Here is a 288,358-nt window from a genome sequence, read left to right on the forward strand (position 1 = left end):
CAGCTCACAGGAATTAGTGCACTCCATGTTCCAGATTTCCTCTTGAAATGGTAGCAGCTATGACTTCACATCTGATCATGGAAAACATTTCCATCCAGCATTAGTTTTACTGTGTCTTACTTCCATGCACAACTCTCTTAGATCTCTGCTGTTTTCCTAAATTCCTTTAACTCTTTTGTTAACAGTGCTTCCTTATCAGAGAGCAGTCAATCCTCCAACTGCCTAGGAAAGGGGACAGAAAGCGCTAAAGAAAGAAAGACATGCTGATGAAGATCTTAGATCAATGAGGATCTTATATTGATGAAGGCAGTAAGGAGAGAATTCTTTTTTTTTTTTCCATTAAGTTTATTGGTACATTTTAGGTATAAAATACGGTTGCATACATCATGGGGATCTTGTACCATTACATGACGTATCTTGGTTCTTATTTTTTCCCTTTTTCCTGCCCTCCCTTCACCCCCTCCACCCTTCCCTATTTGCAAAGACTTTGTTTCCATTTTTTTCCTTTTCTCATATTTTTTCTTTTCCCTTCTTTCCTTTCCCCTACCCCTCCCAATACCCCTACTCCTTTGGACCTTTTCTTCCTATTACACAATATCAATTATACATTTTTAAAATTACAGTATCATGATCTAGGAGACACTATCACAGATTTTACAGAATTTAAAAGGATATAGAAAGCATATTACAAAAATCTTTTTTGAAATAAATTTGACAACTTCTAAGAAGTACCTTGGAAGACAAATTAATGAAACTAACTCTGGAGGAAATATCAAATTTGAATAGCACCTATTAAAGAAAGTATATTCCTAGCTTGAAAACCTGCCTATATGACAACAGCAGGCTCATATACATTTTAACTGATAAATTTTATCAAACATGTAAAGCAGAAAATAGAAGGAACACTCCTCCCCTCATTTTAGGAAATCAGCATTGTGCTAATACTAAAACTGGATAAAGATAATAGAAGAAAAAAGTATGAGCATAGATAAAAATTTGTTTAACAAAACAATTAGAAGTCAGATCTGGCAGTATGGAGAAAGTGGTTTCATTATAGGGATGGCAGTGTTGGTTCAGCATTGGAAGATCCACCCCCAAATGTCATCGTTTTAACAGAGGAAAGGAAAAAGCCATATGATCCTGTTAGTAGTTGGAGAAAAAATATTGGACTAAATTCTACAGCTGTTCATGGTAAAAGCTATCAGGAGACTAGAAGTAGAACAGAACCTTCTCAACAGATTAAAGACATGTACTCCATATTTCCAGTGAGAACGCCTTATATGAATGGAAAAGATACAATGCTTTCTCCCTGAGGTGGGGAACAAGGGCAGAAGGAGAGAATTCTTAGAATAATGTATTTCAATAATGTGTGATGAATTAAGTTGATAAGGAATTTGTCCCTCCCTGGGTGAAATCTTTCTCTTACTCCTTGGTTCTCAAGGAACCAAGATGTATTTAGCTGATGTAATCTTATTTTTTTTCAGTGCAGGGAATCAAACTCAGTACTTTGTGCTTGCCAGGCAGGCACAATGAGCTACAGCCTGGGCCCTTAGCTGATGTAATCCTGCCCTTGAGCATCACAGCATCACCTGACCATTGAGGTCTCAGCTGTGACCAGAGGCAAAAATGGAGTTATGTTTCGGCATGTCATAACTGGCCTGTAGGCAAGAAAACTAAGCCTAATCATAATCTAATTGTGAAATGATTTTCACCCAAAATTATGTAGAATGGCTCCTGATACTTCCTACACGCCCTTGTGCTAGTCAAATTGCAATTTTCCCCTGTGCAGTGGTGGATACCCGTAACCCCAGATACTCAGGAGACTGAGGCAGGAGAAGCAAGACATCAAGCCCAGCCTGGGCAATTTAGCAAGATCCTGTCTCAAAAAATAAAAAGGGCTGGGGATGCAGCTCAGTGGCAGGGCGTCCCTAAGTCCCATCCCCAGTGTTAAAACAAAAACAAAGACAGAAAAGAAAAACAATTTCTCACTCAGTAGTTCTGACTTCGACCATAGCTATACTTTTCTTCTGTTCTTTTCTTTTTACTGTCCTCTTGTTTGTTGATTTTGCTTGGTTCTGTTTTTTTGAGACAGGGTCTTGCTATGCAGTTCAGGCTGGCCTTGAACTTGCAACGATCCTCCTGCCTCAGCCTCAAGTGTGCACCATCACACCTGGCAGACTCTGGCTTCTGTGTGTGTGTGTGTGTGTGTGTGTGTGTGTGTAGTACTGGGAATTGAACCTAGGGCCTTCACACTGAATTGCATTCTCAGCCCTTTTTTTTCATTTTTTATTTCAAGTCAGGGACTTGCTAAGTCTCTCTGCTGGCCTTCAACTTTGATTCTCCTGCCTCAGCCTCAAGCATGTGCCACCACACCCAGTTTAGGCTGTGCCTTCTTAACCAGGTCTCAGAAGATGACCACTCTGCTGGTCCCTGGGTTAAGCTATGTGGCTAGACTTTAGTTTATAGTTGTTTTCCTGGTTATTCAGGAGGCTGAACCAGGATTGCTCTGGAAGTTCGAGACCTGCCAGTGCTCAAAATAGAATTTTTTTTTAGATTACAAATTTGGCCATATTGGTCTACTGTCTGTATTTTTTGCTAAACCCAGCCGCAGAGTCTGGATTAGCAGACACAGTGCTGATCGCTGTAAAAGTTGTCAGATAACAGCAGTAGCACCCAGGCTGTTGGCTCCCTCTCTTGGGACAATTTATGGACAGGACACAGAGTCTCTGCTTAAGATGTGAGATCTGTGTGATCTCAAAGCTAAAGGCTCCCAGGCTATCCCAGTTTGGCAAAACACAAGAAAAATACAGAAGCTCCTGGATTCCACCAGGAACTTGCAACATTCTGATTGTAGGCTCCAGTTTCTTTGTGAAATGCAGCATCTCTCATAAGGTGTAAGGTCATCATGAGGAAAAACCAGATTAGAATCTAACCCGGGCTCTGCTGGCTCTTATCTCCTGCAGATGCTGCAAGCCGGGTTCGTGGTACAGTCACAGCCTGGTTACCTTGCATTAGAAGCTACTTGAACTACTTTCCTACTTTAATGCTTCGGGAATGTTTGTGGTCAAGGAAACTTTATCAAGCATGTACTGTGTGCCAGGGTCATTCTAGACACTTGTGTGTGGGAGGTACTGGGCACTGAACCCAGGGCCTTCACCCTGACCTACATCCCTACCCCATCCTCACCCCCGCCTTTTTTTGAGACAAGGTCTTGCTTAAGTGCTAAATTAAGCTCAAACTTGTGATGCTCCTGCCACAGCCTCCCAGAGTGCTCGGCTGACAGGTGGGTATCACCACACCTGGCTTCTAAAGACTTTTATTTTCACACTAGCCACAGATGCTGCCATCTGGCTCCATTTTACAGATGAAGAAACCAAGGCTTCGACATGCAGTAATTATTATCCAAAGCCATAGAGCTAAGTAGCAGAGGGCTGGACTGGGGCCTGGCCAGCCTGGCTCTGGGAAGCTACCACATCCCCTGGGGAGGTCTTCGAGCCAGCGCTCAGCACCTCCGCCTGGGGCACAGACGGCTATAGGACACGTCCAGCTGGTAGCTTCCTGCATGAAATCCACCAGGAGTGCAGTGACTCTTCGAGACTCGGACTCCCTTCCAGTGGCTCAGGGCCTGGGCAGTGGAAGCTCCCACCTGCGCTGTCTGCACACTGTCCACTTCCACCTCCCATCTGCACTGCCTGATCCAGACTGAGTCTGGTCAGTGCTGTTTTCCAGCCCAAGGCAGCCTTTATCCCGCGGCCATCTGCCTTCATGGACCTCATCCTGGATTCTCTTGTGTCTCTCCACTCCTCGGTCTACTTCCTACTCTGTGGCCTCCTCATCCCCCACCCATCTCTAAATATTGGAGTTCTTGTGCTCGCTTTGGCAGCACGTATAATAATATTGGAGTTCGTGGCCAGGGATTTAGCTCAGTGGTTCCGCCACCTGCCTCAAAAGCACAAGGTCCTGAGTTTGACCCCTAGTATCAAAAAAAAAAGAAAAAAGAATAAATATTGGAGTTCTCGTGGGGCCTAGTGGCGCACACCTGTAATCCCAACACTTGGGAGGCTGAGAGAGGAGGACCACTGTGAGTTCAAGGCCAGCCTGGGCTACATAGCGAGACCCTTTCTTAAAAAAAAAAAAAAGTATTTGAAGAGCAGAGATTTATTAAATCTATTAGAAAAGATCGGCTAAACCAGGCACAGCAGTGCATACCTATAATCCCAGAACTCTGGAGGCTGAGGCAGGAGTCAGATGCCAGCCTGGACTACATATCGAGGACTCTCCTCAAAAAACAAAAGGAGGGGCTGAAGATTTAACTCAGTGGTTCTACTGCCTGCCCCTGAAAGTGCAAAGACCTGAGTTCAAGCCCCGGTACCAAAAAAAAAAAAAAGAAAAAGAAAAAAAAAGAAAAAACTGGGTGTGATGATGCATACCGGTAATCTCAACACTTAAGAGGCTGAGGCAGGAGGACCACTGTGAATTCAAGGCCAGCCTGGGCTACATAGTGAAACCTTGTGTAAACGAAAAAAACCCCAAACAAACAAAAAATCTTTAAGCAAAATAAATAAATAAAAGGCTGAAATAAATTTGCTAGATTAGGGACAAAACTGGTTCATGTCCTATAGAGCAGTAAGATTGTGGTGTTTGGGGCTTATTTTCTAGAAGCCTCATAGATCTCCACCAGACAGAAATCCAGGTTAACATGCAACCTCGAAAGGCTGAGCCCCTCCACAGGGACGGTGAGGCAGAGCTGGGATCCCCCCAGAGCACTAAGACACCCCCTGCGAGCCTGCCCCATGGAATGCAGGTACGACACTGAAAGACTCGCAGCTGCTTCTGCCCCTTATTTTCCTGTTTTGGATAACTTATAACAAGTATCCGTATCGCCGCACACACTTGTGCTGAGCACACAGTTCGTGGTTCTGACTCTGCTCCCCCACACCTCTGGAGGCTGTTCCTTATATGGGAGCCTCGTGGGGAGACTGTCATGCCCCAGGCTCATAGCTGACAGATGATCTTAGAATTTAGACCCTGGTGGCATGGTGGTGCATGCCTAGATTCCACACTCTGGGAGGCTGAAGCAGGAGGATTGCAAGTTCAAACCTGAGCTGGACGATTTAAGGACTTAGTGAGATCCTGTCTCAAAAAAAAAAACAAACTAGAAATTTGAGTCTTATTTCTAGATTTCCTCAAAGCCTAGCAATTTTGTCCTGAGTTTGCTACTGTCAGTGAGCTTCCTGTTTGCAAACTCACCAAACTCTTTGCCTTTACATCATTCAGTTATCAGTTTACCCAACATTTTTCCTTTTTTCTTTTTTGCAGTGCCAGGGATTGGACCCAGGTTTTTGTGCATTCTAGGCAGCACTGCACCACTGAGCTACATCCTCAGCCCTAGCCAGTGTTTCCTTTAGTGTCGCTCATCTTTGCGCACCTGTCGGTCCTGAAATAGGTGGGAGTCTCTCTGAGGGTTCCTTGCTCACTACACTGCTAGAGTTATAGCTCTTGGGTATGGTCTACAATGCTCAGTATTAGGAAGCGATGCCATGTTTGAGTGTGCACGTGAATGCTAAAGAAGAAGGCCACGCCAGGTGTGAGGTGCATGCCTGTAGTTTCAGCACTTGGGAGGCTGAGGCAAAAGGATCACGGCGAGTGTGAGGCCAGCCTGGGCTACATAGTGAGTTCAAGGCCAGCCTGGGCTACATAGCAAGACCCTACCTCAAAAGACTAAAACCAACCGAACAAAAGATGCTTTCACTGTGAATCAAAATGAAAATTATGTGTGATACCCAAGCACAGTTGCATGCCTCTGTAGGGCCAACCACTAGAGAGGCTTGAGGCAGGAGTTTGGGCAACATGGTGAGGCCCTTGAAGAGGAAGAAGGAGAAGGGAAAGAGGAAGAGGAAAAGGAGGAGGGGGAGGGAGGGGAAAGTGGGTACAGGGAGCAGAAGGGCAGGGGGAGGTAGGGAGAGGGGAGGAGGAGGGGACAAGAATGGAGGGCTTTCCTGAAGAAGTCACATAACCAGGCCCAGACTGGGCTACACAGTGAGACTCTGACTCACAAAACAGACAGTAAAGAAGCCGGGCATGGTGGCTCATGCCCATAATCCTAGCTGTCTGGGAGCCTGAGGCAGGAGCATTGGAAGTTTGAGCTCAGCCTTGTAGTGATTTATCAAGACCCTGTCTTGAAGCTTGAAGAACAAAGAGGGCTTAGCTGAGTGCAGAGGCTCTGGGTTCCCTCCCAGTGCTGAGAGGACTTGAGCTCATGCAAGTGTTGGGGTGCTACCCTGCTTGTGTCCCCAGCACCCCTCCTTCCCACATAGTCAGAGAGAAATGCAAAGGCACCGAGGGCCTCTGGGGCAGGGACGCTGTGTAGTCCAGGCTGGCTGCAAACTGTCGGCCCTCCTGCCTCGGCCTCCCAGGGCAGGACTTGGTGCACTCTTTGCCCAGATGCAGTCTGCATGTTAAGAGGGGGCTTGCTTTAGGCTGCCAGATGAGGACAGGAATGCTGAGGAGCAGGACTGGATCAAAGGGAGATAGGAGAGGTCAGAGGTAATGGCTGGATGAGTGAGCTGAGTGAATGACTAAACTGGAGAAGCAGAGGAGAGGACGTGGGCCTGGAAGATCTCAGAAACCCCAGCGAAGGTCTTCTACCTGGGAGGTCCACTTGGGAAGCCGAGTTCTTGAGTGATCACGTAACTGACTTGCTTTGTAGCCTGTTCATAGCAATCTGAAAACATGAACCACTTGTGCATTTGCCACTTTCTGTCTTTTTAAACAGACTTTCTCATATGACTCAGCTGTATTTTTTTGTTTGTTTGCTTATTTTTTTGAGATAGGGTCTTCTGTGGACCAGGCTGGTGTTGAACTCCTGGGCTCAAATGATCTTCCTCTTCAGCCTCCTAAGTACCGTGGAGGATAGGGTGGTGTCACCACTTGGCCTAGATTTTGATTTTGATTTTTTTGGTATTGGGGATCGAACTCAGGACCTTGCACTTGTGAGGCAGGTGGCAGAACCACTGAACTAAATCTCTGTGACCTAGATTTTTAATTTCTTTTTTTGTAAATTTTTGTCTGTGCATGTTTGCAGTCCCTAATGATCACTCATCTTGGGGAGTTGGTACACATACGCGACACATCTCAATTCTTTTTGTTTCTCCTGTATTCCTTCTCTCCCTGCCTTCCATTTGCAAAAAATAATTTGTTTTGTTTTTTTTTACTTTAAAAAAGCAGTGCTGGGGGTGGTGATATGGGCCTGTAATCCCTTCACTTGGGAGGCTGAGACAGGAGGAGCAAAGTTTTGGGACAGCCTGGGCTACACATGGGGTTCATGGCCAGCCTGAACTACACAGTGAGACCTTATTTCAAATAAATAAAAAATAATTACCATTTTACTAAACAATAGATATATGGACTTCATTACACTGTTCTACCATGATCCTTGTAAATGTTGACAGTAAGTAGTTTTAGTTTTTTTGGTACTGGGGATCGAACTCAGGACCTTGTGCTTTTGAGGCAGGTGGCGGAACTACTGAGCTACATCCTGGCCTTTTCTTTCTTTCTTTCTGACAGTAAGCAGTTTGTGTGTGTGTGTGTGTGTGTGTGTGTGTGTTTGTTTGTTGGTACCAGGGATCAAACTCGGGTTCTTGACCTTGTGGAGTCAGTAAGTAGTTTTAACAGAAGCAATGGTTACACACGCATGTGCGTGTGCACATATACACACAAGCCGGTTGTAGCACAAGCACAGACTGAAAGCCTTTGAGAGGTGTGGAGGCTTCTTTGGCTTCCCACGCTTACCTGGCACACTTTCTTCCTAACCTGCCAGCCTCCACCAGTTAGGAATTAGAACATGCTGGCCATGGGTGTGGACAGTGCCACCTTGCTGGCTGCTGTGGTGCTGGCCCAAAGCAGGTCACACAGCCTCTGAGACTCCTCTGTTCGTGGGAGGCCACACCGAGACCCGAGCGAGCTGACTGCGGATGTCCCTGCTGGCCCCTCACTCCCCAATCAATGAACGCTACTTGTTCGGTTTTTTTTATTTCACCTTTTCCTTGAAACTGAGTAATCAATGTCACCACAGCTACCTGCATAAATCACCAGGAGAGACCCAATGCTTGTCTATTTGTGATTTATATTACTTGCCAAATTCGAAGACGGTGTGAGATGTTTAAATTTTTTTGTCTGGTTATTGTCACTCACCACAGCCTCACAAGACAGAAATTCAACTCTGATACTGATATGGGGGAAATGTAACCCCCAACCTGATAGATGATAGATACACCTAGTTTGTGTTCCTTGAAGTCGTAGAATGAATTCTAAGGAACAGTTTAAGAGCAGGAACATTTGTTGGGGACTAGGAATGACTCCTGAGAGAGAAGAGGGGTCATGAATGGGTTGCCAACGAGTCTACTTCTCAGAAAATTTTATAGAGCAAAGTCGCAAGGTGGGTACAACGTGGGTCAAAACTATAACCAACCAGGGGCCAGGGATTTAGCTCAGTGGTTTCGCTGCCTGCTGCCTGCTGCGAAAGCGCAAGGACCCGAGTTCCACCCAGGGTACCAAAAACAAAACAAAACAAACAAAAAACAAACAAAAGAACTATAACCAACCAATAGGATTACAAGTATAGCCACTTGGCTAAAATTGACCCTGTCATAGCAAGGGCATATGGATGACATCGTTAACCTTGGCCAATAATCTATACTCTTAGTCTTAGTGGGTGGGAGAGGATGGCCCACCCCTAGTGAGATAATTAATGGTTTATTTATACAGGAAATCTTTTTTTTTTTTTTGGTACCGGGGATCCAACTCTTTGTGCTTGCGTAGCAGGCAGCAAAACCACTGAGCTAAATCCCTGGCCCTATAGAGGAAATCTTAAAACCTGGTACCAATAATCTCAAGCTTCCCTTTATCCTCCAGGAAGTATGTAAATCTGGCCATTGTGACTTTAATCTTTAGATCTGCGCCACCAGTTTTGATGTGTTCTCATCTTCTGCACTGACTCCCTCGAGGGCCTAACCCTGTCTGACTGCCTATAACATTTGTACCTATTTAGCTGTCTAGGATAATAGTTTACTATTTACTGAAACAATTACATGAAAGGTGACTGAGGGTGGGATAATCCTGTTTGCTTTCAGTCTGCAATTGGTGAGCTTTAGAGGTTGATGGTTGCCAGTGAAAAGGACTAATTTTAGGTCTGGTTTCTTTTTCTTTTTTTGCTTAAATTCTTTTATTGGTACATTTTAGGTATGCAATACGTTTACATTTATCACTGGGTGCTTGTTTTTGTACATGATGTATCTTTGTTCTTATTTTTTCCCCATTACCTATGTGCTCTTCACCCCCTCCACCCTTCCCTATTTACTTAGACTTTGTTTCCATTTTTTTCCTTTTCTCATAGTTTTTCCTTTCCCTTCATTCCACTTCCCCTTTGGACCTTCTCTTCCTATATCAAATTATCAATTACTCATTTTAATCATTTTAATTCTTATTTACACTTTCAGTTTCTCACACTAGAGAAACTATTTGGTATTTCCATGTGTCCTATTTATTTCACTTAAGAGGATGGCCTCAATATGCATTCATTTAGCTATAAATGTCTATAGTTTTTCATTCTTTATGGCTGAGTAGTACTCCATCTTATACAAAAACCACATCTTCTTTATCCAGTTTCCAGTTGATGGGCACATGTGCTGTTTCCAAGCTTTGGCTATTACAAACTGTGCCGCTATAAACACGGGTGCACATATATCACTGTGGTATGAGTCTTTTAATTCTTTTGGGAAGATAGCCAGCAGGGGACTAGCTGGGTCAAATAGGACCTCTAGCCATAGTTCTTTAAGGTATCTCCATACTGATTTCCACAGTGGTTGCACCAGTCTGCACTCCCACCAACAATGCAGAAGGAATCCTTTCTCCCCACACCCTCCCCAGCATTTGTTATTGGATGATTTCTCGATAACAGCCATTCTTTGTGGGATGAGGTGGAATCTCAGTGTTGTTTTCATTTGCATCTCTTGAATGATCAGTGATGTTGAACATTTTTTCCTATGTGTATTTGCTGCTTTTACTTCTTTGAGAAATGTCTGTTCATTGCATATGCCCATTTTTGAATTGGATCTTTGAATTTGGGGGGTCTGATTTTTTAAATTCTTTATATATTCTAGATTGTAGTCCTTTGTCTAAGGTTAAGCTGTTAAAATTTTTAACCCACATTGCTGGTTGTCTTTTAGCTCTGTTGGTTTCTCTTGCAGTGAAGAAGCTTTTTAATTAAATGAGATCCTAGTGGTTGATTCTTTGTGCTAGTTCCCGTGCTACTGAGGTTTTGTTCATAAAGTCTTTTCCTATTCCAATGTCTTCAAGAGTTCTACCTAACTTATCTACCAGCAAATTTAGTGTTTCTGTCTTAATATTTAGATCTTTAATCCACTGCAATCTGAGTTTAGTGCATGGTGATAAGTATGGGTCTAGTTTTAATCTTTGGCAGGTTGAAATTCAGTTTTTCCAACACCATTCATTAAATAAGCTATCTTTCCTCCAATGAGGGTGGTTGGCTCCTTTCTCAAAGATGAGGTGGCTGAGTATGTCTGAAGTTCTTTCTGCATCTTCTAATTGATTCCACTGATCCTCAGGTCTGTTTCTTTGCCAGTACCATGATGTTTTTATCACAGTACATTTGAAGTATAGTTTCAAAATGGGGATTGTGATACCCCCAGCCATGTCTGTTGCCTAGAATTGCTTTTGCTATTCTAGGTCTCTTCTGGTTCCAAATGAATTTTTGGATTGTTTTATCTAGTTCTGTAAAATATATTGTTGGAATTTCAATCAGCATTGCATTAAACCTATATAGTAGTTTTGGAAGTATGGCCATTTTCACTATATTGGTTCTTCCTACCCAGGAACAAGGGATGTCTTTCCATTTTCTTATATCCTCCTCAATCTCCTTTTTCAGAGTGCTGTAGTTTTCAGTGTAGAGGTCTTCTGCTTCCTTTGTTAGACTGATTCCTAGATATTTCATTTTTTTGGATGCTATTGTAAAAGGAATTGTTTCCCTAATTTCTCTCTCAGTGAGTCTGTTATTAGTGCATAAGAAGGCTATTGTTTTTTGAGTGTTAACCTTATATCCAGCTACTCTACTGAATCTTTCTATTAAGTCTAGAAGTCTTTTGGCAGAGTATTTTGGATCTTCTATGTAAAGTATCATATCAGCAAATAATGACACTTTAACTTCTTCCTTTCCTATCTTTATTCCTTTTATTTCTTTCTCTTGTGTGATTGCTGTGGCTAACATTTCCAGAACTATATTGAACAGGAGTGGTGATAGTGGGCATCCTTGTCCTGTTCCTGATTTTAGCCTGAAAGTTTTCAGTTTTTGACCATTTAGTATGATGTTGGCTGTTGGTTTTTGATAGATAGCCTTAATCAGGTTGAGATAAAGAACTTCTATTCCAATTTTCTGTAGGGTTTTTACCATGAAGGGGTGTTGGATTTTGTCCAATGCCTTTTCTGCATCTATTGAGATGATCATATGGTTTCTGTTCTTGACTCTGTTAATATAGTGTATTACATTTCTTGATTTACTAATGTTGAAACATCCTTGCATCCCTGGGATAAATCAAACTTGGTCAGGGTGTATGATCTTAATGACCCTATGTATTCTGTTTGCCAGTATCTTGTTCAGGATTTTTGCATCAATATTCATTAGGGAGATTGGCCTGTCCTTCTCTTTTTGGGTTGGGTCTTTCCCTGGTTTTGGAATCAAAGTTAACACTTGCTTCCAGGAATGAATTCGTAAGCCTTGCTTCCCTTTCAATTTCCTTGGTGAGTTTAAAGAGTAATGGTAATAGTTCTTGTTTAAATGTCTTGTACAATTCAGCAGTGAAGCCATCAGGACCTGGGCTTTTCTTTGTTGGTAAATATTTTATTACATTTTCAACTTCACTCATTGTAATTGGGGTGTTTAGAATTTCTATATCTTCTTCATTTAACTTCGGCAATTTGTATGTATGTAGGAATCTGTCCATTTGTGTTTTCCATTTTATTAGAGTACAGGTTCTCAAAGTAGGTATTGATGATGCTCTGGATTTCTTCTGGGTCTGTTGTGACTTCACCTTTTTCATTCTTAATAGTATGGATTTGAGCCTTCTCTTTCCTTTTTTTGATAAGGTTGGCTAAAGGTTTATCAATTTTATTTATTCTTTTGAAAAAACAACACTTTGATTCATTGATTTTTTTGGTATCATTCTTAGTCTTCATTACATTGATTTCTACTCTGATCTTTATAATTTCCTCTTGTATGTGCTTTAGGTTTGTTATGCTCTTCTTTTTCTAAGAGCTTGAGGTTCTGCATTAGGTTATTTATTTGAGTTCTCTCTGTTTTCCTAATATGGGCATGGACTGCTATGAATTTCCCATGTAGAATTGCTTTCATTGTGTAACAAAGATTCCTGTGTTGTACTAGCATTGTCATTTACTTGTAGAAATTGTCTAATTTCTTCTTTAATTCCTTCTGTGATCCATTGGTTGTTAAGGAGGGTGTTATTTAATTTCCATGCATTTGTGGGAGTTTTGGGGTTTTTTATGTCATTGATCTCCAATTTTATTTCACTGTGGCCTGATAGTATACAGGGGGTAACTTCAGTTCTTCTACATTTACTGAGACATGTCCTATGAGCTAACATGTGATCTATTTTGGAGAATGACCTGTGTGCAGCTGAAAAGAATGTGTATTCTGATTTTGTGGGAGTGGGACACTCTGTAAACATCTATAAAGTTGATTTGTTCAATAGCTTGATTCAGTTCTAGAATTTCGTTGTTAATTTTTTGTCTAGATGATCTATCTATTTGTGATAATGGGGTATTGATGTCCCCCACTACAATTGTATTAGTGCTTATTTGGTTTTTCATGTCCATTAATATTTGCTTTGTATAGTTCAGGGCATTTGTATTTGGTGCATATATATTTAGGATTGTCATCTCTTCCTCTTGGACTGTTCCTTTGGATGCAGTGACCATCATTGTCTCTCTTAATTAGTGTTGGTTTGAAATCTACTTTGTCCGCAAATAAATTTGCTACCTCTGCTTTTTTCTGGGTTCCTGTGGCATGGAGAAATGTTTTCCATCCTTAAATGATAAATGCTTAAAAAAAAAAAAAAAGCTTCTGCACTGCAAGACAAACCACCAACAGAGCTAAGAGACAACTTACCATGTGGGAATAAATTTTAACAGCTGTACCTCAGACAAAGGACTACTATCTAGAATATATAAAGAACTGAAAAAAATTAGACCCCCCAAATTCAAAGACCCAATTCAAAAAAATGGGCATCTGAAAAAAAGGGGGGGTCATCTGAAATGAACATGTTTCTCAGAGAAACAAGTAAAAGCAGCAAATGAATATATGCAAAAATGTTCAACATCACTGGTTATTCGAGAGATACAGATGAAAACAACACTGAGATTCCACCTCACCCCAGAAAGAATGGCTGTTATAAAGAATTCATCCAATAGGGCAAGGGATTTAGCTCAGTGGTTTTGCCGCCTGCTGCACAAGTGCAAGGACCCAAGTTCGATCCCCCGTCCCAAAAAAAAAAAAAAGAATTCATCCAATAACAAATCCTGGTGGGGGTGTGGGGAGAACGGAACCCTTCTCCATTGTTGGTGGGAGTGCAGACTGGTGCAACCACTGTGGCAATCAACATGGAGATATCTCAAAGAACTAGGGTTACAGGTCCCACTCAACCCAGCTACCCCCCTGCTGGATATCTCCCCAAAAGAATTAAAAGAATCATACCACTGCTGGTGGGAGTGTAGACTGGTGCAACCCCTGTGGAAATCAGTATGGAGATACCTCAAAGAACTAGGACTGGAAGTCCCATTTGACCCAGCTATTCCACTGCTGGGGATCTTCCCCCAAAATTAAAAGAATCATACCACAGTGATATATGTGCGCCCATGTTCATAGCAGCACAGTTTGTGATAGCTAAAACTTGGAAACAGCCCAAATGCCCATCAACTGGAGACTAGATAAAGAAAATGTGTTTTTTTAATAAAATGGAGTACTACTCAGTCATGAAAAATGAGAAATTAGAGACATTTATAGCTAAGTGGATGCACACTGAGGTGATACTCTTAAGTGAAATCAATAGGACACACATGTATAAATACCAAATAGTTTCTCTGGTGTGAGAAACTGAAAGTGTAAATAAGGACTAAAATGTATAATAGGTAATGTGAAATAGGAAGAAAAGGGGCAAAGGGGAAGGAAGTGGTTGGGCTAGGGGAAAAGATAGAAGGGAATGGGCTTAATATGAGAAAATGGAAAAATAGGAACAAAATCTTTGTAAATAGGGAGGAATAGAGGGGTTGAAGGGAGGGCTGGGCAACGGTGAAAAATAAGAACCAAGAGAGATTATGTAAAGGTGCAAATTTCCAATGATAAATGTCATTATATTGTATACCTAAAATGTACCAATGATTAAAATGAATAATTGATAATGCAAAATAGGAAGAAAAGGCCCAAAGGGGTTGGGGTAGTGGGAGGGGCAGGGGAAAGGAAAGAAGGGAAAGGAAAAATGCTGAGAAATGGAAAAAATGGAAATAAAGTCTTTGTAAATAGGGAAGGGTGGGCTAGGAATGGGGAAAAAATAAGAACCAAGATGCATTATGTAAAGGTACAATTCCCAATGAGAAATGTAACTGTGTTGTATACCTAAAATGTATCAATAAAAGAATTTAACAACAACAACAAAAAAGAATCATACCACAACGATATATGTGCACCCATGTTTATAGCGGCAGTTTGCAACAGCTAAAGCTTGGAAACAGCCCAAATGCCCATCAACTGGAGACTGGATAAAGAAGATTTTTTTTTTTTTATAAAATGGAATACTACTCAGACATACAGAATGAGAAACTAGAGACATTTATAGCTAAGTGGATGCATATTGAGGTCATCCTCTTAAGTGAAATAAATAGGACACACATGTGTAAATACCGAATAGTTTCTCTAGTGTAAGAAACTGAAAGTGTAATTAAGGATTAAAATGATTTAAATGAATAATTTATAATTTGAAATAGGAAGAAAAGGCTCAAAGGGGTAGGGGTGACTGGAGGAGAAGGAGAGAGATCAGAGTTGTAGGCTGGAATCTGGAAAGAATCCATATATAGATTGTGTTTAAAACTATAGGAAGAGATGTAGATAGAAACTAGGCTGGAGCTCATCAGTGGATTGGGAAGGAAGAGTCACTGAGATCAAAGGAGAAAAGGGTATGTTTCCAAAGAAGCACATACAACTATGTACAGTACACAGTACTCGATAGTGTGATAAATGATTGTTACTGTTTTAGGTAACATGCTATGCTTTTCATCCTTTAGAGCATAATCCTACTTATATAAAAGAGTTTACTGTAAAACAGTATGCTGCGATGCCAGTGGTAGCCTCATGTACACAGTGTTTAACTGCATATTTGGATCTCAAGGAATCATCACAGATGACTGACGTATACCTTTTCAGTTTGCACTTAGAAGTTGACAGTTTGTGTGGTACTTTGCAATACACATTGATGAAATTGCCTAATAACATGTTTCTCAGATTACATTTCCATCATGTGTCATGACTGTATTGAAATTTAAATTAACAAAAATTTGGCCAGTGTGGAGTCTACTAGCTAATTAGAATTTTTTTTCCAGACCACTATTTGTTCAATATTAGTTCTGAAAATCTTTCTAAAACAAATTACATCCTCTGATGTCTTATTAATGCTTGAGATTTTTTAAAAATTATATGGAAAAATGTTTAAGTACTTTTCAGTTTTGCTTTGGTTGAGTTCTACTATATTTGAATATTATTATAGTTTGTTTTCCCTTGCATTGTTTTTCTTTAAATAATTTTATTTTTTGTATATGTGTGTGTCTGATAATAAAATTATACATTAAAAAAAAGCCAGTGTGAACTGAAGTAAGCTAGTAACCAGAAACCCCCCAATAGCCTGCACCTGAACTTTACCCCTTTTCCTCCCCTGATTGCTTGTTCAAAGTGGTAAGTTCACCAGCACAAACCTTGTCTTGTGGTTAAGAACAAAGGACAGGACATGTTATACTGCAGCCCTAACCATAAAGATAGGAATTTCCTGCCAGATCCCCAAAATTGGATTTTAATCTAACCTGCATTCTGCTTCTTTGCCCCATGCTTGCTCAAAGATGAGATCATGACATTCTATTGTGTGGTTTTTCATTTTAAAAACTGGGCTTCCCTGCTTGATCGGTACCAAGGAAGATGGAAGCATGAGCTCAGCCTTGGTCTCCAGCTAATTAAAAGGACTTTTAATTTGAACATTTTTGTGGTGTGGTCTTTTTCACTGGGACAGCTATAACAGAACTACATAGTGAGACCCTGTCTAAAATAAATAAATAAATAAATAAATAAATAAATAAATAAATAAGCAAGCTTTTTCACAGTACAAGAAACCACTAACAGAGTGAAGAGACAAGCCACAGTATTAGAAAAAAAAAATTGGGCCGGGGATTTACTTCAGTGGTTTCACTGCCTGTTGCACAAGCACAAGGACCAGAGTTCAATCCCCGGCACCAAGAAAAAAAAAGAAAGAAAGAGAAGAAAAAAATTTTTACCAGCTACTCCTCAAAGAATTAACATCTGAAATACATAAAAAACTCAAAAAACAAATCCGACCTGCCCCCAAATTTAAACACCCAATCCAAAAATGGGCATCTGAAATGAATACAAACAACAAGCAAATATATGAAAAAAAATGCTCAACATCACTGGTCATTTAAAAAATGCAAATTAAAACAACACTGAGATTCTATCTCACTCCAGAAGAATGGCTGTTGTCAAGAAATCAGCCAATGACAAACGCTGGCGTGGTTGTAGGGAAAAAGGAACCCTTCTCCATTGATGGTGGGAGTGTAGATGGCACAGTAAGTACCCAACATGCCAATGAGTTCCTTTCCAGGAGAATATTCATAAGTCAGACTATTTCTTAAGTCTGACAAAGTGAATCTGATTTACCTTTGACACAAATACATGATGTAAAGCATAAAAAACAAACAAAAATACTGTAAATAAACTTTTTTTACTTTTAAGCAAAGCAAGCAAACAGCAGCACAACTGTGACAGTGTCCAGCGTCCAACAGACATCTCTGTGATTTGTTCTCATTATGAATGTTTGTAATGTGAAGTTCCTTTGTATCTGTGAAGGTTCACAACTCAAATGTTCATAAGTCAGGGACTTAGTGTACAATCTCTATGGAAATCAGTATGGAGATTCCTCAAAAACTAAAAATAGAGGTTACATTTGACCCAAATAGTCTCCTACCAGGTATCTTCCTGAAAAAGTTAAAAGCATCATACCACAGTGATGTATGGACACTGATGCTTATTGCAGCACAATTTATAATAACTAAATCTTAGAGACGGCCCAGAAAACCATCAATGGATCAATGGATAAAGAAAATGTGGTATTTATATATAGTGGAGTACTACTCTTCCATAAAGAAGGATAAACTTGAGTCATTTGTAGGAAAATGGATACACTTCAACACCATAATCCTAGCAAAATAAATAAGTTTAGATCACAGTGTTTCTCTTGTGGGAGAAACCCAAAGGGTAAATTAGGAGCAAAATGGAGGCTAGATATTGGGAAATAGGAATAATATGTTCAAATGGGAAGGGGAACAATGGAGGGGGGAGAAGGAAGGGGAAAGGAAAACAAAAGGATAGAAGGAAAAACTGCAAACAAACCTCTGTAAAAGGGGTGATGGAAACGGATTGAAGGAAGTGAAATGGGAAAAAAACAATCAATATATTATGTATAGGTACAAATTTCCTATGATGAATGTGATCAATATGTTTGACAAATTTGTACTGATAAAAAAGAGTGAAAAAAACCAAAACAAAACCCTTCCCCAATTGCCATTTGAGATAGGAGATGAGGGCATGGCAAAAGCTGGCTGGAGAAGTAAAAATGTCCTGTTAACTACAAGATCACAGTCACATGTACAGAACAGCTCCCAAAGCCCTGCATGTGGATTTCTTGCAAGAACTTGAGCAGGTTTGCACCAGGATGCCTGGACCTGATGTCAGCCTGATATAAGGCAAGCCAGCCAAATAAACAAAAATAGGGCTGGGGATTTAGCTCAGCTGCACTGTACCTACCTTGCAGGCACAAAGTCCTGAGTTAGATCCCAGGTACAAAAACAAAGTACAAATGAGCAGAAATAATCTAAACAAGGGAAATATTATAACACCAAATCTGCTAGATATTTGAAACACAAGTTCATGTTCTCTAAAACTGAAGAAAGAATTCTGGGAACAACAGAGACTAAGAATATGAAAAATTTATTGAGAGAAAGATAGCTTCTGAGCAAAAAAAATTTATTCCTATAAACAATACCTTAGAAGACTTGTACAGCCAGAAGGCATTAATGTATTTAGCCCACCATGAAACAACAATGAGTATCACAGTTACATGAAGCCCTTTGTCCCTTAATTTACTTTTGTATTGATATAGGGGTAAGAGATGTAATTCCCAAACCTACTAGATATCCAAAACACAAGTTCATGTTCTCTAAAATTGAAGAATGATGGGCTGGGGATTTAGCTCAGTGGTTTCACCGCCTGCTGTGCAAGCGCAAGGACCCGAGTTCCATCCCTGGTACCAAACAAACAAACAAACAAACAATAAAATTGAAGAATGAATTCTAGGAACAATGGAGGTTAAGAGTAGGAAAAATGTATTAGGAGAAAGAAAGCTTCTGCCTAAGAGAGACAGAAGGGGGACCAGAAAGTGGGCTGCCCACTCACCCCACTTATCAAAGATGTTTTATATAGCAAAGCCATGTGGTGAGGCAGATAGATACAAAGTGGAACAAAACTATAAGACCCAATGGAAATTTACAAGGTGGGCATGAGGTGGGACAAAACTATGACCAACTAATGAGATTACAAGTACAGTCACCCAGGTAACATTGATTAAATGGGGGTTAAATGGGGGTCAAATGGGGGAGCAAGACATATACCAAGCATACAAGGATTTTCAGTAATGGTAGGGGTCAGGGATATTTCTTGGAGAGGCTCGGTTAAGACCTTGACCCCCCACCCAGAAGATTGATACCTGTTTAGAATATCAGTCACTGCTATTCATCCTACATGGATGTGGCAGTTTCTCTCCTTTTACAAGGCTGGCCATCAGTGAATGTGTCTACACTGTTCTCCATGTTGGCTCTTTGTGGGCTAGCCCTGTCTAGCTGCCTACAAGATATCTAATTAACTTTCCTATCTGTAATAGTATCAAGAACATCTTTTAATAAATCCTTATTATTTTCCCATAGAAAACAGCCTTTTTTTTTTTTTTGGTACCAGGGATCGAACTTGGGTCCTTGGGCTTTCGGGGCACGTGGTGGAACCACTGAGCTAAATCCCCAGCCCCAAGACACCCTTTTGATGATGACCAAGGTAAGCATATCACAATAATATCCTTAGCGATGTTTATTTGGGTGTATTTCCCATAAGGCTATAGGAATTATTGGAGTTTCCTTTGTGAACAAAGGCTGGAACAAATTATTTCCAGGAAGCTGGTCCTTTATTTACCAAGGGGAGTTCTTTCTAGTCATTTTTTAAAGCCTAAAGGTCTCCATTTAATTACCTTAACAAATTTTTAGATGACCTATGAGAACCAGATTATAAAAATTAACACATTATTTTTGACCAATGGAAGATTCCTGAGTTATTATACAGACAACAATATACTGTATTTGTAAAACTAGTCTTGAAAAAAAAAAAAAAAACCTACTCAACATCATTTTGACTGGCTAGCCACCTGTGTGAAGGTATGTCTTTAACTCCACTGACATTTATCTATAAGCCAACTAAGTTATAGGCAAACATCTTAGAAAAATCTAAAAGACCAAATAAGGAAACCTTGTTGAGCTCAAACAAAATAGTTGTATGTATTGTACCAAACTGAACAGACAGACAAACACACATAACATGACTTGTTTATAAACCAGAGTGCACGCAAAAGTATTTGGCCAAGTTGAATTATAATAACCCTTTTATAATTTTTAGGTTTGTAACTATAAATAAGACTCATCATAACTTTTGTAGGTCAATTAACAGATATATTTTTTATTTCATTTTAAATTGTTTTTATTTTTTATTTTATTTTATTTTTTTGGTACTGGGGATCGAACTCAGGTCCTTGCGCTTGCACAGCAGGTGGCGAAACCACTGAGCTAAATCCCCGGCCCTTAAATTGTTTTTAGTAGTACATGTTTTCAGTACATAAAGTTTGCATTCACCTTTGTGAGTAGGTACATGCAGAGAAAATATCTTCATTCTTTTTAATCCCTTTTCCTTTCTTCCCTAACTTCTTTCCATCTATAAATCCTCTTTCACTATTTTAATTATTACTGTTTTTTTTTCTAGTTCATGCCTATGGCACACTATTTACAGTCATTGTGGGTATTTGGTATATATACATGACATCTTGAATTATTTCTTGAGATTGTGAACAGGTTTGAATAGAAGAAAATGATGACATGTCTCCATAGATTCTGTGGATAGCTAAACTCTATCACTTTAGGAAACAACTCACAGATGTGTGACAATACTTACTCCTTCAATAACTCCTTAATTTTGTGAATTTTGGTAAGCATATCTAAACCAGTGAATATTTAAGTTAATCACTGTAAGTGAAAACTGCTGGTAATGGGAGAGGCAACTCTTTTGGTAACGCCACCCACAGCAGCTCAGTCTTAGCAGGTGCCTCCTTACAGCAACAAATGACAACTTTTCACAAGAATCGGACTAAGGTCTCCATTCTTTTTTCCTTCTTTCTTTTGAAATTCTTAATATCTGTCTTAGTTGAGTCTCAGAGATTCTCTAACCTTTGAACATTGGGTTGAAAATATATTTGTAACCAAATCACAATATACTTCTATGCTATATTTCTTAGAAAACTAGTCAAAGCAATGTTCATATTCCTGAACATTTGAAAACAGAAAACTAGTCCATCCTACTTAATACATTCATTTCTTCTTTTTGAAACAATTGAGAATATTAAATTTCCCAGGGAAATAAAGCCCTGATTATCCCCCGGGTTTGAGAAGCATTTACAGAGCAATGCAATATTTTACTGTTTTGTGATGAGTGGACGATGGGGTAAGTATGACTCATTAACTCTTTGATAAATTATTTTTTCATATTTCTAGACAATTTTTTATCATAGGGGAGGAGAAAGTCAGGGCATTTCAAATCTATGTTGAATATAATGGCACCCCTAGAAATAAAATATTTGATGTTTTCTTTATAGATATTTTCTTAGTAGATTTTTTTCAAAGACCAAACCTGAGGAAAGAATGTCATATTAAATCTTACATGGAAAATTGATTTTCTATTGCTGCCTCATTAGGTAAGAATGACTTTTATTAACTTTCTGAGTCACAAGTTATCACAGACATAGTGATTTAAAGAAACAATCCTTGGGGAAAAAATAATACTTGGTTCAGAAGTTGGAATACAGTATTACTGGCCCTTGTATTTCAGGATGCCATGTTGAAATCATGGTAACTTTTGCAGCTTTGATTCCTATTAGAGGCTTACTGTACTATTCAGGTTCACAAGTGATTGACATTGATTTGTTTTCTGGCAACTGTAAGGCTAAGGCAAACATATTCTTGTTCCACTTTGGGCTAGTGACCGTATTTGACTTCTAGAGGCCACCTGCAGTTCCTGCCACGTAGTCTCCATAAGCAAAAGTGCAAAGTTCCTCATTTCCTTTCCTCCTTCTTTCCTACCTCTTTCCTTCTTTTTCTTCTTTCTTCCTGTTTTCTTTCTTTCTTTGACAGGGTCTCACTATACAGTTCATGTTGGCTGTGAATTCACTATGCAGCTCAAGCTGGCCTCAATCTCATGACTTCTGTCTCAGCCTCCTCAAAGCTTGGATCACAGATTTTTGCCACTACCTTTGGCTAAGTCCACATTTCTCATACACTGGCAATACGTTGGTACCTTGGTTCAGGAACTTCATTCATCCCATGATTAGTTCATACAGGTTTCAGTCCATAATCAGCCAACTCCAAGGCAGGGATGACAAACAGGCATGGCAGAGCAGAAACAACATGGCACACACAAGGAAATGAAGGTAACAAGAGCAGAGATCTCTTATAATAAGAATCATAAGAAAAAAACCTTGTACACCTGTGAAAGCAAAGGCATTTGTTAAAGATGGACCCTAGGTTGTCCATTTATCTGATTGTAATATCTAGTTATATAGGCTTCTCGTGTTGATAGCCATAGTTGTTGGATAGTCATATTTGATAGCCAAAATTGCTGCTTTGATAGCCACATTTAACTGTTCCCTCTAAAGGGACAGACTGATAAAAGGTAATTTTAATTAATTCTAGAGGCTGTATTCAGGCCAGGTTTGAGTGTAGCCTTTTTTTCCCCCTTTTTTTAGACCATTAGTTAGCATATCTCTGAGAATAGCAGCCAGCCTGGCAAGACCTCTTGGAGAGAAACCGTGACAAGAGAGGCAGTCCTCTGGGGACTGGGGCTGTGTTTCTTTCTTTCTTTCTTTTTTGTTTTTGTTCCGGGGATCGAACTTGGGTCCTTGTGCTTGTGAGGCAGGCCACAGAACCACTGAGCTAAATCCCCGGCCCTGTGTTTCTTTCTTTTTTTTTTTTTTGGTGCCGGGGATCGAACTTGGGTCGTTGCGCTTGCAAAGCAGGCGGTGGAACTACTGAGCTAAATTCCCAGCCCCCTGTGTTTATTTCTTAATACCTGTTTCTGCTTAAAACTGTTAGTAAACTCAAAGTTCTCTAGAAATGTTTTGCTTTATCAATGAACTTATCTGTGCTATAAAAACCAGTATTATTCTTTTTCCTCTTTTCCTCTTTTTTTTGGTACCAAGGATCCAACTTGGGACCTTGAGCTTTCGAGGCAGGTGGCAGCACCATTGAGCTAAATCCTCGGCCCTTTCAGTAGGAATTGTTCTTGAGGGTAGTAAGAGGAGTTAATGTCTAATTTTTCCTGTGGACCGAAAGGCAGGTAAACTTGGATTAAACTTTTATCTATATTTATTTTTTGAGTTTCAGGATTAAACCTAGACCAGTTTTTTAATATGGCCCAGAGATAAATGAACGTCAGCATTACTCTGGAAGGGTCTGAGGGAGAGAAAACTCACTATTCTGGAAGCTTGGTCCTGAAATTTAGCAGACACAGAGGAGCAAAGTACCTTGAACCAAACACGTGACAACTTCATTGTTTCTTTTAGAGGCAGGACAGTGGAGAAGGGACAGAAGAGTGCCTCTAAGTATGGCACAAGAACTAAATCCTAACCTTCTCAGGGGTAGAAAGACAATGAAGATCAAGATCTTTCCTAGGGTGGGTCTGTAATCCTTAGCAACACATGTATCTATAGATAAAAACAAAGATTGAGTCCAACTGCATTGCCAAGCAGAAAATTAAACCAATAATCAAAGAACCTGAACGCCTGCCTTTTGCCTCTTGAAAGAGAGTGAGGGAGAATGAAAATGTTTTCTCTGTATTGTTCAGGGCTTACCTTTTAATAAATTATTCTGAATCTATAATATCTAATTTATTACTTAAATACCCTACAGGCTGTTGAGCAGGCAGGTCCTCAATCGTGTATAGACACTCCTAGGGCCGGGGATTTAGCCCAGTGGTTCTGTCACCTGCCTTGAAAGCGCAAGGACCCGAGTTCGATCTCTGGTACCAAAAAAAAAAAAAAGTACTAAACACTCCTAAAGTCATGGCCTGACTTTTATTAACATACAAACTGAAAAAGTGCCTGTAGGCAGGCTCAGTGTTGGGGCATTTAGAGGTCCTTATGTGAGCTTCTGGAATGTGGCCTGGGAAACAGGTTCCCAGGCTAAAATATGAGTATCTTCTGGGGATGTAGCTCAGCGGTGCAGCACCTGCCTGGCAAGCATGAGATCCTGAGTTCAATTCCTGGTACCAAAAAAAAATTTGACTATATAAAACATGGGTATCTTAGGGGCCGGGGATTTGGCTCAGTGGTTTTGCCGCCTGCTGTGCAAGCGCAAGGACCCAAGTTTGATCCCTGGTACAAAAAACCCCCCAAAAAACCATGGGTATCTGTATAAGCTGATAGAGGGGTCATGCAATCTCACTGTATCCTGCTCTTCAAATGCAACAAAAGCCTGTAATGTTTAGGAATCTCCTTGGCTGTTTTACAGTCTTGGGCTGTGGGAAGGAAATTTCTGACTTAACTCTTTCTTTAATTTGGTTTAATTCTTTGGGTTCCCTTAGATAAAATATGGCCTAAATTTTTTACCTCAAAGCTGCAAGGTTGTTCCTTACATCTAGAAACCTTATAGCCCTTGTCTGCTAGAAAATTTACCAGAGCATGGGTGTCTTGGCTAGAGAGCTCTTCTGAGGGGCCACATAACAGTATATCACCTACATATTGCAAGACTGTGACTTGCAAAAAGCTATAGTTTTTTAAAAAATCAAATCAGTAGCTGGGAATGTCCATACCCTTTCCTTGATAAATAGTTGACAATTTAAAATAAATAAAGGTTTAATTTTCATCTTTCTTAGACAATTAAGAATACCTATCTGATGGGCTGGGGATTTAGCTCAGTGGTTGGTTCCGTTGCCTGCTTCGCAAGCACAAGGACTCACGTTTAATCCCTGGTACCAAAAAAAAAAAAAAAAGAATACATGCCCGAGCCAGAGATTTAGCTCAGTGGCACCATGCCTGCCTCACAAGTGCAAGGTCCTGAGTTCAATCCCCAGTACCAAAAACAAAAAACTAACCAAAGAATACATGTCTGAAAGTTTTGTCTTAGGTCATTGAGAGGAGAGGACATATATACAAGTATTCTCATATTTTTCATTTACTTCCTGTAAGGGAGATTATCTTTGAGGGACCAGAACAACTTAGTTAAGGATAGATATAGCCTCATAGAGGTTTTAATTATGGCTGGCCTAGAAACTCCACCCTCAGCACCCTGTGGTCAAGACTTAGATTAAAGTTGTCTTGGAAACCATGTTTTCCTGTTCTAAAGGGTGAGTAGTAAACTCAGGCTCAGTGGTACTGAATGCCTTAAAGGGTGAGATATCTGGTTTTTCTGTGGCTCACATTTACATTTGAACACAAGGAAGGATTACTTCTTAATGGAAAGAAAGTCTAAACATAATACAATTTTGACCATTTTTTTCTCTTACAGTATAATTCTAATTGTGAGATAGCATCATACTCAGTACTCCCCTCTGTATTACATTTTGGCTCTAGGGGGTAGGCAGGCCATGCACAGGTGTAAAAAAAAAAAACTAAATTACTCTTTCTCAATATGTGAGGTTGGAACATTTTCCATTGTTTAAGAATACACTCCAAAGGAGTGAGAGGTTTAGATAAGGAGTTTCCTGTCTGAAACAAGAGAAACAGACTGGTGTCCCTTGTGAGTCTCTACTTGATTCATAAATCCTCGGCCGGGGATTTAGCTTAGTGGTTTCAATGCCTGCTGCGCAAGTGCAAGGACCCGAGTTTGATCCCGGTACCAAAAAAAAAAAAAAAAATCCTCGAGGCATACCAGAGGTGAATCGCTGAAGAGCAGGTGGCTGCCATCTGAAGGAAAGCTAGCCAGCACAGACTAGCCACGTTTTACCAAATCAGTGGCCCTATCTTCTCCAGGAAACTCATGTTTGTACCCTCTAGGTATTTCCAAAGCACAAGTTACACTCAATGTTTAAAAAAGGAAGCATTGGGGCCAGGAATATAGCCCAGTGGTACCATGCCTGCCTTATAAGTGCAAGGTCCAGAGTTCAATCCCCAGTACCAAAAAAAAGGGGGAAGCATTGCTAGCAAAACCAATAATAAACCACTGCTTTCTAGCTCTTTGTTTTGTTTTTTGGTACTGGGGATTGAACTCAGGACCTTGTACTTGGGAAGCAGGTGCCAGCACCACTGAGCTAAATCCCTGGCCCTTCTAGTTCTTTGAAAGAGAGGAAAATAGGTCAATGGGCAATTACAACACTTTTTGCCTGCAAAAGATATCACCTCTAGAGACAGGTAGGTCAGAGATTCTGCTCTGGGTCCTAGGGTGGAGAAATCTCTGAGACATTTTTGTTGTCTGTCTAGTCACTTAGGCAACCTTCATTAGCAGCAAGACAAGGCTACTCCTTTAAGGTCCATTTAAAATTTACTAAGTATTTGAAACTCACAAGCTAAACTTGTGTTTATCATGTAGCAGCCACAATTTACATGTTAGCAAAGGCACTTTTACCAGTTTCTTACATGCACATGAAGAGAAAACTGACTAAATTCTCCTTTTATTCTAGTTAGCATATAAAAACACCCATTTGTGTTTTTATATGTCACCAGGTGATTGCTATTTTTCTCCTGTAAGACAAAACAGTTGTTGCAAATTGCCTTAGCCTGACTTCCTGGAAGGAGAGACGGTCTGACTACAGGGATTTTAAAGTCAACTCCCAACAAGTTGGAGAAAAGTGTAAGGGGAGTTTCCCACTCACTAGCAGAGAGAAACAGTCCAAATAAAATTGAAGCCATTTAAAACTCTAAAAAAAATTACCACACAGCACTCTACAAATCCACAGAGTTCCAAAGTCTACAACCTATCAGCAAAGGTAGTTTTCTCCCCTACATACATAAATGATGAAAACCAGACCTAGGAGGAGAGAGAGAGAAGGTTGGGATTATTTCTTAAACTTATTAGAGATTTTTTTCTCCACACTCCTTTTTTTTTTTTTGGTACCAGGGATCAAATTCAGGACCTTGCACTTTCCAGGCAGGTGCCAGAACCACTGAGCTAAATCCCAGCCCTAGAGACTTTTTTTTCTTTTTCTAATTTTATATGCCTCTATAAGGAAATTGTAAAGTGGCAGGGAAAGATCAGAAATGAGACCAGGAAACGGAAGTCTTTCTTTTCTTCCCTTGTTGACAGTGAATTACTGAGACAACTTGCTCACAAGAGTCGTTAATCTCAGCCTGGAAGGATGAGAATGGAGAATCTCAAGAGCTAAGACTGCCTCCTCACCAGCAGATGATCAGACCAGAAAGGAAACAAGTAGAACAGATCCAATATTTTCTCTAGAGTATAAAGAAGGATTGAACCAGAACATCTCAGTGAAACCTGTCCCCCAAGTCTTAAGAATGGCTATTGAGGGGCCAGGGATTTAGCTCAGCGGTTTCGTCGCCTGCTGTGCAAGTGCAAGGACTGAGTTCAAACCATGGTACCAAAAAAAAAAAAAAGAATGGCTATTGACCTTTTGTCTTTTAATTGATGAATGGGGTCCTATTGGTTATTACTAGGCATGCATTTTTTTTTCTTTTTTTTTCTTTTGGTTCTGAGGATTGAACTCAGGACCTTGCATTTGCAAGGCAGTCACAGTGCCACTGAGCTAAATCCCTGGCCCAATATTTCTTAAATATAAACTAGATTTCATAAAAGACCCATTCTACAGCATTTTAAAGCAACTAAATCTAAATGAACATATACAAAACAAGAATAAAATGTAATTTTAACAAAGGACATCATAAGAGACAAAAACAATTTGTAAAAATTTTAAAATGTACAACTTAACATTAACACACTTTTGAAACAAAAGTGGAAACAAAGGCCAGAATTTATTAAACAAAAAACCGGAATCTATGAAACAAATGGCCAGAGTCTATGAAACAAAAAGAGTCTACAAAACAAGAACCAGAATTCATGAAATAAAAAGTTAGCAAACAGACCAGAAAGTTAGAACCTATGTAACAAAAGCAAACTCTCACCTCCATCCAATGATCTTGGTGGAACTTCCAAAATGATATAGGGCAAGTAATCCAAATAAGCAAAAACAATCCAAACAAGGGAAATATAACTCCCAATCTGCTAGATATCAGAAATGTAAATTTGTGTTCTCTAAAACTGAATAACAAACTCTAGGAACAACAGAGGCTAAGAGGAAAAATTTACTGAGAGAAAGATAGCTTCGGTCTAAGAGAGACAGAAGGGGGACACCTCACTTTACAAAGGCATTTTATTGAGTAAAGTCATGAGGTGAGGTGGGTTCAAGGTGAGACCAAACTATAAGACCCAATGGAAAATTACAAGGTAGGCATGAGGTGAGACAAAACCATGATCAACCAATAAAATTACAAGTACAGTTAGCCAAGTAATATTGATTAAATGGAGATCAAATGGGAAAACAAGTCACATACAAGGAATTTCCACAAAGCAAACGGGGTAGGGACACTGACTTCTATTTAGAATATCAATCACTGTTATTTATCCTCAGGGGAAGTAGTTGGGTGCAGTACCTTTTCTTTTTTTATAATGTTAACCAGTGAATATGCCTCAATTGTTTTTCTATGCTGAGAGTCCAGTTTTGTCTAACTGCCTTATAATAATTTCTAATTTAGCTATCTGCGATAAGCCTGAGGCGTCAGATCCAAGCACTGCCTCTCAGGACCCAGATGTAAAGTTCTCTCCAGTTTCCTTGAGATTCGAACACAAAAGAAAGGCAACCCTGAGGAACCAGGCTATCATAGTTTTCTACGATTAGCCCATGCTGTTTCCTAGATGTAGTACGAACTTTTATCTTTTCTCTTATCCTCTTTTTCTCTTTACTCAGCCCAAGCTCGCTCTGCAGAGCCAGTTTTTTTCTTTGTTTGTTTTGATACCGAGGATCAACTGGGGTCCTTGCACTGGCAAGGCAGGCGTCGGAACCACTGAGCTAAATCCCCAGCCAAAGCCAGTTTTAATTCCTCCTCTTCACTTTTAATTTCTTTTTTTTTTTGTACTGGGGAATCTAACTTGGGACCTTGTGCTTTCGAGGAAGGCACCAGAACCACTGAGCTAAATCCCCGGCCCCTTAATTTCTTGAATAAACTTTGCTACTGCTTTTTTGCTCATTTCATTCAATTCTTTGTTCAAGGTGAGAAGAACTTGGAATCCAACTCCAGAAGGAGAGGTGAGCAACCCCCAACCTGGTAATGTTTAGTTTATGAGCCACTTTTTAGAAGCAAGCTACCCAATACATCCCTAATTGATGCATCATGAAAATTATTTTTCTGCTACTGGAGTCAGTGAACCTGCAAATGTATTCTACAAAAGGGTGAGTCAGCTTCCAGCTTCCAGCACAGTGACAACAGCACCCAGTGAAGATGATACCAGGGCTCCTTGGGAATGCAACTGCTTGGCCAGACTCAGTTAAAACCAAGCAAAGGAGTTGGGCCTAGTGGCACTCACCTGTAACCTCAGCACCCAGGAAGCTAAGACAGGAAGATGGCCACAAGTTTGAGGCCAGTCTGAGCTATGTAGTAAGTTCAAGTCCAGCCCAAACTACATAGCAAGACCCTGTGTCAAAAAACAAAATGAAGGAAAACAAAAAGGAGTCCCCTGCCCTGTGGTGTCAGGGCTCACAGTGTGGCCATCCACCCTGCCACATCAGAGAGGCTATTCTGAGACAGGGTAGAAGAAATGAAAACTAGGCAGAAAGGAGACAAGGAAAATCATAATTTTACAAATGAAAACTACAGATTTGGGACACAAGCCACTTTATTTTTTTTTCTTTCTGTTCTCCCAGGACCCAATAACCCTGGGCAATGCCCTTTCATCCACAAATGGGTTCTGCCATTCCCTTTTTATTTGTAAATAGCCCTCTGGCACCTGTGAATAGATTACTCTTCAGCTGTAAATTAGGATTTCCCATATGAATGGACTATTATCTTTCTGTGGCAGCCATCCCACCAGACAGGTACCAAGATTACAGATCATCAGATTTCACGGATTTCCATCTCTAAAAGTGTAAAAATTTCCAGTTTGCAACTGTAGTGTAGCTCATTTCTCTGTGCACCCGCACTTCATTCTCGAGTATGTCCTAAATCTGTCTATTAACCCTTCCCATGCCTCTTGCTGGTTTGTCCTTTTTCTGTGACAGGACTCAGCAAACCTGCAAACTGACTCTAGGAAAGGGTGGGTTAGGTCAGCTTCTGGGACCTCTCAGACCCAGCCTACTTTGACACTACTGACACAAGTCTGGTCTCTTGCAGTTAACGAGAGCCTGTTGCAGGAGTGGGAGACTTTTCTTTTCGGTACCGGGAATCAAACTCAGGACCTTGTGCTTTCAAGGCAGGCGGCAGAACCACTGAGCTAAATCCTGGTCCCCATGGGAGGCTTTTCTAACTTCTGATGTGACTGGCTGTGCCTGCAACAACAGGAAGGGGAATGTTATACTGAGGTTGATATAGGGGAGATAGATGTAACTCCCAAACCTGCTAGATTTCCAAAACACAAGTTCATGTTCTCTAAACTTAAAGAATGAATTCTAGGAACAATGGAGGTTAAGAGTAGGAAAAAATTATTGAGAGAAAGATAGCTTCTGTCTAAGAGAAACAGAAGGGGGACCAGAAAGTGGGTTGCCTACCCATCCTGCTTCTCAAAGGTGTTTTATGGGACAAAGCCACAAGGTGTGGCAAGTACAAAGTGGGACAAAACTAGTCAGCTAGAAGAGCCAGGGATTTAGCTCACTGGCGCTGTGATCTCCAGTACCAAGGGGGAAAAAAAAAAAAAAGAAAAGCTAGTAAGATTACAAATACAGCCACTTAGGTAGTATTGGTCCAGTGGGAAATCACAAGTTGGACATGAGGTGGGACAAAACTATGACCAAGCAATAAGATTACAACAAATACAGTCGCTTAGGTAATATTGATTAAATGGGGACCCAGTAGGGAAGCAAGTCACATAGCAAGCGCACAAGGAATGAACAAAGATTTTCAGTAAGGGGTGGGTCAGGGATGTTTCCTAGAAGGGATAGGTTAATGTCTCAGTCCCTCACCAAGATGATTGATTCCTATTTAGAACATCAATCACTGCTATTCATCCTTAGGGGAAGCAGGCAGGTGTGATAGTTTCTCTCTCTCTCTCTCTCTTTGTAGTATAGGGGGTCAAACTCAGGACCTTGCACTTGCCAGGCAGGCATGACTCTACTGAGCTACATCCTTGGCCCCCTCTTCTTTTACATTGCTGGCCTTCAGTGAACGTGTCTTTTTTTTTTTACCGGGGACCGAACTTGGGTCCTTGCGCTTGCACAGCAGGCGGAGAAACCACTAAGCTAAATCCCTGGCCCAAGTAAATGTGTCTTGATTGTCCTCCATGTTGGCTCCTCCACTGTTCTCCATGTTGGGTCCTTGAGGGCTAGCCCAGTCTAACTGCCTATAAGATATCTAATTATCTTACCTATCTACAATAAGGTGACTATGAAAGAATAAAATGCAAGTTCATCTCTGGAAAGAGAGAGAAAGGAAGGGAGGAAAAGCAAAGGAGAAGGAAAGCAAGATTAAGTCAGAATCTTGGCCCACAGAACTGCAGCCTCACTCACACTCTTAGGAGATGCAAGCCTCCACCTCACAGTAGGCCTTCTTGGGGCTTTAGAAGAAAATGAAGTCAAGGTCATTCAGGGTGAGATAAGTGATAGGCATGGTGTAGACAGGCTGGGAAGAGGGGCACAGTGAACCCCAGGGTCTATACAGCCCTGCCTCTCAGGACCTCCTATGACTTTCTCTGGGTTCCCACCAGGTATGGCTAACATTAAGGACACAGATTCTGTGAAGAGCTCCTACCCTGGCTTTCCTATATGGTATTGCAGATAGCTAAGTTAGAAATTATTATAAGGCAGTTAGACAAAGCTGGGCCCTCAACATAAAAAAAAACAATTGAGGCACATTCACTGGTTAGCATTATAAAGAGAGAAGAGGTACTACACTTACCTACTTCCCTTAGAGATGAATAGTAGTGATTGATATTCTAAATAGACATCAATCTTCCTAGCCCATTTCCCCTCTGGTAATTCCTTGTGCTTGACTTGTTTTCCCATTTGATCCCTATTTAATCAATATTACTTGGGTGACTGTATTTATTTTGGGGGGTTTTTTTGGTATGGGCGATTGAACTTGAGACCTTGCACCTCACAGGCGGCAGCACCACTGACAGGCGGCAGCACCACTGAGCTAAATCCCCAGCGCCAAGGGTGACTGTATTTGTAAGTAATCCTATTGGTTGATTATGGTTTTGTCCCACCTCATGCACAGCTTGTGAATTTCTATTGGATCTTATTAGTTGGCTCACTTTTCTACCTGCCTCACCTCATGGCTTTGCTCCATAAAAACCTCCTGGAAAACAGGGCCCTGGGCAACCCACTTTCTGGTGCCCCTTCTGTCTCTCTTAGACAGAAGCTGTCTTTCTCTCAATAAATTTTCCCTAGTCTTAATCTCCATTGTTCCTAGCACTCATTCTTCGATTTTAGAAAACACAAACTTGCATTTCAGATATCTAGTAGATTGGGAGTTATAATATTTCCCTTGTTTGGATTATTTTCTTTTTTTGCTTATTTGGATTAGTTGCCATATGTCATTTTTTGATTACTTGGTGCTCTGTATCAATGGTAGCCTACCCTGTGTCCTCAAGGGTGTACTTGTATTTTTGTTTTTATTTTTCTCCTTTTATTTGGTGCAAGTTCACCCTGCAGAGCTGGTTTCTCTCTTACCCTTCACTTTTACTTTTTCAAATATTTTGTCACCTTTCTTGCTTGTCTTCTTCAATTCTTTGTTCAAGATGAGAACTTGGAACCAAGACTCAAGCACCCCAAAACCTGGTAATATGTATTTGGTGAGCTATTTCTAGTAGGAGCCACTTGATAACAAGGGGGTTGAGGGAAATCTCACAGAGTTTGGATGTTCAGGTCAGGACCCTGCCCGTGGTCCCACAGTGGAGGCAGTGAGAGATGCAGCCACAGCCACAGAAGAACTCGCAGCAGCCTAGGGAAAGAGATGGACGTAAAGGCAGAGATGAAGAGGAAAGAGGAAAGGAGAAGGGTAAGGGCAAGGAAAAGGAGCTACACACAGACCCAAAGAATCTGGACACACCAAGCTAGATTAGGACATCTGCCACCCACTGAACAGGCCAAAGCCTGACCAGTACAGTTAGAAACAGTGGAGTTGGGCTGGGGATTTAGCTCAATGGTTCTGTTGCCTGCCTCGCAAGCACAAGGACCTGAGTTTGATCCCCAGTACCAAAAACAAACAAACAAAAAAGAAACAATGGGGCTGAGGGAGTCCCCACTTTCCTTCATTTAATTCTTTTTTTTTTTTTTTGGTACCAGAGATCGAACTCAGGTCCTTGTGCTTTTGAGGCAGGCAGCAGAACCACTGAGCTAAATCCCAGGCCCCTACCTTCATTTAATTCTAAATAGCACCCTATGGTTGGTTAGTCCTTCTTTCATTGTCCTAAGAGGGGAGGTAAATAAAATAATGAAAGGAGATATCAGGAGATCACTCAAGGCCAGACCACATGCAGGTTCCATCTCCTACCCTGACTTTGGGCCACCTTCACCCTACTCCCACCTCATTACAGTTGTATAAGTATGCACCACATGTCCCAAATGTAACTCAGATCACAGTGAATTCTGGGATGTTCATATATGCTAAGAGCCCCTAAGGTGGCTTAGCACCCTGTCAGTCACATCTAGACTCAAGTCTCATTTATCTCTGCTTTTTTGTTTCTCTGTTGATGATGCTATTTTTGTGATTTTTTTTTTTTTTTTTTTTTTTTTTTGTACTGGTGATCGAACTCGGGTCCTTGCGCTTTCAAGGCAGGTGCCGGAACCACTGAGCTAAATCCCCAGCCCCATTAATTACTCTTTTTTTGGGGGGGGTACAGGGGATTGAACTTGGGTCCTTGCGCTTGCGCAGCAGGTGGTGAAACCACTGAGCTCAATCCCTGGCCCTAATTTTGTGATCTTTGACTTGTCACCTTTGACCTGTCACCTTTGAACTGCCACGGCTGACCTGTCACCTCCGCAACTTTTACTGTCTGTGCCTAGTCTTTTATTGGCATGGACTAACCCTGAACACATCTTCCTGTGACTGTCACTAAATGTAGCTGCTCACTACTTACTACTGGGTGTACACTTGGTGATTCTTTCCTCATTGTACACAAAAGCCTGGATCATATCAGCCCATTCCACTACAACATGTCCACAGCTGCTTCTTGAGGCTGCTGCAAAAGCTGCTGCAGCCCTGAAGGCTACAGGAAGAAAGGAGGAAGACCAGACCATCCTGGAGGAGCTAGTGAGAAGAGGTGAATTAATGGAAGCTTTTGGAAGTGACTCTTTTGTTCAGCAGAAATCAGGTCAAGTGCAGGAGCCAGGAAGCCAGCTGAACCCCAGAAAGTAAATACTCATCTTCACAATCAGGACCAGCAGCTGCAGATGACCAGTGTTGAAAAGGAAATAAACCCAGTAGCCCCACTGCCACTCTTGAGTGCTGAGAGGACAATTCTTGGGCTCACCCAAAAGTATTTATTGGGAAAGCTGAAGCTGAAGAACATTGGTTCAAGAGATTAATAGCTGTCAGAAAAAGGAGACTAATGACAACCCTGGGGCCTAAGTAATGCATTTATGGTTGAATTTTTAAATCCCAATATTAACTTTTACTCTTAAAAAGAATTTAGCTTAGGGCCGGGGATTTAGCTCAGTGGTTTCGCCACCTGCTGAGCAAGCACAAGGACCCGAGTTCAATCCCCGGTACCAAAAAAAAGAATTTAGCTTATTAGATAAAAACATAGTTTTGGGCCGGGGATTTAACTCAGTGGCACTGTGCCTGCCTTGCAAACGCAAGGTCCCGAGTTTGATCCCTGGTACCAAAAAAAAATAATGATAAATAAATAAATTAATTAATATAATGATAAAATAAATTCCTTTCTTGAAAATTAAATAAGCTCATAATCTTTGACTAGAAAAAAATAAAAAGGAACCGGGCATGTAGGTCAATGTAAAGGCCCTAGGTTTAATCCCCAGTGCCACAAAAAACAAAATTGAAGAAAACTCTGCTAAATAAAAAAATCTTAAGGGCCGGGGATTTAGCTCAATGGTTCTGACACCTGCCTCACAAGCCCAAGGTCCTGAGTTCGATCCCCAGTACCAAAAAAAAAAATCTTAAGGATAGGAAGTGACTTTTTAGTATAAACTAGTAGACTTTTAAGAGAAGAAAAGACATCATTCTCAGATATGATATTTTGTGAAGAAATTTGAACACTTTATTAAAATCATGCAAATAATTGAACACCCTTATAAGGAGAAACTGGTGGCTGTTGTTCAAGATGGTTTATTTTTTCACTCTTTCTTTCTTCCTTTTCTTTTTTTGTTCTTTTTCTGTGATAGGGATAGAACCCAAGGCCCTGCACATGATAAGCACACTCACACTATCATTGAGGTGCAACCCAGACCAACAATGGCGTGTGTGTGTGTGTGTGTGTGTGTGTGTGTATACATGCATGTGTGTGTGTTGGGTCAGTCCCACTATGCTGTCCAGGCTGATCTTGAATTCCTGAGCTCAAAGGATCTACAAACCTCAGCCTCCCAAGTAGGACTTTTTCTTTCCAGTACTGGGTATTGAACCTAGAACCTCAAGAATGCTAAGTGCTCTACCACTGAGCTTTATCATTATTTTTTAGCAAAGTATTTATTGGTTTATTTTATTTCATTTGGCACCGGGGATCAAACTCAGGAATTTGTACTTGCCAGGCAGTCGTGGAGCCACTGAACTACCCCTTCCCCGCCCTGCCCTATTGGTACATTTTAAATATACATAATGATGGGCCAGGGATGTAGCTCAGTGGGCGTGTCGGCACCCTCAGTTCAGCTCCTGTCCCTGTCTGGCCGGCTCCTGCAGGGGGAACCCTGGGCCTCTGCACAGGAGGCAGGCATCTACCACTGAGACACAGCCCCAACTATCTTTATTTTAAATTTTTTTTTTTTTTCTGGTAGTAGGAGGGACTGAACCCAGAGCCTTCACATTGAACTACATCCGCAGCCCTTTTATTTCTGTCTTTTGTGTCAGGGTCTCACTAAGTCACTAAAATGCCCAGGCTGGGCTTCAACTTGCAATCCTCCTGCCTCAGCCTCCCAGAGGGCTGAGATTACAGGTGTGCACCACCACACCCAGTTTAAATGGCTGTTTAAATAAAAAAGATAAAGTGACCCTTTGGAGAAGATATGGGAAATATTGTAACATTCTTCTGTGAGGATGTGTTAAGTGTGGAGTAGAGACTTCTTATCTGTTGATAAGAAACGCCTTCCCTGGTTATTCCTGGGGAAGGGATTCAGGACAACTGAGTTTTTTGTGCCTTAATAGACATATGAGATTTCAAGAACTCATGGGCCAGGGATTTAGCTCAGTGGCACCTCACCTGCCTCGAAAGCACAAGGTCCTGAGTTCCCTGGTACCAAAGGGAAAAAAAAAAGTACTCAAATACTCAAAAGATTAAAAAGAAGGGCCGGGGATTTAGCTCAGTGGTTTCGTCGCCTGCTGCGCAAGCTCAAGGGATCGACCCCGGTACCCTTCCTCCAAAAAAAGATTAAAAAGGGACTGGGATGTATTTTAACATGAAACCTCAAGGTTCAATCCCCAGTACCACACACACACACACACACACACACACACACAAAACAAAAAACATCACCACCAACAATGAAACTCATGCCTTCTGCTCTAATTGAACTCACTATATAGCTCATGTTGGCCTCAAACTCAGGGCACTCCTCCTGCCTCAGCCACCCAAGTACTGGGACTACAGGCGTGCATCACCATGCCAGGATCAACATAATTTTTCTGGCTAGGCATGGTGGCGCAAGCCTGTAATCTTAGCACTCTGGAGGCAGAGGCAGGAGTATCACTCCAAGTTTAAGGCCAGCCTGGACTACATAGTGAAAACCTGTCTCAAAATACACACACAAAGCTTTTTTTTGTCATAGCAGCTTTGTTGTGCTCCTTCAACACTAAGAAAAGAGTAACTATAACTACATATCACTATGAAGATGAATTGCAAAGCACACTAAATGAAAGAAGCCAGGTAGGAAAGGCCACTAACCTCTGCTTTCATTTACAAAACATCTCGAGAAGGTGAGATCCACAAGATAGCAGGATACAGATTCAATCAGTGTCCCCAAGGGGCTGGGAGTGAAGGACTAAGGATGAAGGACATGAGCACAAGGGAATTTTCAGGGTGGTGAGAATGACTCATTTCAACTGTATACATTTTTCAAATTATTTTGTTTGGTGGGGAGGTACTGGAGAAATGTAACTCCCAACCTGCTAGATGTCAGATGTGTCCTGTTAGTGTTCACTGAAATGGAAGAACGGGGGCCGGGGATTTAGCTCAGTGGTTCCACCGCCTGCCCCCCGCAAGAGCAAGGACCCGAGTTCAATCCCTGGTACCAAACAAACAAACAAAAAGAATGAAATGGAAAAATGAATTCCAAGGAACATTGGAGGTTAAAAGTAGGAAAGATTTATTGAGAGAGAGAGGACACACTTAAGAGGGGAAAGAGGGTGCTCAGAAGCATGGGGCACATACATTTGGGAACTGGGGATCTTTCATGTGTTTGGGGAAATGGAAATGTGTGGAGTTCAATAATCTATACACTTTGTCTTGTCTTTTAGTCTTAGTATTGCAGATAGCTGAATTAGTTAGTAATTATTATAAGGCAGTTAAACAAAGGTGCACTGTGGAGAACACCTTGGAATAAGATGGAATTGTATAATCCTAAGTGTGCTGTAACCCTAAAGTGTGCTGTGACTTTAAGAGTGCTGTAACCTAAGTATAACACAATCATAAGAGTGATGTGTAACCATAAGATATGAAAGTAATGAAAGTAGAACCTTAAGTGGTACGGAACTGATAAGGGTGTAGCCCGAACTGGATGGGGCATACCCCGAATTGGGCAGAGTATGCCCCAAGCTGGACAGTGTGATAAGTCTGAACCAATACCACAAACGCCCAGCTAGAATAGTATAAAAGGAGCTGAAGACCCCAAGCAAGTCGACGATCCGTCCCACCGACCAGTCGGCCAGTCAGTCTGATGATCTGACTACCGACCCAGACATCTGCACACCTGATCCTGCTGGGAGGAGCGTCGCCGCCGACCAGACGAGACCAGAGGACGAGACGAGAGGAGAGGCGGATAGCCTAGCGCCGACTCGACGCCCTTCGTCTGCGGATCGGACCTTCTGACCCTGCGGGAGGAAATGTCGCGCTCCCATTAAGGACTTGCGCAGTACAGGTACAGGGACGTGGTAATTGGCAGACTTAATATTGTGTGGTAATTATATTGAAATGAATTAGGATAATATAAGATAAGTGTATTGCCATCCGAGTCCGAGTCCGAGTCCTCTTTACCCACGGTACCTGCTCGCAACAGCTGGCGTAGTCGGCAGGATTTGTCAAAACAAGGCAGAACTAGTCGAACTAGAAAAAGAAAAAGATGGTGTCAGAAATAAAAGAGAAAAAAGACTAGGTCTCAAGGTCGGAGGTTAAACTTAAGCATTGTACCATTTGGGAATCGGGGAGAGAGAGGAGGATTTGGGAAGGACAACTCCGGAGACACGCTGATCTGGAGGAAGACCCGGACCAAACTTCCAAACTCAAACTGACACCCAAATAGGGGAGTCTCAGCACGGTGTAAGCCAACTCTGGAGCCCTGGTCGGGGGCTGAGAAGGAGGAAGAGCCAAGCACCATTCTGGACTCCAATAGTCTAGAAAGGAAACTGACACCCAAATAGGGGAGTCTCAGCACGGTGTGAGCCAACTCTGGAGCTCTGATCAGGCGTAGAAGGAGGAAGAGCCGCGCACCATTCTGGACTCAAACATCCCAGAAAAGATCTTTATAGTATTACTAGCAGCAACCATAATCTCATTTGGAATCGGAATTGGCACAGTAGCCGCAAAAGGATATAGACTAGTGTATATGTCCATATATTTTCTCATACTCATATTCTATAGCATCCTAAATTATTGGAATCACCTCTGAATAATCCCCAAATCACAAAATGCTGGCTAAATTTAAGAAATTAACAATCAAACCAAAGCCAGAGACCGTGAGTACAGACGACAACGACAATGACCGATGGCAAAGAGCAAAAAAGATTGTTAAAGAAAAATGTAGATATAAGGAAGTAGATATAAAGGCTACATTAACAGATCCTAATATAATACAACCTATATTAGAATCCTTTTTTTTTTTTTTTTTTTGGTACCAGGGATCGAACTCGGGTCCTTGCGCTTGCGCAGCAGGTGGCGAAACCACTGAGCTAAATCCCCGGCCCACAACCTACATTAGAAAGAGCTTCACAACCTGAGGTCCCAAGCATACTGCTGAAAACAATAGAGGATATAGATAATGATAGAATGAAAGGAAAAGCCATGGCTCAGAAAGTAATACGAAAATTCAAGGATACTAACCCATTTAAGCAGCTAGCCGAACGTGAGGGCCCACCGGACCCACCCAGAAATAATTGGGAGGTTTTTTCGGTCACTAAGACTAGCATTAATACTCCAAGTAGACTTACAAACCCACCGGTGGAAGAAGTTTCCGAAATAAGAGAGGAAATTAGACCTCTTAAAGGAACAGAGTTAACTCAAATAAGACAAGAATTTGCACAGAATGGTAAGGGGGATGCCTCATACTTATGTGCAGTGTGGGATAAAGGAGCAGATACTATAATGTTAACAAGTGGAGAAATGACTAGAATCAAAAATATAGTAGAAAATCCTAATGTATAGGAAAATCTACTACAGTTCATAGAGCATAATCAAGGTGAGACATATTCACTAATGGATTGGTATGCATATGCAGTACAAATGACATATCCTACAATAGATCTCACGAAAGGGGAAGCAGAGACAAAATGGAATACATGGGATCAAGGAATAGACTTAGTCAGGACACTAGGAGTGATAGGAATGGTATATTCAAGAGCACATACACCACATGAAACAATATTAACACCAGGCTTCAAGAAAATCATCCTAAAGGGAGCACCAAGCCATTTAAAAATAATAAGACCAAACGTACAGTCAGCTAGAACAATTGGAGACATGATTAATTTTCTAAAAGAAAACAGAGAATTAGAAAAAACAAATGTCATGAGCTTTGCCGCAGATAATTTGACAAACAACAACATAAGAAGGAAAAAGGGAATATTCAATAGATTCAATAGATACAGCAATGTACAACCAATGAGAAATGATAATAGACAACCAAACACAAGACAGATGAACAACCAACAATTTCAAAATGAGACAAGACAAGGAAGACACCAACCCACATATCGTTATCCAAACAGATACCAAGGAAACAACAACAGAGGCCAAAATTTTTTAGGGAAAGGAGGTCTGGGCAGACAGTTGCCCAGACAGCCCAAACAGAATCAATACTTCAACCAACCCCACAGATTCTATCAACCAAGGATCCAAGGCCGTGGATTAGGATACTGATGATACTACACAAGAAACCCATACCAACAACATGGCTAGTAGATACAGGGAGTGAAATTAGCATATTCAAAGACATAATATTACCAAAGATACATAACACAAAAAACATGATACGAATACAAGGAATTACAGGAAACATAGCTACACTAAACAAAATAAGGGCAAGATTAGAGATATACGACAAAATAATAGAATGCAAAATGTATAATGGAAATGTATCACACAATATATTAGGCATGGATATAATACCTAAGATATGGAACCATTGGAAATACATAAGAAATTGCATAAAACCAGAACACGTATGCCTAACACAAGTAAAAATAGATCTTATACAATTACCTCAAATACCAAACTCTTTCACAAGCCAGTACCCAATCAAGGGTGGACTACAAGACATTACAGACACAATAACACTATTGCAAGAGGAAGATATGATAGAACGTACATCAAGCTTTAATTATAACAGCCCCATATGGCCAGTAAAGAAACCATCAGGCACATGGAGACTAACAAGAGATTACAGAAACATCAATAAATTAACTCCAAACATGCCAGGAAGTTTGCCAGAATTAGAAGATATTACAAAGAAAATTAACACATTTGCACCATCATTTCTAGCAACAATTGACCTAAAAAATGTGTTTTTCTGTATACCATTACATGAGGATTCCAGGGAAATGACAACATTCACATGGGATAACAAACAATATACATTTAAAAGATTACCACAAGGATACAAGAATAGCCCTATAATAGCACATAATGCATTACAATTTACATTAAATAAGATGCCAAAGGACAAAGACATACTTATATTGTCATATGTGGATGATATATTGGTAGGAGGAAAGCAGGAAAAGAAAGTCAAAGACACATTAGACAAATTAGTACAAATATTAAGACAGGATGGATGGACAGTTAATGATGATAAAGTACAACAACCTAACACATCAGTTAAATTTCTAGGTATACAATGGACTACTGAGGGACGTACAATCCCATGAACAGTATTAGATAAAATACAAATAATTAAGGACCCTACAAATAAAAAGGAATTACAACAGCTATTAGGCCTTTTCAACTTCTGGAGAAATCATATCCCATAGATCCAAAACATTATGAAACCCTTACATAATATCACTAAGAAAGCATCTGATTTTAGATGGACGGAAAATGAAAAACAGATACTAAATAGCCTCAAAGAATTGTGCAAGACATATAAATCACTAAATTACCCCAAACAGGGAGATATAATAGTCCTAGATATCTTATTCCACCAAGCATATGGAAATTGGAACCTATTTATAAAAAATAATACAGAATTAAGACCTGTAGGCTTTTTCTGTAAAAAATTCCCATGGTCAGACCATAAATATTCAATACTTGAAAAGACAATATGGACAACTTATGAAGCAATTCAGACATGTACCAGTTTATTAACTGACAGACCCATAATCATTAGATCTGAGGTACCTATCCTCCGGTGGATACAATCAGACCCAAGGGAAATAGCCACAAGACTGCTGGATGCGAAAGTCGTACACTGGAAATGGTTCTTGGAGTCAGCCCTGAGCAGAGGGACGGTGGTAGCAAAGGGGTTGCTGCCTTCTCTATCCCAAAGTGCTCTGATGCACCAGGGGATGGACCCAGAACGCTGTGACACGATAAGTACAACAGAGGAGCTGGGAAAACCTATAATCTCCCCACCGGATATGATCACCCTACCCCAAAAGAGGCATGCACTTGGACAATGGGGACCACCTATATACGATAACTCCTTGCCTAATGCATGGTTCACAGATGGATCTGTGTCACAAAAAGGTGGAACCATACACTGGAAAGCAGTGGCTTATAGACCTGGGGATGGTATGGTAAAAACCAAGGAAGGTACATCAAAATCTGCTCAACATGCAGAAGTATTAGCAGTAGCAATGGCATGTGAACAATCAAAATTGGAAAAACGAGAAAAAATATATATATTCAGAGACTCATGGGTCGTAGCCAATGGTATAACCATGTGGCCATCCAAATGGGAGGAAAATTCTTGGAAAATCAATGATAAACCAATATGGTCTAAGGAGGCCTAGGAAACTATAGAATCAGCCTCCAGACAAATGAAAATATATGTAACCCATGTCTCAGCACATACTAGAAAGAAAGATATTACATCAACACTAAATGATAAGGTAGATAAATTTAGTAAGATATGCACAACAACAGTCATACCTCTTAAACTTAGAAGACAGTGGAAAGCACGGTATACAGAACACGACAGAAACACAAAAAGAAACCAACACAAACAAATAACAACCAAAGTAAAAGGTACCTGGGAAATCATACCAAAACAACAAGCAAGATTAACCAATGAACATATCCTACAAATCCATCAGATGTTAGGACATTTAGGAACCCATCCTACATTTAAATGGATCCAAGATAGACATTTACCATCAACATGGCACTCAGTAAAAAATGCAATAAAAGTATGTAAAAATTGTCTTTCTAATAAATTAAAATTCAACCAAAAAAGAGTTGGAGAACCCATATACAGAGCAGGATTTAATAGGCTAGTACAAATAGATTTCATTGGACCACTAAAGGATAAATTAAATCTATATATGTGCACAATGGTAGACACAACAACAGGTGTAGGACTAGCAAGACATGGGAAAGCACCCACCTCAGGACTAACAATACTTACAATACAGACATGGATAGCACAATATGGCCACCCACAAATAATAGAATCTGACCAAGGATCACATTTCACATCAAAAATTGTATAAAAATTTGCCGAAAGTGAAGGCATACTTTGGAACTTTCATTTACCATACAATCCAACAGCTAGTGGATCCATAGAAAGATTTAATGCACTATTAAAAACTACATTACATGGTACAACAGGCACCATATCACACCAAATCGCTGAAGCACTTCACATATTGAATAACAGACCAAGACCATATAGAGGTATACCTATAGAAGAAGCATTTGAGAATAAACACAAACCATACGTAATTCAAATGACAACACCAGATAAGGAAATATCAAGGAACTATAAAGCCATATACAAAGACCATAAAAACAACGTACACCCAACAGAAATATTAGCACAAGGCACACACAACACAGTATGGACCACAAATGACAAAGGTAAATTAAACCAAGTTAGACTAGATAACATAGCATAAAGGATACAAATAGTAACTAGATTCCATCATGATTCCAGATGGAATGCAACCAAACAAGGATAAAGATGGCAAACTTCATAAGAAGATCCATCAGGATTCTGAAGATCATAGTCATCACCATCATCATACTATATATAATAACATTCATAATCTCTGCCATAATACACACAAAAGATCACTGCAAAACAATATGGAAGTGGACAAATCCCACAGACAACACAACCAAAACAAAAAATTTCTTTGGATATTTGGCAAACCACACAATATGCATCTTAGATTATTACCTATAATGATGACATTAATAATAATTGGAACATCCAGTGCTAATACCACAATCAGTACAACTACTGCAACCACAACCATGACAGGCACTACAACAAATCCTATCCAAACGTTACAGTTCGAATATCCAGTGAAGAAAACACACAACATCACAGGAAAACTATTAAGATATTGGGATCATCATACGCTATGAGATACACATTATGGAGTTCACGACTTCTTCCAGAAATACCAATATTGCAGCAAAGAAATCAATAGATACAACCCATCATGCACTCCTTGGAACAATGCAGTACATTACAAGTTACAGCCAATATTGCACCTACATAAACAAGTAGAAGGAGAAGACATCATCCTACATGATGAAAACAATCCAATCAGATGCTCAGGAAACTTACTATGGAGACAGACAACACAAGCTAGAGCCATATACAATATATGGTGGAATGAAGAAGAGCTCAAACAAACCACAACCCTATACAGACCAGGACAACAGTTCTACTGTATGGCAGAACAACCACAAACAACATTCTCATGCGATACGGGAATAACAACCAGATTTCTATCAGCATTCTTTGCACCATGGATAGAACAACAAAGAGAAGACACAACACAAGATTATGAATATGAATATGAAGAATCAGAATATGAAAATGAAGAAGAAGGATCAGAAGAGGAAGGATCAGAAGTAAAAGAACAAACAGATACCACCACACCACAACCTATAAAAACATGTTTCAGGAATGGACAAATACAACTGAACTCTACAGAATGTAAACCACATGTAATTCCATTGATAAATTTTACATCATTACCTTCATTAACACCGCCATATAGAAATATATGTCCAAAGAGCATCATAGAGGAATACCCAAATGATACAGTATTATGTGCAGCAGGATTTCCAAATCTACCATATTACAATAAATTAGAAATATTGAGTAAACCAGGGCAATCTATAAACTTCAGCTTACCACCATTACCACAAAGGATAACCATTTTAGGATTAGGAATAGAACACTACAGACCATCTATTGTATTGACAGAACTAATACCACAACCACTACCACAATTTTCAACACCTAGAAGAGCACAAAACAAATATATTGATAGATGCCTTTATCAAACAATGATATGTAATATAGTAAACTTATTCCAAAACACCAAAAATACTACCGAGAATACAACCCAGGTAAAACATACAAACCATATAGGAGTTATATGCTATGAATCACTAAGAATGAATCCATCATCACCAACAGAGCTTAGAAACATAAATGAAGAGATCAATTCAACACTAAAACAAATCAACATACAAAGACAACCCAAGATTACATATATAAATGTCCCAAGTATATTTGAGATACCACGAATGCAAACATTAAAAAGACCTCATACAGCAACATATTTTTCAGTAGTAATTTCCAATAACACAGAGAAAGGATTCTCAATGAGCTCATGGGACAGTACAATTATTAGGGTACCAGTTTATATAACAAACAGAGCTACACTCAATGAAATATTATTTAAACATAACACATACTTAGAGACACAACCCATAAATGCAGGACCACTCAACATAAATGGCAAACAGATATCACAAAACTTAGTTTGGCTTAATTGGACATATAAAGGAACAATAAAAAGAAGCTTCTCAATAACATCTTGGTGGTTTAACATAACCAACCAAAAACACTTATTTAACATGACATGGAATATGAAATTTGGACACAACTTCCAAGTATGCAATTTGACACCATGGAATTATAATGATACAATTAATTTCCCAATACCATTAGATATGAATACAAAATTGCATAATATAACATTTACTAATACTCAAACCAACATAACTTCATGGTATGAAGGATGGACCAACAATTATACATTCCCACAAATCGCTCTAAATAACATACATATACCAGGACTTATTAGCAGATCAGATGTTGAAAATTTTACTATACCACAATACTCATTAGATGAATGGTCACACAAGAATTTACATTGGTGGAGAACATGGAATATGGAAGCTAAGGGCGTAAACGAAATTAACCACAACAGTCTACCATATATATTCTCCACGATATTACCACATCCAATAACAAAGAAATGGTCAAGAGGAGACTTCATAGCACACAGACCACTACTAAATGCATCAATAACAACAATACTAGATCAAGAAAATTGGGATAACATATACCACTTTCCAATAAATAGAAAAAGATGTAATAACAACCAACACTCCAATCAACCATGCATGATGAATAGAGGAGAACTAGGAAATGGAAGAAGATTTCTTACAGCACATTATATAACAGGATACATAATACCCCCAACAAATATAACACCTATGGTTAAAGAAGCACCATGGTCAGTTCCAGATCTGACTACCCCAGTTCATCTCATATTATCACCACAAATTCAACTTTTGGAAATACATCTAAACTTACAGGACATAATTACTAAACAATGTAAAAATGATTTCACACACCCACTTTACACACTGGACAACAAAACCTAAGAAGAAAACCACTGCAAATTGCAGCAGGACTATCGTTTGTAGCAGGAGCAGCAATAGGAGTACTTATTGCATCAGCCGCAGTAAGAGAACAAGCTATAAAAATTGAACAACTACAACATTTAACCCAAGATCAAGCACAAGCAATACACGCCATATCTGAAAACTTAGGAGTATTGCAAACAGTAACACAACATATAACAGAAGAACAAGGATTGATAATAGAACAACATGAGGAAACAAGCACTCTAAGAAACACCCTAATATCATCAACACAATCAATATATGAAACTTTAAAATGCAATAAACATACAAGACTATTGGATCTAATTTATAGGGATTTGGACATTTTATTCACAATGGGACAAGGAACAGAAACTTCATTTTATAAAATAATACTAAACCCAAATAGAGATTCAATATGTACATCAGGAATATGCACCATAAATGTTATTCAAATAAGCCTCCTGAATGCAATGGAAGCATACAATGCTATCAACATGCCTAAAAGCTATAATGGTGAATGGGTAATCCTTATAGAACAACATATATGGGCATCAATTAATGGAACATATATAACTATACCAATATCCCAAACATGCAGATTTGGAAACACATATGTATATCCACACAACAAGGTATATGAACCAATAGAATCAGATGTAGCACTTACCAAGGTATTTCACAAACTACAGGACCTAGGTAACTACCAACATTTGGTATGTACTCCAACAATGGCTAATCTCACCATCAATAATTACAACACAACAAGCCAAAAAGATGCTATATTTAATTATACTCTATATCCAGGATGTTTCATTGTATACAATGCATCAATCATAACGCTTACAACTTGCAACCCAAGAAATCTATCTCATATATTACAATTGGAATCATCAACAACAATATGGATACAACAAAAATATCCAGGCATGGATGCATTTTCATTTTCTTGGGACACTGAATTACAAAACATCCAAAACATAATCAATAAAGCCAAACAGCTGATGGAAATGTCAGACTTCAACTCCAAACAGTTGGAGTCTACATGAACAAACAATCAAAGAATTAAATACTTCAAAAGAAATCCATAAGAAACTCCAACAAGTAGTAGCTTTGATAGATAAAGATTTAACTCTCCCAAAAGGCACACTGACCAACTCAGGACCCTGTACAATATGGAGTATGATCACTAGGATAGTCACATTCAATACAATATGTTATCCAAATTGGGACCCATTTTATTGGATTAAGCATATCTTTAAAATCATGTTAGCAATTATATTTGGTGTTATAATGATAAAATTTTTAACCATTATCTGTAAGTTTTGTTTCAAGAAATCTTTTTCAGAAAACTACAAAGATGTCCTCAGACAACAGCTCCAGTACCCTTGTGAGACGGGAGGCCTACGGGAGCAGAAGGAGATGTAACAAGAAATCTAAAAAAGATGAACCTTGGTTCATGAGACCAATATCATATGAATCAGAAAGAAGATTTTGTGCAGAAAAACATATGGAACACTTTGTGAGAATGACATTTACTGAAACCCACACACCAATAGATTTGTTATTCAGATGCTTCGGATTTGAATATTTAAGGGCACATCATTGTAAATTCTGTACAACACCCTCATTATTATTCACAGGTACTGATGATAACTCACAGGATTTTATATACTTCCTATTCCATGCCATATACCATCCATTGGTATGCCACAAACTTCGCCAATATGATTTTGAGATAACACAGAGAACAATCAGTCTATTAACAACACAATACATGTCACTATATTATAACTATTCACCAACATGGATACATGCTGCCATAATAAATAGACCACAGTTCATACATGCACTAGTACGCATGCAATGTACCCAAACACAATCACCACCAGTATCACTACAAGATATATGTGTAAGAATTATTACTAAAGATGCAATGCTAGAAATGATATACCAATATTATGCATGGCATAATTGGAAATGCATAATGAAAACCAAGCAAAGCCAGGCATTAACCAGATTTTTCTGTGAATCTTGTAACCGCCTCTGATTGAGACGCTTACAGATTCAGGGGATGGAATGTGGAGAACACCTTGGAATAAGATGGAATTGTATAACCCTAAGTGTGCTGTAACCCTAAAGTGTGCTGTGACTTTAAGAGTGCTGTAACCTAAGTATAACACAATCATAAGAGTGATGTGTAACCATAAGATATGAAAGTAATGAAAGTAGAACCTTAAGTGGTATGGAACTGATAAGGGTGTAGCCCGAACTGGATGGGGCGTACCCCCGAACTGGACAGGGCATACCCCGAATTGGGCAGAGTATGCCCCAAGCTGGACAGTGTGATAAGTCTGAACCAATACCACGAACGCCCAGCTAGAATAGTATAAAAGGAGCTGAAGACCCCAAGCAAGTCGACGATCCGTCCCACCGACCAGTCGGCCAGTCAGTCTGATGATCTGACTACCGACCCAGACATCTGCACACCTGATCCTGCTGGGAGGAGCGTCGCCGCCGATCAGACGGGACCAGAGGACGAGACGAGAGGAGAGGCCGATAGCCTAGCGCCGACTTGACGCCCTTCGTCTGCGGATCGGACCTTCTGACCCTGCGGGAGGAAACGTCGCGCTCCCGTTAAGGACTTGCGCAGTACAGGTACAGGGACGTGGTAATTGGCAGACTTAATATTGTGTGGTAATTGTATTGAAATGAATTAGGATAATATAAGATAAGTGTATTGCCATCCGAGTCCGAGTCCGAGTCCTCTTTACCCACGGTACCTGCTCCCGACAGGCCCCCAGCACAGAAAAACTGAGACACATTCACTGCTTAGCATTATAAAGAGAAACTACCACACCCATGTGCTTCCCCTAGGGATGAACAGCAGTGATTAATATTCTAAATAGGTATCAATCACCTGAAACAGGAACTGAGCCCTTAACCCATCCCTTACTGAAAATCCTTGTTCATTCTGTGTACACTTTCTTGTGGTTTACTTCCCCACTGGATCCCCCTTTAATCAATATTACCTATGGGCCGGGGATTTAGCTCAGTGGTTTCGCCACTTGCTACGAAAGCGGAAGAACCTGAGTTTGATCCCCAGTACCAAAAAAAATTACCTAAGCAACTACACTTGTAATTTTATTGGTTGGTCATAGTTTTGTCCCACCTCATGTCCAATTTATGATTTCCCATTGGACCAATACAATATTACCTAAGCAGCTAGGTTCTGGAGCCTGCCTTGCAAGCGCAAGGTTCCAAGTTCGATCCCTGGTACCAAAAAAAAAAAAAAAAAAGCAACTGTACTTGCAATCTTACTAGTTGACTATAGTTTTCTCCCATTTTCTACCCACCTCACCTTGTGACTTTGTCCCATAAAACACCTTTGAGAAGCAGAGTGGACTGGCAACCCAGTTAGCTGTCCCTCTTCTGTCTCTCTCTTTTTTTTTTTTGGTTCAGGGATGGAACTCGGGACGTTGTGCTTGCCAGGCAGGTGTTGGAACCACTGAGCTAAATCTCTGGCCCCTGTCTCTCATTTAGATATAAAGCTTTCTTTCTCTTAATAAATTTTTCCTACTCTTAACCTCCATTGTTCCTAGAATTCATTCTTTGATTTTAGAGAACATGAACTTGTGTTTTGGATATCTAGCAGGTTTAGGAGTTACATCTATTCCCCCTGTATCATTAGTATTCTTAGTCTTAGTACTTTTAGTCTTCTTGAGTTAGAGAGGATGCCCCATCCCTAGTGAGAAATCCCAAAAGGGCGGTACCAGTTACAGTATAATCTCAAGCTTCCCTTCTTCCCTTAGGGAAATATGTAAATCTGGACACTGTTTCTTTAACCTTGAGGTCTTGGCTTCTTCAATTGTGCTTCCAGCCAGTTTTGTTTTGTTTTGTTTTTGAGACAGGGTCTTGCTGTGTAGTTCAGGTTGGCCCGGAGCTCCCCTCAATCATTCTGCTACAGCCTTTCCAGTGCAGGGATTACAGGTGTGCACCAACAGGCCTACCAGCCACAGTTTTGTTATATTCTCATCTGCACTAACTCCCTCAAGACCCTAGCCCTAACTGCCTATTAATTTCTAACTTAGCTGCCTATAATATTCTCACTGAGCTACATCACCATCTCCTTTTTATTTTTTTATTTTGAAACAGGGTCTTTCAAAGTGGCAAAGGCTGAGCTTGAACTTGCAATCCTCGTGCTTCTGTGTCCAAAGTATTCCACCACCCAAGATAATTTTTAAAAAGTCTTAGGATTAATAACTTAAACAAAAGGGAAAAGTTTACTGAATGCAAATATACCTCAATAAACCTGAACTTTATGCAGGTATGGTGGCACATACCTATAATCCCAGCTATTGTGGAAGCTGAGGTAGAAGGATCAAAAATTCAAGATCATTCTAGGCAACATAGCAACACCCTGTTTCAAAAATAAAGACAGAAACTTGACTTTGTTTTTTGCTCTAAATTTTTTTCATTAGGACATGTTTGCAGTACATAATGACTACACTCACTGTAGGGAATTTTTACATGTACATAACACATCTTTAAAGTCTGACTTTTAAGATGAGCTTCAGACATTTATAGCTAAATGGATGGACCTTGATTCGATACTCTGATGTGAAATAAATCAGACACACATATTTAAATACCTCATTGTTTCTCTGGTATAAGAAACTGAAAGTGGAAATAAAGACTGAAATGTATAATGGATTTTGAGAAGTGGGAAGAAAGTGTTCAAATGGGAAGGGAAACAAGGGGAGAAGAATGTAGAAAGGAAGGGACAAGAAAAAAAGTGAAAACAGAAGGAAAAAAGCTTCTGTACATAGGGAGGGGAGGGGGCTCAAGGGGGGGAAAGGGATAAAATAAAATTTATTTTAAAATAAACAAATAAATAAAATGAAAAATAAAATAAAATAAAACCTGAAGATTAAAAAATACAATTGTCGAGCCCGGGCTTAGTGGCACACATGATTGCTGGTGTCCCAGCACTTGGAGGCTGAGGCAACAGGATAGCTGCAAGTTTGAGGCCAGACTAAACTACATAGTGAGACCTTGTCTAAAAAATAAAAATTTAAAAATAAACAAAACTAAATTAATTTAAAACATAAGAATAAAATACAAATGTTATCAGGCATGGTGGCACAGGGCAGCAATCCCAGCTGCATGAGAAGCTGAGGCAGGAGGATTACAATTTGAAACCCAGCCTGGGCAATTCAGTGATTAGAGAAAACTTGTCTCAAAATAAAAAATAAATAAGGGATGGGAATATAGTTTAGTGTAAAGGCCCTGGTTCAGTCCCCAGTACCACAAAATAAATTAATATAAACAAGCAAATAAATAATTAAAAATGACAATGGAGGGGTGGTGCTTGCCTGTAGTCCCAGAAATTCAACACAAGAACAGAATTTTTTGGGTTTTTTTGGTACCAGGGATCAAACTCAGGTCCTTGTGCTTGCGCAGCAGGCACTGAAACCACTGAGCTAAATCCCTGGCCCACAGGAACAGAATATTAAAAGCTTTTAGAGAAAAGAAACAAATTACCTATAAAGTAAAGCCCATCAAAATCACAGCAGTCTTCTCAACACAAACCCTCAAGTCAAGAAAAGCTTGGGGTGAAGTATACCAAGCCCTAATGGAAAATAGCCTCCAACCCAGACTGATGTACCCCACAAAACCATCTTTTAAAATTGATGGAGAAATAAGATAAATCCATGACAAAGAACACCTGAGGAAGTTCATGAACACCAAACCAGCACTCCAAAGTGCTCTAAAGGATATTTTAGAAAGAGAATAACAAGGATTACAACTCCATGAACCCCAACAGAATGAATCTGCAAGGCAAGGCAAGAAATTAAACAGAGGAGGAAAGAAGAGAGCCAACAATAGGAAAATAATGACAGGGATAAGTAAATACATATCAGTTATAGCCATCAATATTAATGATCTCAATTCATCAATCAAAAGAAACAGACTAGCAGAATGGATCAAGAAGTAAGATCCAACAATATGGTGCATACAAGAAATACACTTAGGGCCGGGGATTTAACTCAGTGGCATGGTGTCTGCCTCTCAAGTGTAAGGACCTGAGTTTGATCCCTGGTACTGATATAGGGGGAAGAGATGTAACTTCCAAACCTACTAGATATCTGAAATGCGAATTTGTTTTCTCTAAAATTGAAGAATGAATTCTAGGAACAACGGAGGTTAAGAGTAGGAAAAATTTATTGGGAGAAAGGAAGCTTCTGCCTAAGAGAAACAGAAGGGGGACTGGAAAGTGGGTTGCCCGCTCACCCCACTTTTCAACCTCTGTTGTTCCTAGAATTCATTCTTTGATTTTAGAGAACAAGAAATTGCGTTTCGGATATTTAGTAGGTTTCAGAGCTGCATCTCTCCCCCCTATATCAATTTGACGACATGGCCTTAGTAGGTATCTACAGAGTGCTCCCCCCCACAACATTAGAGTACACATTCTTCTCAGCTGCACTTGGGAGGTTCTCCAAATTAGACCATATACTAGCTCATAGAACATGCTTAAGTAAATGCAAAATAAGTGAAATTATCCCACCCATATTATCAGACCCTAGAGTGCAATGAAATTTGAAATCAATGGCAAAAGAAACCAAAAGAACTTCATAAACACATGGAAATTAACACCCTTCTGAACAACCAATGGGTCACAGATGAAATTAAACAAAAAATTAGACAGTTTCTACAATTAATAATACAACATACCAGAACTTATGGGACATAATGAAAGCACTCTAATGAAGGAAATTTATAGCAATGAATTTCCACATCAGGAAAACAGAGCAGGCTAAAATAAATAATCTAATGTTGAACCTCAAGGTTCTTGAAAAAGAAGAACAAATCAAACTGAAAGCTCATACAAGAGAGGAAATTATAAAGATCAGAGCAGAAATTAATGCAATGGACACTAAGAAAACAATACAAAGGATCAATGGATCAAAGAAGTTGTTCTTTGAAAGATTAAATAAACTTGACAAACCCTTAGCCAACATTATCAAAAAAAGGAAAGAACAGACTCAACTCCATGCAATTAGGAATGAAAAGGGTGAAATCACAACAGATCCTGCAGAAATCCAAAAATCATCAACACCTACTTCAAGAACCTGTATTCTAATAAGATGGAGAACACAGAAGAAATGGACAGATTCCTAGATATATATGGATTAACAAAACTGAATCAAGAAGATATAAAAATTCTAAATAAGCCAATATCATTAATGAAAGTGAAAATGTAATTAAAAACCTACCAGGGCCGGGGATTTAGCTCAGTAGTTCTGGCTCCTGCCTCATAGGCGCAAGGTCCGGAGTTCGACCCCTGATACCAAAAAAAAAAAAAAAAAAAAAGTACATAAGGTCCTGAGTTTGATCCCCAGTACAAAAAAAAAACAAAACAAAAACCTACCAACAAAAAAAGCCCAGGCCCCTGATGGATTCACTCTGAATTCTACAAGAAATTTAGAGAAAACCTAATGCCGCTATTTCTCAAACTCTTTAATGAAATTGAAAGGGAAGCAATACCCCCAAATTCATTCCTGGAAGCAAGCATTGCCCTGATACCAAAGCCAGAAAAGCATCTAACTAAAAAAAGAGAACTACAGGCCGGGGATTTGGCTCAGTGGTGTCTCTGCCTCCTCACAAGGACAAGGTCCCAAGTTCAATCCCCTGTACCCAAAAAAAAAAAAAAAAAAAAAAAAAAAAGATAACTACAGGCCAATTTCCCTAATGAACATAGATGCAAAAGATACTGGCTAACAGAATACAGCAAATTATCAAGAAGATCATACACTGTGACCAAGTAGGATTCATCCCAGTGATGTAGGGATGGTTCAACATACACAAATCAATAAATATAATACACATACATACACTCACACACAGATAAATAAGTAAATATAATACACTATATTAACAGAGCCAAGGACAAAAACTATATGATTCTCTCAATGGATGCAGAAAAAGGTTTTGAAAAGGTCTAACACAGATTCACGATAAAAACCCTACAGAAAATTGAAATAGATGGTCATTATCTCAATCTGATAAAAGCCATCTATGGCAAACCAACAGCCATCATTATACTAAACAGACAAAAAATGAAAGCTTTTACTATAAAATCAAGAACAAGACAAAGATGTCCACTATCACCACTCCTGTTCAATATAGTTCTGGAAACATTAGCCAGAGCAACTAGACAAAAGAAAGAAACAAAAGGAATAAGGATAGGAAAGGAAGAAGGTAAATTATCATTATTTGCAGATGACACTATACTCTACATAAAAGGCCTCAAAAACTCCACCAAAAGATTTCTAGATTGAACAATCAAATTCAGGATACAAAGTCAGCACTCAAAAATCAATAGCCTTCCTGTACACAAATAACAAACTCACTGAGAGAGAAATTAAGGAAACAACACTTTTCACAATAGCATGCAAAAATAAAAAATGAAATACCTAGGAATCAATCTAACAAAGGAAGTAAAAGATCTCTATATTGAAATCTTCAGTACTCTGGAAAAGCAGACTGAAGAAGATATCAGAAAATGGAACAGTCTCCTGTGTTCTTGGAGAGGCAGAACCAATATAGTAAAAATGGCCATACTTCCAAAATTGTTATACAGATTTAATGCAATCCCCCTCAAGATTCCAATGTATATCTCACAGAATTAGAAAAACAATCCTAAAATTCATTTGGAATCAGAAGAGACCTAGAATAGCAAAGGAAATTCTGGGCAACAAAGGCAAGGCAAGGGGCATTACAATCTCTGGCTTGAAATTATACTGCAAAGCTGTGATAAAAACAGCAGGCACTGGCAAAAAAAAAAAAAAAAAAATACAGACTTGAAGATCAATGGAATAAATTGGAAAATCCAGAAACAACTCCAGACATACTCAGCCACTTAATATTTGACAAAGGAGCCAAATGCCTTCACTGGAAGAAAAATAGCCTCTTTAACAAATGGTGCTGAAACAACTGGATTTCCACTTGCTGAAGAACTAGACCCATATCTTACATCATGCACCAAACTAAAGTTGAAATGGATCAAAGATCTAAATATTAAAACAGAAACACTTAATCTGCTGGATAGAACAGGTAGAACTCTCAAAGACATTGGTGTAGGCAAAGACTTTATGAACAAAACCTCAGTTGCACAGGAACTACCACAAAGAATCAACAACTGGGATCTCATCAGTGAGGGTCCTAGCCCAGAGGTCCTGCCACACCAAATGGCACACTGAAGTCCTTGCTTCACAAGTACTTGTTGAGCAAACACCAATATCTAGGCACTGGAGATGCAAACACATTTGCCTGTCTTTCTGGAGCTTACAGTTCAGTGAGGGAAGCTAGATAGCAAGTGAGGACAAATAAAGAAAATACCATGGCTGGGGTCTGCAGCTCAGTGGTACAGCCCTTGCCTAGTATGCTTGAGGTCCTAGGTTCTATCCTGCAAAAATTTCAATACCAATCATGAGATAAATGGTAGAGAAAAACAAAGCAACAAGTCAGGCCAATTAGATTGGCAGTAGAAGGGAGAGGGTTATAATTTTCTTTTCTCTCTCTTTTTTTTGAGACAGGGTCTCACTATTTAGTTCTGGCTGGCCTCCCAACTCATGGTGATACTCCTGCCTCAGCCTCCTGAATATCCAGTTTATAGGCATGTGCCATCATTCCCGGCCTGACTATAATTTTAAAATAGCATGGGCACTGGGATGGTGAAGATGGTATTTGCATCAAGGAGATGAAGGAATGAGCAGCAGGGACAGTAGGGCACGGGACAGTCCTGTAGAAGACACCAGTGAGCAGAGAGACGGATCTGAGAGGCAAGCAGCCCACAGAAGGAGACCAGTGTGGCCAAAGGGCAGAGAGCAAGGAGCTGCTCCAGTGTGATCTGGGAGCAGGCTGCTGGGAGCCCATTAGTCCCTGTTCCTTCGGCCTTCTTAGCAGGTGGGGAATGCCCTCAGGGTGGGTAAGACTCAGAACTATAGGTCAGAGTCCCACTGGAAGCCAAGCAGGAGGGAGAATGCTGTATTAAACTGGAGCAGACTGGCCTTAAATGCCTCTGGGCATGGTGGCTCACACTTGTGATCTCAGTATTCCTGAGGCTGTGGCTGGAGGATCACCCTGAGTTTGAGGCCAGCTCGGACTACATAGTGAGTTCAAGGCGAACCTGAACCAACAAAAACAAAAGTCTGTTCTCAGACAGCATCAGTGTGGCTCAGGGCTTGCATCTGATGGGTCTCCCCAGAGGCCAAAGAGCTCAGGGAATTAGGAAGGCAGGCATATTCAACTTCAACTATCAATATAAAATTTCCTGAGTTGGCTGGGGATTTAGCTCAGTGGCACCTCACCTGCCTTGCAAGCACAAGGTCCTGAGTTTGATCCTCGGTACCAAAAAAAAAAAAAATTTGCTGAGCATGGTGGCACACACCTGTAATCCCAGGTACTCCAAAGGCTGAGGCAGGAGGATTTGTGAATTAGAGGCCAATTTAGACAACATGGTAAGACCCCATGTCAAAACAAAAAATTCAAACAGAATAAAAGCATCCTAGATCTTTAAAGTGCTGAGAATTTTAGGCATCATTAGTTCAACCTCTTCATTTTGCAGGCAAAACTCAAAAGAAGTGATTTCTCAAAGCCACAGAGGAAAAGAGAAACCAGAGTCCAGCCTCCTTGGCCAGTGAGTGCACTTTCACATTTCCTACCCCCACCAAAAGTTTCAGAATAAGGTTATGGAGAATGCAAATAATCTTTTAAAGTGTTTTAACTTATTTTTGTTTACTTTTCTGGTGCTGGGGATCAAATCCAGGGCCTTGCTCATGAGTTCAAGGCCAGCCTGGACTACATTAGCAAGAATGTGCCTCAGAACAAAACCAAACAACTACATGAGAAATAGAAATTGTGTTGGAGCCTGGTATGGTAGGGTATGCTTGTAATTCTAGCCATTTTCGACGCTGAGGCAGAAGGATAGAAAGTTCAAGCCCAGCTTGGGCAGTTTAGCAAGACCCTGTCTCAAAATAAAAAAGGTATAGGGATGTAGCTCAATATGAGGGACCTGGGTTCAAGCTCCAGCACTGCCAAAAAGGGGGAGTGGGGGGCTGGGGATTTAGTTCAGTAGCGCTGTGCCTGCCTGGCAAGTGCAAGGTCCTGAGTTCGATTCCAGATACCAAAATGGAGGGGGCGGGGAGTGGGGTACTGACTGAGCCAAAATTTCAGACCAGAGGTCTTGGGGGCAGAGTCCTGTGGAGACAGAGCCTAACAGGTCCCTTTAGTCCTCCAGGTCTTACTGGCTGGTGACAGCAGGTGGCTGGTGGTACTCTCAACATCAGGATGGAATGTTGTACCGCGATTCTGAACCAACACTAACTTTGAGTCAGACACTGCATACAAAGCAGATGACTGAATTTCAATGTGACATTAAAGTAGGTTCAGCCAAATTAAGTTATTTTCTTTTAAAAAATTTTTATTTTTATTTTTATTTTTTTTATTTTTTTGGTACTGGGAATCGAACTCAGGAGCTTGCGCTTGTGAGGCAGGCAGCGGAACCACTGAGCTAAATCCCCAGCCCTAAATTAAGTTATTTTCTAAAGAAAAATTGAAACATGGTTAAGAATAAAATGCACATGGTAAAAAAGGGGGAAAAAAGCACATGGAGGCCCAGAAAACAGTATTTTACCAAAGTTGTGAAATAAATCTCTATAGAGAAGTATTATTAAGAACATATAATTAGAAGTTTAAAAATGGATGGATTAAATGTGTAGGAAAGAATTCATGTAAGAAAAGCAGAACTCATTCACATTTTAAAGTCTTTATCTTGCAGAAGAACTTCCATTTTGGATGCAGCAAAAACAGAATACAGCCTGGGGAAAACTAATTAAGAATTCAAATTCATAGGCTCAGCTTCCTCCGAGGAAATCTATTGATTTGTAATTTGGCCTTGAATTTGACCTGTGGCCTTTCATGTCAAGATAATTTGGGTCAGTTTGAATACGTGATTCCTTGAACAAGGGCCTCTAATTTTAAATGAATGCAGCTGCCCTTTTGCCAATCTTGTATTTGCATTACAATATGTGGGAATAAATTCGCAACTAATAAGACATTTCCAGTAGGTGGTCAGACTGACAAAAGGAAGATTTATCTATTAAGTTTAAAAAGTCTTGTTTCATTTTTGCCTTTTTGGACATAAAAGGAAAACACTTTGTATTTTTAACAATCTTGGTAGAGGACAGGCTACAACGTCTTAAAAAACAAACAAGCAAACAACCTCAAATTCTATTTTAAATAAGAGTTTGATCCCCGGTACAGACAAAACAAACAAACAAACAAACAACAAATTAAAGAATAAATGCAGAAAAGTTTCTATCAGGCCTAAAAAATGGCTTTCTTTTTTCTCTCTGGGTCAATTTAAAGGAATCCTTTTCACATTTGAGTCAAAGGAAGGCTTGCACTGAAAAAAAGCCACAGAAAGCTTTGGCGGGCGCCCACCTCGCACATCTCTTGCACCTGACTGTACTTAACTGACAGTATATTGTCCAGCCCAGGGACACACAGGCCCTGCGGAGGGGCGCCAGGAAAGCTGTGTCACGGAGAAACAGGAGACAAAGAACTGGAGAGAAGGAATTCGGGGCGCCCGAGGAGGACGAGTTAGGATATCTGGAGTGCTGCTTGGAGTTTGATCTTGCTGCTTTCACTGCGTGGAATGTACCTTCTCCCGATTTCCACTGATGAAATTCTCATTCTCCAAGCCAGATCGACTCGTTACCTCCCATGAAAAGTTGTTCGTTTCTCCTGGGAGCCATCTCCCTACTCGTAGCAATGTTACCACCCCGGTGGAATAACAGCAGTAGTCTGATTTCTAAGTCCGAGTTAAGCAGGGCCTTTAATGTCACTCTAGGGGCTTTACAGTTCAGTTTGTAGTCCAGTGACTACAAAGTTCAGGACGAGCATGATCTAAGATCCACGTTAAGGTAGGTAGAAATAAGGTTATTGCACACTCCAATTTTTTTTTGTCTCCTTCCCACCCCAGTACTGGGGGTTGAACCTAGAATTCTTGTACTAAACTACATCTTTGCGCCTTTTTATTATGTATTTTGCCACAGGGTCTGGCTAAGTGACTAAACTGCCCCAGTCTGCGCTCGAGTTCGCAATCCTCCGGCCTCAGCCTCTCTAGAGTGCTGGTCTTTACTGGCGCGCAGTACCACACCCAGTTTGCACTTTTTCTTTTAACAGCTCTATTCAGCCCGCCGCCAGGACTGGGGGTCACTTTTGTTGCTTGTTTATAAAGGACACTGAGAAAGGGAGCGGGGCCCGCCCCTTACTCCTGACCTCAGGGCAGGACTGAGGGGCCCAGCGGATAAGGCGCGGCTCCCCAGGGCGCTCGAAGCCCGCAGCCCTTCCTCTTCCCGGAGGGGCGGGGCGCGCCCCTCGGCCACGCGCGCGGACTGGCGGCCAGGCTGGAAGGCGGCGGAGGGGCGTGTCCCGCGGGCGCGCGCGGGCGGCGAGGGGGCGTGTCCGCGGCCGGCGGCGCGCGGGCGGGCTGGTGCGCGGCGCAGCGTCCTGTGCTGGAATGTGCAGCTCCCTCGAGCTCGCGGCGCTATAGCAGATCAAGCGCCGCCGAGGCCCGGGGCCCCAGACCCCGGGGGCGACGGCGGCCGGGACGGCAGGACGAGGCCCGGCGGCCTGAGCGCGCTCTGCAGCCCTCCTCCCGGGCCTCCGCGGGCTTCGACTGCCCCTGCGCCCAACTTTTGCCCCCCTCCCCCACCCCTCCCCCGAAACTCCAGCAACAAAGAAAAGTAGTCGGAGGAGGACCGGCGCTGCCGGCTGGGCCGCCTCTCCGCGCCGAGGAAGGCCGGTGAGCGGGGCGCGGGGCCGGGGGACGCCGCCGGCTGGGGTGGGGGCGGCGGCGGCGGCGGCGGAGGGCGCGGAAGGACGCGAGCGAGGCGCTGTCCAGGGCTGATTTGCAGATACCGTGGCGGCGGCGGCGGCGGCGGCGGCGGGCGGGCGGGCGGCCTCGCCGGGCGGATCGGGTTACAGTGGCGGCGGGCGGCGCGGCCCGGGGTCTGGGCAGGGGCCGGGCCGGGCTGCGGGACCCCTCCCCGTGTGAGTCGGGCCGTGGCCCCGCGAGTCCTCCGAGGCTGCGCGCGGAGCTCCTCGCGGAGCTCCTCGGGGCCCCAGTCCTGAAACTTCCTCCTTCTCCTTCTCCTCCTCCTCGGCCCTGGTCCCGCGCCCCCTCCCCTGGCCTCTCCCTCGCCGGAAGGCGCGGCGGAGCGCGGCCCGGCGGGTTGAGTCAGCCCGGGCCGCGGGCGGAGCTGGACAGCGATTCCTGCGCCGGGTCCTCCGCGCAGGCCAGGCGGGCGCCCGTCCCCCGCGCCGTGGGCGAGTGAAGTTCGCAAACTTCCGGGGCGCGGGGGCGGCCGGCCGGCGTGGGGCCCCTGGACGCTCCGGGCGCCGCGCCTCGGCCGAGGGAGGGGAGCGAGCGAGCCGGGGGTCGCGGAGCCCGACTGGCCGGGCCGGAAGGGACCGCTCGCCTCGCCGGCCGCGCTCGGGCGGGACAGCGACCCGATCGCCCGCCGCCGCCGCGGACCGAGCGCGGGGAGTGCGAGAGGAGCCGCGGGCCGAGGTGGGGGCGACTGCCGCGGGGCGCGGGCACGGCGGGGGAAGCGAGAGCGGGCCCCCGAGCTCTCGGAGCGCCGCTTTGTGCTCGGTCCTCGGAGAAAATGGCCGAATGCCTACGGGAGGGCGGAATGCGCTGCCGGGCCGCGCTCGGAGGAATTCGTGCGGCGCCGTGGGGCTGCGGACTGCGCCGGGCGGGCCTTCCTACCGGGGTCCTGTCTGTAGGGAGGTGGCCGGTGGGAGGCTGCGCTCGGAAAGGGAGGTCGGGGTGAGTCGGCGAGTAGTCGGGCTGTTGAGCCCCAAGACAGCTTTCGCTCCGTTTCCTGTGATGGCATTCGGTTCCAACTTTGTTGGTGCAGAGAACTAAACTAAACGGGTTTGTACCCTTGGGTGAAGCGGATTGATTTTTTTGTATTTTCGGTTTAACTTTCTTTCAATATTTAGCTTTTTGGGTAGTTTATGAGAGGACGCGGAGTTAGTGGGAGAGCAGCACCTTTTCAGACTGTTTCAGGCCATTTAAAGCCCAACTTGTTTTCAAGAAGGTGATCTTGTAATGGCTTCCATTAGGCAAGTAGGCCAAGTCAAGCACAGTGCAAGAAAGTTGCAGATTGTCCCGCCGAGTTGTAAGATCGTTTTATTAAAGAATTTTGGGGGAAGTTTTGTGAAGTTTCAAATAATCCAAACTTACCTTTTCACAGGAAAGGCGAGTCCATAATTTTTTTTTTTGTCTTTTACGTTTTGAAACATCAAAATTGAGAGACTTAAGAGGTAGTTTTTATTGTATTTCATTTTGGAGTACATGAGTTCCTATGAAATTTAATTAAATTGACCAGTTACAGGCTGCCTTACATACCTGTGTAATTAATATATGCACAGAGTGATTGTTAATTTCTTGGTTTACTGATGCAGACCATTGAACTGCTGAAGGGGAGAACTGAGGAGACAACAGTTTACTATTCGTGTATTGGATTTTTTTAAGTAACTTAAAATCGGCATTCAAAATGAAGAGTTTGTGCTTTTCGACAGAAAAAGGTTTGACATACATGCATGCTGGTGGTAGAACTAGATGGTTGAATTATGTCAAGCAATTGATAGAAAACTTTATTGGATAAAGAAAAGTTTTTATGCTTCATTTTTGATGACTGTAGTAAAAAAAAATTGGAAATTAACAAAATTATTTCTTTGCAGGGCATATGTTCTACTGCTGAGCTATATCCTCGGCCCAACAAAAATAGTCTAAAGATTTGTTTTTAATAAATGAGAAACTCTTGAGTTGTAACGGTTATGTTAAAAATGCGCTTTTTTTAGGTTATGAAGAATTGGAATGATGCTCTGATTTTAGGCTGCTAAGAGTTGTGTTTAAGCTGGCACTCTCTTGTTCTTGTTTTTGTCCTCAATTCAGAGTACAATGGCCACCCAGGTGATGGGGCAGGCGTCTGGAGGAGCTGGGCTGTTCACCAGCAGCAGCAACATGGGCATGGCTCTGCCTAACGACATGTATGACCTGCACGACCTCTCCAAAGCTGAACTGGCTGCGCCTCAGCTCATCATGTTGGCCAATGTGGCCCTAACTGGGGAAGTAAATGGCAGCTGCTGTGATTACCTGGTTGGTGAAGAAAGGCAGATGGCAGAATTGATGCCTGTTGGGGATAACAACTTCTCGGATAGTGATGGAGAAGGACTGGAGGAGTCTTCTGAAGTAAAGGGTGAACCTAATAATGGACTGGAGAACGTGGAACTGAGGAATCTGGAGCTCAGTGTTGTAGAACCACAACCTGTATTTGAGGCATCAGCTGCTCCCGAGATTTACAGCTCAAATAAAGATCTTCCTCCTGAAACACCTGGAACAGAGGACAAATGCAAGAACTTGAAAACCAAACCATTTCGCTGTAAGCCATGCCAGTATGAAGCAGAATCTGAGGAGCAGTTTGTGCATCACATCCGAGTTCACAGTGCCAAGAAGTTTTTTGTGGAAGAAAGTGCAGAGAAGCAAGCCAAAGCCAGGGAGTCTGGTGCTTCCGCTGCCGAGGAGGGAGATTTCTCGAAGGGCCCCATCCGCTGTGACCGCTGTGGCTATAACACCAATCGGTATGATCATTACACCGCTCACCTGAAGCACCACACCAGAGCAGGGGATAATGAGCGAGTGTACAAGTGCATCATTTGCACGTACACAACCGTCAGCGAGTACCACTGGAGGAAACACCTGAGGAACCACTTCCCTAGGAAAGTGTACACTTGTGGCAAATGCAACTATTTTTCAGACAGAAAAAATAATTATGTCCAGCATGTCCGCACTCACACAGGTAAGAGAAGCCTTGTAGTCGGCCAGTTCAACCCTCACTTGTCTTTTTCCTTCTTGAGTGGCAGTGCTGGGGATTGAACCCAGGGCCTTCAAACTGAGCTACATTTCCAGCCCTTTTAATTTTTTGTTTATTTTTTGAGATAGAGTCTTGCTCTGTATTGCAGGCTGGCCTTGGCCTCGAATTTGCCACAATCCTGCTTCAGCCTCCTGAGTACTGGGATTACAGGTGTGCATGGTTCATCATACACCTTTGCTAATTGAGTGGGTCCTTAAATAGTACTTGACAAAGGGGACCTGGGTTCAAATCTAGAGTCCATTATTTGCTTTCTTTGTGACTTTGAACAAATTTAATCTTCATGCCCTATTTTCTTCATGGGATAAAAATACAAGGTGTGGTAGGAAAATATGGTGAATATTTAAATTTTAGTTGATTACACTAAAAGACATTGGCATATTAATGCCGCTCTAATTATTTACCCTTGTTTCAGACACCCTTATCCCATCTTCACTGGCACTTTACTACTTTCTGATGTTTTAAGTTTTGTTTTTTGAGACAGGCTTTCTGTCATTCTGGCTGGCCCTGAGCTTGGCTGCCTCACCTCAGCCCGGAGCAGTGGGATTACAGGCGTGGGCTATCATGCCTGGCTGCTTTTTTGCATTGATACTTTCGAGATGTGTAATAATTACATTTATCTTGGAGAGTTAAACTTGTGTTTTGTTTTGAGACGAAGTCTCACTGTAGTCCAGGTTTGCCTTGAGCTCACTGCCTCAGCCTCCTGGTTGCTGGGACTGAAGGAGTGGGTCACTGTGCCCGGCCTCATCGCGTTTTCTAAAATAGTTCTGGAAGTCCAGTTTCATGGGTGTCCTTAGTTGTGCTGGCAGGGCTGTCTTGATGTCCTGAATTGATTCAACATCTTTACCTTTTTTTCTGGTCCCGGGGATTGAATTCAGGACCTTTCGCTTGTGCAGCAGGTGGCGAAACCACTGAGCTAAATCCCAGGCCCTCAACATCTTTACTTTTAAGTACTGGGGGTGGAACTCTCTAGTGCTCTAACAAAACTTTATTTTGAGACCCCAGGCTGAGGTTGAATATGCAGTTCTCCTGCCTCAGCTTCCCCAGAGTGCCACCCCACTAGGCCTTTCCTGGTCATTTTGACTTGGAGAAAGAGCCAGAATTCTCCTGGTGTCACATCTGGTGAATAAGCTGGATGACATTGTGCAGTAATTTTTTTATAAGCTACCATTTGTAAGAATGGTGGAATAAGTGTGTGAAAGTAAAGGAATATTTTGGGGGAATTAATGACAGTGTATCTTTTACTGTAATAAATTTTATAAACTAAGCATTCGCCACATGCTTTGATCATTCTTCATGTGTATATGTATGGTTGAAGGATTATGCTGCATGATATTTGGGAGAATATCTGAGAAATCTTTAACAGTACCCTTCCTGAAGTACTCTAACAACTGGGATTTTCTTGGTTGTGTTTATGTGACAGTGAATACAGGTAAGATGTATTTTCCCAAAGGAATTATGGGCTTTCACAAAAAAGGAAAACCCCATGATGGATCTTGCATAGCTCCATTTAACCAAAACCTTCCACTTAAAAACCTTTTACTTGTGGTGCTGAATTCCTAAATGGAACAACCTGTAATTATTCCCAAAACGAGGAAAGTGAGAAGTTAGTTTTTAAAAGATGTGTGTTACCACCACCTGAAAGCATTTCCAAGAAAGCAAACCTAATGTGTGGGAAAGAAGACTGTTAGAGGAAGTTAGGTATCCCTGTTTAGTGAGTTTAGGTTCAGAGGACCTTCCTAGTCTGTAAGTGCAACTCTTATCCCAAGTTAGGAGCCAAAGTAAACGCAGCCTCAAAGCAGAAGCTTAGCAAGCCTGAGGTTTGGGTTTGGTCCCCAGCACTGAGAAGAAAAGAATATTTTTTTCTTCTTTTGGAGGTGCTGAGGCTTGAATCTCCAGTTTCCTGCATGCTAGGCTAGTGCTGTACCACTGAGTACTATTACCTATGTCTTTTTGGAGACAGTTTCATTAACTTTTAACTTGTCTGGGCTGATCTTGAATTTGCCATCCTCCTGCCTCAGCCTGTAGTTAGAGCTGAGCTACATGTCCAACCTTTTATTATTTTTTGAGATAAAGTTGCCCAGGTTGGGCTCAAACTTTCTCCTGCCTCAGTGGTGGGATTTCCTGTGCACCATCACACTCAGCCTGTGTCATCTTATTTAAATTCCCGTTATAGGAAATTTACACTGTGTTCTTTTTATAAGTGGTCTTGCTGTACTCTTAGTAATTTGCCAAAGTAAATATTACTCTCTTGTGACCAAAGACTAGATCAAAACAGTTGTCCAGTTTTTTTTTTTTCTTTACACACTGAGTTACATCCCCAGCTCTTTTTTTTTTTGAGCCAGGGTCCTGCTGTATTGCCCATTCTGGCCTTGAATTTACTGTGTACTCCAGACTGGCCTCCAATTCACAATCCTGCCTCAGCCTCCTGAGTGTTAGGATTACAGGCTTGCACCACCATGCTTGGCTACCAGGAGTGTGTTTTTTTTGTTTTTTGGTTTTTTTTGGTACCGGTTGGTCGAACTCGGGTCCTTGCGCTTGCGCAACAGGTGGTGAAACCATGGAGCTAAATCCCTGGTCCTACTAGGAGTTTTTTTAGCCTACAGCAGCATCATGGGCACTCAAGTGTTGTTGCTTTAATTGAACATCTCAAATGGCAGAATGATCCTGAAATCAGAAAATGTGCCTACCCAATAGCATCAAAATTTGAGTTTGTCTGTCTGTCATGTACTGGGGTTGAGCCTAAGGCCTTAGTGTGCCCAGCGAGCATTTGACCCTTGAGTGTACACCCATCCAAGATGCTTCCTTGTACTGGGGATTGAACCCAGGGGCTGCATGCACGCAGGGGAAGGATTCTACCACTGAGTTACAAGTCCAGCCCCCAGCCAGGATATTTTTAATGGATAATTCTAGTTAAATTAAAATTCTAATTAAATTGAAAAACATACTCCTTGATACCTTACCAAGATGGTATCTCAGTTCAACATGTACCATTGAAAGCTAAGATGGCCAGGTGTGGTGCACGCCTGTAATCCTAGCACTCAGGAGGCTGAGGCATGAGGATTGCCATGAGTTCGAGGCCAGCCTGAACTACATAGTGAGACCCTGTATCAACAACAAAAAAAGGAGAAGAAAATTAAGATGGCTGTGAGAACTCAAAATGCCAGTGGTAATTTTGTCAACAAAGTTGAAATGTAGTTATGTAAATTCTGAAATAAGGTTTCTAATCTATGTTAAATTGTTCTGGGAGGAATTGGAAAATCTGTGTTGTGTTCAGTACTAAATATTGTCCTGTTGGTGGGAATTACATTTGGCTTTTTTTGGCATTTACATGCTATTCGTTATACTTTTACAGGAGAACGCCCATATAAATGTGAACTTTGTCCTTATTCAAGTTCTCAGAAGACTCATCTAACTAGACATATGCGCACTCATTCAGGTTGGTAATTTATGGGACGTTTTCTGCCATTTTCAATAAACTGCCATTTTTACTTTTTACTTAATTTTTGTTCTTTTTCTTTTTTGTTATAGTTATCAAAAAGCTTTTTCAGACCTGGAACTGAGTCTTTTCATTTATGGCCTATCTTTGAAATAATTTAGGAATTGCAGTGAAAATAATCAGTGTACTAATAATAGAGATGGAGATTGTTCAAGAGTTCCCTGACTTCTGTAAAAGTCACATAGTCAAAGGCACACATAGATGAAGGCTAGTGTGTATCATCCATTCACTTGCCTCACGGTATTCTACTATTAAGCTATACCCTCCTGCCTTTGCTTTTTAAAATTTTTTATTTTTTTATTTTTTGAAACAGGGGCTTCCTTTTTCTCACTAGTCTTGGACTCACTGTGTAACCCAGGCTGTTCCCTGAACGCACTGCAGTGCTCCTGCCTCACTCTTTCAAGTGCTGGGATTCAGAGGGCACCACCACTCCCATGTCTGTTTTTGAACATTGCCTTCTCACATTCCTCTCAACAGTAGAACACTTGAGTTTCATCATGTGTGTTTCCTGGGTTTCAAGGATGGCTCCTCAGTTTTTAAAATTTGGGTTTGTTCTGTCTTGGTAGATTTATAAAAGCTGAATTTAAAGAAAGTGATACATTTTCCAGAAGACCAATTTACTAAGCTAGAAGAGACAAAGCGCAATACTATAACAAGGAAAAGACTCTGGGAGCTGTAGCAGTGGTGCTCCTTGCTCATTGTTGCCCCATCTCCATCACTGGGGTTTGTGTCAGTGGTAAAAAGTGTCAGGGCTCCTGTTTGGAGGTCGGATGTCATGCCTAGCAGCGCACAAAATGTAGAGGTTAGCTTACAGGGCCTTTTTATTCCCCGCTAGGCTTCTGAGGGTTGAACCCACAGCCTTGAGCATGGTAGGGAAGTGATGAGTTACTTGGCAGCATCCCCAGTCTACTTAGATGGCCTTGAACAGGTCATTATTTTTGTCCTTAGGGACCCTTGGTGAACTACTGCTTCTGACCAGAATACTTTTTTTTTCCTCTCATATTGGCTATTGAACTTAGGACCTTGCACGTTCGAGGCAGGTACAGTACCACTGAGCTAAATCCCTGGCCCTTACCAGAATACTTTTTCAAGATGGAGAACATACATTTCTGTGGGGAAAGTATGCTCCGTTCCTGCTTTTTGTGAATTCACTATAGACCTACCTTCAATCTTTAATAATTACTGTAAATCTTTGCAGTCTAGCCGGGTAGCCACTGGCTGCCTGTGGCTATTGAGTTGTGCACGTGGAGGTTTGAATTGAGACCTATTAAGTATATACTGGATTTCAAACACTAGGAAAAAAAATAAAGTAAAATACCTATTTTAAAAATACTACATGCTGAAAATACCGAATATATTGGGTTAAAAAATTAATACATTTTTACCTATTTTTTATTTGTAATGTAGGTACTAGAAAATTGCATATTTAGTTACACTGATCAGCTGTAAAGATACTCTGGTTTTTTTTTTGTTGTTCCCGGGGATCAAACTCAGGACCTTGCTGCACTTGTGAGGCAGGCTGTGGAACCACTGAGCTAAATCCCCGGTCCTGAAGTTTTTTTTTTTTTTTGGTACCAGGGATTGAACTCGGGACCTTGCACTTGCGAGGCAGGTGGCAGCACCACTGAGCTAAATCCCCGGCCCAGTTAGAGAGGTATGTCCTTTTTGGGTTTTTTTTGGTACCAGGGATCAAACTCTGGTCCTTGCACTTGTGGGACAGGCAGTGGAACCACTGAGCTAAATCCCCGGACCTGAAGTTTTAAAAAAGTTTTTGGATGGGCCCAGGATTTAGCCCACTGGTTCCACCGCCTGCCTCAAAAGCAAAAGGTCCTCTGAGTTCAATTCCCAGCACCAAAAAAAATTTGGTTTTTGGTGCTGAGGATTGAACTCAGGGCTTGATACATGGTCTGGTGCTGTACCAGTCAGCCCCCAGTTCTCTGCTAGCATTTATTGATTTTACCCTGCATATCTGTCGTGTTTATGTAGGTTGAGTGGTCCTGTCCTTCTAAATCTCCTTAGCTATTGAGCTGTGCCCCTTAAAATTTTCCTGAGTTCATTCTCCATTGGTAACTTTGATGCAATTGAAGACTTTTTTGTTTGTCTTTTGAAACAGGGTTTCACTATGTAGCTCAAGCTGGCCTTGAACTCAAGGTGATCCTCCTGACAGCTTCTGGGTGCTAGGATTACAGGCATGTGCAATCATGTCTGGTTTTGTTTTTGCTATTGGGGATTGAACCCAAGATATTTATGCTGAGCCTTATTTTTTGAGACAGTGTCTCATATTGCTTAGGCTGGGGTTGAATTGAGCTCTTTTGCCTCAGCCTCCCAGAGTGCTGGGATTATAGGCATGGGTCAGCACGCCAGGCTAGCCTTTGTTAATGGTAGTTTTATATCCTGTGGATAGCAGTACTCTAGCCCTTTAATAAGACATTTAATAGCTTTATATAAGTTAACTCCTTTTAGTCTTTCTAGGTATCTTCTGTTGTGTAAATTATATTTAGTCCCAGCCCCATTTTAGGGAATAATGAGTCATTGAAGAAATATGGCCATTTGTCCTGTACAAGGTGTCCTCCCTTCTGATTATACCTGTTTTCTCATGGTGTCTTTGAGCTTTTCTTCTGTCCCGTATATTACTTGTAAACTGAAAAATTAAACCTAAGTGCTTGGTATTTATCTTGGTGTGTATATGTCATTTGAAGTCACATCTAATTGACCCATTGTTTAATGATTCTTCACTGGATTAAAATGACACTCTTGGCCAGGCATGGTGGTGCATGCCTGTAATCCCAGCACTGAGAGGCTGAAGCAGGAGGATCGTTGAGTTCCAGGCCACTCTGGGCTACATTGTGAATTCAGGGCCAGCCTGAACTATAGTATATATATCAGTTTGGTTACAGTATATAGTATATATAGTTCAGGCTGGTCCTGAACTCACAGTGTAGCCCAGGATGCCCTGGAACTCTTAGTGATCTTGCTGCCTCAGTGCTAGAATTATAGGCATGTATCACCACACCTGGCTCACAAGTGTGTCTTTCCTTGACTTGTCTTACTATTTAAATGTTTATCGTGTTTTTTTCTCTCTTTTTTTTTCTACCAACTGGGGATTTGAAAGCGCCTTTGCACTGAGCCACATCCCTACTCCAGGCTGAGTTTGGACTTGGGATCCTCCTGCATTAGCCTCCCAAAGTGCTTGGGACTATAGGTGTCATTTCAGTCCTCATTTCCACTTCTAGTTTCTCACACCAGAGAAACAATGCAGTATTCAAATATTTGTGTCCAATTTATCTCACTTAAGAGTATGGTCTCCAGGTTCATCCATTTGGCTAGAATTGCCTCAACCTTATCCTTATGAAAGAATATTACTCAGTTGTTTAAAAAAAACTGCATCTTTTTTATCCTTTCATCAGTTGATGGGCATGTAATTTATTTATGCCATCAGAATTTTAAACATTAAAATCTTCATTGTCTTCTCTCTTGACCATTAGTTGCGGAGGCTTATACCTTGATTAATGCTTGTTGTGTACACCTCTCATTTATTTACTTATTTTTCAATACCGGAGATCAAACCCAAGGACACTCACTGAGCTACATCCCCAGCTGTTTTACTTTGCTGTTTTCTTGTTTTATTTTTAGGCAATGTCTCACTAAGTTGCCCAAGCTGGCCTTGAACTTGATATTTTTCTGCCTTGGCCTCCTTAAGTGCTGGGATTACTGGCATGCACCACTGTGTCTGTAATTCTTCTAGCACACATCTTCAGAAAGAGATAAACTCCATCCATCTGCTATTTACTCTGAGGTAGGGTTTATGCAGGAAAGTGTAAATACTGGGCAAGCACTTTACCACTGAGCTACACTGCCAGCCCTTCTAACATTTTTTAAATTTATTTTTGAGACATGGTGTCACTAAGTTTCCCAGGCTGGCTGCAGGCTCCCTGAATAGCCCAGGTTGGTCTCTATCAGCCTCCTGAGTGACTGAGACATGTAATGCTGTGCCCAACTATTATCTTTATCTACTTACAATAAAAGTTAGCAGTTGCTTCTAAAAGTGAGCTGTTATGGGTCATGTATATTGAATACTTGGTCCTTACTTCATATCAGCTACTTACCTACCCACTTACTAGTCCAGTTATTTAAACACAGGACCAAAAATTGCATTATTTTTTCTTTAACTTTTATACACAATTTTTTTTTGGTACCGGGATTTGAACTCCGGTCCTTGTGCTTGCGCAGCAGGCGGCAAAACCACTGAGCTAAATCCCTGGGCCCTTTTTGCCAACTTTTATAGGAACAGGAAATATAAAAACAGTTTCATCAGATTTATTCAATATAAGAATCGACTGGTGTGGGCTGGGGATTTAGTTCAGTGACACTGTGCCTGCCTCCTGCCTCCAAAGCGCAAGGTCCAGAGTTTGATCCCCAGTACCAAAAAAAAAAAAAATCAACTGGTTGAATGACACCTGCCCGAGTGTGGCTTGGTAGGGAAACACATGCGCTGCCTGAGTGACAAGTGACGCTCAGGGTAAACTGTTCAGTGGTTCACAGGGATCATCAGATTATTTCTAGTTCCCAGTACTTGGAGAGTATTTTATTTATAAAGCAATTGAGCCCCGGAGAAGTTTTAATGCCATGCTTCAGGTCTCTGTGAGCTGATTGCAGAACCCATAGTTCATCTTCCAGAAGCCCTAACTCTGGAAGAGTTTCAGTCCCCGTGCCAGCTGTCTTCATTCTGTGCCTGTGAGTTATGTGCAGGTGCTTGTCTCCAGTTGGAGCACTCACTCACTGCAGAGGACTTGGAAGGACCAAGTGTGGAGTAATGTTGTGTGTTGTAGAAACTACCCTTCTAGCATGCAAAGGAGCTGTTAGTGTTAGCTACACACTTGATCTGACATATCTGGATAAGTGTTTGGGTTTACGATTTAGCACTTTATTGTTACACATTTGCTAATCGCGTAAAGATTAGCATCTATATGGTTTTGTTTTGTGCCTGAATTTGCTTTATGAAAAACTTTAAAGCTTTTATATGAATTTGAGAATGTTTGAGATGAATTTTCATAAATGTCAATTTCCGTTTCTCTACTATGCATTCCATTGGACCAGTGGGGTATGGATACCATTTGGTAATATGTACTAGAGTGTGATCTAGATGGGTATGTATCAGGTAGATTGTGTATTCTTACACCTTTGGCTTGGGGGTGGCATGGTCTGGTTTTGTATGTACCTGTGATTATGACTGTTTGCTTATGTTACATATCATATCTATTTGTATGTCACTTCTCAACCCTAGTTTCTTTTCCCATTTTATAGAGAAGATTAGAGGGGAAAATCACAAAGTTTTCTGAATAATTAACTTGGCTATGTGTGTGTATGTGTGAAAATACATATATATATATATATTTATCTATTTTGGTACCGGGGATTGAACTTGGGTCTTTGAGCTTGTGAGATAGGCAGCGGAACCACTGAACTAAATCCCCGGCCCAACTTGGCTATATTTTTGCTTTAAAATAACAACTCTGGCATTGGAAAAAAGGGTTACATTTCAAGAAAAAGCTTTTCCTCCCCTTTGCTCCCTCAGGCCAAAGCAGAGTTTTAAAACTTTTATACTTAGGGCCTGGAGTATAGCCCAGAGTGAAAGATATTTCTCCCAAGATGTACCTTTAAAATGTATGGAACTTTTATTTTTTGAGGTTTTTGTTTGTTTGTTTGTTTTTAGTTTTTGAGACAAGGTTCTCACTATGTAGTTCAGGCTAGCCCAGGTTTAGCTTTGAACTTGGTGCAATCCTCCTACCTCAGCTTCCTGAGTGCTGAGACTAGAGATGTGTGTCACCATGCCCAATTGGAACTTTTATATTCTACTCAATTAACTTTTTTTTTTTTGGTACCAGGGATCAAACTCGGGACCTTATGGTTGTGATGCAGGTGGCAGAAACACTGAGCTAAATCCTTGGCCCTCAACTGTTTTTTTTCTGTACCTAAACATGAAAAAAAATTTAAATTATTTTCTCTGAGTGACCTTGTCCACAAATTAACTTCCAGAACGCATCTGAACCGTGCCAATAGTAATTTTATACTTGATGAATTTCTATTCTTTGTGTTTGAGAGCCCTAATTTGAACTTTTTTGAAAACGATGGTTGACTGAGATGATTGCTAGTTGGTTTAAGAGTCAATGTCAAGGGATAGAGAAAAGATATACAAATAAATATGGTAAATACAAGGTGCATGATAGTCTTCGTGGTTATTTTATAAATACAATTCCTTATAAGTTCATTAACATTTGAATTGATTGTCTTCTAATACTTGTTGTTTACCTTTAGGTGAGAAACCATTTAAATGTGATCAGTGCAGTTATGTGGCCTCTAATCAGCATGAAGTAACTCGCCATGCAAGACAGGTTCACAATGGTCCTAAACCTCTTAATTGCCCTCACTGTGACTACAAAACAGCAGATAGAAGCAATTTCAAAAAACATGTGGAGCTCCATGTTAACCCTCGGCAGTTCAATTGCCCTGTATGCGACTATGCAGCTTCTAAAAAGTGTAATCTCCAGTATCATTTCAAATCCAAGCACCCTACTTGTCCTAATAAAACAATGGATGTCTCAAAAGTGAAACTAAAGAAAACCAAAAAACGAGAGGTTGACTTGCCTGATAACAGTATTACTAATGAAAAAACAGAAACAGAACAGACAAAAACAAAGGGGGATGTGACTGGGAAGAAAAATGAGAAATCTGTAAAAGTGGAGAAAAAAGATGTTTCAAAAGAAAAAAAGCCTTGTAGCAATGTCTCAGTGATCCAAGTGACTACTAGAACTCGCAAATCTGCCGCAGAGACAAAAGAGATGGATGTGCACACAGGAAATAATTCAGAAAAACCCTGTAAAACCAAGAAAAGCAAAAGGAAGCTGGAAGCCGAAGCCCAATCTTCATGTGATCCTGTGAATGAGGAGGAACCTATAACAAAAAGGAAGAAGAAAGTAGGAAGCAAATCCAAAAAAGGTCAGGAGGTGCCAAAGGGTGACAGCAAAGTAGAGGAAAATAAAAAGCAAAATACCTGTGTGAAGAAGAGTACAAAGAAGAAAGCTCTGAAAAGTAAATCAAGTAAGAAAAGCAGCAAGCCTGCTCAGAAGGAGCCTCCTCAGAAGGAGGCTGCTGCCAAGGGGCCTGCAGTGATTGGGCTGCCTCTGGATCCTGCGCGGGCGGTCCCCGGCCAGGGTGCTGAGGAGGGGCCTGCACCTCCCGGGAAGGCAGTGCAAGGGGTGCCTGTGCAGGCACAGGCTGAGCCACCACCTGTGTGGGAGGCGCCCCCTCCTCCCATGGAGGGTGTTGAGGCGGATTGTCCACCTGTGGAGCCAGCCCCCATGGAGGTTGTGCAGGAGCCACCGCCTTCCACGGAACCTGCTTATACAGAACCTGGGCACGTGGAGCTGCCACCTCCGGTACAGCCTCCCCTTCACATGGAGCCAGTCTCCAAGAAATCTCCCCAAAAAGACGGTAAAAAGGAAAAGCCCAACATGCAGAGCGAAGTGGCCCACAAGGAGCGAGTCCTTATTGAAGTTGGCTTAGTGCCTGTTAAAGACAGTCAGGTTTTAAAGGAGAGTACAGAGGCACAGGCCCTCTCAGCACCATCACCACTGCCAAGGGAGAAGGAGGAGGAGTCAGGAGACCAAAATTTACTCTCTGATGGTCCAGGAAATACAGAAGGCCCCCTGCAGAAAGAGGGATCAGAAGAGGCAGATGAGAGTATAGCTGATGGAGCCGCTGCTGAGGAATCTTCCAGTGTTTCAGCATTGGTCTCGAAGTTGAGCTTGCCAGAGTGTGAAACTTCAGATGGGGAATATCAGACTCACTCAGATGAGCCTTGCGAAATGGAAATGGTCACTGATGAGAGCGCAACAGAGAATCTCCCAGCTAAAGGTGCTGCACTTGGAGAACCAGCTTCGCCATCACTTTTCTCTCCATCAGTGGAAGAACAAGAAGCAGTGTCCAAAACCACTCTGCCTTTGGCTCCTGGTCCTGTTAGTGTGACAGAAAATGAGTCTCAGGAAATTGATGAAGATGAAGGCATCCACAGTCACGATGGAAGTGACCTAAGTGACAACATGTCAGAGGGTAGTGATGATTCTGGATTGCATGGGGCTCGGCCGGTTCCCCAAGAAACTAGTGCAAAAAATGCAAAGGAAGCCCCGCCAGTCAAAGTGGCTGAGGGAGATTTTGTTTGTATCTTCTGTGATCGTTCTTTTAGAAAGGAAAAAGATTACAGTAAACACCTCAATCGCCATTTAGTTAATGTGTACTTCCTTGAAAAAGCAGCTAAAGGGCAGGAGTAAAACTTTGGACAAGGTTACAGTTTTCAGTTTGTGAGAGCTATTACATTTTTTATATTCATTTATAGTGGTAGACAGCTTTTTAAGATTGCTTTAATTAGTGTCCAGTGTTGATTCTTTTAAGTGGCATTCTTTTCCTTAGGACTTGTGTGCTTATTGATATACAAATTTTGGTAAACCCAAAAATCCAAGGGAGTTAGTGTACTAAAACCAGCAGACCTGAATCTTAGCTAATGTGTTCACTGGAAATGAAAAGGCCTGGATGGCATAATAGCATCTATTCCTCTGTCCAGCTACACCTCGTCAGTTTTTCTCTCCATGTCTGTCTTGTTTCATTTTAGTTTATCGTTAGTTTCTTGTTTTAGCTCTATAAAAATTGGCTTAATAGCAAATTACTTGAATTTGCCTGCTTTATATAAAGTTAGCACTTTAAGATTTCTTTAGGGAATAAGACATTTAAACTGAAGAAAAATTCTCCCAACAATGGACATTATATCAGTCCAGGTATTTACTTCCTGATTTTTGATCAATATTTCATGTTTGCGTGTTAATCGTCGTAAAACAGTGATTTTGGTGTGTGTGTGGTTTTTTTTTTTTTGGTGCTTTAATGGCTTAAAATGTTGCACATTGTTTTTTGTTTTTCTTTAACCTATGCAGTTAAATTTTTTCTAGAAGTAGCGTTTGTGTTGACCAGTAACACTTTATACATATATGCATGTTTATTTTGGCCTCTTTGATGGGATGCTTTTAGCCTTGTTTGTAAAGCGGCAGTTGTCTTTTTCTTTGCTGCAATTGTCTTTTGAGCAGAATAGTAGTGTGTGCAAGTTTGTGAGCAGATGAAACATGTAGGTTCAGTCCATTGATTTTTGATTTCACGTATCTATGCCAGAATCTGTTTGGTATAAATTATTTATTTTTAATGAATATAGTAAACTCACAGCTCTGTTAACGATTTTTGTAATAAATAAACCACTAGGTTCCATACTGAACAAATTTTTCAAGTACCAATCTTTTTTTTTTTTTTTTTTTTTGCCTGTTCTGGTATAGCTACTTTGTAATTGCAGTGTTACATCATATCTTTAGGGGAACCTTTCCTCATGGATAGTTTGTGTCCATGTGGCTCTTCAATTGAATGAAAAGCTATAGGTGATGTTTGGGATTTGCAAACCTGGAACCAGGAGATCTAATTATTCAAGTTTTACAGAGTGTCACTTGTGAGAATCCAAAGCCATAGCTCTTCTTAACCATGCATCTGTAATGAGAGGTGTATGAATTCTGGCAAGCCAGCTGCAACTTCCTATAAATACAGTGAAAATGGCTTTTGAATTTAAATATAGTCCAGATTTAAGTCATACTTGCTCAGGGATCTCCACACACTAGTGGGTGTCCTGGCTGTTCTGTGACAGCCGCTTTCTACAGGTGAGACCTCAAGTGAACTGCGCTATCCTAGTGTTCCTAGAGGGTACTTTGTATGGAAAGGGGTGTGTACTCCAAAACTTTTGTAGGTTCTTTGGCCAGTTGCCAAAGTGTGACAGAGTCCAACATAGGATTTTTTATACTGTTAGGAGTTGTTCACTGCAGTAAGATAAAATATGATCTCAATGAGAGTATCTTGAATTCTTTTTTTTTTTTTTGGTGCTGGGGATCGAACTCAGGACCTTGGGCTTTCGAGGCTGGCACCGGAACCACTGAGCTAAATCTCTGGCCCCTTGAATTCTGGTCTCCCATGTTCTGAAAGTAACCCTTTACATTTCATTTATTTTCCTTTACCCGGGGATCTCTTTGAGGCAGTTTTCAGATTTTGGCAGTACAACATGAAAGATTAGGATAAGCATTAATGTATGAGATGTTGAAATCTGAGAGTGAATTTTCAGGTAAAAGGTATTTGAACTTGGAATTGACTGGGAGGCCAAAGATTTAAAAAAGCAGAAGATTCTCTCCAGACATGAGGAGTAAGTTGTGTGATGATGGTGTGTGTTTTGTGTGCATGAATGAGAATTTGTAAATGTTGAATTCTAGGCTCCGACAATCATTGTCAGCAGGAGATCAAGCTGCAAATATTTATGTTTTAAAAGTTAAGTTATAAAGCTAGTTAAATCTTTCTAATGACTAGTTTTAATGTTCATGAGCACATTTTATCTAACTTACCTTTTACATTATATTGGAAAAGATTCATCTTAAGCACAGACTGGACACTGGGAATCTGTTGGGGAAGAGGTCTTTATATTCTTTCATAGTGCAAAGGAAAGAAATTTGCTTTCTGGTGAACTGAACAAATTCCTAATCTAGTCTTTAAGACTAGAATGCTAAAAGCTATGAAGGAAATTAAAACCCCTTGTTAAGTTGATCTGTAAAAACATTGTTACTGCAAATTAATTGGGACTTGAGGCCTTTCTTCCAGAAAACAAGGACTTGATTCTCAGGCCTATATTAGGTCCTGAACCTTAATGCCTTGTATTTGTACTTACTGAAAATTGTTTCAGTGAAAATGTATTAGTAATCAGAACTTCTGGTCCAGTTGGGAAGTTCTTCCATTTGCAAAATATGTGTTTGCATGGAACTATTTGAATCTTTTTATTTTCTAGTGCCCTTTCAGTAGAATTGAAGCTAGAATTTCTCTTTTGATAAAAGAACAAAAAGTGAACATGCAATTTGTAAATTGATATTTAGTAACTAGTGATAAACTTGAAATACTAGAGAATATATTATAAGCCTAATTCTAGGTAGTCTTATGAAAATGTATCTCTGGGGATTTAGCTCTGGTTCCATCGCCTGCCTCGCAAGCGCAAGGTACCGAGTTCGATCCCTGGTATCAAAAAAAATTGAAAATGTATCTTCTAATTATTTTTTAAACCTATATTCACATTGGTTTTCAGGATATTTTAAGTTATATTTTTTCCTCTTTTTCAGAGCTGCTTCATATTTGGGGGCTACCTTCTGTTGTTGAAGCTTAATTCATAAGAGGCTGCATTATTTTGATAAGGCTTCTTACAGCTTTGGCTGATGTTTTGCTCTAGTCTTCCAAGAAAGGCCATTTTATTTTTAGTCACTTCTAAAGTCATGTGGTCACTAACTTTGGGGACTGTTTGCATGTGAGTGCGGATACAAATGAAAACCCAAGCTGACCTCGTCACATGGCACCCCATGAATGTTGACAATGGAAGGAATACCTTGTCTGTAGTATACTGTCACTTCTGGACTGAAAAGCTGGGGAAGAAACTTAATTTTCTTCTTTGCATAGATTAGAAAAACTTAAAAAGCTAAATGTGCTGAAGTCTTAATTGGCTTCAGCAGGTGAAGTGAGCTGATAGTGTTAATTCAGATTTAAGAAATTGTCTGAATCTTGGTTTGTGTAGATTTACAATCTACATGCATTATTAGTAAAACAGATAGCTTTTACAGTTCCATGTGTGTACATAAGCTCCCCCACGCCCTCCTAAATCCATTAGTTACTGAACTTTGTAAACTGGCATTGTAACATTACAACAATGTTTTGTTGCACCAATTTTATAAACTTTACAGTGCAATACTTGTTACTTTTCTGAGGCAAACCAAAGGTATATTTCTCAAGGTTTTTGCTGCCTTCTTTAGCAGCATTTGATGGATCTTTTATACATTTGTAATAGATAAAAATAAACCAGATTGCAAATCCTTTTTAAAATCTTAAACCATGTACCAACTTTTTGGTTGAAATTGTGTAGGATAAGTTAAATTGCATTCTCTTAACCAATATGAGTGTATTTCTGTAAGCATAGTTATGTTGAAATAAAGTTGTGAAAAACATGATGCCTTTGTTTATTATTGGTGTAAGTATCAAAGAAGCCACAATTTTCCAGAATTGGAAATATCTTTATGATGATTTCTAAGATTAACAGATGACCCACCTTGGCCAGTATATAGTCTAAAGCCTGTCTTTTTTGGAGGTGCAGGTAGTAGAGAAAACAGTACACCAGTTTACATCATAATTACTTCCAAATCTCTAGTCCCCTTAACAGCTTTATTTATTTATTGGCTCTTGTTTTGTTTCGGGGTTTTCATTTTTGTTTGCTTTCTTTAGTGGATTTTCATTGTGTTAATCAGGGTGGGCTCAAACTCAATCCTGTAGCCTCCCTACTAGCTGGTATTACAGGCCTGAGGCCAGCGCCCTACCACAGTTTCAGTGTGCATGCTCCCTTTTCAGTAGTAGGCCTGGGATTAGTAAATTTTGCTTTGTAATTGGGGGAAAGATGTGTTCAAAGGAAGCTGAGTTAGTGTTCAGTAAACAAGGCACCATGTTAAGGATTGGGATTGGTTGATTGATTTCAGTACTGGGGATTGAGCCCCGGCTCTTTGCACTGAGCTACATCCCTTGCCCTTTTTATTTTTTGAGACATGGTCTTGTAAGTTGCCCAGGCTAGGTTTGACCTTGCTATCCTCCTTTCTCAGGCTCCCAGAGTGCTGAGATGACCTCTCCTCTCTTACTGGTTGTCCCCAGAGCCTTACTCCCATTAGAAGTGTTATATGTACTGGACATACACACTTGACCTCATGCTCCAGTTCTCTTTGTCCTGAGATCTCAATGGAGGGTCATGACCCACGTGCAGTTAACACTGCTGGCGTTCCTGACAGCTCCATAAGGGCAAGTGGCCAGCTTCCCCAGAGCCATGTGCTAGGTATCTAGTGGGAAAGTTTCAGTGTTAAAGAGTATTATCTATCCAAAGGATTGGATGTACACTGTTACCACGAGCTTTGTGGCCCTAGGTCAGACCTGGTTTCACAACAGGCTCTCCACTAGAAGTTGGGCAAATCATGCAGTTGTGGGCCACTACACCGGGCATAGCATTTTTAGATAAACCACTATATTGGTTATGTGACAAGCTCTTCAGGAATGAATCACACTTTAAGGTTAAGGTTTGGATTTTTTTTTTTTTTGTGGTTCTGGGTATTGAACTCGGGACCTTGTGCTTTCAAGGCAGGCGTGATGCCACTGACCTGATCCCCAGCCCTGAATTTGTTTGAAAATGTTCTTGGGCCTGTGGCCTTGCTGTTTGTCCCATCTGATTCATGATTCACTTCATAAAATGCCACTTGAGTTACAGTCCCTTGTGTGGGCCTGTGTTTCCCAGAATCCATGGGGAGTATTGAGAAGATGCTGTGGACTGCAGGAAGGGGCAAGAGCAGTACGTGTCCTGAAAGGGATTTTGTGGTGGTGGTTTTTGTTTTTTTGGAGACAGGGTCTCACTATTTCAGGCTGGCCTTGAACTCACTATGTAGCCTAGGCTGCCCTCAAACTTGCAATGATCCTTTTGCTTCAGCCTCGAAAGTGCTGGGATTACACACCTGGCCAGGGTTTTGTGTTCTTGCTCGGTGTTAAATTTTTTTTTCATTAAATTTTGTTTTTGTTTTTGCTGTACCAGGGATTGAACTCTGGACCTGTGCTTTTGAGGCAGGCTTGGTGCCATTGAGCTAAACACCCGGCCCCAAGAGTTGTTTGGTTTTGTAGTTCATTAAATTTAAGAAATAAGCTGCTCTTCGTGCTGTCCTCCCATGTAGCAGCCCTCCCCCAGCCCCAGCTGTAAGGGCCATTTTCTCTTCACCCTGCACTTCTGGTGTGTCCTTTGTCCTAGTGTCCTAGTGTGCACACTGGTTCGTAGCACACCTGATGCTGAGCACAGGCACTGGCTGGAACTGTGTCTGCTCAGCAGATGGCTACCAGGCAGCCCACCTAGTCCACTCCATGCAGGTGAAGTCAGATACTGAGACTTAATGTCTCAGGGCCTCAGGCCTGGGAGTCCAGAACTCGAGAGGATCCTTGCGTGGTCCCCTGGGCTGTTCCTGGATTGGCCGGTGTGCTCTTTGTTAGAGCCTGGGAAGGCTCAGGCCAGAATGCCCAGAAGCCTGTGCAGAGCCCCAGATTTTAGATTCTGCCAGATCACTTGGTTACCTTTTTTTTTTTTTTGGTACCAGGGATCGAACTTGGGTCCTTGCGCTTGCAGGGCAGGCGGTAAAACCACTGAGCTAAATCCCCGGCCCAGTTGCTTTCATTAACTATGTTATACAGACTCTTCAAACTTAACCATTCAATAAATGCAAAATGAAATTAATTCATAAAGCTTTAAAAGCCATCTTTAGAACTTCTGATTCCTCTTTTTTATAGTTAAGGATAGTTTTCACACTATCTAGTGGGGACAGTTCAAATTGTTTGCTTTTATTACTAAGGGATTAGACCAAGGGCCTTGCACAGACTAGGCAATTATTCAACTGAGTTACAACTCCATCTTTTTAATTTTTAATTTGTACTGAGGATTGAATCCAGAGCCTTCACTTGAGCTATATTCCTCAGCCTATTTTTCTTAGGTCTCACTATGCAGTTCAGGCCTTGGACTCACTGCGTAGCCCGGACTGGCCTTGAACATCCAGCAATCCTGTACTGGGGTTACAGGCATGCACCACCATACTTGTCCCCTCAGCCCCTTTAAGCATTTTTTGACACAGATTCTTGCTAAATTGCCGAAGTCTTAGTCTTGATCTTCCTGCTTCAGCCTTTTGAGTAGCTGAGACTACAGGCTTGTATTGCTATCCCCAGCTCAAATTGCTTCTTTTAGGTTATCAATATTTCATGAAATTTCTGGGATCCTCATGGGAAACTTTGAAAACTCTGAGTTGAACCAGACATAGTAGCGCACGCCTGTGATTCCAGGACTGGGGAACAGAAGCAGGAGGATCATGAATTTGAGGCCAGCCTGGACTACAACAGACCCTGACTCCAAAAAACCAAACACCAAACCAAAACAAAAAGGAAAGCCAAAACCCTGAGTTGAAGGCTGACAGGAACAGAGGGGCCTCCTGACTCACCCGCTCCGGGCATCCCCCCCAGTGCAAGCCTGGTCCTTGCAGGAGCTGTGGGTGTGGGGTGGTGCTGGACAGACTGAGTAGTCCTGGAAGATGGCCTCTGTAGGAAGGGCATCTGAAATTCCTTGCAGTCACAATGGCACCCACCTTTGCCTGTCCTATGTGATGCCGGGAAGAAGAGTTTATAGCACTCAGGACCCCACTCCGAGTCTGCCTCATACTCCCTTTCCTTGTTGGAAAGTGATAGGATATATTTTGAGATATAAAGGCTGCCCCTCCCTTACTTTTCTGTACTGGGGATTGAACCCAAGGCCTTTGCTTTGAGCTATATTCCCAGTCCATTTTTAATTTTTATTTTGAGAAAGAGTCTTACTAAGTTGCCTGGGCTGGGCTCAAACTTGTGACCCTCCTGCCTCAGCCTCCCACATACTATGACATGTGGGCCACCACACCCAGCTTTAAATTGAGTTTTAAAGCTTTTTTTTTTGGTACTCAGGACCTTGCGCTTGCAAGGCAGGTGGTGGCACCACTGAGCTAAATCCCCAGCCCAAAGCTTTTGTTTCTTTTTCCTTAATACACATCATTAAAAGCAAAATATTGCAAAGGGTTTATAATGAAAGCAAGTCTACAGCTTCTGCTCCCTTTTCCTTTTTCATTTGGTGGCTGGGTTATGCAAGGTCAATTTAAATCAGCATTCAGCTCACTTGATAGGTTTGCATTTAGTGTGTTTCATTCAGCAGGAGCAGGTAACATTGATTTTCCCAAGGTTGGTGATCCACTGGAATCTCATGGTGGTTCTACAAAGCCACAAGTTCTTTCTTTTTTTTTTTTTTGGTACCAGGACTCTAACTCAGGACGTTGTGCTTGCCAGGCAGGTGCGGTGCCACTGAGCTAAATTCCCAGCCCAGCCACAAGTTATTTTCAGCCCTGCCAGTCAGCTTGAGTCTGTGCTGCCATTGGGACTTGTTTTGGCCCTTGGCATGAGGCAGGTGGCACAGCCTCCAACTGTTGCTCTTTTCCCCACCACTGTCACTGATCAACTGAGCCTACTTGGTGAGAACTTGGATAGGGGAAGTAAGGAAAGAGGCCTGGCTTCACCATCTGCCCCAGCACCTCAGCTGAAGCTCAAGGGCCGAGGCCAGCCTACTTGCTACCTCTGCACTGCATGTCCCGGGAGGCAGAGTCACTGAGCTGAGGCACAGCAAACTGACTGCTAAAGAATGGGAGCCAGGCTTGTAATCCCTGCACTTCAGGGTGCTGAGGCAGGAAAATTGTCACAAATTCAAGGTCAGCCTGGGCTACATAGCAAGACCCCCCCCCCCCGCCAAAAGAAAAAAAATCCCCAAATAAATGCTTGGTTAAAGTCACTGAGTTTTGGGATGGTTTGTTATTCAGTAATAGATACAGTAGGAACACTCATGTTCTCAAGTCCTGTTACTAAATACGCATTTTGAATTAACAAATGAGCAGCTGTACCTAGGAGTGACTTACCCCGTGCCCAACGGGGGAGTTGGTGGGTATGTGGGACAGTTATACATTGTTCTCCTTTATTGAACAGTCTCTTGTCCAAGTTCTCATGCTGAAAATTTTTAACACATTTCTTAGAATTAGCTTTACATAAAGCTTTATTTGTTCAGTGAAAAAGGCATTTTCTTCAGTGTTTCAATAAAAAAATGTATCTTTTATCTAGGATTTCAAAGGAAAGCAATCCTCATTTCCCTAATTTGCCTACCCATTCACCATAAACCTTAAGGTTGAAGATGGGAAATTGAAAAAAGATAAATCTTTTTAGGACAAATACTAAATTCTGAGAAAAACTGGCATGATGGGTTTTAATTGAGCAGTGAGGAACCCCTTGATATAAAAGCTAGATGTTCCAAGGAACAGAAAGAGGACGAGTGCACACAGGTAGAAAGGGCAGGGCCATTTAAAGAGGGTCAGGACCAAATTTACCAGTTTGCTTTTTGAAACTATTAGATTTGCATGGAAACAAGGAGCGCTCATTCTAATTGCACCAGCAGCACTAGGATTAAGAATTACTGTCTTTCTGAGCTTGGGGATTTAGCTCAGTGGCACTGCACCTGCCTGGCAAGCGAAAAGTCCTGAGTTCAATCTCCGGTACCAAAAAAGAAAAGAAAAGAAAAAAAAGAATCACTGTCTTTTTGATGATGGCGTAGTGGTATAATTATTTGGATGTTCCAGGTTTCCTGTGTATCCAGTATATTCTTTTCTCCATCAGAATTGTGGGTCAGGATCTTCACACACGCTGTGATCTGTCCGTGGTACTTGGCAAGCTCAATGGCCGTGTGAGATTCCAGCCAGCCACTCAAGTTCAGTTCCTTTGGAGCTGTCTGGGGTGGTGAGACTGGAAAACAAGCTGGGAACCAAGCTGGAAACCAAGCTGGGTTGTAGCATTGCTGAGATAGGATGGCAGGGGCACAGCATATCACACACATCTGGAAAATATGCTCAGGGTGGAGTAACTGTACACAGTAGGATTCAGAGGAAGCCAGAAAGAGAATGAAGCTGGAATAACAGAATTTCTAGGGGAACTATCACTACATTTGGAGGTTTTTCAAGTGGGTTTCTCTTCTTAGATGGTAGTGTTTCCTTCCTAAATTGAAAAGTTCTCACCTTTAGACTTATGACAGATTTTAATATATAAAGGAAGTACTGTACAGTGGCTGAAAACACAGGTGCTGATAGAAGTATCCCATACCATGATTACGGTCAACAAATCTATACATGTGTTAAAATCTATAGAATTCTACATTTTTTAAAAAATCCTGTTTTTAAGTACAAGTATTCCACATGGAGCCAAGTGTGGTGGTGCACACCTGTAATCCCAGTACTGAGGGAGGCTGAGGCAGGATGATTACAAGTTTCAGCCCATCCTGGGCAACTTAGTGAGACCCTGTCTCCAAAAATAAATTTAAAAAGGTCTGGGAGTGTAGTTCAGTGCAAAGGCCCTGGGTTCAATCTTCAGTCAAGAGGGAGAAGGGAAGAGGAGAGAGAGAAAAGAAAGCAAAATCCATTATGGGTATGGAGCAAGACTGCCTGGGTTTGTTTGAATCATAGCTGTGTGTCACTTGTTCACTGTGTGACCCTGGGCAAGTTATTTGTGCCTCAGTTTCCTTACCTGTAAATGCAATTAATAGTGTCTCCTGTATGGAGTTGTTGTAAGGATTCTAAACATATGTAAAGCACCTTAAACTGTCTGCCTTGTTGTATGCGTTGTTATAAGAATATGAAGGTAGGGCCGGGGATTTAGCTCAGTGGTTCTGGCGCCTGCCTTGCAAGTGCAAGGTCCTGATTTTGATCCCTGGTACCAAAAAAACAAAAAAAAAAACCAAAACAAAAAGAATATGAAGGTGTATGAAGAAGATACATGGGCTGTCACATGATTGTGATCCCTCTGAGTAGTTGGAAATAACATCTATCGGCAGGGGTTGCTTTTTTTTTTTTTTTTTTTTTTTTTGGTACTGGGGGTCGAACTCAGGACTTTGCACTTGCAAGGCAGGTGGTGGCACCACGGAGCTAAATCCTTGGCCCGGCAGGGGTTGCTTTTATTCAGGAAAGGAAGAAATTCCACATGAGGTCCGTGCAAGGGCTACGAAGCACATTTAACCCATTTATGCCGAAGACGGCAACTTCTGAATTTTTGCATGAAATATATGTTACCTAGAAAAATTCAAGGAACAAGAATTTGAAGAGGAGAAATTTTATCATGTCTTCTCTTTGGCTATTTTCAAGAGAAGGGAAAAACCACCTATCAACTAAAAATCCCCTTCACGTCATTCATTCAGTCATTTGTTCATTTGTTCATCCATTCATGCATTCGTTCGTTCATGTGTTAAATACCTGCTGTTTCCCTGGAACTTACTGAAAGGTTGGGCAGGATGTCACCAGTCTTTCACGTGGGAAGTCCTTGACATATGATGACGCATTCTCTAGGGCAAGCCCCTTTTTCCTAATGGCCTTCGTTTGCGCAGAGTCAGCACAGGTAAGGGGCAGAGGTGCTACCGACCTCTGCTTGAGAGCATGATTCCTCTTCGTACATCTACTACCAAGAGTAAGAAGCCGCGCCAGTCCTTCCAGGCTGACCACACGGAAGTAGGTTCTGAGAATTAACTGGGAAGTAACAGGAAGCTTTTACAAAACAGGAACCTGGGAGTTCAAGTAGGGGGTGTTGTGAGGATGATCTGGACATATTTAGAAGTATTTAGATCATGATGAAACTCTTGTACCTTTTTTTTACCCCCTTGAGACGCGTCTCCCTAAATTGCCCAGGTCTGCCATGATCCTCTTGCTTCAGCCTCCAGGGTATATGAGATCCCGGGCGTGCGCCATCACACCCAGCTAAAACTTTTATACTAAGAAGGAGGATAACTGCTCTCACTGTGTTCCCCGGATTGGCCACAAATAACGGTGCTCTTTGACACGAAAAGGTGAGGCACTTTCCAGCACCACGTCACGATGGTGATCTCGAACTGCAACCACCGGCCACCAGTGGGAGCCTGGCTCAGGCTGTGAGGGCGCCACACGGAGAAAGGGCGGAGGTGCCCTGGACACGAGTCTGGAGTCTGGTTTTTAATGTTTAAGCGTTGCTCTCCGACAGCTGATGATCAACAATCCCCTGGGAGGAGGAAAGCAGCCAAGCGAAATGAAAGTGGTCCTGCCGCTCCGGGCGCCCGGTGCCGAGCGGGAGGGCAGCCCGGAAATGTCAGGCCATCTGCAAGCGCCACCTGGCTGGGCACCGGGCACCGGGCGCGGCTGTGCGGGACCCAGCGAGTGATCGCCGGAAGTGAGCGTCTCGGGTGCGCTAGGCGGACTTCCGCTGGCGCCCGCACAGCCGCGCCCGGGCGGGGGTGGAGATTATAAAAATAGAAAATGGGTTACAACTTCAGTGTGTCTCAGTCACTTCGAAGGAGGTGCTGTTATTTTAGTTTTATTAGAAAAGCAGAGAGATTAAGTCCAACTTTTCCAAAATAAACTTTGAGCCTATTGTCACATAGGAGTACAACTCTCCAGTGGTACATATTTTACTTCAGGTGTCATCAATACAGAAGTGCCATGCCGAACACCACAAGGTTCAGGATCAGGAAACAAACTAGTATAAACTTACTTAGTTGTTTTCTAGTCACTCAAAACAACCTCTGTTCCGTGGAAGTGAGGGACTGTCCTGACGCCCCTTTAATTTCTCCTTGCCTGACCACAGTGTAAATGATTACTGAATCCGGGGAAACCTTCATATTCAGATGAATGGATTAAGAATAACAATAAGAGGGCCGGGGATTTAGCTCAGTGGCTCCGTGCCGCCTGCCTCCCAAGCGCAAGGTCCCGAGTTCGATCCCTGGTACAAAAAAAAAAAAAAAAAAAAAGAATATTAATAAGCCACACACCTGTTACCCCAGCCCAGCACTCTGGGAGGCTGAGGCAGGAAGACTGCAAATTTGAGCTCAGCCTGGGCAACTTAGTGATTTAGTGAGACCTTGTCTTAAAAGAAAAGTCAAAGGGCTGGGGATAGTGCGAAGGCTCTGGGTTCAGTCCCCAGTGCTGCAAAAAACAAACAAAATAAGTAAATTGACTGTAATGGAGAAACCAACAGAACTTCTTTTAAACATTTACCAGTCCAATTATTTAAATACAGGCTGACCAAAAATTGCATATTTTCATTAACTTTTATAGGATAATATGACAGAAAATATAAAAATGACAATTTAATCAAATTCAATAATTTTTCTGTGTATGGTGTATCTTAAAGGATTCAATACTGGGCCAGGTATTTAGCTCAGTGGCACCGCGCCTACCTCGAAAGCACAAGGTTCTAAGTTTGATCCCTGGTACCAAACGCCTACCTAAAAACAACAACAAAAAAGCCCCATTCAATATACAATGTAACATAATCTGGATAGTATTATCTAGTCTCTTTCCAAATTCTTTTTGCATTAATTGTCTCTTTGAACAACACACTTTACACTGTCATATTGGCCTTTCCTTTTTTTCTGTGGTGGAATAATTTTTTCTTCCTTCCTTCCTTTCTTTCTTTCTTTTTCTTTCTTTCTTTTTCTTTCTTTCTTTTTTTTTTTTTTTTTTTGAGACAGTGTCTCACTGTAGTTCAAGCTGGCCTTGAACTCACTATGTAGTCTAGGCTGGTTTTAAATGTATGGTGATCCTCCTGCCTCAGCCTCTGGAATGCTGGGATTACAGGCGTGTGTCACCACATCCAGCTTGCACTATCAGTATTAACATTGTGGAGTTACTAGTTTTTTTTTTTCTTCTGTAATTAAACATAAGGGAAATGAAACAGTATCATTTTCCAATTTTGTCAGATTAAAATTTAGAATGTCTTTACTGTATTTGATCTGTCTACAGTGACAAAACACTTTGATCTTTTGTCCATTTGGTTATAGTACATGGAAAAAATAAAACAGTATTTATTTGCCCAATACATTGCATATTTGGGGCTGAGGATTTAGCTCAGTGGTGCCGCTGCCTGCCTGGCAAGCACAAGGTCCCGAGTTCGATCCCCCATACCATAAAAAAAAAACAAAAACATTGAATATTTGAAATGCACTTGAGCTTTTAAACTATATAAACTGAAAAATTTAGATCTAGCTTGTACAAATCTATATCGCATTTAGTTTAATTACCCTGCATGTAACAATTTTATTTTATTTTTAACAATTTTAAACTTCATGCTTCTTAACTAGTTGTAATGATTACTGTCAAATCTTTCAGTTGTCTCCCTAGTTCTTAGTTATCTTTAATTTTTCTGTTGGCTGCAGTAAATGATTCAGCAAATTTTTCAGAGAAGGTTCTTGGTTGGTATACAGTACTTTCTTAACCCCTCAGTATCTGAAAATGTTTTCCAGTTACCTTCATACACAAATACTAACTAACTTGGCAGGGTATATAATTCTTGGTTCAAAATTATCTCCCCTTAAAACTCTGTAGACATTGTTACTTTATTTTTTGGCATCTAGAATTGCAAGAGAAAAATCTGACTGAGGTCAGTCTTTTATAGGTAACCAGTTTTTTCTGTCTGGATACTTGCAAAAGTTTTTCTTCATCCTTGAAATCTAAAAAAAGTCAACAGGATGTCTAGGTGTTGCTTTCTTTTCACTAAATTTTAATTAAACTTATCCTGTGAGGCCTTTTCATTTGCAGGCCTACTTTATTTCATTTTCATTTGCGTGTTCAACTCTGGAAAATTTTCAGTTACTTTCTTAATTATTGTTTCAGCTTCATTTGCTTTGTCTTCTGTTTCAGTACTCCTATTACATGTAGAGTATGTCTTCTGTACAGGCCCTCTACATCTCCTCTTTTCATATCTTGATTTCTTTGGCCTTTTCCTCTGCATTCTGTGAGAATTCTCATTTTGCATTTACTTCAGTAATTTTGTTTTATTTATTTATTTTTACCTCCAGTACTGGGGATCGAACTCAGGACGACCTTATGCTTGTGAGGCAGGAGTGGGGCCACTGAGCTAAATCCCAAGCCCTCAGCAATTTTATTTTGTGACCAACGACACATACTTCCTTTAACTCTCTCAAGTCCAAGAAATCTCTAACATCATCTGCTTTATCATCGAGCAGTCTTTAACACCCTCTATTATTAAGAAGTTTAACATTTTCTAGCTCTTGGTACATCTTTAATGACCTCTGCTATAAGATGTTGAACACTTTTTTTTTGAGTCAGAGTCTTGCTATGCTGTGCAGGCTGGCCTTGAACTTACTATGTAGTCCAGGCTGGCCTTGAATGGTAGGCAATCCTCTTTGCCTCAGCCTCCTAAGTGCTGGGATTACAAGTGTGTACCATCATGCCCTGCTATTATCACTTTTTCTTCTCCACAGTGAGGTGCAAAAATTAAACATGCCCCAGACCTATTTTAACATTTTTGACACAAGAATTTACCAATTTAAGTAGGCTGGACTGGAATTTGTGATACTGCCTCAGCCAAGTGACTGGTCTTATAGGTGTGTGCTACCATTCCTGGCTTTGTGTACGTACATATGTTGAAATGTCACATTGTATCCCACAAATATATGCAATTGTCAACTGAAAATAAAACTTAAAAAATGTTTTAAAACTTCAAAAGAAATTGTTTCATTCTCTGCAAATAAAACTAGAAGTCAGCCATCAATTCCATCAACCTGGAAGGCTACTGCCCTCTAGAGGTAGATTTGGAAACACTGGGGTGCTTTTGTCCTGTGACTAATGGGGCAGGGTGAGTTGCTCCTGGCATTGTTTCTGGGTACAGCAGATGCCAGCCATCCTGAAATGCAGTTTATTTATTTAAAAGAAAATTGTTTTTGAGACAGGATCTTGCTATGTAGTTCAGGCTGGCCTTGAACTCCCTGGTGAGCCTTCTGCCTCATCTTCCTGAGTGCTGGGATTATGGGTATGCACTGTCAATGTCAGGCAATTTTTTTTGAAATGCAGTTTAATACTTGAAGGACAGCCTTGCCTAAAATACCAATGGAACTCACTTTGAAACACTATGAAAATGAGATCTACAAAGTCACGTTACATCTTTATTCTTTATTATACTTAATATAATAGCACTTAAGGAGAGGGGAGGTGTTGGGGATGGAGAGAAGACAGGAGGGTGTGAAGTACAGAGGGGCTCCCTCATGTTGGATGAGAACATGGGTCTGTTGCTCATGTTTCTAACTGTATTTCTGCCCAACTGTCCCACAACCTTTTATTTCAGCATTGGGATCTGGCACTTCACGTGTTGCACATTCATTGTACACAGCTGCAGGATGTACATGAGCGTACAGTAACAAAAGGTGAAGACTTCTCTTATATTATAGGCAAACACTAGTACATGGCTACAGCACTATCTTAGATGCAGAACAGAATCTGAAGAATCTGGATGCTCTTTCATCTAAGACTTTCAGGCACTTTAAAAGGTAATTTTCTACTTGTTCTACTAGTCACTCTCCCTCGGTCCCTGACAAAAACCCCAAATGGTTCCCACATCCCTCACTTCCCAGCTTCCTTGTGGGTGGGTGTGGCCATGTGACTGTTGATTAATGGACTCTGAACTGATGTGTGCAATGTCTCCCCTCTCCCCTTTCTTGTGGTACTGTAGACTGAACCCAGAACCTCATGCATGCTAGGGGAGCCCTTTTTATTTACTTTCCCAGCCCTTATCTCCCTAAATTTCTCAGGCTGTTCTGGAATCTGCTTCAGCTTTCTGAGTACCTGGAATCACTCCCAACCTTTTAAGAGGCACAAAGAGGTTTGTTAGGCAGAATTTAAAGTACACCCAAAAAGTTGCAGGCCTTCCAGGGAGGTGCATTATAGTCTGCAGCTGGGATGGGTTCTGGTAGTAGAGCTCTGTGTGAATCTATAAAGTCAGGGATTGGTTATATTTCCTTTCTCTTAAATAGGGAAGCTGCCACCTTGGACAGGGAAATGGAAGCCATGGAATGTTCCACCTGCTGTGTCCTGGGGTGACCATCTGGAGTAGAACCACTGGGTTCTGGATAAAGATTTCTTGCCATTTTTTCATATACTGACTACTAAACTGCTCTGTCAACCCAATGGACTCCAAATTAAAGAAATGACATCTGTTCTCAATGAAGATGTGAATACAGTAGGCTTTTTAATGTATATTTGGGTCACACATACATGCCTTACAAAAAACAATCTATTTACAAGCTCAATACATTATGGTGGAGTTCCTTGCGACACCCAACGGATCAATATCTACTTGGGTTAACTCAGGAGGCAGAAGACTGCTAGTTCTGAGGAGCCAAAGCATCTTGAAGATGGGATGTTCTGCTAACTCCAGCAGAGATGGGCCGTAAGACTCCCAAGGGGATAATCAGATAAAAGTATATTATTCAGAGTGATTGGCCAAGAGCGGCGCGGGCCTGTGGCTCAGCAGGCCGGGCCTGGCTGGAGGCCTCGGGGACTTGGCTTTGGTGCACTGCCTGAGCATCGGCGTGCTCCATGGGCAGCAGCCAGGGCCGCGATGACAGACTACAGCGAGGAGCAGTGAAACGAGCTGGAGGCTCTGGAGTCCATCTACCCCGACTCCTTCACAGAAACTCTGGAGATGCGGCCAGTGCTTTTCAGTATTATCAGAAAATCCACCCAGCTTCACCATCACTGTGACATCTGAGGCTGGAGAAAAATGATGAAACTGTCCAGACTACCCTCAAGTTTACATACAGTGAAAAATACCCAGATGAAGCTCCTCTTTATGAAATATTTTCCCAGGAAATCCTGGAAGATAATGATGTCATAGACATTTAAAAATTATTAGCATTACAGGCTGAGGAAAATCTTGGTGTGGTCATGATCTTTACTCTAGTGACAGCAGTGCAAGAAAAATTAAATGAAATAGTAGATCAGATAAAAACGAGAAGAGAACTCAACATTGTGCTAATCCTAAAACTGGATAAAGATAATAGAAGAAAAAAGTATGAACATAGATAGAAATTTGTTTAACAAAACAAACTATTAGAAGTCACATCTGGCAGGATGTAGAAAGTGGTTTTGTTATAGGGATGGCAGTGTTGGTTCAGCAATGGAAGATCCACCCCCAAAAGTCATCGTTTTAACAGAGGAAAGGAGAAAGCCATATGATCCTGTCACTAGTTGGAGAAAACATATTGGACTAAATTCTACAGCTGTTCATGGTAAAAGCTATCAGGAGACTAGAAGTAGAACAGAACCTTCTCAACAGATTAAAGACATGTACTCCAAACTTCCAGCGAGAACGCCTTATATGAATGGAGAAGATACAATGCTTTCTCCTTAAGGTGAGGAACAAGGGCAGATATGCTTACTCTTTATCTGTCCATTAAACTTTGAAACCTAGTCCCCACCAAAATAATCTGGCAATAAAATGACACAATTAGGATAGGACTGGCAAGGTAGAAGGAAAATCTTTGTATGTAGATGAAATGATCATCTACAGAGAAAATACTAAGAAATCTCTAGGAGCCCCTAGAACTTGTATTTGAATTTAGCAGGATTGGAAAACACAAGCTATATATAAAAATTCAGGTCTGTGTATACTTACTATAAATGAAGAATTGGATATTGAAATTTAAGTTATGTAGGAGTACAAAGGACCTAGAAAAGTTTAATCAAGGCAGTGTTGGTGTAAGGAGGGGAGAAGTGTTCCTTCTTTTTTCTGCTTTAACTGTTTGATATAATTTACCAGTTAAAATGTATATGAGCCTGCTGTTGTCATATAGGTAGGTTTTCAAGCTAGGAATATACTTTCTTTAATAGGTGCTATTCAAATTTGATATTTCCTCCAGAGTTAGTTTCATTAATTTGTCTTCCAAGGTACTTCTCAGAAGTTGTCAAATTTATTTCAAAACAGATTTTTGAAATATGCTTTCTATATCCTTTTAAATTCTGTAAAATCTGTGGTAATGTCTCCTAGATCTTGATATTGTAATTTAAAACATGTATAACTGATATTGTGTAACAGGAAGAAAAGGTCTAAAGGTGCAGGGGAAGTGGGAGGGGTAGGGGAAAGAAAAAAAGGGAAAAGAAAAAATATGAGAAAAGGAAAAAAATGGAAACAAAGTCTTTGCAAATAGGGAAGGGTGGAGTGGGTGAAGGTAGGACAGGGGAAGGGGAAAAATAAAAGAACCAAGATACTCATGTAATGGTATAAGATCCCAGTGATGTTTGTAACTGTATTTTATACCTAAAATGTACCAATAAACTTAATGGGGGGGGGAGGGGGAAGAGAGGAAGAAAAGAAACTGAAAGAAAAAGCAGAAGAAGCAGAGAAATTATTCCACGGCGCCCCTGTTACAATTGAGAATTTCTTATGTTGGAAAGCCAAGTTTGATGCAGAATCTTGGAAATTAAAAAGAAATGGATAAAAGAAGAAGAGCAAGCAGGAAAAAATAAATTAAGTGGCAAACAGCTGTTTGAAACTGATCATAATCTTGACACATCTGATATCCAGTTCTTGGAGGATGCTGCAAATAATGTGGAAGTAGATGAGTCTTTGTTCCAGGAACTGGATGACTTGGAGCTGGAGGATGTTGAGGACGACCCAGACTACAACCCTGCTGGCCCAGGGAGTGACTCAGAGGACTGATGCACCATCTCCAGAGAGCTCCACAGCCACAGCATCTGTGGCTGTGCTGAGAGGCTTTTAATTTTCCTTTCTTTTTTTTCTAAGAAAAAATAACTCTCAGAATATTCTTCTGATAACTTTCACCATTGAACTTAAAAAACTGACCATAAAACTTCAAAAAAAAAAATTATATTATTCAGTCAAATTGTTACCATGCCTTGCTTGCCTGTCTTGCTATCTAAAACAAACACCTGTGTTCAGAACTCTCTGTTGTTACTCAGTAAATCTGGGGATCTGAGTCTGTTTGGGGCTTCACTCCATTCTGGTGAAGTCCCCTGGCCCCCTGACAAAGATTCTCTGTCTCTTATGTCTTCAATCGTCTAACAGGGTTTGCACATTATCAACAGGCACAGTTCTGAATAGCTTAAAAAAATCAATGTTAAACCCTTTAGAAAGAGTGGGAGGACTTTATTATAGCTATATATACTATAATTTCAGTGTCTATTACTACAGTCTAATACAGTTTACATCCAATGTGAACCAGGTCTAGCTCACATATTTATCTGTGTTTCTTCCGCAGATTGTACACAAAGGAAGGAGGTTTTTTGGTTTTATAGGTCACACTTCTCTTGATGCGTTCTCCTTTGATGTTAACAATATAGGGCAAGAGAGGAGGCCGGATGGTCAGAACTGTTCCTTGAGGTGCATAGCCTCGGAGATGTAGTCTGTCCTGAAAACGAGGTGTTACTGCAACCCAACCTACAAGGCACATGACAGACACAGAATGCTGTTAGCAAGTACCTCATTAAGAGCACCATAGAAAGTGAAAAACGATAAAACAATGAAACAACAATAAAAAAACCAAAATGAAACAAAAAACCAAAACTCCAAATGGAGCAACAAAGAGGGTTAGTGTACTTTCTTTTGCTCTGTTTTTTAAAAAAGCATACAATACATTTGTGAGAAGTACAACCTTATTGTCAGAATAGGCTGGCTTTAATGAATAAAATTACATATATTTCTTAAAATAAGGCATCCTTCTATGAAAATATACAAGTCAGTAAAGCTACTTTATTTACTTTTTTAAAAGGTGCTTGAGCTGGGCATGGTGGTACGTACCTGTAATCCCTGCATTTAGGAGGCTGAGGCAGGAGGATTGCTGTGAGTTTATGCCAGCCTGGATGAGTGAGTTTGAAACCAGCCTGAACTACAAAGTGAGACCCTGTCTCAAAAAAAAAAAACAAGAACAAAAAGAAAAAGAAAAGGTGCTTGGGGTATAAAATTACCTGCAGAGGAAAACTTGATGTCAGCCACTGCTTCAGATCTCCTAAGTCCTTCTTTTAATGTAATATCTTCAGCAACAAGAGGAGGAAATTCTGCCATTCGTTCTTTTCCACCCATTGGAACCTTCCAATGAAATAAAATGAAGATGTTTCAAAGTGCAAGTGAGGTTCTCTGTAACTGTAATATCATGTAAATCATTGATAATTCTGTACAAGGATCAAGAATAAAATCCTGAACATGCAACTGCTGTAAAAGGCATGAGAGCTCTGTGATGAGACAGAAACTATAGATCCTAGACAGGGCCATTTTTGGGCACTGCCTTTTTCCTTGTTAGGACAAAATACCTGACACCCACAAGTTAAAGGAGGAAAGGTTTATTTTTAGCCCAGTTTATAGAGGTTTCAGTCCACAGTTGGCTGGCTCTAAGGCAGGGTGACATTGCAAAGAAAGTCCATGGTAGGCAGGCACACAGCAAGCAGCAAGCAGCAAGTAGCAAGTAGTAAGCAGCAGCAAGCAGCAGCAGCAGCAGCAGCAGCAGCAGCAGCAGCAGCAGCAGCAGCGAGCCACCCTTTCCCTTTTAATCCATCCAGGCTATAAGCCTGTTGGTTGGTGCCACCCACACCCAGGGTGGGCCTTCCCATTATCCACACCCAGAACTATGCTAAACCCATCAGTTGACTAATTTAGTTACCACACACCCTTAATCCATATTTGCATACCCTAGATCCAGCCACTTCTGAAAAATCCCCACCTATAAGCACATGAGGTTTTGGGGAGACATCTAGATATATATGCCATAACAGGCATGCACCTGGCAGCAATGAACAGACAGGGGAACTGTGCTTTATTTACACTGATTTTATAGCCCTTTATTGGGCTTTACATGGTGTGATGAAGGTTAATTGTGTCAACTTGATTGGTCTGGGAGCTGCTGAGGGAATTATTAAAGCACATTTCTGGGTATGCATGGGTAGGTCCCAGATATGAAACTTTAGGTACTATATATTTTCCCTGGCCCCTTCCTCTCTGGCACTATTCCCCTACATTGACTCCTGGCCACCATGAACTAAGTATCTCCACTCCATAATGCCCTTCTGCCATATATTTATGCTTCTGGAGTCAGCTGACCATGGACTGAATCTCCTGAAACTATGAGCTAAACCAAACCTTTCTTTCATTAAGTGTGGGTGATGAGTACTATATCCTAGTGATGGGAAAGCTAATACAGAAAGTTGGTACTGGGAGAGGGACTACTGCTGTGCCTCTACCTGATGATACAGTTTGGAAGCCTTTGGAATTGGTTTGCAGGAAGATGGTGGAAAGGACTGGCTAGAGCTCAAAAAACCAAATAAACAAAAAAACCCAGAATGCTGATAGGAATGTAGACAGTAAAGGCCAACCTCAATTTCAGCTGGGAACCAGGATTTCCTTGGCAACTGGACTAGAGGCCTTGTGTGTTAAACTATGGCAAAAATTTATGTAATAGTTTACTCATGTTATGAGACTTTGTGGGAAACTAAGATTAACAGTAGTAGACTAAGCTGGGCATGGAGAGGGATACCTACAATCTCTGCTCTGTGGGAGGTTTAGGTAGGCCAAGTTTGATACCAGCCTGGACAACTCAGAAAGACCCTGTCTCAAAATTTAAAAAGGGCTGGGGATTGTTATGGCTTATGTCTAGATGTCTCCCCAAAGCCTCGTTTGGTCATAGATTGGGCTTTTCAGGAGTGGCTGGATCTAGAGTGTGATGCTAGGATTAAGTGTGATGTTGGAAATAAATCAGACACACGTGTTTAAATACCACATTGATTCTCTGGTGTGAGAAACCGAAAATGGAAATAAGGACTGAAATGTGTAACGGATGTTGGGAAATGGGAAGAAAGTGTTCAAATGGGAAGGGGAACAAGGGAGGAGGGAGGAAGAAAAGAAGGGACAAGAAAAAAAGTGAAAATAGAAGGAAAAAAAGGAAACAGTTTTTTTACACAGGGAGAGGAGGGGGCTTGAGGGGGGAAAGGGATAAAATAAAATTTAATTTAAAAATAATTAAAAATAACAGAAACTGATAATATAATTCAGCCACATACACACAAATGTGATGTTGAGATCAGGGGTGTGTGATTACTAAATTAGTCCACTAATTGGTTAGGCACAGTTCTTAATCAATGGTGTTCACTGGAGAAACTACACAGATCCATATGCGTGAAGCCACACGAGTTTATTTTTACGTGAGCCATGTTATACAAACAAAAGTTTTTTCCCGTAAGTCTCAGACTGTATTCCAACTCCTTTCTACCTAAAAACTGAACAAATGTAATAGGAGAACTAAAGTCCAGCAGTGAAGAAAAACTGACAAAGCCTGTACTGCTGATTGCTTTTAGGTGCTCATCTCCCTGGATAATCCTACAAGTATCTGGAATGTTAAATACATGGCAATTATATCAATGTAATTTCTATTTCAGTCTGGTTTTCTTAGAAAATCCAGGGAGAGAGCCAGGATTTAGCTCAGTGGTTCCGGCACCTGCCTCGCAAGTGCAAGGTCCCGAGTTCGATCCCCAGTACCCCCCCCCCCCCCAAAAAAAGAGAGAGAAAATCCAGGGAGAAAGAAGTATTTACTTCTTAAGTCAGGATCATTTGTTTTTTTCTTTTTCTTTTTCTTTTTTGGTACCAGGGATCAAACTCAGGTCCTTGCGCTTGCGCAGCAGGCGGCAAAACCACTGAGCTAAATCCCCAGCCCTCATCTGTTTTTTTCTTCTTTGAAGGGAGTGAGGGCCATACATGCACATTTTTTTGCAGTTTGGAGGGGGTTTAACTCAGGGCCTTGTGCATCCTAGGCAAATGCTTTATAACAAAGCTATTTTTTTTGGTACTGGGGATCAAACTTGGGACTTTGGGCTTTCAAGGCAGGCAGTGGAACTACTGAGCTAAATCCCCGGCCCCAACAAAACTATTTTTAAAAAATTATGTTCAGTTGCATGAGCACTAATACTTCGGTTTTTTCTTTCCAGTACCAGGGATCAATCTCAGGACCTTGCACTTGTGAGGCAGGTGCAGCGCCACTGAGCTAAATCCCTGGCCCTGCTTTTGTTGCTTTTCTGATCTGATGAGACAGGGTCTTGTTAAGTACCCTAGTCTGCCTTGAACTCACTGTGTAGCCCAGGCCGGCATCAAACCTGAAACCCTCCTGAGAGTGCCAAGATGACAGGTGTGTACCACCACACCTAGCTGTGTGAGCACTAGTAGTATTCACTGCTGCACTGGATGGACTTGGTATTTTTCGTAACAGATACATTTCATTATCATCACTACCACCACAAATACTGGTATATAGATACCTCTTAGAAGGCTGCCCTGGCACTTAATCTTCTCTATCTCATGAGCTAGGTACACTGAGAGGTAGAGGAAATTGGCCTAAAGGTACACAGCTTTGCTGGACTGTAAAGAGGGACGAGCAGGTCATTGGAGTATTTTTTCTTAAAATTTACAGATGAGAACAACTCTAACATACTTATAGGCCAAAGAAAGGCGCTAGGAGAGCAGTAAACAAGAGGAGGGATAACATGTAAAATGAGTGCCTGGGACCAAGAATTTGGGAGGAGCCTGGTGTGGTGGTGCACAGGATTATAAACTCAAGGTCAGCCTGAGTAATCTAGAGACCTCATCTCAAATTAAAAATATAAGGGCTGGGGCTGGGGATGTAGCTCAGTGGTACTGCACCTGCCTGGCAAATGCAAGGTCCTGAGTTCAATCCCCAGTACAAAAAAAAAATTAAAAATAAAATTTTGAAAAGGGCAGGGGATGTAGCTCAGTGGCACAGCACTTGCCTGGCAAGCTCAAGGTCCTGAGTTTGATCCCTGGTACCAAAAAAAAGAAAAAGGGCCAGGGATTTAGCTCAGTCCTCCCTGGGTTCAATCCCAGTACCAAAAAAAAAAAAGAATGCTTTCTACTCAAATCAGAGGTTCTCCACGACTGCCCTCTGGGCCTGGATCACTCTGTGATGAGGCCCTCTGTGCACTGCAGGATGTGGAATGTTTGTGGCCTCTGCCACTGGATGTCAATGGGGTTCCTCAGCTGTGACAGATTCTGTAACCTCTCTCTGCTCAGCACTTTTCAGTAAAATGCTGCACGATGTGGCTACTGGGGATGTGAATGGTGGCTAGGGTCCTAGTGTCACTAAGGAACCATATTTTAAATTTTATTGAATTTTAACTAATAGCAATGGCCAGAGGCTTCCATACTGAACAGTTTAGTAGAGAGAACACACAGAGCTGTAGCTTTTCTAAGATTAGACCAAACCAACATTCCTTTTCATATAAAGCCCATTTTATTTTACAGCCAGAATTCTTAACGCTGAAGGGAGAGGAGCCAGCTGACACACTGTAACAGACAGTTCTGTGCACATGGAGTCCTCAGGCTATGGGACCATCACAGGGGTACCAACTACCACTGTGCAGCCATCCAGTTGTGTCACCTTACCTGGAGCAATGAATGACCTGCGTGCTTCTGATACACAGCATCTGCCTTGTCCAAGGAAGTAATATGCACTGGGAGAAAGTTGGAAGCCACAACTGTAAACCAAGCTGACTGATTTCCCTAAAGAAAGGAGGAAAGAAGTTATTCTACACAATGAAAAATTTGGAAACCCATGTTACAAGACACAATAAAAATGAACCAAAAAAAAAATAAAAGCAAGAAAAGAAAATAAGAGTCTTTGGCCGGGGATTAAGCTCAATGGTTCCCCTGCCTGCCTCGAAAGCGCAAGGTCCTAAGTTCGATCCCCAGTACAAAAAAAAAAAAAATTAGGTAATAAATGTCTTCCAACACTGTTTTGGGCCAGGGATTTATCTCAGTGGTTTCACCCTGGGCCAGGGATTTAGCTCAGTGGTTCCGCCGCCTGCGTGCAAGCGCAAGGTCCCAAGTTCAATCCCTGGTACCAAAAAAAAGAACCAAATCAAGTAAACTTTGTAAGAACTGATATGGCAGTAGCTATAATCAAATTATATTAATGCCTAAAAATAAGTACAAAAGAGATCATGGGATCACGTATCATGGGATATTAAGCACAGAATTAATTTAGTATATTAGCCTGGATGTAAAGGCTTGATCTTATGATTTCTATGTGAAACAATAGGAAAGGAACATATCTTGTCTTAATTGCTAAACTCCAAGGGGCACTCAAAATACCATGGATGGTAGCTTTTTTTTGCGACAGGGTCTCACTATGCAGTCAGTTCAGGCTGGCCTTGAACTTGCTGTGATGTTCCTGCCTCAGCCTGGAACTAGGTGTTATGGTGCTGGGATTACAGGCATGTGCTGCCATGATTGGTGGCAGTATAGTTTTGAAGACCTGAATTGGGCATGGTGACACAGCATGGGCCACATACTGAAATCTTGTCTCAAAATATGAAACAAAACAACCTAAACAACAAACACATAAGGAAATAGGAAAAAAAAAATACCTAGGACATTTTATTTGGTGGGGAGCTTATTCTAAAAAAAAAAAATCCTATGTACAATCATGACTTATTTATATCAACATTTTGCCAGTCCTGTTTATGTTTTGACAAAGCCGACTTTTGCCGCCTGCCTCGCAAGCACAATGTCCTGAGTTCTATCCCTGGTACCAAAAAAAAAAACCAAACAAACAAACCAGACAAAGCCCACTTTATTTTTTCTCTGGTTGTGTTGTTTTTTTTTTTGGTACTGGGGATCGAACTGGGGACCTTGTGCTTGCAAGGCAGGCAGTGGAACCACTGAGTTAAATCCCCGGCCCTGCCAGTCCTGTTTATATATCTGCTTCGTGAAAGTGCATTCTAATGCTTTTTTTTTCATTTTTCACATACAGGCTTACTACGCAGTCCAGGCTAGCCTTGAATCCTCAATCCTCCTGCCTCTCCACACCTGCCCTACTGATTCATTTTTCCATAGTGCAGATGTTTCTTACCTGGAGGAAATCAATTCGGCCTATAGCACCCAGAAAGAGAACCATTCCTGGTTTAAGCACAAAGGTTCTTGGAACAATGGAATGCGTTGGCAAAACAATATTTACTTCTTTTTCTGTTAGAAGATTTAAAATCTGTGAAGGAAATGGCACATTTCTGGAGAATTATTTTTATTTAAAATAATGGCATTTTGTGGTTTACATATAAAATGATAAAAAACCAAATTATGTCAGCTAGCCACACACAAAAATCACATACTCTGTTTAAATTAATCTCAACTAACTTTAAAAAAAATTAATCTCAACTAAGACAGAAGTGGCAAAGTAGCTTTATAGGTGAGACTTTCCTCTGTCCACAGCATCCCCCAAATGTCACTGTCAGTGTGAACCTGAAAATACTGTGGTATAACACCCAGAGGTGAAATACATATGTGAGGTCACAGGGGGCAGTTTCCAGCTTAATGGGGTGACCTTATGGTGAGTGTGTACATATGAAATACAAATGGTCACAGTACTCCAGGAGCAAGTCAAGAGCTTAAATTCTTCTAAATTCTTAACTTGAAACAAACAAACAAATAAATAAATAAATTCTGAACTTCAATATCCTTTCCTGGAATATTTGGCAGAAAAATGAGAGAAATCTGGGAATCTTGTGGTTTGTGGGCATGACAATTTTTCCCCCTCAGCATTAAAGATTGAACCCAAGGCCTTTGTACTGAGCTACATATCCAGTCCTTTTTTAAAAGTGTGAAGCAGGGTCTTGCTAAATTGCCTAGGTTGGACTAGAACTTGTGATCCTCCTGCCTCAGCCTCCTAGAGTGCTGAGATTATAGGCATGCTCCACCATGCCCGGCTGGAATGAAGAGTTCTTAAAGAGATTAGAAAATATGGAAAAGGAAAGATAGGGACTATAAGATTCTGATGAACTTTTTTTTTTCTTTTGGTTTGTTCTTTCTGCGGTACTAGGGGATTGAACCCTGGGGCTCAACACTTGCTAGGTAAGTGCTCTACCACTGAGTTACATTCCTAGCCTTTCTGGTAAGATTTTTTTTTTCCTTTGGTACTGGGGATCAAACTCAGGACCTTTCGTCTACAAGGTAGGCATGGTGCCACCGAGCTAAATCCCCAGTCCCCCCCCCCCCCCCCCGCCTTTTTTGAGACAGGGTCTTGCTATGTAGTTCAGGCTGGCCTTGAGCTCACTATGTAGCCTAGACTGGCTTTGAAGTCACAGTGATCCTCTTGCTTTAGCCTCCTGAATGCTGGGATTACAGGCATGCGCCACCATGTCCACCTTCTGGTAAGATTTAAGAAAAAAAATCTGATTAACATGTTCACAGTGGGGCCATAATTCATGTCTCACTGCTACACAGCACTGCTTTGAATGCGCTGTATTCTTGCCATCTTGAACTACTGGCGGTACATGCATGACTGTCCCATTGGGCTGTACAAGCTGGTGGGAATGTGTTAAAAAAGAAAAAGACTGGGGGTATAGCTCAGTGGTAAAGCCTTTACCTAGAATGCACAAGACCCCAAGTTTAAACCCTAGCACTGAAAAAAAAAGGTAAAAGAAAAAGAGGTAGTAGCTAAAAAAAAAAATCATTGAAACATTCACATTTAGTGTTACCTCAGAGTGCTGACATACTTCTCAAATTCGGTTTGTTTATTTTGAGATGGGGGTCTCACTGTGTTGCCCAGGTTGGCCTTGAAATCAATTATCTAGTTTTAGCCTCCTGAGTTGCTGGGATTATAAGCATTTGCCACGGTGCCCAGATCAAAATTTATTCTTAGGTTAGCAACATTACACTGACAGGAAATTACAATTCACTATGCAGTAAAAACACCTTAAGAAAATAACCCACCACACCTACTTACCTTTAATGGGCAATTGCTTATGTTACTCTCTTTTTTTTTGGTATTGTGGATTGAACTTGGGACCTCGCACTCATGAGGCAGGCAGCGGAACCACTGAGCTAAATCCCCGGCCCGTTACTCTTTTTTTAACGTTTGTACTTGGGCTGGGTATGGTGACACATACTTGTAATCCCAGCTGCTCCAGAAGCTGAGTCAGGTAGATTGCAAATTTGAGGTCAGCGTGGGCAACCTAGTAAGATCTGATCTCAAAGGACTGAGAGTATAGGTCAGTGCTAGTGGGCCTGCCTAGTATGTGCAAGGTCCTAGGTTCAATCCCCATCACCACAAAAACCCAAACCCAAAAATCACATTTGTACTTGGGTAAAATATTTATGTATGAGTGGGTATTGTGGCCCATTCCTGAAATCTCATGCTGAGGCAGGAGGACCACCATGAGTTTAAGGCCAGCTGGGGCTACACTGTGACTCTGTCTCAAAAATCAAAAACCACTGGGCATGGTGGCACATGCCTGTAATCCCAGCACTTGGGAGGGTGAGGCAGGAGGATCACTCTGAATTTGAGACCAGCCTAAACTATATAGCAAGACCCTGTCTCAAAAAAACAACCAAACAAAAAACCCAAAACTTATATATGTGCTAGCCCAAAGTATTATTTTGTGAAGACTAATGATTCTATTAAAACTATGACATTATACACACGCACATAAAAGCAGACCAAAAACTTGTGAAAATGGTTAATAACAACAAAATAAAAAGTAATGACACAGGGAGAGGCTCACAAGAAAATACAGGGTGATGCAGCACTCAGGAGGATGAGACAGAAGGATTCCAAGTTGGAGGCCAGTCTGAGCTACATAGAGACTTTATCTCAAAAAAACCAAAAGAAAGAAAATTAAACTAAATTAGGGCTGGGGATGTAGCACCGCACCTGCCTGGCAAGCGCAAGGTCCTGAGTTTGATTCCTGGTACTGAGAGAAAACACAACAAAACAAAACAAAAAATAAATCAAGAAAAGTTTGAGAGTATTTCTCTTTTGAATACTCCCTACTTTTCCAGAGTAGCTGTCTGCCATCTCTTTTTCCGATTCCTCAAATAAATAATCTTTTATTTTAAAAAAACAAAACAAAAACTGTTTAAGCATCCCTAGCCTGAAAACCCTAAATCTAAAATGTTTCAAAATCCCTTAGATTTTCAGATTAGAGATACCTGACTGGTGAAGTCTATGCAAACCTTCCAAAATCTGACACTTCTGCTCCCAGCATTTCAGATAAGGTAAGAATTTGTAAGAAAGGGGCTACAAATAAGTTTTTGTTTTCTTTCTTTTTTTTTTTAAAGACAGTCTTGCTATGTAATCCAAGCTGGACTTGACCTCGCAGCTGACTTGAACTTGTGGTGACTGAGATACAGGTGTGTGCCACCACATTCAGCTTTAACAACATGGTTCTTTCGTTCAGCTGGGAAACACTGGTTGAAGGCATCAAATAAACGTATCTGCAAAGTGAGCTAGAAGCAGTACTAAGAGGGGACCTTTTGCTTTTGAGGCAGGCAGCGCAACCACTGAGCTAAATCCCTAGCCCCTGAGAGACTTTTTATATTAAAAAACTTGAGGGTCTCATCTGCTGGCTGGAATATTTTGCAAATTCTTGCCTTTTTGATCCCATTAATTTCACAAGAGGGTGTATGACTAAAATAACTGTTCTCTCTGATGTAAGTGAATCTGAAAGGGAAGAACTGGTTGGTGAAGTTAAGGTAATAGGACATTATTAAAGCAGTGAATTTTGGGGGCCTGGGATTTAGCTCAGTGGTTTCGCCGCCTGCTGTGCAGGCGCAGGGACCCGAGTTCGATCCCTGGTACCAAAAAAAAAAAAAGCAGTGAACTTTGTAGTTGTGGATTGCTAAGGAAGAAATGAGCAGGAGCAATTATTCAAGGTGGGCAATAAATGTCAAGAGAAAAAGTTAATACGATTCTATGAGGTGGGGCACCAATAATACACTTCTTTTTTTTTTTGAGACAGGGTCTTGCTATGTAGTCCAGGCTGGTCTTGAACTTGCTGAGGCAGGAGGAATGCTCTGAGTCTGAAGTAGCCTGGGCTACACAGTGAGTTCAAGGGCACTTTAAACTACATAGTGAGGCCCTCAAAAAACAAAAAAACTGCAAACAACAAAAAGTTATGAGAAGCTGAGTGTGGTGGCACTCACCTATAACCTAGCTATTCAGGAGGCTGAGGCAGGAGGACCATAAGTTTTAGCCCAGCCTGGGCAACTTAGCAAGACCCTGTCTCAGAATAAACTGGACTGCAGTGGTATTTATGATTTCTCCCATCTAGGATCTAGTAAATGCCTCCCTAACTAGGGTAACAAGCACACAATAATACAAGTAAGCTGCCTGCACTGAAGTTGATCAAATGAATGGAGAACTCGATGGCTTGTGGATTCATCCCTGAACTACTGCTTTTATGAATGAATTAGAATCAAAAATGGAAATACACCTGTTTTCTTACTACCAATTAGGACAGTACCTTCTGCAATTTAAGGTAAATGTTACTAAAGAAACCAAATACATACACAATTTTCTTTCATAATTCCAGGGGTGTCATAAAACCAATGAGCATCTTTTACATCTTGTGGGGTCAATTCTACTCGTTTGATGGGTTTGTCCACAACTGCAACAGGCTCATTTCCCATGTCAAAAGCAAGTGAATCAGGATCAAACTCAAATTCATTCTTCTGTTCTTTTGAATACAAGAATGTTCTTCCAACTCTTCCTAGAACAAATTATATTGAGGTTATCAGTTACCACTTTAATACTTTTGACTCCAGACAGTTTTTATTTTTTTCAGCACTGGAGACTGAACCCACAGCCTCATGAAGGCTAGGCAAGCACACCACCACAGAACTACATCCCCAGCCCGTTTTATTTTGAGATAGGGTCTTGCTAAGTTGCATAGGCTGGCCTTGAACTTGTCATTTTTGTGCCCTAGTAGTTGGAATTACAGGCATGCACCACCTTGCCTGGCAGCTAGAAAGTTTTTGTTTGTCTCAAACAAGTTACGATGACTAATTACAGTGTAAGGAAGTGAGGCTCTAAGGATATATCTGTGCTCTCCTTGCTGCTCCCCTGGCCCAGGTGGTGGGAATCAGTCTTGTAATGATCCAACTGTGCAGCTAGCTGTGTACTGTGAAGTGGGTGGTGTTAGAAATAGCTTTTTTGCCCATCAACTGACGAGTGGACAAAGTGGTTTTTTATACAATGCAGTACTACTCTGCCATAAAGGACAAGCTACAGACATTTACTGCTAAATGGATGGACCTTGAGACCATACTCTTAAGTGAAACAAATTGGACACACACGTTTAAATACTGCATTCTTTCTATGGTGTGAGAAACTGAAAGTGGAAATAAGGACTGAAATGTATATTGGATGTTGGGAAATGGGAAGGACGTGTTTAAATGGGAAGAGGAACAAGGGAGGAGAGGAGAAAAGAAAGAAGGGACAAGAAAAAAAGTGACAATAGAAGGAAAAATGGAAACAAAGCTTTTGTACATAGGGAGGGGAGGGAGCTTGAGGGGGGGAAGGGATAAAATTTATTTAAAAAAACAGAAATGAGATTTTTTTTTTTTTAAAGCAAGGCTGAAAAGAGACACCAAGAACAGAGAGAGAAACTAATTAACATCATTTGAAGCTGGTGCATAGTGAGTGACCTTTACCAGCTGTCTTGATGTAGGTTTCCCAACAGTACTAGCCTTGCCTCTAAAGGGCTTCTGCTCCAGAATGAGGCAGGAGGTTTCTCTACAGAAAATGGGCTGGTTCCTGACAGCTGTGTACAGGTTCTCACATGGAACTTTAGTGCAGCACCAACAAAGGTTTCCCAGGGGAATCTCACCTACTATGTAAGCATGCTTTTTCAGGACATTCAGTTGATTTTGTTCTTGCTCATTAAGATCTTCTTCTGATTTACTTGCATCATTTTTAAGTCTTTTTTGTCTTTCAAACATCCTGTAAGGAGTTGGGTTGCAAATAGGAAACTTCAGAAGGTTTAATGTGGTACCTGAAATACCAAAGAAAAAATGGTTTTAGAACCAGGCCTGGTAGTAGGCAGATTGCTGCGAGTTTGAGGCCAGCCTTAACTACATAGCTCAGGACCCTGACTCAGAAAAAACAAAAATAAAAACAAATAAAAAATTCCCAGGAATAATAAGAAGAAAACAAGCATTTCTGAGAACCTACACTGTTTGCTACTACGGTTTATTTCATTTAACTTTCAAGGCAGCCATCCATAAGATTACTTCTACTTTACAAATGAGGACTTAGGTTTATGGATTGGCTCACAGGCTAACCCAGGATTTGAATACAAAGTCTACAAGCCTGATTTATTCCCCTTCTCGTGTATCTATCCCCTACACAATTTGTGCATAATTCAGATGAGATCAGGTGGACTGAGGGTGGTATGACTAGAGAATTCTGTGCATAATTCAACCAAAGTGCAAGACAAAAAACAAATATGACAGTTTTGTCAACTTCAAGCACGATCATAAAAGACCCATTTTTTCAATTACAGAGGTTTTTTTTGAGTCATTATATAGTCTAGGCTGCTGAACCCCCAATCCTCTGGACTCAACCTCTCAAATGCTGAGATTACTTCCACCTGGCACAGAAATTTCTTAAAATCACAAAACTGACATTTCTTCTCAACACAGCCACACACCATTTTCTATTAATGAATCACTCCAATGTTATATATGTTTAGTGTAACGGTCTCAAAAATAAATTCAAAATGTGAAAAGTAAGATTGAGGGGAGGAGGGAGGTTCAGAGAATAAAAAGGAAGTACAACTTTCCAGAAAAACTTACACATAGAGAAGCTACAAGGGAAATCTCCAAGGCAGAAGTAGCAATGTCCAGTGACCAGAACACGTAAGTGCTCCATAAACATTTCTATTAGAAAATCACAATACCGACCGAGTTACCAAGCACGAAGCTGACACAGGAGGGATGTGTTAAAAGCAGTGAGAATCTGTAAAGGGAAAGCTTCGGGCAGTCACACCCGGCCCACGACCGTGTCTCCGAAAGCGAGCCTACCTATCCTCACCTGGCCAAGGGGAGATGGTGGCCCTGTCGATAGCCTCGGCCCCCTTGGCGGTGCAGTAATCGGACTCCAGGAGGGTGTTGAAGAGGGTGGACTTGCCGGCGTTGGTGCCGCCCACCAGGTAGACGTCGCCGCGGTAGCGCCAAGAGCTCTGAAGGGCAGAGATCAATTCTTCAATTCCGTAGCCGGTCTTGGCGCTGATCAGACGTACGTCCCTGACCAAGGTGCGGGACCTGGCCGACGAATTCCCGTTCTTCTCCCCGTCCTCATCCCCGTTCTGGCCGGCGTCCCGTGGCCCCTGGTGACCAGGGACAGGCAGGAGCCCCGCGCGAATGCAGTCATCCCACAGCCGCTGCCGGAGCCGCTGCCGGTAGCCGGGTGCGTCCTGGGGCAGCAGGTCCACTTTGTTACCCAGCACGATGAGCTGCTTGGGGCCCAAGACCGCGGGCAGATCGGGCAGCAGGGGGTCGGGGAGGTCAAGCAGGTCCACCATGTAGAGGACCAGGGAGGGGTTCGGCCTCCGCAGCGCGGCGCTTACCAGCTCCAGGTACTGTTCGCGGGTCACCTGCAGACGCAACGCGCGCCGGTGGTGCAGCAGCAGCCAGCAGCGCTGGCACACGAGCCGCGCCGGGCCGCCATCCACCGGGGCCGCGCCGCGCAGCTTCTCGCCGGGAAGGTAGCCAGGCAGACGGGAGTCCTGGCAGTGCAGCTCGGCTCCGCAGCCCGAACAGTGCAGGCCGCTGGACGGCACCGACAGGTCTGGGAGGTCCAGGAGTTCCGCGGCCGGGGACGCGCGGCCTCCAGCCCGAAGTTTCCGCTGAAGCCACTCCTCCCGCCGCTGCTGCCGCTGCCGCTCCTCCTCCTGGTGCTGCTGCACCAGCTCCTGCATCTGCTCCTCAGGAGTGGGAGCGGGCTCCGGCTCCGGGACGTACTCGGGGAACAGAAACCGCTCCTCCATACCCGTGTCTCTTTTGAGATCCTCAGTTGCCGCGGGGCCCCGAGGAAGCCCACGACCCAGGAAGGAGGAGGCGGCCGTGCACTTCCTCTCCAGGACCGGCTCCTGAAAGCCATGGCTCCCTAGGGTAGACCCGTGCCCCCGTAGGACACCGCACAGCAGCCGGCGCGTCAGGCGTAGGGGCAACATGAGGAACGCGGCCCGGGCGGAGCCCCGCGTGCGCATGCGTGCTGGGGTCCGAGGACGAGCTCCAGGACTACCTGGTCGATGATCCCGTGAGTTCTCGCGATGGAAGCTCTGAGGCTTGAGAACCTATTTAAAGCGACCGCTAATCCCTTAGCTAGGTGGGAAAAGGAGTGTACTGAGCTTGTTCACTTTTGGGCTTCTTCAACGCACCACCATGGGTTCTTACTATGTCACATTTGGTTTTTGTTTGTTTTTTTGGTACCGGGGATCGAACTCAGGACCTTGCGCTTGCGAGACAGGCGGCAGAACCACAGAGGTAAATCTCCAGGCCTAGAGTTTTTTTGTTGTTTTTTGGGGTATGTCACATTTTGGAAAGGTTTTGGTCTTTAGAAGTGCAAATTATGCATTAAATGTTGAGGACTCACGGCTACAACCAAAACTTCCATTAGTAAATTTACTTGGCCATTTCTAGAATTATTATTTGTGACAAAAAAAAAACAAGACCGGGGGCTGGGGATTTAGCTCAGTGGTTCCGCTGCCTGCCTTGTAAGCGCGAGGTACCGAGTTCGATCCCCAGTACCAAAAAAATCTACAAAAACAAAAAAACCAAGACCGTTTGTCCATGAAAAACAGACAACCTTTCACTGGTTGGACCCAACCCTTGCTCTTTGCAGGCAGTCTCAGCCGCCTTAGACAGCGATCCATCATTATTTGCGCGTGCGCAACTCTTACCCGGGCCCAATCTTACGTTACAGTTTGCGCAGCCGCAGCAAATCAGGCAGTGGCGTGTGGGTGGGGCGCAGAGGATTCTGGGAACGCCGGATACGGAAATTACCGCGTCTCTTTCTCGAGGTTCAGGTGGTTGATATACTCCTGTGTCTGTGATTTCAAGAATTAGGTGGCCCAGAACCTGTTGCCAATATGTATGACGCAGACGAGGGTAAGTAACCACTCGGTACACTTCGCGCCGACCCTCTTAAGTAGGAAAGCGCAGGGGAATGAGTGGAATGAGGATTTGGGGCCCTGCCCGTTGCTAGCTGCGTGAGAGTCCCCAGTCGTGTCCCCCACATTCCCCAGGCTCGAACGGAGCTGGGTTTGTGAGAGGTGCAACGCTAGGAAACGTGGCGCTAATGTTTCTCATCAGGTTGACTCCTGTTCTCTCCCACCGACTCGTTCTCTTAGAACTGATAACCTGCAGAGCCCTCGGCAGACTTTTCTGTCAAAAGAAAAGCGCCCCCTTTTTACTTTTCTTCATACCACGGTCAATTTATTGACTAATTTTATTTGTGAACATCAGCCTGTGCCGACATTGTGCTAGGCCCTGGAAATACACTGGGAACAAAGAATAGTGGGCTGAGAAGTTAGCCTCGTTTGGCATTTCTTTATTACTGTCTAAATTGCCTTAAAAGGCAGAGTGTATATATTCTGAACAGGGTCAAATAATCTTACTTTTCACATAAAAAGTTCTTAGTCGTGTCGTGTGTTTTCGTGTTGTACTTCTGTTTAAATTTTTTTGTTTTTTGAAATGGAAACAAAGCTTGTGTACTTAGGGAGAGGGGAGGAGGGGAAAAGAAAAGGCGGGATGTATCATGTACAGGTGCAAATTCCCCATGGTGAATGTTATCATTACGTGTGCCTAAAATGTACCAATAAATGTTCTGCTTTAAAAAAAATTTTTTTTTGAGTCATAGATTCATTATCTTGGCCAGGCAGGCCTCTAACTTGTGTTTAAGTGATCCTCTGCCTCAGCCCGCCCCCTCCCCCCCAGCTAGTAGGCACCATATCCAGCTCATTTGTATTTTTAAAGCTTTTATCATTATTCTCCATACCTGCTGTTTCACACTTGATTTTCTTCTAGTTTCCAAGTCCACGGCCATCTGTCATAGTTCTCCTTATTCTCTTAGCTATTTTACAGAGAGAAAATAGAAGCAAGTGCTTAAACTTTTAAAGCTGTTAGGCTTCTTATTTTCTTTCTTTTTTTTTCTGGTACCAGGGATCGAACTGGGGACCTTGTGCTTTCAAGGCAGGCAGCAGAACCACTGAGCTAAATCCCCGGCCCTAGGCTTCTTATTTTCACTCATATCTTGTGTCTAGAAATTTATTAGAATCATTATATTCTCTTTTTTTTGTTACTGGGGATCATACTCAGGACGTTGCGTTTGCCTTGCCTTGCAAGGAGTTTGCAAGGTGGCACCACTGAGCTAAATCCCTGACCCATATTCTTTTTAACTACTATCTCAATGGAAGGAAAGTTCAAAAAAAGTTCATAATAGTTTATTATTTGCTGTGCCAAGGCTCAAAACTCAGCCCTACTGCATGTTAGACATGCACTCTATATCTGAGCTACATCCTCAGCCCTACCTTAATTTTTTGAGTAGGTAATAGTTTCCTCAGGCACAAGTTAGAAAATACTGTTAAAGTGTTTCACTTTTGTTCACTATGTGTCCAGTTAGAACCTCTCCACAGGCAACTACTGTCCTTAGATTCTTATCTTTCTTTATGCATATTTAAGCAAACATGAATGGGATTCTATTTTTTCACTGCTTAGAGACAAAAAGTAGCACTTACCCTTTTCTGCACTTTTAGTTTTTGCTTAACATACCAGTACATAGAGAGCACCATCATTTCCCCCTCATAGTTACTTAGTTTGTATAGATGTACCATAACTTAAGTAGTCTTTTATTGAGGGTATTTGAATTATTTCCAATCTGTTTCTGGTTCAAACAGTGTTGCAATGAGTAATCCTGTACATATCCCTTTGCCCAAGTATGTCTGAAAGATAAATTCCTAGGCATGGAATTGTCAGGTCTAATGATAAGCATTTTTAACATTTTATTATTATTATTGGAACGGGGATCGAACTCAGGGCCTTGAGCTTGCAAGGCAGGCGCAGTGCCACTGAGCTAAATCCCTGGCCCAAGCATTTTTAACATTTTGTTAGCTGGTGCCAAGTACTATAGTGGTGATTGTACTAATTTACATCCTTATTAGCAATGTATAATAATCCTGTAACAGAAAGGTTTATTCAGCGCTGCTCCAGCATAAGTCTGTTCCATTCCTGCCTATGTCTTCTGAAATCTTTATTAGATGTACTCTTAGGGTTTTCACCCAACCCTATTTCAGAGGCTTTTTTTCTATATGAAAATGCCAGGTCTCTTGTCTCCAAGAAAAGAAGTTAAATCTGTTTTCATTGTTTCCTTTTTTTTTTTTTTTCCTACTAGTTTACTTTCTCCTTCTTTTCACAGCTAAATTTCTAAAAAAAAAAAAAAAAAAAGGCTGGCCTATTTCCAAGCCCATCTTTCAGGTCTTTAATCTGTTACAATCTGATTCTGCTGATGTTACTACATTGAACAGTTCTTCCTAGATTGTCCAGCCTTTTAATTGATAAATTTGGTGTCTGAACTCTGATAGCAGCATTGCTGATAGCTATCCTGGAAGCCCCTCATTACTTTTTTTTTTTGGTACTGGGGATTGAACTTGGGACCTTGTGCTTTCGAGGCAGGTGGCAGAACCACTGAGCTAAATCCCCGGCCCTCCCTCACTACTTCTTGATTCTTCTTACCTGTTGACTTTCCTCCTTCTCATTCTCTTCTGTAGTTTTTGGTTTCCCCAGGTGATCGCTGGGAGCCTTCTTCAAGGCTTCAGTTACACCCACATGTGGGTGAGTTTGGGATATATGTTTCTAGTTCGGATGCCACTAGACAACAGGATACCTCCCAGGTCCAATTGGAGCTCACCTCAGTCCCCTTCGAAAACCGCTGTCTTCTGTGTCCTCTGTCTCAGTGGATAACACCCTTTTTTCCCTTCTCTTTCTAGCTATGGAAGACTGGGCGGTTTTTTTGTTTTGTTTTGTTTTGTTTTTGAGATAGGGTCTGATTATGTTGCCTAGGCTGGCCTCAATCAATATTCCTGCCTCAGCCTCCTGAGAAGCTGGGACGATACATATAGGCCATCATGCCTGACTCCTGAGCATTTGTGTGTGGCATTGGGGATCAGACCTAGGGCCTTGAACATGCTAGGCAAGTTCTCCTGCACTGTAATTCTCCTGCTTCAGCCTCGCTACAGGCATGTATACCATACCTGAATATCTGGTTTGGTTCGTTTGTTTTTTGGTATGGGGGGTTGAACTCGGGACCTTGTGCTTGCAAGGCGGGCAATGGAACCACTGAGCTAAATCCCCGGCCCTGTTTTTTTTTGAGGCAGGGTCTTGCTATGCAGTCCAGGCTGGCCTTGCACCCACTGTATAGCCCAGGCTGGCCTCAAACTTGTGGTGATCCTCCTGCCTCAGTGTCCTAAGTGCTGGGATTACAGGCATGTGCTACCATATCTGGTCCTATAAATTTTGATTGCTTTTTTTAACCCCTATTTTTAATCGGTCACCAAGTCCTGATGGTTCTGTCTCCAAATATGTAAAATTTAGTCACTTCTCTTTATCTTCTCTGCCACAGTTCTAGTTCATGCCATCACTGTCTTTTACCTAGAGTGCTCCTACCTTCTTTGTGTCCTAGTTTTATCTCTCCATACCACTTCACATTGGCCATGGTGATCTTTTGGAAAAAAGCTGATTACCCTGACCCTTGGTTAAGCCTTAAAGTGCTTGGTAAAGATGAGATTTTCCTTAGTCTCCTTCAGACCTCACACGTGTGTTAACCACACTGGCCTGCTGCAGTATGCCATGCAGTCTTTAATCATGGATTCTTTCTGTTTGGAATACTGCTTCCCTCCTCCTACCTTCACTGCCTCTTTTTCCTGTGTTACTCCTGTTCATAACATGAAGTCTGTGTTTAGCTGAGCTTTGGGAAGTCTTCCTTGACCTCTTTGGGTCTTGGTTAGGTGTGTCCATTTTACTTTGTCTTTGTTGACTTTATCTTATGAATTTGTATTTCCCCAGCAGGTGATACTCTCCCTGAGGACACAGCCATTTTTCTCTTGTTGAGGGTGGTCTCCAGTGCTCCGGTATAGTAAATATGTGTGCTCCATAAATATTTGATGAATGGGTGAGCCAGTGAGTGAGTCTTTTTCATGGGTTCATTTTGTTTGAGTGACTCTTAAATAGGTGTTCCCTAATCTGCCTTCAGTCTTTTTTCTTTTCTACATAAATTCTTATTTTCTCATCTATTTGTGAATGATTCTAATTTAGTCTTATAATGTGAAGCTCTTACCTAACCTTCATTTTATAGCCAGTTGCCTAAAGAAAGTATTTAAAGGGATATACGATCTACAGCTTTATCTAAGGCCCCTCCCTCATTTCCTTTTCTTTTCCCATCTTTGTTTTTTTTTTTTTTTTTTTTTTTGATACTAGGGATTGAATTTGGGACCTTCTGCTTTCGAGGCAGGCGGCCAAACCACTGAGCTAAATCCTTGGCCCTTCCCATCTTTGAATTTACTTCACCTGTATGGCAGAATGCCTTATTATAAAGCTAGATGTCTTTATTCTGTTTTATCATTCAATTTTAGTACATTCAAGAAGTATTTATTTGAAAATTTATTTTGGGTTAGGTGTGGTGGTGCACACCTGTAGTTCCAGAACTCAGGAGGCTGAGGCAGGAGGAGAGTACCATGAGTTTGGGGCCAGTCTGGGCTACATAGTGAGGACTCCCCCCCCGCCCCCCTCAAAAAAGAAAATTAATTTTGGTTGAATATAAAATTTTGAATCTAAGGTCATAGGTTTTTTTAGAGTATGTGTAGGGCAGAATAACAAACAAAAATATTGTGTAGCACATTACTCTTGGATATAAGATGTGACTAATACAGTATTAGATTTTTCACATGCTTGTTACAAGTTCTGTACAACTACCCTGAAATTTAGTTGCTTAAGAATTATTGTATGATGTTGGTGGAGTGTGTGTAGGGCATGGTAGGCATAGGCTGGCTCTGTGGTTCAGCTGGGAAGGCTATGGGAGGCTGAGTGCTGATGTGACCACTAGGGCCTGGAAGGTTTGTGCACATGTCTGGCACCTGGCCTGGAAGGAGCATCTGTCAGCAGCTTTACCTTATAATTTGGGCTTCCCCACAGGATACTAGCCTCAGTGGTTCAGCTGTTTTTTTTGTAGTACTGGGGAGTTGAACCCAGGACCTTTGCTCTGATCCCAACCCCCGTTTTTTTTGTTTGTTTGTTTTGAGAAAGTCTCTCACTAAATTGCCCAGTGGGGTTGAATTTGTGATCTTCCTCCCTCAGCTTCCCAGAGAGCTGAGATGACAGGTGGTGCCACCATGCCTGGCTTGGTAGCAGGATTTTTTAAAGGCAGTTCAGAGCTTCAGAAGCAAATGTTTCAGCAAACAAGATGGAAACTGCATTGCCTTTTCTGACCTAACTTCTGAAATCACGAAGCATTACTCCAGCTGCACTCTCCTGACTACGGGAAAAGCTACCCAGGTTCCAGGAGAGGATCTCTGTATCTTCGTAGAGTGTCGGTGTCACACTGTGGAAGAGCATGTGGGACGAAAGTCAAGGCTGTGGCCCTCTGTGGGAAACTTGTATGGATGTCACTGTACCAGACCTCTCCCCAGTGTTCCCCGCTGGATCCCTTTTGTGATGCTGCCCCTTTGCTTGGTCTCCAGTCTCTGAGGAGCTGCATGGTCAGAAGGCCCTGAGCTTCCGCTCAGTTCTTGTGGTTATAAATGAGAATGCATGGACTTTCTGTGGAAGATAGAAAACTTGCAAAGTCATACAATTTACACTGAACTTTTGTGATAAAATCTTTTTATATTGGAAGAACGCCTAAAGACATGTATTATTTCATTACTATGATTAACTGAAATTTTAGAAAAGCAAGGTAAAAAGTTTACTTTTTCTTCGGCAGAGAGTAAGTAATTTCTCTTACTTCAAGTCATAGAAGCAAGGTGTTAACTAGTGGCTTTTTAGTTTCAGTTTTAGTTTTTGTTTTTTTCTGGTACCAGGGATCAAACTCAGGACCTTGTGCTTTCGAGGCATGTGCAGTGCCACTGAGCTAGATCCCCGACCCCAACTAGTGGCTTTTTAAAAAAAAATTTGTGTTGCTGCTGTGTTTTGCAGAGCTGGGTATGGAATCTGGGGCCTCCTATATGCTAGGCAAGGACTATACCACCGAGCTATAACCCCAACCCACTTAGTGGCATTTTATTGGAGATGAGTACCATATTTTTGTTTTTGCAGATATGCAATACGATGAGGATGATGATGAAATCACCCCAGATCTGTGGCAAGAAGCATGCTGGATCGTAATCAGGTAACTCTTTAAACCAAACTGAATAAGCTTTAAAAGGCATATAAAGTATAACATATAAATTAATTCTGTTCCCAGTAGTTTTTTTTTTTTTTTTTTTGATATGGGGATTAAACTCAGGACCTGTGCTTGCAAGGCAGGCGCTGGCACCACTGATCTAAATCCCCAGCCCCAGTAGGTGTTTTTTTGTTTTTTTGGTACCGGGGATCGAACTCAGGTCCTTGTGCTTGCAAGGCAGGTGCCACCCAGTAGGTTTGTGAGACAGGATCTCACTGTGTAGCCCAGGCTGGTCACGAACTCATGGCATTCCTGCCTCAGCCTCCTGAGTGGTGGGATTAGAGTATATTAACTTTAGTTTGTAAATATTCTAGGCTTACAGAAAATTTACATAAAGAATTCATTTAGCCGAGTGATTGCTGAGAGTTCAAGGCCAGCTTGGATTATACGTAGTGAGATTGTCTCAAAAGAAACCTTTCCCACAATTTATTTATACACATCACTGGATTCCCTAAATGATAACATTTTCTTTCTTTCTCTGCATTTTTTTCTGAAAAATTTGAGAATAAGTTGGAGACCTGAGTATATTCTTTTACATAACCATAGTATAGGAATTGAATTAGTATTGATACAATAATCTTATTTAATGCACATACCTTACCTAAATTTTGCTAGTTTTCTCACTAATATTTATAATAAAATAAAAATTTTTCTGATCCTGTAATGTAGAACCACATGTTATAGTTTGTTTTCAGGGTTTATTCTCCTTTAATCTGAAATAATTCCTTAATTTCTCTATAGACTTTTTTTTTTTTTTTTTTGCTGTGCTGGGGATTAAATTCAGGCCCATCTACCTCCCCAACCATTTTTTTGAGACAAGGTCTCACTATGTAGTTCAGACTGGCCTTGAGCTCACTATGTAGCCCAGTCTGGTCTCGAACTCACAGCGCTCCTCCTGCCTCAGCCTCCCAAGTGCTGAGATTACAGATGTGCACCACCATCCCCAGCTCCCAACCCATTTTTATTTTTAATTTTTTTTTTCCCCTGGTACTGGGGATCAAACTCAGGACCTCGAACTTGCCAGACAGGCACAGCACCGCTGAGCTACATCCCCAGCCCTAATTTTGAGACAAGGTGAAGGATCCTCTTCCCCCTGCTATGATTTTACACCTGCTAAAGATATATAATCATGGGTTAATAAGGCCCAGTAAGCACAGCCACAACCCATAATTCCCATCATTCTTCAGCCCTGCTCTTGACGAGCAGCTTCTACTCTCTGTAGTTTCCCAAGTTTTGTCCCTGGCAGGTAGCCACATCTCCTTTGCACTGAACTTTCCCTCTTGAAAGTCCCATTTTGACCTTTTCCTTTCACAATCTCCCTTTATGTTCATGGCCCTATAAAAGACCTTCACTTGTATGAGAGTAACCAGTCTGGTCTAAGTGCTAGGGTGGACACCCTAAGGTTTGTTCTGAAATAAACCTGTCCTGTTGAGCACATACCTACATACCTTTTTTTTTTTTTTTTTTGGTACTGGGGATCGAACTTGGTACCTTGCGCTTGCGAGGCAGGCATCTGCACCACTGAGCTAAATCCCAGCCCACATACCTTTTTTGTTTTCCCTCCTTTTTCCCTAACAACAGGGTTGCTAAGTCCTTGGGCTGAACTCGAACTTGGGGTCCTCCTGACTCAGCCTCCCATTGTTGGGACTACAGGCATGGGACAACATACCTTGGTGTGTCTCTTATTTTTTGACCTTGATTTTATTTATTTTGGTTTGGTTTGAGGCAGGATCTCACTATAAAGTTTAAGCTGGCCTTGAACTTGTGGCGATCTTCCTGCCTCAGCCTCCTGAGTGCTGGGATTACAGGCATGCACCATCATATGCAGCTTGACCTTGAGATATTTGAGGACAACAAGCCAGATATAGCAGTAGTGGCAAACCTATGGCACAGGTGCCACAGCAGGCTGTATCACTGAAAGCTTTAAAAGGTTTGCCATCACTGCTCTAGTGAATATTTTTAGTTTTGAGTTTGTCTCTTTTTTTGTAATTAGATTCAGATGATTACTTTTGACAGAAATGATGGTCCTGTTCAAGTGCACTGTATCAGGAGATATATACATTTGTTCATTATTGTTGATATTGATTTGATTTAATGGTTTTCTCATTATTGTAAATAAGTACAGTTACAATAGCTTATATTTCAACCCAGTGGACATCCAATTCTCACTGTAAGATGCAGTAAAACTCAGTAAGAAGCCCTGTGTAGGGCCTAGGGATATAGTTTAGTGGTAGAGAGCTTGCCTGTTGTGAGCAAGACCCTGAATTTCCTCAGCACTAAAAAGAAAAAGAAAAAAGAAAAACAAGTCTTACAGGTTTAAAATAAAAAGCAGCTCCTCAGTGATAAAGTGATGTCCCGCTGCATTGGGACACTAAATACTTGGCAGCGAGTGGCAGTTGCTTTCTGTTTAGTGAGGTGATGATGCCTCAGCCCCACACTGCAGGGCATGTGCCCTCTCAGCGCCTCCTTCTCAGGGAACACAGGCTTCTGACACTTGGCAGCTTGTATTTGGAGGAATGCTGAATAGTTTTCTTGAATGTTGTTTTGTTAAAAATATATTGAGCTTTTGGGAGATAAGTATATATTTTTCCTATTAAATATGGTTTGTAAAAACTTCACATTGAGATATTTGTAACTTCTGTGACGTTTGAGTTCTGTTTTAAACAGACGTTTTTACTGGGAAACTAAGCATATAGATGTTCATGGACTGTGCATTCTACATTTTCTAAGTAGAAAAAAGTTTAGGCAAAAAAATTATTTTCAGTATTTTTGGTAGATTGCTCAAGGATAAAGTACTATTATGAAAGGTCACAGCATTCATCATTTGTCAATAAATTAATTTGACTTTCAAAATTTTAATTGGCTGTAGGTGCTTTAGCTGTTATGACATGGAATTGTTTTACTTTTTAACATCAAGTGATCTTTACCTAGTAATATGAATGTAGTGTTAAGATCACAACTTCAATAGGATGGTTTCTGGTAAAATTAGCATAGTGCTAAAATACAAATATGAAGTACATATGTGTTTAAAGAAAGTATTCTAATGATTCATTGCACCATTGTAACGATTTGGGGATTTTATAGTTCAGCTTCTTGGAGTAATGAAACTTGTCTGTAGTTTTTTTTTTTTTGGTACGGGGGATTGAACTTGGGATCTTGCGCTTGCATGGCAGGTGCCGGAACCACTGAACTAAATCCCCGGCCCACTTGTCTGTAGTTTTGTAAAAATTTTCTATCTTAAATTCTTCATAAAAACCATTTCTAGTTGGCCGTGGTGGCACATGCCTGTAATTCCAGCACTTGGGAGGCTGAGGCAGGAGGATTGCTGCAAGTTCCAGGCCAGCCTGGACTACATAGGGAGACCCTGTCTCAAAAAAAAAAAAAAAATCATTTCCATTTATATTAGGCAATTCCTTCTAGGTTGGTTTGTTTTTTAACTTATCAGTGAATGTCCCAAATGGTTGTGAGAAATTTATTTCCTGTTATCTCACAGTCCCTACTGAAAGAACATTTGCCAGCCATTCTTGAGGCTGTACTTTGCACAAGGGTAGTTGTGAGTTGTGTTCTGGGCCTAAGGCCCAACTTGTAATATTGATGGGTATAGTGCATTGGTTTGGGTTTGGCCTGCCATGACCTATGCGGTGAGCCAGTGGTGCCACAACAGGAGGCTGGTGATTAGTTGCACTATGCAGGTTGTTTCTGAAAATTGATTGAGGATGGTAGAATCGGTCAGCAATGACTAGGGAGAGGGAAATAGAGGCTAGGGAAGTCTCACAGGTAGCTGGCAGGCGTCACAGGGTGGAGGAGTTGAGACATGGAGGTGTGGTGGGGCAGTGTCTCTTGGTGAGAGGTGAGGAGACCACGAGGTCCTTAGGGCTGTCCTAGATCCAGAGCTCCTCCAGCCTGGTGGTGCTGGCTGTGCAACTGTACTGGGTGGTGTGGGGAGTGGTCTGCTCAGAGTCCTCTCCACTTGTATCTTTTTAAATGGTACTGGAGATTGAACTCAGCCCGTACATATTGGCAAGGGCTCTACCACTAAGCTATACCCCCAGCCCTTTCTTTGTTTTTGTTTTTTGTTTTTTTTTGGTACGGGGGATCAAACTTGGGTCCTTGCCCTTTCGAAGCAGGCAGCAGAACCACTAAGCTAAATCCCCAGTTCCCCAGCCCTTTTTTGAGATAAGGTCTCACTGAGTTTCTTAGGCTGGTTTTGAACTTGTGGTCCTCCTACGTCAGTCTCCCAGGTAGCTGGGATTACAGGCCTGTAACCCTGTGATCCACACCTAGTAGTATGTGCTCTTACAGTTGTCTGTCCGTTGCCAGGACTTTACCTTGTGACTTCTCTATCTGCACCACTAGCTCTGAACTCTCAAGTTGCATTTTTATCACCAATCAGGTGCTGAATATTTTCACCTAAATTACTCTCATTTCTCCTCTGACATTTTCAACTCATCATTTTTATTTGTTTGTTTTGGTGCTGGGGTTGAAATCCAGGGTCTTGCCAGTGCTGAGCATGAGCAATATCCCCAACCCCAGAACTAGGGATTTTTAACCTAAATTCTTTTTTTTTTTTTTGGTATTGGGGATCGAACTCTGGACCTTTTTTAACCTAAGTTTAACATTTTCATAATTCCCTGTTTTAGTTGTTGATGTCAGCATCCTCCCTCTTACTCAAAGTAAACTTCTTATGTTTATCCATTTCCTCTCTATACGTAAGAAGTGTTTTAAAGAGGTTTCATAATTTGTCTGTAAAAGACATTTTAAATTATTTAGAATTTTCTTAGTTTTTACTGTGCTTTAATTATTTTACCCATAAGTTTGTTTCTTTTTTTTCCCATGCTGGGGATTGAACCCAGGACCTCTTGCATGCTCAGCAAGCACTTTATCACTGAGCTACAACCCCAGCCCATAGTGTAAGTTTCTTTTCCTCAAACTCAGTACTAATGTCTACAAAGGAAATAATTGCTGGCCTTGCTCCGTTTTAGGTGTGCAGGGACTGGCATGGAGTGGTTGGTAGTTCATGAGTATTTGTTGAATTGAATTATAATGAAAGTGGAAATACACTAGAAAGCAAACTGAGTTGCAAATGATTGTGAACTTAAATATTTTCCCAGTTCCTATTTTGACGAAAAAGGCTTGGTCAGACAACAGCTGGATTCTTTTGATGAGTTTATTCAGATGTCTGTTCAAAGAATTGTGGAAGATGCTCCCCCTATTGACCTGCAAGCTGAAGCGCAGCATGCTAGTGGAGAAGTGGAAGAGCCGGTAAGATGGTGGTTCTGATGGAGGTAAATGGGTCGAAGAAGAGTATTGGTTTGAAATTTCAGCCATTCTCTCAGCTGGCTTTAAGGTTAAGTCAGTAGGAGCTTATAGCCATATACTTAACAGCATCATCAATCAGCTCCTGATTTATCCTTTCTAACGGGGACGTGTAGTTTTGCAGTTCATCCAAAACTAATCATTCAGATAGTAGGTTATTTAATAGTTAGAAAGAGGACACTCAGATATGAACAGCTAAAAGAAGCAAGCCAGAAACAGTCATATTGTTTTTGAAGATAATTTCACATTTCCTTTTGCAGTATAATATAAATCATAAAAGAAAAGGTATTGGTAGGACTTTTCTCTTGATATTTATTTATTTATTTATTCTGATTTTTATTTATTGAATGGAGTACATTATCATAACAGTATGAGATTAAAAAAGGAAAATCAAATATCAGGTATTTTTATATTTTCAGTTCTTTATAATTTTTATTCATACATGTGAATTATACATGTGATTTAGCTAAATCACAGCAAGAAGCCGAACATGCTGGCACAATCCTCTAATCCCAGCACTCTGGGAGGCTGAGGGAGGAGGATTGCAGTTCAAGCCCAGCCTGGGTGACTTAGCAAAACCCTGTGTCAAGGAATAATTTATAGAAAAAGAAATAAAAAACAAACAGAAAAATACTGGGGATCTAGTTGAGAGTGATAGCCCTGGATTTAAACCCCTACAAAAAAAAAATCATAGAAAAGGTATAATTTTGTTTTTCTGGTGTTTTTTTGTTTTTGTTTTTGTTTTTTGGGTTTTTTTGAGATAGGGTCTTGCTGTGTGGCCCAGGCTGTCCTTAAATTCATGGTGATCCTCCTGCCTCACCCTCCCCAGTGCTAGGATTACAGGTGTGTGTCACCATGCCTGGTAGAAGGGTATATAATCTTATAACTTCTTTTTTCTTTTTTCTTTTTTTTGGTACGGGGATCAAACTTGGGACCTTGTGCTTGCAAGGCAGGCGGCAGAACCACTGAGCTAAATCCCTGGCCCTAATCTTATTAATTTTTCATGAGTGATTGTGAAGAAACAGCCCCAAATAACAACTGACTCTCCTCATTAAAAGAAGTGGAGAGGCAGCTGTCAGCTGGGCATAGTGGCACATGCCTGTATTAGCAGGGTTCTGAGGTGCTGTGTTCTTTCCAGGGGTCCTAGGCGCTTGTCCTGAACAAAGAGTTGGACAGGAAATGTGGTAGCAAGGTTTTACATTTATGAAAGGTGTTATGTTCTGCGGAGTGAGTATGGGGCAGTTAATGGTAGGAAAAGAAGGACACATTGCAGATTACAGAACAGGCCTGTGAAAAGGCTCACAGCAGTGGCGAGGTTAATGGCTGCCGTCTTGTGTACCCCCATTCTGATGTCAGATTTAGGCCGTGCTCTCAAAAACCTGCTTGATCTTGTGGTAGAGGAATCGAAACTGGCATTCTCTGACTGGTCCAGGGCTTGGAAGCTGTTCTGCGTATGTGTGTCCTGCCTCTCAAGCCCACTTGCCACACGCTGATCTTGTCTCACCTGTACTTCCAGCTACTCTGGAGGTTGAAGCCAGAGGATAGAGAGTTCAAGGCCAGCCCAGGCAACATAGAGACTCCACCTCACAAAAAACAAAGTGCGAAACAAAAGAAATGTTAAATGGGAAGTAAGCTGTGGAAGCCTTTGGGGCTTTGAGAAACTCGGAAAACTAACTCCAAGTCAGGTAGGGAGAACCCCAGAAGTAGCAAGAGAGGATGTTTTTTTTCCAGCTAGTTCATTCTCTTTTTCTCTGTAGCTGTCTCTAGTTTGCGGCCCTTTTTATACTGAGACTTTTCTCTCTCTCTCTTTTTTTTTTTTTTTTTTTTGTGCCCGGGATTGAACTCAGGACCTTGTGCTTGTGAGGCAGGCAGTAGAACCACTGAGCTAAATCCCCAGCCCTAAGACCTTTCTCTTGATGATCTTTGTATAATTAAAACACTTTAACAGGGCATGTTCAGGGTTCCAGTACCATAAATATTACAGGAGGAGGTAGTAAAGCTTGTTTATCAGAGCTTATTGGAAAAGAAGAATTTAAATTGACCTGATGGTGAAGGGCAGGTGTGGCTTCTCTTATAAGAGTTTCCACAGGAAAATATGATACTTCATATATTTAGCTTGAGAAAGAGATAGAGAACAGAATAATTGGCACATGAAGTTTGGCCTGTTGTTTTCCAGAGGATTTATTTTTTTTTGGTACCAGGGATCGAACTTGGGACCTTGTGCTTGCCAGGCAGGTGCCAGAACCACTGAGCTAAATCCCTGTTCACCTGGCCAGTTGTTTTCAATAGGCCTTATTAGAAGTTAAGATGGTACCAGAGTGTCAAAGGCTTTCGATGTCATGAAGAACTGTTGAAAGATTGTCAGAATATGCATAAAGCATTATTTTAGCAAGGTCACTTTGTAAATGATGTTTACTCAGAATGGAAAGAGGCTGGAGGCAGATGAAAATTTTGGAATAGCTTAAATTGAAGATAATTTCCTACATTTGAGTGCTGGTAGAAACGAGGAGAGGGTTGCCTTCCCCAGGTTCCTTTCTACTGCCATTGCCTTTGCCCTGTATCTACTTCACCTTGAGAGTATTGTTAGTAATTTATCCTCAGTAAAGAGTCTGCCTAGTCCCATTCTTCTGTGAGATTTGATTGAAAAAGAAATCCAGTATCCATTTACTTCTCAGTTATTCTCATTTATCTTATTAGGCAGCAGAGCAATCCCCACCTCACTTGCTATCAGCAAGGTTGGAATTCTCAGTCCTACATACAGAATAATTAGGATTTCTTGGTATGTTTAGTTGAGGGGTAGGTTTATTTCTCTGATGTTGTATTGATCTGGTTAGAGCACAGTTCTAATTGTCTGAATTTATCTTTCCTTTGTTCCCTGGTCACTTTGTACTTTTGATCCTAACCAAGCAGAGGGCAATGAACCTCTGTAGATCATTAATGCATATCCATTTTGACTGTTTGATATGAACTTAAGAGGACATGGTGTGTGCTGTTTTTATTTACTTGTGGCATATTAGGTTTCTTTTTGTCATCTCCCTAAAGAAAGCAGTTAGGAATAAAATTCAACATCTGGGCAGTGTGGGTTTTGACTTTGGAGCGTCCTTTTCAGTAAAATTGATTAGTTTTGCCATTTTGTAGAACTGCTTCTACTTAAAATGTGAATGTCAGTTAAAATGAAATCATTAAATCTCTTAAGGGAAAAATTATTTATCCTTTTCATGATTTTTAATTTCAGCCAAGATATCTGCTGAAATTTGAACAGATTTACCTCTCCAAGCCCACACACTGGGAAAGGGATGGTGCTCCTTCACCGATGATGCCAAATGAAGCCAGATTAAGAAATCTCACGTAAGAAAGAATTTTCCCTTGCCTGTAGCTGATAGTGAAATAAAATTCAGACAATTTAATGTTAACCCTCTGTTGCTCAACTGTGGCCTACTTCTGTTTTCAAAGGTATTCTGCTCCACTTTATGTTGATATAACCAAAACAGTCATTAAAGAAGGGGAGGAACAACTTCAGACACAGCATCAGAAAACTTTTATAGGAAAAATTCCAATTATGTTGCGTTCAACTTACTGTCTACTAAATGGGTTAACAGATCGTGATCTTTGTGAGTTAAATGAATGCCCCTTGGATCCTGGTGGCTACTTCATTATTAATGGATCAGAAAAGGTATTGTAATATCATTTTGAAACATTACAGAGAGTTAAAATTTAAATTATTGAAGTTGAATGAAAAAGTAGACTTTCATAAAGGATAACAAAGTTGCAGATCAATTATTTAGGGTATGACAGCTAAACTTACTATAAATTAAAGTTTTATTTAGCTATATTATATGCACTAGTGAGTTACAGGTTTCTATCAAGCAGTTATGCAAAATGGAGTTTGTAAAATTGAAGAATTGGTGCATGAGGAACCTCTGTGATCATATTAAATTATGATACGATTTAATTTCACCCTTTCTATTTTAATGTCTTTTTAGGTTTTATGGTTGTAATTTTCTTATTGTCTGTATAGGTTCTCATTGCTCAAGAGAAAATGGCAACAAACACAGTGTATGTGTTTGCCAAAAAGGATTCTAAATATGCCTACACAGGAGAGTGTAGATCATGTCTGGAGAATTCTTCCCGACCCACCAGTACCATATGGGTTAGCATGCTGGCAAGGGGAGGACAGGTACGGCCTGGGGCATGGTGCTGTTTTTTCCTTTATGCCTTTTATAGTTTACCAGACTGCATTCTTAGTTTTAAAAAAAAAAGCTTTTCTGGAGCATATTATTGGTGTTATATGCAAAACTTTGTATTGTTTACCTGTTGCTATATAAAGCGTTATTCCAGCAGCAGCATTGTCACATTGCAGTGTCTGAGTCAGCAGTCTAGTCCTCTGGCCAGATGTCTCTCCTGAGGTTGCCATCAGGGCATTTGCCTGGGCTGGAGTCATCTCAAGCTCATTCACAGGATTGTTGATAGGGTTTAGTTCCTCAGCAACTATTGAACTGAGAGTTTTAGCTTTTTATTTTGTTTTGTTTTCAGTACTGAGGACTGAATGAAGGGCCTTGCATATGCTAGGGAAGTGCTCTACTGCTGAGCATTTGCCAGCCCTTTTTATTTTTTGAGGCAGGATCTTGCTAATTTTCCCAGTCTGGTCTTTTACTTGTGATTATGATCTTTCTGCCACAGTCTTCTGAGTAGCTGGAATCACAGGCATCTGCCACCGCGCTTGATGAATTTCAGGTCTTTGCTGGTGACTTGTTGGTGGGAAACCTCTCTTGAGTTTCTTGCCACATAGATCTTACTGTTTAGCAGCTGACAATGCATGCGGCAGCTTGCTTCTTCAGAGACAGTAAGAAAAACGAGCCATAGATGGTACTGTACAAGCCAGATGGAAACCTATCCTTTTTGAGACAAGATCTCGCTTTGTGGTTCAGGCTGACCTTGAACTCACTATGTAGCCTAGGATGGCTTTGAATTCACAGCAGTCCTCCTGCTTCAGCCTCCTGAGTGCTGAGATTACAGGCATGCACCACCACACCCAGCAGAAATTTAGGTTTCATACCCTAGTCATGGAAGAGGCATTCTACCATTTTTACCTTTTTTATTTTTTTGGTGCTGGGAATTGGCTCCCTGAGGTCTTTCACATGCCAAGCATGTGTTCCACCACTGAGCTACATCCCCACCCACACAGGAGAGAATTACATAAGGGCAATAATAGTAGGAAGCAGGAATCATTGAGTACCTTAGAAGGTACCCACATACTATAGGCATGGTGCATATAATAAAGGAATCTTCTTCCTCATACTGGAAATTGAGCTTGGGGCCTTGCACATGCTAGACACATGCTCTATCACCACTGAGCTACTTCCCTCCAACCCATTTATTTATTTATTTATTTATTTATTTATTTATTGGTACCGGGGATCAAACTCGGGTCTTTGCGCTTTCGTAGGAGGCGGTGAAACCACTGATCTAAATCCCCAGCCCAAAGCTATTTGTTTTCTTTTTCTTTTTTTTGGTACCGGGGATCAAACTCGGGACCTTGTGCTTGCAAGGCAGGCGCTGGAACTACTGCGCTAAATCCCTGGCCCTGCCCTTTTATTTTTTTCAGGCAGGGTCTTGCAGAGTTGCTCAGGCTGACCTCAAACTTGCTATCCTTCTGCCTTGGCCTCTTGAGTACCTGGGATTACAGACATGCACTTACATGCCCAGCTTCAAATAAGATCCTTGACGAAATAATAGATTGAATGGAATAATTGCTGTCCAAGTAGAAACCAAATGACAGTTGCAGATATAAGGGCAGAAGCTGTAGGAAAAGATAAAGATGCATAGATTTGAGTGTAATTTATGAGAACTTATTCCTGAATGAATGTAGGAGATGGGGTAAGCTTTCTATGAAAAGAGGCCTGAAGTGAGAGGAGGAAGATGATAGAGTTGTTACCAGAGGTATCATAAATATGTAGGGTTGTGAGGCCAAGAGAAAATAAAGTGGATGTTTTATTTTTTTCCTTACATCATTTTTAAATTTGGGTTTCACTATACTGTTTTCATACATGTATATAACATTCTTTGATCATAGTCATCCCTCTATTTCCCCTGATCCGCTTCCTCTTACCTAATAATCTGTAGAGTGAATTTAAAAGCAGAGAAATATGCCTAAAACTGAGAAGCCAGGTATGCCAGTATAGGCTGTTTACTTGTTTTGGTTTTTGTATGTGTATACAACTAAAGAGGAAGAAGTGGAAAAAAGATGCTTGTGTGTGAGGGGCTGTTTGTTAATTTCTTCTTCTTTTTTTTTTTTTTTGGTACCGGCGATCGAACTCGGGACCTCGCACTTGCGAGGCAGGCACCAGAACCACTGGACTAAATCCCCGGCATTTTTGTTAATTTCTGAGCGTTATTCAAACAAGGAAGTACAGTGCAAGCCAGCTCTTTTAATTAATTTTTATTTTGTACTTAGCTTTTTCTGTATTGTCTGTGAGCTCTCTCTTTTTTATTTCGTCATCCTTTTTCTTTGTTCTAGGTTTTTTTTCCCCTCTCAAGTATTCATATTATTTGCAGCCAGAAGTCAGTTCCAAATGATACAGTATGTGGTAATTTCTAGAGACTCTTGGCAGGCAGGCAGGCAGCCAGGTGGCCAGGCAAGAATGGCAGTTCTGTCAGGTTTAAATGAGCAGGCTCTCTGTTACTCCAGTAAACCTGCTCCCGTGGTTTTGAAAAGCAGCTGAAGGAGGTTCCTCAGAGTATGAGGTACTCTTGAAATGTATACAATGAACATATATATTAAATGGCTTTCTTGGTGATTTTGTATTGCTTTGAGCTCTTGTGTGTTCATGTTCTAATATTTTATTTTTCTAGGGCGCAAAAAAGAGTGCTATTGGTCAGCGAATTGTGGCAACTCTCCCATACATCAAGCAAGAAGTTCCCATCATTATTGTGTTCAGAGCATTAGGTTTTGTGTCTGATAGAGATATCTTAGAACATATTATTTATGATTTCGAAGATCCAGAGATGATGGAAATGGTAATGTGGAAGCAAAATGTATTCAGTGCTTTATAAGAGATTTAGAGGTACTTATTATTGGTACCTGCAAAACAGCAGAAAGCTACTCTGAAGGGCACTTTATCTGTGTCAGGTCTCATGCCATTTGCTGTGCACTAAAAACCTTCAGCCCTGCCTGGGCCTCTCCTGATGAGTCTGTGTGAGAGAAGGAGAAGCAGGGGCAGCCAGAGGGCAGTGCCAACAGCCTGAAGAAACAGCAAGGAAAACCACAAAAGCACATGTTTTAATCTTTCTTTTTTTTTTTGGTACTAGGGATCGAACTCCGGACCTTGAGCTTTCGAGGCAGGCAGCAGAGCCACTGAGCTAAATCCCCGGCCCAATTTAGGATTTTTTTTTTTTTGGTACCAGGGATCGAACTCAGGACCTTGTGCTTGTGAGGAAGGTGCTGGAACCACTGAGCTAAATCCCCGGTGACCATATGTTTTAGTAAAAAGAGAAAAACACATTGTTGATAGCCTTAAAAAAATTTTTTTTATTTTGAAAGAATTTTATACTTACAGAAAAGTTGTAAGAATAATAGAGAACTTTTTTGTACTCTCTCCAGATTTGGTTGTCTTTGCCACATTTATTTGTCGTTGTTTGTATATGCATATTATTTTTTTGGACCATTTGAGAGTAAGTTACAGTCAGGATGCCCTTTTACTTTTAAATGCTTCAGTACATATTTCATAAGAACCAAGAAGTTCACTTACACAATCAGAGTGTAATTATTAAAATCAATAAATTTAACTTTGATACAATGCTATTAATGTACAGATCTTTTCAGATTTTGCCCCTTGTTCTGATAATATTTTTAATAGCATTTACCCCTGCTTAGTTCAGAATCCAGCTCAGGATCATTTTTTAAAAATGTATTACTATTGCTACTCCTTTTCCCCAATCTGTATTAACCTTAGCAAAACAATTTTCTGACACCAGCAAGTTTTCTGTTAAAAAGATCATTTTGATTCAGTGTGGTAACTGTGGCCACACTGATTGGCTTATGTGGCCCTTTGTTCCATGACTGGGATTTGGGTGTTGAAATATAAGAAGTTAGATACAGGAAGTCAAAGATGAGAAAAGCATTTCAGTATACGTGTTAGGATTAAAGGGTACTTACAAAGGTCAATTTACTGAATGTTACCTCTAATTTCTCATGCACATTGTTGTGTACAGCTGGTAATTTAGAATGTTAGAACTGGAATGAAACGTAAGAAATATGTATATTCTTTTTGGTACTGGGGATGGAACTTAAGAAATATTTTATCTAACCCTTTTGTAGATGAAAAACTGCGTTACCTGGCAACTTGTTAGTGGCAGATATAGAATGCAGGTCTCTTTAATAATGTGCTTTAAAAATAGTTCCCTTTACAAAATTTTGAATGGTTTTATTTATGGTTAAAACTTTCTTAATACCAAGGCTGAAAATGACCTAGCATATTCATTCATTCTTTTTTTTTTTGAGACAGGGTCTTGCTATGTAGTTCAGGCTGGCCTTGAACTCATGGTGATCCTCCTACCTCAGCCTCCTGAGTTCTGGGATAAACAGGTGTCCACCACTCTGCCCTGCTCAGTTACTCATTTGTAGCTCAGTAAATTTTATTTGTACCAAAAAAACTTCTTTAAATATTTTTGAGATATCTAGAAGGAACTTTATTTTGCCATTGGTCATTAAAATGTGGGAAAACCCCCCATACTTTCTATAGTGTATTTTTCTATTTGTATTTTTCTGGAAAGTAAAATTGCCTGTGTGGATGAGTGAATTTTTTTCGTAGATCTTTAAGGTATCTTTTAGTTCTAAGATTGTATGATTACCTGATTTTTCTTTTTCTTTTTTTTTTTTTTTGTTTTTTGTTTTTTGAAACAGGGTCTCGCTATGTTGTTCAGACTGGCCTTGAACTAACTATGTAGCCCAGGCTGGCCTTGAACTTGCAGTGATCCTCCTGCCTAAGCCTCCTAAGTGCTGGGATCACAGGTGTGCACCACCACTCCTGGCAGTTCCTTGATTTTTCTAATAATCTTCCTATACTTGACTAGTTTTATAGGGATATTTGACATGTTAATAAATTGACAGCCGACATTTTAAGATGACATATGAATCTGAAAATAACCTCTGTAAATTATTTGATAGGTTAAACCTTCTCTTGATGAAGCTTTTGTCATCCAAGAACAGAACGTTGCATTAAATTTCATTGGCTCAAGAGGGGCAAAGCCTGGTGTTACTAAGGAGAAAAGAATTAAATATGCAAAAGAAGTCTTACAAAAAGAAATGCTCCCTCATGTTGGTGTCAGTGATTTTTGTGAGACCAAAAAAGCCTATTTCTTGGGGTATGTTAAGTTTTAATTGCTTTAAAGTTCTCTCTGAAGGTACAGTTTAGAGATGTTTTTCATAAAGGTAAAAGTATTGATATAGTGTTGCTTGATACGTTATGGAAAAAAAGCCAAACCCAACTGTTGTTTTTTTTAAGGTATATGGTTCATAGGTTACTTCTAGCAGCTTTGGGTAGGAGAGAACTAGATGACAGAGATCACTATGGAAACAAAAGATTGGATCTTGCCGGACCGCTGCTTGCATTCTTATTTAGAGGGTAAGGAATTACAAGGTGAAACCATTGAGGTGGGGAGTCTTCACTTTAGATTGCTCATTGCATATGGAGGGGCTAAACTGACTTCATACCCGTTTTGGGTGCATCTAAAGTTTGCTACATTATCTTTGCTGCTTGGCCAGATTTAGTTCTGCTTTATGTCCAGGAATGTTGTTTGTATATACAATTTATTACTTGTTTTTGTATTATTCCTCTAGTAGCTTTGTAAGCTGTTTGGGAAAGCTGATCTGTTGCCTTGATTCATTCCTTCTCTCCCCTCCCTGCCTTCCTCTCCCACTTCCTTCCCTCCCTCTTTTTTTGTGGAGCTGGGGATAAAACCCAGGCCCTTGCACGTGCCAATCACATGCTCTATTGCTGAGCTATATCCCCTACTGGGCCTTAATTTTCTAAGTGTGAATATTGGAACTTTTATTAGTCTTGCTTTTGTATTTTATAAATACAAGCTGGTGGGAAATATTTGAAAACATTAGTAGTTGTTGTTTCACATTATTGGGATTATATGGGTTTTTTTTTTCTTTTTTATGGTACTGGGGATCAAACTCAGGACCTTGCGCTTGCAAAGCAGGCGCGGTACCACTGAGCTAAATCCCTGGCCCAGTTTTTTTATTCTTGCTGTTTCTGTTTTCCATATTTTCTACAATGAACTTATAATACTTTTATAATAAAACAAAATTGTTTAAAATACACAAACAGTTCGAAAAGGATAATTAATACTAGCAGTGTTTAGCACATATTTTGTTAGTGTGTTGATTAGTATTTTTCAGCCTTTGTCTTTTTAATTATCCCACTGAGGACCTTAGCTTCTTTTGACATTTTTTCCTAATTGCTCCCTCTGCCATATATGTGTATGTACTGTGTGTATTTCTGTGCTTTGTACATACTATAAAAATTAACACCTTTCACCCTGCCAAAACCAGTTTTCCCCCTTGTGGGTAATATTGTCTACAAAATACATACTGTAGATCTTTACATGTTTAAAATAGTACTATTCTGTCTCCTAGATCTTGATATTGTAATTTTAAAAATGTATAATTCATATTGTATAACTGGAAGAAAAGGTGTAAAGGAGCAGGGGAAGTGGGAGGGGTAGGGGAAAGGAAAGAAGGGAAAAGAAAAAATACGAGAAAAGGAAAAAACTGTAAACAAAGTCTTTGCAAATAGGGAAGGGTGGAGGGGGTGAAGGGAGGGCAGGGGAAGGGGAAAAAAATAAGAACCAAGATACTCATGTAATGGTACAGGATCCCAATGATATATGTAACTGTATTTTATACCTAAAATGTACCAATAAACTTAATGGGGGGAAAAAAATAAAATGGTACTATTCTATTTGGCAGTATGTTTAAGAATTTGCTGAAAGAAGTGCGAATCTATGCCCAGAAGTTTATTGATCGAGGAAAGGACTTTAACTTGGAGTTGGCAATTAAAACAAGGATTATATCTGATGGCCTAAAATACTCCTTAGCTACTGGAAACTGGGGTGACCAAAAGAAAGCTCACCAAGCCAGGGCTGGAGTATCTCAGGTAAGGGTGTTAACTGTTACTGTAGAGTTCAAAGGAAAAATGTTAGAGAACTTGTAGATTCTCTCATTATTAAGTATAAGTTACTGTGCTTTTTTCCCCCCTTGGTCAAATACAAGATCATGTGGGCTTTTCAGTTATAAAAATGAAATTTTCCTAAATTAGCTATTAGCATTACTAAGAGAATAATTTTTGGCTTGCAGTTTAAAAATTCAAAATGGAGTAGCTGCTTGGGAGGCCAGACAGTGTGTTAGTGAAATTTTTGTCTGTAAAGCTCCATATTAGAAGCTAAGTGGGCGTTCCTTTTATTTGTTGGAGAGTGTAGTGCTTCTCATGCTGATTTCTCAACGTTCTGTCACAGTATATGAGAACCCATTCTTGGAGTAATGGGGAAAAGCTTTTTAAAAGTGTCTCACTACATGTTTTTCATATTTTTGTATTTGCTTTTCATATGATTGAAAACCTATAATATGCTCATCTAGCTTTATGGAATTGGGGGAGGAAGATTTCCTCTTTTTTTAAAACTAGCTGATACCTGTATTACCTGACTTATTTGGCATTCAGACATCAAATTCAGGGTGCTTGATTTCTAGAAATGTAGATGTTCTATGAAATTCTAGGAGTGTGCTGACAGGAAAGTTAAATTTGTAGTATCTTTTAATTCAGTAAGGATTTATTAGGTGTACTTGGTGTTTGTAATGCAGGGCTCACAAGATGCATGAGGCACTATCCTAGGCCTCAAGGAACGAACACATCAGTATCGAGCAGAGGAAATAGATTTGTTCACATGTAGCTCTTTACACCCTGACCTGTGGTGTGTTAACTGCCACACTGCAGATTCTGTTCAGTGGATTGTCACTGACTCCTGTGATGTGCAGGGACTCTACTCTGCCACACATCAGAGATGTAAAAGACATAAAGCATGATTCCTGGTCATTAGTAGTGTACTGTCTGTGTTTGTAGATAATGTAATCAGGTAATTACAACATGGCACAGTAAGTATCTGTAAGAAAGAGGCACAACTGCTTTCTGGGAGTGCTGGAGGAAGGCTTGTATCATAGTCTGGAAGGAGGAAAAGGAATCTTTCTGTTTCTGTACTTGGGTTGAATGCAGGGCCTCTTTTATGTGAGGCAAATGCTGTGTCACTGAGCTATATCTGTGACCCTGAGAGAAAATCTGCAGGAGGTGACACCTGATCTGGATCTTGAAGCATAGCTGGGAAACAGCACAAATTGGAGAGAAGAATGGAACCAGCAGATCACAGGAAAGCTGCAGGAAACTTGTTAACCACTTGAACTGCTGGAGGCAGGAAGGAGGATGTGTATCAGGAGCAGGAGCACTTCAGGATTTCCAAAGTTGGGATTTGGAAAGTGGTTGGACAGAGGAGCTGAGAACAGCTCATGGGTTGGGGGTGGGGGGATGGTCATTTTTGTGTTTTAGGTACAGTCAGATTGGCATTGTGGAGAAAAGATTTAAGTAAGGCAAAGTGGGTTTCAGGAACACTGTTGAAACAGCCTGAGTGAGAATAATGGACTAGAGGATTCTTTTTTTTTTTTTGGTAATGGGCATTGAACTCAGAACCTTGCACTTGCGAGGCAGGTGCCGGATCTACTGAGCTAAATCCCCGTTCCCTAGACCATTTTTATAGAAATATCTGAGGACTGTTTAGGAAGGGGCTTTTGTAGATAAGACTTGGTTGGCTAGTTGAATGATGGGAGGCTCCATAGAGTGCAGAGAAGAGAAGAGTCCTCCTGGAGACTATCACATGGCTTTTACCAAGGTGACAGCTCCTCAGATGGGGCAGGGTGAGGAATTGCATTCAGTGTGTGGCACTGTCAGTGGGCTCCAGGAGCGTGGGGAGACTGGTGGGGAAAGGTGGTTAGGACTCAGTGAAAAGGCTTTTTGTCACATTCTTCTGTAGTCAGCGTTGACCTATTTAATGTTTTTTGAACGGGTGAGAGATATGGATGCATTTGTTTTAGTTATTCTGATAACTGGGAAAGGTAGATTGGTGGCAACAAGGCCAGGGACTCGTGGTGATGGAAGTAGTACACGTGTGAGGTGACTGAAGGCCTAACCTGAGGTACTGCTGTGACATTGAGAAGAAGGGCTAGATTTGATAGAAAATCGGAAGATGCCGTTGAAAGGATGTGTTTATTATTAACGTGTGGAAGGAGGAACTCAAGGGCAAAAATGATTTTGAAATTTCTGGGTGGGCTGATTGAGGGAGGGCTGATAGCATTAACAGTAACAGAAGACTTAGGAAGAAGGATAAGGGTTAGGTTATTTTAGGACTGGGGCGAATGGTGGCTTATTGATAAGTATATGGAGCTTGAATTGCTTGCATTTCTCTCTCTAAATATTATTTATTGGTATTATCTTGTTTTATGTTTTCTAAGTATTGGTAATGGATGTTTGCATCTGTATTAGATTTAGAGGTGTCAGCCTGGAAAATGTACTGGGAAGGATTAGTGATGTCTGCTATGATTAAAGGGCTATGATCTGGTAGCATTTAATTTAACACCCTGAACAGCTAGCTAGCTGATGAATGTCAAGGATCCTGAGGTGCCCAGATACAACAGAGAACAAAATGATGTAAAAAAAGGAGGTCCCTGCCCTGTGGAACTAACGTTCCAGTGTTTGGAAACAGGCCATAAAATGTCTTATGTGGTATGCTAGAGCCATACCTCACTTCTTTGCCATCCTTGCAGTAATAAGGAGCAGTTAAATTATGAGGATGAGCAAGATTATCCAAGGAAAGGTTAGAAAAAGGAGGGATGGTGATGGCTTAATACTCAGCAGATCATATGTAAAAATACAATTTTGCCTCAATGTGATAGTGTAAATTATGGAAATGATTTTAAAGATTGCCTTTTTCTCCCCTAGGTGTTAAACCGCCTTACTTTTGCATCGACTCTTTCTCACCTGCGTCGTTTAAATTCTCCCATTGGTAGAGATGGCAAGCTAGCAAAACCCAGGCAGCTGCACAATACATTGTGGGGAATGGTGTGTCCTGCTGAGACCCCAGAGGTAAGGTGCTAGAATTTATGTTCAGATAGAAAAGCCTGCTAGTGATTACTTCAGGGCTAATTACTTTAAGATACAGTGTTTTAAAAAAATTTAATTGTGGATTGTGGCTTAGAAGTAAGGAATTACTTATACTTTGGTTTTTAGAGAATAAGTAAATCTTGAAATCAAATTGAAAGAAAAATGTTGATGGGGAACTTTTGTGAGCATGTAAAATCAGTATGACTACTTGCCTTATTCCCTAGGGGCATGCGGTTGGACTTGTGAAGAATTTAGCCCTGATGGCTTATATTTCAGTTGGATCTCAACCATCTCCGATTTTGGAATTTTTAGAAGAGTGGAGTATGGAAAATTTAGAAGAAATTTCTCCTGCAGCTATTGCTGAGTGTGTTTGGTTGAAGTTTTCTTTTTAATATTTAGTTATAACAGTATAGAATTGCAAGTGCAGAATGCTTTTGGTTTTTCATTCCAGTGCAACCAAGATTTTTGTTAATGGCTGTTGGGTGGGAATACATAAAGATCCCGAACAACTTATGAACACCCTAAGGAAACTGCGGCGGCAGATGGACATCATTGTGTCTGAAGTAAGAGCCCGTGTTTATTTTTCTTTTTTGTGATGCTGGGGATCAAGCTGCAGCCTTGTGCATGCTAGGCATACATTCAGCCACTGAGCTACATCTCCAGACCAATAGAATCTTTAATTGTTAAGGAGGCCTGGTTTGAGCTGATTGTGGTGGTGCATGCCTGTAATCCCAGTACTTGGGAGGCTGAGGCAGGAGGATTGCAGGGAGTTTAAGGGCAGCTTGAACTACATAGCGAGACCCTGTCTCACTCCCCACCTCAAATATGGCTTTATTACTCCTCACAATAGGGCTTTTAGTATACTGTTTGAAGGATGTGACTCTGGCTGTATTTATTTTGCAGTACTGGGACTTCACTTTGCCAGGCACTTGCTCTACTGCAGAGCTATAGCCGCAGACTTTTCTTTTTTTCTTTCTTTCTTTTTTTTTGGTACTAGGGATCGAACTTGGGACCTTTCGCTTGTGAGGCAAGCCATGGAACCACTGAGCTAAATCCCCAGCCCTTTTTTTCTTTCTTTTTAATTTTTTTTTTTTTCGGGGGGGTACTGGGGATTGAACTCAGGTCCTTGCTCTTGCGCAGCAGGCAGCGAAACCACTAAGCTAAATCCCTGGCCCCCTTTTTAAATTTTTTGTTTTGTTTTGTTTTTTTTGGTACCAGGGATCGAACTCGGGAACTTGCGCTTGCGAGGCAGGCGCTGGAACCATTGAGCTAAATCCCTGGTCCCCCTTTTTAAATTTTTGAGAGCATCTTGCTATGATGCGTAGACTGGCCTTGAATTTGAGATCCTCCTGCCTCAGCCTCAGAGTTGCTTGGATTACAAGTGTGTGCCACCATACCTGGCTGAAAGCAGTATCTTCTTGAACTTCAGAATGCTACTTACGGCATTTTAGTTTATAGTGTTTCTTCTCAGATTGCTTTCTAAGGATAGGAAATGGCTAGGAATGTGGAATGTTTTTTGCTTGGTTTCTGACTCTTTAATTTTGGAGCAGATTTTGGTGTTTTTGATCAAGCTTTTATGTTTTAACCAAAATTTTTTCCTTTTTTTTGGTACCAGGGATCAAACTCGGGACCTTGCCCTTGCAAGGCAGGTGGCAGAACCACTGAGCTAAATTACCGGCCCTTCTTTTCCTTTCTTAAATACACCCTATCCTTTCATTAATGATAGGATCCAGATGTGATTTCCCTTTTTATAAGCCCCTTTGTGGAGGAATTACCAATCTGTTTTTCAGTTTCCCAGTTCATTGGCAATTCATTTCTTTCTTCTTGTTTTTCAGTGCTGGCAGTTGAGCCTAGGGGCTTGCACATGAGCTACATCCCCATCTATCTTTTTTTTCTCTCTCTCTATTTTGATTTTTTTGAGACAAGGTCTCCCTATATAGTTTGGGCTGGCCTTGAACTCATGGGAGTCCTCTTGCCGCAGCCTCTAGAGTGTTAATATCATAGGTGTGGGCCACCACACCTGGCTCCCATTTCCCACTTTGTTTTTGTACTGGGGATCAAACTCAGGACCTTGTACTTGCCAGGTAGCTGAGCTACATTCCCAGCTCTTCCCATCCCTTTTTAAAAATTATATTGTATTTTGAGATAAAATCTCACTAAGTTGCCTAGGCTGGTCTTGAACTTGGTATTAATTTTCCAAAATATTTTTGATATTTTCTAGGATTATATTTTCTAGACCAGCATGTCCATGGCCAGTATAATGTGAATCACATATGCAATTTTAAAGAAGTTTTAGTAGTTATATTGAGAGAGTAAAAAGGAAATAAATGAAAATAACTTCTAAGAATATATTTGATTTGACCTGATATATCTAAAATATAATTTTAATATAAAAATCGATGAGCTATATTTATATTTTTTTGGTATTATCTTTCACATCCTTTGCATAATTTATACTTGGAGCACATCCCAGGGCAGAATGGCCACATCTCAAGTGCTCAACAGTCGTCTGGCTAGGAGCTACTGTGTTAGAGAGTAAGGGTCACTGTGAGGTGTCAGGCTTAGGACTGAGAAATATGGTCAGGGCAGAGCGATACAGGGCTGGTTATTGAAAGGCTACAGAGGAAAGTATGTGTAGTAAAGAAATAAATTGTCAAAAAGTAGTGTTTGTGTGGTACATTTCCTTTTACATTAACTTACAGGTGGTGGTGTTTGGTTCTGTAATTACCAAAGTCAGATTTTTTTCATTTATAGAATTTTAAGTTTATACCTAAGTTTTTGATAGATTGAACAATGGGAACTGAGATTTGTCCATTTTATTTGATAATTGGTTGCTCCAGAAGTTTAATTACTTTGTTTGTTTAAAGATGGGGTCTTGCTATGTTGGCCAGGCCAGCCTTGGACTCCTGGGCTGTAGTGCTTTTCCCATGTCAGCTTCCTGAGTGCTCCTACTGTGGGTGTGCGCCACTGTGCCTGGCTGAAGTTTTATTTTTAGTTAAGCCACAATGATACAGAGAAAATAAAAGTTCATGAGTTTGTTTCATCTTTTTTATGTGTAGGTTTCTATGATCAGAGATATTCGAGAGCGAGAGATTCGGATCTATACAGATGCAGGCCGTATTTGTAGGCCACTTCTGATTGTGGAGAAACAAAAGCTGCTGTTGAAGAAGAGGCACATTGACCAATTGAAGGAGAGAGAATATAACAACTACAGGTAAACACTTATTGAAATGTTCTTTCAAAAAAATTGAGATAAAATTCTCAATTCTACAGTTAACCATCTAAACAAAGGATACAACTCATTGATTTTTCTTATATTCACACAGCTATGCAACAGTTACCACTATGTAATTCTAGAAGCTCTGCCGTTAGTAGTCATACTGGTTTTGCTTAATCTTTGTTACCATGTAGGAGATTGTAGGATTTTTTTTTTTTTTTTTGAGACAAGCTCACTATGTAGTACAGGCTGACCATGAACTCACTATGTAGCTCAGGCTGACCTTGAACTTATGGCAATCCTCCTGCCTCGGCCTCCTGAGTGGTAGGATTTCAGGCATGCACTATGTTGCCCTGTGAGATTGTGGGATTTTAAGTATGACAGTCTTTGTGGTATGTTAAAAGTGTAATAGTAACAAGAAGAAATGGTCATTATTATGGCTTTTAGAATCAAGTTTCTCGTTTGCTGTGGACATGACCATAAAAACATTTCTCACTAGGTTTTCTGTCTGTTACCTTGCTAGCAATCAACCTGTTGGGAACATTGCATTGCCTAGGTAAACTGTCCAATATTATTTACAATAGTCACATTTAAAATTCTTACCACAAGAACTGCTTGGATCTCTGGAGGCTTGCTTTCCTTATCTAAGTGAAGTTGGCTGGCTCAAAAACTCACTGACGACCATATAATTATCTTTTATATTCTTGTGCAGGGCAGACAGGATGGCTGGATTAAGCATCAGTTCTTTTAAAAAGAGCTATCTTGAAGACAGAGAACCTTATTAAAGTGACCTTGATGAGTACTGAAGGAGTTACATGTGAAATTCCTTCATGTAAATAAAAATTTATTTAATTAAAAAAACAAGAAACAGCCTATGTAAGTGTAGTGTATATAATACATGCAGAAATAGGAATAATATCATAATAAATTTAATACAAAGATAAACTTCGAATTTTTTTACTGATATAGAAATGTATATTTTATTGTAAAAAATTGAACAATATCTGTAATAAAAAATGTTTAGCACCCAGTTCGTACTCTCCTCTTACAATACTAGTAATGGTTGGGTATATATTCTGCTGTATCTTATTGTGTGTATTAGATACCCCCGACCCCTGCCACCTCCACAGGTACAGTTTCTTTAAAACAAATCAAAACAAATGAATTGCTAGTTATGGGGCAATAATTTATAGCATTTTTTTAAAAGCTCCCCCTTTTGTTACCAGGAATCGAACTCAGGGCCTCGAATTTGCCAGGCATGTGCTATGCCACTGACCTACATTCCTGGCCCAACAGCCTATTTTTTTCCCCGCTGTTAATCATGTGTCTATTATGGGACTATTTCCATGTCAGTACATATAAATATAGAATACTTTTTTTTTTTTGAGACAGGGTCTCACTGTGTAGTTCAGGCTGGCCTTGAACTCACTTTGGAGCCCAGGTTGGCCTCCAACTCGCAGTGATCCTCCTGCCTTAGCCTTCCGAGTGCTGTGATTATAGGCGTGCACCACCATGCCCAGCCTTAGAAAAACTTTTTAATTAAGTAGAAGACCTTGTTAAAATATTTCAAGAAATAAGGAGAATGAATTCTGTTATAGTTGGCAGGATCTCGTGGCCAGTGGGGTGGTAGAGTACATTGATACCCTGGAAGAAGAAACAGTGATGCTTGCGATGACTCCAGATGACTTACAGGAGAAGGAAGTGGCTTACTGCTCCACGTACACCCACTGTGAGATCCACCCGTCCATGATCCTTGGGGTCTGCGCGTCTATCATTCCTTTTCCTGATCATAACCAGGTTTGCAGTTATTTTTGTCTTTTTTACAAGGAATTGGGGAAAGTAATAAAAATTAGTTGTTAGTCTAATCTCACTTTAGGAGAAAAACCTTTTGATGAAAAGGTTATAAACTCCTGCAGAGTCAGTAGTTCTGCTTGCTATTATGTTTCTTTGTTAAGAGCCATAATTGGTTGTACTAAATTGTTATCACCTACATTTCAGTAAAAAAAATGTTACTGTGTTTTTTTCTTTTTAGTAAAAAACTGTTTATTGGTTAAAAAAAAAGCACCTCATTTTTATAAACCAATGATTTTTCTGGCCTATGGTCAGAAAAGTCTTTTCTTTAGAGATACTAAATTTCCACTGATTGTGCTTTTTGTTTCTGCCGTTAGTCCCCTAGAAACACATACCAGTCCGCTATGGGTAAGCAGGCCATGGGTGTTTACATCACCAACTTCCATGTGCGCATGGACACCCTGGCTCACGTTCTCTACTACCCTCAAAAGCCCCTTGTGACTACGCGGTCTATGGAGTATCTGCGGTTCAGGGAGCTGCCAGCAGGTAGGTTCAGTGTGCTCTGTAGTTTTTAAACTTCTTCCTGTGCTTTAGGCACTTCACTGGGTGCTTGGGAGGGTTAAACATGCGCAGGATAGTTCCTTTTCTCACAGATGTATAATATGGTGGGAAACATGGACGTCATGAGAAGGTGTGATGCAGCCAGAGTCCTTTGGCAGCACAGAGTGACAACAGTTACTGATTCCTTTGGAAGTGTACAGCCAGTTCCTGGAGGAAGCAGCATTTTAGCCTGAAGTCATGCTGGTGAAGAGGGTATTGAATTTGAGAGGCTGTTCGAGTGAGGGGCTAGATGGATAAAGGCAGGGGACTGGGAGTATTTAGTGCCATGCCAGTTTAGTGTAGCTGGTGTGTCTGGTGTGTAAATGTGTGGGAGTGAAGCTTGACTTCATAGTGTGGAGGAGCCTGACAGGTTGAATTTTATTTTGAGAATGAAGATTTATTCAGACTGTTTGAGCAGGGAAGCAATGCAATTAGAAATTTGTTTTCTAGGCATGGCAGTGCATACCTATAATACCAGCTGTTCAGGAGGCTTGTAAATTTGATGCCAGCCTGGGCAACATAGCCCATATCTCAAAAATAAAAACTAAAAATGATTGATGGTATAACTTGTGTGAGGCCCTGAGCTCAGTCCCTAGCACTGAAAAAGAACTTTTGCTTTAGGATTATCATTCTGACAGTAATGTAAGGAGTTGACTAGAATTGGGTCCTATACTGGCAGGGAACAGGTAATTTGAGGTTTTTGCAGTAGGATGACACCCTAAAGAACAAAAAAATAATGAACTGGGCCAGGGATTTAGCCTGCCTAAATCTGCTGTGGTTCCACTACCTGCCTCGCAAGCACAAGGTCCTGAGTTCGATCCCTGGTACCAAAATAAATGAATGAATGAATGAATGAATGAATGAATGAATAAATAAATAAATAAATAAATGAAATTTTAAAATAATGAACATCACCATTTGAACTTGATAGGCTTGATGGTTGTCAATGTAGAATGACAAAGGGATGAGAGAGGTGAAACTGGAAATATTGTCCATGTGCGTGACTTGGGTGATCGAGGAGGGAGGTGTGCTATTAGGATTGGTGTCCAGGGATGTAGCTCAGTTCAGCACTTGCCAGCTTGTGTGAGGCCCTGGGCAAAACAAGGAAGGGCAGAGCTGATGGGGTGGGGTGTGTCAGAATGAGAAAGAGGTTTTAGGGAGAAAGCGGTGAATTGTTTGAGATGTATTGATTTGAGTTGCTACTGGAAAACTAAGATATGATCTCCCAAATATGTGAAAGAAGCTCAAGTCTAGAGATGGGAAGTTTTAAATCTACTAACAGAAATTATAGATCGCTATGAAATTGGCCTGGGAGAATTCAGGATGAGAAAAGGGCCAGACCCAGAAAGAACTGTAGGCACCAGGAAGGGGATCAGGAGAGGAGATTTGAGGAGAATCAGGAGTTTTCAGGAGGTTATCAGGGAGCCTGGACGATAGGAAAATGCTGCGAAGAAGTCTTTGGGGTGTGAGAGTGCTGGATACAGAAGGACACTGGGTTCTTCTTTGGCAGGATTGTCTTACTGTAGTAACAGGATTTTGGCTTTGAATGTGGGTAACATTCATTATTGATTTTATTAGTAAAGGTTATCTTTAATGGCTTTAAATTATTAACTGAAAAAAGGACTAACATTTTGATAGCAAATTCTCATGTTAAAATTATTTCAGAGCCTTCCACAAGGGGTTACTCTTGTCTAGTAAAACCAAATCTGTCAGCTCATCTGTGGTATGCACATCTCTTTGACTGTGTTTAGGTAATGCAGTTTCTGACAGGTAGGGAAGAAGAGTTCAGGGTTGGATTTGAAAGAAAGTGTGCTTCCTTTGGTACTAAAGTGAATTGGGAAGGCATGGCCAGGGAGGACTGTACTTCTCTTATTCAGGGCTACATATGGTATCTTTTAAAAGACCTTTATTTTGAGATAATTTCAAACTTTAAGTTGTAAGACTAGTGCATTGAACTTCTGTATATGCTTTTTTAGCCAACATTTTTACACCTTACCAATTTCTCCCTTTTTCTCTTCCTGAACTATCTACAAGTAAGTTGCAGGCATGAAGCCACATCAGTCTTTAATTCTGTAGTATGTGTCCTGAAAACAAGGACATTTCCCACAGTATAGCCATCAAAATCAGGCTAAAATTGGCACCTATTACTGATGCAAGTCTTGCCAGTTGTCTGTCTGAGGTCTAATTAGGACCTAATCCAGGATCAGACATTGTGTTTAGTTGCATGTTCTCTCACTCTCAGTCTGGTACAGCTCTTCAGCTTTCCTTTTCTTTCATGACTATGGAATTTGCAGAATCCAGGAAAGTTACTGTGTACATTGTGTGTCAATTTGGGTTTAACTGTTCTTTCCTCATAATGATACTTCAGTTGTAAACTTCTCTATTTTGGTGCTGGGAATTGAACCCAAGGCCTCACATATACTAAGTACATAGTACCAAAATATTCATGCTTATTAGTAAGTCATTTGTGGGCAATGCTTTCAGATCATGTAAATATCCTCTTGTCAGACTTTCTTTTTTTATAAGAAACAGTTTAGGACATGTTTATTTTCCTTTTTTACATTTTATTTTTATTAGTACCTGTTAGTAGTAATACTGATTACATCCCTTGTGGGAGTTGGTATTTGTACACAACACATCTTAATTCTGTTTACATCCCCTTCCCCTTTCCTTCCTTCCCTTCTTCCATCTCTTGGTCCCCTGTCTTTGTCAGATGTTCAGCTGTGAGTGTTAGCATCGATGATGTTGCGAGCTGGTGGTTTTCAACTTGTCATTCCTGTTTATTTGAGATAAGGTCTCGATATGTAGTCCAGGTCTTAAATTTGTAATCCATCTGCCTCAGCCTCCCAAGTGCTCGGATTACAGAGGTGTGCCAACCTGTCCAGCTCATTATTCTTTATTTTAATGCTCAGATCATTCCAGATTTGGCCAGTGGGAGCACTTTCAAGATGACTTCTGATAGGTCTTTATCATTCTTTAAGCATGTTCTTACATTTTGCCCCATCTTGTGTTTTTCCACTCTTAACCCTGAGCTCAGCCATTTCTTGTTTTAATGGAAGATAGTATTTAGAAACCAAGGTCTGGGTGCTAGGTATGCTCATTACCGATTGAGAATGTCATCATGCTGACAGCTGGAAATATATGTGTGCACACATGCATCTGTGTCCTTCATGTCTTGCCCTCCATATCCATGGGGCTCCCATTCCAATTCCGTAATGGACTTCAGTGTGGAACTCCATTCTTCCATAGTGAGACCCTGGTTCCATGTTTACTTGCTTGCTCAGTCTGCTGGTGACCAATCTCCTGACGGTCTTTGTTGAATTCATAGCTCTCCTAGCCTGACACACACACAGCTGCACTGCCACGATCTGAGCTCACTTCCCAGCCAGCCCCTTTGTAGAACAGTTGCACCCCTGCTGGACACACAGGAGTAGATGAATGGTGCCTCCTCATGATGGGTAGGGGTTTTTAAAAAATTGAGTATAGTTTTAAGGAGGGAAATATAAACTTGTTTCAGAATTCAGACAACCAAAATATTCAATCATCCAGATTCTAGTTCCTTAATATTCTGTAGTCATATTTTTTTCTCCACATTTGAGACATTTAAGTCAAGATGTTATATTAACTGCAGCTTTAAAGTTGAGTCTGATTCTTGGACAGTCTGGTGAGTCACATGTTAATATATGTGAAGTTTGTTCCTTGACACCCTGCTCACATTCAGTGACCATTTCTAATACTGCATTTTACTATTATATAGTGTATTTTCAGTTTTTTTTTTTTGCTTTAAAACTCGTTACTTCCCTTACGATCTTATCAAAAGTAGTTGAATAACATTATAGTGGAAAAGATAACGCTACTTTTTGTTGGCACAGGGAGAGAAGAGGTTAGTACCAGTTTCAAATCTAAAACTGGAAATCAGAAGGCAGGAAGCTGAATTTTCAGCCTGTTGGTTATTAATTTTGAGATAATTACTTTCTTCTTAATTTGTGTGGATAATAAAGCTTGTTTTGTTTTTTTGAGACAGGGTCTTGCTATGTAGCCCAGGCTGGCTTTGAACTTGCAGTGATCCTCCTGTCTCAGCTTTCTGCATGCTGGGATTACAGGCATGCATCACCATACCCGACTTGCTTATCTTGGTTAAGGCACAGTGTTGCTCTTGATCATGAAATGTGGTTTGGAGAGGCACTGTAAGAGGTGCCTGTATAAAATCACAGTTTATAGGAGCAGGACATGTTGGGAATGACAGTCTTAGAACCGCATGTATGAAGCATGTGACTAGCAGAGTAAGTGCCTCACAGATTATTCCAGGAGGAGCAGACTTTGACTGTTACTGTGATGAAAGCACCTACATTTTTGGCAAATACAGTTGAACGAAAAGGATTAGGTTTTCTTTACTTCCCAGAGGACGCTTTACTGTGTGCTCTTCAATTCATGGCAGGTATTAACTCAATCGTGGCCATTGCATCCTACACTGGATATAACCAAGAAGACTCTGTCATCATGAATCGTTCGGCTGTAGACCGAGGCTTTTTCAGGTCAGCATTTTATACAATTTGTCAAACTACAGTTTTTTTAGTAAAAGAAGTTCTTTAAAAATAGATTTGACTATTCCCCCTGCCAGGAAGCAGAAGGCTTGGCTGGTGGCCAGTCTAGCTAAGGAGGACACTGCCTCTTGTATCTCTTAGGATGCTCATATGCCAGTATCTTGGTTTGGGTCTTTAGTGAGCAGATATACATTTGCATTTAGATAAATTAGAAATGTCTAGAGAAAAAAGAATAAACCTGTGATCATACAGCCCATAAATAACTGCTGCTAAAATTACAGTGTGCTTTCTTTACATTTTTCTATTATGCTTCACTTTGATTGCTTTATTGACACAAAGATTGATTTCAGGTCCATGGCATATAAAGATTGTTTTAAAAATAGGGAGTTCAGAGGAGAGGATTTTCCCCTCTGTGTAGTTTCAGAGGCCAGCACCAGGGCTGTGCATCATAGCTTAATGTACGAACCCTCAACGGGAGGTGTCTGAGGTGACCTGGGGTGAGCACCTCTGGGGTTGTCAGGTTGGACTCTGACTGGCAGTTCTTCCTCATCTAACCCGAGTCTGGTTCTGTGTCCCATTTAGCATTGAACTTCCACCCTAATACAGTTCCTCTTCTCCCTGGTTCATGGTTTAGGTTGTCTCTTAGCTGTCAGTTAAATGAAAAATTATTGATATATACTAAGCCCTTTTATTAAAAGAAAATAGAAATTACCATTAGGGCCTTGTATTTTTCAGGTCTGTTTTCTATCGCTCATACAAAGAACAGGAGTCTAAGAAAGGATTTGACCAAGAAGAAGTTTTTGAGAAACCTACACGTGAAACATGTCAGGGTAAGTATAAAGTTCAAAGGTAGTTTTCTGTGGTTGTTGCCAGGTTGTACCTTATGCCCCCTTTTTTCCTGTAGTGTTGGAGTGTGTTTTCATGTCTTTTTTAGAAATTGTTTGTAAGAAAATATGTGTATTTGGCTGAGTGTGGTGGTGCATGCCTGTAATCCTAGCACTTGGGAGGCTGAGGCAGGAGGATTGCTTCGAGTTCAACCCCAGCCTGAGCTACATAGTAAGATCCTGTCTCCAAAAAATAAAAATGAAAAGAAAGTATGTGTATTTGCCAAAGTCTTTGGACCTTCCCAGGAGTGTTCTTCCTATAGACCTTCCCTCCTTTTGGGTCCTGCATTGAGAGAAAAGTTAGGAAATCAGAGAAGCTGTGTTTCTTATTCATTTTTTCCATTTGCACAAGAGCTCCCTTTTTGCCCCCAAACTGTAATACAACTGTATTTGGCCAAAATATTAGCAAACATTTAAAAAATAAACAAGGTACCTAGCATTTGTTGTTTCTTCTAGAAAACTCGAACTTACATTCTAGTTGTTATTTTCAGATGTTTAAAAAGTAGTAGTGCAATGGGTTAGATGGGACATGCCAGGGAAATGGGGTGTCTGCCACGGTTTGGCTCTCAGCAGCGTTACATGAGCAGTGTGTTTTGTTTTTTTGTGTCTTCTCATTACACCAGTTCTGCAGGGTGGCTTTGCGTAGTAGTGAGTTGGGGTTTAGGGTTCATAGGATCGCACAAGGTGACATCGCACTTTCTGCTGGGGATGCACGCATGAAGGCACACTCTGGTTTTCACCCTTCGTGGGTGTGTGACATCCTCAGTGCTTTCCTGTACGTGATGCTCATTCTGAAGCTGCCTTGTTTCCCTACAGGTATGAGGCATGCCATTTATGACAAGCTGGATGATGATGGCTTGATAGCTCCAGGGGTCCGTGTGTCAGGAGACGATGTTATCATAGGCAAAACGGTCACCTTACCTGAGAATGAGGATGAGCTGGAGAGTACTAACCGGCGCTACACTAAGAGAGATTGTAGCACTTTTCTCAGGACCAGCGAGACAGGCATTGTGGATCAGGTTATGGTAACTCTCAACCAGGAAGGATATAAATTTTGTAAAATAAGGGTGAGTATAGCTTAATCACCCCATGTAATTGGTTTCAGAATGTAAATCAACTTCATTTAACCTATTTTTATGTGACTTCAGGTACGCTCTGTAAGAATTCCACAGATTGGAGACAAATTTGCTAGTCGGCATGGTCAGAAGGGGACTTGTGGTATTCAGTATAGACAAGAGGTAGGTGTCTGTTCTCCTTTACTCTTAGCCCAGAATTTTATTGGATACTGTATTAAATCACAACTCAATTTTACTTTTTTTTGGTACCGGGGATTGAACTCCATACCTTGTGCTTGCGAGGCAGGTGGCGGCACCACTGAGCTAAATCCCCGGCCCAATTTTATTAACTTCTGAAGAATTGAAGAAGTATACAAACATACCTTGAATAGAATTTAGGACATAAAAATTCAATTCGATGTGGTATCAGTCCTAGTTTTGTAGCTAAGAGATTTCAGTATCTTAATTTTAAGTCTCTGAAAATTTTCTTTCTAGGATATGCCTTTCACCTGTGAAGGAATCACCCCTGATATCATCATCAATCCCCATGCCATCCCCTCTCGTATGACCATTGGTCACTTGATCGAATGTCTTCAAGGGAAGGTAAGAGATTGCCTTCAGAAATCTAAGTTTCGAAATAGTATTTCTTCCAAAATGATGAAGGATATTTTCTCTCAGGAAATACTTTCCTGTACAGGATACTTTGTTTAAGCTAGTATTATAATTCTTTTTTAACCTTCAAATTGGTTATGATTCTGCCTTTCCCCTTTAATTAGGAAAATTTGCAAAGTTATGGCCAAGATAGAATTTTTGTAAGATATACTACCTGGAACCTCTATACTCATACATGGTTATCTTATTCACTATTTCTTTCCTATAGATAGTTAATTCAGGGCCCGGGATTTAGCTCAGTGGTTCCGGCACCTGCCTCACAAGCGCAAGGTCCCAAGTTTAATCTCCCGTACCAAAAAAAAAAAAGATAGTTAATTCATTGGTGGTTAGTTCAGTATGAACCTAATTTGATAGCTATATTATCAGCTATTCATACATATTTTAGTGGAGATTTTCAGATTGTAAGTGTCTTGTTAGGGTAGAATGGCTAGAGCCATTTGATTTTGAGGTGTTTAACCTGTTATTTTCCTTTCGCCATCAGAAGGATTTGGGAGCCTTGCTCTTTCTGTACCTGATTTTTTGGATAGATTTCTATTTAAAGCTTACAACTGAGTTTTTCAATTTTAGATAAATTTGTTTTGAATAAAGTATAAGCTGTTTATAAAATGAGCCTCAGTATAGCATAGACTTCTGTAATATAGATTTTAAGCTCAAAAGTTTCCCATTTATAGAAAAGATTTTAATTGATTGTAATTTTTTTTTTTTTTTTGGTACTGAGGATCAAACTTGGGACCTTATGCTTGCAAGGCAGGTGGCGGAACCACTGAGTTAAATCCCTGGCCCCTAATTGATTGTTTCCCCTTAGATGTTATACATGAATAAAAATACAGAGTGAAACAGCATTTTAAAGAATGTTTTTATTTCCAGGTCTCAGCTAACAAGGGTGAAATTGGTGATGCCACTCCGTTTAATGATGCTGTGAATGTGCAGAAGATTTCTAATCTTCTCTCAGACTATGGCTACCATCTCAGAGGAAATGAGGTATATTTGTTCTTGGAGTAGTGATTTGTTAGGTGCATTCTTTTTTGTTATGTATGTGATGTATTCTTAAAAAATGAACCTTTTATTGAACATACTTCAGAAGTGTACACAAAGTGTAACCACACAGCCTGATGCGTTTTCGGAGTGAACACACACTATAGCCCCTTCACACCTGTGAGCATTGCTGTCCTGACTGCTGACAAACTAGTTTTGTCTGTTTTGACTTTTATACCTGGAATTAACAGTATATGCTGATATCCTTTGAACTCGTTTAGCATCTTTAGTTCTGTGCTTCACAGTCTGTCTCTCTTTAGGTCCTCTACAATGGGTTCACTGGTCGAAAAATCACATCACAGATTTTCATTGGCCCCACTTATTACCAGCGCTTGAAGCATATGGTGGATGACAAAATTCATTCTCGAGCTAGGGGACCTATTCAGATCCTTAATCGACAGCCCATGGAGGGTAGATCTCGGTAAGAGAGCTGTGTCAGCAGCATTGCTATTAGTCTATTTTTTCTTTTTTTTTTGTACTGGGGATTAAACCCAGGACCTTTGCACTAAACTATATCTTCAGACCTTTTTTATTTATTTATTTTTTTCCAGTACCGGGGATCGAACTCAGTGCTTGCAGGGCAGGCACGGTACCACTGAACTAAATCACCAGCCCTAGACCTTTTTTCCTTTTTTTTGTTTTTTGGTACTGGGGATTGAACTCGGGTCCTTGCGCTTGCACAGCAGGCGGCAAAACCACCGAGCTAAATCCTCAGCCCACCTTTTTTACTTTTAAAGATAGAGTCTGGGTTGCTTAGGCTGGCCTCGAACTTGTAATTCTCCTGCCTCCCCCCTCCCAGAGTGCTAGAATTACAAGCATGCACTACCATGCCTGGTGGTTGCCTTTCATTTTATGACTTTCACAGCTGTTGATGATCATTGTATTTTGTTTTTGTTTTTTTGTACCAGGGATCGAAGTTGCGCTTGTGAGGCAGGTGGCAGAACCAATGAGCTAAATCCCCAGCCCTGTCTAAAGCCTTTAATTAAATAAGGATTTCAGACTGATGAAATTCTAGTTTTTATCATTCCTTCATTAGCTGCATTACTTCTAAAACTTTGTTCCCTCAGCTAGTTAGCTGGGATGTAGTTCCAGTGTCCATTTATTCTGCCTATAGTAAAGACAACATAAATGTTTGAATCTTTTTTTTTTTTTTTTTTTTGGTACTGGGGATCAAACTTAGGGATCAAATCCCTGTCCCCTGTTTGAATCTTTATTTACTAGTTTTCAAAATAATGAGTTGTGGGCCGGGGATTTAGCTCAGTCGTTCTGGCACCTGCCTGAAAAACACAAGGTCCTGAGTTTGATCTCTGGTACCAAAATAATGAGTTGTTTGTCTAGCATGCTGCAATGTGGACTGATGCCTTTTGCTTTTGGTAGTGTCATTCCAGATTTCTGGGTTTTCTGTCCTGTTTGTGAGAATGCAAAGGAAACCGTCAGCACACACTTGCGAAGCCGTCTGAGCAGTGCTTTGCTGGGGTGGCCGGGAGTCACTCACTGGTTCTTTGGGTCATTTGCTGGACAGCTGCCTTATTTAAATTGACTTCTTAAATGCACTTTTTTTTTTTTTTGGTACCAGGCATTGAACTCGGGTCCCTGCGCTTGTGCAGCAGGCGGTGAAACCACTGAGCTAAATCCTCGGCCTTAAATTCGCTTTTGAGTATAGTGTTGATTTCTAGGAAGTGAAACAATAGCATAATGAGCCTCTTTTTGTACTTCATTATATCTTATGAGGAAAATTAGGTGCTGTACTTGAGAATCTAATGTATCTACTCCACTGGGGGCACCCTTGTGCCCATCAGATGGTTGGAAGACTTCTCCTCCCCACCAGCTAGAGAGAGAACATTAGAGACTGGTTCTCCTTTGTAGTGTCACTCTTTACCTTTGCTGTTAGTGAAAGCAGTGTTTATAATTTTTAAACAGTACAAAATAATCTGCTGTTTTCCCTTTAACAGTGATGGTGGCCTGCGTTTTGGAGAAATGGAACGAGATTGTCAAATTGCCCATGGAGCAGCACAGTTTTTACGAGAAAGGTTGTTTGAGGCTTCAGACCCCTATCAGGTCCATGTCTGCAATCTCTGTGGAATCATGGCAATCGCTAACACCAGGACTCACACGTATGAGTGCAGGGGCTGCCGAAATAAAACTCAGGTGTGTATGGACCTTATTCCTTTTTTTAGAATATAACCATGGCGGTCTAATTCTCTAGCAGACGCAGCATGGTGGGACAGGTTGATATGTCACAATTGCAGTTGCTTGCCTCTCTTAGGATTCTTAGTTTTAAACAAGGAAAAAGGTAATTTGATTTTTCCAAAAAACAATTTAAGGATGGTAATTTTTCCAGACTTTATCTTTTTAAAACAATAAGGTATTGTGCAAGGGATTTTAACAGCAAGTTTTTCTTAGCCCTTCTAACCGGAGAGGTTTATAAGCTGTGTCGGCAGAGAGAGCGGGTTCAGCAGGCTGCAGGGAGAAGGGATACCGGGAGAGTGTTCAGGCTGGTGGCCAGCGAGCTCCCTCCAGCATCTCATCTTTACTTCGAGCTGGGGCAGGAAGCGAGGTCACTGTGATGCAGTTCTGCTAATTACCTTTTTTTTCCTTTTCAGATTTCTTTGGTGCGAATGCCTTACGCATGCAAGCTGTTGTTTCAGGAACTTATGTCTATGAGCATTGCACCTCGTATGATGAGTGTTTAGCTCTTTTAAAAGATTCTCAACAAGATACTTGTCTGAACCTTGTTTCTGTGACATGGCTTTGCAAAAAATGACACGATATGAGTTCAGTCCCCAGCACCCCGAAAAAAGACAGAATGTACTATGTTTCAATAAAAAGCATTTTGTTTAATGATATGCATGCTTTTTCCTTCTGTAAATAGACAATAAATTTTTGTAGTCTGGAAGTGTTTTCTTTAATTTGGATTTCTCTGTGTAAAACCAGTGAATATCTAAAGTGTTAATGGATTTGATTAAAAGAAAATCAGTTAAGAACAGGAGATGTAGTTATGTGGCTACTTTCAGCTATGTAGACTTCATATATTCTGCAAGTTTATGTCAACACCTCCACCTGTTTAAAAAGAGAGAGGTAAAAATCAGTTTCATACACAGACATGGTTGACTTTCTAGTTGTCAGATAGTTTAGTGTTTCCAAATATATGAAGATGTTAAAACATGAGGATAAAGAGCAGAGCACGGTGGTGTGCAATCTCGGCTACTTGCGAAGCTGAGGTGGGAGGAGTCTGGGTAACACTGAGACCCCCATCTCAAGAAAACCAAAATCTGGGAATGGTGGCACACACCTGTAATCCCAGCACCCAGGAAGCTGAGACAGGAAGATCACCAGGAATTCAAGGCCAGCCTGGGCTACATAGTAGGCCCTGTCTCCAACACAGAATAAAACCATGGGGGTAAAAATACATATGAGTTCTTTTATAAGTGAGAGTGATGTGCTGCAGTGCTGTATGGAATCTGAGATGTACGAGTGTAGGCATGGAAGGTAATTCTGCTCTACTGGTCTGTATGTAAAGGGGCCCTTCTTATTGATGTCTCCCAACAGCAAGTTGCAAGCCAGAGGCTAAGGAGCATTCATTCATTCTCAGTCCAGCTCACGGAGAGCTTAATGTAGAACAGCGAGCAGCACAGCTGAGACTGGGACATGGCTCGTCTCAGCTGCTGCTCTTGGTTTTGCTGCTTGGCTCTGCACATCTTGGCTGAAGGGACTTTGACCAAATGCATCTTTTGCTGTTTCATTTCATTCCACAGCTGATTGATCAGCACAGCAGAAAGGTTTGACAAAAGCTGACGGTGGAGTTTGTCCTTGTTTGGTGTGAGGGAAAGCCAATTCAGATGTCACTAAACCATGGAAAGTGGCACTGCTATGGCTGCCTCAGAGGAAGACTGGGCAGTGGAGTGGGGTAAAACAGCATTGGGCATTTGCCAGCACACCTACCCACCTTTCTGGTTTTTTGTCTTAAAAGCTCAAAGTGAAAGACCAAATTGCCTACAACCATTTTCCCTTAAATGGGAATGTAATAGTCGCAAAGGAAATGCCATGTAGAAATCATGGCAAATGGAAGCCTTTCTAGTCAAGTTTCAATTTTCTCATAAGTCTAAGATAAAGTAAAAGCAACCAAGTCCTAATACTGGCATTGTGCCAGCCATTCACAGGTTCTTTCTGAACCATGTGATCCACATTTAAAGTCCTACCCAGTGCCCTTGTGACTTCCTACTTTGATATTGTGTGTCTATATATTTAAAAAAATTTATTAGTACACATCTGTGATACATAGTGAATTCTATTCTTTATTAAGTGGAAACCCTAGTCGTTATTTTCTGGTGTTCCCCTACCATACTGGGGATTGAACTCAGGACCTTGTGCTTGTGGCACCACTGGGCTAAATCCCTGGAAGTTTTTGGTTTTTTTGAGACAAGATGTCAATGTAGTTCAGGCTGGCCTTGAACTATGTAGCCCACACTGGCCTTGAACTCACAGTGACCCCCCTGCCTCAGCCTCCCTAGTGCTGCAATTACAGACGTGGGCCACCATGCCCAGTCACCCTAGTCATTCTTTAGCCGGTTGTGAGACTAGGACACACCTCTTCACACACCCTTTTTCGCTGGTATTTCATGTAAGGCATCCACCACTGTGATCTTGGCTGAGGCTGAGGCCTGACCTTGGGAGTTGGATGCGTGGCACTCGTATTCTCCAGCGTCTTCCTTACTCAGAGGAGACACCTATGAGAGAAAGAGGTCGTCAGTGCCTCTGAAGGTCTCCTTTTCACGGGCCTCCACAAGGCCCATCCTTCCCCAGTTCTCTCACATGACCTAGGGACTCCTAGCAAGGTGCTGCACGATGCAGTACAAGCCCTGGCGAGGAGACAGTGTGCGTGCAAACTGAGGAAATGTCACGGGCAGCTTGGAAGTCTGCGCAAGTTGGAATCTGGACAGGTACACGAAGCACTTTGAGAGAAGCGCTGATGGGGGACGATCTAAGAAACACCCATGAAATCAAAATTCAAGAATGTAATTCATCACTTGGTTCCTGTGAGAATTTTGCTTTGAACTCTTATTAAAAAAACTATTCTCCGTTCATTGTTTCCAAAACACCTTTGTCTCCTTTAGTTCCTGCTGAAAGAGGAGCAGCAACCCCTCGGTAGGGCTGTTCAGACAGGAAGAGCAGTGCCCTGCCAGGTTGGGTAGGACCCAGGCAAGGAAACCTGCAGCCCTGATACGCACCAGGACCCAGCCTGTCACTTCGTGCTTTTCTGGGCCACCGCGGGTCTGAATGGCCAGGTTGTCCCGGTCACCAGGCAAGAGTTCTGTCCTTTGAACTCCATAGCTACCCCTTTTGACCTGCAAAAAACAATATTTTCAGCACCAAAACTTCAACTTGGAAATGGCCACATTCAGAGAATTGCACAAGGCGGACATCAAACTTTCTGATTACATTAAACCCAGTAATTTACTCACACATTCCCTGTCCTGGATACTCATTAAAACACAGCATTTATTTCCTCCTGCTGGTTTCCCACCACTTGGTGTTTTAGTTTTTCTGCATGCCCTGGGGAGACACATGCTCATCCTTTCCTGCCCACCTCCTGCCTCGGAAATCCTGCAGGGCCTTTGTTGCTTGCCAGCCACGAGTGGCTGACAGGCCCTTGGGCAGGTGTGACAGGCCTAGGCCAAAGCCATTTCTCTGTTCTGAGGGCTAAGGATTTTGAGGATGATTCACTGAAGACCTGAGGTCGGAAGCGCCTGTCACACATAAGCTGCTGCCATTGTCCTCATGACAAGACCTGCTGCCTGTGCCTGTGCATGTCGGGATGAGATTTGGAAGGATGGCTTAAGCCACCCAGTTTGTCTGCTTTGAGGCCAATAGTGAATACCTTCCTAACTTCCACCCTCCTTCCAAAGGTCAAACTATGTTCATTATGTGAGCTTTGGGAAATACACAGAAGAAAAAATCCACTTGTTATCCCCCCATACACATTTAGCAATTCAGTTACAGGATATGATTTTTGTTTGTTTTGTTTTTTGAGACAGTGCCTCACTAGGTAGTGGTTCAGGCTTGCATTGAGCTCTTGGTCTTCCTCCTGCCTCAGCCTCCCGAGTGCTAGGATTACACAGGTGTGTACCTCCACATCCAGCTAAAATACACATATTTTAGGGCTGTGGTAATGGTGGGTTTTAAGCAAAAACACAGAAGAATATTCATTTTATGGTAGGCCCCTTTTCAGAGCCAAGTTGAGATTTACTGCTATTACTTTTGTAATTAGAAGGATTTAAAATCTCAGAAAGTTAGTTTCCTTTTCAGTTTTTTTCTGTAACAAAGTAAATGTTCCTTTTTTTTTTGGTACCAGGGATCGAATTTGCACTTACAAGGCAGGTGGCGGAACCACTGAGCTAAATCCCCAGCCTAAATGTTCCTTTTTTTCCTGGAACATCTCTACATTGCCACCATCAGTGGGAGAATACCGGGCCACCTGGTCTCCTTTTCATATGAATGCTATGAGGACACACACAGACCAGGCGGGTTTTTCCTCCCATTTCCCAAGTGGCTAGGAGTCAGTTTATGTGAGTGCGGCTTTTGCAAGTTATTTAAGCCAGGCCTGGTCATGCACACCTATAAATGCAACACACAGGAGGCTGAGCTAGGAGGATCGCTTGGAGCTGGAGGTCAGCTTGGGGTACATAGCAAGATCCTGCTTCAAAAAAGAGTTATTTAAAATGTCTTAATATTTGGGGGTATTAATTTGATTCAATGGCTAAATTAATACATCTCATGCCTTTATTTACTGAATCCAGGATCCTATAAAGGTTTTATCTATGAGCAAAGCAGAAAAATAAGATTTATAGCACAGGAATACTGAATCTAAGCAACTGAATGGTGGATCCGCAGATCACATAACTCTTAAAAAAAAGGATTTTGTGCTAATTAAGCCAATCTACTATGCATAGAAAATAAATATAAATATGTAATATACATAAATATAATGTTACTTATATATTATTTATATAATATAAATATAATATTTAACAGAATTGATATATTTTAATTAACATATTATAAAAAGTTATGCACCATACAAGGAAGGGCCAAGAATTTTTATGTGGCCAATTTTTATATGGTAAACTTCTTAATTTGAGTATCTAGAGTTTTAAAAAAGATGCAGGTGGAGAAAAGTAGCTCTTGAGACAGTTCTGCAGATCGTGGGCTGGAAGAGTCTTGAGTCCAAACCCCGGAAGCCTTCAGGGCAGGAAAACCTGCCTAGAAGGCTGGGTGAGTCGGGTGAGTACGGAACTCGGACCCGCAGGTAGTTCAGCCTCTGGTTTTTCTGACCACAGCTCAGTCGCGCGGAGTCCTGCTGTTTTAAGTAACCGGTAAGGAACAAGAAAAAGTGCCGACGATGAACATCAGAGTAGATCTGTCTGATTACTATGGGTTGAGAAATGGTAAGAGGTTGATGAATTTCAGGGAAACTTTCAAGTCCACTTAAGTATTACAGAACAAATTTGGCGTCTTCTTTGGAAATCTTCAGAAGAATGTTAAAGAGAATCATATCTTTGTTAAAATTTTCAAGTTCTTGGGCCAGGGATTTAGCTCAGTGGTTTCGCCGCCCGCTGCGCAAGCGCAAGGACCCAAGTTCAATCCCCGGTATCAAAAAAAATTTTCAAATTCTCTCAGCCAGGGAAACAAAAGACAAAACGATTATCTACAAAAATATTTGTAATACATGATAAAGGGTCAGTATCTTTTTTTTTTTTTTTGTACTGGGGATTGAACTCAGGACCTTGCCCATGCGAGGCAGGCAACGGAACCACTGAGCTAAGCCCTGGGCCCAAGGGCCAGTATCTTTAATGTAACAAAAGCCAGAGGCTGAAGGACCCGATAGACAATGGTAAAGGGTATGAAAGGTTAGTTCCTAGGTGCGGAGACCGGATCTCAGCGCAGTGCAGGAGACTGGCCCGGCCGGCCCGCAGCACAGGAGGAGATCAGTGCCAGGACGGCGGGGTGTGGCTTACGTCACTCATCTGGGAAGCACCTGGCCGTGCTCAGTTCAGCGAGAACAAATATTTCCACCCGGCCGCGTGCCTTCCGGGGACTCTGCCCCTCACCGAGGAGAGCTCAGGGTGTGGGATGCTAGCACTCACATGCTCAGGGCGGCCTTCTTTAGGAAGTCAAAGAGTTGGGAACAATAGAAATGATCTGAGAATGGTTTAAAGGTGCGGCGCACGATTCCTGGAATATTATAGCTACCCAGGAGCGGGCCTGGAGGGGCCGGAAAGCCGTTATTAAGAACAGAAGTGAGCATATTGTGTCCCTCTTCCCTGCTCACACTTGGGATGTGAGTCTGTATATGTCTGGGCGTGGAAAAGGTATAGAAAGAAAAAACCAGGGCAGTTCACATTGGTTATTTCAGGGAGTGGAAGGAGAAAGGAGAGTTATGAACTCTTTCCTTAGGAACCGTTAGATCTTTAGTTTCTCATTATCATCATCACTATATTTAATTTTTTGTGGTTATTGGGCATTGAATCCAGAGCTTTCTCACTGAACAACATCCTTAGCTCTTTTAAATACATACAGAAAATAAATACATATTTACATTTTTTGAGGCAGTCTTAACTGGCTAAGTTGCTTAGGTGAAACTTGAACTTGAGATCCTCCTGCCTCAGCCTCCTTTGGCAGATGTCTTCTTGGATTACAGGCATGCACCACCATGCCTGGCTACCACATTTAATATCAGAAAAGAGTTACTGGTAAGGACAGTTTAGACTACTAACCAGATGCCTCAACTCTAAGAATTGGCATGGCACCGCTTGGAAGTAAAGCCCCAAACTAAATCACCTTCTATTATTTAATTAAAAAGTTTAATAATTAAAAACAGAATTGCCCTGGAGCTATGGAGAGAAGGCTCCTCTTCCCTCAGTTCTACTATTTCTGAGTTCTGGTTCTGTGCTTTGTTTTGTTTTGATTTGATTTTGTTTTTGGGTCTCACTATGCAGCCCAGGAGAACCTCGAACTTGTGGGAATCCTGCCTCAGCCTCCTGAGTGCTGGGATTACAGGCCTGTGCCACCATGCCTGGCAGTTTATGTTTACAAAGTGTGAAGTCTAACATTCACTTCTATCCAAAAAGCAGTTCCGTGTTTAAATTGGACTTGCAGCCCTCTGTGATCCTAAGTATGTCAAGCACACGGAGATGCTTAGGGGAAGAAGACAGACTAACCATCTGGCCGGCTGTCTTGGTGCTGCCTGGATGCTCGCCGGCTTCTTCCCCGTAAGATCTCGCTGGGGTCCTACACTTGGGCGGCGGGGCCTTTGGCTCCTTCTAGCAAGTCTGCAGAAAATCCGTATTTTCTGTTCCCCCTGCCCTCAACTCTCTCCCTCCTTTTCACCATTCAGAATTCAGCTCGTCATTTATCCTCTGCAGCAGCCCCAGCAGTCCCGCCGAAGCCCGGCTCTCGCGCGCGGCTGTCCTCGGCCGCCAGGGGGCGCCAGAGACCGGCGCTGGGACTCGCTTCCCGGGACTTCTCTTCGCGGGCGAACCGGCCCGGCCCTTTCCTTCCGTAGGTGTTCCGGCTGTGCGGAGAACTGCGCCCGGGGCCGCGGCTTCCACGTTACCCACTGAGGACCAAGTTTTCTGGAGCAGAAGATGAGATCCATTCACTGAGAGCAAGCTCAGCAGCCCGGGGAGGACAGTCGAGGGCCTGGATCCCGCTGCTCTGGAGACTGCAATCACCCTATTTTTATTTTCCCTCTCTGGGGCACGCGCGCGCGCGTGTTTTCTTGATTTCTGCCTCAGCTAGTTTGTTTGATGTGGGTTTCTTCAACTGGCTCCAGAAAGAGTTCTGACCCCTGGGATCAGAACCCCCTGGAGTCCCAGAAGTTGCTCCTCTAATCATCAAGGGAGACGACTGGGCATGGTGCTTCACGCCTGTAATCTCAGCACTTGGGAGGCTGAAGCAGGGGCATCGCTGCGAGTTCGAGGCCAGCCTGGACTACATAGCAAGAGTGTCTCAAAAAACACAAACAGAGAGAGGGAGAGAGGGAGAAAGGGGTGGGGGAGACAGAGAGAGACAGAGACAGAGAGAGAGAGAGAACCTTGTGTACAGGAGAAGGCTGTGGTGCTCTGGTTCCCTCACCTCCTCAGCCAGGCCCCACCTCCTGCTGGAGCGTGAGTAATGTCTCTCAGCAGATGGGTCCCAGACGATCAGCCAAGTGTTCAGAGGCCTTCAGTCTTCAAGTGGGGAGACCAAGACTATGGCCTGTAGTTCGAGGGGCTTTTTTTTTGCCAGAAAGAGAGGAACTCAACTGTATTCTTTTGTCTTGCTCTGTAGTTCAGGCTGGCTTTGAACTCACTATGTAGCCCAGGCTGGCCTTGAACTCAAAGCGCTCCTCCTGCCTCAGCCTCCGGAGTGTTGGGATCATAGGCATCAAGTCACCACACGTGGCGGGGAAGTCACACTCTTAACCATCATGCTGCACGCCGAGACACAGCAGAGGATGTGCTAGGTTCAGCATTATCATCTCTGATTCCTCAGATGTGGGCCAGGGCTCTGCTGTGGCAAGCAGGCTGGTCAGATGGCGGCAGCCCCGGGCGGTGTCTCCGGGGACCGACGCTGGCTTGGTCCCTCCCTGCTGGCCAGGCTGGGACACCCTGACATCCAAGCTACTGACCTTGTTCCAGATGAGCGCGGGGGTGGGGATCCCGATGACCTCACAGCTCAGGTACACCTGGGCGCCAGAGACGTTCCAGATGTCCTTGGGGGGCGTCACGATGGATGGGCCTGCAAGAGGGCACAGGGCCAATTGGTCTCTCAGCAGCGCTGCGCCTGTCACAAGCAAACTCCAGCTGCGTGGACGGAGCTACCTGCTGCCGGCTAGCAGGGTCAGAAGCCCAGCCTGCTCTGAGAATCTGCTTTGGAAACGCAAGAATGTAAACACGCAAACCCCAAAAAACAATTAGAAAGAAAAATCTATTGTTAACAAAATTATCTTCTTCCCCAATCCATGCTTCAGGGAGTTTTAATTTCCCAGCTGTTTTGTATTATCTAGGACTTTTCCATCAACACAGGGAAATTTTAGTTCCAAAATATTTTAATGTTTTTCATTTGTTTACCAATATTTCTAATTTGGAGGAGGGGGATAAACAAACAACTACTCACTGAGTAATGAAAGACCAAACAAAACAAAGCAAAACAAAAACTCTAAGGGCTTATTTGAAAATGGGCTCAGTATGCAGGCAAGATGAGGGTCGGCACACGGTGTGAAGCTGCCTGGTCTGCCCTGAGGAAGAGACCCAGGCGCCCTGGGTGCTGGGGGCTGGAGGAGGCATCTCTGAACCAAAGGGCTTGGGGTCAGGAGATGATGGAGGGGTCTTTCTGCCAGTGTAGGCTGGGGAAGGCAGCTGGTAAAGAACAGCAAATGCCCCTTGCTGTGCCCAGGCCCCCAAGGGGAGGGCCGCTTCCCAGCATCCACATCCCTGGCAGGCAGCTCTGGTGTTGGGGGGGGTGTTAAGTATGGGAGCTCCGGAGAGGGGCTGGCGTGACACCACCCTGTCCGTAACCCCAGGGTCCGCCCGTGGGCGCTCAGGGTCAGGGCCCACAGTGCGGGTCCTTGTTGCTACTAGAGGTGCGGCTCTCGGCTCTCTGGGACTGGGCTTGGCTGACTACTGTCTGTGAATCAAAGCTGACCCCCCCGCCCCATCTGCATGGCCTGCAAGCTAAGAATGATCTTTGCATGTTTAAATGGCTGGAAAAAATCCACCTGTACACTTGCTGTCTCTGGCTGCTTTGGTGACACAAGGGCAGCAAAGAGCAGCTGCATTTGAGGCTGTGTGGCCCAACATATTGGTGCTGTGGCTGCTGCAGAAGAAATCTGCTGATTTCTGCCCCAATCAACTACAGGAGACCAGTGGCTAAATAAGATCTCAGCAGCTGGGCGTGGTAGTACACGCCTGCAATCCCAGCACGGGAGGAGGCTGAGGCAGGAGAGTCACAAGTTTGAGCTCAGCCCGGGCAATTTAATGACTGAGACCTTGTCCTAAAACTAGAAAAATAAAAGGGGCTGAAGGTGTTGCTCAGTGCGAAAGCCCTGGGTTCATCCCCAATACCCTAACGAAAGATGTCCAAGGAAGGCTCTGTACTCTAATCCTTTGGACCCTCCCTGGAGGTGCCCCGAGTACACTCACTGGGTGAACTCTGGTTCTGCTCCGAAACTCACACCTCTGAAGCTGACAGGTGTGAAAGAGCTCGGGCCAGCTGTCCAGTGGATGATTCATATCTTACCTGCTCTAATGCTGAACACCAGCCAGGGCTGGGCCACCAGGACCAGGGAGACCTGGCCAGGCTGAGGGGAGGGGCATAGAGCTGTGAGCTCAGGACCAAGCTTCCTGATTGTGCAGTGCCACTTCTGGAACGAATGAGTTAATTATTCCTTCTGAATTTCCAATCCCAGCTGCCTGGTCGAGTACTGACCATAGGGTCATCTTGCATCAGGGTCCTGGGAAAGGGACAACCTTGCCTTCAGGCCTGGAAAGTTTTCTGGAGTCATCAACATTCAGAGGACACAGGCTATTTCCAGCATGCTAATTTCTTAAAATACAGAAAGGAAATGACCCTGGTGTGTAAGATTTTCCCACTCATCTCAAGTACTAGAAGCCGATTTTTTTATATCTCTTGGGATTTATTTTTCCCCTTTGTAAGAATGTGTACAGAACAATCAAAAGTTTTGGAAGCTCCGAATATATTTGTGCTTCCTCCCCCAAACCATGGGTCTGAGTGGAAAGCTCAGGACGTGGCTGGGGTCTCATGCCGCAGCTGCACATGTGGTGCAGGCGAACAGCTGTGCTGTGTGCACCTCCTGGCTCCGTCTCATACATGTGTGGGTTCAACCCTGCAAGAGGCTGCCCCCGCCCCCATGCTGGGCATCCTCCAGGGCCCTGGCACCCAAGGGCTTGCACAGCATGGACCAGATCTGGCGGGACTTGGAACTGCTCACTCACTCTCCCAGAGCCCCCTTGCTCCTGCATGCAGGCTGGTCAGGGAAGCCTGACCTCAAATCCCAGGGGATCTGCAGGAATTGTTCCGGGAAGAACATATCATGTTCGGAGATCTGGAGGGGCTCAGGGACAAAGCCGCCTCTCACTCTGAAAAGCCACACAAGAATGCAAGGCAGTTTCCCTGGGAGGCTCTGTGGGTCGTGGCCTTGTGAAAACCCACTTGCTTTAGCCTGGATCCAACCCCCTTGTGTCCCCGAGGGAGCCGAGGCATCGGCCTTGGTTGTTGGGGTGGGGGTGGGGGGTCGCTGGAGTGCAGGGCAGAGTGCCAGCTGGGTGTTCCGCATGGAAACTGAGGGCATGTGATGGATTTCCCCCATGGCATAATCTTATGTGGATGTTCTAAGTTTTAATACAGTTTATTTAATCAAGTCTTTCCTGCCTAGTTTATGGTTTTTGTATCATGTTGAAAAACTTCTGCCCAGCCTGGTCCTCTGACAATCTCTTGTTGTCTTCTGTAAGTTTTGTATATAAGTTCTTTTCTTTCCTTTTTTTTGGTACCTGGGATTGAACTCGGGACATTGCACTTTCAAGGCAGGCAGCAGAACCACTAAGCTAAATCCCCAGCCTCCATAAGTTCTTTTCTATTGTTAGGTTTTTGGTCCATCTTGAATGAATTTTCCTGTATAGTATGAGTTTAAGTCAAAGCCCCCCACCCTTATCCCAAGGGCATCCAGCTGCTTCAGCACCATTTGTTGAAAAGATCATCCTGTTCCTGTTGATTCATTAATTAGTGCCCTTGTGTGAAACCACTGACCATGTATGTGTGGTCTATTCCTGGACCCTCTCTTCTGCTCCACTGATCTAGGTCTCTCCTTGTGCCAATAACTGTGGTAATATTTAGTAATTAATTATGCTAAAGCTGAAGCACTAAATAGAGAGCAGATCTATTCCATCTCCCCCCAGCCTTATTATTCCAGGAAAAAGAACATTTCAAGAGAAGCAAGAATTCTTTGGAAACATTTTAATACTTTGAGTAAGAGCCATCCCCAGGGTGTTCAAGAGTAGGACAAATCCTGCTGTGAGTTTCCTTTCTGTCTCCTAGCCCTTGGAATACACATCAGGTGACTGGGCTGTTCTAAAAATGTAAGGTGGTTCTGTCCGCCTTGCATCCACACTACCAGTAGAACTCTACCTTAATAACCCATGCCACTCTGACTCCCACAGCAAGTCAGAGCCCTCAACTATTTCCACTATCCTTGGGCTAGGTCTGAATTAGTAACACAAACAATATCCAGGCTGTCAAGGGCTACTCTCAAAGATGTTCCTGAGGTTTTGAAACGTGATCTCTTGTAAAAGAAGTCAGATCCGTTTGTGATTAGACAAATAGCACAGTGATCAACAGAGCCCTTGGAGTAGCTGGAGGCAGGCTGGGCTCAACTTGACTTCCTGTGTTGGAAGAGTCCACAGGGGCTCATCATTCATCCCCTTCACTTTGTTCAGAGCTCACACTGAGGAGGACATCTAGCGCTATGGTCTGCCAGGTTCTTCGTCGCTTATTTGACCTAAAGTCCCCAGGCATAGCAGAGGGAAGGGAACTCCTTGATAAAGGCAGGACATGGCAGCATAGAGAAAGATGAGTGATGATACATGGCTAGGAGGACTGAGGGGGTGACCTGGTGACCCACGGGAACACAGAGGACGAGGCATATATGCAAAGAAGAGGGAGTGGAAGTGTTAGGGGCTCGAATGACAACCACAGTGCTTCACCCACCACTCTCCAGAACACAGTCCACTGAAAAGTGATTCCACTGCCTCCAGTCATTGCCAACTGCATGTCGGTCCTGTAATTCAGTACAGGAAGGTTCTCTTCTACTAGATCACAAGAGCACTCAACTCAGTGACTATCCTAAGCAACTTCTAACTGTTTCTACTTTACCTTTGCTCCAAGAACATCAAAGCAGATCCAGAATTATTTCCATTTTTAAGGCGAAAGAAAATTTTAATTCATTCTAAACTGATTTTCTCATATAAAAACCTTGAGGCTGGGCCGGGGATTTAGCTCAGTGGTTCTGCCATCTGCCTTGCAAGCGCAAGGACCCGAGTTTGATCCCCAGTACCATAAAAAACACCCACACAAAAACAAAAAAAACCCAAATAAAAACCTTGAGGTCAGTACCCAAGGCCAGGCCAGAGTCACGAACTTGCCACCCAAGTCATGCACAGTGTTTGGATTTCAATTAAAACAAGTCCCAGAGTTTTTTAATGTTTAAGGATAAACTCCAGGATGGGCTGAGTTACTTATTTATCTTTCCCTTGTTCCATAGGACTTTAGGCTGCTCAAACATCTGTCTAGCAGACATCCTGTCCATAGAATGGCTCACTGTCCACTGCCTCTCTCTGTCGCTTGGTCACTCAGGCAACTCTAGAAAACCACCACACTGTCCACAGCGCTGCCTCGAGCCCGATGGGAGAGGTCTGTCACAGGCTTTCCCACTCACACCCACCATGTTTTCCTGTCTCCAAACGAGGCTACCCTATTCTCTCATCACTGATATTTTACTTTTTTTTTTTTTGGTACAGGGGATCGAACTCGAGTCCTTGCGCTTGCGCAGCAGGTGGTGAAACCACTGAGCTAAATCCCCGGCCCCCTATTCTCTCATCTACAGTTCCATTCATTCTCATCTAATCTCTTCTGGTCCTTTAAACTCTCCCCAGTAATCAATGTCTAACCTCCAGGTTCATATTCTTATTCCCCCATTTTAATAACTCTTGTTTAACAGCCTTAAGGAACTATCGTTCCTTCTTTTCAACTATTCCTTGAAAAGAAAGAAGTAAGGAGGGAAGAGGTAGAGGAGGAGGAGAAGAAAAAAAATGAAACAAAGCCAGACCCTAAGTGAAGTTGTAGCAAGAAAGAAAGTTCTGAGTTTGGAAGAAAACTGAAATGCAATGTAATGACTCCGTGTCACCTTGAAAGTACCTAGAATCCTCTCGCAGCATCTCCACCTCAGTTGCATCCTCCTTTGGAGCCCCCTCCAATTACAGTCTAGGCACATGGTTCAAAGAGGACTGAATACCTTCAGGGGTACTCAGCTGTAATCTAGGCATAGCTGTGTCCCAAGAAACCACTGCAGACATAGAAAGGGAAGAATTATAGATAGATGGATTTAAGTTTGGAATATTAGACTTGGTTCTACAAAGGCCAAGAAGGGCAAGTCTCATAAAACACAAATGACATGAGGAAAAGACCTTGAAATGGAATTTTGAATTTACCAGTCACTCATTCAGCCTGATTTTATATAAAGTTGTAGCAGACAGGACAGAGTTAAAATTCATTATCCTATAAAAAGCACAGGGGGGATGTTGAAGAAGCATGTGAGCCACTTCCTCATCCACTGCAGAGCACAAAGCACTCTCCAGCCATGACCTGAGGTGTCCTTGCCCAAGCTGTTATTTAAGAATAAGAAGACAGAGCTCTCTTGAGGTCAGACACTTGGCTCTGGATCCTTGCCAAAAGATGGAGACAACCCCTTGGCCATTTTGACAGAGTAAGAAGCCAGGGCCAGTCTAGACTTTAAAAATTCTTTATTTTTCTTAGTACATGTTTGCAGTGCACAATGACTACATCCATCATGGGGAGCTGCTACATGTACACGACACATCTCATTCTTTTCAGGCCCCCTCCCCACATCTCCTTCTTTCCTCCCTCCATCTCTTGGCTGGTCTTTGGGTCTGGAAGTGAGTGCACCCATCACGAATCCCCAGGGCACAGTCACCTGTCTCTGACATCCCTGCAGTTCTGAGCCTCCCCTGCCTGGTCCTGGAGCCCTCAGTCTAATGCAAGGGTGTCTCACGCAGCTCCGCATCCACCCAGGTGCAGTGTGCAGGACTCATAACCCAGCTCACTACCCCAGGGAAGTGGAACTTCAAAGGCATCACCTTGTTAGCCAGGTTTTTAATCTGAAAGAACTGAGAAAATGTCAGGAGAGGTCCCGTCTTGAACCTAGCATAGTCCGTTGAGCCTAGGAAATGGTTAAAAATAAAATTCTCGGGCCGGGGATTTAACTCAGTGGTTCCACTGCCTGCCTTGCGAGTGCACGGACCTGAGTTTGATCCCCAGTACCAAAAAAAAAAAAATCATCCTGCTGCCCTTTTGACATTTTTTTACAGCCCGGCTCCTACTTATTTCTTCTCTGAAGTCTTGATGAGTTCAGAGTCATTCCACACAGTTTGGAGCATCACTGTTCTCTAGTGCTTTCCCTGCTGGGCTGACTGAGGAGCCGGGTTCTCAGGGAGTCAGAGCTGAGCAGGAACTCTAGAACCCAGTGTTCTTTATACTCATCAGAATCAGGGAGACCCAGGACTGTATGCAATGGGCAGAAGGTGGCAGCAAGTTCAGAACAACACAGCATGATTCGCTGAGAAGACACTCGTCAGTGTGCCAGGGCCAGGCTATCCAGCTCAGGTGGCATTATAACTACTTCTTGTTTATTGGCAGGAAGATTATTCATCATGATTTTCTTTAATCTCCCACTTGACTTTCTCTTGCCATAAGCAATGTTTCGTGACTACTGCCCATCAACCAATCAATTAGTATACGACCAGAGGATACAAATTCATCTGAATGTCTAACATTCACAGCAAGTCTCAGCAGGAAGAGTTAGTGCTGTCAGGGAGGAAGACTCATCAATCATCCTCACACCAAAAATAAAGACTTCTGCATCATGCTGGGTTGTAGTATTCACATTCTGGTGCCCACTGAGCACTTGTTAACTTGCTAACAGCTGAGCAGAAGGACTTCTCCGAGTTAGAAAGGATTTGGAAACCATGCTCATCTTGACACCAGATGCTGGGTCCTGGAATAGTTCATCCCAAGCATGAGCACGGAGACAGAATAAGGCAAAGAGGGTTTAAGGAAGGTTTCAGATGCTAAGTAGGGAATGAGGAGTCCAGACAACTTGGCAAAAGCCCTCAGATTGAGATGGGATTCTGATAACACTTCAAAGGGCAAAGAGCCAAACAAAGGTACAAACTGGGAAAAGAATAGTAGGAAGGTACCATGGCCATGAGGGGGAAGGGGATGAAACAAGTTGAAACTTCCCGATACTAAATCAGGGGAAGCAGTAACTGTACAGCTAATTAAAAAGAAGAGCCATCTGCCAAGGCAAGTCATTTTGGGAACTTCCAGAGGTGGGGTGATGTAGCAGCTGAAACTTGGTATGGGAATTTAGTAGTCTCAAGGATCTCAGCTGAGGATGGCAAGGGGAGGAGAAGAAAGCACTCAATAGACAGCAGCAGCATAGGCAGATTTAATTCTGGGGTTCAGCTTTAAGGAAGTTATTTTCACTTTAGTCTGAATGAAGAACCACCAGTTAATAATGATGGGGCCCTGCCAAACACTGTCTGGGGCAAAAGTGTACAGAACTGCTTCCTCTTCCTTAGAAATAATCCACTGGGATGGGGTGGGGAGGCACAACACATTTAGACTGTGAACAAAATGCTTGGGAGGTTATATAGACTATAGCCATTTTTGTTTTTTGTTTCTTTAGTTTTTGAGACAGGCTCTCACTATGTATTCCAAACGAGCCCTGAGCTCACTGTGTAGCCTAGGCTGGCCTCAAACTCAGGGCAATCCTCCTGCCTCAGCCTCCTGAGTGCTGGGATTACAGGTGTGTGACACCATGCCTGGCAGACTATAGCAAATTTTAAGTGCAGACTTTGGAAACAAGGATTTTGTTTTGCCATTTCTCATTTATGCAATATTACCCAAGTTATTCACCTTCTCTTAACTTATTGATCTGTGAAATGTGATACTAGCTAAGTCATTAGACCAGTGATGATGAACCTTTTAGAGGTGAATGCCCAAACTGCAACCCCAAACCCATTTATTTATTACAAAGCACCAACACTGCAATTAAACCTGAATACTGAGGTTTTAGTTTCGAAAAAATTCATCCATTAACATCTTTTGTCTTAAAAAAAAATGCATGCTATAGGTTTACCACCACTGCACTAGACTATCAGAAGGCTCAAACAAGAAACAGAAGTTAGCATGGTATGTGGCATGAGGTAAACAACAGACATTAGCTATTTTTTTTAACTTCAAAATTTATGGTCCGGTGCATCTGAGTGTGAGAGTGACAAAATTCAACTGGCATTTCAGGAAATGATTTTGAGGTGTGGGGAGCAGGACTGGGCTGTGGTAGGGATTAAGGGTGTCAACCAGGGCTGTAGCAATAGGAAGAGAGATGAGAGAAGAGGAAGAGCTAACCCTATGAAGCAGCCAGTTGGATGAGGGGGTGGGATGGGCCCTCAAGGTTAGTGGGGGCTGCCGAACCAGAAGTGGAAGCAGGTGTCGCTCTAAGGAAGGCGCTGGACTAGTGGGGAGGGTGGATCTGGGTTTGGATGTGCTGAACTTGAGGTATCGCCTGGGTGACAAGGAGACATGGAGCCTCATGGGAGAGAGAAAGGAGGCAGAGTGGGAACCTCTCTCCAGTTTCCATTTTAGCCTAGTAAGGCCATGTGGGTCCTTCCTGTGGGACGAGGGCAACTTTCACTCATCTTTCCCCCAGGGAATCCCATTAGCTTGCTGCTGACCACTCATCCCGTGCACTCGCCTGGAGGAGCTGAGAAGAGAAGCGCTGAGGCCACTCTGCCTCCAGCCTCTTCCTGGCTGCTACATTTCTATCGGAGAGCGGGACACCCAACGAGATGGGACCCAGGGACAGCACACACAGGCTTGCCTTTCCAAGCTGACTCCTAGTGGCCTCTCAGTTCATGCAATGCCCCATTTGGCTCCAATCTTTGATGCTGAAAATCTTATTGTGTATCAGCCCATTTTTTCACAAGTAGACATAGTATTCAGATGTGTCCCTTCAGACTGTGAATTTTGCAAGAGCTCACAATTACCTCTCTAGGTTTGAGCAGACCACAGAACACAAACAGAAAGTTGCTTCTGGCAAACTGTGGCTTGTGAGCAAACGTTATTTGATGGTATCTTCTTATTCTCTCCCTCTTCCTTGTATGGGTCTAGCACAACAAGAAGTGAGGTAATGACCAAGGGTCTGAATGGTGGGTACACTTTGCACCCCCAGGTGATTCTGTCACATGTGATCCTGGTTTCTCCTTGGAGGACCCTGAAGTTGGTGAAGACCACATTCAGGTGTGGCAGAGGGCACACTCCCTCTGCCAGGTGTGTGGCAGATGAGCTAACCTGGGTCTGTGTCAGCAGCACTGCTGGGGGATGAGCTCACTTATTCCACAGAGCTTCAAAGAATTTGGAAACCTACCCTACCACCAAGCTGCCAGACTGACTAATATCTACCCAGGTTAAATCCAATGGCCAGGTCTTCTTTGGTTGGAGCATCTGGAATAACTCACTTTACACAGAGCGCCTTTCTGGAGGGAAACTCCCTAATCACCTGGGTGTTTCTGGATCATGTGGCCTTGGAAATTCTTTTTCCCACAAATCATAAGCTAGTCCTGTCAGGAGTATGACTCGCCCTAAATCCAACATGTTCAAATTTCTGGTCACTTTTTCCTAATCCCCAAGCACTGAGCTGGGTGGGGAAGTTTTGCAGAAAGGCACTTACTGCCAACCATGAGGATGGTCACACCTGATTCTGGGATTCCTAGGAGTCCAGAAAATGTGTTCCCCCAGGACTCTGTGTCCCTGAGTCTGTGCCCACTGTGCTTTCCTACTCACGTCCCCGCCCCGTGCTTGGCATCCTCTGGCATCATGAAGTGGTTCCATGCCCAGCTGTAAGGGGGGCATCTTTTTGAGCCTCCAGGCTTGCACACACACCCACGGGTCCTGCATGCCAAGGGCTGCAGTCTGGGGAGAAGGACACAGGGATTCCCAAGCAGCCTTCAACATCAGGATGGTTGGACTTGCTAAACCTAGTGGGCAGAACATTCTGGAAAACTCAAGAAGGCTGAGACCCTGCATTCATGGAGGAGCAGGGGGCATGACAGACTTTAGTAAAAGACAGGTTCTTCAGCTCCTGGAGAACTACATGTGCCCTGGGCACCACTCTGCCCATGCCAGAGTCACACTTCGGGAGTCCTGGCAAATCCTTGGAAGCCAACTGTGGGATTTGGCAGGGTGGGAGAGTCGCAGATGAGGAGTTACCAAACAGTCTTATTCTGTGTCCAGAAAGTTATGCAGGTTGGAAGACATCGGGCAGAAATGACAGGCAGCCAGGCATACAGAACCCATGAGAAGAGTCCTGGCCACCGGGATACCAGGGGTTGCTAGACCTGGCTGCACACTGGCGTCACCTGGGAACATTTGAAAAAAAAAAAAACATAAGCGTGGCTGGGATGCACTCCGTTTCTCTTGGCCTGGATGTGGGGTCTGGTACTGGTCTACCTCCAAAACTCCCTAAGAAGAAGCCTTCACTAAACAAGGCTTCAGGGCAGGGCAGGCTCACATGACGAGGACGACTGCAGGCAGGAAGCCAGGAAAGAGGAGGGGAAGGCAGCCTGGGAGAAATAATGGTCCTGGGGATTTTCAGGGAATCAGAGGCCAAGTACCTTTCAGGAGGTTGGAGCTTTCAAGGCAGATAGGAGAAGCCCAGTCAACTGCTGGGTAAAAGTCACACCAGCCCTGACGGTGGCCATGGTGCTCCCCATCAGCACTGTGATTTGACCACATGGTGCCACAGCGGGTCTTCCTGTACCTCCTTCAGGAGAAGCGCTGAGTACCTGCTCTCTAAGCCTTGGCACTTTGCTTTCTGTCTCCATGGACCAGAGCAGTTGGCTCCTGCTGTGCCATCCCAGCCCTGGCCCTCTCCTGCCCTCCTGACTCCTGCCTTACCATAGAGCACTGAGACAGGTTCCACTTGTGGAGCTCCTGGGTCCTATCTAAAACCCTGGCCACTTGGGACCCTCTCCTTGCTCCTCTCTCGTCAGATGGCCTCTCTGTTGGGACACACTCAACCGACCCAAGAGGGCAAGGAGCAGTCTGAAAGAGCCATCCATGGGTGAGAGAGGCCCCAGCCGTGTCCAGGGGCCAGTGCAAGGCGTAGGGGCAGACAGGCTGGCACTCGGCCTTGGTACTTGGTGACGTGTTCCCCCTCGGGCCCAAGCCTCGGTTTCAGTTAGAACCTACACAGTTACAGCTCCTTGGCAGATAACCCCAGACATGAATCAGCCTGCACAACTGAGCCCCCTGTTCTCAGTGTTCTCCCTTCCCAGCTGTCCCCTCTGGTTATTTTCTGTACCTTTTTGTGACAGCTACAGACCCAAAGGCTCTCAGTCATGTGCCCCTAGTCAGATCCTTTGTGTATTCATGCTTTGCTGGGTGCTCTCGGATTTTCTCCCAGGTTCCTGATAGATTTAGCATTTCTCCTCCCATTTTCCATATTTCCTATTGTTGACCCTAAGGCATAGGTTGGAACAGGAAGTCCTCTTTCCCTCCTGTGGGCTAATTCGTGCGCTCACGCGCTTGTGTGTGTGTGTGTGTGTGTGTGTTGGTGCGTGTGCTGGGTACGTCTGAGGTACTGTTCTGTGTGCCACTTGAGCTCACTGGTATTCCAGCACATCTAGAAGACAATTTTTCCAGGTGCCGAGAGGAAGTTCACACCATAGGAGGTGCTGGTTGTAGGTGTGGGCAAGAGCTGCACGTAGAGGAGCTCAGTCACTCAGTGAGTGCGGCTCCGAGGTGCACTAGTCAGGGCACAAGTGTCTCTAAGATCACAGGACAGGAGGATCCAGCAGCAACGGTGGACCTGGCGCAGGATTTTGATTTATCACTGAGTGAAGCAGTCATACTTGCTCCAATCGGGCTGGGCTTGGGCAAGAGTGAGCTCATCCTCAGGTGAGAAAGGGGAGGCAGGTAGAGAAGGGGCCCTGGGGTGGGGAAAGACAGTGCTGCTCTTCTCAGTACTCAGCACCAGAAATCTTTGCTTTTGCACTTTGGCTGTTTGTAGGCAGCAATTATTTTTCCATAATTCATGGTGCTTTCTCTTTTGGAGTTTTGTTTTTGTTTTACCCGAGTTATTCATTCCTTCTACAGGATAGGAAGAAGCAAGGAAAGTGATTTGCATGGTTTCTACAGTAGATTGGATTTACAGGTGAGGACACTGCACTTCTACCAGAGCAATGACATGCAAAGCACCCCAAGGGTGAGGTGAGCACCCTAAAGGCCAGGTGAGCTTGGGGTCCTTTGCAGAACCACCTTTCTCCTCCACAGGTTTTCCTTCCAGACTAACCCTGTTTCCCTGAAAATAAGACCTAGCCGGGAAATAATCAGCCTTGAAAACTAGAGATCAAAAAGGCCTGGCCCAGTCAGCCTGTCCTTGCCTCACCTGCCATCACTATTCTCTTGCTTGGTGGCTGCTCTGTGAGGCAGGTGAGGGGAGGATTGGCTGGGGAAGATTACAGCCTCTGAGTCTGTGAGTCAGCTGAACTGACACTTAAAGAGAAGAAAGCTCAAAGTTAACATGAAGAAAATAAGAACAGGAAGACTCTGGACAAACATGACGCTGGTTAATCACTGTGTCTCCGAGAGTCCGCCCAGGTATCTAAGGGAGCTCGGCCACTGTGGGGACCAGGGAGAAGTCATGATCCTTGTAGCAACAGAGAGGGAAAATATTCCTACTGAGTTGCTCAGAGCTGAATTCACTAAAGAGGAAAAAAGAGGCTTCTCAAAAGTAAAAGATGGTAAACCTGGCAAGGGGTGAACACCTGTAATCCTAGCTACTGGGGTGGCCGAGGCAAGAGCAGCGTGAGTTTGAGGCCAGCCTGGACCACACAGTGAGGCCCTGTCCCAAAAGAAAAAGTTCAAGATGGTAAGTGGGCAGAGGTGAGGAAGTTCCAGGCAAGGGGATCAAAGGTGAGGGAAAGCTCAGGGGGCATCTGCAGTGAATCCAGTAATGCTTTATATCCTCATTGGGTTTTATACCCCACAGAAAGGTTCCACAGCTATTACTCCATTTTGAATTTCCCAACAATCTGTGACTTAGGGTAATTCTATGGATAGAGAAACTGTTTCAGGGAGATCAGGCATCTTGCATGAAGTCACACAGCCTGCCAGTGTGTGACCAGGACATGAATCCAGGTGTTCTGAGTCCAAACCCAAAACCTTCCACTGGTACCATGGTGCCTCTCTATACAGCCCAGCATGGCTGAGATGTTCCGTTCTGTTTTGTTGGAGGATGAGGTGTTTGGGGAAGGAAATGAAATCTTGAGAACTAGAGGCCAGACCAGACAGCAGAGGTTTTCAGTGTCAAGCCAAACAGAGTAGCTGTTTACAAGTTATCAAGCTGGAAAGAAAAACAAGAGAGCAAAAACATTAATATATTTTGGAGAAAGGTCACTTAATTGCTGGAATCATAACCAGGGTACAGGGTTTATCATCCATACCTCGGCCTGAAATGTTTCAGCGCCTTGCTTAGACATGGCTTGTTATGACTACTGCTAACCAGTTTGCACCAGGGGTTAAGGGACCAAGATTTTGATTAACTGTGACCTACTAAAGAGCTGGTTCTTTGCTGCTTGTGGGTACAAGTAGGTCAATAGCTGTGTATGCCCTTCCTAGTTCCCTGACTCAACTACCCAACTATAGAACTAAAGTGGCCAGAGTTGCTGAGTCTATATTTTTACATTTGTACTAACATAGATCATATATTAAAAATCTATTTTTAAAAAGTAGCGATCCCATTTAAAAGTTTAGGTAACATGCAGGAGAGAAAAGATAGTTTGGCTCTCTTCACAAAATACCCCAATGATAGGTCCATTTCTAAGGTATAACATTGGGAGGTCACTGGTGGGAGAAACCAGAGGGAAGTTTGGGGCAACTATTTAAAAGTGTACAAGTGAGAGTCTGTGTTGATGAACAATTGTATTATATTGGGAAAGATGGATTTGAAAGAAACAACTAGCAAAGCCTAAGCCCCAGTTATACAAAGACATTAAAAACATTTATATTAGGTTTTCAGTGAAGAATATCAACTTTTTTTTGGTACCGGGGATCGAACTCAGGTCCTTACACCTGTGCAGCAGGCGGCGAAACCACTGAGCTAAATCCCCGGCCCAAGAACATCAACTTTTAAGATGTTTCACAACCAGAAAGAACTTCTGATTCCACCAAGCCTGGGGCAAGCTCTTGCTGAGTGAGACACAGCCTCGTCAGGGGAGAGGATACAGATTCTCCTGTGTGGGAAGTACTTGCTTCCTTGTTAATACTTTCACACTCTTAAATTATTGGATAGCCAATGAATTTCAGACTTAGAAAGCCCATAATATCCATCCATCCTGCCCACACCCTCATTTTACAAATGAGGCCCAAAGTGTTACACATTTGCTGAAACTCATTCTTAGGTTGGGGCAGAAAAAGAACTCTGTGAATTCCCCTCCTCACACTTGGTTAATAATATATCCAAAGCACGCTGTGTTTGCCAGTAGCCAGCTTCCTCCTGGTCAGTATGGAGCTGGGAGATTAGAAAGGTGCTGAGCAAAGCCACTAAGCGCCCCAGCTTCACTTCCTAGGCAGATGGTCAGCAGACTGTTTTGTTGCAGGAATAGTTCCAGTTTGTAGGAATGAAATATGGACACATGAGATAAGGCTGGCTCGAGGAAAGCCATTTCCCTGTTTCCCCTGGGTCTTGGATTGGCATAGTGCAGCCTGCTCTGGAATTTGGGGACATCCCAAGCTGTCCTGTAGAGAAGTCCCGGTGACCTCAGCCCACGCATGCAGGCGCATCATGGTCCCAGGTGCTGGTTCGCCCATGACCTTAGCCAAGACAGGAAAACACAGGAAAAATTCCTCCCAAAACATACATATTAGCAAAATCTATCTTCCTGTGTTCTCTGCCAAGAGAGCTGAATAGGACGGATGAGTTCAGGACTCTGATTCATCCATCAAGACAAATAACCTTGGTCTTCGGAGGTTAGAAGGTCAATCTATGAAGCAAACAAATGTTAGGTTTTGGAGAAGAGAAAGCACAGACGCTGTTCCCAGAATCTAACTCCGTCAGGAGGCAAGAAATGGGCTAACTTCTTTTTTTGCTTGTTTGTTTTCTGAGCCAGGGTTTTGTTATGTCATCCAGGTCCAGGCCAGCCTTTGAACTTGCTTTATAGAACAGGCCTGAAAATCAAGAGCCTCCTGCTTCAGCCTCCCAATTGCTGAAATTACAGGTGAAATTACAGGTGTGAAACCCCAGCCAGCAAAGACTCAAGAGAGAAGTCCTGAGAGCACCAACAGGCGAGCCCCTTCTGTGGGGCAGCTCCCGGGTGGGGAAAGTGTCCCCAGTGACAGCACTCCTTCCCCTCACACAACTGTGGACTCGGGTCCAGAGCAGCTCCCTGTGGAGCTGGGGAAGCACCTCCAAGAGAGAATGGACCCCATGGTCCCATGCAGCTCAGTGGTGACAATTGAGGGGAACAAAGCCTTTACTCTACTTCCCAGATCAAGGGCACAGCCCTTACCAGACAGCCTCCCTGGCAGATCCCCCACTCTCCAGAAGTCCCAGACATACCTTTCAATGACCTACGCTCTTCCTGTGTGTGTTTTTTTTTTGGTACTGGGGATTGAACTCAGGTCCTTGCGCTTGCGAGGCAGGCGGCGGAACCACTGAGCTAAATCCCCAGCCCCTTCCTGTGTGTGTTTTAAAGTGACATTATCATTTATGAATGTAATGCAGAATAATCAAGCCACATAACATATCCATCATTTCAAACACTTATTTTCTCATGGTAAGCACATTCAAAATTGAGTATCTTGGTGATTTTGAAATGTCTAATAAGTTACTATTTACTCTCTTCACATTGTGTAATACGCTCAAAACAAAACAAAATATATTCCTCCTGTCTAACTGAGGCTTTGGAGCCCATTCCAGGCACTGCCTCCAGCCTTGAGTAACCATTATTCTTCTCTTTGCTTCTTTGAGTTCCATTGTTTTAGATTCTGCATATAAATGAAAATGTGCTATATCCATCTTTTGGTAGTTGGCTTATTTCACTTCGCATAATGTTCTTCAGTTCCATCCATGTTGTTGCAAATGATAAAACTTCTTTCTTAGGCTGAGTAGTGTTGCCCTGTGTATTCCTTATCCATTTGTCTGGTGATGGAAACTCAGGTTGATTCCATAACGTGGTTTCTGTGGATGGTGCCACCATGAACATAAGAGGACAGACATCTCTTTGATAGACCAGTGGCAAATCTTTCGGGTGAATACCCAGAGCGGGTTGCTGGATCCCTTCCTGTTTTCTCTCTCTGCACTGTTATTGAGTCCTGGATCCCAGCCGACTCTCAGGGCTGAATGGACAGTGGTTCCCCAGCTTCCGACCCCAGCACAGCCCCCATCAACCACAGATGTTTTTGCTCACACTCCTTCATCAACTCCTCCTTTTGTTAGGTGAAGCCTAATTCTGCTCCCCTTGAGCGTGGCCTGGAATAAGTGATTTATTCTAGGGACAGACACGAATAGGACGTGGTGGAAGCAATGATGTGTGACTTCTGAGACCAGGTCCCAAAGGGCACTGTGCCTTCCTTCTTGCTCCTTCCCAGATGGCCTGCTCTGGTGTGGTCAGCTGCCATGTGGTTAAGACACCGCAGCAGTGCAAGGGGAGGTCTGTGTGCTGGCTGACCAAGGTCCCTGTAGACCTCTTGCGATGCCCTATACCAGCTCTGGAAGCTAAGTTGCTCCCAAATTTCTGAAACTGAGCTAATATTTATTGTCCTTTAGACTACAAAGTTTTGGGCTAATGAATAATGTAGCACTCAATAACTCATACAACATCTTTATACTTTTCCTATCACCAGCTATAAAGTTCTACTTGAATAATTATAATCTCTTTTGGATAAGGAACATTTTTTATTGTTTGTTTTATGTCATAAAGTCTTTTCCCCAGAGATTAGGGTAGAATGAAAACAAAAACCAAGTGAAGCTTCAACACCACACATTTATACAAAGTCCTCATGGATGGGTATTTATTGACTTGGGACTGCTCGCTCAGACTTGGGGCCAAGGAGCTGTCTGCAGGGGCAATGATGTATATTCTCAAGGGCTGTTAGCAGGTCCTTTGCACCTGCTGGCTTAGAATCTTTTATGTCATCTTCCCATTGTACAAATAAGATCTGAAACCCATATATCTCTCAGGATGCCCAAAGCATAAGTCTTCACCATGAGGATCTATAGCCTAGCAGAACTCACGGAGAAGACAAGGGACGCCTTTCCTTCTTAGTCTTAAATTTACATTTCATAGTGAGATTAACCCGGAGGACATGATGCTAAGAAAAATAACCCAAAGAAGAGCAAGCATTGCAAAATCCTGTATATTTGAGGAACCTAACAAAGAAAGCAAGAAGCTGGCTGCCACTACTGGGGCGGGGGAGAACAGGGGCTGCTGTTCAGTGGATACGGGGTCCGGGATGCAAGAAGGAAACATGAGAGCTCTGCTGTCCACCAACACGCAGACAGCACTGTGCTGTTCCCTGAGAAATGTGTCTAGGGAGTAGAGTTTATGCTGTGCTTCATCACCATAAAGTACAAATGTGAGTGATATTAAAATGAACTTATTCTAAGATTTAAAGCAGTGATCTTTTGCAATACTCTAGTATTTCTCCAATGGACCACTGAGTGTGCTACCTTCCCAAACACCCCTAGAAATGATTACTTGTTCTTTATAAAAAAACAAAAACATTGCTCTCTTCTTTTTGGAGAACTGATGATGGGGAGGAAGGAGGTGGGTGTCATACAAAGCAAAAATAAGGAGAGTCTTACAATTCCAAGAGCTCTGGAAATCCATTATCTGGAGATGCCTGATATTTTAAAAGACCTAGATTTGAAAAGAAAATACCTGAGCATTTGAGAACCTAAATCTGCTGGGTGTGGTGGTAGCTGCCTATAATCCTAGCACTTGGGAGCCTGAGGCAGGAGATGACCAAGAGTTTGAGGCCAGCCACAGGGAGACCTTGTCTCAAAAAACAAACAAAAAACCAAACCAAACAACAAGAACAAGAACAACAACAAAACCCTAAAAAAAAAAAGGAAATTTAAATCCCAGACACAGGACTTTGTCACCAGCTCATTATCAACCTCTCCTTCAGCACGGACATGTGGACAGGACAAGCGAGGCAACAGGCCAAAGAGAAGCCCCAGATGACAGGTAAGCAATGAGCTAATGTACAGAGAAGAGGGCCTGGCCACACATCAGAAGGCAGAAAAAACACAGAGGACTGGGATTTTTCTCCTTGGTAGGGTTGGACAGGGAGAATCCTTCTCTGGAAGAAAGTATCGAAAGCTGGGAAATGGATGAGGAGAGGCTGCATTCACACTGAGCCTGCACCCAGTCGTCACTGCTATGTAGGAAGTGAATGGAAACTGGATATTATAAGGACAAGGAGAAAGGACAACCATGTTAACATTTAGAACATATCCTAAGGCTCTCGGAGTTGATAGATGGAGCGTGCTTTCCCTCCAATCCTTCCTTAACTTGCTATTTTTCTACATTTTAAAAGTTAACTCTGTGAGGCTTTCAGCGGTCACTTGGTATAGGCTCTTCTTCTTCTTTCTTCTTTCTTCTTTCCCCTTTCCCTTCCCCTTCCCCTCTTATCCTTCTCCTCCTCCTCCTTCCCCCACCCCTCCTTCCCCCTCCTCCTCCTCCTCAAGTGCTGGGATTAAAGGCATGTGCCACCATGCCCAGCTTGGGTACAGGTACTTCTGGAGGATTCAAGAGAAAAGCTAAAGCTCTTAGGTGCAGAATGAAGAGATGCTCTGAGCCTGTTATCCAGATGTTGGGGTGAGGGGTGGTGGGGAACTGAGCACTGGGCAGGCTCCCCCAGGCTGCCCTCCCAGGCTCTTAGGATTTATATCCAGATGTCCCCGAAAGCCTCACATGTGCCTGGATCATAGGTGCGAGATACTTATGTTAGTTACTCTTTTCTCATTGCTGAGACAAAATATCAGCCACTCAAAGTTAAAGGGGAAAAGGTTTATTTGGCTTACATTTCCTACAGGTTTCAGTCCGTGGTTGGCTGTCTCTAAGGCAGGGTGGCAGAGGGGGCAACACAGCGGCAAAAGCAACAAGGGCTCACAAGAGCATCTTCCTACCCCTTTTATTTTATTCAGACTAGTTAGGGCAGGTAGCACTCACGTCCTTAATCCTACTGCTCTCCGAGGTCTCCCTCCCTCCTCCTCCTTGATCTCTCTGCTTCCTGCTATCTTGCTATGAACTCATTCTCCTCTACCATGGCCCTGCCTTGCAGCCAGCAGACTATGGATGGAAACCTCTATGAACTGTGAGCGAAAATAAACCTTTCTTCCTTTACCATGGGTATTGGGTACTATGTCTCAGTGTTGAGAAAGTAACTAAGACACAGGCCTCTCCTAGGGGTGTTTCCAGGAGTCAGGAGGACCAGACTTTACCCCTTCAATTTTTAAAGATGGTGTCACTCAGATGCGCACTAAAGACATTCAAATTGCCTGCGAAATCTCATTGCTCATTTGGGTCTGGGCCACTTTGGGGAATGGAAAGAGCACAGAGAAGAGCAGAAACAGCAGATAAGCAAAGAGAAGTTAGGCAGAACCACACATCAGCCCACTGTGGGGACTTCCGATCATTAGCAGTTCTCCACATCCTTGGGTTCTACGGTTATAGATTCAACCAAACATCAAAAATGTTTGGAAAAAATCACATCGATACTGAACATGTACAGTATATCAACTATTGATCTAGCATTTATAGAGCATTAGGTATTATAAGTCATCTAGAGATGATTTAAAATCTATAGGATAATGAGTAGGTTATATAAAAACAGTACATCATGTTATATAAGGACCTGAGCATCTATGCTGGTGATATCTACAGGAGGGTGGGGGTTCCCCAGTGGATACTGAAAGACAGTTTGAGATTTCTATCATGCTAGGCTGTTTACGGTTCCTCACAACAAAATAAAGGCTGGACAGGAGCCTTTATCATGCTAATGGATTCCTATAGGAACATGAGGTCATTCCCACTCTCTTCTAGAAGTCCTCCCAGCGTGGGCATTTTCCCTCCAAAGTGGACTGGACTCATTATGCAATGTTGTCATAGTCACAAAGTAATTTTATAAAAAGAGGTTGGTTTAAATAAAAATAAAAACCAAAGAGGAGTATTTCATGTTTGATGGAACTTTTTCCATCTGTTTCCTTTATTTTGCCTCCCCAACCCTTTAACCAAAAAAAAAAAAAAAATCAGATTGTCTCATCATATTAACACAGATTCTGTTTATCTATGCATTTCCGCTATGGCTAACAAATCAAAAAAAGTACATTTCCTGCTGAAAATCACGTTTAACAAATTGCTCTGGGAACAGAAGAAAAGTGCAAACCCTTTAAAAAGATTAGTTTGGGGAGGAGAACTCAGCCGCTAGTCACTCCTCTGCATTGTCCTCCAGCAAGATGGGGGGGGGCACCCGGCCACATATATAACCAGGCATGTTCTCAGTTCTTACTGCAGGCCTCGCCCCTAACCGCTCTCACGGGGCAACATTCAAAATGCAAACCCGAAAGCTTCAATAAGAAAGCTTTTGAGGGCTGGGGATTTAGCTCAGTGGTTTCGGCTCCTGCTGTGCAATAGCAAGGACCTGAGTTCGATCCCCAGCACAAAAAAAAAAAAAAAAAAAAAAAAAAGAAGAAAGCTTTTGTTTCCTCTTTTGAAGGCCTAAAGCAACACAAACCTGCTCACCAACTAGGGGGAGGCTGACACCAGGGATGCCCCAGACGCAGGCTGTTGACTCACTGGAAAACTCACAATCCATCCTGCGCATCAGTGCTGAACAAGGCAATGCCTGCATTTCAGGGTATTAAATAACTTGTAGAAATAAAGTCACTAGTGAAAAGGCCAGGTCATTGGCGGACAGGCTCTTCCTGCACAGATTCATTGCACACTGCACACCTTTGGCCCTGTTTAGCGAAGTCTTAAGGGCCTGGTGTGTGCACGTATGGTGGCAGAGAAGCCTGTCTGGCAGAAGTGTGCGGAGCAATATTTTGTGCGGCAAGAGTATATTTTGCTGGCCACTTATGCATTGTTCTAGGTCCTACCAAAGCCAGTTTTTGACACATTTGGGCTATGAAATACTGGGTTATTTCTGTTTTGTTTTGTTTTTCAGTACTAGGGATTGAACCAGGGCTTTTGAACTGAGCTACACCTCCAGGTCTTTTTTGGTATTTTTCATTTTGAGACAGGGTCTCTAAATTGCTAAACTGTCCAGGTTGGGCTTGAACTTTCAATCCTTTTGCCTCAGCCTCCCAGAGTGCTGGGATTGCAGACAGGCACCACTCTCCCTGACACTAGCTTGGTTTTCACAAACAATACTTCTGCTATAGCTTTTGGACAGATTCTGTGGCACTCAGCAACATCAGTGAGTGCTACCGTGAGCACCTTGCAGGTATGAGGAGAGTATGCTTAGAAAGCAGGAACCTTCTCTCTGGACGGCCTGTTTCCCTCCTTTCCCTATGCTAACAACGGGGTGCTTTCAGCCTGGCAGTGTGGCTTGCTCTCTCTCTCTCTCTCTCTCTCTCTCTCTCACACACACACACACACACACACACACACACACGAAGATGACCTCTCTTTCTTCCCTGGGTGGGGGGTCCTCTAACAGCCCATGCTGAGCAATTAGGCTCTGACCCACAGTCCCAGTTCCCAGCCCAGCAGAAGGGGCCAGCCTCAGTCTCCCCGAAGGTCTCAGGGAGCCACACTGGTATTGCTGTTGCAGGCCTGGCAATGGAGGAAATCAGGGAACCCAGAAAGACTCATCCGCAGTGGCTTTCAGAGCTGTGCTTCAGAGGGTTTGCCTTGTAGAGCTTCCTTTTTCCCCTCGCTGAGTGGAATCCCCCCCTCCCCTGCCCCAGGGAAAGGAAATGGTCCTCAAAATGCTGAAGAGCTACCAGGATGTTACAGGACTAGCTCACCAGGTAAGACCAGATGGGCCTTTTGGAGTAGCCCCCTGGTCTCCATGACTAAGCCACCCTCCCTCTCTTCCTGCCTCAGAAGGTGTTATTCAGGCAAATGTCAAAGTCCCTTGGGTCTCTTCTCCTCCCTCCACACCCAGTTGTCCTCTCCAGCCTGGCAGCAGGGGCTGAAGTCACTCTAACCACATCTCTCGTCCCTCTTCTTCTATTGCCAGGTTGGACAAAAGCCCTTCTTTATACACCCCTGCCCTCCTGTCCTATTTATCCCTTCTAAATCGAGCTCTCTTTTTAAAAACACATTTTCAGCTTGCTTCTTTTTAAGTCTTTCAATTAAAAGAAAAAAAGGATACAATTCTCAGATAAAAGCACCATCAAAACTAGTCACCAGCACCCAAGGACTGTCTTACTTCAAGAATTCAAATTGTACTTCATTTGGCAGAATCCATGTGAAAACAATACAGCATTATCTACTTCAAACACACAAGGTGCCTGCAGGGTCGGGCTGTTATGTAGGAGAGATATGAAATCTGGTTGGAATTCCACAAGAAACAGGGTCATTCAGGGAACCCATGCAGCTTGGGTCCTTGACTGATCACATTTCCAAGCCCAATGCTTTGCTAAAGGCTGTCTTCCTTTAATAAACAATCCTATTACTCAGTGCCTTCTCTGAGCACCACAGCTTTGAAAGAATTGGGTAGTTTACAAATTCAAGGTTGGAAATTAAATACTCACAAATGAGACTTGAATCCATTTATTCATGGTAAAATGAAGGTGGCTTTGAAGAGTGTGTCCTCATTAGGATCAGCCAAATGTAACCTGTGATCTGGGGGGAGGCTGCCTAAGGAGCCTGCTGGGGAAGGAGACCCATTTTCTAACATGAATTCTGTCTTCAAAGAACTCAGAAGATGCCATCAAGTAATGGGAGCTGCAGTGCATTTCGTTTTTGAGAATGTGTCGTTTGGTTTCTTACATTTTTCTTTTGTCAGGTCTAGGATACTTCCTCCTCCTCCTCTAAAATGCATTAAAATGAAACTTGGACCCTGATAAAGGGATGGAATCTTCCCCATCTGCAAAGGAATGTCCATTCCTCCAGACTTGGGAGGTTTCCTAACTAATGAACTAGAACACTGTCAGATGTCTGCTTGCCAAGTAATATATTAGAGTGCTTTTCTAATGAGATCTCTGCAAGGTAACCATAAAACAGTGCACTAAGCTTCAGTGAAGCAAATACATTTTAAAAAAATAACCAAATGCCTCTAAAGGAGAGAAGAGGTCAATGCAGCAGCTAAAAAAGCCAAAGAGAATTTGACAAACACAAAAATAAAGTTCAAATAATTTTCACATCTGAAAAACAGGATAGACACAAAGCAGTGTAATACAGTGGGCTGGTCATAAGGGTACCGCCTGCGTATTGGACTTTAAACACCTCCTTTTCCATTCATGTTTGTCTGTAACACAGACTTCTGGTATATGCAGCTCCAAATGGGCCCCATCTCGAAAAGAAGGAAATCTCATTTTTAGCTTTTTAAACTGAGAATTTAGGAATATTATGTAAAAATCCTGAATACTGAGCATCTTTTCACCAGCCTGGACTGCTATAACAAATGGCATAGTTTGGGACGGCCTAAGCAAATGCAATTTCTCTCTCATAGTCCTGGAGATTGGGAACTCCAAGGGCGGGGTGCCAGCATGGCTGGGTGCTGGGGAGGGCTGGCTTTTCAGCTTGTAGCTTTACTGCTGCATCTTTATATGGCAGAGAGAGACAGTATTACCTCTGTGTGTCTCTTCTTATAAGGATACTAATCCTATCTATGAAGACTTCACTCTCATGACCGAATCACTTCTCAAAGACCCCATATGCAAATACCTCACTAGCCCCAAGAACTAGGGCTTGAAGATAGCAATTTTGTTTTTGTTTTGTTTTAAAAAAATTATTAGCTGATATACATGTATCAGATAGTGTTCACTAAAGGAACGGATTTAACATAAAATACACATACGCGGGTTTACAAGGTAGGCTTACATGGGCCATCTGCAGTGTCAGGTAGAGTGCAAAGGGCCATTTGTGAACTGGAGATCCGAAGCATCCGGTGGAAAGTAGAAGGCCTGGAGCTCACAGAATATAGCAACTCTGGAGAACCAACACCAGCACAGATGTATTTATTATAACCAATAAAATGAGGAGTTCTCACTTGAAATACAAACAATAGCAATGCCATGAAGCCTGTACTATGGGCTGCTCTAAAACAGTTCTGGAAGTTCTCCCTTTGGCTTCTACTTGTTCCTCTGCCTTCATATTTAGCTATGGAACCTCCCTGGCATAAAGAAGGTTCTTATTTTTAATTTTTAATTTCTTTTTTAACTTTTTGCAGTACTAGAGATCGAAACCCAGGGCTGCACACATGCTAGGCAAGTGCTTTACCAATGAGCTACATCCTTTTTAGCCCTAATGAGCTGTCCTCGGCTAAGAAGCCTCCCATCCTGGTCTGCGTTATTGGAAGCAGATGGCACCAGGGTCTTTGGTACTGGTCTGATCGGTCTTGTAGCACTGGGCTCCACTGAGGAGGATAAGAGTGGAACTAACGCAGTGAAGGACAGCATAAGATCTGAAAACCAACACAGAAGATGATACGGGTGCTTTTTTAGGCAGAGAAGTCTAGGACTGGGAAACACCTGTTAACTACCTTCCACATCTGAAATGATGCATATCCCAGATGAAAGGTCTTGATCATAGTTACCACAGAAGGAGGTACCATGATCAAAGGATGACTGCATTTTTAAGGTCAAGATAACGAAGTGTCAGCAGTTAAAGATAGCCAAGAATAAATCAAGTTTTAAAAGATACAGTTGTGTGTTATGGACAATAACCAAGAGTGAGCAGGGACTTATCCTTCATTTTATTTACAATTTTAATCAAATCCAAAGAGGATTTTTAAAATTACATAATATGATCATTTCTTTTAAATAGCAAATTTCACTTGTATTGGAAAATGATTTATTCAAGATCAACAGGATTAAAGTATTTTTCAAAATATGGTACTCTGGATTTAAATGGAAGAAACAAAGCAGAATAAATCACGTAATCATGAATATTATATATGTGCTTTTATGAATCTATAGAACACACTAAAACACTCTTCCCCTTGCACACATTCATCAAGGAAGGACATATGGTAAAGTCAAATAATCGACAGAACAATTACTCTGGTGCTCCAGACCCAGTACAAATGCTGGTGGGCAGCTTTCAGCTGAATTCTGTCTCCAGGAACTCAACGGAGAAAGAAACGCAAAGGGAAAGGAACTGCTGTGTTGTTAATGTAATTTCTGGATTCAAATAGACCTGGGTTCAAACCTAGGTGACCTTGGGAAGGGTAACTAACATTCTGAGCCTCAACTTACTCATGTGTAAGATGCGAGCGATAGCAGTACACGGACCTTGTGTAATTTTTGTGATGCATGTCTGGCACACAGTGAGCCCTCAGTAACAGCAGCTGTTATTTATGATTTCAAAATAATGATTTTCAAATGCTATAGGATTTGTTTCTCTGGTTGAGGAGGAAGTTGGACTAGATGATGTTCATGATTCTTTTCAACCACGTATTCCTGTTTCACGTCACTTTCCCCCTTAACCGACTCCTGCTCCAACCCCCACCAGGGCTGATGTAATGAAAACAACAGCAATGCCCATTCACCGACTGCACTGTGGTACTCACATGTGTGACCCTGTCAATATCGCCTGGGGGCTGATGCTGTGTGCCATTTTACAGAGAAGAAAACAAGAGGCACAGAAAAATTGACCAACTTGCCCTAGGTCACAAGGCTTATACAAGGCAGAGCCCGGATAAAAAATTAAGCAGTCTTAGAACTCAGGCCCCCAGCTCCTGTGCCATATCACCTCATGGGTGACCTAAAATTCTGCTTCAACAAATGTATTAACCAATGTACAAGTGAAGTGCTAGTTGCCAATGGGAAAATGGTAAAAATCCAGTGTTTGCTTTCCATCTCTTCTCACCCTTCAACACACTTCCTTGAGCTCTAAATTTTAATGATTGATTTCTCTTCCTCCCCTTTCACAAGACAACCTTGCCCTTGATGGGCCAGTGACATAAATCTATGGTTTCCATTCAGATGTGAAAAGCTGGCTTCACCATGTTCCCCTGTGTCCAGAGAGGGCCGCCCAGCCCAGACCCTACACTGCCCTCAGCACTGGCAGCACCTCAGAAATGCACTTGGATGATAACCAGGTTTCTCTAACAATGGGAAGTCCCAGTCGTGCTGTTAGGGCTTAAGAGGTCCAGCTCCACCCACCCATGCCTAGGAGCTGCCACCTGGGGGAGTCGCCAGTCCTCCTGCCACGGGTGCTCCTTTCTCTGTCCTGAATGTGGCTCTCTGGAGCTGTGGTTAGTGCTGTCCAATCCGTGCACGCAAGTGTGGTGCTGTCTACACAGGTGAGCGCATTCCTTCCATCTACAGAAGCAGTGTGTATCTGCTCAGCTCAACACCGAAGTATTCTTCTTTGCTAGCTTGTTAAATACCATCATTTCTTCAAGCAGGTTTACATTGTCTTGTGAATTCTTTAAACAAATTGCAGGTGATTCATTACACTTTGTGTTGCTAAAATTTCCCATGTACTGTACTTCATTAGCTAGAGCCATTTCTCCCCCACCTTTCAACACTGCTTGATGAGATGCAAATAGAACCATTTCAGTTTTCCAGTTGAACAGCCAGGAAAAAAGAATAATAATAATAAAGAGCAGTGCTTTGCTTATCTCCATGTTACACATTAACATAGCCTTTCTTTGCAGAGGTTCTTCAAGGTAGGTGCACTTTAAAAATCAAGTAATTGACAGAGTAATCACCCTGACACTCTGAGGCTACTGCAAATGTTGGGGTGTAGCCTTCAGATGTTCTGAAGCTTCAGTCTTCAGAAGTGCAGTGAATAAAAATGTGAAGGAGAGGGGATTTTCATATTTCTCTAATGAGATGTAATTTTTAAAAATAATGGAGCTTGCCGGGGATCTAGCTCAGTGGTTCTGCCACCTGCCTTGCAAGCACAAGGACCCGAGTTCAATCCCTGGTACAAACAAACAAACAAAAATCCTGAAAGATGAAAAATAATGGAGCTCAAGGAGAAAGCTAGCAGTTAAGCTCTATGTAAAATCTTGCTAGATGTCTTCTGTAGCTGATAGAGAATAGCACTTTTCCTATCACTCTCATGCTGTTTTTTTCTTTAATAATAACAATAAATATTGCCACTAACACTGCCTCTACTACCATTTACTGAGGTTACTCTATGCCAGGCTCAGCGCAGGCTCTTCTGTCTGTATAGTATCTCAGTGAACTCACAAGAATCCCAAGGGCCGGGGACTTAGTTCAGTGGTGCTGCCGCCTGCCTCACAAATGCAAGGTCCTGAGTTCAATCCCTGATACCAAAAAAAAAAAAAAAAAGAATCCCAAGAGCCTGTGCTTATGACCTCATCATACAGATAGGGAGTCTAAGGCTCTGAGAGGTTAAATCACTCACTTGTGCAGAGTTATAGAACTCAGCAGAAGCAGGGCCAGGATTCCAGGGGGAGTTTGACCCAGAACTTTCACCTTTGTTACAGTTCCCATAGTTTTCTGAGTAAGCCTTTTGACATGGCCCTTCCCATCCCCTTAGAGCCAACCATACGTGGAGGTTACAAGAATGAAAAGAACCAACAAACAAGTGACTGTGCTTTCTGAAGACTTGATTTTCAAATGAACATATCTCAGTGGCAAAAGCAAGAAATGTTGTACTTAGGATTTCAAGCTCCCCAGAGGTTAAATACTTGGTCTCTAGCTCGTGGTAAAATCTGGAGGTTGTGGAAACTTGAAAAGGTTGGATCCTGGAGAGCAATTCCAGTCACTGGGTCTGTGGGCTTGGGGGCATAATGGGACCCTGGTCCCTTCTACTTTCTTTTCTCTGTTTTGCATCCCAGCCATGGGGTGAGTGGCTCTGCTGCCCCACATTCTCCCCACCATGATGTGCTGCTGCCACACAGATGAAAGCAACAGGGCCAATCAACCATGGACTGAAACCTCTAAAACTGTGAGCCCAAGCAACCTTTTCTCTGTATGTACTGATGATCTCAGGTATTGCTGACAGTGATGGAAAGCTATCACAAATGTCGAAACTGAATATGGGAATACTTACGATTTCAAAGTGAGATAATTTCTTCCCCTGCCTACGAGGAAAGGAGGGGAACTGACACTACCTGTGTGTTCTACCCACAGCTGGCTTCTCAGCATCCTCAACCCGCCCAGGGGATTCCAGGAACATTGGCCAGGGACAGGAGCTGGGATTAAAGCATAGGGCATTGGCACTGACATCTGCTTGGCAGGGAGAATGAATGCAGCAGATAGTTTTTGTAACCAAAACTACCCACATTGGCCCTGACTGCTCCAGGTTTCTGGGCAATGTCTGAAAACAACGGAAGCTGACATATTCAAAAGAATGTGGAGCCTAGCTACAGAGAGCTTTGAGTGGCATTTATTTTTCTTACTTTTTACTTAGTCTTGACCAGAGGGAATTCCAGTCTTACCTACCATCCCTCCCCCCCCCGCAATATACACTGATCCAGGAAATAAGAAGACAAATCAAAGTGAAGGAAAGTGCCAAAGGATGTTAGATCAGCAGCAACAATGAGTGTTTTTGGTTACAAAGACTATCTGTTGCATTCATTCTCCCAGCAAAGCAGATGTCAATGCCAATGCCCTTTGCTTCAATCCCTGCTCCTGTCCCTGGCCAATGTACCTAGAATCCCTGGGTTGGGTTGAGGATGCTGAGATGCCACCTGGTCTACCTCACCTTGGCTCTCCTGGAAGTCAACACCCATTTCCTCTACAAAACGTCTGCCTTTTGTCAGCACAGGATGTGAGGCTCCCAACAGGGGTCCTTCAAGTGGGCCTTGAATGGAGACTTTCTGGAACATTCCTGGCTGCAGGGTGGGAAACTTTCCCCAATGTCTTCCATGTGAGTTTTCAACTTGCTTGGTAATCACTCTGGAATTGCCTGTTTTCACAAACTCTATTGCTCTTTTTTGGCTCATATCCAGGTATGCTCTGTACATATGAAAGCCTGAAAAGGTATTAAAAATGACTGCTGCTAAAAATCCTTAAGAATTATGAAGGGAGGAAGCTGATGTTTAGATTTACTCTCCTTAACCCCCTCCCACTCACACCATAGATTGCATATTTTCTCCTCAGAAAAGGAAACATTCCTGGCCTCTGTTTAAATGTTTATCAGAGGCTGTCTGGACTTGCAGTCTCTGAAGTCACATTCTTTATCAGTCACATCCTTCTTGTGTGGTGTGACCCTATCAGGCCAGAAGAATGCTTGGAGCCTGTGCAGAAATCACAGGGTGTTGGAAGCATCCATCACCACCCAGGGATTTTCCTTGCCCCAAACAAGCAGAAGCTGAGCTAAAGAACCTGGGCTTCCTGGCGGTGGCAGCTTCAGTTCTGAATGTGTTTGAAAAAAATTGCTCTTAGTTCTGGATTCTGTGTGCTTTGATTTTAAAACAAAGTCCCAGCATGGAGACTGGATCCAAAAAGGAAAAAGGAGGAGTTCTATCCGTAGTACAAAATGAGGGATGAGGCAGTGTTCTGTCCTGCTCCTGAAAACCCTATCTTGGGTTGTAATCATCTCACTGCCTTCCCAGTCCTTTAAAATAAGTTAGTTCATCCTTGTCCTTGGGATCTTACATAAGTACTTGGCACCCAAAGACTTTGGATGGGTGGGTAAAAGGCACTGAGCTGGCCAACTTGGCGGTTCTGGACCGTGTCTGAGAGGGAGGGAGACAAAAGCGTGGGCTGGCAGCAGATTGTGTGGGTTTCAGACCCAGTTCTCACCAAGTTCTACTTCATCCTAAGTTTCTCATCTCTAAAATGGGAAGGTGGAAGCTATGATCTAGGAGGTCCTTTTGGGTCCATATCCATATCCTTTCTGACTCTGTCTCTGTTCAGAAGTGGAAGAAATAGGCATAAGCTTTAGCCTAGGGACATCAGTTATAGCGAGAAAGGGCTTGAGAGGAAGCCTGAGCTTGCAAATAATATGCTGGAGTTTTCCTCTCTGCACAAGTGTGGGCTCCCAACTGAGGTCTAAGCGAGCTCTTTTGGTGCAGCCTCAGAATGAGATAATGTAGGGAAGCAGGCAAGAGGACATCAGTCAACAGTGAACTGAAATACCATTCCTGAGCCATTCTACATCTATGAGTCTATACTGTTTTGTTTTTTTTTTTTTTGGTGCCGGGGATCAAACTTGGGTCCTTGTGCTTGCGCAGCAGGCGGTGAAACCACTGAGCTAAATCCCCAGCCCCTAGTCTGTACTGTTTTAATTCAACTTTTGGCAATTAGAAGAAGATAGAGAAAATTCTTTCATATTTTTAGCAGCATTTATCATGTTACATGGAGAATATCAATGATGTTATGATACAGTTTTTGTTTTTTCAGTGCTAGGGATTGAACCCAGGATCTTCACACTGAGCTATAGCCCCAGACCTTTCTAATTCTGTACTCTGAGACAGGGTCTCATTGTCTCTAAATTATCCAGGATGGATTTGAATTTGTGATCCTCCTGTCTCAATCTCCCAGAGCACTGGGATTACAGGTGTGCACCATTGCTGGTATTTAAAAAAAAAATACAAAAGTACATGTTCATTGTAATAATTCAAACAATGTGCAATTATGTAAAGAAGTAAACTACCTAGTTTCATCTCATGATAACTCTACCCTGGATAATCTACATTAACTGTAAATAGTTTTTGATTTTCTTTTCTAAATGAAGAATGTCAAGCATCTTATCCTGTAAATTGCTTTTTTTCCTACTAAATAATTAGGATAACATATTGGTCTTATTATGTCAGTATGTGGAGATCAAATTCATTCTTTTCAAAATCTGAAAAATGTTCCATAACATAGATATGCTTTTTAAAGAACATCTAAGATGTTTTGATTTTTTTCTGTCTACAAACTATGATATACTACTACTCTTACACATATGTACTTAAGTATTAGTGCTTTTCTTTCCCTGTGAGAGGTTCCCAGAAATTTGAGAATGTTTAATTTTAATAGATACTCAGATTATTTTCAAAAAGCTTATAAGGAATTCATGGTCATGCTGACCAAGAATGCGTAAGTTAGGAATTTTCCAAAATTAGGTCAAGCTGAAGGGAGAAACACTGTAGGTTATTGTTCTAATTGCATTTTGGGACTGTGAAGCTGAGCAACTCTTCACACATTTAGTGGTCTTTTTGTTGTTGTTGAGACAGGGTCTCACTGTGTAGTTCAGGCTGACCTCGAACTCACTATGTATTCCAAGCTGGCCTTGAACTTGTGGTGATCCTCCTGCCTCAGCCTCCTGAGTGGTGGGATTACAGGCATGCGCCACTGTGCCTAGCCCATTTACTGGTCTTTTGCAGTTGCTCCTCCTTTTATTCACGAAAGTGTTGCCCATTTTCTTATTGTTTTATTTATCAATTTATATGAGCTCTTATTTATTACAGATATTTACTCTCCCCTTCCCCCCATGGTACTGAAGATTGAATCCAAGCCTTTTGCACTGAGCTACATTCCCAGGCAGTTTTTTTATATTTTACTTTGAGACTGGGCTTCACTAAATCACTTAGGCTCCACCTGCATCAGCCTCTCAGAGTGCTGGGATTACTGACATTCACCGGGCATACCCAGTTCAAATATTTACCCTTTGTTTATCACACATTTTGCAAATAATTTCCCCAGCCTATCATGTCTTTCAGTTTTGTCTAAGATAATGGTTACCAAGTGGTACAAGCTCTATGAAACCAGTGATATTATTTGGACACTGCTGTATCTTTTGCATCGAGAACAGTGCCTGGCACACAGTATATTTTATTTTTATTTTTCTGGTACTGGGGATCAAACTCAGGACCTTGTGCTTGAGAGGCAGGCACGGTGCTGTTGAGCTAAATCCCCAGCCCTACAGTATATTTTCATTAAGAACAACTATCTACGAGTGGATGAATGAATGTGTATAAGCTTCAAGTTTAATGTAGCTAAGTCTGTCAACCTTTTCCTTTATGGCTTTTGGTTCATTGGAATAGCTCCATTATATTAGTTTTCCTTTCTGTAATTAATTCTTTAACCCATCTTGAATTAGTGTTTTATTAATTTTTTGTCTGTCTAGAGTTCTAATCCATCCTGAATTTGTTTTGCTTCTCATGTGAGGAGGGCACACTGACTCTGAACTGTGGTCACTAATTTTGTGTGAAAAGGATCATGTGAAGGCTCTTCATATTTTAAGGTATCTTTATATATTAAAACATAAGGATAATCTACCATCCACTATAAATGCTGTTAAAATATCTGAAATTAACAAAAAAATAAGCCAAGTGCAAAGGTCCTGTTCTATTGCTTCATCTCTTCTGAAGACTGAGGCAGGAGGACTGCTTTAGCCCAGGAGTCTGAGGCCAGCTTGGGGAACACAGCAGAGCCCAATCCTAAGAAAAACAAAACAAAAAAATAAGAAAAAGTATGCTTTAAAAAAAAAAGTTGCAGAGTGTTTTTTGTACAGCTAATTTTGCTCAGATCTTTCTCCATTATATATAATTACTTTTTGTCTCCATTATCAACCACCTCAGAGGTTAGATTTGCAAGGTTTCTATTGACATGCACAAAATTTAAGTAAGCGGCATGTTGTCTCTAACAAAACTGAATTGTATACAATTTATTTAACGGCAGTATTAAAATGTAGGTTCACTCAAATTCCAATCATTAAAAAAAAAACACCTTTAGCCAGAAATGATGTGCTTTTTCTAAAAATAATGAAGAAAAATTTGTACATGGGAGGGTACATGGTGAATTCAATATTACACATAGTTGAACCCCTTGAGGGTAAGTCACATGTTTATATATCATATCAGCACTCCGAACATGGCAGTAGCTGTTTAAAATTCTTTCAAGATCTCTGGAAGGTGCACACCCTCCACCTCCTCCCTGCAGCCTGCCACAACAGCTGTTTCCTCCCGGCCAGTGTAGGGTTCTTGTTTCCACCACTTACAAGGCATTGCCCACAGAATAACTTGAAAGTAAGTCTAAGTTGCCTCTAGTATCCAATAGTTGCTTTATTTCCTCCAGCACAAAGAGCTACTGTCAAAAGGCTTGATAATAATTTAATTTTTTCCCCTATGAATCACTTGCTTTTTTTACATGATGTCTACGGAATCCTTTTCTTCTTTAAAGCTCAGTAATTCTCCCAGAAGATGACTTTGCATCTATCATTCTAGGGTTCAATTCTTAAATATGCTGTCTGCTCTTTTAAAATGTAGTTTTACATTTTTCTTATAATTTAGGAAAGTTTTCCAGAATTAGTTTTTGGTGTTTGTTCTGTTCTGTTGCTTTCATTTCCTTCTTCGGTGACTCCTGTTATCCATATGCTACATCTGCTCAGCATGTCTTCAATGTCTGCTTCTTTTTCTCTTTCTTTGTTTTCCAAAACAATTACCAATTGTCCTCCTTTCTACTTCTACCAGTTTGAAGGGAGTACTTGCTCAGCTGAATTGCTCCTGTGTTTGTTTTTTGCCTTCATTTCTTAAAAAATTATGTTTTATTTTGAGTCATTTCATGAACTCTTCACCTATCTTTGAGTTCTTCTAATTCATTTATATTGCTACTTTGTATCTCTTATTATTTTTTAGTGTCATTTAGATGATTTTATTCAAAATGTGTGTTACAGTTTTTATCTGTAGGCATGTCCTTCCCATGTGCTTTCATTGCACAGATGATATTTTCTTTTGTGCTTTATAGGGGATTTCTCTCTGCAGTTGTATTCGATCTGAAGCCTTCCCTCTGCTTGTTTTTGTGTTGTTTATTTTCCTGAACTTTTCAAGGAAGGTGTCTTTTTTGCTTAGTGTTAAAAATACAGTGACTGCTTTCGCGGATTTCCTGGTTTGCTTTCCCTGACTTTGGCCTTCTCTTCTCTCAGCTCTGTTGTCTCTGTCCTTCACCTTTGATTCTCCTCTGAGCAGGAGAGGAGGACCCTCTTGGGGGTACCAGGCACCTTGCTATGGTCAGTTCTGTCATTGCCTTATTACTTCTGTTTCCTTTATGGCAGCTAACTCCTGTAAGCCTTGTGCCAGAGGTGGTTTGTTTGATCCACTTGTACTTAACCATTTATGGGACTGGCTTGTCATTAGTAGTGTGGTATAAATGCTGCCCATGGGGTTCTGATTTTGGTATCTAGTGGTCTTAAAGTTTTGTTTTTGTTTTACAGTACTGAAGATTGGACCCAAGGCCTCACACATGCTAGGCAAGTGCTCTACCACTGAGCTAGATCCCTAGCCCTTAAATTTTTTTACTTGTAAAATTCTGAGACAGGGTCTTGCTAAGTTGTTTAGGCTGGCCTTGAACTTTCGACCCCCCTACCTCAGATTCCCAGAGTGCTGGGATTATAAGCATTTGTTTGTTTGAGTCAAGGCCTGACTATGTAGCCCAGCCTGGCCTGGTACTAGAGATCCTGTTGCCTCAGTCCCTAGTGCTGGAATTACAGATGTGTACCACTGTGCTGGCCTCAACTGTTTTTATGTATGCAGCTCAGCACTCAGGTACACAGAGTCCCCAACTTACAACAGTTCGACTTCCAATTTCCAACTTTAGCATGGTACAATAAGGATGTGTACTTACTTGGTGGAAATGGCAGATCTCTCCCTGGGCTGGCAGTGTGCAATACTCCCTCAGGGTGCTGGGCGGCAGCAGCCCCTCTGTCACCAGGGGAAACCACTGAGGCTCCCCAGTGCCCTGTGACACTATGTTAGGAGGAACAGTGTAGCTGTATTAAAAGCATTCTTGACTTAAACGATCTAAATCGAGGGCATCGATGTATTCAGGTCCCTATGCAAACAATCTCTTTGAATCTTTTCATCCTGCAAAACTGAAACCTACAACTCCCTACTTTGCTCTTCCCCTGGCCTTGACAACCACAGTTCTAGTGGCCTCTCCTGTTTTTGGGAAGGGACTGAATTCAGGGAGATTGATAAACTCTGCTGTTGCCACATCCCCAAGACTCCAGACCCCCCCCCCCGCCCCCCGCAACCTGCAGTCTGTGTCCTGTACCTGCAACCATGGCATGGCGCCTGCCTTATGAAAAATGCTCCAGTACTTTACTGAGGTTGAGTCATTCTTAACTCTGACACCTTTTGGCAAGGTGACAGGATGCTTTCTTGTACTCATTAAGGTGATTGCTGGAAAACATAAATGTTGCCATCGGTACACCTTCCAGGTCAATATGCAACTTGAGCTTCTAGATGGAAGAACATGGCCAACTCTTGATTACCCAGCTAATGAAGGGCAGGAGAGGAGCCGATGATCTCAAACAGAGGCCGATTTTAAAGTACTTTATATTGTAATAGCAGATTTCCTTACTAATTGCTCGGCTCAGGTTAACCTGATTACACAGCAGTGCCTGTGCTCTACTTACTGGTAGTGATCTGAAGAGAAAGGGTGGCCCAGATGTAGACAGGGTGTCCTATTTAAGGTGAACATTTGACATAGATGTACACAGGGGGTTAACTCATTGGGCATAGCTGAGAGGTGCTGCTATTGTAATTGGCAATGTCAAAAAGAATTAAAATCTTGCATTTATATAGGGCTTTACAGTCTCAAATGGTTTTCAAATCTGGTACTTCATTTATTTCCATCACCCCAATCCTAATTGTTTTTTTTTGTTCATCTTTTTTTTTTTTTGGTACCAGGGATCAAACCCAGGACCTTGCGCTTGAGAGGCAGGCAGCAGAACCACTGAGCTACATTCCCAGCCCCCTAACCCTTTTTTTATGTTGTTATTTTGTTTTTTGAGATAGGGTCTCACTATGTAGTCCAGGCTGGCCTTGAACTCACTATGTACCTCAGATTGGACCTTCAATTTGTGATCCTCCTGCCTCAGCCTCTCAACTGCTGGGAGCATAGGTATCGACCACCACCCCAACTTACCCCAATGCTAATGCTAATCTTTTTTTTTTTAGGTACTGGGGATTGAAGTTGGGTCCTTGAGCTTGCCAGGCAGGTGACGGAACCACTGAGCTAAATCCCCAGCTAATGCTAATCTTTTAATGCAGTCCCTGCTAGCTCCACTTCTTACAGGTGAAAGAAATAGAAGGAGCAAGGGATTATGTAATATGCTCGTGATCATGTTTAGTCTAGGCAGAGTTAAGACTCAGATTCTTCTTTAAAGTTTTACAACACCATTGCTGTCATCTGAAGAGTGCAGTGATATATAAACTGCTTCAAATACCATGTTGGAAGAAGAATGGATGCAACTACAAATTATAAAAACAAAAAGGTTGAAACCATGTTGGGTAAGAACAGCCCTCAGTTTCCCCGTACAATCCCCCAGATCTCTCCTCTCCCTCTAAGTATCAGCCTCTCTCCTTCATCACCTCGCCTCTCTAGGTATCCTTGCAAAAGAAGGTGGAGGAATGAAGGGAAAGTGCCATGGCATCACATCTGAGGGCTGCACCAGAAGTACTAGCTTCTCCCACTGATGACAGAGGCGAACGATGCATCTGTGTGACCTTGCTGTGTGCCAGGCACCATGCTTGAAGTCTCACATAACATTAGTGCTATCACCACCCCTTTGGGCAGACAATGTTTATCCCTACTTTACAGATGGCAAAACCGAGGTTCAGAGAACTAACCTCCCTACTGTCATGCATTTAGTAAGTTGGGGAGTGGGAAGTTGAGCCCCATGTGCACCTAAACTTTAATTTCTGTAATATGTATGACTTCAAGGGGCACAAAAACACCACAGTAGAAATTCATTATACTTACAGCTGAAGTTTTTGAAAGAGGGGCTGTCCCTGTTGCTCATGCTCATCCACGGCTCATGATCCTCTGCCTCAGTGTCCCCTACCTGGAGTTATGGGCATGTACCACAGGATCCAGTATTAAATTTGGGAGATGTTTTGGGGATGGAATGCAGGGCCTCCTGCATGCTAGGCAAGCACTGTACCACTGAGCTACACCCCTAGCATAAATTTGAGGATGGAGAAGTTCATGTTTTATGAAAATCAAAGTATGCTTGTTTTCTAAGCATTTTATAGCATGTTCCTGCATAAAAACAATACAAAATCTTTTCATTTTTGGAGTTAATTTAAAAATCATCCCTTTCCACATATTAAAGCAAACCAGGCAGGAACTGTCAAATGTGTTTGCTGTCATTTCTGGGCAGTGAAATGTCATTTTGTTCAAAAGGGTCTCTGAAGATCCCCAACATCTTTCAGACTTCTTCCCCTGGGGCTTGAGGGATGACATATTTTGCTTTCCATCCCCCTCCCTTGCCATGACCTACCTATTATCTGGTTTTCAGTGAACAACTACAGTTCAGTGGAGACCAGTGGAGTCAGTGGGCTCTAAATCACCAAACTTCTAGTCGCCCTTTAAATCTGTCCTAAGCAGCTGTATGTGAAGGGAAAGCTGAAAAGAGGAGCCACTGTCCAGCTGTGGCAGACACCTGCTCTGCCCCCACCACCTTTCTCTTTGGTCTCTCTTGCTGCGGGGCTGGCTCAATGTCCATGAGATTAGGCAGAAATTGGCTGAAGGGAGGGCTTCTGGGAAACATCTCCTCCCTGGTAGGATGCGACCCAGTGCCTGTCCATTTAGTCTCTGGAGAGGAGTCAATATGCACAGCCTTCTTCCAACCAGCAGGCCTGAAGACAGAGGCCAATCTGCAAAGGAGGATGGAGAAAAAGACAGGAAGAACCCGGGTCCCAGAAGGCATGCTGACTGGCTCATCACACCAGCAGCTGTCTACACCTGGGCTCCTGCAAACAAACCCTTCTGAACAGGTCTCTGTAGCCAGCTTTGCTCTTATCTGCAGCTCACAGAGCTGCTACTGCTTTCCTGGTCACCAATCTTCTCTTCCCTTCCCCAAATCCAACCATCTCCTTCCAAACATCAGGCCTGGACTCAAATGCTTGAAAACATTTTATAAAGTAAAAGACCATAATTATACAATTTATTTAGAAAATTGCTCCTTTATTTCTTTGCTTAAAAATTTCTTGAGAAGGCTGAGGATTTAGCTCAGTGGTTCCACCACCTGCCTCACAAGCAGAAAGACCCGAGTTCGATCCCTGGTACCAAAAAAAAAAAAATTTCTTGAGTCTGAGATAGCTGCCACACTTTCACGAGAATCTTACCATTCCCCACTTCCTCGGCAGTGTCCAAAGCTAGGCCTCCTAGTTCTTACTGCACATCTGGTTGGTATGAAGGACTCAGTGGGTCACAGTCTCACTCCATAGAGTTGAAATGCACACACGCACACAAATGCACACGGGTACAAATGTCATGCTGAAATCTCCCTAAGGACTCAATTTTATGCAAACTGGTTGCAAATTTAATTTGTTCTTCACAGAGTTCTTATGCTCTTCAGTGATACAGGTTTTATTTTTATTTTTATTTATTTATTTATTTTGGTCCCGGGGATTGAACTCAGGACCTTGAGCTTTGAGGCAGGCACCAGAACCACTGAGCTAAATCCCTGCCCCTATAGGTTTTATTTTTAGAAAACACATATGAAAGTTGTGATAATGCTGATTACCTGTTCTAATTTGTTTTGCATAAAATGCCACATTGCTTGCTTTATTTTGTAGAGCTAACAGAGCCAGGTGGTATACTCTTTGGGAGCTGGATCATCTGTAATTGGCCAGGTTGGTCCTAGAGATTCGAGAATATTTTACCATGATGCACTATTAGATAACCACCACTGACCAAGCCTGAATTTAAGTTATTTTAATTTACCAAAACAACAGCTGTGGAGTCTCTGGATATTTTTCTTTAAAAGCACATACATGGTTTAACAAATCATGCACAAGCCTATACATTTCTACACACTGGAGACTGGAGAGACAGAATATTAATCAGACAGGAAATTTGGTGGAGATATAAGTTTAGGAATGAAACTAAAAGGCACAGATGAAGAGCTGTGAAAGAATGAGTGAGTGACATGTATCTCACGCTCAGGAGGCTCCCACACTCAAGTTTAGCTTCCTTTGGGTGGCTGTGCAGAGTGTCTGTGTTCACATCAATTTGTCTGGATTTTTTATTCCAGCGTCTTCAGTTCCCGTTAGAGGGAGCTCTGCTCCGGGACTTACCACGCTGAGCCTGGCTGCCTCAGCTCCCAGGGGGGCGGGGTGTGCTTTACTGCCTGGTGCTTGTGAGATTCCAAAGGTGAAATGCACGCACATGTATGTGCAAAGCTCTTGGGCACTGTGCTGTGCTGCTGTACTGCATTGCAGTCAAGGACGAGAAAAATCACTTGCAGCCCCATGCACTGGGGCACACCCATAATCCCAGCTACTCAGAAGGCTGAGGCAAGAGGATTGCAAGTTCAAGGCCAGCCTGGGGAATTTAGTGAGACCTTGTCTCAAAAAATTAAAAGGGTTGTGGATGTAGCTCAGTGGAGGAGTGCCCCTGGGTTCAATCTCTAGTAACACACACAATACAGCACTTCTCTGTTTTAGAAATATATTCTCAGCACTGTTTACTGTATTATCAGGAGTAAGTGCTTTACAAAGGAATGTTGTTGCTGAATGTTCTGGAGAGTAGAGGACTTGAGACAAAGAGAAACAAGGCTTTGTCAACCTTTTCAAGAACTCAAGGACATGTGTGATAAAATGTTACAGATTCTTTTATAGTCTGTACCCCAAACTGAAGATGGAAGCCAGGGCCTCGCCTCACACATGCTAGGAAAGTGCTCTAACACTTGAGCTACATTGCCAGCTCGTTCAAAAAATTTTATTTTGGAACAAGGTCTCACTAAGCTTCTCAGCTTGGTCTCTGTTATGGTTTATATCTGTATGTCTCCCCAAAACCTCACAATCATAGATCGGGCTTTGGGAGGTGACTGGATCATGGGGGCACGATACTCACCACTGGATTAGTGCACTGGTGAGTTTATAGCTGAATGTGATGTTGGGAGGTGGAGCCTTGTAGGAGAAGATGGGTCACTGGGGGCGAGGTCTGGAAGGGTCTATCTCCCTTCCTTTGTCCTCTCTTGATCTCTTTCTGCTTCCCACTGCCAAGCCATGAGCTGTTTCTCCTCTTTGACGCCCCTCTGCCATGCCACTCTGCCTTGAGCCAACTATGGACTGAAGCTAACTATGGACTGAAACTTCTACAAACAGTGAGCCAAAGTAAACCTTTCCTCCTTAAAGTTGTGGGGGTCAGGTATTGTCTCAGTGACAAGAAAGAAACTAAGACAGCCTGTAACTTGTAATCCTCCTGCCTCAGCCTCCTGCGTAGCTGGGATTACAAGTATGTACCACCACCCATAGCTCTTTTATAGTTACAGTAAGGTAAAAGTGAAGCAGGTCATAGGCTCTGTCTGATAGGTGGAAAGTATATCTCACAGACTAAGATACTCAAGTGGTCACCCACAATTTCAGTATTACGCACAGAGTCAGGTAGATGTACAGCAGCCCCCATGTATGGGGGACACGTTTCGAGACCCCTGGGAGATGCCCAAAACTACAGAGAATACTAACCTCTACACATACTGCTTTCATCCTATCCAGACATATCTATGATAGAGGTCAATTTATAAGTTAGACACTATAAGAGAATAACAACAATAACTAATAATAAAACAGAACAAATGTAAAAATATATCATCATACAAACAAATATATGAAAAAATGTTCAACATCACTGGTCATCCGAGAGATGCAAATTAAAACAATGCTGAAATTCCACCTCACTCCAGAAGAAATGCCTATTATCAAGAATCAACTAACAACAAATGCTGGTGGGGCTGTAGGGAAAAAGGGACCCTTCTCCACTATTGGTAGGACTGTAGACTGGTGCAACCACTGTGGAAATCAGTGTAGAGATTCCCCAAAAAACTACAATTAGAGGTCCCATTTGACCCAGCCATTCACCTGCTGGGTATGTTCCTGAAAGAATTAAAAGAATCATACCACAGCAATATATGTGCACCCATGTTTATAGTGGCACAGTTTGTAATAGCCAAGTCTTGGAAACAATCCAAATACCCATCAACTGATAAAATGGATAAAAAAGATGTGGTTGAGTCTTTTTTTTTTTTTTTTTCGGTACCGGGGATCAAACTTGGGTCCTTGCGCTTGCGAGGCCCGTGGCAGAACCACTGAGCTAAGTCCCTGGCAAGATGTAGTTTTCTTACACAATGGAGTACTACTCAGCCATAAAAAGACAAACCTGAGACATTTATAGCTAAACAGATGCAACTGGAGACTATACTCTTAAGTGAAATAAATCAGACATGTATATGTAAATATCGCATTGTCTCTCTGGTGTGAGAAACTAAAAGGGTAAATAAGGACAAAAATGTATAACAGACAATATGAAATACGAAGGAACTGTTCAAAAGTAAAGGGAAACTAAAAGGGGGCAAGGAAGTGAAAAGGGAAAAATGAGAAAAAGAAAGAAAAGAATGGAAACAAAGCTTTTGTAAATAAGCGGGGAGTGGGGTTGAAGGGAAGGGAGTGGATTGGGAGAAAAAGAGGAATAATATACAGGTACAAATTCCCTCTGATGAATGTGATGGTTGTACATATTTAAATTGTGCCAATAAAATTAATTTAAAAATCTATCATAAAAGTTATGCAAAATTTATGAATTGTTTATTTCTACAACTTTCCACTTAGTATTTTCAGCCTGCAGTTGACTGCAAGTATCTGAAATTTTAAAAGGTGAAACAAAGGATAAAGGAGGGCTACGGTGTGCCCAGTCTATATTCACCAGAATAGTAAAGACCGTTTTTCTTCTGTGAAAAATATTGAAGACAAAAACTCCAAATTTCATGCAGTTTTTACTGCTTATCTCACACAAGTGGCTGCCATTACAAAAGACATTTTCAGACCACTCTAGCAGAGATGTAGATGCTTTGTACAAACTTCAACTCAATTATGTACAAAAGACTATTCTTTTCATCTTCCTTTTGTATTGAAATATTTGACTGACCAGCTTTAATTTAACAAAAGTATCATAGCAAACTAGATTTTCTTTTTTTTTCTACTCTTGTTGGAAGAACTTTGCACAATCTGAGCTAGAAAATGCCAGTGCTTGGCAATCTTGGGTGTCAGCCAGGTAACCAGCAAGACCCTGGGATTTCTGGCCACTGAATGCAGTTTTTATAAACAGGAGCTGGGAAGCAGGTGTAGCTCTCAAGGTCCGTTCTGCAGCCTGGCAGTCACAAAACAAAGCTGGGCACAGTAAAAAGTCATTTCTATTGTGTACTGGAATCTGTGCCTTTGGCCTTTTGTTTTTAGGGGAAATTTGTCTAAACTGTTTAGGAGAGCCTAATTTTTTTATTAGTGCATAATGGTTCTATAGACTCATGGGTTGCATTGTGGCAAATGCACATGGGTGTATAACACTTTGATCATTCTCCCCGTTCATCTCCTTTCCTTTCCTTTCCCCGTTCTCCTGTTCGCTAATAGTATTCTTTATACTTTCACATCATTTCTTTTTAAAAATTTTGAATTTATCTGGATTTCTTTGAGTTTAAAATTTTTTTATTGGTACCTTTTAGATATACATAATGATCACATTCATCATAGGGAATTGGTACCTGTACATGATATGTCTTGCTTCTCTTTTTTCCCACCCCACCTCTCTTTGACCACCCTCCCCTCCTTATTTACAAAAATGTTGTTTCCATTTTTTTCTTCTCCCCTCTTTCCTTTCCCCATCCCTAGATTTCTCACGAGAGAAAATATGATTTTTTTACTGAGTCTAGCTTGTTTCACTTATCATAATATGGTCTCCAGTTCCTTCTATTTTCCTGGAAATGACATGATTTTGTTCTGCTTTATGGCTGACTAGTATTCCACTTTTTATACAGTATGTACCACATTTTCTCTATCCATGTGTCTGTTTCTGTAGCATAGCCAATATGAACTGTGCTACAATAAGCATAGGTTTGCAGATGTACATAGTACGGTGACTTTAATTCTTTCAGGAATATACCAAGGAGTGATATAGCAGAATCAAATGGCAGCTGTATTTTTAAGGGGCTTTATTTTTCTTTTTTGTTACTGGGAATCAAACTCAGGGCCTCATGCTTGCCAGGTAGGTGATGTACTGCTGAGCTACATCCCTGGCAGTAGCTGTACTTTTAATTTTTTGAGGAACCTCTATACTAATTTCCATTAATACTGTGCTAATTTACATCCCTGCAACAATGTAGAAGAGTTCTTTTTCCCTGGATCTAGAAAAGACTAATTTTTAAAATGGAACCACCAGTATCAATATGTATCAAAAATTTTAAGACGTATAATCCCAGATTCTCAGGAGAATGAGGCAGGAGGGTTGCAAGTCTGAGGCTAACCTAGGTGAGTCAGTGAGACCCTGTTCTCTACTCCGCCCCAGCCAAAAAAAGGCTGGGGATGTATCTCAGTGGTAGAGCGCTTACCTAGCATGTGTGTGGCCCTGAGTTTAAACCTTGTACCATACACACACACACACACACACACACACACACACGCACACACACACGAAAGGTTCATATCATTGAGTCAGCAATTCCAGTTTGCAATCTAACCTAAAGTTTGCAATCATAACCAATTCCAGTTTGCAATCTAACCCAATCTAACCTGCATGTCTTTATATCTAACAATGTGAATTAAAGGGTTATTTATGACAGAAAAACTGGAGTAAATTATGGCTCATTTAAATGAGTATGCAGAATTACAATGCTTATAAAATTTCTATTTTCTGTTAAGCAAAATATTAGTTATAAATTGAAAACAAGATATAAAAATATATAAATAGCATGATGAAAATAATGTCATATATGCCTAAAAAATTTTAAAAAATGGAGTAGAATACAATAAAAATGTTGACAATGATTGTTTTGATTTCAAGGAATTTTACAAATTCCTACAGTGTTAGGTTTTAGCAACAAAAATGATCTTAGTGAAAATGAAATTGAATTAGCTTATATTCCCAGGACATGCAGCAGCTGCAAGGCAGCTGAAATCAGATCATTCAGATAACATTCAAAGCGAAAAGGATACATAAGTCTAGAAGCTAACATTCAAAGCGAAAAGTGAGTCACCTGATAATGAACTGCAGAAGACGGCATTCTCCTTATCTCCACAGGTCTCGGCACCCACCAGTGTTCTGAATTCCGCTTTTATCCTTTTGCCAGGAACTAAGCAGTGATGCAAATTTACAGCCTATTTTTCCTTAGCATTTGCCAAGGTTATAAACACAATCTTAAAATACTTTGGGACCAATATTCTCTTCTTAGCTCAATTCTGAGCAAGTGGAAGTAAGATTCACTCACTGGCACTCCCAAAGTCACTTTGGGCAAAGTAATAAGGAATTCTTTCATATGCTATGTATCTAGCTATGGTTACATTATTTATAAGTGCCTACAATTTGTAATCAAATTATAATGTATTCACAGGCCACAAATATAAATGTACCATTGTTCATTTTATTCCGTTTCAGGAGTTGCACAGAAAATACGCTTCCAAGGATTAAAAATGCAGGGCTGAGGAGTGTGTGTGTGGGTGTGCGTGTGTGTGCGTGCTGCCTTTGCTCCAGTGTGTTTTCAGATTTCATTTACAAGCAGCTCTCGTATTTTGCATGTAACTGCCTGCTTTGTATTTCTGCACTGCACAAACCACCGAGATGGACTATGGACTTGTCGGTTCCGAGAAGGCTAGTGTCTCTCATTAGACTACATCTCCTATGGCCACCCAGCACAACAGCTAGAGGATGCAGGCACTTGATGGAAATGAAGAGGACTTGTTCTAATTTCCCACTTGTACTGGAACCCAAGGAAACCTGCTTCCTCAGCTAGCTGGTGACAAGGGTGGAGAGAAAAACAGGAAGGGCTTCCTCCCCTGAACCCTCTCTGAGGGCCTGGGAAACCCCTCCAGAACATGTAGTCCTGTTTGCAGGGGTGCAAGGCAAAAGCCTGCTTGTCATAGAATGGTCACAACACAGGTAGCATGCCTGTGGACCAAGAATCAGTGTAATAATTATTTCCTAAACACCAGCCTGGGCTCAAATTCTGGTCTAGGCTTTGGGGCAAATAAAGGAAGCATAATGCACACTCAGGCTCTGCCCTCCAAATCCTTGGCAGTTCCCTAATGCTGACTGCTCATCTCTTGGCTGCTTCCAAATACAGTCAGCTCTCGTTGCAGATTTCACACCCGTAAATTCCCCTACTTGGTGAAACTTACTTGTAACTCCTGAAGCAAATCTCTTGCACCCCTGCACAGAGCGGCAAAATCTGTGGGCTGCTCAGCGAGTGGACGACCAGCCAGGCACCCTTCTACCTCCTTGTTTCACTGTCACAGCACAAACTGTCTCTTACAACCCGTTCGATGGCACTTTTTGTGTGTGTGTGTGTGTGTGTGTGTGTGTGTGTGTTGTGCTTTCTCTTGGTGACTTGGCAGTTTAAGCTGCCCCCATGTGTTGTGCCGAAGAGCTGGCTGTGTCCCCTAAAAACCTACGGTGATTAGGGGAAACAGGTCTGAGAGCTTCATCTGGGCATGCATTAGAGTGTGGCTGGCTGTGAGTTCAGTGTTAGTGGATCAGCAATAGATATTACATAAAAGGTTGTTAAAGCCGAAGCAGACACAAAACAAGGTTGTGTCCTGATGGGTTGATGAAATGTGATTGGAGGCTCCCAGATCTAACTACATGTTGCCCCTGGGAGCAGTGGTTCAGTGTTCTTCTCCTGGCAACTTAAGAGAGCAGAACTACTGCAAAGAATGAGAATGCACTATATTTGTGCTTTCTTCTGCTGCTGCTCCACCAAAGGGAAAAGTACACTAGTGGATGAATTACTGATGATTGGTTGTAGGTTAAATGCTGTGTTAAGCATTTAAAATACATTAACTCATGTAACTACTGCATGGACCTTTTAAGTCAGTAGTGTACTTCACACAAGAGAAAACTGATGGTCAGAGAGGTTAAGTAAATTTCCCAAGATCAGACAGCCAGTGGCAGTGGCAGAATATCACACTCATTGCAGGGAAACGGTTAGGGGAAGTGATAAAAATAAATGGAACACTGTTCTCAGTCTCAGAGTTTTGTTGTTTTTTCAGTACGAGAGGTTGAATCCAGGGGCCTGCATAAGCTAGGCAAGTGCTCTACACTGAGCCATCTATCTCTTCAGCTCTTTACATTTTTTTATTTTGAGATAGGGTCTTGCTGTGTTGCCCAGGCTGGCCTTGAGCTTGTGTAACAGACAAGTGCCACCATACCCAGAAGACTCAGAGATTTTTGACAGCAGAAAGTAATTATAAGGGACAAGTTGAGTAAATCCCAATCCCAAAGATTCAGCCGAATGACAAGAGATTCTCCTCTAGGCTGGGGGAGCCACTGTGTCCCGTGAGGGATTTCAGAGAGGCCATAAGGACGGGAGAAGCCTCCTCTCTCTAAAGGTGAGAGTCCACCTGTGCAAAGGCTCCCCTTTCCTACATGGCACATGATGAATCTGCCCTTACTCATTCATTTATTCACTCATCAAGTATGTACTTAGCACCTACCACATGGCAAGGACTGTTTGACACTGATGATTCAATGGTGAACGAAACAGATAAACCCCAGGGCCAGTGATGGCAAACCTTTGAGAACTTTCAATGATGACAAACAGCTCACTGCAGCACATGTGCCACAGGTTCACCACCACTTCCCTAGGCTCCAGGAACATTTGCTTTAGAGAACTAACTGAAAGAGTGGAAGCTGGGTGTGGTGGTGTTCACCTGTATTCCCAGCACTCAGGAGGCTGAGGCAAGAGGACTGCTGTTGAGTTCAAGGCCAGCCGGGGCTACATAGTGAGACCCTGTCCCCCAAAAGTGTACCCCTCCCCAAAAGATTGGATCATGTACCTTTAGGTGAATATTTTTCTTAAAGTGATACTCAAGCTTTTAAAAATACCAACACTATTGACAGATGCAAACATATTTTGACTTTGTTGGACCTACATAAGAGATTCAAAATATCCTAGGACATACGAAGTAGCCAAACCATTAGCCACCTGCGCTTTATGAAGTGATTATGTGTGCAGTCATGTGTTGAAGGGCTTCTGCTTCCGAGGTGGACTCAATGTTCTGAAAAGTCCTGCTGCATAGCTCTAGGTGCCCGGGCAAACGCCAGCCCATGGTTATTAGAATCACCCCAAGGGAATGGGACACCCAAAGTCACTGGAAGCCTTTTCACTACAGCAGTCTTCCTGAGCGTGGGCTGGTCATGAAATCATCTGGGAAGTTTCTATTAGTCCTGCCGCTGAGGTCACATCCAGATAGGTTAAATCAGAATCTTGGAGTGCAGCTCAGGCATGAGCACTTTGGATGGCTCCCCTGGTGCTTCGTGCGCAGCCGCAGTGGAGAACTGTTGCTTTTGGACGTGAGAGAAAGCCTGGAACTTTGAGAGCTGCCAGCCCAATGTCCCCGAAATTTCATACCCACGCGCTGAGGCGGGTGCTTCTGAAAGGTTATCCCTTTTCTTAAACCTTCTCGCTATGCCCTTACTTCTTTTGCTCTCCACCTCAACACAAGTGGTCACCTTTTAGATCTAAATATGTCCATTTATATCTAAATGTTTTGATTTTTAAGATGAGTTCCTGCTAAGTCAAAGAACAAACACAGAAACTGCAGTGAAGGAATGATTATTTCCATCAATAGGACTCTAAACGCCAAATAACCAGTGTGTATCTATGGGTACTAGCTACACCCTCCTGTCTCTGAACTGTGATTCTGATTCACCTTCCTCTTTGGAGCCAATACTTATTTTTAAATGAACCAACCAACAAAAATTATTGAATTTTCCCCATGTATAAACCTACAGGCAAAACATGTGAGGAAGAGGTACACCAATAATAACTGAATGTGAATGACTTCTCAATCCAAAATGACCGAATGACAGCCAATAAGAGATGCTATTAGAAAGTAGCATGAATGACATCCAGCTGGAAGGTTCAGAACTATTTCACCCAGTCCATCAAAGCACATGCTCTGGCCAGTACCCTAGAGGGACCAATTGGCCTGCACTGGATTCTGGTGACTCCCAGGCTGGGGCAGGATGCTGTGTGCTAGATTCCTTGCACACCAAAGCAGAGGTCCCCAGGGATTTGTTGCTAAGAATGCCATCCTGCAATTTTGTTTGAAGGGGCCCAAATACAAGTTTTAGCTCTAACTTGTAATCATGTGAGACAGGATCGAGTTGGAACTGGTCAAAGTAAGACATCAACACATCATAGTTAAGGCACGTATAAACTAACCCATACTAGGTTTTAAAATGGTAATAGAAATAAAAGTGGAATTGAAACAATTTAATGAGACCTTATTATGTGCCTGGTACCAATGTTTTCATATACATCTCACTTCTCAATAACTCTAAAATGGTAGCCATTATTATTACACCTGTTTTCCCAATAAGAAAACTATGAATTGAAGCTGGGCCTGGTGGCACATGCCTGTAATCCCAGCACTCTGGGAGGCTGAGGCAGGAGGACCATAAGTTTAAGCTCAGTCTGGGCAGCTCAGCAACTTAGTGAGATCCTGTCTCAAAATGAAAAAAAAAAAAAGGGCTGAAGATGTAACCCAGTGTGAAGGTCCTGGGTTCAAACCCCAGTACCGAAAAACAAAAACAAAAACAAAACAAAAAAGAACAGAAACAAAACAAACAAACAACAACAAAAAAAACTATAAATGAAAAAAGTTGCAGTCATACAAGTAGTTCAGTTCCAGGATGGAGATTTGGCCCAGGTGACCTAACTCCCAGTGCATACCCTGAACCCCCAGGCTGCGTTTCCCGACACACCCTGCACATTACATGGGGTGAAGGCAATCAGTAGGGATGGCCCAGGGTCACCTTGAGGATCCCTTAAGCCCACCACCATGGAGGCTGTCTCCACCACCCTTCTGGGCTTGTCCCGACTGGGGTGATGGGCTTGGGCTGATGTTCAGAACGAATCAGGATCCTAAAACATCTGAAAAACTTCATCCTAAGTAGTGTCCAGAAAATAAGGGGCCACATGGACTGTGCTGGCCGCCTGAGGTAGCACTATGATGAGTTCCTGGCAAGTTCTCCTTGCTCAGGCTCTTCTGTGGACCCCCAAGGCACTTCTCAAGTCTGGGGTGCAGCCAGGGAGGTGCACTGGGGAGGGCTCACCAAGTCCAGAGCTGGTGCCTAAGAAGGGGCTCCAGTGGAGAAATAAAACGCCCTTTCTCTCAGCACATAGTGACCGGCCAAGCAGAATAGATGGAAAGAAAAGGCCTCCTCGGGGAAGCAGGCAGCAGGAAGCAGGGGGGCCGCTGACACCATCTCCCCACAGTGTCTGGAAAGGCCCACTCTGCCTCGCCAGTTACTGTGTAGTGAACTAAAGGCTCGGCAGTGCAGAAAGAGCCACATCAGATCAACTCTTCCCCCCTGCTCTCAGCCTCTGATCCGACCCTCACTGGGCAGAGAGGGGCCTCTGGCTCTGAATCCTGGCCTGTCAAGTTCTGCCAGCGTCTTCATCTCTGTCCCTGCTGCCCTCCCCAGCTGGGCCGAGCCTCTCTAATAAGCAACCACGCTGCATGGATCCCTCCCCTCTCAGACTCTAGCTTGGAGCAACAGTGTGTTATATGCATCATTTTCCCCATCAAAAGCACCAGGGCTTCCTGAAGGGGATCTTTTGGAAGCCAACACTGCCCTATAATTGCTGAAGCTGTGGCTGAAATTCCCTCTCAGATCCCCAACAGAATTCTGAAAGCTCCCACGGGGAAGGTGCAGGCTTCACACTCTGCAGGCTTGGGCTACCCTGACACATTCCTGAAGCTCACTCCTGGGTGGTCTCTTTCAAAACTTCCTGGAAGTGCCAGGAGATCTATTTCTTGATAAATTTTTCTTCCTTGCTTAGGGTCAGGCCAGAAGAGAGAGGAACAGATGTCAGATCTGAAGCTTTCCCAATTCTACCACTTGACCACTGGCCCGCTGATCTGCAGTGATGCAAATGAAACATCCATGAGGTTTCATCAGGCAGAAAGACTCGGCCCCATGGGGCTGGGCATGCTCTCTCCTCGGAAAACATCATGAAAGAACAAGGTGACTGTAGGCAGCTGCACCTTTGCCTGTTGGAATATTAAAGTGCTCTTTTCTTCCCCTCAGAAAGTCAAAATGGATTACACCTGAGTTCTCAAAGCCCTCGAAGTGCTTCCCCTGTCCTGCAAGTTGTCACGTGGCTGGCAAAAACAGACTTCAGTTCCTGCTGGAATGCAAACCCCACCCTACCTCAGACCATACCTGACATGTGGGGCATTATTCAACTGGGAAAATGGATCTGAGAGAAGAGGTGGGGTTATTATAGATAGATGAACTAGGTAGAAATATTATAGGCAGTCAGATGGGGCTATGTCCTTGAGAGGGTCAGGACAAAGGTGAAACACACCACAGTTGCACCGGAGACACATCGGCTGAAAACCAGGCCTCAAGATAAAGACAAGATGACCAGACCTACATACTTCCTCAAAGAACAAACACTGGGCCTAATGAAGTCTAGATAGACATCAACCACCCCAGTGGGTGACCAGAGACCTCTGGACCCACCACTTCCTAGGAGAACCTTTGTTCTTTTCATCCATGTTTGTTATGTAACTTGTTTCCAACTGGACCACCATTACCCGACTATACTTGTAACCTTATTGTACGTTCATGGATGTAGCCCACATTGTACCCTGGTGTGTTTCATCCTATAAAACACCTCTGTAAAGTGGGGTTCCCCGAGCTACCCATTTGGGTCCCCCACCTGCCCCTCAGGAGCTTTCCTATTAATATCTTTCTACGCTTAACTTCTGTTGTTCCTAGGACTCATTCTTCAATTTCTAGAGAACAAGAACTCGGCATATCATACAGCTAACAGGTCGAGAGATATAATATTTCATATTTCATCTCCGGTATTATTTCCTGCAACATTATCAGAGGTCAAGCTCAGCACTCATGTTTAAGTCATTCATGAAAGGGAATCCTTGGATATGGCAATAGTGAGTTTTCTCCCCTAAATTACTCCGAAAGGGCAATCAATCAAACATTATGCTCCAAGAAGTCTCTCTGGGGTCAATACTCAGGCCAACAGCCCTAGCACCCCACACTGTCCCTGCTATTGTGCCCTGAGATTCCAGCCTGGCCCTACAAAACCTGATGCTAGACCGCTCTTGGGGCCTTAGAATCACACCATCCTGAGCTCTGAACATATATCCATTTAAGGGACACTGTCTCCCCCAAATGCAATAAGGGATTTATTATAAGGCACATTACTGTGCCACAAGAAACAGACTTAACCTTTGTTATCATACAGAATCTCTATCCTATGTTTGTTGAAAGAGCTATGGTAGACCTATTTAGATGGCATATCATATCCCCAGTGTTAACCATCAAAAAAATATATATATATGCAAAAAAACTTTCTTCTTTTTTCACACATAAGGGTCTGACTCGTCTTATTTTAAAATAAAATTATTTATCTATTTATCTTATTTATCTATTTATTGCGGTACTAGGGACTGAACTCAGGGCCTTTGAACTGAGCTATATCCCTATCCCTTTTTAAATTTTGAGACAGGATCTTGCTAAATTGCTCAGGCTGGCTTGAACTTGGGATCTTTATGACTCAACTCCCAGAATTCTGGGATAATAGGTGTGTGCCACCACCCTGGCCTTACTTTTATTTTATTTTAATTTAGTTTATTGATTGATTGGTTATTTGAGACAGAGTTTCGCTATGTGTTTCAGACTGGGCTTGAACTCACTACAGTGGACCCTCGAGTTACGACCAGCCTGACATACAAATAAATTAGGTTATGATAGGAATTTTAGTTTTAACTTACTACCAAAGTCTTGACTTATAATCCAAATGCTGGCTGCTTGTGCTTCCAGATGGTCTCAAATATAGATTTAACCCTTTAAAAACTCTGGAAGGAACATTACAACATCCTTTCCCGTGTGGGGTTGAGAAATTCTGAGATCTGCCTGTATACAGGAGACAGACTTTGAAGGCTGTGTAGAAGAGCCTGAGCCTTCAGTTGATCAACTTGAGTTATAATCAGCCTGCTGAAATGAATACAGTTTGTAAGTCAAGGATCCACTATATATATATCCCAGGCTGGCCTAGAACTCACAGCAATCCTCCTGCCTCAGCCTCTCAAGTGCTGAGATTACAGGTGTGCACCACCATATCTGGCTTGTTTATAATTTTTATTTTGAAATCCTTTCAGATTTATACAGAAGAAACACAACACAAAGAGCCAACACTATGGGTCTATGCACCACACTTTGAACAGTAAGGCTGTAGTAGAATACCTAGATTTAATTACAGAAGTGCTCCTTGGTGCTGTGTGATGGGTGGCCTGCAGCTTCCTTTGGGGATAATAGTTTGGGATGAACTGGGGTAACAGTTTCTTTGTACTATACCTTCCAGGGTGGTTGTAAATTGCAAGAAAGGAACAACTACTAGACCCGTTAGTAACTCTGTAAAATACGGTAAAGTACTATACAATCGTCAGTTATTATCACTCACTCCAAGGCATGATCTTCCCCAGGGAGGTTTACGGTCTCCTGATAATAATGCTTTACAGTTTCTTCTGAAGCACAGTTCATACAGTTATTTCATTTCCTTTCCCTTCCTTTCCTTTTCTTCTCTTACTCTCTCCCCTGTGGCACTTGGGATTGAACCCAGGGCTTCTGCACAAAGCAACATACCCAATCCTTTTTTATTGTTTATTTTGAGACAGGGTCTTTCTAAGCTACTACACTGCTAAGGTTAGGCTTTGAATTTGTGATTCTCCTGCTTCTGCTTCCCAGAATTTGGGGATTACAGGTGTGCACCACCGAGCTTGGCTTCATAGGTGCTTTTATACCCATTACATAATTTGACCTTTGCAATAATCCTGTGAAGCAAGGAAACTAAGCTGTATCTTCAGGCATTATATATACTACTCTGAAGTTGTGAGAGTTGCTTTTCCTAGTGGTCCACTCCTTCTTGAACCCAACCATTGGTTCTGGGCCTCATCCATGCTTAACCATAGGTAACTTCATACCACATGAATGGTGCTTTGTCAGAACCCAGTCAGCAGGTCTGTTTTACGTGGTCTGAACCTTTCTTATTTTTCAGCTGCAAACCTGTGCAGCTGGGGCCTGCTTTGGGGACAGTGGTGCTCCCTGGGTTCCCTGGTATCTTCTTCCTGGTGACCTTCTGCCAGGTGGGTCATAGAGGGGGGTGGTGCTGACAGCTCCAGCTATTTCTAATTCACCTCATCCAGCTTTCCTTTGTAGAATGATAAAGGCATTCAGCAAATTAGCTTTTTCAAAGGGGACACATCAATTTGCCATTAGTGCAATTTGTGATAAAACAAGAGTTCAGCTCTTTAGCACATCAATTTTAAGAAAAAGACAGTCTTTCCCCCACATCATCAGCTCTGGCTTTTTTCTCTTGACCTGGCATATTCCCTCACTGTACTGCTAAGGGGAGGGAGTGGCCTTCATTGACCTGGAAAATCCCAGTAGAACTGGCTTGGGGAAGATTTCTGGGGACATTTCTAGATCCCTAGTCATAAGGAGCAAAGGATTCCCTGGGAAACCTTTAAAACTTCTGAAACGAAGCAGGCTCATTCATTTACATACACCTCAGTCTCCTTCCCTTTCAAAGTTTTCTGACTGCACCACACCTCAGTTACAAAACGAAGTTATCTTTGTGTACACCTGGCTTAACAGCAGACAATCAATCATGGAGGGGTCCCCTGTTACCAGCTGCTAAGAACAGGATGTTGTTTATCCTACAATTAAAGCACAGATGAGGTCAGATCATGCGAGGGGCAGCTGGAGGTAAAGGAAATGCACGATGTTATCCACTGGAGAAAGATTTAGCACAGGGAGGGCCGGCTGGCCCTGGACTCCACCCAAGAATGCCTTGTCACTGGGCCATCCAAAAGCGTGCCTTATAAGGCAGTTTCTTCTGCAAGGCAGGTCTGCAGTGGACCCCAGGGGCAAGCTTGAGGAAATCATGTTTAAGGATGTCAGTAAATGCCTGCTCAGCTCCATCATTCCATAGGAGAGCCGCACAGTGTTAGGGCTGAAAAGTTATCAAAGCCTCCCGCACTGCTGCCCCACTCAGAGGTTACTGCTCAGCTCTTCCGACTCCCACGTGATCTTAGCATATTCGACAGTTTTTACTGGAAAATTCTTTCTGGCATGTAATCCAAATGTGCCTCTGGCTGTTTAATTCCAGGCTTTTACGTTCTATCTCCTTGAACAATTGTAGATTAGTCAGTCAGGCATTTTCCATTTAATAACTAATTCCCAAACTATGGAGAAACATTAACTTGTCCTTCAGAGTACTTTCTTCAGAAAAGAGCTTAAGTCCTTTAAGACTCTTCCTCAAGGTTGCCTATTTTCTAAACCTTCTTCAAGTTGCTCACATCTATCTTACAATGCAGTGATTAAAAGTGAGTCAATTGATAAAGAACTAGTATGTCACGCACCGTTCTAGTACTTTCTATGCTCAATAGGGCAGGTGAGGGCAGAAAGGTCTTAAAAGCTTTGCTATGGGGCAGGGCCGTCTTTCAGGGTGTGACTGTTCCCTCCTTTTGGAGGTGAAGGTGGGGAGAGAGCGTGGTGGGAGTTAAGGTGGGCCAGTGCCTTCTGTAACGTGGAGGCAGTACTGGTCTATGAGCAGGCCACTCTGTGAGCAGCCATTCAGTCGGTGCAGTCTTGGGAAGGGCCTCCCACTCCTACTCACATCAGATGCCATGGCGGGGATGTGGCCGATGCGGCAGTACTCAGAGGAGCTGGGAGAAATATGAGGGCTTGGGAAAGGAGCAATCCAGGCCTTTCCTGCCGGAACAGCAGCAGCACTCTGCCCTGGACCAGTCTACGCCACTAAGGGTGGCCACCAGGTTTCTAAGAGCATAGATCCAACTGCCTGGCTCTGTGGCTCCGTTGCGCCGGCATTGCCACAGCTTCAAAGCCACCAGGCCATCAAGCCGGGCTCTGTGGACATCCTGCGCATCTGCCTTCTTTTTTCATAATTTTAGAACCAGGTATGGTTGCCACACCTGTAATTTCAGCACTCTGGGAGGCTGAGGCAAGAGAATCATAAGTCTGAGCCCAGCCTGGGCAACTCAGCAACTTGGCGCAACCTTGTCTCAAAAAAATACAAACACATAAACAATAAAACCCCCTCCAAAAAACCCAAGCAACCAACCAATGAAAACAAAACAAAACAAAAACAGAAACAGAAAGAAGGGCCAAGGATGTAATTCAGTATGAAGGCCCTGGGTTCAATTCCCAGTACTAAATTTTTTTTTTAGTAGTTGCCAAGTGAAAAAAAAGGGGAGGGGGATACTGTATAGCATATGGTACAGGGTTCGATATATGTGTAAATTGTGGCATGGCTAACTCAGGCTATTTAGCATATTACTTACTTTTACTTACTTTCTTTGTGGTGAGAACACCTAACATCTCAACAATTTTCAAATATACAATATATTATTAGAGTCACTGTGATGTGCAGCAGATCTCTTAAATTTTCTCCTGAAAGTTGCTGCCTTTTGACCAACATCCCATCCTAGCCTCTGGCAAACACATTTCACTCCCTGCTCCTATGATTTTGACTTGTTTCAGTTCCACATATGAGTGAGATCATGTTGTATTTCTGTGGCTGGGTTATTTGATTTAACATAATGTCCTCCAAGTTCATGCATATTGTCACAAATGGCAGAATGTCTTTCTTTTAAAGGCCGAATATTATTTAACAAATCTGACCCTCATCTGTTTCCAGCTGAGCTTCAGGATGGATCACAGCTTGGTCTCTACATCCTGTTGCCATCCTGCGTGATGTCCTAGGATATGGTGCACCAGGTAGTACAGAACATTAGGCATTGCTATGGCCATGTAGCCTTTGCTACCCAGCTATTCTCCTTCATTGATTGCTTGTTCTCCTCATTCTGCCCCCTAAGCCTGGGTCCTCTCTGGGGGCTCCATGCCTATCTATGTGGTATGATCCAGTTAGCTTAAGATAGCATTGGGCTGTCTCATCCTCCCCCAACATCAACTAGATCATGAACGCTCACATTTAATTTTGGAACCCTTCTGTTTCAACTTTCAATGAAGTTCAGAGATTCACTGAAGGAAAGTAATAGAATATGGACATCTAAAGGATATATTATCAACCTTTAAAATGCCCCACATGTGAACTTCTCAAAAAATAAATGTTTAAAATTGGTAAGATAAAATGATTTTCTGATGATAAGAATATTCACTGATGTTTTTTCCATTTACGAAGCAGCATTTGAACCTAATTCTAGGCTGCAATGGAAGGTGGAAAGGTTGGGGTTTGGGTAGAAAGTAAGCATCTAATGTTAGAGACTAGGACAGCTAAGGATGGGAAGAGGAGTCAATGTCAGATGAATTCTCTGTAATTCCTAGACAGAAGATATGAGGAGAAAAGAGCAGATAGGAGAGTCCACTGGCTGCATCTGCAAGCAGTAAGGCACTTTCTTATGAGGATTCCATTGTTTAATCAATAAATATTTATAGAGGGCCCAACTTCTACCCAGCCACTGTGTTTATAAGGAATTCTAAGATTCAGTCCTTCTTTTGTGATGCTCACAGTCCAGTGGGGAAGAGCCCTCTCGAGACAGCAGGGAAGTTTTATAGCAGTGGAGCTTGCTCTCCTCACAGGCCCTGGCCTTGCTAGGTCTCTGGCATCCTGGCAAGCCTCTGCCTACCTCACCTAATATTGCCCATTTATCTTTAGCCTCTATCCTAGCTCCCTGATTACATTCTTCGTGGTATATACAATTATGTGATAATACTTGTTTACTTGTTTCTGTCTAAAGCTTACACTGAACTCCATGAGAGAGGGACCTTGTCTACTTCAGTCAAGGCTGCCTAGAGTGCTGGCCAGTTCACATATTCCCTCATTCACTCATTCACGTGTGTTCAAAGCACCATTACATGCCAGGCACTGCTCTGGTTCCCTGGGATTCAGGAACAAAAACTCTCCTCCCTCAGGGAGCTTACTTTCTGGGTGAATAATGACAACAATCAATACTCATCAAGTCGTTTGCTGCAACAATCTTGCTGGGAGTGATGTGCTATAGATCACTATGGCCAGGTCTAGGCCAGGCCAAGAAGGGAACTATCTTCCTTCCCACCCATTCGCCAAAAAAACATCAAGCATTATCTCCTACAGACCCTAGCCATTCTCCCTGTTCCAATCAGGCATCCCCTTTCAGTTACCTTATCTACATTATAAATAAAGGTGCTGAGGATGTAAGCCAAGCTTTTTGTCCCATCAGGACAAAGAGTTTCCACTCAGCCTCAACTATGTAAACTTTCCTGTCGTCTTTGTCTTCTTTGTCATATTCTTTAAGTTTCTTAATCTCTCGCCATTTATCTCACTCCGTAAACCCTTCAGCCACAAACCCTTCAGCCACGGGGTCATGGCACATCTTCATTTCATTTAATCTTCATGATTACCCTATGAGCCAGGCATAGTTATAACCCCCATTTTATAAGTGAGGAAACTTATAGCATGTTACAGTTAGCAAGGGGTAGAAGGAAGGCTCACACCCTGGGAGTCAGGCTCCAGAGCTCACTGTCTTGCCTGGCCTGCTGTAGTGCACCGAGCATTTGCTCCAACAATGACTGGAACTGAACAATGCTAGGAGAGGAAGGACACAGTGATGGGGCATGATGGGGAGGAGAGCCAGGGTGCTTCCCAGAGAAAGTGTTATTCTCTCTCAAACACAGCTTTGATCACAGGGTACAGAAACAGGCAGCACAAGACCTCTGTGCAGCAGGTAAGTAAATGATGGTTTTGGTAAAGAAGGTGGTGAGCAGCTCCAGGCATCCAGGGAAAGTGCTTTGGGACTTTGCAACTTGTAGGTCCACTTCCTCATTTAGTTACTTATTTGTCATATATATATATGTTATTTATTTGTGGTGCTGGGGCTGGAACTCCAACCCGGAGGGCAGGCACTCCACCAATGAGCTGCATTCCCATCCCTGTACACAGCTGCTCAATCAGCAAGACCAGATGTGTTTCCTGCATTCCCTGCAACAGAACACCTAGTACAGTGCTGACAGCAGCTAGCTGCTCAATAATATGTAAGGGCCGATCAACAACTATGGTGCGCGTTTAAACACATATTACAGTAAAAGATACATTGCTCTTAACCCCCCTCAAAATGCTCCCCCTCACTTTTAATGTACTTATCCCATCATTCCTGCCACTTTCTGAAGCAGTTCTGGAAGCCCTCTTTTGTGAGTATCTTTATGAGGTGTGATAAAATATACAGTGAATGCTCCTGCTATGAGCCATCCATAGGAAAGGCAGCTCATAAAAACATCACAGTGGGTCCTCATCCACCTACTCACTGGATCTGGCACGGTGTGACTTCTGATTCTTCCCAAAGTCAAAATGATCATGAAAGGTAAATGTTTTGAATCAATTCAGGATACTGATCAAGGCAGCCACAACAGCACAACTAAAGGCATGAAAGAAGACTCCTAGAACTGCTTTACAAAGTGGCAAGAATGATGGGATAAGTGTATCTGAAGTGAGGGAGGGTATTTTGAGAGGGATTAACGGCAATGTGTCTTTTATTGTAATACATTTAAAAAATTAAATGTTCACTGTAGTTTTTGATCACATTGCCTATGTTAAATGTAACCAATAGGAGAATGTGTATTAGACAACATCCCTGTAGTCAAGCCCTACAACGCCTCCTCCCCTACTCGAGTTTTACCCAAGCATAATTCAAGTCTCTTTTGAGAACAGAAATGATTGAAGGAAGCCAGAAAATACATTTCTCAAAGCCTCAGTACTAAATGGTACAGATGTAAATGGTACGCTGTCTTGTTTCTATGATTGACAAAACACATTGAAGAATCAGGAGACGTGTGGTAGGAGATGTGATTTTCATGGCATTCATCTCTGAGGCAGAAAGGTGCTCTGGTGGGCAGATCTCAGTCTCTTTCCTCTCTCTGGCATTGCCCTAGAATCCCTCTCTGGCCTAGACTCCATACCTCTCAGTTTAGGTTGATAAAAAAGGCTAACTTACGTCAAACTTTCCAATTTTATTTCATTTTTCCTAACATTTTCCCTAACATAAAAATAAAAGTCAGCTCCATACTCTCAAGGAATTTGCTGTCTAAAGAGGTGCTGAGGATGGAGGCTGGCCCTGTTTGACCAAGACTTAATATTCTGAACGATCACCAAGCTAACCACTCTGATAAGGTGAGTACCAGTCACTGTGAAGGATTATGGAAGACAAATGTCCCCTGGAACGTTTATCAGAAAACCTCAGTATTTGCAAGGAACAATGCACATTTCTTTTTTTTTTGTGATGTAACTGACAAATGAGACCTAAAAGGAATGGACGGCCTTTTTGTTGGAACCATACATATGGATTATTTTGGGTTGTGATTTTCTAAGTTTAAGGGAATGATACTATAAATAGCTAAGTTACTCCACAGTGAACTTTGAAATCAATGGCATACAACCTAATAGTATATGGACTTCTGGGAAGAGCTTTAATGAAACCACTGCTGTTTGGAAATCTGGAGGAAAGTTTGAACTGTGTTAAAGCACTTACAGCTTGGTCATCTCAGCAGAGCCCTCCCCCACTCGTTTTCCACCTTGGCTGGGACCAAGAGAGGAGCTGCCAACACTGGGTTTCTAACTTTCCTTTGAAACTACAGGCAGTGGAAAATGTTATTTCAGGCACTAGACTTAAAAAAAACCTTTTTTTTCCCAAGTCCAGACTATTTTTTCCCATTTTATTTATAACAAGTGTGTACTTGTATGGAATAAAATCAATGCCCAAACATAATCTCAAAGGCCTGCCTGCTGAACAGTGCATCCTGGGCACAAATTGTGCCCCACCCCCCAAGGAACAAGAAAGAAAAACAAAATGTCACATGGTTCACAACAAAGTACATCCTAAAAACAGTCTTCAAAGAGTTTGTATCTTATTTTTGCCACAAGCACTCAGCTTAGCTAGATTACTGTTTGTGAACTGATAATTTCCAGTAAGTGAGCATTAAAAAACATGCTAATTTTATAAAAGTGTTGCAATCTAGCCAATTAAAGGAGGGATAACTTTCTGACAGTCCTTACTTTGTACTTCAAACTCCTCCCCTCTCTCCGGCGCCTCTCCACAGCCCCAAACCAAGCAAGAAGGACGAAATACTGACAGCTCTGGGCTACCCCGCAGTGGGCGCGCGGGATCACTGGCCGGCTGTCTCCTTGGGGACGCAGGAGCCCGAGGTCCCCGAGGTCCTTCGCTTTCTCACTTTCCTGTCGCGCACCAAACTAACTAACGCCACCCACGAACAGGGGGCGAAGTCGCCAACTCCTCTGCCGCGCCCGCAGGTGCCCACCTTGCTCGCAGGTGCCCTTGCTGACCTGCGTGATGGCCTTCTCCCCGCGGCTCTCAGCCCGCAGGCTGGCGGCGCGCAGCTGGCACCCGCTGGGGTAGGTGGTGCCGTCGCTGCCGCACACCGGGTAGCGGCTCTTGCACACGCACACGCCGCTCACGCCCGCGCCGCCGGCCGCTGCCCCGGCCTTGCCCTTCCGCCTCTTGCGGCTCTTCACGCACTCCATGCCCTGCGCGCAGTGCCCCCTGCCGGCGCCCGCGCCCCCGCACGGCTCGCCCTCGCCGCGCGCGCACTCAGGGCAGCAGCCGCACGCGTCGCGGGTCTCACCCAGCGGGCAGCCTCGCGGGGGCAGCGGTGGGCAGGCGGCCGGCTCGCAGGGGCCGCAGGCGTCCGAAGAGGAGGAAGAGGAGAGGGGCACGAGCAGGAGCAGCAGCGCGGCGGCGCCGAGGAGCAGGGCGCGCGGCGGGGCCCACTCCATGGCGGGGACGGTGGCGGCCGGGCGGAGAGTGAGCGGGGCCGGCCGTGCGTGCCTTTAACCCGCCGCCCCGCCCGGCCGGCCTGCCCTGCCCTGCCCTGCCCTGCCAGGCCCGCCGCAGAACCCCTCCCCGGGGCGGGAGAGCACCGCCCCCGGCTCCCCCTGCTTCCCCAGCCCTCGGAAACAGCCGCTTTCCCAGCCTCTGGATCCTCGCCTACCTGGTCCAGACATTTAGACGTTTAAACAACCACGATGACTTTGACGATTAAATTCTCCTTGGGAGCTGGGCATGGTGGCGCACGCCAGTTATCCCAGCAGTCTGGGAGGCTGAGTCAGGAGGATCGAAAATTCGAGCCCAGCCGGCACCACTTAGCAGTTTAGTGAGACCCTGTCTCAAAATAAAAAAGACTTGGGGTGTAGATCTGGGCTGAGGATGAAGGCCCTGGGTTCAATGTCTAGTAACGGGGTGTGTGTCGGGGTGTGGGGAGGATCAGTGGCCTGGGATACCTGAGTATTAATACTTTGTGGTTTGGGAAGCTCTTTGGGGAATAAACCTTTAAGGGGGGGAAAAAGTGGATTTAGGGCCGGTTGGTCACAGGCCCAGTGTGATTCTGGGAGCCACGCTGAAAGGACAGCTCTTTGCCAACCTCTTTCCTAAAAGGATCCTCAGAGCCTTGCTCCCGCTCGTGTTATGTGAAACCTTGTGCTTTCTTAGGCCAAGTCAAAATTGATTTTTGGTGCTGCGGACTGAGCCCAGGGCCTGGAGGCAAGCATTCTACCACTGAGTTGCTACAGAGTCTCACTAAATTGCTCAGAGTAGCTTCAAGCTGTGATGTTCCTGACAGCCTCCCAGTAAATTGGGATTACAAAAGAATTCACCAGCCCTGTCCAGGTCAATCTAGATGAAGCCCTCAGCCTCTCTCTGTGTGTGTGTGTAAGACCTTGCATCTGAGCCCGCAGCAGGAACACAAGCCTATGGGACTGTCAGTCCCTTTAGAATTCCTTGCGGCTCAGCAAGCAGAAACAGCAGTCAGGGTTCCGTTATAGATGGGATCCCCTGGGTGTGACAGCCTCCGTTAAGCTGGAGGATTTGAAAATAGGAATAGATGTGGTTATTTAGAGGAAGAAGAAAAGGTAGGAAAATAAAGCCTTTGAAGAGAAATTTCACAGCTCTCTTCTTCAGGAAAGGAGTCAGCTACCCAGCTTCAGTTTAATGAGATGGAGAAGGAGGATGGGGAGACAGATTATGTCAACTGCATATAGCCAGGATTTCACTTCTTCCTGCTTAAACCAGGCCTTTCCTTTCTTTTTCTGAGTTCCCCTGGTTAGCTCCCCCAGGACTTTGTGGGACAGCTGTGGCAAGCGCGGGTGTCCTTCTACCGGCCTCAACCTTAGAGGGAAAGTGAAATCTTTCTCCTTTGAGTCTGAAGTCGGGTGCAGGTTTTCATAGATGGTCTGGACTCATCAGGTTGAGGAAATTTCGTTCTGTTCCCAGTTGGGGGAGTGTCTTTATCATGAAATGGTACTGAATTTTCTCATATGCCTTTTCTAAGTCTGTTGGGTTGACTGAAGATTCATTTTATTCTATTATATGGTGTATTTCATTAATTTATTTTTGAATGTTAAACGAAATTTGCATTCCTGGGATAAATCCCGCTTTGCCCTAGTGTGTAACCCTTTTTATGTTTTTGGATTGGATTTGCTAATATTTTGTTGAGGGTTATTCTTATACCTGTTTCCATAGAGATACTGGACTCTTCCATGCTGTCTTCCTTTGTGGGATTATCAGGGTAATCGTGGCCTTGTATAGTGAGTTAGGAAGTGTTCCCTCCTGTTTTGGGAAGAGTTTATGAATAACTGGTATTAATTCTTCTCTAAATGTTTGGTAGCCTTCATGAGTGAAGCTATCTGGGCCTGGACTTTTCTTTATGGGAAGTTTATTGATTACTAATTTAATCTCATTATTTGTTATAGATTTGTATTAGTTCATAGGGCTGCTGTAATAAAGTACACGGGAAGAGTACAGAAAATGTCAATAGACTTGTTACAGGCTGAATTGTGTCTTTTATGCCCCCAAGTGTATCTATCTATTGAGGCCCTAATTGCCAGGGCCTCAGAACGTAATTGTCTTTAAAGAGGTGATTAAATTAAAATGAGACTGTAAAGATGGGGCCCTACCCAATATGATTGGTGCCCTTCTATTAAAGGAGAGGGAGGAGATACTTGAAGTGTCATCTCACAGAGGAAAGGCTGGCGAGGTTTCAGTGAAGAGGCCAGCTGATGGACAATGGGAGAGGCCCTATTTGCCTTACCTGCCAAAGCTGCCTCACCTTTATCTTGGACTTCCAGTCTCCAAAACTGTGACAGAATACATTTCTTGTATTTAAGCTACCCACTCTGCAGTATTTCATTATAGCAGTACCAGCAAACTAAAACACCCAGCCTGTAACTTGCTAACCTAGTGACATTAGGGAGCTACAACTGAGAGCCTGCTACTTCTCTGCTTTCTCCCCTTCCTCCCTCCCCGTCATCCTTGGCCTGTTCTCAATGCCTCTCCTCCAGGTAAGAGGTACTAAGACACAGTAGTGCCCCCTTATCATAGGGGACACATTCTAAGACCCTCAGTGGGTGCCTGAACCCTTGGATAGTACCAAACTCTATATAGACTTTATTTTTTCCCTATATATGCATTTAATTTATAAATTAGGCAGAGCAAGAGATTAGCAATAATAACTAGTAATAGAACAATTATAATAATATAGTATAATAAAAGTTACTTAAAATCTATGAATTGGAATTGCTTATTTTTTGGAATGTTATTTTTTTGCAGTACTGGTATTATACCTAAGGCCTTGAACATGCCAGGAAACTGCTCTAGCACTGAGTTACATCCCTAGCACATTTTTATTTTATTTTGAGACAAGTCTCACTAAGTTGTCCAGGTTGGCCTCAAACTTGTGATCTTCTTGCCTCAGCCTCCTGAATAATGGGAATTGCAGTTGAGTACCACTACACACAGCTTGGAGTTTTCCATTTAATACTTTCAGACCTTGGTTGACTGTGGGCAATTGAAACCACAGAAAGCAAAACCATGGCTAAGGGTGGCTATTATATTCAATTATAGAATTGTTCCTGCTTTCAGATAGTACCAAACCCACAGTGACCTCACGCTTCCTTAGCCAAAAGTCAAATCGTATGATGGGTTCTTTCTGACCCTTTCCTGCACACAGCCGTGGTTCACTGTGGTGTCCCTCCTCCTCTGCTGTGATGAGTAATGCAGCTGTGTATCGGGTCGATCAGTCCCCTGATCTGCCTAGAGAGGGATGTGGTGAGGGCTAATGAAAGAAAAAGAGACACAATTCCAAAGTACATGGGTGGCTGGGACTTTGCCAGAGTGCGAAAAGACAAAGACACTCCGAGCTGGCCACTATTTATTGGGCACACATGCTAATCGGAGGGAGCATCCGATGACTCAGAGGGCAGCCGGTGATCTTATGTTGATGAGGACTGTGAGAAGGGCAACGCATTCTTACAATAGTATGTGGGGTGAGAGAGCAGGCTAATAAAGAACTTGTCCTACCCCCAGGTAAAACCTTTCTTTTTTTTATCACTACTTAGTTCTCAAGGAACCAGAATGTCTTCAGCTGATGTAATCTTGCCCTTGAGGGTCACAGCATTACGGGACCATTGAGGCCTCAACTTGTGATGGGAGCTACGCAGAGTTAGGTTTCCACATGCCATAGCCAGCTCAAGGGCAAGGAGACATTAGGCCTCAGACAGCTCTAATCATAATTTAACTATGAAATGATTTTTTCCCAAAATTATATAGAATGGCCCTCAACAGGTATGTTCCTGGTGATCTCTGGCTTCAGGCAATGACTCACCATCGATTTGCCCTGCAGTTTCATTTTTTTTCTGTCCTAGTTCATCTGATTATGCCTCCAGCTCAGCCAATAGTTCCCTTAGGTTGTGGTTCTTGTGATATAGGAGAAATAATGTAACTCCCAACCTGCTAGTTGTCAGATACGTTGAGTTTGTGTTCCCCAAAATCGAAGAAATAAATTCTAAGGAACAACAGAAGTTAAGAGTAGGAAAAATTTATTGCGAGAGATAGCTCCTCAGAGACAGGAGGGGACCACAGTGGGTTGCCAACGAGCCCACTTCTCAAAGTTTTATAGAGCAAAATCATGAGGTGGTACAACATGGGTCAAAACTGCAATCAACCAATAGGATTACAAGTATAGCCACTTAGGTAATATTGATCCAGTGGGGAAGCAGGTCACACAGCAAGTGCACATGGAAAGAACGAGGGCCTTTTTAGGAAGGGATGGATCAGGAGGTCCTTGTCACCCACCTGGGTGACTGATGTCTATCTAGACTTTATTGATCCAGGTGATACCGATTATCTTATCCCTTGGGAAGGCAGGTAGATCTGGTCATTCCGTCTTTATCTCTAGGCCTGGCCTCCAAGAGATGTGCTTCTGCCCACAGTTGTAATGTATTCTCATCCTCTGTACAGACTCCCTTGAGGGCCCAGCCCTATCTGACTGCCTATAATATTTCCACCTAACTTAGTTGTCTATAATACTTATATGTGCTGAGCAACTTCTTGGTGGAGCATTTCCAATCCTCCTCAGGCAGCAAACTCCTTGGCACCCATGGGAAAGCCATGGTGTCCCCTGGTGGCCCCCACTGCTTCCTTCTCTGCCTGGCCAGCCCTTGGGCAGACGCAAACCATGTCCCCAGCAGTTGTCCAAATAGTTCAGAATGGGACCTTGGGTCCTTTGTGGCCAGCATCACACATGCTTGGCCCTTCTCTTCTCGCTTGGCTATTGGAGCTGGCAGGAGATGGGGGAAGCAGGCATAGGAGGGTGAGGAGAAGCCTGTTCACCCCAACCTGCTTTTAGTATATGTGCTGCCAAAGCAAGCATGACCCCAACCTGCTTTTATAGTGAGGTGAATGGGGTGGGTAGTATATGAAGGTGATAGAACTATTTAGAATGAGTTCTTGTCCAATTTGTGGTGGACTTAAAAAAAAAATAATGCGGGAAACACACAGCATGTGTAGTTTTTGGTTGTGGTTCCTAGTGCCATTTTTAGGGAAGGAAAAGTTGTTCTGTTCAACAGTCTGTTACTGTCCCCTCCTCTCTCTCCATTGCCAGTAGATGGGAGATTATCAGGCGGGGTCAGAGTGTGGCTGATCATGCCAGTCCGGTACACAGTTTGGGGAGAGGGCCATGCTGGAGGCTGTCATTTTGACAAATTCTGTCAACCAGCCTAGCTGAGCAAGGTGTGCATGTGTAGAAATGGGAGCAATGACTCTGGAGAGAGGGCAGACGCCAGCTGCCCGAGGCCTTGCACACATGCCCCAGATTTTGGACTGGAGTTTACCAGGTGCGGCCAGACTATATGGTGAATGTTAACATTAAAAATATTATTACAGAGAAAGACATGTTGCCATTAACTTCCTCAAAATACTCCCCCTGGCATTGAACACACTTATCCCATGGTTCTTGTTACTTTTGGAAGCAGTTCTGGAAGTTCTCTTTTGCATCTTTTTATTTTTATTGTTTTGGATACAGGGTCTCACTTTGTAATGCAGGCTGGCCTCAGACTCCTGACAATCCTCCTGCCTCAGCCTTCTGAGTGCTGGGATTACAGGCATGCACCACCATGCCCAGCACATGTCTTTTTGAGTTGTGATAAAAAATACAAAGAATGCTGCTGCTGAGTGCCTTCCAAAGGAAAGGTAGCTCATAAAAGCATTAGGGTGCATCCTCCTTCACCTTATTCACTGGCTCTTCCCTGAAGTAAAAATGACCACAAAGGTAAATGTTTTACACTGATGCAAGACATCAAGCTACCACAGCACAACTGATATACTCATGAAAGAGAACTTGTAGAACTGCTTCCGACAGTGGCAAGAATGATGGGATGTAATGGCAATATATTTCTTTACTGCAATAAATTTAAAAAGAGGTTTATATTCACCTTAGTTTTTGATCACACCACATAGCTGGCAGGGTGCTATTGTGGGATGAGGGGAGAGGCAAGATCAAGTTTGAGGTATAGGAAGATTGTTACAGAATAGAGGGTTGATATGAGTGGTAGATTAGGACAAAGGTGACTTCCACAGTGTGGGCTCCCATTGGTCTATACAGAGCACTGATGGAGCTGGAAAAGAAGCACCTCTTCTGGGAAGCTGCAGCACAGAGGGTTCGAGACTATACACCAGTGGTGCTTTTGTGTGGGGAAAGAGGTGTCTCTTTCCCTGGAGGTGCGCCCTACCATGCCAGGTGCGTGGCCAGGGGCCGGCAGTTACACACAGCCCCATCCGGGCCCCCTGGGTGGGGCCTCATACAGGATGCAGCCTGCTGCCCATGCCTGGACATGTTTGTGAGAGAAAGGGCGCACTGGTTATAAGTATCGGGGACAATTGATCATTGAGATTGAGACTGTCCTGGAAAGTGGGGACATTTGGTCCCCCTAAACAAAGGGGAGGGGTTGAGGGAGAGATCTTGAAGGAGAATACTCAGGCCTTAAATGGCCACTAGTGCTGGGTGTGCTGGCACATGCCTGTAGCCTGTAATCCTAGCACTCTAAGAAGCTGAGGCAGGAAGATCACAAGTTTGAGCCTAGCCTGGGCCACTTCGTGACTTAGTTAGTCCCTGTCTCAAAATGAAAATAAAAATAAAATTGTCTAGGGATGTAGTTCAGTGTCCTGGGTTCAATTCTCAGTGTCTCCCCGCCCGCCACACACAGAGTGACTGGAGTGAGAGGAACTTAGGAGAACCTCTGATCAGTGAGATTTCTCATGTGGGTGTCTGGGGCAAAGCTACTGCTAAAGCTGGCTTGTGTTGGGAGAGATGATGAGCTTGACTTTTGGACTCTTTACAAATTGAGTCTGCCCTTTTTGGACAGTTCTGGATCAGGAGACGTAGTGGTACATTTGACTAAGAGTACGCCTTTCACATTTGTTCTGTCTCTGTTCGTAAAGTCCCTCAATAATAAAATCTCATTGTGTAATAAAGGACAGAAATGGGACAGAAACTGATTTCCTATCAGTATTCTCTATCTGTGCTCTTAAAAGAGCTACTGCTATGCAGGGAAATAGCTAATGATATAATTGAAAAAGCATTAATAGCCTGTAAAATTCAGTATTAGAGAGCATGAAGGACTCTCTAGAGGTCATTTAAAGCTAAGTGATGCTGGAGCATGCTACAAGCCCTGAACCTACACCATCAGAGACTCAGAAATATCTGAAGACCTCTTTGAGATCATCAAGGAAGATGTGTGTGTGTGTGTGTGTGTGTGTGTGTTTGCTTTGCATTCTGCTCACTTCTGTGACAACCTTTCACATCAGAAAGATTTCACAAGGTCAGTGTGTAACAGCCACCTTCCAAGTCCACACAGTTGCAAAGAAAATTTAGATTTTAAACTCTACCCCTCACTATACTGCATATATCATGTGAGGCTGCTACAACCCTATGAGCTTCATTTCCTTATTTAAAATTCATTATTTTACACTTTAACTTTGAGTTAACACCGAATTTTACATTTACATCCCCTATCAAATGAATTGGAGAGCATTTCTTTTTGTAACAACGAGTAGACAAGAATGCCACTGGGTCAGTCCATAATTAGACTTTATCTTTCTTTTCCAATGGGGAGAGGATCTGATCATTTGGTGGTAAATGATGCAGTACCCTATATTAATCTCCCAGTTGCCTGACTCTATAATTCACCTTGGCAAAGTAGAAAAATAAAAAATTATAAAAAAGCGTCTCCTCATTTTAAGAAGCCCAGGAGAACAATAAACCAGGACGAATAAAATATTTTCAGTGACTAGTCACAGAAGGTAACTGAGGATGAAATGCTCCAAGGAAGAGGTTTGTTTCTTGGGTGCTTTTGGAGGTTTCTGAGAGTGTTTATCCTGAAGCATCAATTTCTCTCCTTCTGAGCTCAGGATCAGCTGGGAGAGTAAGATGAGGACTATGACATTCCTTTCACTGGTACAAAGTTGGTTATAAGCTTGTGTTGGAATAATAACATTCCTTTCACTGATGCTAAAGATTCACTTTTTTCCCCTCAAGATTTACTATGTGAATGTCACAGATGTTGTTTTATCGGTGCCTGCAGTGTAACTACATGGCTGGTATATCAGCCTCTTAAGGGAATAACATGCTAATTCTAGTATGGTTACAATCTATTGTCACCCTAAATAACAGACAGAGAGGGGGTCTCTAAAGCATAACGGCATTCGTTTGAGAATTGCAGTGGGATTACAGGTGCCGTGATAAAATGGGAGCCATTCAAGCAGGCTGAGGCAAGGGGAAGTTTTCAAAGGCAGAATGAGGACGACTGCATACAATAGTTTGAAATAACAATCCTTGGGTACAAAGAGCAACAGGGTGGTGTCAGCCCAGGATTAAACAGACAGTTGTTGAGCAGATGTCCTTGCAGAAGTATTTGTTGCTTTTTGTATAAGTTTGCAGTGGGCTTTGGGCAAGGATAGGGATCTGGCCGAGTCTTGTGTGATCACTCCTGCTATCAGGCAGTGCAACGAGATCTCCTTCACAACCTCTGGCTTCCTCTATTTTTTTTTTATGTTTGGTTTGGGCTTGACACAGGTGACTCTGTTTTGATTCTGACAAGTTTGGCACTGTCAAATTTCAGATCCAATTTCCTTAGTGCCAAGCCACCTTCTTCAGTAGCCCCTTGTCAGAGCAACTGTGCTTACTAGAAACTTGTTTGTGTGTGTGTGTGTGCAAATGTGTCATTTGCACTGAGGATTCAACCCAGGGCTTTCACATGCCAGTCAGGTCCTCTAAGCACTCTACAACTGAGCTACATTCCCAAACCTTTTTTTCTTTTTAAATTTTATTTTGAGGCAAGTTTTCACTATGTAGCCCAGCCTGGCCTCAAACTTGTGATCTTCCTGCCTCAGCCTTCCAAGCAGCTGGAATTGTAGGCGTGTACCACCACACCTGCTAAAGTACTTGCTTTTAAACAGAGGCCCTGATGTGCTCACATAGAGGGAGTACTTTTTAAGTCCCTCTTTTGTTGATTCTTGTTGAATGGCATTCTCTCAGATCATGTGAGTAAGTTAAGCCTTTTTGGATGTCTTTCCTCACGGTTCAAAGGTGACACTTTTGCCCTCGTGTTCCTTAGTCTTGGGTGCTAAAAGCCTACCATCCAGGGAGATGGTAGCTGTATTGACTGTTAAGGCCTTCAAGGCAGCAGACTGGCCAGGAGCTTTCTTTTGGTAGAGAAAGTGGCTGCAGGCAAGGCGGGAACACAGAGAAGACCCAGCCCCAAAGAGAAGGATCTCTCGAGACCCACACTGTCCAGTGTGTGGCCGGTTTCTGGAAGCCAGGGGCAGGTCGTTGGATAGCCAGAGGGCTGGGGGTTAGCCTGACAGCCCCAGGGTGGGCCGCAGACCCAGTGACAGGGTCTGGAGGTCTTCAGCACAGCGTTGGGAAGGCTGTGTAGTGGCAGTGACTCGGATCCTGGTGCAAACCTCCACCTCTGGCATTTGGAATGAAGTGCTCAACATCACCAGTCCATGGAGCTGGCTGATGTGGGAGGGTGACACTTTCTTGCTTCGTGGTCCTCTCCAAGCCGTCTTGCCCAATCCTTTTGGGTCACATTCTCATTGTAACTCTATACCAACAGTGTTTTTGAGAAGCAGCCCTTTAAGGGGTGAATAAAAGCTATTTTAGGTGTAAATGCCTTGAACCAATTAGAACACATGAAAAATTCTCAACTTGGGCCCCTTGAGGCAGGTCTGGCCAGTTGAGGGTTTATGCTGTGAAAATTGTTATGCAAAATGGACCCATTTCTAGCACACTCTGCTAGGATGGATTTGGGAGCCATAGGGGAAAACACTCAGGTACTGGGCATCTGCTGCAGGAACTATCTGCTAAGACTAAGCCAATGAAACAGCCCCACTTAACTTGAAGACTAATTTTACTTAGCAACTGACAAAAACCTTTCTGGAATTCCCTGGAGAAACTGAGCATTTACCTCATCCCAAAACCCTGTTTTCTTTACAACAGGAACCTGGCTCCTTTGCCTGTTTCCCTTCTGGGAATCGCCTTGCTTCTGAAGCCCAGCCAAGCCCGGGATCCTGTCTGACGCCAGCCACTCCCACGGTTGTAGACATCTGTGAGCAGTCTGCAGGAAGCTCAGCTCCTTCTCACTGGCTGCCGGGTTTGGACTGTGTTCTGTGTCTCTTGTCATATCCTCCACATACGTGACCGCACGCCAGGCTGCACGCTTCCACCCGTGCGGTTGAATCTTTCTTCCTCCCATCCTCCCTCCCTTCTTCCTTTCCTTCCAGTGAGTCCATCAGATCCCAGCTCCCATCTTTCCCCAATCCATCTATCCTCCTGGCCATCCTCTGCCTTGCCAAGCTCTTTCTCTGGGGGCTGTTAGGTGGGAGGAAAATTAAACTCTATGACTGACTCATTTGGAGCCTGGCTGCTCTATTCTCCTCTTTTTTAGGGTCTATTAAAAAACTATTCAGGGCCCACAGGAGGCCAAGGCACTCTTCTCTGGCCCCCAGAGCTCCTTGCTCTCCCTTGAGGCCCCAGTGAGGACATTGCTTCCTGCTGGGAGTCTCAGGTCTGGTGTCTCCACGGAGTGTGACTGCACCTTAGCTTACTGCCCTGCATCCAATCACCAGACTGTGAGGTCCTAGGGACAATGACTCGCTTACAAATCGCTTCAGCTTGCTATATCTCCAGCACAGGGCTAGCCCAGTACATGCATGCGGCTTGAATGAATGAGTGAATTATTTCTCTGTCTCCCACTGGTCAGTTTTCTGTTGCTTGTCTTTTTCATACCCGGGTCTAGTTTAGGACAAAGCCTGTTCGGTTTTAGGAACACTTATCTTTGCTTGGACCACATAAGGAGAGACAGAAGGGGCAGAAAGCAGGCAGCAGAAGCCTAGCCAGGCTCCAAACCTGTGTGTCTTAGTGTTCTAAGTACATAAAAAAATGCTGCTGTATCCACAGACCAACAATTATCTCATTAAATAAATCCTCAGACCTAGATTTAACTGTTAAGAAAGATGTTTTGATAAAGAACATCTGCTGTTGTTTTCAATTAAATATTGTACCACTAAACTTTGATTAAAAACTGGCTTAAAAATTTAATAGCCCCTTCTCTAGAAGATGGCTAAATGCAAAAAGAAAAATGTCACTTATTTAAATTGTTTTTTCCTCCTTTCTTGTTGCTCAATTTTAACTGGATTCCCATAATGACTGCTTAAAACCCACACAATTTTGGATACAGTAAATTGAGATGCATAAATAAGATTACCATACCAATACTGCTGTTCTCACTCTTTTACTATTGATACCTCATTTCATTTTTATGCTTTAATTAAATTGAGTATATTTTATGTTTCAGTTTGCTTTAAAACAACTGCAGTGCATGTAATTGACACTATTTCATCTCTGTTAGAAAGTGCTGAGTTGGGTCAAACATACCAGTTCCATTTCCTTTTATGTTTAATCTGTGGAAAAACTAAGACAGAAATAATACGAAATTGTATTTCTTTTCCAAGTTCCTCTGTTAGGTGAAAATAACTGCTTAGTAATTACTAACAAAGACCAAAATGAAACCTTTACTTTTAGCATAATTCTTGTCTATATAAAAATAGATATTTAGTAGTGTACGGTACTTTTACTTAGTATTTTTTCCCAAATGGTGTGTAACAAATAATAAATACGTCATTGCTATTCCATGTACTCCATATAAAGCATAAATCTTCAAAAAATATTTTAATGCATTTTCACTCAAACTGATGGGTTTAGACTATTTATGGTGGGGAAATGATATTATGCTATATTTCTTTCTTCCTTTTTTTTTTTTTTTTTTTTACCGGGGATCAAACTCGGGTCCTTACGCTTGCATAGCAGGCAACGAAACCACTGAGCTAAATCCCCAGACCTATTGTGCTATATTTCTATAGAGTAGAGATTGGCAAACATTTTGTAAAGGGATAGATTGTAAATTTTTCAACTTTGTGGGCCAGACTATCTCACAACTACACATGTCTGCTGGTGCTATATGAAAGTAGCCATAAATGATATGTAAACAGATGACTGTGGCTTTGTTCCAATAAAACTTTATTTACAAAACAGGTGGTGGTTTGTGTTTGACTCATCAGCTGTACTTTGCTGATCCCTGTTATCAAGGATAATGAACAAGTCATAGATAGAGTTTGCAGTTGAGAAAAATCAACAGGTCATTTCACGATCTAGGGTCCAGAATCTATTTTTGTTACTATAAATATATTTTAGCTTGTCTTGTGATAGTTTGTATTAATTTATTCTGTTAATTCCAATGTTAAAATTTCCACCCACATCTTGTATTTCAAAGTAGGGACCTAGGCTCATCAACAATTTGCAAGTCTAAATTAAGTTGTCAAATAATCATCCTAATTAAAATTTGCTATTTTCTTTCTCATAGTGGTTGCAGCACATTTATTGTACGCACAAATTTGGCTTATGTGAAGCTGGATTTTGTAAGTTTTCAGCATACCATTGCATTTGAAGCTCTAGTTTGGGGTGGGAAGAGGGTTAAGTATAGTGAAAGAGCCAAGAAACATTTGTTTAATGTGTTTTGGAAACTGGATGTTCTTATTTCACTAATAAAAACTTGGAAAGTTATTTCTCCTAGTCCTTTGTGCAGTCTGATGGCTTTTTCCTCCTATAGAAATGGGCCTGAAGAATGTGCTCTGTGCCTGGGTCACATTCCTGTGATGTTTCCACAGGGTCTTTGCCACCCAGCTTTCTGTAGGTGCAGCATTCTTACTCAAGAGTGGTCACTGACTTCCATGTCAACTGCCTGGCGGCAGAATGGCTGCCTCGTGGTCTGAAATTGCTGACACGAGTGTTACTTATTAATGGGTGTTGCCTCGGTGAAAAGTCAGAGCCCCGAGATGTTCATTTCCAAAAGAGTGTGGGTCACCTGCCCAGATGTAGCTTACCCATTATATGCAGGGCAGAGGTGACCAACACAGAGGCAAAGCCACCCTCTGCCTTCAGCTCCAGTGTTTTGCTGGGTAGGCAACACTGTCTTACATATTTACAACAGTGTTGATCATTACTCTGCAATAGATTTTGCAAGAAATTAATATTTATATGACATTTCATTGAGGGTGTATTGTGTAAAAGGAATTTTGGACACTTCTTCTTACACTAATTATATGAAGTAGGATTATTATATTTGTTTTTCTCAGTATAGGTGATTGAACTCAGGCCCCTCACAGACCATTTAAAAATGTTTTTTGGGGGGCTGAGGATTTAGCTCAGTGGTTCTGCTGCCTGCCCCACAAGCTCAAGGACCCGAGTTTGATCCCTGGTACAAAAAAAAAAAAAATGTTTTTTTGAGACAGGATCTGACTGAGCCACTCAATTGCTCAGATGGGCCTTGAACTTGTAATTCTCCTACCTCAGCCTCCCAGAGTGCTGGGTAATTAAGAGTGTGTGACACCACTGGGTGTTATAGTACTTATGGAAAGGAAGGCTCAGAGACATACTATGTATTTGTTTTTGTGGTGTGGGGGATTGAATCCATGGTCTTGTGCATGCTAGGCAAGGGCTCTGCTGTAGCCCAAAGCCCAGAGTTAAATAACTTGCAGAAGATGGCAAAGCTGGTAAATGGTGGGGCTGAGATTTATCCTCAGGCCACTTATCTTTCTCTTATGATATACTTTGATATAGCTGCAGCTCTGTGGCTCTCAAGGCCTGTAACTTAGTCACAGTCTCTACGGTAGATCCTGGACATAGACACTTTTTGTAGACTTTAGTTTTTAGTGCAGTTTTAAGTTTACAGCCAGATTAAGCAGAAAGTACAGACAGTTCCTTCCCATGGTAGGCTCCTCACTATCAATATCCCTGCCTAAGCCGTACATTTATCATTGATGACGCTACATTGGCACACTCTCACTCAGAGCCCATATTTACGTCAGGGTTAACTCTTGGTGTTGTACACTCTGTTAGTTTAGACAAGTGTGTCCCACAAAGCAGTATCATACAGAGTACTACCCTAAAAACTCTCTGAGATTGGCCTATTTATTCATCCTCTCCCCTAACCCTTATCAACTGCTGATCCCTTTGCTGTCTCCTTGATTTATCTTTCCCAGAATGCCTCAGAGGTGGATCATACAGCAGGAAGCCTTCACAGATTGGCTTCTTTCACTTCACAAAATGCATACAAGTTTCCTCCAAGAATGTGGATATTTTTCAGAACATGCCAGGTGATACTATTGTGTAACCAAGACTAAGAACATTGGTCTCAGATTGGTTGCTAAGTGGTCAAAGCTTATCCTCTGCACTCCCAGTGTGTCCCTGTGTGTCACTTTTTGCTGCCACAGCACTCACAGATGGCCTTCATCAGGAGTGTGTGCCCTCCACATGAATATACTCAGTGCAGCCTCATGGACCTGTGATGTGTTAGTTCCATCTTACCGTGGTTGCAACATTGGATTATCACTGGTAGGGGCTTTGTGTGGCATCTTATTATCTGAGTTTTACCTTTCTCTTGGGAAGAAGCCCCTCTCTTGGGAAGTAAGTCCCATGGAGATGATGAACCAAAGTGGTCCCTGAGTTTGGAGAAAGGAGTTCAGAATGGCAGCATCTGGGAAGTAGAAGAAGTCGAAGCTAAATGTTGAAGTGAGGTGGTAATATCAATAGACTAACAACAGGAGCGAGCCTGCTGGAAGAGAGGGAACAGCTTGATGGAAGATCTGGAAACAGGGACCTAACAAACATTTGAGTGCTCCATGTGAGCCAGTTGCCTTGATGGTGAGTTCTGCCCATCAGTGGGGTAACCATTGTGTGGCACACACCTGTGTACACGCATGTGTAGCAGCACCCACCTGTGTAGCAGCAAGTAACTCTGCTAGGGCCAGTGAGTCCCCTGAGACGTGCTTCAGTTTCACTTTTTACCTGTAGATCCCTCAAGAGACCCAGCAGCTCTCACAACTCTTGCAAGGTGCAGCCTATTACTCCTGCCCTTTACCTGCCTGACTGGACCAAGGACGAATGCTGAAACTATAGCCAGGGATCCAATGAGATGATCACTTTTGGCAATTTTAACCAAGAAACACAGACCTTTCATGGTACTAGATGATGCTGGTTGTGAGAGGTCATGCATTTACTAAGAGCTGGCTGGCTGCTTCATGTTGCTCTAGAGTCAGTGGCTGTGATGACGTGGAGGACAACGTTCTCCTCTCCTGGAACTTAGAGTAGAGTAGGAAATGAATGAGTCAATGTATAAGAACATTTCAGAGGTGCCAAAGGCAATGGATAAGACAGAGGAATTGGGACAGATGTCATCAATAAGGGGAGGGGTTAGAGAAGGTCCTTCTAAGATGACAGAGGCTAGTGGGCTTGGAGGCCACGGCCAACAAACCGGAAAATGAGGGGAAGGAACTGGAGTGGGAGGAGTTATGTGGTTGCTGAGAGGTGTAAGGAAGCACAGATTTGTGCTTAATTTTTGGATCCTTTGAGTTCCAGATCTATTTTTTTCCTATGTTCTTTCAATAACACCTCTAGGTGTCCATACACACACACACACACACACACACACACACACACACACACACATGAACACATCCTCTTAGCCCGAGTAGGTCTTGAGTTCTGCATACAAAAGGGCTTAAGAATGGGTAAATTGAGGGAGTTTCTCAGTGGCTGTCTGCAGTTTAGGACTTTGTTCTCTTTCGGAGAAGGATTTTGAGCGGTGTACAGAATCTCCACGCTTTGGTGCTGGGGAAAACGCATTCTGTTTCTGAGAATGAAAAGCAACTGATTGTACGGAAGCATGCATTCTGCTGCCAACTGCTGGAACCAGAAAAACAACCACTACCCCTACTGCCAGCAACCTGGCCAGCCACCACCTGTTCTTAACGCCTGAGCGGTGCGTTAACTTCACCAGGCGGCTCCAATAGCACCTGGAATGCAAAAACATCCTGAATTTCTCCAAACACCGCAGCAGGGCTGTTTAAACAGCATGCTATTCAGGAAATAGTCATTATCTCCACACCTCCTGCATTCGCATTCGGCATGGTGGGTTATTGGATGAGCTTCAGAGGCTGCTCCCGGGAGTGACAAGTGCTGCCAGCCTGTTCTCCCATCCACGTGCTGTGCTGTCAGTGGGCCAGGGGAGCCGGGCTCCTCTTCAGCACACCCAGGGAACCGCTCACATCCACACATGAAGAGATGGGTGCAGACTGGTGAGGGGAATGGGAGGAGACTACTCTGAGGCGGGCATCTTCACCAGGGAGCACTTGACCAATGACAAGGGGACAAGGTGGAGGTGAATGGATGAGTCTCTCTTCACTTCTTCCCCAGGCAAATAAGAGGTCGCCCTGTCAGCCATCACCTGGGGTCCTCTCTCCCCTTATTTCCCCCTTCTTTCCTCTGTCTGACAGCAGTCAAAGCTGACCTTCCACAATAAAGAAACTGTTACCAGTTTGGGCTGGATCATGTTCCCATCAGAGGACTGGCGAGTAGTCAATAACTGTGTGAGACTTTAAAGATGCCCTGCATTTTACAAGTAGGAATCGTGACCCTCTGGTGTACCCAGACATGTCTGCCTATTCTTTCACTGTCTTTAAACTTTACATAAAAGTCAAATCTTTAGTCAAGTGAATTTTGTAGATCTGGTTAAGAAGCAGGTCAACTGAGCTATACTTCCTAAGGGTGGCGACTGTAGGCATGCTACAATAAAGCAGAAATACAGTGCTTTTAAGCTCAGGCTTCTACATGTATCATCAAAAACATCAAAATGCATATTGGTCTTAGTTCTGAGGTAGAGGACCTCATGAGGAAACAGAAACAAAAAGAGAATCCTGTTGGATGGTGCTGGCCAGTTTTGTATGGATGTTTGGTGACTCCAGCTTGTTTGGTTGAGTCTGCCCCACTAGCCCTAGCAAGCAAGCCAACAGTGGCCTGAGGTTGGCAGAGCAGTCAGCTGAAATTCTGAAGCCCAGTAATTCATCTAGTCCTGCTTATTAGGAGCAAGTGATTTATTTCATCACATGAATTTTAAGCTTTTTAATGTCTCCTCAAATGTGCTTGGCTTGGTGAAACTCACACCCCCTAAATATAATACACATTTCAGAAAAGAGAGAAGAGAATATTTTGCCAACAGAAAGACAAAAACCAAACAATAAGAGCACACTGAAAAGGCTATATAAGCTGCTTCTAGCACATTGGCTTTGGGAGATTGGGTGTGAGCAAATGAATACTGCTTTGTAGTTAGGAATCATGGAAATCAGGGAAATGAAAGACAATCACAAAGAAGTCAAAGTCATATGTTAATGATAGGGTATGTAATTGCCTCTTGTTCCAAACAAAAAGAGAGGTGGATAATTCTTATCAATAGCAGTTGGCTGGTTTCTCTGTCTGCTCACCAGGAAGATGTTGAATCAATTTTTTTTTTTTTTTTTTGTACCGGGGACTGAACTCAGGTCCTTGCACTTGCAAGGCAGGTGGCAGAACCACTGAGCTAAATCCCCAGCCCTTGAATCAATTTTTAATGAATTGACATAAGCCATCAGCCAGTCCAGAGCATCCATGTGTCCCAACTAGGGCCAAGCCTGATTAGGTAGAACCCAACAGATGTTGTCTAAGAGTGGGCCTCTCTGGTTGATGGGAGCCCAAAGACCATGGGTTTTCCTCACTCCTTGTACTCCCTCGTGTCCCTTTGATGGATAGTTTGAGACCACGCTGTGCTGGATTATTGTCCAGTGACTCCCGACCTTCATTCACTTCTCTGCGCATACTGGTTCCCTCTCACTTCCTTCTTGGCTTTTCCACGACTGTCAGGGTATAGCTCTCTGAGCAGAGCCGGTGCCTCATGAAGTTCACACTGCCACAGTATGAATGGTGGAAGAAAACAGAAGCGTGATGTTTTGAGTTTTTGCAAGCCCAATTATTCCATTTAAGACATTTTGTTTCATTTGCGAGATTATGTTCAACTTTATTTTTAGAGTTGTTAAAATATTCCTTCTTTTATGAAATGATGAGGAAAGCAGATTTAGAAAAACATTCTTTTTTGGGGGGCAACATATAAAATTATTAGTCCTATATTGGTCCCCAGGATTTTTATTCAAATTGTTCTTGTTTGTAAAAATTATAAATATTGGCACCATGGTTTTAAAGTACATTGCAAAGATGCTCTGATTTGGGCATGGTGGCACATGCCTATAATCCCAGCACTGTGGGAAGCTAAGGCAGAAGAAGCGAGAGTCAGAGGCCAGAGAGTAATGTTACAGAGCAGGCAGAGCAAGGAGGCTTCATCTGGCTCCCACTCTCACTGCCACTACAGAACACTGAGCTCCATGGGGACAGCACTGGGGCCAGTGAGAGCCAGACATGTACTGGGTGACTCTGTGCCTCTCTAAGGAAAACAAGTAAACATGGGCAAAGGTGATCCAAGAGCTGAAATGTCATCATGTGATTCTCCGTGCACAAGAAGATGCACCCAGGGGCTTCTTGTCAGCTTCTCAGAGTTTTCTAAGAAGTGTGCAGAGAGGTGGAAGACCAGGTTTGCCAAAGAACATTTGTAGGAACATTCAAAGACATGGCAAAGTGGACAGGGCCTGTCACGAAAGAGAGCTGAGAAACCTATAGCCCTGCTAAAAGGGACACTAGAAAGAAGTCCAAGGATCCCAATGCACCCAAGAGGACTCCTTTGGCCTTCTTCTAGCTCTGTTCTGAGCATTGCCCCCAAATAGAAGAATAATCTGGCCTGTCCATTGGCGACTTTGCAAAGAAACTGTGAGAGATGTGGAATAACACTGCTACAGGTGACTAGCCAATGTATGAAAAGAAGGCTGCCAGGCTGAAGGAGAAATAGAAAGAGGACATCTTTGCCTACTGAGTTAAAAGGAAACCTGATGCAGCAAAAAATTGAGTTGTCAAAGCTGAGAATAACAAGAAAAAGAAGGAAGAGAAAGAAGATGAGGAAGATGAAGAGGATGATGAGGAGGAAGAAGACAAAAGGATGAAGAAGAAGATGAGGCGGAGGAGGATGAGAGGAAGAAGAAGAAGGAGAAGGAGGAGAAAGAGAAAAGGTTGGTTTTAGCACAGGGTTTTTCTTGTCTCTAAGCCTTTGTCTCTAACCACCTTGTACACAACTCAGTCCTTTTAAAGAAAAAAATTGAAATGTATGGCGGTGTAAGATTTGTTTTGAAACTGTACAGTGCCTTTCTTTATATAGTTAACACATTACAGAATGGGTCTTTAGATGGCCCTGTCTTGGTTGTATTTTCAATAGCCGCTAACCTTGCTGGCATAGTGTGGGGGGTGTGAATTGGCATGAAAATTTAAAGCAGGTTCTTGTTAGGGCACAGCACAAAATAGTTATATATGGGGACAGTAGTTTTTCATTTTCAGTCATCTCTGATGCAGCTTATACAAAATAATTGTTGTTTTGTTAACTGAATACAACTCTGTAATTGCAAAAAAAAGTGGCAGCTGTTTTGTTGACATTCTGAATACTTCTAAGTAAATACAAATATTTTTTATTAGAAAAAAAAGAGAGGCCAGCCTGAGCTACACAGCAAGTTCAAGGCCAGTCTGGAACATAGCAAGCCCTTGTCTCAGAAAACAAAACAAAACAAATAAAAAAAAATGCTCTGTATTTTATTTTTTTTTAAAAAAGGAAAACATAGCCCCCCTCAATTACAAATGTGCACATGTTCATTAAAAGTTTTTAGAAAGTACATCATATATGATAGAATCTGTAACATTAAGAAGTATTAATGTATAAATTAATCACAGCTTTCCATACTCTTCTCCTTTCTAAGAAGGGCAGGATTTAGTGTTTTGCTGTGTTAATTGAGAAAATATGAGGCTGAAAAACTGGAAGGAAGAGAAGGACTGGACTGATTTTTAGTAAAAAGAGCCAAGAACAACTGGAAAAACAGAGCATTTCTCAAGGCAGGGCACTGGAGTGGGACGGAAAAGAAAGAGGTAGAATTTAAAAAATATTACTTAAAAATTAAAATTCATAACATCATGGCAGATAGTGGTAAACACTTTGAAGAAAGTGTAGGATGCATATAGTAGGATAGTGAACAATGGACAGTGAAGTGCACTCTTTTAGGTGCAGAGACCAGGAGAGTGAAGGCCAGGATGGAACAGCTCCCGTTAGCTCATGAGACCTCAATAATACATTTTTAGGAATTTTGCAAGCCAAAAGCTAAGCACAGCTGTTAAAGATTAATTTATATAAATCTACAAGGAAACACATCATGTTAAAACATAACAAGTACCCAAAACTCTCCGTTTTCTATTTAGTTTACTACCTGCTACCATTATCTTTTAGTCACATTCATGTGTCATTTAACAATGACACTCTAAGAAATGTGTCTTTAGGTAATGTCATTGTGCAAATGTCACAGAATGAATTTACACAAACCTAGATGGTGTAGATGAACATATATCTAGGCTATATTACATATTTACACAGTAGCCTATTGCTCCCAGGGCCACGCTGAACAATGCAGCACAAGGTTAGGTCGAGCGCAAGAGAAAAGGAGGCAATTGAGAAATGTGGTGAACATGATGTGTGAGGCCAGCGTGGAGTACTGTGCGGAGCTGCCTCGCTGTGTCCCGTGAGACCAAGCAGAAATAGCAAAACTAAGATTTTTAGTGTAGTTTTCCCAAATGTTATGCTATTGAAGACCCCTTCCTGCTCTTTTCAAAACAAAACTATAAAGATGTAAATTGCTTTTCCGAGTTTTCCTTTGGATTTTGGGTCTTTTATAAAAACAAATCTGTGTTGAGATTGACCACAAAATACCCTACGGTAATTGGGTTACAAAGAGGAAAATATTAAGAATTTCCAACTCCACCTTCAGAACCTATTAGGCTTTAAGACATGCTAAACATAGTATTTAACACAGCTGTTTTATTCCTCTGAGGAGAGTGAGCACCTCAGCAAGCACAACATATTTTCAAGCAGGTAGAGACTTATTAGCTGCTGGCTTCTCTTGATACCTGCCCTGTGTCAGATCAGCCCACCTTCTGCTGTGATGACAAAGCCTCCTGGCTGTCGAAACTTGTGGCCAATGCTTAGGTGCAAATCTCAGAGGCCTCAAGACACTAAAAGCTCCCCTTCTTCCTCCTTAAGAGAGAGTGGAATTGGTGATCAAACATCTTTAGTCTAAATGATTATGTGGAGTTTCCATTACAGATTCCATTCTGTAATTCTCAATAGATTCATTCACCAAAATAAGTGGGAAAACTTTGGGCCTATAAAATTTCTCATGATTTAAAACATGAAAAGCTAAAATGAGGAGTCCCTCCTTTACATCCTCCTGAGGGTGTTGGAGGGCTCTTTGCTGATGGAGGCTTCCTCTCTTTGGATGGTGAAATGCCTTTTAGTTTGTGGCATTCCAGTCCTGAATATGTTCCCTCAATGTTCTTTGAAATCATTAATCCCTCCTCCAATTTCTTCCTTTTCTTCTCCCTGCCTTTGATCCCAATAAGTTTAAAATTCTTACTGTTTTTTTTTAAAAAGGGACAATTGACATAAAAAACATTTCATGACTAAAATACCTATTTAAATATTATAGAATCAGCCCATTTTTACACATAGAAGTCTCTCTCTTTAAAAAGGACTGGAGAACCAAGTATCAGGGACTCTTGTTCTGCTACTGCTTAATTTCTTACTTTTTTGTGTGCAGAGATTGCTGTGCACCCTTCTTTCCCCTTTGCCTTCCTGTTCACTTCTGAGTTGCTCTTGCCTTCCGGGATTTCTTGGCACTTCTGAGAACCTTGTGCCCTCACACCCATCTCCATGACATCTGATGGTACCTTTAATGTCATCTTCAGTTACCTCTGCTGCATGTTAGCTCCACACACATGGCTCCTATTCGCCAGTCATGTCACTTGGGACTGGAGATTGAGTCCAAGATGATTGAGACCATGGTTTCTGTCCTTGAAGGTAGAGAGAGAAAAAATCTACATTGATTTTTTTTTTGTACACAGTCCCACTAAGTTGTCAACAACCCATTACATAGATTTGAGGGTAAGTGGGCGAGATGGGAAGGATACTGCTGTGGCTTGAATATGAGTAGTGACGTCCAAAGCTACCGTGCTGCTCTTGGGAAGTACTGTGGACCTTTAAGAGGTGGAGCCGAGTGGGAGGTCCTCAGGCCACTGAGCACAAGCCCTCCAAAAGGATTGTGGGATCCCACTCATCTGCTCTCTGTTTCCTGGCTCATGATGTGACCACTTGTCCCAATTTGGGCTCCCCTATGATGTACTGCCCTCACCAGAGGCCCAAGTCAATGGGGCTGTCCAATCTTGGACTGGACCCTCCAGAACCATGAGCCAAAATAAGCCTCTTTTTATTTCATAAGTATTCAGGTATTTCCTTACAGTGATGTGAAGCTGACGGATACTCATACCTGGGTTGTTCTGACTAAAAATCTATTTATGTTTTTTCCACTGAGCTGCCATAGCTCAGGCATGGCTGGATGGTGGAGAAGCCAATCTGTCACAGTGGGTGGGAAGAGGACTGCCACATCTCGAGTGGCCATGATGTGCCTGTCACTTTAGATGTGTCATTTAAAGAACATGAAGTGTAATCATTGAGTTATCTTTGCACTTTCTGCATGGGAGGAAGGCTGAAGTGGTCTGTAATTGGGGGAGTCAGATGCATATGTGGAGACTGAGAGTGAGAAGGCAAAGGAAAGGGGACATTTTTGATGGGGTGGTGGTTGGGGGTAGGAAGTTATTTGAAGATATAGTAGGAAATAAATGGACAAGACCAAGGGAAGGTGGAGGTGTTTTCCTTTAGTATATACACTGAGGTGGGACTGAGAAAGGGATAATGAGTAATGATCTGTACACCCGAAGACTGAGAAGAGAGCTGGGTGTGGTGATGCATACCTGTAGTCCCAGTACTGTGGGAGGCTGAGGCAGGAGGATGGCAAGCTCAAGCCTATCCTGGGTAATTTGTAGAGACCATGTTTTAAAATAAAAAATAAAAAGGGGCTGGGGATGTAGCTCAGTAAGTTCAATCCTTAATAATAATAATAATAATAATAATGATTGAGAGGAGAGAGTGTGAAGGATTTGTACCCAGAGGTCAATGCTTGCTAAGATGAAGGGTACATTAGAGAATTTCAGAGGGGTTTGACTGTCCTGAAACACAGGGGATGAACTGTTTCTGTTGATAGAACTTGGAGGGAGCAAAATAGATATATATGGCATAGGTGGTAGTACTGCTTTTACCTATAAAATTACACAAAACGAGCCAGCAAAGAAAGTTAGTGAATATGGAAGGTCTCAACAATGACAGGATGATCTGTTTGGAAAGAATTTGTCAGCAGAGACCTTCCTGGGAAGAGATGATAGAGTCCAGGGTCATCTTGTGGTTTCAGTGTTAGTGTAGTATGGGGAAACCGACTGCTGTAACTTGGGGGATGGAGAAAGGTGACTAAGTCCGAGGGAGAAGGATGATTAGGTCATTAGTTAGACAAAGCAAGAGCTGACTACAATGATAAAGCATTGGGACATCCAAGGGGATTTTAAAAAAAGTGCTGTTCTAGTGACAATATTTTAACTTTTAAAAAAGGTGACATCAACTGATTTGTCTCACTGACTATATAGAGGATTACAAATTTATTTAATGACACTCGATTATGTTGAATGGGAAAGTTTCTTCTCTTGGAGTCTGGTGTGATTCCGATGTGTCTACTCACTGTCCTGTTTCCCTGAGGAGGCCCCTGCTGGCACCGATGTTGTGAGTCACAGGACTGAGAAGGCGTGAAAACCCTAGTCTGCTTCCAGGAATGTCATGTAGAATTGTATTGCTCTATTCTTGGGCATTTCCCTGGAACCGAGTTCTCTCATTTTTGGTCTTTTCCTTGAGCCCATCTTGGGCTAACTTGGGAAGTGATGCCCATGAAGTTTTCCTGTACTTCTTTCCTTTCTGTTACCCTTTTCCTGCTCTCTGTGTCTCTCTCCAGTCCATGTTCTCCTGAAGCCTAGTGCTGTGTGCTTGGCTGCTCAGAAGGCATCTCTGCTAAAGTAGAGATAATACCTGGCATTCTCAGTGGTTCTATATAATTTTTATATGGATTTTTCCATATGGATTTTTATAAGAGCCACTTAGAGATTTCAGTTTGACTGAATTCTATTAAAACACATCTTTAATCATACAATTTTAGATATAATAGTACACTGGTAGGGATGCATTTTAGGCTAAATGAAACTTCTGGAAGCCCCTTGAATTCTACCCAGTGAGAAGCTCCATACTTGGGATTTCTGAGCTCACCAGACTCTGATTACCTAGTTGCTGGAGGTTTAGAGAAGCACCAGGCCAGCACTCAGATTGTCTTCCTCTCTTAACCAATAATGATCAACCAGCTACCTCTTGCAGGGTTTAAAAATATTCTGGTAGCCAGAGTAGCTAGTAATTCTTCATGTTTTTAAGGATCAGAAAGTGAAAAAAAAAACAAACCTTGATTCTTGATGCATTTGAGGAGCTAGAAGGAGTCTGGCCTTCTTGGGGAGATGATGACACAGAGTAGGTTCTAGTTTCCATTTGATGCTACTCACAGCAAGGAGAAAGTGTGTAAGGCCTTGGGCAGGTCAGGCTGTTGGAGATTTAAGCTGTGAAATGGTGGCTGGGCCCAGGAATATGGGGTGATTTTCGAAGAATTCAGTTCTACAAAAGATTAGAGCATACGGAAGTGCCTTCGTCTTAGTCAAATGCAGGCAATCAATCTGTCCTTTGTGTGCCATAAACTGGGACCTTAGACATGAAGATCAAATAACCCAGGATGGAAAATTGGCTGGAGAACATCCAGCCTGACCTAGATGTAGACATTTCTCCTGCCTTGTCTGGTCTCTTGCTACAAATCATCCTGTAAGGATTAGGCAACAGCAACTTCAATTCACACACATTTGAAAGATGGTGACTTCAGCATTATCCATGGTGAAATTCACAGCCAACAATCAATACGTATTTTCAGGGAAAGAACCATTATTCATTTCTGTTATTGGACAATCTCAGGCAGAAATCATACCTTTTGTGATTTGAATGCACAGCATTTCCAGCTGCTTTATAACTGTGGCTGAGGACAGTGCTTTGCTCTGGCTGGCATTTAGGTGCTGTAGTTTTCTGAACTGCTGTTTGCATTGGGGTACTCAGGATAAGTGTCAGTTTTGAGGGGAATGGAAAGGGAGGAAGAGAAAAGAAAAACTCTCAGCACAAAAAGGCTGTATTTGTTAGCTTGATGCAGATTAATTTGTTATCATCGACATCAAGTGCAGTGTTAATTTAACTTTTGCACTGAGGGTATTGACTTTGCAATGAAAAGCCAGACACCAGCCCTTATCTAACAATGCCCAGCACAATCCAAACTTCAGAGCCAGCATGATGGAGAGGGAGAAAGTCTGCCAGAAGACAAAGGGTCTTCTCCTGGCTCTTAGAAGAATTAGTTGTTTTAGCCAGCCACTTCTTTGATCTTTAGATTTTGCATCCATAAGGAAATAGACATAGAATATTGACTGCTGTTTCCTTTTAGGGCTAAGGTCTTTGTCTGATTGGGATGTGTTTTACTCTTGGTGAGCATCATAAATTCATGAAATGAGGCAAGTGGTCTATGGGGTATGACTTGGTGGTCATGGGCCAATCTTCAGAGTGCGCGTCACTCAGCACAGCAGATCCCACTGATTTTGGCCTCTGAGTTGCTCTTCCAATCCAAAGCCCATTTGCCTGTTTCCCAGAGTGAACACAAGTATCATTTACTCTGCTGTTGGGTTCAAGTCGATGCCAACAATTGGCTTTGCCAGCAGTCTCGCATGGAGTTCTGGGTTTTTCAGGAGCCCATGCTAGACAAGCTAGTTTCCAGGAACTTTTCCTGACAGCACCGAATTGTACCTTGGTGGCAATAACTTTGTTATACATTGTGCTAAAATTGATGGCTTCACTTTTAAGAAATGGATTTATTCTATGATTCATTATAGCCAGGTCTTCACAACAGAATCTTGGGGTACAGCTCCCTCAAGGCACAGGTAGACTTTCCAGCACTGTTGGTGCATTTGGGTTCCCTCTGCATCCCCATGCAGCCTCACACCCAGTAGGCACTAATTACATATTTGCTGATGCAAGTATGACTCAAATGTTCTCAATTTTAGGGTTTTTTGTCTTCTTCCCCTCTGCCTCCTCCTCTTCCACCTCCTCTTCTTCCTCCCTTCTCATTTTCCTCCTTCTCTTCTCTCTCCCTCCTCTGCTTCTTCAATTACCAAACTGGTTTAAGTTTGAGGTAAAATTTTAACAGTATAAAAATGATTTAAAAATTAACATTCCCTCATCCCATTCCACAGAAATGATTACTTCTAAGCATTCAGTCCTTCTAGGGCTTTTCAATGTGCACTCTTATACCTTCTACATCAAATATGGTATTTTTCTTTATCAATAGAAATCTGACTTTTCTCATGTTAGTCTACAGAGATATCTCATTCATTCACACAATGCATTAATGAACTTCCTCATTGTACATAGATGCATTTGCACATTTGTGAGAGCATTTCTGATGAATGTATTTCTGAAGTAAAGGTCCTGGGGCAAGAATTATGCACACACAAAAAAGTTTATAGACACTGAGTGGTTACCTTCCAAAAGCTGTGTCAGTTCATACTCCATGCCCATTACAGCGCTTTAGGTGGCAGTGTTAAGAAGCTCAGCCCAAAGTGGAGAAAGGAAAGTGATGGACCTTGTGCTGAACAGTGCAGAGGTGACCTGGATTCAGGTGTGTTTGTGAGGGGGGCGGGGATAGGAAAAGTAGGTAGAAAGGAGACAAGAAAAATTGTAATTTAAAAATTGTACTTTTTTTTTCTTTGGTACCAGGGATCAAACTCAGGTCCTTGTGCTTGCGCAGCAGGGGGCGAAACCACTAAGCCAAATCCCCAACCCTAGTACTTTTGATGGAAACTGCAGGTTCAAGACACAAACCCAGTCACAAAACCCTCAGGTCCTTAAAACACAATGAACCTGGGCCATTCCCTTTCACCTGTAAAGGGTCTTTTTTCATCTGTGAATAGACCACCTCTTTTCACCTGCAAAAGGGGCCTTTCCTATGGATGGCTCTGCTGGATTACCTGTGATGGCCAAATAAATGGGCCTTCGCCTTCATCTGTCAATCAAATCCTCCTTCCATAGAGTGACAAGGTTTCTCTGAGTGTACACTTTTAAAATTCTGCCTAATAAACTTCTTTATGCCTCTTACTGTGTCCTGAAAATTCTTTTTCTGTGCTGGAAGTCAGCGAACATGCATCCTGTCCCACGGGTTGGGTAAGTCAGGTTCCTCCTCTTCAGCTTTGGAAACCTCTGAAGACTCTGTCCTGTGACCTTGGACACAGGATCAGAGATGTCCCTGGCCCTAGTTTCTCTCCCCTGGCCTTTCAGCTTTGCCTTCCTCTTTGGTGGGCAAGTTTTCCTCCTGGTATTAAAGCAGCCCTGGAACCCTAGGCGTTGGCATTTTGGGTTCTGGTCCAGTGAGAAATATCCATTTTATGCTCTAGAACAGTGATGGTGAACCTTTTAGAGCTTTCAATGATACAAATACCCTGCTATGGCACTTGTTCCAAAGGTTCGCCACCACTGCCCCAGAAGCTTCAGTTAATGTCTCCTTGGCGTGGATGGGTCATGCGCCCAACTCTGCACCTGGGGCCTCCAAGGATTGCATTGGCCATACTGGGCTGGCTGGGTGTGGAGCTGGCTGCACCAGAACTCCGGGGCTGAGGGGAAGGATGGCTCTCAGGTGAAGCTCACATCTGTTCTGGAGGTAGAGTCAGTGGATAGTGCACAGCCAGTGAAGGTGGCTGTGCTTCGGGGACAGATTTTTCCTCTTGGCCAGAGGAGCTTGTTTAGTTTCGCCTGAAAGGTAGTCTGCAGAGGAGGTGACACAAGGTCAGCCGGGTGCCAGACTCTGCTGGTCCCAACTATAACCAGGTAATACTGAAGGGGTTTTTAAGGGTTATCCTTAGGTAGGATTCGATTTGTAGCTGAACAAGGAGGACAGTACCTTTAAAAGAAGGAACAGCTGTGTTAAAGGAACAAAGACATCTTAATGGCTTTGTTAAAGTTGCTATGGGAATTACTGAATGCAAAGTTTAGGTTTCTTGAAGTTAGCAATCTGTAGAGATGAGAGAGGAAGTTTGAGAAAGTTTTGGTTTTGATTTTTTAAGAGAAGAGAGGAAAAGAGGTAGAAACTAGAGGAGAGAGAGAGAGAGAGAGAGAGAGAGAGAGAGAGAGAGAGAGAGAGGGAGAGGGGTACCTAAAGGTGGAGCAGAGTCTTAAGGTTAGGGCAAGGAGATTTAGGGTTTTTAATCTGGAAGAAAAACACTTTTAGGCCAGTGGTTCTCAAATGAGTGAGAATCATCGGGAAAAGTTTGCTGAAACAGTTCTGGGCTGTATTTTGGAGACTCTGATTTATTATTTCTGAGCAAAGCCCCCATGCTTGGATCTCTAATAAACCCCATTGCACCTTGAGAAGCGCTGACTCTCTGTGACTTCCCTCCCCTCAACTTGTGGGTGGAGAAGTTGAGTCCTGGAGAGGCAGGGACTGGTGCAAGGTGACTCCGAGTAAGAGTAAGCCGAGGGGCTGGGGCCCGGATCAACCCTCCTGCTCGCTTGCAGTACTGCCCTGGGCTCCTCTCCGCACCCTCCTCTTCCCTCTCTTTGCTGGCCCCTTCCTCCTCTGTGAGGAAACAGAGCCCCAGGTTTGTTATTGTCAAGGAGGGTCAGGAAAGACCCCAACCCTCTTGACTTCCAGGCTGGCACTTTCTCCAGTTGCAAGGTTTCTGGTCGTAGAGAGGCAGAGCTCTGGGCCTTACGGTGCAGAGAGCAAGGAGAGTGGCGTGGTTAGGTGCAGTGAGTCCTGAGCCCTGGAGGGAAGCTGTCAATAGTAATCAAAAAGCTCTCAGATTTGGAAAAAAAGATGCTGGTAGTCGGTGAAGAGGAAAAACTTTTCCTCCATCCTTTTAGATTTGGTATCTGGGGCCTCAAATGAAACTAACAGCAGGAAGAAAAAGCGTACAATTTTATTAATATTTTTCCTGCAGTGCTGAGCTCAAAGCCAAAGGCCTCACACGCTCTAGGTAAGCACTACCACTGAGCTCCACCCCAACCCTCATTTCATCGCTATTTTATGTGCATAGGGATTCAAAAGCAGTGAAACTCAAGGAAGTGGTTAGACTGCAGGGCCTATAGTCAAGTTTAACCACTTAACAGTTGTGAAAAACTGTGGCCCTGTCTTTTCTATCAAAGGACATATACAGGAGTGCCTCCATGTTGGACTCTAGTCCAGCCTAGGTGTCCTCTCCCGAACACATGGAAATTATGGGAACTGCCTGCTCCATTCAAATTCTAGAAACATAGCTACAGACCAAGATAGCTTAGCAATAGCCAAGGACCTTCCATTCCCCACACTCTCTCCTCTCCAGCTCTGCCCTCCCTTAACAACCCTGCCCAGCAACTCCTCAGGCTCACCCTTCCTCTGCAGCTTAAACCAGCCAATAAGGATAGACTGTGAGCCTTCAACTCAGTCAATGGAGAAAAAGGTCAGCTGTTTCCCATGCGTTAAGGCTTAAAACCCTGCTTCCCCACCGCTGGCCTTTTGGTGTACCTGCTACCTCATGCTTGTGCCCTTCTGCAGAAGTAAAAGGCCTTATGGAGAATTCTTTTTTTTTTTGAGAATTCTTGATGTTTGAGTGCTTTATTACCTGCACTGACAAATTGAGTCTGGGGGCATATTTCCAACACAGTTTACCCCCAGCAACACAGGGGCAGCACTTTGTTTACCTACTGACTCCCAGTCTTGCTTTGACAGGTGTCATTTCAACCAGTTGATTCCTATATTGAATACATTTGATAAAACTGTCATTTGTATATTTCCTGTTATATTATCTTATAATAATTAATGAAAAATATATAATTTTTGGTCATCCTATAAATAATTGGACTGGTCAGTGGTTAACAAAGGAAAAGGGGTTTAAACATCAGGGGAGGATAAATGGTGCAGAAGTGACTAGGAAGTATATGGGGAACTAATGACAGAGAAGAGCTGTTTTGGTCAGGTTTGCTTATGTGAGCTTGTCTTGTGTCAGCTTTCATCTCCAGTGGTAAGAATGCTCTTTTCTCCCTGGTATGTAGGTGGGGTAGGCACCTTGACAAAGGGAAATTTATGCCTCTCTTTTAGGCAGATAAGAGCAAAGAACTCCTCCTGCATCAGCGATTCTCAGTTGCCTTCAGCTCTCATGATCTTTATGCCAACATGGCATGTTTTGGGCTGGCATCTTCTGAATCCCTTCACTGGACAGAGTGGTCAGACCTGCAAACATCAGGGCTGGGGAAACTCAAACGTGCACCAGGGCACCCTTGGAGTGGTATATGGTGAGAGCCAGCTGCCACCCAGCCCGGGCCAGTAGATGAAGCACTCATTGGAGGCCAGTGAAACTAGGTTTCAAATGATTTTATTTATTTTTATTATGAAACTTACCTTAATAGTGTATTATATTTTAGAGTCTAGTAGTTAATGATGCTGCTTAATGAAGAATTCTATTTTGGCTTTTAGAAAATCTATGTATTAACAATGTCTATGTAAAGAGTAGCTATTTTTACAACTAGACAATTACTAAAGGGCCATTATCTACTTTATTCCAATTATGGGCAACATAACTAGGAAGAAATAAACAGCTTTGGGGGAGTTGGACTTGCAGATGAAAATCTATAAAGTGAAACAACTGTTGTGATCATCCCGCCTTAATATATCCTCCCAGTCTGGTGCCTGGTGCTTGGGTTAAACCTCATTCTTTTCCTGAATTATCCCAGATCTGGGGCAGCCTAGGAGAAGGCAGGCTCAGAGGCGGGTGGAAGAGCTCAGCCAGGAGGCCTGGAATCTGCTGACTTGCTGCAGACTGATATACAAAGTGGATGTGACACTCTTTGCAGCATTTACATATTAACTTTCCTCTCCAGTTTTGGAAGGCAGGCAGTGTTGTCAGCAGTCAGCCAGGTGGGAGGAGTATTTTCTGAGCAGCAGACCATCCAAGAAATCCCAACATCTCACCAGAAGGTGACTCAGCCATTTCCTCCCATCTTTGTCATCTTCGCTGTTTCTAACTTTCTGCTCCCCCCATTAGGTAGGATGCAGAAGAAAGGGTACACCATGCATGGGTGCTACTTGCGCTGAGTTCAACCCCAGCTGTGACCAGGGCCAAGTTACTAAATCCGGAGAGCTTTAGTTTCCTCAGCGGTGGAAGGGAACTTGCTATGGTTTGAACACTTGTTCCTCAGAATCTCTCAGGCCAGATGTGAGTAGTATTTGGAGGCGGGAACTTGGGAAGGGGTTGAGCCAGGAGGGCTCTGTCCCATTGAATGCATGAATCCATCCATGAATTAATGAGTTATCAGGGAGTGGCTTTGCTGTAAAAATGAGCTCCTGAGGCTGAGCAGCAAGCCCTTCCTCAATCAGGATGGCCTATATTCCTGTCCACCACACCAGCATCCAGCAAGATCCTCTCCTTTTCTCCACTTTCTTTCCATTCTCTACCTGTCTTCTCTCACACATGCATCCTTAAGTTTGTCTTCCCAAGCAGTCCCGCAAGCTTGTGACCACCCTGCAAGGCCCAAGAATGGGGCACGCTTCAACAGCCCTCCCTTTGATCTCATTTTAGCAGGAAGCATCTTACACATTTTCATCTCATACAGATGATTTACAATGCCCCAAACTTCTCTTTTCCTCTTACAGAGAGAAGAAATGGTCAGGCTTTATTGTGCAGAATAAAATGACATGGATGCTGGTGGGTACACTGTGAGCCCAGGCCTGCCACCTGGTACAACAGTGGGAGAGAAGGTGCTAACGAACAGGTTTCTGAGAACACTATGGGCAGCCAAAAAAGCCATTAGGGATATTTTCTTCTCCCTCTGTTACCTTTCTGAAAAATATAGGCTGACAGATCATGGATGGGGACAGTATCTGATAACTTTTGGGAGAGGTTGGTGTCAGGGGCACTGGGAAACCAATGTACTCATTATAGAATATGGGGACATGGTAGATTCCTAAATGCCAGCAACATCCAGAAGCTGCTTTTTTTGTACTGGGGACTGAATTCAGGGCCTTGAGCTTTCAAGGCAGGCAGTGGCACCACTGAGCTAAATCCCCAGCTGGTTCTGAAGCTGCTTTTAAGGAAAATTGGAGGTGAGCAGGTGGTGGGAAATCAGGCAGGGGGAAGAGGATCTGCAGCAGTGGTTGGGCCCCAAGGGTTTGTGACTGTCTTCCTAATAGGTCTGATGCTGGCATCGTTCCAGGAGATGTCAAGTCTCTGAGTGCCCAGGCCACATCTCTCTGAGCTCTGGGATAATTCCAGAATGGCAGAACATGAAGTGCACACATCATTTGGCCACGTTAGAGAGTGCCATGGATTCTGTGTATCACAGTTTGTTTGCTTTGCACATCTCTTGGGTCTGACCGGCCCAGAAGCCCATGCAAGGGACTGGACAGCACTGCAAGCTCCCTCCATGGATGGCAGCCATGAAATCCACTCAACAGTGGCCGCTGGAGGACAAGCTTTCTTCCCAGGTGCCTGGGAATTTCCTTTCAGTCTCCACATCAAGCCTGGAATTGTGAATGGACCTGGGTACGAAGTGCAGAGTACAGAGTTTCACTGCACTCTGGGGTGTCTCCCTACAGTGCTCTGCTTCATTTGCAATATCACTGCACTTGGGAACATTGAGTTACAGGTCCCAAGTCTCTTCAGTTGTAAAGAGCAGGGTAGACCCTGAGTTCCGACCTTATCTGGCTTCATAGACTTCAGGTATGTGGTGACACTCGTTCTGGATTTTCTCAAAATAGAGAAGACATGGGGACAAAGAGGCTCAATCCGGCTGAAGCTCAAATCCGTCTCATTCAAGTAATCAGTACTTCAGAGGATGCCATGCATCCTTGCTGGAAGAAGTCAGGGTCTGCTGCACCCACATTCTGAACTGGCCATGAGGCAGATGCGGCTCCCAGGCCCTTGGAGTATGGTGGTCCAAATTAAGATGTGCCCTAAGTGCGAATGTCAAAGGCTTAGTACAAAAATGTTAAGTATCTCATGAAACCGCACTTTCTATATTGAAGCTGGCTGTGATGGTGCACACCTGTAATTCTAGCACTCCGGAGGCAGAGGCAGGAGGATTGCAAGTTTGAGCCCAGCCTGTGCAACTCAGTGACTTAGTGAGACCCTGTCCCAAAATAAAAAAACCAAAAAGGGCTGGGGTTGTAGCTCAGTACAAAGGGCTTGGGTTCAATCTCCAGTATAGAAAAGAAAATGATTTGGTATATGTTGAAATCATATTTTGAATATATTGGGTGAAATAATTACATTTAGAAATTATAATTTATATTTACAGTAATATAAAATGGATGACTAAAATTAATTTTACTGGCTTCTTACTGTTGTGGCTACTAGAAAGTTTGAAGTGCTCATGTGACTTGCCCCATATTTCCGTTGGACTATGATGTTCCTAAATGCCTTCAATCTATTTTTAGCTTCCGTTTCTTCACTTTCCTTCACTGTTCCTGGTGGGGACTGGCCAGGTCATCCTCAGTGGATCTTGAAATTTCAGAGGCAGTTCACAGCATGAGAGTTATTTCACACTCAGGCGAGCATGGCTGTAATCGGGTGCTCACAGGCTTGGCATTCAGTGTGGACGGAAGAGGCTCTTAGGGGTCACACCTCATTCACTTGACAGATATTTATGTAGCGTCTTCTTTATGCTGGGCTCCTGGGCCACGTTCTGGGGCTATGTCTTATAACAGACAGAACAAATCAGTGGCCTGGGGAACTTCAGTTGGGGAGGGGCAGAGGACACTGGGATCGTTAATCTTCCATGTCAACTTGACTGGATCACAGGGTGCCCAGGTATCTGGTCAGATGTTATCCCAAGGGTGTCTGTGAGTGTTTGTGTGAGATGAAAATGTGAAGGCATAGACTGCAGAGCAGATTGTGGTATTCATCTAATCAGAGAAGGCCCAGAGAGAACAAAATGGCTGACCTTCTGCCTCACTTGGAACTGCATCATTATCTCTCCTGGGTCCTTAGCTTGCCCACCTCAGATGGTGGGATTTCTCAGCCTCCACAGTCATGTGAGCCAAGTTCTTTAAATAAATCAATCTTTCTCTCTGTCTCTCATCTGTGTATGTATGTTTCTGTTATTTGTCTTTTTATCTATCTCCTATAAGTTCTGTTTCTGTGGAGAACTCTTGATTAATAGAGACATTAAACAAACAATGTATATGCTGAATAATTATATGACTGCTGCTTGAGGTGTGGTTGTGGTATGTAGGGAGGGACTATGGAAATATCTAGAGGCTCGGCTTGTAGCTCAGTGCAGCTTAACATCTCCAGGGTTCCCCTGTGCTGTGGCTTTCACAGGGTTCTGGTGGTTGGATCATCCTCCATAACTGGTGCTTTCTTAGGTCCACAGGGTGAGTGGGGACCCAGCCAGGACTATACCCTACTTCTGACCCAAAATGGAGAAAGCTCTTCCCATCCCCTTACCAGTCTCAACTTCAGGTTGAGGAGGCCGGAAAAATGAATTTTGCTCCATTTTTAAAAAAGTTCTTCTTATTTCCTTTTATTATTTAATTGAATCTGAGTGGAAGAATTAATGAAAACAAACACCCCTGCTCCTTGGTATTCTGCATATTTCATGTGGTTTTGATAGTGAAACCAAAAGTGTCCTCATACTTGAGATTCATCATTGTTATGCTTTCAGCTTTCACTGAATGCTTTTACATTGCTGGGGGAGAGCCTGGGACTCATGGGTGGGGCCACATTATGGCGGAAGCGCGAAGGTTCGAATGCGGTGGGAGTGCGGTGAGAGTGCTTGCTTGTCGGTCCTGGCTGTCCACTGTCTCTGTCACCACAGGGTATGGTGGAAGAACCTGGATAGGGGAAAGCTGCTTACATCATGGTGGCTAGGAAGAAAGAGAGAAAAGGGAGCAGCTGGAAAGGGAGATACACCCTTTCAGCTCTTGCCCCCAGTGATCTGCCTCTTCCAACCCACCCCACTTCCTAGCAGCAAGTCAGTTATAGCACCTCCACGATCCGTTTATCCTCTAAAAGCCCTTCATATGAGCACATAAGGTCCTTGGTGGACATTTGTGGTTATATACCATCACATTCTGCCCCTGCTCTCAAAAAGACTCATGCACGTCACTTTATACCAAATGCATTTATTCCATCTTTAAGACTTGCCAAAGTTCCAACAGTTTCAGTGTTGTTGAAAAATCCAAATCCAGTCTCCTCTGAGACACAAGGCAAACTTTGCCATGAGCCCTTGTGAAAATAAAAAGGACATTTAAATGCTTCCAACAAAAAATGGCACAGGGTAAGCATTCCCATACCAAAAGGGAGGAATAAAGGAGTTGAAAGCAAGGGGACAAAAGCAAGACTGAAACCTTGCAAATTAAATCCTGTAGCTCTATGTCCAGCACCCAGGGCATAGAGGTGAACTCTAAAGGACTTGGACAACACCACCCCTTTAGCATTGCTGGTTTCAGCTCTCATGGCCTCTCTCTAGGAGTAGCTCTGCTCACTGCCTGTGGCTTTCCTTAGCATATGTTCCACATTCCTGTCTTTTCTAACCTCCTGGAGTCTCCACTGCACTTCCAGCTTCACTCTCACAGCTTTACACATTGCCCTCTCGAAGCCTGGCTTCCTAGGCCTTCTTCTGAAACCTGGGTGGAAGCCCCCCTGACCCCAGAACTCTATCATTCTGCGTGCCTGTAAAGCCAGGACCATGTAGATGATACCAAGATCTGCCACCAGCTTGAGCAGTAGCCAAGCCCCCTTAAATAATAGCTGAAGTGGCTTCTGAATGCTTACATGACTGAACATTGTGAAATAAATCCTAGGAAACCAATTCACAAGTAGGGTGACCTTGGAGCTTTCCTCTCAAAGCAGTCCTTCACTTTTCGACTCTTGAGGTTTTGAAGGGTGGGGTCTTGCTTATTCCAGGATCAAAGGAAAGATATCTTTTCTATTGTCCTGACACAAAGTACTTGGGTTCTTTTTAGTGCCAATCTTTTTCAGCAACAAAGTTTTCATGGACCAAAATTTTACAGGCCCCTATTTTACAGGTGCTTTCTTTTTGGTTACCAGCAAAAAATTTTAAATTATTCAACTTGGCTCTGTGCTCCTACTTCTCACAGTAGATCTTACTTAAGTAGCAAGCAGTATCCATGCTGTGGCCTGAACATTGAACATCCTTGAAATTCCCTCTGTTAAATTAATTAGCCTTGTACCCCGAATCTTAGTCTTCTGCATGGTCTCAGAAGATAAGCAAAATGTAGATAATTTTTTTGTCAGAGTGTAACACATGGTCTTGAGTCCAACTGCCAATTGAAACTTTGTTCCTAACCAAAACTTCCCGAACCTGGCCTTTAATGTCTGCATTTTTTTTGGAGGGGTACCAGGGATCAAACTTGGGACCTTGCGCTTGCAAGGAAGATGCTAGAACCACTAAGGTAAATCCCTAGCCCAATTTCTGCATTTTTATCAATACTCTGGTCTTCTGAGCTCTAGCTAGAATCTCCATCAAGTCCAGCCTGTAGCATTCTACAACTTATCTAGCTGGATCTCCAAACCTTTCCAAACTCACTTGCAAACCTGTTCCAAAAGCTTCTAAACCACATCGTCAAGTAGTCACAGCAATGATGCCAGTTCTCTGGTACCAAAATCTGTCTCAGTCACTTTTTGGTTGCTGAGACACAATACTCAACATCCACAACTTAAACGAGAATGGTTTATTTTGGCTCATGGTTCAGAAGTTTCAGTCTATGTTTGGCAGGCTTAAACAGAAACATAGTGCAAGAGGCTGGGAAGAAGAAAGCTGCTTACACATGGCAGCCAGGAAGGAGAGAGAGAAGGGGGACCCTGGAAGGGAGATGCACCCTTCCAGGTCATACCCCAGTGACCCGCTTCTTCCAACCAGGCCCCATCTCCTAACAGCAAGTCAGCTATAGCACCCCCATAATTCAGTCACCTTTAAAAAGTCCTGCCTATTCACTGCTGAATTCTACAAGACATTTGGAGAGGAACTGCTGCCACTACTGTTTAAACTCTTCAATGAAATTGAAAGGGAAGCAATACTCCCAAATTCATTCCTGGAACCAAGCATCACCTTGATCCCCAAAGCAGAGAAAGACCCAACTGAAAAAGAGAACTATAGGCCAATCTCACTAATGAACATAGATGCAAAAATCCTTAATAAGATAATGACAAACAGAATGCAGAAGATCATCAAGAAGATCATACACCCTGATCAAGTGGGATTCATCCCAGGGATGCAGGGATGGTTCAATATACGAAAATCAATCAATGTAATACACTATATCAATAGAGTCAAGGACAAAAACCATATGATTATCTCCGTAGATGCAGAAAAAGCATTTGACAAAATCCAACATGCATTTATGATAAAAACTTTACAAAAAATTGGAATAGATGGTCTCTACCTCAAACTGATAGAAGCCATCTATGAAAAACCAATAGCCAATATCATACTAAATGGTCAAAAACTGAAATCCTTCACACTCAAATCAGGAACAAGACAAGGATGTCCACTATCACCACTCTTATTCAATATAGTTCTGGAAACATTAGCCACAGCAATTAGACAAGAGAAAGAAATAAAAGGAATAAAGATAGGAAATGAAGAAGTCAAATTGTCATTATTTGCAGATGACATGATACTCTATATAGATGACCCCAAGAAGTCCACCAAAAGTCTTCTAGACTTAATAACCAAATTCAGTCAAGTAGCTGGTTATAAGGTCAACACACAAAAATCAATAGCTTTCCTCTACACCAATGACAGACTCACGGAGAGAGAAATAGGGCAAATAATTCCTTTCACAATAGCATCCAAAAAACTGAAATACCTAGGAATCAACCTAACAAAAGAAATCAAAGACCTCTTCTCTGAAAACTATGGTACTCTGAAAAGAGAGATTGAAGATGATATCAGAAAATGGACAGACATCCCCTGCTCCTGGGTAGGAAGGATTCGTACAGTGAAAATGGCCATACTCCCAGAACTGCTATATAGATTTAATGCAATTCCAATTGAGATCCCAGCAGCATACTTCATAGACCTTGAGAAAACAATCCAAAAATTCATTTGGAACAAGAAGAGACCCAGAATAGCAAAAGCAATTCTAGGTAACAGAGACATGGCAGGGGGTATCACAATCCCCAACCTGCAACTCTACTGCAAAGCTACTGTGATAAAAACAGCATGGTACTGGCAAAGACACAGACCTGAGGACCAGTGGAACAGATTAGAAGATGCAGAAACAATGCCAGACACACTCAGTCATCTCATCTTTGATAAAGGAGCCAAACACCTTCACTGGAGGAAAGATAGCCTCTTTAATAAATGGTGCTGGAAAAATTGAGCTTCAACTTGCCAAAGATTAAAACTAGACCTGTATCTCTCACCATGCACTAAACTAAAATCAAAATGGATTAAAGATCTAAATATTAAAATAGAAACTCTGAACCAGTTGGAACAGAGGTTAGGTAGAACCCTTGAAGACATCAGTGTAGGAAAAGATTTTATGAACAAAACCTCAGTTGCCCGTGAACTAGCACAAACTATCAACAAATGGGATCTCTTCTTATTAAAAGGCTTCTGCACAGCAAGAGAAACCACCAGCAGTGTGAAGAGACAACACATAATGTGGGAAAAAATCTTCACCTGCTCTTCCTCAGACAAAGGCCTACTATCTCGAATCTATAAAGAACTTCAAAAGATCAGACCTCCCAAATTTAAAGATCCAATCCAAAAATGGGCATCTGAAATGAACAGACATTTCTCAGACAAAGAAGTAGAAATAGCAAATAAATAGATGAAAAAATGTTCAACATCACTGGTCATTCGAGAGATGCAAATGAAAACAACGCTGAGATTCCACTTCACTCCAGAAAGAATGGCTGCTAGCATGAAATCAACCAATAACAAATGCTGGTGGGGCTGTGGGGAAAGAGGAACCCTGCTCCACTGCTGGTGGGAGTGTAGACTGGTGCAACCACTGTGGAAATCAGTATGGAGATACCTCAAAGAACTAGGACTGGAAGTCCCATTTGACCCTGCTATTCCACTGCTGGGGATCTTCCCCAAAGAATTAAAAGAATCATACCACAGTGATATATGTGCACCCGTTTTCATAGCAGCACAGTTTGTAATAGCTAAAACTTGGAAACAGCCCAAATGCCCATCAACTGGAGACTGGATCAAGAAAATGTGGCTTTTTAATAAACTGCAGTACTACTCAACCATAAAAAATGAGAAATTAGAGACATTTCTAGCTAAGTGGATGCACATTGAGGCGATACCCTTAAGTGAAATAAATAGGACACACATGTGTAAATATTGAATAGTTTCTCTGGTGTGAGAAACTGAAAGTGTAAATAAGGACTAAATGTATAACAGGTTATGTGAAATAGGAAGAAAAGGGGCAAAGGGAGGGCTAAAGGAAACGATAGAAGGGAATGGGATTAATATGAGAAAATGGAAAAATAGGAACAAAATCTTTGTAAATAGGGAGGACTGGAGGGGTTGAAGGGAGGGCTGGGCAAGGATGAAAAATAAGAACCAAGAGAGACTATGTAAAGGTGCAAATTTCCAATGATGAATGTCATTATATGGTATACCTAAAATGTACCAATGATTAGAATGAATAATCGATAATGTAAAATAGGAAGAAAAGGTCCAAAGGGGTAGGGGTAGTGGGAGGGGCAGGGGAAAGGAAAGAAGGGAAAGGAAAAATGCTGAGAAATGGAAAAAATGGAAATAAAGTCTTTGTAAATAGGGAAGGGTGGAGAGGGTGAAGGGAGGGCTGGGAATGGGGAAAAAACAAGAACCAAGATGCATTATGTAAAGGTACAATTCCCAATGAGAAATGTAATTGTGTTGTATACCTAAACTGTACCAATAAAAGAATTTAATACAAAAAAAAAGTCCTGACTATGAGTGCATGAGGCCTTTGGGAGACATTTCTGATATAAATCATAACAATTCTTCTACTTATGCCTAAGGCTGGCTTTGTTCTAAATTTATTGATTATCCTCTTCCAAATTAATCCTATCACTTACTTGTTCTGTGACTTTTGGCAAATTAACCTCTGTGAATGTCAATTTTGTCTTATGTACAGTACCCCACTTATGTTCTTATTTTTGCAGCACGTTTTTCAAGATCCCCACTGAGTGCTCCGAACTAAAGGCAGTATGGAACTCTATATATTGCTTCTCTTTCCTGTACATACATACCTATGAGGAGGTCTGACTTACAATTTAGATACAGTAAGAGGTTAATAATAACTAATAACAAAAATAGAATGATTATAACCATGTAATTATAACCAAAATAAAATGATGTGAATGTTGTCTCTCTTGAAATACCTCATTGTATTATTGGACAGTTTTGGACTGTTGTTGACCATATGTAACACTTTTGAGAGCAAAATTACTGGGCAGAGGCCACTATAATACTAAATTAAATAAGCAGGAGCCCATTAGCCTGAGGTTGTTCTGCACTTTGTACATAACAAACTACAATCTAAGTCTGTCTATAAACAGTCTGATGCTTACCTTAGGGGCATAAAAAACAGCCAAGTTTCAGCCAATCACAGCAGCCAACTCATCGCACTATGCACAAATGAGGCAGACACCTAACTGTAGCCAATCACTGGAGTTCACTGTTCAGCTGGTGTTGAGTCCAGTAGGCTCACTGCTCACACTGCTGGCCAGGACTCTCTGAACATCTGCTTGGAATGCTTCCCAGTTTGTGAATCCTTCTTTGCTTAAATTAACTCAGTTAAATTTACCTAAAGTTGTTCGATGAGTATAGTAGAGAGAATCATGCTCACTGCATACATGTCTAGCACACGTGTTTAGTTGCTGGAAATGTGATTGGCATACATTTCAATTTATCCACAAACAACGCCCCATACCAAATGCTCTAATGATCCTCTGGCCACTGTTCTCCCAGGGACGGGTGAGCTGCTGAAGAAAGTGACTTGATTTTTCCTCAGAACGACCCTGGGGATGGTAGGAGTGAAAGATTCAGGAAAGCCACTTTACAAAAATTGAAAACAAGATCTGAGCAATGGAACCAAGATACTATAATTTTCCCCTCAATACTGGAAATTCTTGGAAGGCGGCCATCTTGCTTTGTCATCTTTGGAACAAGCGTTCATACTTGATCACTTCTAGTGACACATGCAGCTTTAAACTTGTCCAAGCTCTTTCTAAGGATTATCCTGTCTGATCCTTACAGCAGTCCCGTAAGGCCGACTTTATTGTGATGTCACAGATAAAGAAACTCAGCCCAGAGACTCGAACAGACTTGACGCAAACCCCCTTTCGACACACTTCAGAGATCTGTGGTCCTGAGAGTGACCTTGGACCCTAACAAGGCCGCTCACACTATTCCAGACCCCAGAGATCCCGCTACTAGTACTTTGGCTTTGAGCTTATCGGAGACTTTATTTAATTAGTCTATGAGAGTATTTCTCTTCTAGCTCATTTTCCTGAGTTGCAGTGTGACCCAGGGATTCCCAGATTGTGCGTTCCCGATCTGGTCGGTAGATGGCAGCATTGTGCAGCCAATGCCTTCTCTTGCGGCTCCGGTCCGCTTGAAGCTCCAGGTGTCCCTCCTCCCAGGGTTTGGGGGCTCGGGGCCGGTGGCTCCTGGGTGCCGCTGTGCCGCGCCGTTCACACTCACTCTGCACCTGGGGGTCCCCACAGGTCGGCACCAACGGCGGGGGCCGGCAGGGGACTTCGGGTGTTTCTATGGCTGCAGGCAAAACGGTTGCTTTGGATGTGGTCCGGTTCACTTGGTTTTAAAATTTTTCTCCCTCACCAAGGAGGAACAGGGAAGGAAAACGTCCCCACCCTCGATCCCGTTATCTTCGCAGACCCTGGCTTTGCCGGTCGCCCTTGCCCTGGTTCTCCCCGGACAGAAGCTCCGCGTGCCCTGTGATGCTGCCTGTCGCCAGCAGAGGGCACCATCGCCACGCGCTGCTTTGGGCCTGGCCCTGGAAGGCGGCGGCTCTACTGTGTGTCCGGTGTCCGTGTAGGTGTCCTACGCGCGAACTTGGGACCCCAGGCTGCTTTTTTTTTTTTTTTTTTTTATTAAATTCTTTTATTGGTACAGTTTAGGTGTACAACACAATTACATTTCTCATTGGGAATTGTACCTTTACATGATGCATCTTGGTTCTTGTTTTTTCCCCATTCCCAGCCCTCCCTTCACCCTCTCCACCCTTCCCTATTTACAAAGACTTTATTTCCATTTTTTCCATTTCTCAGCATTTTTCCTTTCCCTTCTTTCCTTTCCCCTGCCCCTCCCACTACCCCTACCCCTTTGGACCTTTTCTTCCTATTTTGCATTATCGATTATTCATTCTAATCATTGGTACATTTTAGGTATACATATAATGACATTCATCATTGGAAATTTGCACCTTTACATAATCTCTCTTGGTTCTTATTTTTTGCCCTTGCCCAGCCCTCCCTGCAACCCCTCCATTACCTCCCTATTTACAAAGATTTTGTTCCTATTTTTCCATTTTCTCATATTAATCCCATTCCTTTCTATCCTTTCTCCTAGCCCTCCCACTTCCTTCCCCTTTGCCCCTTTTCTTCCTATCCTCAAGTAAACCTCATCTTGAGGGAAAATCCTTTGTGACCCTAAGACCCCCTCTGTTGTCCATGCCTATCAGGAATCCGCCTGCTCCCCAGCTCCTGGTTGACCAACTTCCCCAGCCCATTCCACACCTCTGCACTTCTTGAAGCTTATCCTTACTTTGTTGGATTCTTCTAGAGTCGGCGCTCTCTCCCACCTGGCTATGTGCCCATACTGAGCCACCACCCTCTGGTGTGCCTATTCTAGGAGTTTTCTCAACTTGCTAGGCCTTTTGCTGCTCCTCCACCCAGGATCCTATCTTGAGCCACTTCTCGATGTCCTCTCTCCCCTGGGGACCTGTGTGTGTTCCTGGGGACAAAACCCACTGCCACCTGCTCTGTGTTGACACCTGCTTATGATGAACCCTGGTGACAGTTGCATTTTAACCTTCAGCCCATATTTCTCTTTTGAGCTACAGGACCCCTTTCATCCTTTTGTTGGGCTAATGAGAAGTAATGCTTAGAAAGTAGCCATGGTGATCCCAGGCTTCACACTGAGGGAGGTGGCAGTGTAGAAGTTCTCCCCAGTACTCACCTAGAGCTGCAGTCCTGGGATGTAACCACCCCTGTGTCCTTGTCCTTGCTGAGGGACAGTCCCCAAGCCCCTTTGCTAGTGCTGGCTTTTGTGCTGAGCTAGGGGACCCGACCAAAGATGAAAACAAAATAAGCAGAACAACAACAAAAGTAAGCCGAGGCCCATTGGTCTTCTTTTGAGATTTTGGCCAGAACACTGATGACTGTCCCAGTTAAACTCCGGGAGCTGAGCAGAGATGTCCCCCAGATTGGGAAAGGTGAGTGCCCCGGGAGCTGGACAGCAAGGAGGGAAGATGGGGGACAGAGCAGAGGGCAGGGTGGGCAGATGGCCTCTCCTCTAGTTTCTTAGGGTTCCCTGCAGCCTTCTCCCTCCTAGCTTCTGAAGGTTTTTCTACATTCTTTCAAAAGCCTCTTCACCTTAATCCAGTCCAGAATTGCAGCCAGTTCATGAAGAAGCAGACATAAAAAGAAGAGAAAAGGAAGAGGTAGTGGGCACAGTCAGCAGTGTAGCCGGGGTGGTGAGTGCCTGGGTGGTCAGGGAGGCAGAGATAGCAGCGTCCCCGCATGGGCTTTCGCAGTCCCATCGCCAGCGCACTGTCTCAGCCCGTAGGTGAGCACCGCCCCGCCCCGAGAGTGCAGTGCTTCTCCGAAGCGTCACTAGATCTGTGGGCGGGGATGCGCCTCAAGACTTAGCAGCACCAAGGTCAGGAACGCAGTGTGTGTGGGGAAACAGAAGGGACTGAGACATGGGCCCTGCCTGCAGGAGACACAGGCATCTAACTGTATCGCAGGCATTGAAGTCGAATTGCGTAATTGTGCAAAGCTCTACAAGAACACAAGAGAATGTGAGCCAAATAACCTCTCCTCCTTAATAATAATAATAAAAGAGGACACAAGAGAAGGAAAAATTAGCTGTCTTTGGTGACCGTGGGAAGGAGACAGGGAGACCTTCAAATAGGAGGGGACTTTTGAGCTGGAGTTTGAAGGATGTATAGGAGTTTGTCACACAGAAGAGGGGTTTGCATTCCAAAGGAGAGGGCAGAGGCTCAAGGGTGTGGGAGAGTGTGGTGCCCTCTGTGGGGAGACTTCAGTGGCTTAGGGTTCCCCGGATGTGTGTGGGGGGTTGGGGAGCTGACGGCAGCAGGCGATGACAGGGAGAATGTAGGCAGAGCTAGAACAGGAAGGACCTTGAAGGCCGTGATTAGGAGCTTGGACTTCATCTCGAAGTCTCCTAACCAGCTGGGGTGGGAAGATGATAGGTGGAAAGTTAATAAAGGCTCCCTGGAGGATGGAGAAAGGGCAGGAGGTCAATCACAGTGCAGCTGGATCTCGCCTGTAACAACGAGCTCTGTAGCAGCACCCTGGGGCTGAGAGGAGAGCCGGGAAGGTCATGCATCATACCTAACTAGAGCATGGGCCTCAGGACGACTGGCAAATCCATGCACACATCGAGACAGAGCATCATGGCTCTGTTGCTGCACTGTAGGGTGCCGTGTCCATCTGTCCATCTACCCATCCGTCCATCCATCCATCCACCCATCCAGTCTTCACTGAATATTTCACTATGGGCCAAGCATAGCACTGGTGTCAGAGATAACATGGCATGAAAACAAGCATGGCTCTGTGGCCTGCTATCTGTTGTTGAGCCAGGGAGAGAGCTCTTACTTAGAAAATTTCATTACCCAATACATAAATGTCTAGCTTAGAAGTAAGAGAATGCAGTTCTCTGAAAGTTTGTAGCAGAGGATTCATCCTGTAGGTGAGATGCAAGGCACTGTGGAAGATTACCATGTGAGGGGAGGGGACCGTGGGAGATGAAGCAGAATGTGCAAAGACCCTGTGGCCTGGAGGGGACTGTGTGGTTGCAAAACTAGAAGACAGTGGCCAGGCATGAAAAGGGAGAGTGAAATGTGCTTGTGAAAGAGACAGTAACCGAGTCACTGGGCGTGTTCTGATGCTTGTCAGATCAAGCTTTAGGTAAAGTTTTTGTTTGAGAAGTACAGGCTACTTAAATCTGAATGACACAGCTGGAGGAAGTGGAAAATTCAAGCTGGAGAGTCAAGATCTCCCAAACCCCATATATCTAAACTAAGAGTGATGGAGTTAAAAAAATAAAAAGTTCTACACTTCATATAAAAATTGAATTGACTTTTCAGGTGTTACATATTAGAATGTTTATCATTACATACTTCTGACAGTGAAAAAATGGGAGAATGATGAAATTACCTGTAGGATAGTCCTAACTATAGGAAAATGATTATCTCCCCTGTGTATACAAAATTGAGAACATTAACACTAAAATCACACTCCTTGGATTTGAATGCTAGCTTCTCCCTTTGCTAGCCATATGCTGTTGGGTAAGTAATACCATCCAGTCATGCCTCAGTTTCCTTACCTAGATTATAGGTTAATGCTACGACCTTGCATGGTAAGCATTGCGTAAGCCCTGGATGTTAGCTATTGTTATTGCTTCTGACAATTATGTTTTCATATGCATTTAATGTCATTGTAAAATGCTTGGTTATGATGGCCCACGGGGAAAAACATACGGCATGATACAGTGCAATCTCAGTTTGTTACAGATTTTGCCTGCATTTTTGTAAAGCTTGTGTCCCCCACTTTCTCCACTTGCAGTGTGAGATGTGGTCACATGTTTCCAATGAACTGGGCCACTGCTTTCTCCTTCCTAGCCCCTAAGAGTGACAGACCGACAGCTGTGACAGTGCAGACAGGGATAGCCTGAGGCTGGCTGCCCGACCCTGTTCCTGTCGCCACCATGGTAGCACCCATGGATTCATCAGCATTGAAAGGCCCGTCTCTCTTTCCTGGTGGTGCCCTTCCTGTGGCAGAGTTAGGGGTCCTCTGTCCCAGTTTATTCAGACTGTGGGCTCGGTGACCCTCCTGTCTGGGGAGAGGGCACTAAGGGTCTGACGGGCCTGCCATGGGGCGCACTTGCTGTTCTGAGACAGTGGTGTCTGGTGAGAGAAGCTGGCCACCCAGCCTGAGCAGTCCCTGTCTGCTGTCTCAGCTGGGCAGGGACAGTTCTCAGAGTGCCAGGAAGAGAGCTCTTCTCGTTGCGTATGCCAACAGTGTCTGGGCTTCGTGGTCTGCTGTTACGCACAGTATCCTGAAATCCTGCCACAGTGCGTCCACAGCTGCCCGGTAGAGGGTTCTGGTTCCTGCTGAGTGCTACACTTCAAACTCCACCCCTGACAGCAACGACTCTGCAGCCCAGGCTCCTGCATAAGGCTGGTGGCACTCGTCAGAGCCATCTGGAAACTAGTGAGCCGAAGGAGATGAAGTTGAGGGTCTTGATTTCTTTCTCCCTTGGAGGCTTGTTTGTCCCTCTCCAATTGGCTCCAACACTCCCCAGAGACATTTGGGTTTGTTTCCTATGGCAAGAGATGGGCAGCCTTTGTCAAGAAGAATCTTGCCCCATGACTGACATTCTTGCCCCATGACTGACATTCTTGCCCCTGGATGCTGGATACTTTTGCTTTAAATCTGCAGAGCTAGAAGAGACCGCCTCTATGACTGTTTCCAGAGCAAAAAGAAAATTGTGTCCCAAGATGACTTGTTAGACATAAAAGTGGTTGGCAACTTTTTAACTTGCAGATTTTCTTGCTAAGAAAAATTATAAAATTCTGACTCATCGGAGACATAGCTACATATTCATGAAAAAGAGATTGACTAGTAAGAATTATGGCTCAATATCAGCTATACTTATGTTTGAGTAGTGGGCATCCAATGGACTGTTTTCTCTTTTATGTACTTTGTTTTGTTTTCCAGTTTTTAACAATGAATATGCATTTTGTTCACAATTAAAACCATAGATTCTGCCAACACATCTATTAAAAAAAACCAACTCAGTTCTTTGAGTGAATACATGTGGGAAGGTCTGTATGAATTTTTGCCACTGTCTCAGCTCCACCCAGCTGTCCCACAGGACAGTCCGGTTCTCTGTAGGACATCTAGCATTCCTCTGGTACCCAAGGCTCTGGAGAGTGGCCACAAAGAGTTCTGAGCAGCCACCCGAGGGCTCTTGGAATTAACATCTGTGTGTGGGTCCACCAATGAGGCTGCTGGTCACACCCAACCCCTCTTGGGGGCTGCAATGGGAGTATGTGGGGGTCCCACACCCCTCAGGTGTGATGACTCACTAGAAGGACACATGCAACGCAGAAAGCTTGTTCCACTCACGGCTGTGGTTATATGGCAGAAGGATACAAATTGAAATGAACAGAGAAAAAGGTGTATACAGTGGAGCCTAGGAACACCAGCAGTGACTTTGCAGCTGTCCTCAGACTTGTTCAGGGGCACAAAGTGGATTCATCCATTGATCAGTTCGTGTGCTGTTAGGAGGTGAGACTGGAAGGGTGGGTCACTGGGGCATGACCTGCAAAGATGTATTCTGCAAAGATGGCTCCACCCTTCTCTCTGTTTTCTGGCTGTCATGAGGTAAGCAGCTTTCCTCCACCAAGCCCTTCTGCCTTGCTGTTTCTACCTTGGAGCCAGCCAACCACTGAAACTGTGAGCCGACATAAACCTTAAGTTGTAGGTATCGGGTATTTTGCCCCATGGGCAGAAAAGTGACTAATATAACAAATTATTTGTCTTGAAGTTTCAATGTTTTCACCTATATAGTGGGAATATTAAAATGGGCCACTGTGTGGGTTAGAAATGATGTAGATATAAATTTGCGAGCTCAGAGTCTGGCATATTGTAGGTTATAATGATCAGGAATTACTGCTAATATTACTTGGCTGCCTCACCAGAGTTGGTGTTTCCAGATCCAAGATGGTAGTTGATCTTTGCTCAGCCCCATTTGGGGATAAAGGTTCAATTTGGGGTGCTCCACTTTGGAGTGTGTATGTGCATATCTCCATGCACAATTGATATTTAGGGTCTTTTCAAAGAAGATGGTCAGGAAGGCAGAGTATAAAAATCATGTCCTGTGAAGGAAATGGGAGTATTTAGCTTGAGCTACCTAATCATCTGCTGGGTTACCAGGTAAACAAATAGACACACGTCTAGCTCCAAAGGACAAGATGAGACCCAATGGGGAAATGGTAGGAGGCCAGACCTTGCAGAGGCAGGTGTAGCTGTTTAACGACTAGAGCTGTTTAGTGGCAGATTAGGCTGTCCCTGCACTGTTCTGTCCCTGGAATTATGCATTGGCAGACACGTGACTTGTGGGAACACTGGGGTGATATCAGCTTTGCATGGGAGCTTAGCTGAGGACAAACTCCAAGGGACTTTTTCTGTAGTAGCTGCCTTGCTCGTTTTTTCCTAAGATCCTATAGGAAGCACTGCTCATACAACCTTTTGACATTAAACACCAAAACACCTTTGAAAGAACCACAAACACCCACAGAATGCAAAAAGCTAAGGTCTCTTCTCCCACACCTAGGAATCTCCCCAGCAGGAAATTTCCACTTGGTTTGGGAGAGAGCATTCCAGTGAGTGTTTCTCTATAGAATGATTAAAGTCTTTGGATCCATCTGGACTCATTCATTTTAACTATTCCATTTCCCAAGAATATCATCTCATTACTTTTCAATGACCTAATATTTTCAGCACAAGTGAATGAGTCCAGAAAGTCATTTCAGCCATTGATTATTTTTGGTAACCTTCTGATCTGTTCTGAATCTCTTTTCTTTTAATTTCCATTTATGTTCTCCTGTCTTGTCATCTGTTCTGAGATGAAAATAGTAACTTGCCTTGACCTTATTATCTTCCATTTAAGATTTTATAGTCTTTGGTTAAATCTCATCTTAATAAGTGTTCCTAGGCTGTAGATTATGCTTTTTCTTTTCTTTAAAGGCTGCTTCTTGCAGCCCATATCTTAACAAAGGACCAACTTTACTAGCAAAATCTCACTTCATCTTTTTGATAAGAGCTGGCTTCAAAGTCAACTTAATAAGATATACCTAAAAAAAAAAAAGATTTACCTGTTTGCTTAGAGACAAAGAACATGTCCCCCTTAGCCTTGAACTGTCTCCCAATTCTGCTTGTGAAAATACTCCAAATCCTACTTACACAACATCTAAAATGTGCTGGGCAGGGCACCAAACTCAGCGTTTGTTAGATCTTTATGTGGCTGAATTTATTGGCTTCTTATTTAGGAGTAAATTTTTTATTGGAAATTTGCACCTTTACATAATCTATCTTGGTTCTTATTTTTCCCCATTCCCCTGCCCTCCCTTCAACCCCTCCATCCCTCCCTATTCACAAAGATTTTGTTCCCATTTTTCCATTTTCTCATATTGAATCCATTTCCTTCTTTCCTTTCCCCTACTCCTCCCACTTCCCCTTCCTCTTTGCCCCTTTTCTTCCTAGTTCACATTATCTATTATACATTTTAGTCCTTATTTACACTTTCAGTTTCTCACACCAGAGAAACTATTCGGTATTTACACATGTGTGTCCTATTTATTTCACTAAAGAGTATCGCCTCAATGTGCATCCATTTAGCAAAAAATGTCTCTAATTTCTCATTTTTTATGGTGGGGTAGTACTCCATTTTATAAAAAAACCACATTTTCCTGATCCAGTCTCCAGTTGATGGGCATTTGGGCTGTTTCCAAGTTTTGGCTATTACAAATTGTGCTGCTATGAACATGGGTGCACATAGATCACTGTGGTATGATTCTTTTAATTCTTTGGGGAAGATCCCCAGCAGGGGAATAGCTGGGTCAAATGGGACTTCCAGGCCTAGTTCTTTGAGGTATCTCCATACTGATTTCCACAGTGGTTGCACCAGTCTACACTCCCACCAGCAGTGGAGCAGGGTTCCTCTTTCCCCATAGCCCCGCCAGCATTTCCTATTGGTTGATTTCATGATAGCAGCCATTCTTTCTGGGGTGAGGTGGAATCTCAGCGTTGTTTTCATTTGCATCTCTCGAATGACCAGTGATGTTGAACGTTTTTTCATGTGTTTATTTGCTATTTCTACAAAGGAGCCAAACACCCTCACTGGAGGAAAGGTAGCCTCTTTAATAAATGGTGATGGAAAAATTGGGTTTCAACTTGCCAAAGATTAAAACTAGAACTAATTCTCTCACCATGTACTAAACTAAAATCAAAATGGATTAAATATCTAAATATTAAAACAGAAATGCTGAGGCCAGGGATTTAGCTCAGTGGTTCTGGTGCCTGCCTCAAAAGCTCAAGGTCCTGAGTTCGATCCCCAGTACCAAAAAAACCCCACAAAAAACAAAAACAGAAACACTGAACCAGCTGGAACAGGGGTTAGGTAGAACTCTTGAAGACATTGGTATAGGAAAAGATTTTATAAACAAAACCTCAGTTGCCCGTGAACTAGCACAAACAATCAACAAGTGGGATCTCTTCTTATTAAAAGGCTTCTGCACAGCAAGAGAAACCACCAGCAGTGTGAAGAGACAACACATAATGTGGGAAAAAATCTTCACCTGCTCTTCCTCAGACAAAGGTCTACTATCTCGAATCTATAAAGAACTTCAAAAGATCAGACCTCCCAAATTTAAAGACCCAATCCAAAAATGGGCATCTGAAATGAACAGACATTTTTCGTATTTAGGAGTAAATTTTGATGTGAGAGAAAAGAGCAACAGGAAAACTGAGTATTTTTGGGGTCAACAATATTCTTTTATTTTTACTTGTTTATTTTATGGTACTGGGATTGAACCCAGGACCTGAACATGCTAGGCAAGCACTCTGCCACTGAGCTTCTTCCCCACCCTGCAACATTATTCTTTCAGCAAACATTTACCAAATGCCTGAGTGTGACTGGCAGTAGGATGTGGGGAAAACCATGGAAAAGACAAGATAGTTGACCTCTAGGAGCTGCTTGAGGGCCTGGGCTGTGGGCAAAGATATAAGAAACACAGAAAAGGGAATTTCAGAGCCTTAAAGACAAACTTCAGTCTTTGAAAAGCACAGGATCTGGGTGGCCTAAATAATTTTCATACTCAGAGGTGTAGAGGAAAGAGAACTTGATGGAAAAGAATAATTTTCTTCCAACTCCCTGGGATGCTTTCCTCACTGAGGAATCAGAGTGTCTTAGGGTTTTCAATGATCTTTGTCCTGTGTCTGGCTTGCTTTGGCCCTACTCAAAGCCCAGCCAGTCTTTTAAAGGTGGAGCAGACTTGTCATGTATGTCCTCAGGGCCTATCTCTGTTGGCAAATCCAGTTTTTTTTTTGGTTCTGGGGATCAAACTCGGGACCTTGTGCTTGCAAGACAGGTGGTGGAACCATTGAGCTAAATCCCCGGGTGGGCAAATCCAGTTTAAGAGGAGGCAGCAAATCAACAGGAAAGGAAAAGTCTTCCTTCTCTTCCTCTATGACTAGAGCCCTCCTCTTGCCCCATGTCCCGAGGCCCAGTCCTAGGACCCAGTTTACATCCATCTCCACCATTTCTGGCCACCAGCTGGGCAGAGGTTGGCTGATCATGACCCAGTGTACCCCTCAGAGAGTTGGAAAAAGGCTTGAAGGTCTCAGAGCAATGTGCTGAGGACATCGTAAGGGACAATACCAGATCCTGTGCTCAGTGCAGACTCTGGCCTCTGGCTGGTCTTGTTTTGAACTGGGGTTGGCTGGTAGTACCTGAGGTCTATGGATAATTTGAAAACTTTTAAAATTTGTTGTTTCCTTTCAGGGATAGTAAAATACTCTTATCTAAACCTGTAAGTGTGGAAATTATATTTTGCCATGATAATTTGCTATGGAGAGGCATTTACAAGCATAAGAATGTACCATATTGTTCAAATTGGGGTTTTATAGACAATCTCTGGAATCAAGTGATCGTTGTTTCCACAAAAGGGGGTCTTATTTTTCTCAGTTGGAGAGACGTTGGATTTTACCATCATCTGTTCTCTCATTCAGTCAGTCATGTATCGTGTGCCTCTTTGCTGTGTCACTGGCACCACCTCAGCCCACAAAGGAACATCAGGATGCCCTTTTGTCTACAGAATCCTCACGTTCCTCGCGGGCTCACCAGAGCACACTCTCCACAGAGCTCAGGCTGTCTCCTCCTCTGTGACTTGCTTTCTCCATCACTCAAACAAGTCCAAGAATATAGTATCTATTTCTGTCCTTTCTGAACTGTAGAAGATCACACCTTGGGATTAAACCAAATAAATTACTTGCATCCAAATTGGGTGTTTGCAAGCCAGCCGCAAGCGCTGAACCCTCATCTCTTCCCGCCTCCTGCTGTCCTCGGAGCGGGGAGCCTGGGAGTCTCAGCCGGCTGTGGCACAAAGGGGTTCCACGCTGCACAGCAGAAGAGTTTTCACAGGAGCTATTTTTGGATTCGTTTATGTTGCACTGACCTCCGGCTTTACATCCCCCAGCTCCTCCCTGGGAATCTTTTCCGCTCAGCAGGAGCTCGAGGGGAAGTGCTGATGGGCCTGGTGTTTAAAGAACAATGTGTCACAAAGCTAAGAGTTTCTCTCTCATCCTAATGCTGAGCACCAGAGAGCAGCAAGCAGACTGTACAGAGAGACACGACCTGGGACCTGTGTGCACAGAGCTGATACGAATGACCACAAAAACAGCACATCTGCAAGCCCACCACCCGCCAGAACAGGGCTTGCTAAGCGGTCACACCATCCGGTAAAGAGTGGCAGGGCAGTCAGTGAGAAGCTACTCTGTAGTTCTTAAAGGCATCAGAGCAAATCTCTAACAGGGCCACTGGCACCCTGAAGTGCTAGATGGCACTTAATTTGCCATAAGGGGACGAATCCCTTTTAAAATGAACTACGATGCATGTGGGCCCTGAATCACTTCGTCCAGCTGGGAAGGTTTTTCTGATCCTGAGCATGGAATCCAGCAGGGCACTGTTTTGATCTGAAAGCTTCAGGGCCTGGTGCCAGACCTGCACAGGTACCCCTGTACCGTGTGAGGATATCATGAGAGACACAGCACAGTCCTGTTGTGGGACACTTGATTTACCAGCTCCACAGAGAATGAACCGTTAGGACCTTTGTTGAGGGCAAGACACCTTCACCCATATCGTAGATATTGGTTGTGTCTGTTTTAGAGCAGACACCCCGCTAGATGCCAGAGATAACGGTGTGAGACGTGGTCCCCACCTTATGGCTGCCTCTGCTCAGGATGGAGACAAATGAAGGCACAATTACGAAGAAGTAAGAGTGGTGACAGGGAAAATGCGGGCTTCTTGAGCAGATTTGGAGGGTTAGGGAAGCCTTGTTGGAGGCAGGTGTTCCGACTGAGACCCAGAAGATGTGGGAAGGCAAATAGATGAGTAAGAGGGATAGAAGTGTGCAAGTCCTGGGGCGGGGCTGGCATGTCACATGGAATGACATGGATGCAAGGAAGGCTGGCCATACAGATGCAGGCCAGGTGGTCTGTTGCCACAGGAAATGAAGTCCCTGGACTCTACTGCCTCCTCCTTGCTTCCCCTGTAACCCTTCCACAAGGCAGGTACGGGAAGGATCTCTCTTAGACCCTGAAAACCCCAACAAACCTCAGTAAACTTTTCAGTTCAAACATCATTTGCCTGGCTGTTTGGAGGGCAAAGGATGGTCTCTCAGCCTGCTCCAGGGCAAGGCAGGGAAAACCTCCTATGTGATCCTGGTGATCACGGGTGCTTTGACCTGGTATTTGCCCAGCTTTCAAATGCTGAGCTGAAGTTTCAATTTTCAAGAAAGTGAGCTATCAGGGACTCTCGGCACGGAAGCAGAGGGAATGATGCCAGAGGGCTGCTAGGAGCAACTCTCACAGTTAGCCTCACGCGAAGACAAGGTGTCTGCAGTTGTAGGTGCAGAAGCAGGGATTGTGGTCCCGTGAATAAGACGGTGACTGCAGTGTGACGACAGGGTTACCAATCAGGATAGCAGATGTGATACCAACAATGGCAGCACCACGTCTGCTTAGATGTTTGAAGGATGTTTTGATAATTAAGATATTGGTTCACTACTATAACAACGAACAAAATAATAGTGGATTTAGTAAACAAAGGAGGATTCAGTTTTCATCTCTTGGATCTGAGCTGGTAGGTGGCCTGGGGTGGTAGGCGCCTCTGCTTCTTGAGGTTGTGTAGGACACGGATTTCCTGTTTTGTTTATCCGCTGTCCTCTAGGGTCAAAGATGAGCCACCATCATGTCCAATAGTCTGCCCCCTACTCTGTACTGGGAAGTCAAACATAGGGGTGCTCTACCACTCAGCCACATCCCCAGCTCTTCTTCATGATTGATTGGTCCATCAACAGGATCTCTTTAAGTTGCCCAGACTTGGCCTTGAGCTTGCAATCTTACTACCTCAGCCTCCCAAGTTGCTGGGATTATAGTTATTCACCCCTGAACTTGGCTCTATTCTGCTTCTCCATGGGCACTCTCTGAGCCATTTTTAAAAATAACTAAATTTTCTTCTTTTTTCAGGCAACCCAAAGGATCAATGCTCATAAAATTCAAATAATATAGATGGGTCTGAGATAAACTGTGCCAGTTTCCTTAGCTTCCTCGACTCTCTTTCCAATTGTTTTCCCAGAGGTAATCGCTGTTAGCAGCCTAGTAACTTCAGATTTGTTTTGGTGTGTGTATGAATTTATTTCTGCCTAGATTTTTAAAAAGTAAAAGTGGCAATGTGTAGGTTGTTGTGTAATTTGCTTATTTAATTTAACAATACACTGCATTTGTTTTTCTACACTGGTATATTAAAAGTGATCTCATTTTTGCTGGTGGACATGTGCTGGACTGGCTGTGTATCTGACTTCCAGCCTCGCTCACATTTTCAGTATGGTCTGATGTATTGTTAATGGTGTGGACTTTCAGCGGCATCACCCCAGTTCTGAATTCTGGATCCAGCATGTACTGGCTGAGTGATCCTGGGAAAATGACTTGACTGCTCTGTGCCTCAGTTTCTTCATCTGTGACGTGGGGTTGATAAAGGTAACCTCATGGGGTGCAGGAGAACTACATGAATCAGAATAGAGCGTGACATATGTGCTACAGAGTTAGGTATTGTTTTATACATTGACGCTATTTCACAACAGGCCCGATGTCCTATCACTTGCCCTGTAAGGTGTGATTTTATTTTTGCTAGAATAGGTTGTGGTCAGTATACATGTCTACATGTAGGTGTGTTTCTGTGGAATATTTTGTGCTGCAGCATTGCTGGGCCTGAGGGTCTAGGATTTTCACTGGTGATGCAAACAGGTGGGCTCTGGCTGACCATGCTTTTCCTTGTTTGCTCACCTGGCAGCAGCTGCTGGCATCTTGCCTTCACCCTGTCCTCTACATGGCCATTGGCTGGCAGAGCCTTGTGGCAGAGCGTGTTCCCCATTGTCTTCCCAAGGCCGGGCTCTTTGTGATTGTTCATCAGACTGCATGTCTTCCTTGGTCCTGCAGGGGATTCTGAATTGCTGCTTTATGTAAAGCATGGTGCACAGGGAACAGAGGGTTGGGCCAGCACCTCGCTCATAACCCACAGTCACTGTAAGGGCAAGGCCGAGGTGGCAGGGTGGTCAGGAGAAGGACGCTGACCCTGCCTTCAGACCTGCACAGGCATGGGGCTCTCCATGGCCATCGGGCCTCCACTGAGCCACGCAAGGCAGGTCTGTGTGTGACAGGTCACAGGATGAGGGAACTCTGAAAGACAGAAAGTGAAACAAAGCTTTGTTGTGGGTCACGGCTGGGAAGCCCCTCTTGATCTTATTGATGCAGGAGAAGCTGACTAATAAATGTGATCATCTGACATGGGGAATAAGGAGCTGGCCATTTCTTTGTCCATACATTAACACGGCTTGAGCAGGTACTGTGTCCTGTAGCATGCCTGGTGCCAGGGGCCCAGAAATGACTCAGGCATAGTGCCTCCCTTCGAAAACCACAGGAGCTTTAAGAGAACTTAAAAGGACTTAATTTTTCAAGAACGATAGGAATGATGGTTTTGATAATGTGAGTGGGGCCTGAGCTCTCATGTGGACCTGAGACTGGGTATGGGCATGAACAGGAATGTTGAGGTCTCTTGGCAAAGGAATGATTTAGCAAGGAGACTTTTCTATACAAATATTAGAAATTGAAAGTCACATTTTTTTGGTTTTAGTTTTTTTTGGGAAAGGGTCATCCCTTTATAGTGTAGGTTGGCCTGAACTCACTATGCAGCCCTGGCTGGCCTCAAACTTACTGCGATCCTCCTGTCTCAGCCTCCAGAGTACTGGGATTATAGGCATGCATCACCACACCCAGCTAAAAGTCACATTTTATGATTAGAAAATGCACATGGTATTGATGATTTAGAAAAATGTAAAACAAATTAAAGATCACCTATAGTTCTGTTATCCAGAGATAATATTGTGAAAACTAAGCATATTTATGCTTGATCAATTTATATGTAGGTATATTTTAAAAGCAAGATGGGACTTTACACTTTATATACTGTTTTGGGACTTACTTTTTCACTTAACCTGTGTTAGGAACAGTCCACGTATCTTTGTTCTCTGATAACACAATACGGAATGGTTTATGGTATTCTATTATAAATTTATTTTAATAAGTCAATTAAAGAGTTTCTAGACTTATAGGTTATTTCTGGGTCTTTATTTTTTATTTTTTTGATACCAGGGATTGAACTTGGGTTCTTGCACTTGCAGGTGGCGAAACCACTGAACTAAATCCCCGGCCCCCTGAGTCTTTATTTTTCTACACCATCCTATAATAAATATTCATTTTATTAATCTTTCTGTGCATTTCTCACTTTTTTTCTTAAAACTGATTACTAGAAACAAAGTTACTGGGTCAGATATTGTGGAACTTTAAGAAACATTCTTCAGAGGGTTTATGCCACATGGCATTTTTTTCGAGATATGAGAGAGTGCAAGTGTCTGCATCCTTATCAGCATTGACTGTTATTATTTTCAAGATTGTTTTTCTAGTTTTTCTTTCTTTACTGGTAGAAATAATATGCGATGATGGGTCCCCCACTAGGCATCAGATCTGGATTTGAGGTCTAGAGATTCCAGACCCCACTTTAAGAAGCAAAGGCCATGTGTATTGCAGCTTCTGTATAAACACCATGGGTAGCTAGTGTGTCATAGCCGAAAGTCCTAAGTGGAGTACAGACTGCTTGGCTGAGAGGAAATGCAGATAAGAGCAATTATTATTGTTTGTTTTTGAAAATAATTAAGGTCTTGGATCATAGAGACAGAGTAATTTTGACCCTTGGCTTATGATATGTGTTCTTCCGTGGCACATTGTGTTCTATTTAGTTATTTCATAATGGAATGAGCCTTCTATTAAACATCACCAAGCCTGTGCCCCTTTCTACCTAATCTCTTTCTCTTCGTCAGCGGTGACTAACTACCAACCTCAAGTCCATCACCCCCACAGCCCCGGTTTTTACAACACATCCTAAGTTAAGTGATGGGTGGGAAGGTTCCTTGTCAACTACAGTGAGCCCCAAGTAGACGAATATGACTGTGGCTGCCCAGTAGGGTGCCAAGTAGGCAAATATGACTGTGGAGATCTACTTAGGTAGCTACTGAGAAGCCGCTGGTACAGTAGAAAAGGTGCGGACTTTGCACTGAGGCATTGATCCATTACTGTGAGTGTGTACTTGTCATAATTCTAGCTGCTATAACAAAAATATCCCTGACTGGCCGACTTAAACAACAGAAATTTGTTTCTCACTGAGACTCAGGGGCTGGGAAGTCAAAGATGAAGGCACAGCTGATTCATTTCCTGGCAAGGCCCCACTTCCTGGTTTGCAGAGGCCCCTTCTTCCTATATCTTCATACAGAGGAGAGAGACTGTTACTCTTGTGTCTCGTTTTTAAAAATTTAAAAAAATTTTTTTCCCCATTAACTTTATTGGTACATTTTAGGTATAAAATACAGTTACATTCATCATTGGGATCTTGTACCATTACATGAGTCTCTTGGTTCTTATTTTTTTTCCCCTTCCCTTGCCCTCCCTTCACCCCCTCCACCCTTCCCTATTTGCAAAGGCCTTGTTTCCATTTTATTCCTCTTTTCATATTTTTTCCTTTCCCTTTTTTCCCTTCCCCTACCCTTCCCAATTTCCCTGCTCTTTTAGACCTTTTCTTCCTGTTACACAATATCAGTTATACATTTTTAAAATTACAATATTAAGATCTAGAAGACATTACCACAGATTATACAGAATTTAAAAGGATATAGAAAGCATATTACAAAAATCTTTTTTGAAATAAATTTGACAACTTCTAAGAAGTAACTTGGAAGACAAATTAATGAAACTAACTCTGGAGGAAATATCAAATTTGAATAGCACCTATTACAGAAAGTATATTCCTAGCTTGAAAACCTACCTATATGACAACAACAGGCTCATAAACATTTTAACTGATAAATTATATCAAACAATTGAAGCAGAAAAAAGAAGGAACACTTCTCCCCTCATTTTAGGAAATTGACATTGTGCTAATCCTAAAACTGGATAAAGATAATAGAAGAAAAAGTATGAACATAGATAGAAATTTGTTCAACAAAACAATTAGAAGTCACATCTGGCAGGATGTAGAAAGTGGTTTTGTTATAGGGATGGCAGTGTTGGTTCAGCATTGGAAGATCCACCCCTAAAAGTCATAATTTAAACAGAGGAAAGGAAAAAGCCATATGATCCTGTCACTAGTTGGAGAAAAAGTATTGGACTAAATTCTACAGCTGATCATGGTAAAAGCTATCAGGAGCCTAGAAGTAGAACAGAACTTTCTCAATAGATTAAAGACATGTACTCCAAATTTCCAGTGAGAATGCCTTATATGAATAGAGAAGATACAATGCTTTCTCCTTAAGGTGGGGAACAAGGGCAGATATGCTTACTTTTTATCTGTCCATTAAACTTTGAAACCTAGTCCCCACCAAAATAGTCTGGCAATAAAATGACACAACTAGTATAGGATTGGCAAGGTAGAAGCAAAATCTTTATATGTAGATGAAATGATCATCTACAGAGAAAATACTAAGAAATCTCTAGGAGCCCCTAGAACTTGTATTTGAATTTAGCAGGATTAGAAAACACAAGGTATATATAAAACTTCAGGTCTGTGTATACTTGCTATAAATGAAGAATTGGATATTGAAATTTAAAAGTTAGGAAGGAGTACAAAGGACCCAGAAAAGTTAAAAACAAAAACAAAAACAGTGTTGGAAAATGTTTAGTACCTAATTGTAAGACTTCTTCTAAAGCTACAGTAATCAAGGCAGTGTTAGTGTAAGGAAAGACATATAGATCATTTGAATAAAACAGAGAATCTAGAAATAGAACCACACATATATGGTCCACTGAGTTTTGAAAGATTATTTAACATTAGTATTTTATAGAATATAAACTCAATTCAAGAGCCGAGGAAGAGATAGTATTTTCAGCAAACAGCACTAGAACATCCGGTATCCGTATATAAAAAATTAACCTCAACCCTTTATTTCCATACATGAAAATAACTTGAAAGGATCTATGAACTTAAATAAGAAAGCCTAAAAGTATAAAACTTTAAGAAGTAATTATAAGGGAAAATATTTATGAATTCAGGGTAGGCAAGAACTAGCTAGGATACAAAAAACATGATATATAAAAGAAAAAAACTGATAAATGAGATTCCATCAAAATTTAGAACTTTAAATGACACATTAAAATGAAAAGTAGTTCTTAAACAGACCATATTTACAATGCATATAACCTATAACCAGAATATATAAAGAATTTTTAGAGCTCATTAATAGACAACCCAATTAAAATGTAGACATAAGAAGATGATAAATAGCCAGTATAGCACAAGGAATGGTATGCAACTCTAGAATCAGAAAAATACTAATCAGTACAATAATAAGATTGAATTATACACTCATTAGGGAGATGAAGTTAAAAGTTTTAAAAGGCTTGTCATGACTTTTTCTTTTTGTTGGATTCTCCCCCTTTGCGTTTACTTTGTCATGCCCAATGGATTTATTCTGCTGGGTTTCCTGGGGTTGTGATCCTCATTATCTTTTTCCTAGGGTATTGTCTAAACTTTTCTGGAGTGTGGGTTTGGTATTCATGAAGTTCCTGAGATGCTCTTTGTCATGAAAGTATCTTATTTCTCCATCAGTTTTGAAAGATAGTTTTGAAGGGTACATCAATCTGGGTTGGAGGCTGTTTTCCTTTAGGGCTTGAAATACATCACTCCAAGCTCTTCTTGCCTTGAGGGTTTGCATTGAGAAGTCTGCTGTGATTCTGATGGGCTTTCCTTTGTATGTGATTAGTTTTGTTTTCTCTCACTGCTTGTAGAATTTTGTTCTTCTGTTGGATTTCTGGAATCCTAACTATTATATGCCTATGTGTAGATTTTTTTTGATTAAGGCTAGCTGGAGTCCTATATGCCTCACTTATATGTATGTCAAGTTCTTTTCCCCTCCTTGGGAAGTTTTCTGCCATCACTTCTGTGAACAGCTTTTTTATGTCATCTGCACTCTCTCCTCTTTCTTCATTGACTCCAATCAGTCTTATGTTATTCTTCTTTGCATCGTCTAGCAGCTGCTGGATTGATTTCTCATGTTCCCTTACAATTTTAAAGCAATTTTTCTTTTCCTCCTCACTAATTGCAATCTTATCTTCTATATGTGAAATTCTATCCTCACATTGGTTCATTCTGCGATGCAGACTTTCGATGGAGTTTTTATTCTCTTGGAAATCTGTTTGTATCTGTTCTATTGATTCCATTTGTTTCCTATGTTGGGATTCCATCATGTTCCTCAGATCCTCTATTTTTTTTATCTGTGTCCTCTTTAGATTTATTAATCATGTCTTGCACCATGAGCAAAATCTTTGCTGTTATCTGAGTAATTATTTCTGATTTCATTTTTCCCAGATCCTCTTTTGTTGCCAGTTCAAAGAGTCCAGGTGGTTGAGTATCAGATTGTTCCATCTCGTTTCCCTTTGGGGTTGCTGTAGGAGATCCAGAAGTCTGTTTTTGAGGCTTGTTTATGTGTCTTCTCATTTCCATGGGGTGGGGGGTGCTTCTGGCACCTGAGCAGTTCACCTTCTCTGCCCTAGGAGCTTGGGATGGCAGCAGGGGAGCTTCCTTCTGGGTTCTGGGACCGGCTGAGCTTCTCTGCCCTGGGAGCCTGGGACGGAGGTGGGGAGCTTCCTTCTGGGTGCTGGGACTGGCTCACCTCTGCCCTAGGAGCCTGGGATGGAGGTGGGGAGCTTCCTTCCAGGTGCTGGGACCGGCTCACCCTCTCTTGTGTCTCTTGGAAGGCCACTAATCCTATTTGTGAGGGCACCACCCTCATACCCCAATCACCTCCCAAAGCCCCAACTCCACATAATGTCATTTTGCTAATTATGGCTTTAATATATGAATGGGGGGGCAGAAACAGTTCATAGAAGTAATCTTGGGAAGTTTATTTAATATTTCAGAGCCTCTGTTTATTAATAAACAGGACACTGCATGTGCAGATGGTTGTTATGAAAATGACATTATGCAAATTGTGAGCAGATAACACAGGTACTTAATCAGACCGATGCCAGGTGTACATGTGGTAGTCCCATAACTACCAGAGGTTTCCCACTCTGTGGTTCTGGATTTTACTTAGATGGGTCATATGCTTGAAACCAAAGTGGGGTCCAGCCCTTCCCAGACAAATAAAGCCTTTAAAAATGATTAAGAAATGCTTGCTGTCCCTCTTTTTCTCTGGCTTTCTTGCTTTCAGCCAACAAGAAAGGGGACTGTGATTTCAGCCTTTTCAGACAGCCATACCCCAGGGAGGAGACAAGGAAGCACTGGCTGTTATCATTGTCTTTTCTTTTATAACTCCTGTTTTTGTTTCTATTATTACATTTTAAAGATGCAGAAGAAATCTTGAATTCTGAATGTTTAGCCCATGCTCTGTGAACCCTGTTCCCCAGTGCACAAAACAGCATGATTTCAGTTTCTGTGCTCATGTTTTGGAGCTCACAGCTGACCGCTCTATAAACATTCCATCGTCGCTTCTCTCACACCTTATCTTGTGACGGGGCATGGCCCTAACCCCATGCCCTCCTGTTTCCCTGTCCTCTCACTGGGCGAAATGCTCCTGTCTCCCCCTCCTGCAGCTGTCTCAGAGGCACTTTCTTTGGAGCCTCTGCTCAGCCCTCTTCCCCTCCACAGGTCTCATTTCTCCCAGTGAATATCTCCCTTTTCTTTTTTTATGGTTTCCTGAGATCCAAAAATAGCTGTCATGTAAATTCAGTAATTATGACAGGCAATGGAATGGCTTTTGTGAGATGCAGAGTTTGAAATTCAGAAGTTTCCTGCTGTGGAAATGAAATTCTCTCTTGGCTTTATTGTGTGGATGGGGATGTGGGGTGGATCTGAGTCAGCCCAGGCCTGGCTGCCTGGCTCTACAGGATAAGAAACTCTGGGGCTGGGAGGGCACCAGCCTGGCCTCCCCTGACCTTGTGAAGCTGCAGGTGGGATATTTGCCCTTCTGTAAGGAGCCCTGGGACAGCTCCATGGCCAGTTTTAGGGGTGTGGACTCATGGGTGGAGAATGGGGCCTGAGACTGCCCTTCTGCAAGCTGCTCTCCCACTGTCAAAGTAGGACCTTGTGAAACCTGCTCTGTTAGGAAGAGCTTTGAGCTCTCCAAAAGGCAATAGTGGATGTATGAGTATGGACTGAAATCCTACTTTCCTGGCACACATCGAGGCCATCACTTAAACAACCAGCTCTGACTCACGGTGGAAAAAAGATCTGCTAACACTCAGTTTTGGGAGGAGGGCACAGAGACCATCTAACAGTGAGCCATGTCCGACGGGTGCCATCTGCTCTCATTAGAGTGACAGAGCAGCCAGAGCTCAGGAAGGGGGGCCTGCAGGTGCAGGAAGAAGTTTCCCTTTCAGACACTTTGCATTTTGGCTTTGTTTAGTTTTGTTTTCGTCTGGCAGGCTCAAAGAGAGACTGTCCTACTTTCTGAGAGAACAATCACTCCAACATTTTAAGAAATTAAGTCTCTGGGAAAAAAATCTCATTTGAGAGGGCTGGTAATGGCTCCTTGACTACATGCTGTGCCAGCCAATTTATAAGAGAAATATCACAGAAGTTGAGAGCCAAAGTTGGTCTGCACAGCCATTGCTTAAAGAGGGATGGATGCTTCCCAGGGACAGCGAGCTTCCTGCCTGGACCCCCCAGCATTATTCAGTCTGGAGAGAAGCTGTCTGCCAGGCGCCTGCTCCCACGTTACAGGAAGAGCTGCGTTATTCATTGTCCTCTGCATTTGGACAGGGATATTAGCTCCTCTTGGAGCCAATAAGGCTGCGGAGAGTAGGATCAAAGTTCTGGTGATCAGAATTGGCCCTACTTTGCAGGTGTCTCCCTGCTGCCATTTCAGAGGGGTGCCCACACAGGCATCCATATCCTTCAGAGATCTGTCCTGTCCTCATGTATCAGGTCACAGGGAGAAGCAGGTGAAGGGACAGGAGCATTCAGTTCCCCAGTTGAAAGTGACCCTTCTGGGGACCCCTGAAACATTACTGGAAACTTCTGCAATAGGCTCTGGTTTTCTGCTCAGTGTACGATGCAGGCCTGAGGAGGGGAAAAAACAACTAAAAGACAGAACTAAGAGAGACAAAAAGTAGGATGCCAGGATGACCAATGCCAGTGCAACTGACAAAGATGCTGGCCAGTCAAAGCCACTGATTTTTATTGGTAATCAATTAGGGTAAAGGTGAGCAATGTGCAAGGGCAGGACTTTGTGTGAAGATGTACAGTTGTGCAGTTTTTATAGAAATTAATGTAAGCAAGGCTCATAAAAGACAAAAGACAATTACTGAATTAGGAACAGAATAGACAAAATATGTGGCTGTAATTAGAATATTGTCCTTCTAGGGCTGGGGATTTAGCTCAGTGGTTCCATTCTCTGCCTTGCAAGCTCAAGGTCCTGAGTTTGATTCCTGGTACCCCCCCCCCCCAAATAAACAAGAAAGAATATTGTCCTTCTATTTAAGAAGGCTTTTGCCATGGGAACTGAATTTGGGTTCAAGTTACTCTGACCTTGGTAGGCTTTGGCCGGACTCACATCTATAAATAAGCCAATTGTAGGGTTAACTCTTTACAGCCTGCTTTGGGCATAGTCAGTATTGCAGTCTCCTGCAGATCCTTCCCAAGATTTTATGTCATAGACTTCATCCACAAGGTTGGATCTTTCCTGCCTGTCCCCGATGCTCATCACCAAGCTCTTATTCTGCCTCCCCTCAAATGCTTGGTTTATGTATATATAAGGTCCCAGCAGTGTACTGCTAAAACCTTGGCTGACATTGAATATTCATATGGAGGAATATATATATATTTTTTGATACCGGGGATCAAACTCAGGGCCTTGCACTTTTGAGGCAGGCGGTGGAACCACTGAGCTAAATCCCCGGCCCCACATGGAGGAATATTTGCATTTACATTGGTTGATTATACTAGGGATTGAGCCCAGGGTCTTCACACTGGGCTAGATCCCCAGTTGCAGTTTTTTTTTTTTTTTTTTTGACAGGATCTTGGTAAATCCCTATATTTCTCAGGCTAGACTTGAACTCGTGATTCTCCTGCCCCAGACTCCCAGAGTGCTGGGATTATGGGCATGTGTTTCATACCCAGCTGATATTTGGATTTTAATAGGTGGTTTGAATATGGAAAAGGTTTCAGTTCTTTCCCTTCTGCTGCAGAGTGAGGCTAGTATGTTTAAATGCTGTGGTTTTTTTTTGGTACTGGGGATCGAACTCAGGACCTTGCACTTTCGAGGCCTGCGAGGTGCCACTGAGCTAAATCCTGGCCCTTGAGGCTAGTATGTTTAAGGTCCCTCACCACTAAGCCCAACACTATTGCTGAGAAAGGTATGGTCGCTGGCTGTGGAGTGGATGTTAGGACCCTTCACAGGAGGCTCTGAAGGCAGCCTTGTCCACCACCATGGCCCAGCACCTGGAATCATGCAGTTGCCAAAGCTTAGACAAGCGCCAAGCCCGTTTCCGTGTTTGTATCCAACAGTGGAGACTCTTGCTGAGGACCACACCTACCTAATTAAGGCTAATACGAGAAACTAGGGGACTGAGTAAACTAAGCAGGAGGAAACCCCATGCAGTGGTCGCCTGTAGTCGTGTAGTGGCAATTGTGTAGGACTTTGGCAAAGAATCTCAGGCCGAGGATGTTACTGAAAACTACTTCAAATGCAAGAAATGAACAAATAAAGAATATGGTTCTGTTGGGCAGGGAGGGAAGCAGCAAAGTCCTGCTGGTGAAAGGACAGCTTTTGGAGGTGTGAGGGGCTGAGATGGTGGGAATGTGTGTGAGATCTGAGATTCTCAAATCACTCTCTGTTTGTTCCATGGAACTTGTCCTTGTCACTCTTTCTTTTGCTCCTGGATGAAGAGTATGTGGTGCCTCACACTCTGTGGGGCAGAAGGGAGCAGGTAGGAAACAAAATAGCAGTTTTTCCAGGAGTACTGGTGTGCAGCAAGCCAGCTGCTCTGTTGAGTTAAAACCCTTATCAGTTTGGTTGCCTTTCTTCCTCTAGTTCAGTGGATCAAGTCAGTAGAAGCAATGGAGCTGCTTGTGCTACTACATCAACAGTTTCTTGGTTGTGGCATTGGTGGAGACTTCTCATCCGTATGGCGCAGCAGCGGAGGGTGGAAAAGGCTGGGTGCACTGGCCCCTCTTTGAATTGGGCCATATAAGCTAATTTTCTTTTTTAAATAAAAAGCCCAGGGTGAAATATTTTTGCATGGGGATTTGCAAAGAATACAATGATGTGGTCTCTGAAAAGTCAAAGGCTAACTGAGGGGTACTTCTGGGCCCTAGGAGCAAATAGGGATGTGTTGGGAGCACAGCCTGCAGTGACTGTGCTACATGCAGTACTGCCAGATTCAGCAAATGGAAATACAGGGTGCCTGGATGAATCTCAATTTCTGATGAACAGTGAATACTTTTGTAGTGTGAGCATGTCTCTTGTGATATTTGGGACATTTGTACAAAAAATTGTTTTATCTGAATACGAGTTTAACTGAGATGTTATATTTGGCAAACTCTTCCCCTCTTGGCCTTTTGTAATTTCCAACATATGTTGATAAGGAAAGATTTTTTTTAAAGATAAAATCGTAAGTCTCATACCATTATAAAATGAACATGTCAGATTTTTTTTTTCACTCATCATAACTGGTTCAAATATACACACAGACTTATATGTATAGATAGACAATTAAGAAACACTGAATACAATTTGTTAATAGATGTCAATCTAGTTACATTCTCAGAGCAATAATCATTACATTCTACTGGGAAAAAATTAGCTTGCATTTCTACGGATAAGAATCATTTG

General features: G+C 42.6%; 4 protein-coding genes, 1 non-coding gene and 1 pseudogene across 12 annotated transcripts; 4 read left to right on the top strand and 2 right to left on the bottom strand.

The window, feature by feature from the left end:
• The first annotated feature begins 59,869 nt into the window (after positions 1–59,869).
• Rest (RE1 silencing transcription factor) lies at positions 59,870–75,361 on the top strand. 3 transcript variants are annotated; one of them, XM_087187711.1, is made up of 4 exons: positions 59,870–60,205; positions 62,369–63,272; positions 66,700–66,783; positions 73,159–75,361. In XM_087187711.1, exons 2-4 carry the CDS (start codon positions 62,375–62,377, stop codon positions 75,168–75,170), a joined length of 2,994 nt encoding a protein of 997 aa, XP_087043837.1. In that variant the 5' UTR covers positions 59,870–60,205; positions 62,369–62,374; the 3' UTR covers positions 75,171–75,361. The 3 variants fall into 3 exon arrangements, with proteins under 3 accessions (XP_087043837.1, XP_004849741.2, XP_021117971.2); XM_004849684.4 differs by lacking the exon at positions 59,870–60,205 and adding an exon at positions 60,840–60,973; XM_021262312.2 differs by lacking the exon at positions 59,870–60,205 and adding an exon at positions 61,236–61,342.
• LOC147825163 (signal recognition particle RNA) lies at positions 69,601–69,823 on the top strand (annotated as a pseudogene).
• A 16,228-nt stretch (positions 75,362–91,589) lies between the features above and the next one.
• On the bottom strand, positions 91,590–109,512 carry Noa1 (nitric oxide associated 1). 2 transcript variants are annotated; one of them, XM_004849683.4, is made up of 7 exons: positions 108,248–109,507; positions 107,043–107,207; positions 105,724–105,923; positions 101,291–101,422; positions 99,823–99,939; positions 95,352–95,472; positions 91,590–94,824 (listed from the first exon to the last, which is right to left on the bottom strand). In XM_004849683.4, exons 1-7 carry the CDS (start codon positions 109,422–109,424, stop codon positions 94,625–94,627), a joined length of 2,112 nt encoding a protein of 703 aa, XP_004849740.1. In that variant the 5' UTR covers positions 109,425–109,507; the 3' UTR covers positions 91,590–94,624. The 2 variants fall into 2 exon arrangements, with proteins under 2 accessions (XP_004849740.1, XP_021117968.1); XM_021262309.2 differs by lacking the exon at positions 101,291–101,422 and having other exon boundaries at positions 94,519–94,824; positions 108,248–109,512.
• Positions 109,513–109,540: 28 nt separating this feature from the next.
• Positions 109,541–152,814, top strand: Polr2b (RNA polymerase II subunit B). Of its 4 annotated transcripts, none has more exons than XM_087187708.1 (26): positions 109,541–109,701; positions 110,238–110,325; positions 116,521–116,593; positions 121,759–121,909; positions 125,199–125,311; positions 125,417–125,636; positions 125,982–126,140; positions 128,816–128,980; positions 131,130–131,326; positions 131,467–131,586; positions 132,939–133,125; positions 136,009–136,152; positions 136,395–136,534; positions 136,622–136,733; positions 139,230–139,384; positions 140,986–141,184; positions 141,556–141,724; positions 146,217–146,313; positions 147,058–147,152; positions 148,023–148,273; positions 148,355–148,444; positions 148,757–148,864; positions 149,801–149,914; positions 150,229–150,389; positions 151,921–152,116; positions 152,572–152,814. In XM_087187708.1, the coding sequence occupies exons 2-26, from the start codon at positions 110,307–110,309 to the stop codon at positions 152,659–152,661; spliced, it is 3,525 nt and encodes a 1,174-aa protein (XP_087043834.1). In that variant the 5' UTR covers positions 109,541–109,701; positions 110,238–110,306; the 3' UTR covers positions 152,662–152,814. The 4 variants fall into 4 exon arrangements, with proteins under 4 accessions (XP_087043834.1, XP_004849736.1, XP_087043836.1 ...); XM_087187710.1 differs by lacking the exon at positions 109,541–109,701 and adding an exon at positions 123,480–123,648 and having other exon boundaries at positions 110,222–110,325; XM_004849678.4 differs by lacking the exons at positions 109,541–109,701; positions 110,238–110,325 and adding an exon at positions 114,276–114,341.
• On the top strand, positions 139,813–139,933 carry LOC147825164 (small nucleolar RNA SNORA32). Its single transcript, XR_015441413.1, has one exon. It is a non-coding gene; the product is annotated as a small nucleolar RNA SNORA32 (small nucleolar RNA).
• Igfbp7 (insulin like growth factor binding protein 7) lies at positions 152,785–221,793 on the bottom strand. Of its 2 annotated transcripts, none has more exons than XM_004849681.4 (5): positions 221,274–221,793; positions 160,638–160,747; positions 155,197–155,313; positions 154,569–154,695; positions 152,785–153,028 (listed from the first exon to the last, which is right to left on the bottom strand). In XM_004849681.4, the coding sequence occupies exons 1-5, from the start codon at positions 221,746–221,748 to the stop codon at positions 152,994–152,996; spliced, it is 864 nt and encodes a 287-aa protein (XP_004849738.1). In that variant the 5' UTR covers positions 221,749–221,793; the 3' UTR covers positions 152,785–152,993. The 2 variants fall into 2 exon arrangements, with proteins under 2 accessions (XP_004849738.1, XP_004849739.1); XM_004849682.3 differs by having other exon boundaries at positions 154,557–154,695; positions 221,274–221,791.
• Positions 221,794–288,358: the final 66,565 nt, after the last annotated feature.

The sequence above is a fragment of the Heterocephalus glaber genome, unplaced genomic scaffold (assembly GCF_053883595.1).
Source record: "Heterocephalus glaber isolate CG9 unplaced genomic scaffold, H.glaber_assembly_v1.0 deba00001509, whole genome shotgun sequence".
NCBI classification, from domain to species: domain Eukaryota; kingdom Metazoa; phylum Chordata; class Mammalia; order Rodentia; family Bathyergidae; genus Heterocephalus; species Heterocephalus glaber.

What these genes read in the sequence shown, in the direction of transcription:
- Noa1 (XM_004849683.4), bottom strand. Translation starts at nt 109,424, where the DNA reads ATGCGCACGCGGGGCTCCGCCCGGGCCGCGTTCCTCATGTTGCCCCTA. An exon ending in CACCATCTCCCCTTGGCCAG is followed by an intron (nt 107,208 to 108,247) that starts GTGAGGATAGGT and finishes TTGGTATTTCAG; the next exon opens with GTACCACATTAAACCTTCTG. An exon ending in GAATTATGAAAGAAAATTGT is followed by an intron (nt 101,423 to 105,723) that starts GTATGTATTTGG and finishes TTTCCTTCACAG; the next exon opens with ATTTTAAATCTTCTAACAGA.
- Igfbp7 (XM_004849681.4), bottom strand. Translation starts at nt 221,748, where the DNA reads ATGGAGTGGGCCCCGCCGCGCGCCCTGCTCCTCGGCGCCGCCGCGCTG. An exon ending in CAAGGGCACCTGCGAGCAAG is followed by an intron (nt 160,748 to 221,273) that starts GTGGGCACCTGC and finishes GCCCTCTTGCAG; the next exon opens with GCCCATCCATCGTGACGCCC. An exon ending in AAGTGACAGGCTGGGTCCTG is followed by an intron (nt 154,696 to 155,196) that starts GTGCGTATCAGG and finishes TTTCTCTCATAG; the next exon opens with GTGTCTCCTCTGAGTAAGGA.
- Rest (XM_087187711.1), top strand. Translation starts at nt 62,375, where the DNA reads ATGGCCACCCAGGTGATGGGGCAGGCGTCTGGAGGAGCTGGGCTGTTC. An exon ending in GCATGTCCGCACTCACACAG is followed by an intron (nt 63,273 to 66,699) that starts GTAAGAGAAGCC and finishes ATACTTTTACAG; the next exon opens with GAGAACGCCCATATAAATGT. An exon ending in ACATATGCGCACTCATTCAG is followed by an intron (nt 66,784 to 73,158) that starts GTTGGTAATTTA and finishes GTTTACCTTTAG; the next exon opens with GTGAGAAACCATTTAAATGT.
- Polr2b (XM_087187708.1), top strand. An exon ending in GTAGACCGAGGCTTTTTCAG is followed by an intron (nt 146,314 to 147,057) that starts GTCAGCATTTTA and finishes TGTATTTTTCAG; the next exon opens with GTCTGTTTTCTATCGCTCAT. An exon ending in TCGAATGTCTTCAAGGGAAG is followed by an intron (nt 148,865 to 149,800) that starts GTAAGAGATTGC and finishes TTTTATTTCCAG; the next exon opens with GTCTCAGCTAACAAGGGTGA.